The 288,358-nt window shown below is 40.0% G+C and overlaps 7 protein-coding genes, 1 long non-coding RNA gene, 1 other non-coding gene and 1 pseudogene across 26 annotated transcripts; 5 read left to right on the top strand and 5 right to left on the bottom strand.

Annotated features, from left to right (window-relative positions):
* Positions 1 to 17,165: 17,165 nt before the first annotated feature.
* QPCT (glutaminyl-peptide cyclotransferase) lies at positions 17,166 to 45,782 on the bottom strand. 2 transcript variants are annotated; one of them, XM_021924752.2, is made up of 8 exons: positions 45,483 to 45,596; positions 39,331 to 39,455; positions 37,822 to 37,968; positions 30,882 to 31,160; positions 23,060 to 23,236; positions 20,594 to 20,693; positions 18,009 to 18,125; positions 17,166 to 17,803 (listed from the first exon to the last, which is right to left on the bottom strand). In XM_021924752.2, exons 3-8 carry the CDS (start codon positions 37,894 to 37,896, stop codon positions 17,658 to 17,660), a joined length of 894 nt encoding a protein of 297 aa, XP_021780444.1. In that variant the 5' UTR covers positions 37,897 to 37,968; positions 39,331 to 39,455; positions 45,483 to 45,596; the 3' UTR covers positions 17,166 to 17,657. The 2 variants fall into 2 exon arrangements, with proteins under 2 accessions (XP_021780444.1, XP_003908559.1); XM_003908510.4 differs by lacking the exon at positions 39,331 to 39,455 and having other exon boundaries at positions 45,483 to 45,782.
* Positions 45,783 to 56,221: 10,439 nt separating this feature from the next.
* On the top strand, positions 56,222 to 56,328 carry LOC116270492. The gene has a single exon (XR_004178519.1). It is a non-coding gene; the product is annotated as a U6 spliceosomal RNA (small nuclear RNA).
* A 7,233-nt stretch (positions 56,329 to 63,561) lies between these two features.
* PRKD3 (protein kinase D3) lies at positions 63,562 to 140,262 on the top strand. 4 transcript variants are annotated; one of them, XM_031655082.1, is made up of 20 exons: positions 63,571 to 63,682; positions 70,482 to 70,594; positions 71,198 to 72,180; positions 95,010 to 95,148; positions 97,614 to 97,745; positions 99,074 to 99,231; positions 104,104 to 104,296; positions 107,700 to 107,777; positions 110,390 to 110,573; positions 112,339 to 112,462; positions 114,425 to 114,502; positions 115,589 to 115,865; positions 118,148 to 118,200; positions 120,871 to 120,943; positions 123,018 to 123,124; positions 130,217 to 130,378; positions 130,954 to 131,052; positions 133,704 to 133,971; positions 136,490 to 136,575; positions 137,438 to 140,257. In XM_031655082.1, exons 3-20 carry the CDS (start codon positions 71,893 to 71,895, stop codon positions 137,609 to 137,611), a joined length of 2,673 nt encoding a protein of 890 aa, XP_031510942.1. In that variant the 5' UTR covers positions 63,571 to 63,682; positions 70,482 to 70,594; positions 71,198 to 71,892; the 3' UTR covers positions 137,612 to 140,257. The 4 variants fall into 4 exon arrangements, with proteins under 4 accessions (XP_009182267.1, XP_031510941.1, XP_031510942.1 ...); XM_031655081.1 differs by lacking the exon at positions 70,482 to 70,594 and having other exon boundaries at positions 63,569 to 63,682; positions 137,438 to 140,262; XM_031655083.1 differs by lacking the exons at positions 63,571 to 63,682; positions 70,482 to 70,594 and adding an exon at positions 63,950 to 64,160.
* Positions 140,263 to 142,288: 2,026 nt separating this feature from the next.
* NDUFAF7 (NADH:ubiquinone oxidoreductase complex assembly factor 7) lies at positions 142,289 to 158,755 on the bottom strand. Of its 4 annotated transcripts, none has more exons than XM_003908507.4 (10): positions 158,613 to 158,755; positions 158,105 to 158,268; positions 154,515 to 154,595; positions 153,156 to 153,266; positions 148,906 to 149,119; positions 148,012 to 148,070; positions 146,734 to 146,844; positions 144,537 to 144,680; positions 143,077 to 143,250; positions 142,289 to 142,581 (listed from the first exon to the last, which is right to left on the bottom strand). In XM_003908507.4, exons 1-10 carry the CDS (start codon positions 158,665 to 158,667, stop codon positions 142,366 to 142,368), a joined length of 1,329 nt encoding a protein of 442 aa, XP_003908556.2. In that variant the 5' UTR covers positions 158,668 to 158,755; the 3' UTR covers positions 142,289 to 142,365. The 4 variants fall into 4 exon arrangements, with proteins under 4 accessions (XP_003908556.2, XP_009182260.2, XP_009182261.2 ...); XM_009183996.3 differs by having other exon boundaries at positions 158,539 to 158,656; XM_009183997.4 differs by lacking the exon at positions 158,613 to 158,755 and adding an exon at positions 158,385 to 158,515.
* Positions 158,667 to 186,444, top strand: CEBPZ (CCAAT enhancer binding protein zeta). Its single transcript, XM_003908506.4, has 16 exons — positions 158,667 to 158,967; positions 161,333 to 162,825; positions 165,940 to 166,171; positions 166,784 to 166,967; positions 168,873 to 168,961; positions 171,643 to 171,696; positions 172,249 to 172,351; positions 172,455 to 172,523; positions 173,640 to 173,706; positions 174,497 to 174,594; positions 176,026 to 176,083; positions 176,373 to 176,569; positions 177,333 to 177,416; positions 185,036 to 185,094; positions 185,176 to 185,257; positions 186,154 to 186,444. The coding sequence occupies exons 1-16, from the start codon at positions 158,812 to 158,814 to the stop codon at positions 186,288 to 186,290; spliced, it is 3,162 nt and encodes a 1,053-aa protein (XP_003908555.1). The 5' UTR covers positions 158,667 to 158,811; the 3' UTR covers positions 186,291 to 186,444.
* Positions 183,265 to 191,882, bottom strand: CEBPZOS (CEBPZ opposite strand). Of its 4 annotated transcripts, none has more exons than XM_017947434.3 (5): positions 191,808 to 191,882; positions 188,208 to 188,323; positions 186,953 to 186,997; positions 186,330 to 186,414; positions 183,265 to 183,705 (listed from the first exon to the last, which is right to left on the bottom strand). In XM_017947434.3, exons 2-4 carry the CDS (start codon positions 188,320 to 188,322, stop codon positions 186,332 to 186,334), a joined length of 243 nt encoding a protein of 80 aa, XP_017802923.2. In that variant the 5' UTR covers position 188,323; positions 191,808 to 191,882; the 3' UTR covers positions 183,265 to 183,705; positions 186,330 to 186,331. The 4 variants fall into 4 exon arrangements, with proteins under 4 accessions (XP_017802923.2, XP_009182263.3, XP_017802924.1 ...); XM_009183999.4 differs by lacking the exon at positions 183,265 to 183,705 and adding an exon at positions 184,209 to 186,194; XM_017947435.3 differs by lacking the exons at positions 183,265 to 183,705; positions 191,808 to 191,882 and adding exons at positions 184,209 to 186,194; positions 190,965 to 191,573.
* Positions 191,883 to 198,401: 6,519 nt separating this feature from the next.
* On the top strand, positions 198,402 to 222,717 carry SULT6B1 (sulfotransferase family 6B member 1). Its single transcript, XM_021924751.2, is given in 7 exon segments — positions 198,402 to 201,892; positions 202,848 to 202,960; positions 207,142 to 207,231; positions 211,106 to 211,232; positions 216,071 to 216,165; positions 219,756 to 219,912; positions 222,489 to 222,717. Coding segments are annotated over 7 exon segments (906 nt in total). The 5' UTR covers positions 198,402 to 201,693; the 3' UTR covers positions 222,614 to 222,717.
* Positions 222,718 to 227,572: 4,855 nt separating this feature from the next.
* On the bottom strand, positions 227,573 to 233,939 carry LOC108581602. 3 transcript variants are annotated; one of them, XR_001894020.3, is made up of 4 exons: positions 233,846 to 233,939; positions 230,638 to 230,866; positions 228,453 to 228,489; positions 227,573 to 227,904 (listed from the first exon to the last, which is right to left on the bottom strand). It is a non-coding gene; the product is annotated as an uncharacterized LOC108581602 (long non-coding RNA). The 3 variants fall into 3 exon arrangements; XR_001894019.3 differs by lacking the exon at positions 228,453 to 228,489; XR_004178219.1 differs by lacking the exons at positions 228,453 to 228,489; positions 233,846 to 233,939 and adding an exon at positions 232,919 to 233,088.
* On the top strand, positions 233,085 to 287,212 carry EIF2AK2 (eukaryotic translation initiation factor 2 alpha kinase 2). 6 transcript variants are annotated; one of them, XM_003908511.4, is made up of 17 exons: positions 233,099 to 233,209; positions 242,010 to 242,175; positions 243,224 to 243,355; positions 243,701 to 243,821; positions 248,924 to 249,072; positions 250,861 to 250,984; positions 251,669 to 251,745; positions 251,887 to 251,980; positions 253,233 to 253,267; positions 254,707 to 254,769; positions 265,786 to 265,908; positions 270,094 to 270,252; positions 272,238 to 272,433; positions 277,086 to 277,214; positions 282,630 to 282,731; positions 284,384 to 284,437; positions 284,516 to 287,212. In XM_003908511.4, the coding sequence occupies exons 3-17, from the start codon at positions 243,237 to 243,239 to the stop codon at positions 284,633 to 284,635; spliced, it is 1,665 nt and encodes a 554-aa protein (XP_003908560.4). In that variant the 5' UTR covers positions 233,099 to 233,209; positions 242,010 to 242,175; positions 243,224 to 243,236; the 3' UTR covers positions 284,636 to 287,212. The 6 variants fall into 6 exon arrangements, with proteins under 6 accessions (XP_009182266.3, XP_003908560.4, XP_009182265.3 ...); XM_009184001.3 differs by having other exon boundaries at positions 233,119 to 233,209; positions 242,093 to 242,175; XM_031655080.1 differs by lacking the exon at positions 233,099 to 233,209 and adding an exon at positions 238,374 to 238,391.
* On the bottom strand, positions 241,716 to 242,505 carry LOC103876858 (annotated as a pseudogene).
* Positions 287,213 to 288,358: the final 1,146 nt, after the last annotated feature.

Here is a 288,358-nt window from a genome sequence, read left to right as displayed (position 1 = left end):
GACACTAAGGCCCAGAAGGAGAACATGACTTGCTGTTACAATTAACAAGAAACACCACAAATGTCTCTTCACAGGACACTAAGATCCATGGCATTGTCTTCCTGTCAATGTGGTTCCTGGTCACTCAAACCTCAGGGAGTGGGCTGGGGTTTCTGTTCTCATTTAGCACCACTTCTCCCTTGCTGGTAACCAGAAACTTTTGAATCCCCCGTCATTCAATGGTCAAATTACATATTCAGAACTGCACTGGGCGAAGCTTTGAACTTCTGTGGAAAGTGAACTTCCACACAATCAAGTTTTCACCATCATCAAAGTCAGTGGGAGGGAGCAGAGGGGTGGGAGGCAGAAAGCCCACAAGTTGGAGGAGTCCAAGGTCACCAGTCAAGCTAAGCCCTAGATATAGGGTGCCCCCCACATTTTATCATCTTAACTTGAACTCTTGAGAGTGAAAGGGGATGCTACTAATCATTACAGTCACCATCTCCATAAGGTGCTCTTGTCAGAAGCACCACCTTGAAGGAGAAACTAGCAAGAAACAGAGGTACCAGAACCTAAGTCAAAGGTTATGAGATCAGAGGCAGAACGATGAAGCTGGATTTGAGCATTCCTCAGGTTGTGGTCCTGAAACAGTCAGATGATTCGCTTTTCATCAGTACCAAGGTGTCACTTCTCTGGTGCTGTGCCTTAGCACAGGTAGTGATAGCAGTGGCTTTAGTATATGCCAATATCACAAACTATTTAAAAGTCAGCATACCCAGTGAGTATGCATGGATATAAGATTCACTACAAAAATGTTCTCTATTTAACTCACTCCAGCTCTCGTCTCACTCCAGCTGCAATTCTATGAAGAAAGCATTTCCCCCTGAAACCTTTCACTTTTCCTATCATTTTGTATGTCTGCATAAAAGAAGAAAAACAGAATCAAGTATCCATTCCCGTTTGCATCATGAAATATGATGTAGCCTCCCAATAACCAAGGCAAGGTAAAAGAAAATAATCTAGAGGTCATGCCTATTCATGGGGTCTAACTAATAGGATACCTGATTTTTCTTTTAATCAGACTGGCTTATTCTCAATGACCATGAAACAGACCCCAGAGGACATGTGGATTGACAATTTTCTGGCCCACAGTGTCACCTCCAGTTGCAACCTAGAATCTCTCTGGTCCTCAACCATAACTAGCCACAACTTAAACTCTGGTGCTCTGTGGACGCTTGCCCACCTTTCATTTGCCCTCTCTTGTGAGACTATCCCTGATTCCATTGCTATTTATCTACTCATTTAACAAACTCATCATAGCCAGCCTCTGTTCAAATAAACAAAACAAAGGCACTTATATTTCAATAGGGGAAGGCAAATAATAAAAAACAAATATTTTGGGGGAAACAGGGTCTCACTCTGTTGCCCAGACTGGAGTGCAGTGGCATGATCATAACTCGCTGTAGCCTCGAACTCCTGGGCTCAAGCAATCCTCTCGGCTCAGTCTCCTGAGTAGCTGGGACTACAGGTACACACTACCACACCTGGCTTTATTTATTGATTTAGTAGAGATGAGATCTCGCTATGTTGCCCTGGCTGGTCTTGAACTCCTGGGCTCAAGTGATCCCACCACCTCAGCCTCTCAAAGTGCTGAGATGACAGGTGTAAGCCAACAAGCCCAGCCAAAAAGCAAACATATTAAATAGGTAAATTTTACCATATGTTAGAGGGTGATACAGAAATAAGTAGAACAGAGTAAAAGAGCTCAAGATTAAAACTGTAAACTGAGGGATCAAGGAAGACATCATTGAAAAATTACACTTCAGCAAGGACTGGAATAATATATTTTTTTTAAATAGCCATGGAGGTTCGTGGGGAGAAAATATTCCAGGCAGAGAGAACAGCCTGTGCAAAGGTCCTGAAGTAGGATTAAGACTAACATGTTCAAGAAACAGCAAGTAGGCCACTGTGGCTAGGGAACAGTGAGAAATGGAGACTAGTCAAAGATGAAGTCAGTATAGTGTTCAAGGACAGATCACAGAGGACCAATCAGACCACTGTAAGGGCATTTATGCTGAATAAGATAAGGAATTATTGCAGGCCTTTGAGTAGAGGAGTGACGTGATACGACCTAATTCCTTAAAAAAACCACTCTTCCGGCCGGGCGCGGTGGCTCACGCCTGTAATCCCAGCACTTTGGGAGGCCGAGGCGGGTGGATCACAAGGTCAGGAGATCGAGACCATGGTGAAACCCCGTCTCTACTAAAAATAGAAAAAATTAGCCGGGCGCAGCGGCGGGCGCCTGTAGTCCCAGCTACTCGGGAGGCTGAGGCAGGAGAATGGCGTGAACCCGGGAGGCGGAGCTTGCAGTGAGCCGAGATTGCGCCACTGCACTCCAGCCTGGGGGACAGAGCAAGACTCCGTCTCAAAAAAAAAAAAAAACCACTCTTCCTGCTGCATTAAGAATAGACTGAAGGGGGCAAGGGTAGAACCAGGAAGGCTTGATAAGAGGCTGTTAAAGTAATCAAGGCAAGAGAAAATGGTGGCTTGGACCAGTGCAGCCGCAATGGGGGTGGTAAAAGGCGATTGGATTCTGGATGTATTTGGAAGATAGACCTGGCCAGGCTATCTTCTGACTGATTGGGTGTGGGATGTGAAATAGAAGAGTCAAGAATGACTCCAAGGCCAGGCGCGGTGGCTCACGCCTATAATCCCAGGACTTTGGGAGGCCGAGGTCCGTGGATCACTTGAAGTCAGAAGTTCGAGACCAGCCTTGCCAACATGGCAAAACCCTGTCTCTACTAAACATGCAAAAATTAGCTGGGCTTGGTGGCGCACCCCTGTAATCCCAGCTACTGGGAAGGCTGAGACAGGAGAATTGCTTGAACACAGGGAGCGGAGGTTGCAGTGAGCTGCAGTCGTGCCACTGCACTCCAGTCTGAGCAACAGAGCAAGATTCTGTCTCAATAAAAAGCATGACTCCAATGTTTTGGGCTACAGGAAGATTGGAGCTACTGCCATCCAACCATGTCTGAAGCAGATTTGTGGGGAGAAGACCAGGAGTTCAGTGGGAACTTGCTGAATCTGACCTTCAAGTAGAACTGTTCAGTAGGCAGTTGAACATACAAGTCTAGAAAATATTTGAGAGCTCCAGGAGTTGCCAACATACACGTGGTATTTAAAGACTTGAAGCTGGATGAGATCAACAATGGACTGAGATGGAGAAATGAAGAGAACTAAGAACTGAGTCCTAGAGACTTTCAACCTTGACAAGTGTGAAGATGAAGAGAAATCAGCAAAAGAGGCTGGAAAATAGCCACCACGGTGTTGGAGGAAAATCCCGTACAATTCTAATTTCAGTGGGCACACAGGCCAGAACATTCTATTCTCGAATCTTTTTTCTTTGGTTCCCTGAACCAATGTAAACAAATTCCATACTTCTGAGGGCTTTTTTCTGTATACCTGATGCCCAACCATTTCAAGCTGTCTCCCTGGGGTTCCCATGTAGCTCCGGTAACAGCAGAGCAGTAGCCGTGACATCATGAAAAGCTCAGATGGGCAGGCTGTTTCCTGCTTTGATACATCCCATGTCCAGAGGGAGAACTGTGGATCAAAACAGAGCCCACAGATGGTAGCCTAGAAAACACTATCAAAACGCAGCAAGAATGAATGCTCAAGCTCCCTATCAGGGTGTTGTGCCACTTTCAGGAGTCCAGCAGCACGTAGATGATGTGCAGAACTCGGGGAAGAGGATAGATAGACTTGAGGGCCCAGAGCATCCTACAACTTGAGACATGTAGCCTACTACCTCTATGAGGATCCTGCCCTATATCCTTGTGGACCATGTGCTGAAGTTGCCCTTAGAAGGAAGCAATGTCTAGGAATTAACTTCTGAGGTTCTGAGAACACAGAAATATCTTCAAAGCTTCATCTTTACGGTTGGATTTACATACTGACTCATGTTTGAAATTCTGCCATTATCAGAGTTTAATCACTTGATTTTAAAATGTTTTTAATAAACTCTGCTGTTCCTTATTCTCAGCTCAAAATGGGAACATAGAGTTTGATAGAGAGGAGCGGGGAGAAGAGAGAAGGCATGGGATGATGAGGAGGGAGAAAGTCCCCTCCACTTCTGCCTCACCTCCCAAGAAGGAAACTAGTCCATAACAGGGAGGCAGGAAATGTAACCTCCCACCTGGAGTTTCCCCTGTTGACAGATGGGGGAGGAAGTCATGGGGATGAGTCAGAAACTCTTTGAGGGAGGCTTTGCTTGAGAGCTGCCTATGCAAATTGCCTTGGGCTTCCTTTTCTGCCACAGAGGAAATAGACTAAACCTAAAGGCTTTGCTGGTACACAGAAGCCAAAAGGAGATCAAGTGTGACTATTCCGAGGGCAGGTTTCTCGCTGGATGCCTGAAGGAGGCTCAACACCCCCTCCTTCCTCTGCCTACTCCTTCTGGCCTTCTGCCCTCCACCCAATTCTCTGTCTCACCCACAAGTCTTACCCAATGCAGAAAAGTACTCTATACTGTGGTTCTTCATTTCACTTTATTTCATATCCATATTTCTCATCTCTCTTCCCTGGGACTTCCTCAAATGTTCTTCTTTTGAAGGGGAGAGATGAGAGGAGGCAAGAGGCATACCTAGGGAATTCCCTGGACTTCAACTGAACCTTGTTGAAGTTCTGTTTCTAAGTCACCATGTCCCTGAGGGCAGCACTTTCAGAACCTACTGATAACTGAAGTCTAGATCCCCATCCTGAAGCTCAGAGCCTTCCTTTGGTGGGCCCTGGGAAAGAAGGACAGGCACAGACAGCTTACACCCAGGATCTGGCTCCTGGCTGTGACCTTGGATCTCTCCCTGCATCTGTTCCCTTGGTGCCTAATTCCAGTCCTGTGGGTAGATTTAGTCCTTCAGAGTTGTCTGGTGCTTCAAGCTTTGTGTAGCTAGAAGCTTCAATACCTGTTGCTTTTTTTACTTCAAATAACCAGGTACTCCATAACACTTGAAGTGCTCATCTGAAAACTCAAAATAAGTCACTTTGATTTGAAACAGAGATACAGGATTAGCATAATAGAGTGAAAAGACATCAGACTGGGTGCAAATCCAAAATCCTGACTTCTGGCCCAATCTTCATTATTGTATAAACTTGAACAAGTTGCTGAAGCTCTCTGTATCTGAGTTTGCCCCATCTCCTCCAGGATGAAGCAGGGTAGGCTTTGAATGAGGACAGGGGCCCTGAGAGCTGGAGCTGGGAGGCATAGATGCTCATGGCAGCCAGTAGAGCCAAGAGGCAGAGGGCAAACCAGGTTCTTAGAGAGCAACAAAGGCCCAGACCAAGGATAACAAATCTCTCACCAAAAGCATGAGTAAAAGCCAGGAGATACACTGTTATATTTTATATAGGGTGGTTGGAGAAGGCCTGTGACAAAGGGATATTTGAGGCAAGTCCTGAAGCCAAAGAAATAGAAGCTGGATCAATTCTTGAATATCTGTTTAATCACCAAATACGTATTAAACCTCTGCCACACGCAAATATCTCTCCAAGATGCTGGGAATACAATGATGAAAAACATAGACATAGTCCTTGCCCTCATGAAACCTACAATTTGATCATGAAAACAGGCCGCCTCTCCCATAGTAAAATAATATTATAATGACAAGTCGTGATAAGGATAAAGAAAGAAATGAGCAGAGTGCTGAGATAGAAATATACAGGAAGGACCTATTTTGGATAAGGGGATGTGAGGAACAACCTCTGTGAGAAGGCCAAGAAAGAGACAGCAATGTACATCGGAACTAAAGGAGAATCCCATGTGGAGGATAAGGACGTCCAGAAGCCTCCCTATGGCAGGGGAGAGCTTAGTAAGTTCAAGGAACAAAAGAGGGCCATGGGGTTGCAGCCCATAGAGGGAGGGAAAGAGTGGTGGAATGTTGAGTTTCTGGGCCAGGTATGGTGGCTCACGCCTATAATCCCAGCACTTTGGGAGGCCGAGGCAGGTGGATCACCAAGGTCAGAAGTTTGAGACCAGCCTGGCCAACATGGTGAAACCCCGTCTCTACTAAAATTAGAAAAAATTAGCCGGTCATGATGGTTGACACCTGTAATCCCAGCTATTCAGCAGGCTAAGACAGGAGAATTGCTTGAACCTGAGTGGTGGAGGTTGCAGTGAGCCGAGATCGTGCCACTGCACCCCAGTCTGGGCAACAGGGTGAGACTCCGTCTCAAAAAAAAAAAAAAGAAGAAAATTGTTGAGTTTCTGAGTGGGAAGGGCCTTGTAGGCCATAGTAAGCCATAGTAAGGACTTCATATTAATTCTCATTGCAGTGAAAAACCATCAGAGTGTTTTACGCAGCATAGCAATGAGACCTGATTAATGTGTTTAAAACATTTCTCTGACTATTGCATGAAGTCTAGAATGGAGCAGGGTGGAATGCTGCAGGGAGTCCAATTGGGAGGCTGTTGCATATCACAGGTGAGAGAGGAGGAAGCAGAAGCAAGATCAAGAGCAGACTCAAAGCAAGGTGTCAAAGGATTGCCACAGATGGGTGGGACTTACCAGGTGACTTACAAGTGAATCATCCTGGCTTCAGTGAATCATCCTGGCTTAAGGTCCAGGATTAGGAAAGACAAGCTTCCTCATCGCGAAGTTTATTCGACAAGTATTTAACACGCATCTACTATGTTCCAAGTACTAGGCTGGTCATTGAGGATACAACCGTAGATGAAACCATGTCGCTACTCTTCTTCTGGGCTCACATTCTAGAGAGGAGAGAGAGATAACACACAAATAAGCAAACAGATAACAGTGCCCTAGAAATCAGAGCCTGAAACAAAAGCTCATGGCTAAGACTTTATGAGAGAAGGTGCAATTTAGGGGGAGTAAAAGTGAAGGAAAGTAGGAAGTGAGACAGGAAAGGAAGAATAGCAAATAAAAGGGGTATGTTACCAAGATGGCTAGCTTTGCAACAAATACAACTTGTTTCTCCATCTCCATCTCTTCCAGAGAGGTCAAATAAAATCACTGCATCTCAAAACAATCCACTGGAGGGAGGAAAGGTAAGCGATTAACCCTCGGTCTCTTCCTATCTCCCTCTTTTCATTGATTTGTCTACTGTGCAGGACATTAACTGTATGTATTTCTGGGTTGTGCCACTGGCTGCAGGACAGCTGCTGGGGAAAGCAGAGCTTTGTCGAGTCAGACCTCAGTGCTGCAGCTCCTGCAGCTCCGACCAAAGATAAGTCTAACCCTCCTCTCTGGGGGAAGAAGCAGCAATCTGTGGCAGTATGGATGAAGTGATTGACAGTGGTGGCTTTACGGCATAAGTTGTCACTAAGATCTCTCCAGGATGGAAAATGGGCAAGTCCAGGGGACAGGATGAAGGGGATGAGGGAAGGCCCCTCCAATGACGTATTAGTTGAGCAAAGCCTCAGATGGAATGTGGGCACATCCCACGCAAATATCTAGGAGAAAGCCTTCCAGGCAGAGGAACAGCGCATAGAAAGGCACTGATTCAGGACTGTGCTCAGCTTGTTTGGGAAAAGCCAGGAGGCCAGTGTGGCCAGGAGAAGTGACGTAGGAAAAGAGCCATAGGAGGAGGGACCAGAAAGATGAAGGAGCCTGGTCACATGGGACCTTGTCAGCCATAGGAATGACACTGAATCCTATTCTGAGAGAAAAGAAAAGCCATTTCAGAGCTGTAATATGACCTGATTGCAATTTTGTTTTTTTGAGACAGAGTCTTGCTGTGTTGCCCAGGCTGGAGTACAGTGGTGTGATCTCAGCTCACTGCAACCTCCACCTCCTGGGTTCAAGCAATTCTCCTGCCTCAGCCTCCCGAGTAGCTGGGATTACAGGTGGCACCACCATGCCCAGCTAATTTTTGTATTTTTAGTAGAGACAACGTTTTGCCATGTTGGCCAAGCTGGTCTCAAACTCCTGACCTCAGGTGATCAGCCCACCTATGCATCCCAAAGTGCTGGGATTACAGGCATGAGCCACCACACCCAGCCCCTGATTCCAATTTAAAAGGATTGTTCTAGCCCCTGTGAGAGGAGACTGCAGAAGCAAGGTGGAGCAGGGGAACCCAGGAAGATATGATGGTGGCTTGACCCAGAGTGGGAGCGTTGCTCAAAGGGGACAGATTCAGGGTACAAAGGAGAGCCTATAGAACTTGATAATGTCCTGAGCTGAGAAAGAAGAGTCAGTACCTGGCTTAAAAAGTGTCCATGTACTAATGTAGGAAGAATAAGATTTGGGAGGATGCATGGAACTGTGAGTTCAGTTTTGCATTTCATCATTCAAGGTGTCTTCGGGACACCCCAGTGGAGATGTTTGGAGTTTGGGGAGAGATTGAGACTGGAGATACTAATTTGGAAGTTACCTGCAAGTAATCTTCGAACCATGAGGCTGGATGCGATCAGCTGGGAAGTGAGTACAGCTGGAGAAGAGGTCCAAGAACTAAACCCCAGAATATTCTGATTTTTAAGAGTCGGAAAGACAAAAAAAGACACAGCAAGGGAGACAGAAGGAGAGACTTGTAAAGTAGGAGAACCAGCTGAAAGTGGTAACCTAGAACCCAAGGAGTGAGTGATCCACCAAGTCACTGCCTCTGAGAACTGAGTAAAAAGAGACTGGACTGGCCGGGCGCGGTGGCTCAAGCCTGTAATCCCAGCACTTTGGGAGGCCGAGACGGGCGGATCACCAGGTCAGGAGATCGAGACCATCCTGGCTAACACGGTGAAACCCCGTCTCTGCTAAAAAAATACAAAAAAACTAGCCGGGCGAGGCGGCGGGCGCCTGTAGTCCCAGCTACTCGGGAGGCTGAGGCAGGAGAATGGCGTGAACCCGGGAGGCGGAGCTTGCAGTGAGCTGAGATCCGGCCACTGCACTCCAGCCTGGGTGACAGAGCAAGACTCCGTCTCAAAAAAAAAAAAAAAAAAAAAGAGACTGGAGATTAGATCGGAGCTCCAAGCTAAGGTCTGCAGAGCACCAGGTTACAGGGAGGTGCTGAAGAGTCCCAGCTGCAGTGGGTCAGGGTGAGTGTGCTGGGGGTTTGGATCAGGTTTCGCCAATGAAGTTCCAGGCCACTCTCCTTTCTTCAACCAGATCTGCACTGCTTTTATCTTTGGAGTTTTCATGTGAGATATCCTGCAAAGAAAGGACTCTACTACTTAAAATACAAAAACTTTGAAAACTGTTGGAGTACATTCTACCACTGGGAAAGAGACAAAAACGTGGACAGGGACCATCTGTGCAGTGCAGCCCCAAGGAAAATCTAAAACCGAGGGTGAAAACCATAGAGTAGATCAAGCTTGTCCAACCCACAGCCCACAGGTGGCATGCGACCCAGGACGGCTTTGAAACCGTCCAACACAAGACCATGAACTTTCTTAAAACATAATGGGCGCCAGGCGCGGTGGCTCACGCCTGTAATCCCAGCACTTTGGGAGGCCGAGGTGGGCGGATCACAAGGTCAGGAGATCGAGACCATCCTGGCTAACACGGTGAAACCCCGTCTCTACTAAAAATACAAAAAAAATTAGCCGGGCGCGATGGCGGGCGCCTGTAGTCCCAGCTACTCAGGAGGCTGAGGCAGGAGAATGGCGGGATCCCGGGAGGCGGAGCTTGCAGTGAGCCGAGATCACGCCATTGCACTCCAGCCTGGGGGACACAGCGAGACTCTGTCTCAAAAAAAAAAAAAAAAAACATAATGGGCTGGCTGCAGTGACTCACACCTGTAATCCCAGTACTTTGGGAGGCTGAGATGGGCGGATCACCTGAGGTCAGGATTTCAAGACCAGCATGGCCAATATGGCGAAATCCTATCTCTACTAAAAATATAAAAATTAGCTGGGTGGTGCACGCCTGTAATCCCAGCTACTCGGGAGGCTGAGGCAAGAGAATCACTTGAACCAGGGAGGCAGAGGCTGCAGTGTGCTGAGATTGTGCCACTGCACTCCTGCCTCAGCAACAGGCAACAGAGGAAGACCACATCTTAAAAAAAAAAACACATACACACATACACACCATGGGACATTTTTGCAATTCCTTTAAGTTCACCAGCTATCATTAGCATTTGCATATTTTAGGTGTGGCCCAACACAACTCTTCATCTTCCATTGTGGCCCAGGGAAGCCAAAAGATTGGACTTCCCTGGAGTAGATTGTTTATAAGGTCTGTTTCAACCTTAAAATACTCGGATTCTACTCTCTTGGTCCCAGCCGCTGAACAACCATCTCAGTTCAGACTCCACCCCACGGTGTGGTCTGATAATGACCTTGATGGAGACCAGTGACCTGGCAGGTCATATTGGCCTGATAACATTTATCAGGTCACATTGGCCTGATAACATTTATCGGCCTCTGAGGAATGGTGTAAGAAGCTTATATTTGATCAAAGTGCTGCCTTGAACTCTGACTTTGAAGAGAACTGCTGGACTGAAATGTTCACGGTGAGTCAACAAACCCTTCCTTCCTTCTGCCGACCTCATCTTCATCCGCTTGAAGGTGGGCCTGGTCTCAGGCCGTGTCTGGACAAGGTCTTGTCCATGACTGCCAGCCTCTGGTAACAGAGAAGCTTACTTGTCCTGGTCAATTCCTAAGTAACCTACATTTTTCTTGGTTTCCTACATATTGTAATCCCCCTGTCTTCTATCAAGGTGAAGTGTTAACAAGTTTAAATATCCGAAGATGCTCTTCCTTCCTTGGATGAAACTTTCTAAGCTCTATCAACTTGTTTATAGGTCTGGGGAAATACAATGATCCTGAAGAAAACCTGAGCTTATGTGAAGCAACTTTGTTTTCCTTTGACAAACTCCCATTTCCAACACCAGAATCGAACTGCAAGGAAATGAAGCATAAACAGCTGAATTTACAAATCTTCTAATTCTGATTTTTTTATTTTTGTTTTTGAGACAAAGTCTTGTCCTGTGGCCCAGGCTGGAGTGCAATGGTGTGATTATAGCTCACTGCAGCCTCGAACTCCTGGTCTCAAGTGATCCTCCCACCTCAGCCTCCCAAGTAGCTGGGACTACAGGCAAGAGTCACCATGCCCAGCTACTTTTTAAATTTTTGTTAAGATGGGATCTTGCTATGTTGCCCAGGCTGGTCTCCAACTCCTGGCCTAAACGATCCTCCCACCTTGGCTTCCCAAAGTGCTGGAATTATAGGCATAAGCCACCATTCCCAGCCTAATTCATATTTTTAAGCAGGAAGCATAGTCTACCTTATAACTCCTATGCTCTTCTTCCAAAACCTTTACCCTGTAGTTTATGAACTGCGATGAAGGACCAAGTACATCTCCATTCTAACAGCACATTATAATGTCCACACAATATATAAATAAAAGAAAAGCAAGCTGGTCATGAAGGCTCACACCTGTAAATCCAGCACTTTCAGAGGCCAAGGTGGGGGGATCACTTGAGGCCAGGAGTTCAAGACCAGCCTGGCCGACATGGTGAAACCCCATCTCTACCAAAAATATAAAAATTAGCCAGGTGGTGGTGGCACATGCCTGTAATTCCAGCTACTTGGGAGGCTAAGGCAGGAGAATCACTTGAACCTGGGAGGCAGAGGTTGCAGAGAACCGAGATCACGCCACTGCACTCCAGCCTGGGCAACAGAGTGAGACTCCATCTCAAAAACAATAAAAATAAAAAAAGAAAGGCAATGTGGTACCATGACTTAGGATCTTACATAAGTCACCCATCTCGCTTACCTACTGTAATGGACATTTGTTGCTCTCGCTTGTACAGCACTCTTTTTCTAGATCTTCCTTTGGACAACCACCTCCTCCCTGCCTTCATTCCTGTGGTTTGGTGAAGCTGACACTTCTCCCAGCTTTAGGGAGGGGCATGAGCCCACAGGCCAAAGTCAATCAATGCATTCCATCCACCAGCCCAGGGACTGAGTCAGCAAAGGTCCCAGAGCCCCACTTGGGCCAATGGCAGTCAGGTCAAGGACTTTGTGGAACTGTTGCTCAGAGGACAGGTACTCTTCTTGCACTGAAACTGGAGTTATGGGGGTATGAACCTGGGGCTACTAACAGCCATCTTGCCCCCAGAAGGAAGCACTTACCTAAGTTTAATGCATACCCAGAGGAGGGCAGAGCAAATAGATAAGAGACAGGGTTCTGGGGTCAACTGTGTCTGAAGTCAGAGACATGAAATAAATTTCATTTTTTGCTCAGGTAACTTTGAATTTTCTGTCACTTGCAAACCAAGGGAATCTTAAGTGATCCATCGTCTCTGGATCTTGATAGCTAAACCTTTAAAATGAGAATGTTGAAAACTAGTCAGTGCTGTGGAGGCACCATTGGCATTTGGGGTGAGACAATTCTCTAGTGTGCAAACTGTCCTGAACATTCATTTTTTGCCCCTGACAACTAAATTCCTGAAGCACCCCTCAGTCTTCATGACAAACATTCACCACTCATTCCACTACATAAGCACAGAAATGCACACACACACACAAACACACAGACACACATATTTTCAAATGCCCCCTAGGGGGTAGCTGAAAACCAGTAAGCCAGTGAAGTAGAAAATCTCTAAGGTCCCTTCTAATCGAGCTGAAATTAGCCATGTCATGTATCAAAAATTAAGTTCCCTAGAGTCTAGTCTAAGCATCAGCTGAGAATAATTGAAAGTCTGTGTTCACTTATTTGTAAAATGAGGTCACTAATATACAGCTCTATGGGTAAACCTGTGAAAGGATGATCACAACCAGTACTTGATATGGAATCATTCTAACATAACCTAAAATGGAGCTTTAACATTCTCAAGGAAAATATCCTAAGTGCTTTTGAATACCATTGTTGCTTATAATTTTCCTCATTAAATAAAGTTTTAAAACTGAAATTTTAAAGTGATCTTTTCCTAACATTAATTCATCTATTCGTAAAGGATTAAAATCACTTATAAAGCTACTCACTGTAGCCAGCATTTTTCTAGACCTCTCAATAACATCTCCATCAAGAGCAGTTGGCTTGGAGAAGGGGTTCATTTTTACAAAGAAACGGGGTTTATCACTTCCCAAGTGTTACTGCAAGGATGACTAGAGAACAACAGTGAAATTGATGGCTGGTAGTCAGCTATGCTCATTTACTTCTCCACGCCAATCTCTTAGCTCGTGTAACTTACTACATGTCGTTCTTTGTTAGCCAAAACCACAAATGTTAAGTCCATGAGTGCCAAGGACCTCCTGTACCACACAGTGCTCAGTAAATGTAAGAGAATAAAGTTTCCAGTGCTGTTTATAATTTATGAGTTTTTAAATCTATTTTCATATTACCTTTGTAACCTTTGTGAATTTGGGGTTTTTGTTTTGTTTTGTTTTTGCTTTTTTGCTTTAAGCCATGCTATTTTCCCTTCTTGGCAATTTTGTGCTCTTAATGTTAATTCTCAAACAAATGGTCTAAACTCTTCACTGGCAGATTCAGATATGTCAGGAGAGTGGGCGCTGTTCCATGTGTTGCCTTTGAAATATGAGCACAATAAGATGACTTCACATTGCGTGTGTACGCCAACCAAATTCCGGCTGAGGAATACAGCCATGACACAAGCCAGTCCTTTCATCCCAGCTCTCTATAAAACTGTCATAAATTATTGCTGCTGGATGTATTGCCAAGAGCCTGGGGCCAATGTTCATGTGTACGAGCATTTGAGGGGTATCCTATGCCACCCTACTGGCTCAGCCAGCTAACAACGTTTTCTCTCCACCTCAGCCCCTTGAAACACAGCAGTAGCTTTACACTATGCTATCTGCCCCTTGCAACAAAGCAGTAACTATTTGAGGGATGGAAAAGATGTACCATAAAAGACACACAAGCAATAGACGAAAGGGAAGTAAGGGGAGGCAGTTAAACCACTTCAAAACCACTTTTAGAATTTCAGGCTGCGTAAAAAGTGGCCCTGAAACTGAGAGTGAAACCTCAATCTTTCGTTCATTCATCTTTGAAGCCAAAAGTTAGGGGGAGGCTGGCCCTGAAAGCACAGCCCCATGACTTAAGATGAATAGCAAATTTAAATAATTTCCCCCAAATTTTCTACATTAGCTTTGCTTTAAATTACTGCAGCTGTCCTGAATAGTCTCCCTCATCTTCTCTTTATTTCTTCTATTCCCCTCTCCCACCTTCGTTCCTCAGATTCAGGTCTTGCACAGAAACTGAGCCTTGATTTTCCGTAGAATATACTGTGACCAAGCCTCCTGCAGGGCTGTCTGTACATTAATGAAATGGAAGCGTCTTGAATCGTGTCCATCGTCCCTCCTTTACACAAAGTAATCACCTCCAGCTGGGCCAAGTTGATTGAGGAAACGTTCAGTTTTCACATGATTTTGCTGCAGCACCATAATGAATGTATTTCTTTGATGGAAGAAAGAAGATTCATGAAATAAACTGCTTAAGGATTTGAAGTTGGAGCTGAAAACATGGGCTTTATTCTTAACGACAATTGCTTTGCCATCTAAAACATTTCTCCATTTTGAAGGATCTGTCTTTTCTCTTCCAGCCACAACCCTCAAGCTACAATAACAGGCTCATGATTTTTTTTAGATGCCAAGGTTATGAATACTCTTTTTTGAATATTTTCCTTTGAACTCGTGTCTCTTGAAGAAGAAAAATAGCCCTATGTATTGCAGGGTTGACAGTAATAGACAAAACATACAAATTGTTCTCTTAGGGCCGTAAAATGCTCCAAAATGCACATAGAAAAATTCCAAATGCAACCTGATGTTTATGGAGCACTGTCTTTGCAGCTATAATTTTTAAAAAGTAATATTTCTGACTGGCATGAATTATACAGAGCATATTTCAGAGATTAATATCAGGTTAATGCTTAAAATGTCTCCGTTTATGACATCATGGCTGCTTTTCCCTTATCAGTGCAAACTCTTAGTGAGTAGAATTTGAGGATATGTCTTTTCAAAGAAAGAAAACCTTCACTGAATTAAGCTGCTTATGGTTTTATTTTTTCTTTTATCCCATTTCAACACATCCACCAACCTCCTCTAAAAATAATTGAACTAATGTGAACTCAACAGATTATAGTAGATCTCTTATTAATTTCATTTTGCCTCCAAATGAGTTTATCATTTAGACTTACAATTATGTATACAGTACTGTCAACTAATGTTTAGGTTCCTCATTAAAACTTCATTTCATTGTGTTTTAATATCCTCAGTCTGTTAGACCATTTCTTTTCTCACGTTAAAAAAAAAAAAAAAAAAGTGTTTTCCCTGAACTCTTTTCAAATGTTTTCTCTCATCCAAAAAATTAATCCAGAAAACTCAGCTCTTTTAATCCTGCTTTGTGGCTTAGATACTTTAGCCCGGAACCACTTGCGTTGATTTGTATATGCCCACGCTTATGCAAAAATAGCCTTCGCTATGGCAGAGTAATCATTCTGCATGGAAATTATGTGTCTGTGAAGCCTAAGTTGTCAGGTGAATCGTGGCAGCAATGACCTAAGACTGCATCCCCAGTTTGAAATGACCTATAAAAATTTCAAGATACAACTATTGCTTTGCATTTGGCATCAGGAATATTCTGCATAGTTCTTTTCATGTAAAGGGGCAACATTCTAGAGCAGTTCCCAAGCATAAGCTTTAGAGCTAGACTTCTTGGGTACAAATCCCACTATGACTGCTTACTAGTTATGTAATATTGGAGAATACACTTAATTACTCTGAGCCTCATAAAGTAAGTTTACAAATACCACCTACCTCACACGATTGTTGTGGGGATTAAGTTAGTAAAACATATAAAGCACATGTGACTGTCTGGCACAGAGTTAGCACTCAGTAAGTGTTAGCTCTGAATATCATTAATTCACAGAGGCACGACATTCCTTTACATGACTTTAGAAGGACATGCATGACTTTGGAAGGACATTTGGAAAATAAAAAGGAATCCTAGAAAAATCTAATTCTATAAAATTTACCAACGTGAAACTATAGACAGGTAATGTTATATATAAATATATATAAATGTAATATATATATTTATATATAAATGTTATATATAGCATAAAATATATCTAAGTATGCATATATAATTCTCGCTATATTCTTCTATATAATTTGCAGAGTCAAACACATGAAATTGTTTTTATCCTTTTCTTACCTGAAAACTATGTTTTAGCAAGTAAATTACTTTCCCAATGACTTCCATTGTCACTTGGCACATTAATCCACTGAGTATTTACTAAATGTCTTGTCTGAACAGGGAACACACAGAACACAGTGGCCCCAACTAACTTCATCTGTATGCCAGGAACAATTTCCTAATTATTTAATTGATCAAGTTTGTATTTCTAGATAATTGTTTCCTGTAGCTAAAGACAACTTGTGAATGCCTATGTATTTCCAGAAAAAATGCTCTAAGTAACTAACCAAACTGAATACCATAATCTACCTAAACAAAAATTGTCACAACTACTGCTGTACTACTGTGTTACCTTAATATTGACTCTAGAGTTCACATTCAGCAGTCTTTTTCTGTCCTCACCTCAATCCAAAACCAAAACAGCAAATATATGCCTAGTAATCACATCGTTTAACAGGAAAAAACAGGTAATAAAAAAATTGTAATACAGTTTGATTATACCTTTATAAGAAAAATCTGCATTTAAGAAATGTGAGGAGACTGGATGCAGTGGCTCATTCCTGTAATCCCAGCACTTTGGGAGGCCAAGACAGGAAGATTGTTTGAGCCCAGGAGTTCAAGACCAGCTTGGGCAATATGGAGAAACCACATACATACAAAAATGCTAAAAAAAAATTAGCCAGGCAAAAAAATTAGCTAGGTGGTGCACGCCTGTAGTCCCAACCACTCGTCGGGCGGAGCTGAGAGGATCGCTTGAGCCCAGGAGGTCAAGGCTGCAGTGAGCCATGATATCATGCCACTGCACTCCAGCCTGGGCAACAGAGTGAGACCCTGTCTCAAAAAAAAAAAAAAAAAGAAAGAAAGAAAGAAAAGAAAAAGTGAGGAAAAACTAAAAAGCGAACTAATGGCAATTCTGTCAATATAATGGGATTATAGTTTTCTTGTTTTCTCCATTTTCCAAAATTTTTGTTATTGACTATTATTTGCACAATGAGAACGTTAAATTTGCAAAACCCTACAAAAATTGGACACGCATTAAATTATATCATTCTTCTTTTGTATAAAAAAAGACATCACAACATAGCACTTAATTCTGATTTTAATTTCCATAAAATTAACCCTACAAAGATTTCTCAAAGAAATCTGAGAGCCTTCAAACTATATCTTTGTTTTGTATTACATGTAATAGATTCCCACATATGAAAAATCATAAAATGAAGGCTACATTTTCCAACCACTATTTAAGTACTGTTTAGAAGACTATGATTGAATAAATGAACCTGATTTTGCCTCATCATGTTTATCTAAAAGCGTTTTTGAAAGATATTTATTTTCCATTTTCTTTACACAGTCCCTCTTTTTCAATCTGTAAATAAAAATTAATGAGCAATTTAGGACACAATATCACAACATTATTCTATAATTGATCTGATAACCAAAGACACATAAGAATAGGATGATCTACAGGATAGATGTTTCCACACAGCATTTGTCTGAAATCAGATTATTTTAAATGATGCCTTGACTTTTGAATTCGATTCTAGAACCAATTATCATAAACTAAATCAGAGTATTACAAATGAAGATATTCCAACACAAAGACTTGTAGGATTTTGTTTAGATTGTCAATGGTTGATTCATCCAAATTTTCTTCATTGTCATCCATGGTGTGCCAGACTTCAGGGAAAGGAGATGGTATCAGATGCAGAATTGGAACACCTATTAAGAAAGACCCAATTTGTAACAATGCGCATTACTCCAGTGAGTAAACTAGAAAGTGTCATTCTTCAAGCAGAGGGAGCTCTGTGCCACATAAAGACAGCTGATAATTCATCATCATCTGTGTACTTTCTCATATCCCACCGTTGTACTCCAAAATCAGGCTGCGCGCACACACACGCACTCACACACGCACACACATTACCTCTTCTTAAAAATGGAATATGGTCATCCTGAATCACACCTCCATAACTGTAATTCTGGAAATACCGCCTCTCCAAAGAGTGATCCTTGAGCAAACCCAATTCATGAAGTTCATGTTCTGTAGATGACAATTATACAATAGATGAACAACTATTTTTATCTGATCAAGACTCATAATGTAATCTTATTTCAGGAGTTTGAAATCTTAGCACATGAGTCCATAATTTTTAAAAGATTATGCAACAGCAAGCATGGCCACACCCATGACAATAAACATCTGGGTTGAACAGGGGTGTGTACATTTTGAGCAGGAAGAGAGAAGAGTCACATGTGGCTCTAAACTTACAGGTGAGAACTTCCTTAGAGGTAGAAACTCAACAGAACCATGGAGAGATAGAGAATGAAAAAAACAGAGGACAGCTGGGTGGAAGGGGAGAACACAGGTGCAGATGTAAATGCTTCTAGGTCCAAGATGCTGCATGAAGAATGACTTAGATGAGATATGGAGCTTAAAGGGGAATACTCAAACAGAGTAGCGATGAAGTATATCAAGTGGCCACTCTATGGGAAAGGGATACCTAGTGTGACCTACATCAGTGGTTCTCAAAGTGTGATGTCTGACCAGCAACATCAGCAACACCTAGGAACTTGTCAGAAATGGAAATTATCTGGTCCCACCTCAGACTTACAGAAATTCTGGGGTTGGAGTCCAGCAACCTGTGTTATAAGAAGCCCTCCAGGTGATTCTGATCCACTTTAAAATTTGAGAACCACCGGCCTACATAAGTCACGTATTGTATGTTACAAGATGACAAGAGATCACGTGAATATTATAAGACAACCAAATGAACCTTCCTAGGATAGCTTTTTTTAATTGCTAAATTTAAAGGGTAAAAAATAAACCAACTAGTAATCAATCATACGTAGTATGATTCTAGGAACATTGGGAAAGCCCTAACCACCACCAAAAACAATATTCTTGTCTGTTGATTGGTATTTATAATTCCTTTACCATGAGACACAACTTTTTCTTATACAACTAGAAATATGGTTTGAAAAGTAAATACCAATAGGAGGGGCAGTACAATGCGTTAAAATTGCATGAAGGTGCAAGTTATTGGCATAAGTTATTCTGGTACAGGAAATAATAAAAGTGCACAAAATCCTTGAAAGAAAGCCAATCTCAGTTTCTTGAGCCTACCATCAAAGTAAGGAAAACATGCTGCAAGGAAGAAGCCCAAGAAGTTTATATTAATAACACCATTATAGTCATTCTTTCAAACTAGGAAATGAAATTTGCCGATGATGTGCATCTGAAGTTCAGGTAGAAGTTTCTCTAAGATTCTAGACAAATTCTTTACTCATGGCAAAAGTGTGAGTTATGATGGCAGTGTTTTCCCCACTGCTTAGAAGTAATACAAATCTATCTTGCTCCAAGAAGTTTGTGTGGCTAATAAGGAATTTCTAGCATGAAATTCTTGCCTTCAAAGCAGCCCCCTGGGCTGGAATCTACAATAAAGATCAATCTAATTTTCATCTTTCCCTGATGCCTGAAGAGTTTTGTTTTGTTTTGGGTAGGGTGGAAGTACAAAGGTAAGAAGTTATTCTCCTTTTCTTTCTCCAAACCCCAAGCCCCTCTCTTCCGCCAAAGATGCGTAAGTTTTCTAGGACTGGCCCGGCCTGACCTGGACTGGCTTAGTCTACTCCCATTTTTTTTGACTCTAAATCTTGAAGGATCTGGCTTTCTCTTCATCCTGATCTCTTACTTCTTTGGAAAATTGGCGGAGACTGTACTAGATTTAAAGGAAAATAATATCTGGATAAGGAAGAAAATAGAAGATGGCAAAGACAGAGATGGAAAAGAAAAACTGAAGAATATATTTTGATATCATTATAAGGACATCATATTCATCATTAGCCAACATGCTTTGTTGAGTAAAGTTTCCTCCTGAAATGCATTCTACATGCTTCAAACAGGACTCTGGGAAAATATTTTCAAACCATTTTTCAGGATGTGCAAATATGAAATGTAGTATTTTATGTTTCCATTTGAAAATACATTTTCATGCAGGAAAATAAACTGGGCTTACTACAAAGATGAAAATAGTAAACAACTAATCAATAAAGCAAGAATAAAAGCCAATAAAGTATATTATACATTTAAATCATACATTTAAATTACAATTTTTTTTTCTTTTTTTGAGATGGAGCCTCACCCTGTCAGCCAGGCTGGAGTGCAATGGCACCATCTTGGCTCACTGCAACCTCCACTTCCAAGGTTCAAGTGATTCTCATGCCTCAGCCTATCAAGTAGCTGGGATTACAGGTGCCCGCCACCATACCCAGCTGCCCAGCTGATTTTACTGAAACTCCGTCTCTACTAAACATGAAACCCCCATTTCATGTTGGCCAGGCTTGTCTCGAACTCCTGGCCCTAGCTGATCTGCGCGCCTTGGCCTCCTAAAGTGCTAGGATTATAGGCGTGAGCCACTGTGCCCAGCCAAATTGTAAATTTTGAATTTTAAAATGTAGTATCTGTCAGTAGGAAGGAATTATGCTTTATTCATTAATAACAGTGGTGCTTACCAATTGCTTGAAGTCTTTCAAACCATCTGGCTGAGTTTGAAAAAAAATTGGGAAACATTGGATTTGGAGCTCCAATCAAATCCAATAAGACCAATAAATCCTAAGGCAGAAAAAGTAATGTTTAATCACCATCGCCAAAACACATTTTATATTCATCAATAGGGAAATACAATCAGCTAGAATTAACTGCATTTTAGTAATTGAGAATAATATGGGAAGCTATATGAATGAACAAAAGATTTACTAACATTTTATGCTAATTGTTTTGAAGAACTCTTTCAATCATGCTTATGCAATGTGGACAAATAGCAAAGTATTATTTGTGTATGTAATTCCAAAAAGATATCACTAAAGATAAATTAGAAAGAAGACATTTGAATAAATATTTTGTGGACTTTAAAAGCATACATTTATTTTCAGAAAAGAGTCCAAGCCTGTCTGATCTTCTATTCCACTCTGTGTAGTCATTTTATCCTTAATCTGTAATGATAAAACTCCCAAAGGAAGGCACTTGCATAGTAATTATTTATTGATCAAGTAGTATCTAAGAAAAATTCCTTGTACAAGAGCTATATAACATTGTGTCTCTGGATCTCCATTTCCCTGTGTATCAAATAAGAAGCTCAAACTAGCTGATCTCTAAAACTTCCTTCTGATTATAGCTCTCTATCATCTCATCACAAGGACTCTCTGAAGACTACTCACTAGATTAAGACCTCCTGATTTACCTAAGTAAAATAATGTGTGGATAAATATTTAGCACACATCCTAACACATAGTAGATAAATATTTTCAGAGTTTGTGATCGTAACGACATAGTATGAATAAATTCATAAATGAAAATTCAATATATTTGTTGTAAGAAAAAATAGGCTTGTTTGAAATAGGAACATATTCACAAGGTTGGATAATCTATTAAGGGTCTGTTTCTGGAAAATAATGATCTTCATCAACAAATTTATTTATCAGTCCAAATATATGAATCACTGTGGCTTCATATATTTGGACTGATAAATAAATAACTTTGTTCTGCTACTGATCAACCAGGCCTCTTCTCTTGTGAATATGTTCTGAATGCTTTTTGGGGACTTGGGCACAAGTGAATGAATGAGATGCTGACCACATTCCCCTGGCCCATTAGGAGCTGCCAATGGATAACAGGAGGGAGCAAATGCCAACAGGAGGTGTGTTAGGGTCATAGAGGACATAGAATGTGGCCATTTGGACTTTTATAGGGTGAAGGTCAGTGACAGGGCAATGGGTAGGAAAGAGTAGGGGTGCTTGGAATAAGCTATCAGTTCACAGATGGGGTGAGCTTCAGGGAGGGATGAAGGCAATGGGGAGAGTGAAGTCTCAAGGGTAGCATGAGGTTCCAAGTTGGGGTTAGTGAAGATGTGGGGACAGAATGATGATCAAATATGGAAAGAGAGTCAGAGTCAGGAGAGGATGCAGGGGCCGGGGGAGGGATTAGGGATGGAGTGTGGGCCCAGGAATGGGGATGAAAATGAGGCTGTGTGTTGCACTCATTACTTAGTAATAATAGCAGGGTTTTAAGGCAGCATCAAAATATCCCCACCCCCATGTCAAAAATGCCACATCAAAACCAACACATCAAACTGTCATAGTCACACTGGAGTCACAGTAATGCTTTGAAGTCACAAGGAAATTCTTCACCCCCACCCCTCTTGTATTCCATTTCCCAAAGCCCCATGTTCTTCAGACTTATAAAGACCTCAAAGAAGGGGTTTGCTCTCTCCACCTCCATACAGTACTGGGGGAATGGGCTCCCATTGGGCCCAAGTGAATCTGATGCTTCTGTAATCTAATTTTTTACATCATTTTATCATTTTAATTAAGCTCAGTCAAACATGGCTTCAAACCAGCAATCTACCTTCCTTCCTTTCTTCCTTTCTTTCTTTCTCTTTCTTTCTTTCTTTCTTTCTTTCTTTCTTTTCTTTCTCTCTCTCTTTCTCTCTCTCTCTCTCTTTCTTTCTTTCTTTTTTAAATAGGGTCTCCCTCTGTCACCCAGGCTGGAGTGCAATGGAGCAATGATAGCTCACTGCAGCCTCAAACCCCTGGGCTCAAACAATCCTCCTGCCTTAGCCTCTTGAGTAGCTTAAGATTACAGGCATACACAACCACACCCAGCTAATTATTTTATTTGTTGTAGAGATGAAGTCCCCTTATGTTGCCCAGTCTGGTCTCAAACTCCTGGGCTCAAGTGATCCTCCTGCCTCAACCTCCCAAAACGCTGGGATTACAGGTATGAGCCATGGCGCCAGTTCAGAATCATTCTTTTTAGCTCTGGGATTCCTCAACAACCCAATGCCTGCCAAGGAATGTTCTATCATAAACACTCTGCTCCGAGGATACTGTGGCATTTTTAGGTCTTTACTTGGCTTTTGCAACCTTTTCCTTGCAGGGAGAGCCTACAGCTACAGTGCCATGGAAATTGCCCAGACTAACCATGCCATGCAGTTGGCTGGTGCCTCTCGCTCCAGGTGGGTGTGGGGTCGATGCCATCTTTGCAGCTAAGTGTCGAGACCCATAGAGAGAATCTTGAGGAGACCAGTGAAGAAAAGCCTCTTCCCCATCAAAGAATATCAGCTGGAGTGACAAATGTGGCTTGGAGTCTGAAACAGTCTGGTAAAAACAACAATAAAAAGAGAGCAAAAAAAATACTGTGCTGATGAAAAATAGCATGATTTTCTATTAATTGGGCTAAAAGATAGATGTGCCATAAAGAAAGGAAGATACCAAAGCAAGTGAAACTATGCCAAAATGTATTCCACACCACTTCCGCTTCAAAAGTCATCACACCTCCCACAGTCCTCACCCATGTAAACCACCTTCTTCCATTCCCTCTGAAAATAGAAGTCTTTTATGTTTTTTCTTACTCCTCACAGAATTTTGAAACAATGAAAGTGCTCTGATGAATCGTGTGATACATCACCCACTTCCCCTACAAGAGGGTGTGTTGCCTCAGCTGCTGGGAGAGCCGTCAGTCACTTTAGGAATTGTCTCAGCTGTGCCTCCTGGGAGTGTCCTACATCCGGTGCTGACCTACACGGGTACTGGGGGCTCCCTAAAGAGCCGTCATATCTCCAGGGCTCCCCAGGGGTTGGCTGAGGCCATTGTTGAACCTGCACTGCAGCTCGACTTCTCCCTCCGTCCAACACCATTTCTTTCCCCTCCCTAATACCTGTGTTGATCCAAGGCCACTCCCTAGTAAGTGACCTGAATGCTAAGCTCCATATCAGAGGGTGCTTCCTGGGGAATCCAACCTGGAACAACTGTAAATCTTTCTTGCTTCTCACCTTATTTAAGTCTTCAATTTTGTACTGAGTCTAGCTTCAAGAGTCTGCCCTAGGAATGCTACAGAGACACAAAGAATAATAATTATAGCCCTTCCCTTGAAATAGCCTATACTTTAGTTGGGTTGGGGAGAGATAAAACAAATACATGAGCATGGCAAAATGTGCCACCAGCCACAAATGTAACATAAAAGTCCTCTAGAAATTGGATAGAATGAGAAGCAAAATCCTGGAGTTCCAAGGAAGGCTTTATGAAAAAGACAGTGTTTGAACAGAACTAAAAAGAGTGACTAGATTCTGATTGATTTTACACTTTCCTCTGTCTGACAATAATCCCTGTCTTTCAGATTGGGCCTGTTACTCTAAACTTCAAAATCCTTCAATCCCACCAGAACCCCTAATCTATTGAATATTTTACCTTTTCACAGTCCTTCACCCCCATAATGTCCTCACTTCACTCCCTATTTGGCTTAAATTCCAGTCAATCATTCCAATTGCTTACTAGCATACACCCTTAACTCCCTTGCCCCTCTCTGCCTTGGTCAAACTTTCATGGCAAAAACATAACATTAAGTCCCACTCTCTACCTACTTTGTGCCGGCACTCATGCAGCTAAACCTCGCCAGAGAAAAAATATATAACCACACTGTCTGGCCTTGCTTAAAGTTCATGACCACAAACCTCACACTGGCCTTTCATGTTGACTGGCAAGTCATGCTGTATTTTCTTAGTTCAGTCACTCTAGTACTCTTCTAAGATTTCACATTCCTCCTCTCCCTGCCACCTCACCCATCTTCATTCCCAACCGATGACCTTGATTTCTTTCTGTCATGCTCATATTAGATGCCAATCTCTCTGCTTGTGCACAAAATCCTATCCCCTCTCATCTGCTCAAGGGCATTGCTCTAGCAAATGCCATTTCTCTCCTACATCATCAATCTTTCTATCTCTGCTGGATAACTCCCATCGGCCAAGACACATGCTGTTGCTTTTCTCATCTTAAAACATTTGACCTCACTATCTCCACCATCTACTGCCCAATTTTGTAATTCCAGTTACAGCAAAAACCCCTTGAAGGAGTTGTCTATTCACACTGTCTCCAATCCCGTTTCTTAAACTTAGTCCAGTTGGGTTTTATCTCCACCATGTACTGAAACTGCTTTTGTCAAGATCACCAATGACTCTACATGGCTACATTCAGTGGTCAACTCTCGGTCTTCATCTCTCTTGACTTATTGTCAGCATTCGACATAGTTAATCACTCCCTCCTGGCTACACTTGCTTCATTTGGTTCCTAAGATACTGTATTCCTCCTCCCTTAGCACTAATGGTTCCCTTCATCTCCCTTCCCTCTTAATGCTAGAGAGCCCCGGGGGCTTGCTCCATGGTTCTCTTCTCTTCTCTGTCCACACTCACTCACTCTCTTGATATCTCTTCTTGAGGCTTTAAATCATATATGTGTGAGTTTGTGTGTGTTGTCTTGTGTGTGTATGTGTGTGCTGTGTTGTGTGTGTGTATTATTGTATGTAGAGAATTTTTAATATAACTATTTTAAAATAACAATAATAATATCGTAGAGACGGAGCCTTAGTATGTTGCCCAGACTGGTCTCAATATACACATATATATTATATTATATTATATTATATTATATTATATTATATTATACTATATTATATTATATTATATTACACACACAACACAACACACACACACAACACAACACACACACACAACACACACATACACACACAACACAACACACACATACACACACAACACAACACACACATACACGTATATGTCAATTCCAAAAAATATATCTCCAGCCCTGACTTCACTACCAATCTCCAGACTACATATTCAGCTGCCAAATGAAGATCTCCACACAGACATTAATAGACACCTCAAACAAAGTGTCAAAACTCAGCTCCTGAGGTTCCCCCGGAAATGTGTTACCAACAGTCTCCTCAACCAAACGGATGGCAACACTACCCTTGCAGTCACTCAAACCAAAAGCCAGTGGAGATCTCTTTTTCTGTACTTTCCCATATACACAAACATCCCAATCCAGTTTGTCCTGCCTCTGCAAACCTATTTCCCACCATTCCTCACCACAGGCCTCTCTTTCATTTGCTTTGTTTTCTTTGAGCCTAATATGTCTTCACCATTATGTGGTCAAGCGTTCCAGACACTATCACACCTTTATTCCTCGTGTGTCCGTCTGGTTTTGTTTTTTAAGAATGGGCCCTTCCGGAGCCCTCTGCTGCCTGCTCCAGCCTGGACCAACCACTAGGCCTGTTGCCCATCTGTTATCTTGGGGCTCCCCTTACCATCACTGTGCAGATTTCTGCCCCTTCTATATAGGACCCCCAGTGAGCTGAACTCCATGACTCTCTCTTCCTTGATTTTTTTCTTGATTTTTCTAGAGCACAGCTTTAAGCAATTTCTAGGGGGAAAAGTACGGTACATGGGAGTGAAAATTGTTGAGACTTACCTCTGAAAATGTCTTCATTCTATTTTCCTATTTAATTTGTCTGGGCCTGAAGATTCTGGGTTGCAAATTATTTTTATTTAAAATATTTAAGGCATAATTTCATTGTTTTCTAGCTCCCAAAGTTTCTATTGAGAAGTCCAGTGCCATTCTCATTCCCAATACTTTTTATATGACCTACTGGAATTGTTACAATTATTCTCCAGAAGTCAAAATCATCCCTTTTTGTCATTCCTCTTTCTAAAAACAAAGAGATTTCTTCTACTTTAGGATCCAACTGTTTTATTGATTTATTTATTTTAAAAATAGAAATTTTAATTTCCAAAAGCTCCTTCTTGTTGACTGATTGTTCTGTTATTGCAGCATTCTGGTTTTGTTGCATAGATATAATGTCTCGTCCTATCTCTGTAAGAATATTGGAACAGTGCCCTTCAAGTCATTTTCTGCTCTATTTCCTCCAACTTCATTTTAAATTTGTATTATTTGTTTTGCTTGCTTTCTTTTTTTTTTTAACATTTAAAAAAAATATTTATTTATTTATTTAAGAGACAGAGTCTCACTCTGTTGCCCAGGCTGGAGTGCAGTGGCTCAATTACAATGCACTGCAGCCTTGAACTGCTGGGCTCAAGCAATCCTCTTGCCTTAGCCTCCCAAAGTGCTAGGATTACAGACATGAGCCACTGCTCCAGGCCCTTTCTTTCATGCTGGAGTCTGTCCTCAATATCTGGTCATTCTTTGTGTTCATTCATGTTAAAGAATGAGATATTAAAATGCTGGTTGGAGACAGATTGGTTGGCTTCACTGCAGGGCAATCTGGTGCCCAGCCAGTGTTTTCATTGAGGATTACTGAATGTCACCATCCGGGATTTTTCTGTGAGGTGGTTCACATTCTCTGAAGAAGAATCCTCCAGTTTCCTATCTGATGGCTTTCTGGTGCTGAAGATGGGAGAGAGACTGTAGATCTCACTGTTCAATGTGTAGGCTTTCACGTAATCTCCCCTGTTTCCAAGGGGTACCTCACTGTCACCCTCCTCTATACTTGCTATTCTCAATTCCATAACCTCCCTGGTTCAAATTCTCTAGAAAAATATTTTCTCATCTCTGGCAAAGGCACAAGGGGCACTCACCTGCCTCTCTAGTGTAGGGTGGGAATCTCTATATCCACATACTCCTTCAACAGACTTCCAAACACTCTCCACTCCAGCCCCTTCCTCGCCCTGCCTTCCTCAGCTTATCACATCTCCAGTCCCTGAGCCTTTTTGGGATTCTATCAGGAAAACCACTGGCTTCTTCCGTTTCTTCCCTCTCCAGGACAGCGTGACTTCTCTCCGCTCTGATATGTCATCTGCCATTTCTCCATCCAACTTCTGTCTTTATATTGTGGTTCCTAGTCACAGATGTTCTCTAGTTTCTTCAAAAAATGGGGTTCCCCTGATTGTTTTAACGTGATTTCAAAGGAGAAAAAAATTGTCTTTATCATCTGAAAACTAAGTTAATTTTATATGCTAATCATTCATATTGCTCCTTAATTATGCCATGAGGAAAGCACAGTTTAATTTGATTTGAATCCTCCATAACTCCTGGAGAGCATTAAGCAGAGGACATGTTTGTACAATATAAATGCACTCAGAGTTTAATCAGCATTAAATAATTAAACAGATTTTCTCATTGGCAAAAATTGTAAGGTGCTTACTTCAGTAGAGACATTCTAAGCTTCCAGTTGTTTAAAGGGCCTTGAAAGTTCTAGTTCCAAATCAGGCAACATAATCACAGAACAAGAGGGCAGAACGGGACCGGTTGGGACAAGAAGCATTCTGCTCATGCCCAGGGCAGAGGCAAAAGGAGGTAGATTTTATCTCTTGCAGGTTTGACAGTTCAAGTACCTCAGTGAAACTTCAACAGCTGGGTGACTCCAGTGATCAGTACAACGATTTACTTTCATTCTGTTTGTCTAATATCCATTCATTTAGCCAGCAGTAAACTGTCGTGGACATTTATCCTGAGTCCCATGAGGCAACCTGCTCTTTTTGGTTCATTTCAGGAATGGCAGAAAAATAGCCATGGCCTTCGTTGCTAGTAACTCAGCCTAGTACCTTGGAGCTAGGAGAATCTGACTGGCCTGATGTATGAAGGTCTACATGGTAACACTACGAATGCCTAATTACCGGTGTTCACATAGTCAGTGGGTTATCTGCAGTCTTTCCCCACTCAAGGCTATATCAGTTAGCTAATGGCACAATAATAGAATAGAATAACACCCCAAACACAGTGGCTTGAAATGCCATCATGTATCTTCCTAGGATACATAACCTCTGTTGGTCAGCTAGGGAGCAGCTGATCTAGAATGGGTTTGACTGGAGCAGCTCTGCTTCACCGTGCAGTCAGCGAGGTTGGTTCTGCTCCAGGTGTTTCATCCTTCTGCTGGGACTGGCAGGCTAGCCAGGGCATGCCATTCTCATGGTTATGGCAAAGACATGGGAGAGCAAGCCCAATGGTACACGCACACTTTCAGCCTCTGCTTGTGTCACCTCTACTAACATCCCATGGGCTAAGGCAAATCAAATAACCAAGTCCAGAGTGAAGGGATGAGGAAGTACAACTGGCTACAGTGGGAGGGCACAGCAAAGTTACCAGACAAAGGATGTGGATGTGTAACGACAGTCCTATTACTGGAGAGAAGTGGGGCTATAAAGAGTTGGGAATAATCCAGTCTACTTATCCAGTGCTCTTTCAGGTCACTTTCCACCACTGTCCACCCAATCCACGACAGCTGAAGAACTTAACTCCTCAATACAAATTTAGTTAAAACATATAACTGGAAGAATAAATCTGATACTCTCAAAGTCTGCATTCAAAAACAGCCTCTTAAAAAAAATTCCCCACCTCGGGGCTGGGTGCGGTGGCTCACGCCTGTAATCCCAGCACTTTGGGAGGCTGAGGCAGGTGGATCACGAGGTCAGGTGATCGAGACCATCCTGGCTAACACGGTGAAACTCCAACTCTACTAAAAGTACAAAAAATTAGCCAGGCGTGGTGGCGGGCACCTGTAGTCCCAGCTACTTCCGAGGCTGAGGCAGGAGAATGGCGTGAACCCGGGAGGTGGAGCTTGCAGTGAGCCGAGATCCCACCACTACACTCCAGCCTGAGCAACAGTACAAGACTCCGTCTCAAAAAAAAAAAAAAAAAAAAAATCCCCACCTCACCATTTATCTCTAACAGAAAGGATTACTATGAGAATGTATATGTTGATTCGAATTTTTTAAATGATGACCCCAATCAATAATTCATTCAGACCTTTCTATTAATATTTCTGGTCACCAAAAGCAGGTAGAGCTATATGGGAAAAAGCAAAGGAGTTCACTCGGAGAAAATACATCCATTACACAGAGCAATGTCTTCAAGTCATACTTCATTTTGTGTCCTTACACTAGAAGTGCAAATATGAAAAATCAGACTTTTGCATCAGCTTCTGAACTCCTTCATCCAATTGCTGGGGAAGGAAACTAGTTAAAAGCAGGGCAATGCATGGGACAAAGGCATTGTAGAAGGCTCAGAAAACAAAACAAACCAAAAAATAAGTGAAAAGGAGACTGAGAGGGTATAAACAAGTCTTGCTTTCTTCAAGTTCAGTATATCCAGCAAAAATAGAATCAAATATCTCTATTACTTCCATTACAAGATAAACCTTTTACTTATTTACCCCAATTGTATCAAAGGCTGGACCATTCATAAAGCTCTGAGGGGGGAACAAAGCATTTGTTGCCTGAGAACAAAGTTTTTTGTTTTTGCTTTGTTGTGTTTACTTGGTTATGAGCGATATCAGAACAAAATGTCTTCATCTAGTTTAGCACTTTTTCCCATATACCCTTAAGGACACCAAGACTGAAATAACATCTGAGAGTCCCAGAAGTATTTTGAGCTGAGAGCATAACAAAAGCTCTGCTATGCTACATAAAATGGAGCTGAGATTCACAGATAATAACAATAATGCATTTCTGCTTCATGCTTTTTCATCTTGATAGGTCTGAATTTCCCACTCTCCACTTCAGAACCACTTTGCTGCAACTCCCTCCTCCAAGCCAAGAGCCACCATCTCTCAGATCAGAAGGTTGTAATGTTTCATGGTCGAAGAAACAAGAAGAAATAAACACAGTTCATTACAAAACACAATTCTCATACTATACCTGAAACAAACTTCCTCCTTCATTTTTCACAAAGAAATGTTGCATTTAATTTAATGTGCATTCAAGGCTGAGAAATCAGGTACCAATTAATGAGTGCTTTGCCACGTATCTTAAGTTTATTGCCCGTGGTTGATATTCCAAATCATGAAATCTTTCAATTAATATTCATAATAAAAATATACCAAAAGTCTCCATTTCTAAATGGAGACTTCTCATTCCACCAAGGATTCTAGAATTCACTCTGAGTTACTGCTAATGTACTTTATCCTAGGAATCAACAAGCGGAAAACAGATACCTTTAAGGAAAGGAGTTTCTTGTCTAAGGCACGAGCGAGTTCCAACATCATTGCACATGGCACAGCTGAATCAGTGGCTCCTACAAACACTCTGTTGTCCCAATGGGAAAAATACTTGGAGTCATAGTGGCAGGCGAGGACCAAGTGTCGTTTAGCAGTGGGATTGAGGGTGCTGATGATATTTGAGAAAGACCGGTACCCATAGGGCGTCTGACTCAAGAAGGTGTCTATTTCCAAGACCCAGTCAGCCTGAAGCCTCTGAATTCGCTGCATGATGTGCTGATCAAAACAAAAACCAAAAATTTAGATCTAAACAAACAGCTTTCATTTGTTAACTGTGATTCTAAAACTTTAAGTAGTGCCTTTCAAATTAAAATTGCAATACACGCTTATTGTATTAACAGCAATATTATTGCAATTAGTAATTGCTTTGTATTGTTATCATAATTAATAGCATTTGTGCTGTTTTAAGGAGAAGCTAATCCTCTTGCCCCTCCCCTAAACTTCCCCTTACTAATCAATCTCAACCAGTTGTTAATATTAACCAAGGTTAACAGTTTGATGCAGATCTTTCGACATATCTTCTCCTTGCTTATGCAAACCTACAGTAGCACACAAACACATATATTTGGCAGAGGGGCATATGTTTTTATAGGAAAAGAATCCTACTTTTCACATTACTCTCCCCTTGCTTTTCTCATTTAACAATATATTATGGACATGTCTACGAGTCAGGAGATAGAGATGCAGTTTGGTAATAGTAAAGTACACTTTTAGTATTTCTAGGAGGCTACAAAGGCATGTTTGAATACTTAAGTAAACCAGCATCCTACAGGTCTCTATCTCTAAGCTCTTCAAAGACAAGAACTGCAAATGGTAGCTCTTTCTGTCCCAAGTGCATAACATATGTCCAAGTCCAGCAAATGCTTTATATGTAGTGAACACGAATAAAAGATACTGATGCTCACCTGCTAAGGATAATGTAGAAAGCTCCCATAGCTAGGGGGTGGTTGGGGTTATTTCAGATCTCTGCTCACTCTAAGAATTAGTAAGCAACCCTGAACCATAATAACATATCAAGCAGCTTTCCCTCTGCACCCAAGGCAGGTCGAGACGTGCCGCAAATGCTGGCAAATAAAAAAGAGAATCTCTTTCCCCATCTCTGCTAGCCACCTTGAGTCTTATAAGGCAACATAGTGACTTACAGAAGAAAGCAACAGGTGGGGAAAGTAGCATCACTTCAGGAACTAGAAGTATCTTTTTAAAGAACAGATAGAATTTGTGATGTGAGAAGTTATAGGTGAGTTCATTGCTGGTTCATTTGCCTTTTCCCATCCTTATTTTATCTTGGCTTCACTTTCCTATGTTCCTTGTTTTTTTTTTGTTTTTTGTTGTTTTTGTTTTGTTTTGTTTTGTTTTGTTTTGTTTATTTTGTTGTTGTTGTTTTTTAACAGGGCTTCACTCAGTCATCCAGGCTGAAGTGCAATGGCGCACTCTCAGCTCACCACAACCTCCGCCTCCGGGGTTCAAGCAATTCTCCTGCCTCAGCCTACTGAGTAGCTGGAATAACAGACACATGCCACCATGCCTGATTAATTTTTGTATTCTTTTTTTTTTTTTCCTGTAGAGATGGAGTTTTGTCATATTACCCAGGCTGGTCTCAAACTCCCGGGCTCAAGTGATCCATCCGCCTCCGCCTCCCAAAGAGCTAGGATTATAGACATGAACCACCATGCCCAGGCTGTTCCTTTTGTTTTTTTTTTTTTTTTCCCCAAATATCATATACATCATTGTAAATTGCCTTAAATCATTTTTATAAAAAGTCAAACAACAAACTAACATCAAAATAACTGACGATTTGTCCCTCAATTAACATCTAACCAAAAACCAACATTTCAGATCTAAACAGTTCAGATCTAGACAGTTTAGATCTGGGATGGACCTTAAGATGATAAATGAATAACTGGAAATGAATGTGAGGGCTTTTTTTTTTTCCCCCTCCTCCAAAGAAATACAGGATTTTCTATCCTAGCCAAGTCCCATGTGGCCTGTGCTCACTAATGCGACATGACACGTAGGCAAGAGCCTCAAAAAAACTGTGACAGGAAGCTCCCAAGGAAAGGGGAATTTAAATAGCGGGACGACACTGATCCTACCGTCAGTCTTGCAAAAGCCAACTAAACAAATGATTCCCCAGCTAGAGACTCCTAGCTTTTAATAGTGGGTGGACTTTGTCCTAAAGAGCATTGTGTATGCAGTGCCTTACCTTTTCTATTGCAAATTTACATGCTGTCTTATCACCTCATCAAAAGAAATGTTTAGAACCTTTTTTGAAATCAGCATTCATAACTCTCCACAATTTGTAGTGCTGTGCTTTGCTCATAGTAGGCTATCAGTAAATATGGGTTCATCCTAACAGTAAATACGAATTGATTTAATGAGACTATACAAAACTACATGATACAAAGCATTAATAGTTTGAATAGAGAGAAATCACTATGCATCTAACATGAGTTTTTCTGCAGACTATGAAAATGAGTTATCCCTAGACTGTTAAAAAAAAAAAAAAATTCCATAAAATGGGTCATTTAAAAAAAAAAAAAGCGTATACTCCAGAACATCTGGTATCCAGATGATGAAATGCTCCATAAAATGGCTTCTTCAACACCAATTGCAGATTGCAAGCTTACAAAATGAATTGGAATTTTTAAAAATTTATCTGTTAGCATTAATCAGAAGTCGCACACAAACTTATTTCTCAACTTGTTACCAGGTCTTGATCATAATTTCTGATGACCTTGTTGACACGAAAGTCCATAAGAGAATCAGCAAATATTCTCAAAAGAGTTTTTCCTGAAGCAACTTTTTTATTTTTTTGAGACGGAGTCTCACTCTGTTGCCAGGCTAGAGTGCAGCGGGGCAATCTTGGCTCACTGCAACTTCCAACTCCCTGGTTCAAGCAATTCTCCCGAGAAGCTGGGATCACAGGCACGTGCCACCACGCCCAGCTAATTTTTGTATTTTTGGTAGAGACAAGGTTTCACCATGTTGGCCAGGATGGTCTCGATCTCTTGACCTCATGATCTGCCTGCCTCAGCCTCCCAAAGTGCTGGGATTACAGGCATGAGCCACTACACCTGGCCCTGCAACTTTTTTGTTCAGTGTAAGTATTTTTTGTTTATCTTAGCAGCTAAGATAAATCATCTTTATAAACAATCAAATTGGCTGCATAATCTAATTAGTTCACAAATATCCCTTGTTGTTTTGTTTTTGGCTTTCAGACTTAGTCTACAAGTCCCCACCAGAAGTCTCTAGGGGAACTCCCCAAACTACCACTGCTATCATACAAATACCCCTAAGCAGGGAGTACGTGGCTGTGGCAGGGAATCTAAAGCAGTTGCGCTTCCCCAATACCAAAGCAGCAAAGGGCTAGGCCCTCCAGGGGAGTTAAAAAGCAATTCAGAATATAGATCACACTTTGGGTTGCTATACATCTACGTTTTAAAATGGAGAGGAGAGAAAAAAAGAGAAAGAGAAAGAGTGAGAGAGATGGAGACAGGGATAAAGCAGAGATGGATGGAGACTGAGTAGAGAAAGAAAAAAAAATACAAAGATGAAGATATGAGCATGAGAGAGAGGCTATTACAAAATAGTCTACTTCCAAAGAGTAGTAGGGGGATTTATTCTAGGTTAACACTAGTGAATGATCCTGGGTTGCATTTAATTAAACGTAAATTCTAGTTTCCAGGTTCTGAGCAACAATGACATCAGTAGACCAGATTTGTTTGGAGGAAGCTGATTTTCCAGTGTTTGCGCTAAGTCTGCAAACACATCGTCATCAGGATGCTGACTTCTGCCACCCAAAGACTCAGGTACCTCTTTCCTCTTGAGTGCACCATATATGAGTTCCTCAGGCTCCTCCCCTTAGGGGGCTGGACTGAGGGTGCACCTGGGATCTATGTATCTGATGATATTCAGTTTCAGTGGCTCAGATGCACTGTACATCTGTGGGGTATTTTACCCCCTGAAGTTTCTAGTTTGCCTCTTTTAGACAAAGGCTATTGCTTGCCCATTTGTGAGACTTTATCATCCTAATTTTTAAATTTTTTATGTCTATCTTATAAATCAATGAAATAGCTCCAAATGTATTATCTTCAAATTACTTACTTTACAAATAACTCATCTCCTCAAAATAAAATTTCCTAATAATCCAATAGGCAGCTTTGGGGTCATCGATCAGAGACCAGGAAAACACATAATGTGGGACAGGTTTCCCCCAAAATATTCTCTTTCTGTAAAAGAGAATCCATAGTAATGCACATCTTTACTGATAACTGTGAAAGTTAATTCACAAAGCAATTTTATATCAAGTTTACCCTTTTTTAATATTTGAGGATCTTCTCTAGTTATATCCTTGAAACTCTACATTATAAAACATCTCATCTAGTGTTCAAAAAGTCCTCAGGAGAAAAAAAAAAAAGGTTCAATCATTTTTGTTTTAATTCAGTTCTACATGAAAGGATCTAATCTTAGTCAAATTAAGGCCATTCGTGTAGTTCCCTCATAATTACTCTGTCATCTACCTCACTTTCAAAATGAGAATTCCTTTGTCTTCCACAGCTTAGAAGATAGGTCTCTAAAAATTAATGGTAATTTTCTTCTCAAAAAATTCTAAAATGGAATCTAAGTGAGATATCTAACATAGCCATCAGCCAGACCATGCATAGGCAGCCCAGCAGTAGTTCCCAACACATTCTAAAATACTGTCTATAAATTTCTCATTTGCCTCCACCCCCATATGATAGTAGAGAATGTTACTGAAACTTTAGTAACACTTTTAAATGAATATGTATCTTTTTAATCACAACAGTATCTATATATATTATTTATGCTATATACTGTCTTCTGTTGAAGCTGAAGATCAACTAGCAATGTTTATTGTGTTCATGGATTTCCAGAGCCTGCAGGCGAGGAACCTCAGGCCTGAAGTATGTACATCATTTCTGGGTATATACAGTGCTCTGGGCAAATGATATGGGGAAATAAAAGAGGTTGAGTTGAATGGGAAGAGTAAGCATCAGAGACCTCGATTTTTTCTAACAAGGAACTGAGGCTTTTGGAAAATGGCAGTTAAGTGCCCTGACCTTCTTTTAAGAAAGTGCTTGAGAGATAAGGCCCAGGCAATATTGTTAAAGTGAATGGTATGTGCCTTACTGTCCAACTTGGGCATAAGAAGATCGAGAGCTGGAGACATTTGAGGGCACGAAGCACAGAACTGATTTCTCCCAGCTCTCCAGTGATAAGATAGAGATATCAAGCAGATTCTGGCCTCATCACTGGTACAAGTATAACCTTGAGCAAGTTAATTCATATACCTCAACCTCAGATCTTTTTAAATTCCTAACATTGAGATAATAATAGCATCCACACACTGTTGTGAAGGCTGAACGAGATGATCTATGCAAAGAATTCAGTAAAGTGCCTGACCCAGAAACACTGCTCAGTGAAAGTCAGCCATCATCGCTATTATTCTTCTCTCTCCCTAAAGGTTAGACAGAACTAAGGTGCCTGCAGGTTGTCTACTGTCTAATTCCTTGGGAGAAGCCAGAGCTATTCAGATGGAAGACAAGAGGCTAATGGGGAGACAGACACATGGATATCTAGGCTAGCCTGAGGGGCAGAGGCTACCCACTGGGTAGAAAGGAAGAGCCCAGCCCGGCTCGGTGGCTCACGCCTGTAATCCCAGCACTTTGGGAGGCTGACAGGCAGATCACGAGGTCAGGAGATAGAGACCATCCTGGGAAACGTGGTGAAACCCTGTCTCTACTAAAAATACAAAAATTAGCCAGGCGTGGTGGTGTGCTCCTGTATTCCCAGCTACTGGGGAGGCTGAGGCAGGGGAATGCCTTGAACCCAGAAGGCGGAGGTTGCAGGGAACCGAGATCGTGCCACTGCACTCCAGCCTGGGCGACAGAGCGAGACTCTGAAATCGAAAGCAAGAGCTCAAGAGCTGGGCACCTGGGACTTGCAGTTCTCACTCTGGGCACAGCAGTGGGTGCCAAGGTCTTTTGCCTGAGGAGTTTCAGAAGAGGATGTGAAAGGCCAGTCCCATTCCTTCCCAAGTGGCCCCTTAAAAAGGGGTAGTTTGAAAAAAACAGATATTCAGAGGTGAGGTTTCAGATTGCTTAGGAAGACCGACATTAAAGAGGCAAAGAGACATCCAAGGTCTGGCCCAGCTTATTCTACCCTCCACGATGGTGGTAAAATCAATGGGTCTTGAAATCAGTTTAGTGGGTTATGACCAGCATTTTTTTAAGAACCAATAAAATAGAACTGACAATATCGCAGTAAAATGCAAGTATAAATAAGAGTATTTTTCATGGAAGTTTTGTTTCAGTTAAATATACTAGTACGTTTGTGGGTATAAAATGTAAAATCCATTTTTTTTACTTTCTGTCAGAGTCAGAAGTTTGAGAAGCACTGCCCTGGAGAAATGTAGCTTATCACCAGCCTTAACTCTCCCTCCAGGGAGAATACAATTTCCCTAAGGCAAGTGATGGCCTGATAGTACAATGATACTCTTGGCCCAGAACCTTCAAGCAAGGACTCCCTAAGGCTGTTGCTGTTCATTGCTTAGGATTCAAGAAAACTTGGTTGGGAGACTACAGGTGTGTAACTGAATGGTTAAGAGTTAAGGACTGTGTAATGTTGTACCCCAAATAGAGACTTCACACATAAACTACTGACATTAACATGTACCACTTAGTATTCAGAACAGACACGTACTCTCAGTCGTTTGATTTTTCTTGGTTGACTATGTGGTGAATAAGGAGATGACAGATCTGAATATTAGACACCTCAGAACTTCAGCCATAACACTATCCCCCATGGGAAAGCAAAGTATTCACACAACCTTGAGGTTTATGTCCCATGTTCTCACCTGACGAGCAGCGTAGCTTCCAGGGGATCCCGGGTATCGCTCTATCAGCAACGGCTGTAAGTCATTTCGCCACATTTCAGAGATACTGGTGCCTTCTGCAATTTGCCGAAGAGCCGATGAATTCAAAATGGCTGGTTGGTGATAATTCTGAGGATTCAATGAAATCATTTAACTGGCTATCATTTCATAATATGTTTAAGACTCTGACATGTTTGCAATTAATTGCTTAAAACTTCAAAATAAGGGAGAACTTTGTGTCAAATTAGGTAAATTAAACTACTCAACTTTAAAATTGGGCTGTTAGGGCCAGGCACGGTGGCTCAAACCTGTAATGCCAGCACTTTGGGAAGCTGAGGCAAGAGGACTGCTTGAGCCCAGGAGTTTGAGACCAGCTCTAGCAACATAATGAGACCTTGTCTCTACAAAAAATGAAAAAATTAACTGGGTGTGGTGACCCATGGTGTGTGCCCGTCGTTCCAGCTACTCAGGAGGCTGAGGTGGGAGGATTGCTTGAGCCCAGGAGGTTGAGGTTGCAGTGAGCTGTGTTACTGAGCCCTCCAGCTGAGCAACAGGAGACCCTGTCTCAATAAAAAATTTAAAAATAATTTTAAAACCCAACTGTTAGCCTAAGTAAATCTTACACAGTTTAGAGTAGGAGTAGTCAGGGAAGACTTTATAGATGAGCCACAAATTAAGGGGTCCCCAAATTTTAATAGGATTTTAATAGCAAGCCTAATTCAAAATTTTATAATGATTACATGTTGAAATTGTAAATTTTTGATATATTAGGTTAAATGAAGTATATTATTAAAATTAATTTTACCCTTTTTCCACTTTTTTAATGTGGCTACTAGAAAAATTAAAATTACATATGTTTCTTTCATAATCTTTTTTTTTTTAAAGCTGGGGTTTCTCTCTGTCACCCAGGCTGGAGTGCAGTGGTGCAATCTGGCTCACTGCAACCTCCACCTCCCAGGCTCAATCAATCTTCCCACCTCAGTCTCCTGAGTAGCTGAGTCATTATTTCTTTTTATTATTTTATTTTAGATGGAGTTTCATTCTTGTTGCCCAGGCTGGAGTACAATGGCATGATCTTGGCTCACTGCAACCTCTGCCTCCTGGGTTCAATCAATTCTCCTGTCTCAGCCTCCTGAGTAGCTGGGATTACAGGTGCATGCCACCACGCCCAGCTAATTTTTGTATTTTTAGTAGAGCAGGGTTTCATCATATTGGTCAGGCTGGTCTCGAACTCCTGACCTCAGGTGATCCACCCGCCTCGGCCTCCCAAAGTGCTGGGATTACAGGCGTGAGCCACCATACCTGGCCCTGAGTCATTATTTCTATTAGACAGTGCCAACTCAGATGATTGTTGCAATTCCTTTCAGTCTGAGATTGGTGAGTCTATAGCCAACTAAATAGTAAACGTTTTAACTTCAATTAAAATTATTTTTAAATTCCATTAAAATTCACATAACATTCAAATTTGTATTTTGATGACTTCACACATACCGTATATTCTTATGATACTGGTAATGATGAACCATTCATTCATTATATGTTTATCAGGCACCTAATAATGGAATGTGTTACTCCTCCTCAACAGGAAGAGAATAATTGATCCGATGACTCCTTCCCTAAGGGGAAGGATGAGGATGACATAAGAATATTGAATTATTTGGAAGGCAAAACAGAAGTTAGGGGAGGCCTAGTTTATAGTTCCTTTCAGGACCAGCGTTAGTTGAATATGTTTAAGTAGTCAGGCAAGTATTTTCATTCCATGTGATCCAGTCCATGTGACTGGTGTGAAACTGGACTTCAGATAATGCTTATTGCCTAATTACTTACACTCATCTACACTCTGAGATGGCTGTTTACTCTCCAGTACTTACCATGCAAAGAGGCTATAGGATCAGACAGACCCTCTCAACTCAGCACCCCACCACCTACTAGCTGTAACTCTTTCCAGGTTACTAAACCTCAGTAAGGCTCAATTTCCTCATCTGTAAAACAGAGGTAATAACACCTGAATCCTAGCATAACTGAAATTAAGTGAACTAACATATGTAAACTGCCATAGTAAATATTCAATGTATTAGTTATTATTTCCTTCTATCAAACACTAAAGAGCCATAGAATGAATTTTAAAGTTGGAAAAGCCACTTAGAGATGCTCTAGTCTCCAACCTCCTTCATTTATATTTGTGGAAACTGAGATTCATAGAAACCAGTTGACTTCCTGAGGCTGAAGGAGAGTTATAGATAAATCCACAAAAAGATCCCGTCTGTGGATTTCCAATCCCACGCTAGTTTTACTCTGCCTCACTGTATCATTTATGCACTTCCAGTTTATTCCCGAATATTGATGGTGTGCCTGAACATCAGAAGATTTGTGTTTGTTTATTGGTAGGACATTTTTAAATATTTTCCTTGATAAACTTGTCAGTGCAGGCTTTAAATCCCTTGGTACCTCCAGCATCTAAGTCCTCATGCCAGTTCCCAAACAGCAGTTGGAAAAAGAAAGCTGAAGCTGAAGCTGAAGCTGAAAGACAAAGCAATAGAAATGTGCCAAGGGATAAGAAGAATACGGAGGCAAGAGGTCAGAAGACTTCCATGGTTAATTATTACTCAACTCGGCCAACAGAAGCCTGTCTGGTCTCCCCCCTCACCCTTGCTCACCATGCTTCGGTCACCCTGGCATTTGGCCAGGCCTCAAATGCTCTGAGGTTATGCCCTCATGAGGCTTTGGCGTCTGCGGTGCCTTCTGCCTTACAAGCTGTTTCCCTTCCTCTTCACCTGGCTAACTCCTGCTCACTTCAGCTTGCAGCTTGGAGGCCACTTCTTTGTGTGTTTACTTGTTTGATGTCTGTCTTTCATACAAGACATCAGCTCCATAAGGGCTGGAACTCCCTCTCTCTCTGTTGCTTACCTCTCTCTCCCACACAGGCCACACAGGGCCTGGTTCATCTTGAGCATTTGATAAATATTGGGCAAATTAATCAAAATAGCAATCAACAGATGAACTATCTTTCTAAAATTATCTTCGCTAAGACTGTATTTATATAATAATAAAGTAATGTGGGCATTTTTCTGCATTGTAAATACCAAATCCGTTGAATGCACAAGCAAGCATAAAGACAGAAGAGACAGGTGGCTACCTGGTGCCATGGCCAGGAAGTGCTGTGGTTCAAAGTTATTGGGCTTTGCTCTTTTTGAATTTCTGACATTCGATGCTTCTGATGATGAAGAGCTGGGTTGACCCAAGCAGTCACTATGACAACCAAAACTGTTGTGTAAAAAGCTGCTTGACGAGTAGCTCCTTGTCTATTTACTGTCCAATACTCTATCCCAAAGCCCATCTGGTCACTGTGGACAGAAGCTTTCACTCCATGTCCAGAGTGAAACGAAATCACTTGTGTTTAAATAGCTGGTTTCTAGAGGCTTGAAAGAGCTCTTAAGATATTTAAGAAAAAACAGGAACAAAATAAATGCCGCCTCCCCCAAGCATCTCTAACTAGAAGAGATACTGTGGATGAAACCTAGTTGGCAAATAGCACCAAAAAATGCTTAATGGATAACTAAAGGGTAAATCCAGCAGATAGGCCAGGCCTACTGATGCTGATGAATCTAAAGACTTACATGTGTTTGCTCCTCAACCTCCTAGGCTCAACCATTTAATTAACATACTTCAGTAAAGAGCCCTGACTCTCCTTGCCCCTCTGGGGGCAAAGATGCCCCTGTAAAATCACAGAGTTAAAAGCTTCCCAGTAACTGAAGGACATAGAAGAGGAAACAACCAACTACACTCAGGCAATTACTTAAGCCTTCTATTCATTAAAGCCCTGTGTGGAAAAGCATTTGACTTTCCCAACCTAAATAGCATGCATTCAATGTTTAAGGGGTCTTATGCTCAGAACTCAATAAATATACAAATTTAGGTGGAGATGAGATGAATGAATAAGAGGAAAAAGCTGGAAAGAAAGAGTGAGCTCAGCAGGGGGAAAGTAACTCAGGCAAAAACAAAGTTGAGCCCAATGGTAAATGCTAACCCCAATTTACTGTAGGGTTATCTCAGTTAAAAGACACGTAGACAATTTTCTATCAGTGCAGGTGTTCTCAGAGGAATGAGACTCTGTTACAGCCCCTGCCTTGTCTTTTCATCCAGACAGAAAGGACAGTAAGTCTGCTCTGAGTGACAAGAATCTTTCAGCCAAAAGTGTGAACCAGATATCCTGAAGCATCTCCTCTAGGCTAATCATGTGGTGCCAGGCCAAAGAGGGTTTTCATTACATAATTGATAGAGTTGGCCCAGCTTGCAAAGGGTTTTGAGGTTCCAAAACATTGAATTAAAGGGAGATCATTACAGAAGTGCGGCCAATGCAAGTCCAGTTTCTATTCTATATGAGTGTCTCCCAGGCAATTCTCAGATTAACACCTCTGTCTGTCTGCAAAGTCAGCTCAATCAGCAGTTATTGAACTCATTCTGTGTGTCAGAAGCCATTGATACTAAAAATTCACTGGGGGAATGGTTGGGAACTGAATAAGACAACATCTGTCTTTTTTTAAATGTAAGCAGCCCTCTACTTAAAAGCAGAGCAGTGCAGGCTTTAACCACAACAACTTAGGGTGAAATCTCAGCTCTCTCACTTACTAGCTATGACTAGGAAAGAGTCCATATCTGTAAAATGGATCTCATAGTACTTACCAACCAGATGGTAAGGCTCCAAAATGACATTTGGTCTTTCTCTCCCCACCAACACCCAGTCCGCCACTGACTTCCACGTCCCTGCCTTAGAGTCTCCATTGTTGCTTCCATTAGAATGCAGAAACAACAATCACACACACACACACACACACACACACACGCGCAGAGAGAGAGAGAGAGAGAAATAGAAATAAAAACACCAAAATGGTTAACAGCAATTATCTCTGAAAAGTGGGATTATGGGTGGCATTTGTTTTCTTTTTAATGTATTTTTCTGTATTTTCCAAGTTTTCTAAAATGAGCACATGTCAACTTTATAATTAGAAGACTTCAATAGAAGCCAGACTTTTTAGTTTATTGGAGCTAACATTTTTTAAAGAACATATAAAGCCCTCAAAGGCCATCAGTCATTTGCACCTAAGGAGGAATGATTAATGAGATTCTGTTTAACAGCTGGTTGACAATGTTGTACTAAAGGAATGGGCCTGTACTAAAGGAATAGGACTGGTGACCAAAGGGCCTGGGAAAGGTTCAGAAAAAGTAACTCTGGAATATGGATCAACACCCAGAATAATGATGACCTTTAAGCTGCATGAAGGAGATCAAGGAAAGGAGAAAATAGGGATGTCAGAAGAGAAGGTACCAAAAACAAACTACCTGTTTTGGAATGCCATTTAGGGTCCACCCCGGCCCAGAAAGAGAGAGTAAGCTCTTCATCTGGCCCTCCAAATTTCCTACTAGCCCCACACTTTTGCACTACCTGGGCACTGTTCTGGGTACACCAGCCAGGACTCATCTACCATGAGAAAAGCATAGAAGAAGAAAGGAGAGATCAGGGCTTAAGCCAAACCCTAGCTCTTCAGTTCGCTAGTATAATAGTTGTCAAGTTTCCTCATCCATAAATTGAGGATGAATTCACTCATGGGGGGTGCTGTGAAGTTCAAGTGACGTGTGTGTGTGTGTGTGTGTGTGTGTGTGTATATATATATATATATATATATCACCCCATACCCAGATGCCAATGCCTCTAAATACACATGTGTGTGCCCACCTGGGAGTTTAACAATTTATAGTATTGTTATTATGGAACAATTGTTTCCAGGTTTCAAATATATAATCAAATCATGGTCTCTGAATGCCACCATAAACTAGAGTTGATCTCCTTTTACATATTCAAAGCCACTGAAAGAGACACACCTTTATTACAAAACGAAGGAAATGGATTTCAAAATCGATGCTTTCTTTACCACACCTCACCTGTTGGCAGATCAGTGTACCAAGGACATACATCATATGATTAAAATAGTCAGACACCGTAAAAAGTAGGAAAGCACATATATTTTAGTGTGGACCAATTCATCACCCAGGCTGCAAGACTTTATGAAGGTCTACAGAATAAGGGGAGGAAGCTAGAAATTGGGAAATGTGATGGCTGATTGTCATTCGCTTTTAACGATTTGAAAACATTCAGTTTCTCAATGGAACAGTGATCAGAAGCTTCTTAAAATAAATATAAAAGGGATTCGATTAATGCTTTAAAAAATGTTTCTCAAAAGTTAAATTTTCATTGGTTTAAAATATTTTAAGAACCACAGCACCTTTTCCCACCCATAAATACCCCCGCCTACACACACCTACAAATGATCTTTTCAGATTGTTTTTTTTCAGTTTCCATCTCATTTATTCCCTTCCATTTAGATGTATCACAAAGATACTTTTGGTTTGGCTCCATATTCTAGTTTGTAAGGTTCTCTTCCCAATTTCTGACCAGAAAGGTATTCTCAGTGAAGTGAAGGAGAGGATTTTTTTTGTGTCGTTCCACGTTCTTCTTCATGGGCCCCCATGGGAAGCTGTTTTTCTTATAGTAAAGTTATTCTTATGTTACAGACTTCCCTCACTCTCACCAGGTTCCCTGTGGCCTGTGGTCTCCATGTGTAAGTGGGGCCTGCTGTGACCCCTGAGTGGTGATTACATTAGATCCGAAGAATTGAAATGGGCTGTTCACGTACATATGCATGTAGCTGGGTGGGAGTGGGCATTCGCCAGTGTGCCCTGTATTTCAAACATTTGAGTACATACAGGCATACTCTAAGTGTGTAAAACGTCTGCTCAATAACACTGCCAAAGTTTATATCGCTTTACTTTGCTGCTTTTCTTAATATCTCTATAACATACTATTTTGCGCTAACATCATTAACATTTGCACAATCCCTTAGCAATTTCATGATTTCAGAACTGTTACACAAGAAAAGGAAGTAATTGTGAACCCATATACTTCTTGCAGAGGGAACTTGCAAATCACTTTTATCCTAAGTTCCTTATATGCGATTTCTACCTACAACTAGATCTATTTTCTCTGAAAATAGCAGGTACCCTCTTTTAAGGGGGAAAGAAAAAAAAAAGGTTTTTAAAGTAAGCAGGTCTCCAGTGAAGGTCCTTCCTTCCGAGTTGCTCTTTTTAAAAATCTAAAACAAACAACACACATCCGTCCTGAGACTGTAGGGACACTTCAGCGCCCCAGCAGCATCCTTGGATGAAGCAGCGGGGGAGCTGCGGGCACACCCCCAGGCGCGCCCCGCACCCTGGCGGCCCCGGAGCGCGGGCTCCGCTGGCCTCGCGGGTCCCGAGTGGGCGGTGGCGCCGCGATGCGCCCTCGCCTCCCGGCTCAGCCGCCGCTGGCGAGACACATTTCCTGTGCCTATCAGCACCCCCATCAGACCGCAGCCCAGGGGAGACCAGTGACATCACCCAGCCCCCCTGGCGTCTCCAGAGCAGCCCCGGACCGGCCGAGGCACCCCGGCGAGTACGCAGAGCCCCGACTCCTCCGGGCGCCGGTGCCTGGGCTGGGGACCGCGGCCCTGCCCCGCCTCCCGCTCTGCCTAGGTAGGGCTAGCCGGGTCGGGGGTCCCCGCACCGGACCAGAACCGCTCAAGTACAACTACGCAGAAACAGCCCCTCACCTTCTCCTCTGGCCAGGCTGCGGCACTCGGACTGACCCCCGGGGATGCCCAGGGCAGGGGGGCCACCAGCAGCAGCAGGTGGAGGGTGCCCACGACTCGCCGGTCCCCTCCGCCTGCCATCTCTCCAAGGCTGTCTGGGAGCGAGTTCCCCTGGCCGCTGGCGGTCACGAGCTCGGGAACGCGCGTCCTTCTCCTTCCCTGTTCTCCACCCTTGGGTCGACTGCGCCCGCCTTCCCATCGCCTCCGGGTCGCCTCCCGCCGCGTCGCGCAGGCTGCAGCCCTCCTACCCCGCACCTTCGCAAACCCCGGGGCTGGGCAGCCCTGGGTGACAGACACAAGCTTCCGAATCCAAGGGAACAAAGGCGGCCACTTCCTTCTCTGGGAGAGGATGAAAGGAAGGAAGGAAGAGACATGGAAGAGGCTTTTTATGATCTCCAATGCCAAAACAGGGAATGGAAAAGGGAGGAAGGGTTCACCAGACCCTAGGGAGTTATGAAGTGTTTCCCACAGCTCCTAAAGAAGGGGTGGACAGGGAATCGACGTCTGCTGAACACTGCACCATGCACCGTCCTAGGTGCTTGTCCACCCTTCCCGGATTTAATCCATTAATCCCATTTTACAGACGGGGAAACTGAGACCCCCCCATAGAAAGCCTGTACTGGAACCTGCAAGGAAAAGTATGACAGTGCATCTTTGCCTTTTGTCTTTTTTCTCACAGATAGTTGCCTTGCCTCACAGAAGACAGACCATCATACTCTCACATTGAAAAGGATGGTCAAAGTAATTGTCTGAAATAATGAGATCTAAAATATTCACAGCGGCTCTGAAGGCAGTCATCTTCGCCAAGGCATGGCCACAAAAGGAAAAGCCAAACACGATTTTATTTACTTTGTAACATCAAAGGTCGTTGTTATCCAGATAATCCTAGTGCGGGAAAACATTTTAGTTTTGTCGGTAGGTTTCTGGTCCAAGCTGTCAGGACAGTGACTTTCACCAGCCTCTTTTGCTTCCACAGTGAGGATCAGGGCTTGGCCTGCTCTGAGTCATCTCCCAGTAACATCTAGTTCCCAGAAAAATCGGAACAAGGACACTGAAGCAGAACCACTTCCCAGAGAGCAAAGATTTGAAGGTAAGGAAGCTGCCAGAAGGCCCACCCACTCACTCTGTCTTCCCAGTCTTGGCTATGAGTTTTTAAAGCCAGGGCTTGCCTGGGAATACACTGTTCTGCCCTCCTCTGGAGCTGTAGGAGAAGACAGGATGTAAATAACTCCTTTCCTGATGTTCACATTTGCTAACCCTGTTCATGTCTGAGAGTTTTGAGTGACAATTTAAATCTCTAGGCTTAAATAAAATTAAATACACCTTTATTACACCCACAGACAGTTCTGATCATCGGACCCCTTCAGAACTTTCTATTGGCCCCAGTTTCAGAACTAAACCACTGTCACATTCCCTAATATATTCCTCTCTTGCTGCCTAGGTCAACCTTGAAGTAGTGCATTTCCCGAGTGGCTGGGTAATAAAGAGCCTTTTTTTTGTTTTGTTTTGTTTTACCCTATTACCTTTATGTCTTTTCACAGTATGGTTCCTATAAGAAAGAGGACATGGAAATAGCAAACCTAAATGAAACAAAATGTGAGAGGTACTATCATGCTAAGTATAAGCAATTCCAAACAAGAAATATAGAAATAAGCTAAAATGTTAGTACATAACGTAATGATGATTTTCTGTTTCCTAAGGTTCTCCAATTTTGGTTATATTTAAGTCAATAAGATGTTCTTACAGTTTGGTATCTACAGGAAGCAGACTCTGAGACAAGAGTTTAACATGCAGGATGTGTATTAGGGAGTGCCCTTGGGACAAACCCCTGTGGGAGGAAGAAGGGGGAACAGGAGAGAACAGAGGGAGAAGTTAGCAGCAAAGCAGGCCCAACAACCTCACCCAACTCCATGGGAGTCCTGAAGCTGAAAAAGACTGTCAAAGTTGTTCCATACTGGGCCAAAATGACTGGGGCCTTATCTCTGCACCTCCATGGAGTGACTTCCTGCAAGCGGCTTTCCAGCCAAAAGAGCTTGACTGCTAGAGGCTGTCAGCCAGCCGGCCTCCAACAGCTGGAGCAGGGTCCTTCCCTGGGGGCAGATCTGGGCAGCGCATCTCCTGTATCCACTACAAATGCATCCATGTGTTGTATCTGGTACAAATCTACAACATTCCACATAGCTAGTGAGACTGATTTCAATACATTGGGTTTTTTTAATATGTCAGCTTTTCTGACAACTTTCCAGGAATCTACAAATCCAACACCACTATGTATGTATCCCTTCTTTCCTTATGCATGCCTTTTCTAGTGTCTTACACACTAAATATCCTTCTCCTTTCCTTCATTCTTTTCTCTCTTCCTTCATTTGGGAAACTTTTAGAAATCCCTTATATCTGCTATTTTTGCCCTACTTCAACTTTTCCTTTCTTCAAACTCTTCCTATGGAAGATAACTAATGACTTTTCCATTTTAAGTTTCAGACCCTGTTTTTCATCATGGAAAAATGTGTTATATATACAGTGATAACACTGTTCTCAAGTGGAGAAATTTTTACTTCCATTACAGTATAGATTCTATACTGTGATGTAAGGGAAATGAAGGACCCAATTACCAAAACATCTTCTCCATGAAGCTGCCATGGCAGGATGTTCCTACACCCAGTCCCACCTTTAAAGTGACGCCATTAGACCAAAGTAGTAATGACCAGAAGGGTCTATAAAACAATAGTTTTCAAAAGTGTGGTCCATGGATACTGGGGATTCCCCAAGACACTCTTGGCTGTCTCCCATGTCAAATCAACGTTTATAATAATACCAAAACCAGATGTACCTTTTCTACTGTATTGACTTTGCACCGATATTGCAAAAGCAATGACGGGTAAAAATGCTGGCACCTTAGCCACTATCAAGACGGGACACAAAACTGTACTATTGAGGAGGAAAATCTATACTTGTAGTCATTGTGTTTTTCTTTCTTTCTTTCCTTTCTTCCTTCCTTCCTTCCTTCCTTCTTTCTTTCTTTTTTTGAAGGAGTTTCACTCTTGTTTTCCAGGCTGGAGTGCCATGGCGCAATCTCGGCTCACTACAACCTCCGCCTCCCAGGTTCAAGGGATTCTCCTGTCTCAGCCTCCTGAGTAGATGGGATTATAGGCATGCACCAACATACCTGGCTAATTTTTGTATTTTTAGTAAAGACAGGGTTTCACCACGTTGGTCAAGCTGGTCTCGAACTCCTGACCTCAGGTGATCCACCTGCCTCGGCCTTCCACAGTGCTGGGATTATAGACGTAAGCCACTGTGCCCGGCCATCATTGTATTTTTCACTGCCATGCATAAAGAAAAAAAAAAGAGAGAGAGAAAGATAAAAGAAAAGAAAAAGAGCCAGTCTCACTTAAGAATGTCATTGATGAAGTAATAAAACTGTTGTTTTACTGCCTTCTGAAGATCTCTCTCCACGAAGATAGATTTTAAATCTAGCAGGACAGAGTACAGGAGGACAGAGTCTCAAGTCTGCCTTTTCATCTCATGGAGACCACCAGCTCTATGTAGATTCCTCCTACCTTCACTGCATCCTGGAAACTCTCAAAGCAGTAAGCTGGAGAAAACATCAGGCTCATCTCATTTCTTTTCCCTTTTCTTACCACTTTCCTGTGATACCTCTTTTCTAATATATGAACATCGTTTTTAAAATTTTTATACACTTAAGAGAATACAGGGGCAGTTTTGGTACATGGATATACTGCATAGTGGGGAAGTCTGGGCTTTTAGTGTAAGCATCACCTGAAAACATAGTATACATTTACCCATCAGGTAATTTCTCATCCCTCCTACCCTCCCACCCTTCCAAGTCTCCCATGTCTATTATTCTGCTCTTCATGTCATTATGTATACACTATTTAGCTTCCACTTATAAGTGAGAACATGTGCTATTTGAGCTATTTCACTAAAGATAATGGCCTCCAGTTCCATCCATGTTGCTACAAAAGACAAAATTTTATTATGTTTAATTTCTGGGTAGTATTCCAGGGTGGGTGTGTGTGTGTGCGCGTCACATTTTCTTTATCCAATCCACTGTGAATATCATTTTTAATATATTTCAGGTGGGATGACAAATCCAGTTCCATCTTAACTAGAAGCACAAATTGAGAGTATGCAGCTTTTTATACTCACATGGGAAAAATAGGAGGTAGAAATAAGGCACTTCTGCTGCACACCAAAGGGCAATTGTCTCACAGAAAAGCATTTGTACTGTTGTTTGAGAAGTATAGTGGGCCGCAGTGGCTCACACCTGTAATCCCAACACTTTGGGAGGACAAAGCAGGTGGATCACTTGAGGTCAGGAGTTCGAGCCCAGCCTGGCCAATAGGGTGAAACCCCCAACTCTAGTAAAAATACAAAAATTAGCTGGGCGTGGTGGCGGGCACGTGTAGTCCCAGCTACTCCAGAGACTGAGGCAGGAAAATCGCTTGAACCCGGGATACAAAGTTTGCAGTGAGCAGAGATCGCACTACTGCACCCCAGCCTGGGTGACAGAGAGACTGTCTCAAAAAAAGAAACAGAGAGAGAGAGAAGAATAGTGAACTGGCTACTTTTTCCATGAAATTACAATTTAATTGAAAGAATAATGACTGATAAATTATGGTTATTCAGACTTGGATATTTGGCAGACATTTGAAAATAAAGTGCGCCTATGCCTTGAAGGAAAATAACCGACACTGTTTGTTGCCAGTGATAAAATTGGATCTTTCAAGCAAAAATTGGAGTTTTGGATAACTTGTATCTGCTACCATAAGCTTGACAGTTTCCTGATATGTAACAACTTTTGTGACAAAATTGGTGATTTTAACAAATGTGATTATTTATTATATATAATGAAATGCTCAACATTTGGAATATCTGCATAACTCAGTGAAGCAATATTTTCCAAATGCTCAATTCACTATGTTACACAATCACAAAGAAAAGTTCCATTCAAAGTATAAGAGACACCCAGTGGATTTTAATGTAATGGAATAAAAACATGTATTTAGATGCAGATTTCAAGTCAATTTTATGACACTATCATTTGTTATGTTTTGATTTAATAAAGAGGAAGATTGTCCACAATTACCTGAAGAAGCTATTAAAATACTCTTCCTTTTTCCTACTACATGTCTGTGTGGGGTCAAATTTTCTTCATGTACTTAACCAAAATAATATATCACAACAGATGAAATGCATAAGCAAATATGGAAATCCAGTTGTCATCTAAAAAGTCAGAAATTAAAGAGATTTTTTAAATGCCAATCTTCTCACTAAACTCTTTTTATTTTAGAAAATATATTTTTTTCATAAAACATGTTCCTTTACATGCAATGACTTTATTCTTTTAAAATAAATCCATAATTAAATATTTGTAAAATGCCTGTTCTAATTTTCAATGCAATAAATATTGATAGACGTGTTCCACATAAATGGAAACGGTTTATGGTCCTCAATTACTGTTACTAATGCAAGGAGTCCTGAGACCAAAACATTTGAGAATCACTACGTTAAAACCATTCTACTTGAGAGAGACAGATGATAATACATTAAACCAATGCTTACAACTGTAGCTACACATGGAAATTATCTAGAAAGCCTTTTTAAAAAAATGGTGATGTCTGGCTTCCACCCCCAGAGATTCTGATATGATTAGCCTGGTGTGTGGTCTGGGCATCAGATTGCTTAAAAGCTCCCCAGGTGATTCTAATGTGCAGCCGGGGCTGAGAATCATTGCATTAAGTCACACACTTTGAGAAATACATTAGCAAAAATCATATAATCAGATTAAAGATAACATTAATAGTCATGGTGCATTGTAGTTATTTCATAAGGCCCTGAGGATAACAGCCAAAAAGATTGGGAAAGTGGCCCAGCCTTAGACAAATTATGAAGTAGGCCGCTTAAATTCAACCCCCCCAACTTTCCCACCACTTTTTGGCCCCTATGCAAGTCTAGTACTGAAGCACCCTGCCTTTTGTTCCTTTAATAGTCAGAGAATGTAAAGAGTCCTACATTATATCCTTGTTTGAATCTGTCCGCCACCTCTTTCAATAGCAGAGTGAAAAATTAAAATATTTGCATCTGCAGTCCAGAGTCAGATTTGTAGTGTTCCTTAGAAATCTCAGGAATCCAGATTTCCTGTAAATATTCCCAAGTTCTTTCACCAGATCAGAGGTCGGGTTAAGGTGGCAATAAAAGCTAGGAAAAAAAAGTTCCTCTCCTCTGGTTGTCTGGCCCTCTCACTTCCCAGTCCTTTTAAATAACATGCACTGTCCTCTCAAAGAAGGAAAGAGGAACAGTCCCCATAAACCCTGATTCCTTTCACCAACACTAATTATGCTCCTCAAACAAAATTCCTTTTATCCCTTTACTAATTTATCATGCTTTTGATCAGTATTTCTCTGAGAGCTCTGAAAACCAAAAGTGTTCAAGAGCCAAAGAAATGAATCTCTAGCAAGAAATTTCAGTGCACTCAAGGAGATGAGAAGTAGAATCAAAGATGAGGAGAGTAAAGGTCATCTGGTGACCATCAAGCCAGCCATCCAGAGGAAAAAATTCCTTGTCTGAGGAATTTAGAAGTAATTAGACTTCCCTGTTATCTAAAGCGGGCATCTGGTTCCAGGCTTCTTTCTCAAAAATTTATAAGTAACTAGAATTTCCATACCTCTCCAGAATGTATGCATGTTGAAACTCATGATGCAACCCTCGCTGACATCAAGGCACCAAAATGCCTACAAATTTAATCATTTATCATTACCTGTGTGGCTAATCGGGTCCAAATTACCATTAAACTCCCGTGTTAAGGTTCATAAACACCCCTAAGGGAAAATCCACCACAATTCCTCCCTTGCTGAGGTGCCCTGCTGCATTCTTCTGCAGTGTTCTTTCTATCTAGTAAAACTTTCCTTTTCAAACCTATACTGTTGTCAGTAAATTCTTCTTACCAATCCGCAAGTCAACTACCTTCCAATGCCAGGGCTCTGACACCTAGCTCAGCAAAAGATAAAGACTCACACACAAAATTCATTCTTTACAGCTCACAGAATGGACAGCACTGATCTACATAGTACCTAAACTGACTATGATGTGAAGTTACAAACAACTGATTATTACAGGAAGTATCTATGCATATAGTGTTTAAGTCTCTATATTTATAGAAGCATACATGTTGACATTTTATTCAAAAAATTTCATCTATGTTTAATTTTTTGCATCTTGTGGGATCAAATAAGATAAAGCACCAATTTCAAATATATATACATATATATATATATGTGTATATATATATATATATTTTTTTTTTTTTTTTGAGACAGTTTCTTGCTCTGTCACCCAGGCTGGAGCATAATGGCACGATCTTGGCTCAGTGCAACCTCCGCCTCCAGGGTTCAAGTGATTCTCACACCTTAGCCTCTTGAGCAGCTGGGACTACAGGTGTGCGTGCAACACCACACTGAGCTAATTTTTGTATTTTTAGTAGAGACAGGGTTTCACCATGTTAGCCAGGCTGATCTCGATCTCCTGACCTCAAGCAATCCACCCACCTTGGCCTCCCAAAGTGCTGAGATTACAGGTACGAGCCACCGCACCCGGCCTTCTGCAACACATTAATGATAGAACATGAAAGGTAAAAAGCTGTTAGTTCAAGAATTTTTCCTTCAGAGTTACTAAATGTTTATGGTGTAAATTAAAAATATGATCAGAGATGTTAAGTGTGTCAATTATGCGTTTTTAAGACCTAATTCTATAAATAAGTATGATTAGAGATATTATTATTATTATCCTCATTGTTAATGATAAAAAAGTTAAGGTACAAGGTTAAGTGATCTGTTCAAAGCCATGCAAAGCTGATTCAGCTGCAGGCAGTGCACTTTTTTACTCTACAGGCTTTTACAGTTTCAGGGCAGAAAATTTAAGTAGCTATTAAAATCTAACTTTCAATAAGCTGAGGAAAGCTTTCACTGAAGTTAAAATCAGATACAATTGAAAGTATTTTATCTGTAGATTTTAAGCACAATATTCATTTTTGTATTTTTGTCTCCTTTAATCATATATCTAATATCATATCTATTAGTAGAAGAGGGAAAGGGAAACTTTTTTCAAAAAAATTAAAAGCCAAAATGTAAATTAATATAATCTAAAGTCAAGACGAAGGCACTCAGTTGTCTTCTGCTTTGGGGTCATTTGTGGATTTTCTACGGTGTTATATTCTACTTATCCATGTTTTAAAGATATGAAATTGTGATATCTTCCTACTATCAGGTTACACAGACTGTTATCAGACAACTGAAAAAGCATCCTTTCTGTCAATCTTACAGTGTTAATTGTGCTTGTTAATTAGTCTCTTTCTGACTTTTCATGAAAGAACAATCATTCTAAGAGTAATTTTCAAGTCATACCAAACAAACAAACAAACAAACAAAAAGTTTGCTTTTAAGACTCAGGTTAGGCCCGTCAGTGTCAAGTAAGAGGAAGAAAGGCTCTAAAACCTCTTTCCACAGGGTCCAAAATAGAACATTAATAAAGCAAATAAAAATGACACAGATTCACAGAAAATAGCAAGTTATTTTAAAAACAAGTTGGCTATGCCACACATAGCTATTAACCATAATAATAGTTAGAAAGTTGCAACATAACACCATAACTCAAATTCGGCCCTAAAACCACATATGCTCCTATAAATATCTAATTTTTGCTTAAATTTAGAATGAATTTATGTTTTGTTTTTATTTTTTTTTTTTTTTTTTTTTTTTTTTTTTTTTTGAGACTGAGTCTGGCTCTGTCGCCCAGGCTGGAGTGCAGTGGCCAGATCTCAGCTCACTGCAAGCTCCGCCTCCCGGGTTTACGCCATTCTCCTGCCTCAGCCTCCGGAGTAGCTGGGACCACAGGCGCCCGCCACCTCGCCCGGCTAGTTTTTTGTACTTTTTAGTAGAGACGGGGTTTCACCGTGTTAGCCAGGATGGTCTCGATCTCCTGACCTTGTGATCCGCCCGTCTCAGCCTCCCAAAGTGCTGGGATTACAGGCTTGAGCCACCGCTCCCGGCTATGTTTTGTTTTTATATGTGAAAACATTCACAAAGTATTTTGAACGTTTTAGTAATACTTAGTACAGATTGTAGTCATAAAAAATTCTTTCAACGCTATGGTTCACATATACGCTATTGTTCAGATTATAATAAATTAGATGAACTAATCCATCTTCAGTTTTAATGTTTGGGAAAGCATTTCAACAGAGCTCATGATTAGTAGCACCAGGCCAGGAGTATACCTAAATTTCCCTTAAAAAGAAGCTTAAATTACTCAGCATAGAATGTCAGTAAGACCCTTCTGTTAACTGCCCAAACCTTGATCTTTTATGGCTCTCACTCAGTAACTCACATACCTATTATGCAGAACACTAAGGTTTGAATTTAGAGATCTGTGAGAAAGGAAAATAAATTAATTGCCTTTTATAATATCTTTGTTTAGTCCTCCAAAAAATTTCCTTCTAACAATGTTAGATCTATATTACAATCAGAAAGAAGCACAGTAGTAATTTTATAAAGGGGGCCAAGAGAAAATTTCATAAGCAAAAAGGAGGGGCCATAAGAGAATTGTACATCTTCATTCCACTCTAAGGCAAAATGGTCTTTTTTTTATTCTATTCTTCAATTAGAGAAAATGACATCGGGCCGGGCGCGGTGGCTCAAGCCTGTAATCCCAGCACTTTGGGAGGCCGAGACGGGCGGATCACAAGGTCAGGAGATCGAGACCATCCTGGCTAACACGGTGAAACCCTGTCTCCACTAAAAAATACAAAAAACTAGCCGGGCGAGGTGGCGGGCGCCTGTAGTCCCAGCTACTCGGGAGGCGGAGCCAGGAGAATGGCGTAAACCCGGGAGGCGGAGCTTGCAGTGAGCCGAGATCTGGCCACTGCACTTCAGCCTGGGCGACAGAGCGAGACTCCATCTCCAAAAAAAAAAAAAAAAATTAACAGAAGAGAAGAGAATATTTGAGGTAGGAAACCTTAGAGCATCCTTTTAGTGGACCAGGTGAGGGCTGGTTAAGGCCTGAACTAAGACAGTTGCAGTGGAAAAGAAGAAAAGGGATACCACACAAGAAACATGATGGTATGAAACTGATGGGACTTCGTCACCAATTAGATCTGGAGAACAAGGGAAAAGAGTTTAGGCTGACTTAGTAGGTTCTGTCTTGGATAAATAGACGGTGGTATCATGCACTAAGATTGGAAATATAGGAAGAGGAACAGGTTACAAGGAAAAGATGAGTTCAATTAGGGACAGTTTGAATTTGTGGTCTTTCTGTGGGACATTCAGGTGCTTATAGAAAGAGATCAAAGATAGAGATGCAGATCTGTAAGACAGACATCAAAGCCCTATGTAGCAGATGCATTAGGTGCCCTGCCAGTATCCCTCCATACTCACCATTCCCATGCATGCCCTTTCAGGGGCTTCCAACAGCAAGCATCTGGGAGTCTTTGCCTGAGGGCTCCCGCCAGAACCCACTGGGTGGGCCTGCCAACTCTGAGACTAATAGCGATAACAGGGAGTGTCTGATAATAGATTTCTTTTTGGAGGTGATGAAGATGTTGTGAAATTAGATAGTGGAGATGTGGCATAACTTTGTGAATATACTAAAAACCCAGTCAATTCTACACTTTTAAAGGCTGAATTTTAGTGCTTACTTCCACAGCCCATATATTAAAATTGGAATGATATAGAGAAGACTAGCCTGGCCCCTGTGCAAGGATGACATGCAAATTCGTGAAGTGTTCCATATTAAAATTATAAAAAATAAAATAATAAATAATAAAATAAAAGGTGAATTTTATAGTTTATTTATATATCCATTTGTAACAATTGTGTGAGAAAAAATACATATGCTATGGCTCAGCCCAACTGAACTATTTTGTCCACAAATATGCCCAATGTCTTCACATCTGTGTGCCTTTGCTTGCTCTATTGCTTCCACCTAGAATTTCCAATTTATTTTTTCTCCCACTCCTCTCCCCTATGTTTCCTAATCCTATTCTTTCTTCCAGGCCCAGCAAAAATCCTCCTTTTCCATACATTCAGTCTTCCCCAGGTCAGGGATATATCTTGTACTTCCCTGACATCTTCTAAGCCTTTATTTTTTTTCTTGCTTTTTTTTTTTTTAACTCTCTTATCCATATTATAGATTTTCAAATAGCTTAGCTAATACATTTCAGATTCCTGAGAACAGGAGATGTTTTACCTATAGATCCTATCAAATGTCTTGTACATGGTAGGCTCTCAAAAATGTTTAGTGAATCAACACATCAAGAACTATAAAATTTCAAAGGGAGTCTAGGAAAAAAAACCAGGCAACCTAATTAAAATCAATTTGCTTTCAGCTAAATTAGCCATCATCATTTAAAGAACATTAAAGGAAACAGTTTAAAATCTAGGGTAATATGGTCAGAATTCTTTCTGAAGGCCGGGTGCGGTGGCTCAAGCCTGTAATCCCAGCACTTTGGGAGGCCGAGACGGGCGGATCACGAGGTCAGGAGATCAAGACCATCCTGGCTAACACGGTGAAACCCCGTCTCTACTAAAAAATACAAAAAACTAGCCGGGCGAGGTGGCAGGCGCCTGTAGTCCCAGCTACTCCAGAGGCAGAGGCAGGAGAATGGTGTAAACCTGGGAGGCGGAGCTTGCAGTGAGCCGAGATCTGGCTACTGCACTCCAGCCTGGGCGACAGAGCGAGACTCCGTCTCAAAAAAAAAAAAAAAAAAAAAAAAAAAAAAAGAATTCTTTCTGAAAATACTTAAGGTTTTGAAATTTGAGGTGTCATGATAAAAGTACAAATTATAGTAAAATGTTCAGGTCATTATATTCTAACTACATTAAAAATAAACAAATAAAAATCTATTTAGTGATTTTACCCCCTCTATAAAATACTTCAAGCTGTTAGTACAGAAAATGTCACAGTGATAGCTTCTGGTCACTTGAGGACCTGTGCAGTAAGACCTTCCTTTGAAGATGTAAAAAGGAACTCATACTATGACCATAGAAGTTCCCGTTGCTTTTCTGTTCTTCATTATCTTTCTAAATATCCCTCCATAGAATCAAGCTTAGCAACTTTTGTTTCTCTGTGCTGCAAATGACAGGAGGAGATACAGAGATGTGAAAAGCTCAAATTCTTTAGCATGAATAACAATATTAATAGTTAACCCTTATTGACCATTGTCTGTGTGCCAGGCTTTTTAAAAAGTGTTTTTCATGTATTATCTCATTTAATCCTTACAATAATTCATGGAGGAAGAATTATTGTCATCACAGTTAACTGATGATGAACAGACTGAAGCACATAGAGGCTAATTTGCCCCTGGTCACACAGCTTGTTAAATGGTGGAATCCCGGTGTATAACAAGGTGGATGACATTATGTGCATAATACATTACATTTATTTATTTATTTCTCACAACAACACTGAGGTAATTATTCCCCCCTCATTTTACATGTAAGGGAATCGATTCTTAGTGAGATTAAGTAGCTCAAAACTACTAAATGGCAGAGCCCAGATTGTACTCTGTCTTTGAAATCACATCCCAACCCTTTTCTTCTAACTGGTTCCTCTGGGCTGGTGTAATTTCCACACTCCAGGAAGGGAGTCCCAACTCCTCTGTTTTGGTCAGTCCTGGTAGGATTTTTTTTTTTTCTTTTTGTTGCCCAGGCTGGAGTGTAGCGGCACGATCCCAGCTCACTGCAACCTCCACCTCCCCAATTCAAGCGATTCTCCCGTCTCAGCCTCCTGAGTAGCTGGGATTACAGGCGCCGGCCACCATGCCCGGCTAATCTTTGTATTTCTAGTAGAGACGGGGTTTCACTATGTTGGCCAGGCTGGTCTCGAACTCCTAGGCTCAAGACTCCTGGGCTCAAGTGATTCGCCCACCTCCGATTCCCAGAGTCCTGGGGATTCCAGGCATGAGCTGCCACGCCTGGCTGGATAATTAACTTTAATACTCCCTTCCTATTCAGGTCTGTAGCATCTTTGTTCTCTTCCTCCGTTGGCTTTTTAAACATGTTATAACCAATTTACAGTATTTTAAGAGTTTGTTTCTTTGTTTTTGTTGTTGTTGTTGTTTGAGAAAGGGTCTCGCTCTGTTGCCCAGGCTGGAGTGCAGTGGCATGATCTCAGCTCACTGCAACCTCTGCCTCCCGGATTCAAGCGATTCTCCTATCTCAGTATCCCGAGTAGCTGGGACTACAGGATTGTGCTACCGCATCCAGCTAATGTGTGTTTGTTTGTTTGTTTGTTTTTTGTTTTGTTTTGTTTTGTTTTTTTTGAGACGGTGTCTCGCTCTTGTTGCCCAGGCTGGAGTGCAATGGCGCAATCTCTGCTCACTGCAACCTCTGCCTCCAGGGTTTAAGTGATTCTTCTGCCTCAGCCTTCTGAGTAGCTGGCATTACAGGCACTCGCCACCATGCCCCGCTAATTTTTTGTACTTTTAGTAGAGACAGGGTTTCGTCATGTTGGCCAGGCTGGTCTCGAAATCCTGACCTCAGGTGATCCGCCTGCCTTGGCCTCCCAAAGTGCTGGGATTACAGGCGTGAGCCACCGTGCCCAGCCCGCATCCAACTAATTTTTGTATAAAAGAGAACTCTAAAATTACTACTCAGTTGAATAAGATCTAGAATAAAAGCAATAAATCCATAACTCAAGGGAATTGAATGTTAATTCCATTTTAAAATCGATGAGCACATTTATGTATTACCTACTCTTTCCTGGAGAAACTTATTTTGCAGTCACAAAGATAGACATTATTGGAAGTGGTTAAAGTAATTGGTTTTTTACTGCAAATTATCTGAATATTCATTTTTGTTTTTGCAACAGGGTCTCGCTCTGTCACCTAGTGGCACAATCTTAGCTCACTGCAACCTCTGCCTCCCGGGTTCAAGCGATCCTCCTGATCCTCCCACCTCAGACTCCAGAGTAACTGGGATTACAGGCGCATGCCACCACGTCCAGCTTTTTTTTTTTTTTTTTTTTTTTGTATTTTTAGTAGAGACAGGGTTTGCCATGTTGGCTAGGCTGGTCTCGAACTCCTGACCTCAAGTGATCTGCCCACCTTGGCCTCCCAAAGTGCTGGAATTACAGGCCTGAGCCACCACGCCTGGCCTGAATATACACTTTTAAAAACCGCATATGAAATCCTAGGTGAAACATATGCAGTAACCACTCCCTTTAGTTACCAGATTTTCCTAATCTTTTTAGTCAAGCCATCCTTATTACATTTCTCTTTGATTATATACTATGTTGTAAATATATACACAGATATATATTTACAGATACCATTCAAGAAACATGATGGTATCAAATTGATGGGACTTGATCACCAATTAGATCTGGAGAACAAGGGAAAGGAGTTTAGGCTGACCAAGTAGTTTGCGTCTTGAATGACTAAATAGATGGTGGCACTATGCACTAAGACTGGAAATACAGGAAATATATATGCAGATATATGAACATAGTAATATAACCAAGTGTAAAATTATATAAAGCTAAATATAAGTGCAAATAAAGGAAAGGGAGGAGTTATATGGAATAGAGAAAGTTACATAAAAATGAATGAATGTGCCTGGCCCAGAGCTAGTGTTCAATAAACAATAGATACTATTAATAACCTTTATACCCAAGCAGAAGAATTTGGACATGGTAAGGTAGGTGATAGGGAACAATTGCAGAGTTTATCATGTGGTACTTTAGAACTACTAGCCTAACTACTATCATCAAGACATATTGAAAAAATTCACTGATTTAATTAACATTTATTGAGCACTGTGCTAAATGATGAATAAATAAAAATAACGGCCGGATGCAGTAGCTCATGCTTGTAATCCCAGCACTTTGGGAGACTGAGGCTGGTGGATCACTTGAGGACAGGAGTTGGAGACCAGCCTGGACAACATAGTGAAACCCCGTCTCTACTAATAAATAAATAAATAAAAGATCTGGTCTTCTTCAAGTTCAGAAAAGGGAAGTGCAGATAGGGATCCCAGAAGGATCTGATAAACACTCAATCCACAATAAAATTGCTGAGCCATATGAGAATTATCTCTCAAGGGCTATCAGAACACAGAACAATTATTGATAGCTTTCAAATCAGATAAGACAGTTCCAAGGATGTAACAGTTTGTGCTAGTCTAGGAGACCAACTAAAAGTCTGTTGTGGTAATCCAGATGTGACATATGGACTAGGATAATGGCAGTGGAAACTGAGAAAGGACATTTTGAGAACTATATCATCATGTACGTCTCTGCTGATAAAGAAATAGAGCCTAAAGCATTTTCTCCCATAACTATTTTACTAACTCTATATTGACACCCAAACGCTTTTTCGAATTTTTCAGCTGTTTCAAGGTCATGGAAAAAGACACAAACACAAAATAATTTTCCAGTGACCACATTCTATAAATTAAAACCAGCTGAAGTTTTAAAATGATGACAATTTCCTCTAGCTGGAAATTGTCATCAATTTCCCTAATGAAAAAATTCACTGATTTAATCAACATTTATTGAGCACTGTGCTAGATGATGAATAAATAAAAATAAGGGTCAGGCACAGTGGCTCATGCCTGTAATCCCAGCACTTTGGGAGACTGCGGCGGGCAGACCATTTTTTCCCCCTGCATTTAGGTTTCTAAATCAGATGCCTCTGTTATCTCAAGTCACAAGAGTGTTGACTTTCTTTGCTTGCATGAGGTAACATATTTGAATGGCTATGTTGTGTCATTAAGTACAAGGAACGCAATAATGCAGGACAAGGTCTGCAACTGCAGCCATAGAAGAGCAATTCTGTAAGCTCATTTTTCATAAAACATCACCAAGAAGAAAAATCCTTTCCATTTTGAGCATTCAGATTATATTTTCTCTCAAGGATTAAAACATTTCCCATGGTAATACCCTTACTTATTAAATCCAATCTTTATCTCCGTAATGCTCTCAGAACAGGAATGGAACACCTTGAGGAAACTGTAGTACATGTTAAGCAAAAAATTAGATACAAAGATAGTTCTTTGATCAAATGTGCTGAAAGATTTACCCAAAGTGGAGGAGACCGTTTTATTTTTAAAAAGAGAAGCAGAACAGTGGAAATAAAATAATATATATATATTATATATCTCTATTTTCACACATGCCCACAAATACTTAAATCTCTGTACAACAGCAGTTTGAATCGTCTGGAAAAGTTACTTCTAGGAAGAGTAACTTCTGTCTCTTTAAGTACTACAGCAGAAAATGGAAGTTAATAGTGAGATAAGACTGGCTGTAAACTGCTCCAATGAGGTCCTGGGAATCTTGCTGAGAGGCAAAATTTGGGGCTGGACTAAAACGTCTGTTGGGAAGTGAAAGGAAGAAAAGGGCAAAGTTAAGCAAGAGAGTTCTTTAAAAAGAAGGTAAACTTGAGTAAATCTACTTTCAATTTTAAAGTAAAAGAATAGCTGAATAGGACTCTAACAACAAAAGTATAATAAGACTGAATTAGATACTGCTGGATGTAAGACATTTAGCAACTTTCAATTCCTGAGAATGTTTCAGAAATATTTTTAAAAATAGCTTTTTAAATAATCAAGGTTTTACACAATCTTACCTGCCTTATGTTTAATATAAATTATCTTAATATTTTCATTTCTTAACTTTAAATCCAAGGACATCCATTAAGAGTGATGATTTTGTATCAAAAGTAGGGGCTCACTTATGTTTATTTTTCTTTCTGTTCTTGAAAACTTCCCTCTTGGCTGGGCATGGTGGCTCACGCCTGTCATCCCAACGCTTTGGGGGGCCGACGCGGGCGGATCTCTTGAGGTCAGAAGACCAGCCTGGGTAACACAGCAAGAGACCCCGTCTCTACAATAACTTAAAAGTTAGTGGGGCGTGGTGGCGCACGCCTGTAGTCCCAGCTGCTTGGGAGGCTGAGGCAGGGGAATCATTTGAGCCCAGCAGTTTCAGGCTGCAGTGAGCTATGATAGTGACACTGCACTTCAGCCTGAATGACAGAGTAAAACCTTTTCTAGAAAGAAAGAAGAAAGAGAGAAAGGGAAAAAGAAAGAAAAAGAGAGAAGAAAGAAAACTGCCCTTTTGATTGTAGTCCCTCTGATTGTTGCAATATATTTAAGTACAGGATAAAATGTTGACATAAGGAGAATCATGTGGCTTCTGTGACAATGGCTGTCAGCTTCTCAGGCCTTTCTCTCACATAAGATATCGAAAATTTATGCACAGTGTATTTTCCCTCTATGCTGCTGACTCCCACCCCCGCCCCACTCACCCGACACGGTCACACTTTGTTTTGGAGCAAAACAAATCTTAACATTGTGTTTCCAGACACGTGAAAGCCTAGGTTTGGTGATTCTGGACTGCACTCCACTTTGGTGGTAGGGTCATATACACGTTTAAAGGCCGATGGGTAGGAAACACCAAGCACCGGGAAAACCCCTGCAGTCGGAACGTCGAGCTCGGGACGTGCAGGTTTGGGCGCCGAGCTGCGGTGTCGGCTGCCACCACGGGGGCAGGCAGCAGGGAGGAGCATGCGGGAGGGCTGTGACATCTCAGGGTGGAAGCCGCTCTCTGCTCTGGACGCCTTACAAGTCCCCCGTTCCAACTGTCACCTCTGGCCCATTGTCGCCACCGCCTCCCTCAGAGTGCACGGCAGCAGAGGAAAAGACAGTACCGTCGGCAACAGCGGGACCAAGTACCGCGTGTAACTGACAGAAAGACACGCTCGCATCTCCCGCGGCGCCCCTGCCCCGTGCCCCCGCGCTCACAGAGACGCCTAGAACTCGCAGGTGTGGAGTCAGCCCGACTGTACCCGGCGCTCCCGCCGCCCCTTCGCGGGAAAGAGACAGCCGCGACCTCCCGCCGCGGCCACCACCCGGCGGGCGCCGGCCGAGGAACTACAGCTCCCGGCAGGCCCCGCGCCGGCCGCGCGCCCCCGTCCCCCGCGCGCCCCGGCCCCCCGCCCTCCGGCCTCAGGACGGGACGGGGAGGGAGGGAGGAAGGGGCGCCGGCGGCGGGCGGGATCCTGCGGGGCGCGTGAAGCCTCGCTGGCGCCTCGTCCGGGACTCAAACGCTGGCAGGCGCAGAGTTTCTCACGACGGGCCGAGCCTGCTACCGTAAGTAGTCGCCTCGGGGAGCGCTGAACAGACACCGAAAAAGTTCGCGCCGCCGCTGCCGCCGCTTTGTTCTCCCGGCCCGTCGGGCTGAGGCAGCGGCTGCCCCTCCCCCACCCCTCAACTCCCCCCGCCAACCGCACGCGGCGGCGGCGGCAGCACTCGGACCCCGCGCCCGGCTGGGCGGCGTCAGCTGCGCTGGGCGGGAAGTTGGGGGACCGCGCGGCGGGAGGTGGGCGGCTGAGGGGGAGCGGGGGCGCCGCCGCAGCCGCCAGCGGGGGCCAAGTTCCGGCGTCCGCGAGGAGGCCAACTTAGGTTCGCACTCCGCTGGCGACCACCGCGCCCGGCCCCGCGGAGGCGATCCGTTCCCGGGTTTCCCAAACTAGTTCCCGAAGCCAGACCCGCGGAACTCGGAGTGCCGAATTTTGGAAGAGCTTTTTCGTTTCATTTCCTCACTTTGCGTTGTGGTCGTCTCAAAGGGGTGAGTAAATGGTGCTTGGAGAATGTAAGCCCCCCGCCCCAGTATCCCTACTGCGTTTGGATTTGCGAGTTGCAGCGTTGTTCCGAGTTGCTGCCTCCTGGGAGGTTTTCCTTAAGATGAAACACGGAGGAGTGCGACTGTTTCTTTGAGCAATGAAAATAACCACATATACTACTGTGTTGCCGGTTGGGTGTTTTATTTCAGGTGAACGCAGTCAGAGGCATAGGCCTTGCCGTCTGCATGCACACATATAATTCAAGCGACAAGTGTATGCGCGACCTGCAGAGTTTTCCACACACACAGATTGATGGCTTGGACGTAACTGTGTCTTCAACCACACCCATCCCCACAGGAAATAAGACTATCGGTGTCATGTTTGATTAGGAAGGATAAGTTACACCCTGAACTACTACTTGGTGCGACACAGCTTTTATGAGACGTAGCCACAAATGGAACAAGAACTTTTAAATGCGTTAATTTGTACGCTAGAAAATGTTATTTTATTCCTCTGAAACTTTCTTTTTACCCTTCTACTTAATGTCGCGGTTCTTAGATTTTTAGCGATTTTGATTTTCCTTAGCTTTGCTTCAGAAGGCGTCTATAACATTCCCCCGACTGAGATCTAGGCTAGTTTTTCCTCTATCAACGAACCCTTTACCTCCTTCCCTGTTAGATTCCGAATTGAGATCAAGCATGGACATTCAGCCAAGAAGTTAGAAGATTTTCTAAAAGTAGGATTTGAAACGTGCCACGCAGAAACCGTGGAAGGTTTTGCTTCAGTAGGTAGTAATACAGTTGTAGTGGGCCTGAGCACATGAGCTTGGAGTACTCCTTGACAAGCCAGGTTCCGTCCTCGGTTCTATAATTTAGTATATGGCATTTCACATTTCAGGGTGACTCAGGTTCTGTAATTTAGCATATAGCATTTCATTTTAAGAATGTTGACGCGTATCTTAAAACTAATTTTTTAAGCATCCTAGATAATGTGGAGTCTTTTAGAGAAAATTTTAAGTTTCATTTTTTTAAAAGTATGTGGCCTTTCATCAGATAGCCACTTTAAAATAGAAATTTCTTTCTGTTACTGGATTTAAACACTGCCCCACACACAGAACTTAATAAAGAAAACTTTCTGATATTACATTTTTAAAGTTACGAATTGAAAACACCACATACAGAAAAATATGAATAGGTGGTCATTTAAGTGCAGTTTTCTTAAGGGACATTTTGTTCTCATTTTTTAAAAGACTCCAGAGTTGAAAATACCTACTATAGTGGACTTAATTGTTCATTTTTAAAAGAAACAACTTGTACAGAGGTTGATATATAGGGAAATTATTTGCTAGTACAAGTTTTAATTTGATATAATGCTGCTTATAATACACAATCTTCTGTGGTGATTGTACTTTGAGTCTCCCTGATTATGTAATTCAAATCGAACTTGCTGTGTGTGTGCGTGTGTGTGTGTGTATATATGTGTGTGTGTGTGTATCTCTTTGAGTAGCCCTCGCAGGAAAAACTCGAGATAATGTGCTTATGAGATATTTTCATTTTAATGTAGGAAAAAAGTTTTTTCCACTTCTGTGGTTAGTTTATTGTGGCAGTATGTGAGAAATTGCTCATTGGCTGTTAGCCAATCAGATTTCTTAGCTACTACTGGTGCAGAGATGAACATCTATCAAGCTCAACACAGATTCATATTGCATTGCCAGACTGGCAGTCCATAATCTTATTACTGGATAAACTTTTCAGTTCCTGAGCAGAGCAGATATGGTGTGCTCTCTCAGTACTCTCTGACAGTGGACGGACTGAGATTCAACTGTCACTGTGTCCAGATGAGCAGCGTTTTAGAGAAAACAATTTAGCAAATGGTGAGCTCTTAGGAGGAAAAGTATGTTAATCTAAAGTAATTGGTATTTTTGAAAATATGTAAATCACTGTCGGGATTGCTACAAAATATGATTTTTTTAAAAACCGACGACATAGATCCTTGAGTTTTTAAATACAACATACAGTATAAAAGCAAGAACAATTATTAAGCAAAGTCAAACCTGTTGTCAAAACATGGACATGGACTTTAGGACGCTGGTCAGAATTGCATTGAAAAAGGCCACATACTTTTACATGGTAGAAGAATACTTATATTAATACATGTCAAGCGGTGTGGACACAACCTTCCACGTCATTAGCATTTCTAGTACACAAAACTAAGTTGAACCTGGAAAACTCTTTACTGGAAGGAAGTCATGTTATAATAAATATTGTTATTGCAAATAGGAAGAGCATTTTGTCTCTTCACTTTAGCATTTACTGAGTATTGTACAAAAAGAATGCTGGCTACACTAAATAATGAGCTTCTTTTTGAAGAATTTAATAACTACAAGCGTTCTGCCTTCCTGGAATCCTTTTGTCTGTCTCTTTGCTTCGTTGACTCTTGCTTATCCAGAGATCTCAGCTTAAATATTTCCTTAAAGGTACCTTTCCTGAGATCCCAGCTAGAATTGGGTCCCCTTAGTATACTCTGCTATATCACTTCTTGCAGTTTATAGTTACTCAGCTGTTTGTATGAATGTTGTGTCTGTGTCTCACATCACACTTTGAATTTTGGAGAGAGCAGTGGCCATGTCTGTTTTGGTCGCTGCTACGTAACTCCAGTGTCTCTCATAACAGTCTGGTAAATAGTAAGTACTCAATTAAGTATTTGTTAAATGGAAATACTGCTGTTAGAGCTTCTCCTAATTAGAGTGTTAAAAATGAGATAATGTGTGCATGGGGGAAAGGGAAGGAGAGGGAGAGGAAGTAGATAAACTTGTGATATTACCATGAGATAATCCTCAAGTAAGTCCTCTCACCTCCAGGGCCTTTGTTTCACCTTGTCTGTAATAATACAACAGACTGGGTTCAAGATGCCGTTAATATCCTATCTTTTGATTCCATTAACAATGATAACGGATTATGTAAGCTCGTTTGAATGGGATATGTGACAGCTCTCCAAAAGAATATTTGACATGTTCCAAATAAACCTATTAGAAATGCTTGCCAATTAGATGGTATTATTTAGAGCCTCGTACCCCTGTTAGAAACAAGCATATGTAATTGGTATATAGTTTGTAAATTAATAAGATGTACTACTCTTTCAGTTTTCTAATTGAAGCATAAAGACAAAATTAAGCAACATATCAAGGGTTCATGTAAGTTACAGTTATTAGATTTAATAGTCTTAATATTTTGCACCCCACATCTTATTGCATCTTCCAGAATAAATCTGGGGTTCATAAACCAAACCAGGAGAGGGAAAACAGATGGAATGAGTGGGCAGAAATCTGACAACTCCTAGGTTTCTTCTATTTGTGTTAATGCTGAGACTTTTAAAAATCATTTTTATATGTAGTGTTTATTATGAATAGTTATAATTAGTTCTGATAAATTAGTTGTATTAAACACTGTTATTTGGCTAATATTACTAGGTATAATAAAATGATATTTAGTGGGAAGACATTTCATCAAAGTAGTAGTAGTTAATTTGGGCCGGGTGAGTGGCTCATGCCTGTAATCCCAACACTTTGGGAGGCTGAGATGGGCAGATCACTTGAGGTCAGGAGTTCGAGACCAGCCTGGCCAACATGATGAAACCCCGTCTTTACTAAAAATCCAAAAATGAGCCAGGTATGGTGGTGTGCACCTGTAATCCCAGCTTCTGGGGTGGCTGAGGCACAAGAATTGCTTGAACCTGGGAGGCGGAGACTGCAGTCAGTGTCAAGATGGTACTCCAGCCTAGGCAGCAGAACAAGTCTGTGTCTCCAAAAAAAAAAAAAAGTCATTAACTTGCATATAGTTTTATTCATAGATATTTTACTACTCTATTGTGATAGTTCAGCTTATAAAAACTCCTTAAGTCAGATATGTTATGGAGCTCATTACCTCATGAGACAACCTGTTCCATTGTTAGGTTGTCGGATATGGAATAAAGTAGTAGAAAGAACTTGGGCTTTGGAGTCAGGGAAACTAGTCTGAATCTCATTTCTATCGCTTACTAGCTATATAGTTACAGGCAAGCAACAACTTCTCTAAAATTCTGGTTTCTTTTCTGGAAAATAGAGTTAAATCTCCTAGAGTTGTTGCAAGGATTTAATGAAGTGTCATATCTCACTTTATGTGTTTAGCATAAAGTAAAGGCTTAGTTGTTAATTCCTTCAACTAATTGCTATGAAAATTACTAAAACTTACTGAGCGCTTACTGTTAGCCAGGTGTTGTTACAGACAGTTTGTACCCTGTAGCTCAATCCTTACAACCTGTGAGGTTAAGTAAGAAGTGCTGTCATCTTCCTTTTTCGTCTGCCCTCTGCAGTGATACTGAATAAAATCAATTCTCCTATTAACACTTATTCAAGTATTTGAAAACCACTTATTCTATTTGGTTTTGTTAAGCACATTTTTAACACATGACATTCTTTTTACCTTTACATGCATGATTTTTTAAAAAAAAAAATCAGCATGGCTCTGAAAATGTTGACCATAGATATAAACGTAATAGTGATGTAGGCTAAGTAACAAGGAGTATACAGAAGGATGCTGATGTGTTCTCAGTGACCTAGGGCATTAGCTTTGCATTAGCTCTTTTAGTCACCCATTAGCAGTTTGAATTAATCTTTTGCATTGATAAACACCTCTCATGTAAACTGCTTCCAAGTAAGCATTTCCCCATTTCTGTATTGCACATTTTGGGGAAACTAAATGCAAAGCTTTATACTTACCTTTAAATTTCAGTTTAATTTTAGTTTATTTCTCCCAGATTTCTTCAACCTGAGGATTTTATGAGCATATGCTTTATGCCTTTATTATCTCGTAAATATATAAGGCTGAGGACAGCGTTTCAAGGCAGTGCCATAAAGACTTTCCTCATCTAAGCTGACATAGAGCAACAAACTTAACTGCACTAATGTCCAGCCCACAGTCCAGTAACATACTTACAAAGATAGCATGGACAATCATCTTGGATACTATTTTTGTCAGAATAAACTATCTTTTTTTTCTGGCTTTGCTAATTGTGTGGTCTTGGGCAAGTACTTTAAATCTCTGTTTTCTCAACCATGTAATGGGTTGCTGTGAGGAATAAATGAGGTAATATGTGTAAAGTGCTTAGAACAGTCTGACAGATAGTAAGAGCTTAATAAATGTAAGCTATTATTTTTTTCCAGCTAAGAAGACTAATAGTCATTATTTTCCAAGATGTATATGTGGTTGACTTCTAGTGATCATTATATTCTTCTCCAGTTATTCACAAACCATTTGCTTCATTATTTTTTATATTTGTAATTTCTGAAATTTGCTTTCCTGCTTCTCCAGCCACCAGAACTTGAAACCTCTCTGCAAATCTCCAGGCCATGATTATATCTGTCTTTTTGAGCTCTTTCTCCAAGATTATAGGAGTCAGCTTTGTGATTACATTTGTGAATTGCTTTAGTAGTATGGAATGGATTGCATCTGGACCTAGAGACTCAAATTCACGTAAAGTTGTTATAGTCTTAGTTATTTGTCTCAGGTTTCAGTTCTCAGTGCCTTTCTGCCGTTTTAGTTTAAAACTGTGGAGAAGATAAGCAAAATACAAGTTGAGCAGTCTGTCTTTCTGTGTGATTTCTCAACCTTAGCAACATCCTCTGAGCAGTGATTCTTAGTTCCTTGTTCTTTTTGAGAAATAGTGTGTTACTGTGGAGACAGCACTGGGTAAGAAAGTATGAAACCTGGCTTCTAATTCCTGCTCCACCTATTTATTAATAGCCATGTGCTGCTGGGCAAGTTGCATTATCGCCTTGTGCTTCAATTTTCTTGTCTACAAAAATGATTTTTACCCTGTCAACTTTCAAAGAGTTATGAGGTAAAGTATGTGAAACATTTATAAACTATCAAGTGTTGTACATTGTATAAGATGGAATAATAATTTACTTGAAAGTAGCTATAAAAGTTTTTGTCTTCAGTTTTTTTTTTTTTAAGTCTCAGTTTTTTCCTGAGCTTTCCCATTCCTAATACTATAGTTGTGTGCTTTTGTCCTTCTGTCATATTCGTCCTAATTTAACCCATTAACTACTCGGCAGAGAGTTACTCTGCAGCCACACTGGATGCTTTACTGTTTTTCTTCATTGAAATTATTTATGGGTATATAAATGGAACTTAGAAGGAGCCATCAATTATGAGCTGTTTCATGCCTAAGACATGTGGGGGGGGGGGGAATCATACCTTTTTTTTTTTTTAACTTTTTGACCTGTGCTTTCCTAAAAATTATGATAAATATTTAACTATACGTACTGTTCTCTTTCTTACTGTTAGAAATGCTTTGTGGTCTACAGCCACACCACCCCAGATGTGCCTGATCTTGTCTGATCTTGTAAGCTAAGCATTGTTGGGCCTAGTTAGGACCTGGATAGGAGAAATCTTTTATGGTGAGATCTCTTTCTCTTATGTTCCTGTGATAAGTATGTCAGCTTTCACACTTGTTGATCATTTAACTGTTCAGTATCTCCCCTCCTGCTTCCTTAGTCTTCTGAAAGGAATTTTTCAACAAAGGAAGTCAAGAGTCATATTTTGGCAGAATTAGTATTTAAATATAAAAAAGAATACTCTTATATTAGGAAAGTATTGTACATCTTTTGTGTGGTGGGGTGGTATGTATTGTATGTCTATGAAAATGTCAGTTTTACTCTTTTTTGTCACTTCTGTTTTTGATATAACTCAGTCATGTAATTGTAAAATAAAAGTGGTCTTCATTGATTAAAAACAAAGTAGATTTAAAAAAATGTTTAATGTTTAAGTTTTAGGTATCAGTGTAGAGTGCCAAGGATATTTTTTTGAGCCTCTCCCTGAAATTATACCTGTAGTAAAAAAAAGTCTTTGCTAACTAGCTAAAAATTGCTACCCATTAGGATTTATTAGTGAATTATAAGCATATGACCAAAAATTGTCATTTAAAAAAGTCATATTCTTATTTTTAAATTAATGTCAAATGAATATAAAGTGTTAAAAACCTTTAAAAAATTTCCTTCCAGGCTGACTGTATATCAGAAAGCATCAACTTTTCTCGATGGACCCATTCATCTAATGAAATATGCCTATACTATTTTAAAAAGCTTTGTACTTCATCATAGAAAAGTTCATACCCCCAGATGAAAATGAGGACATTTGAGAAGGTGATTTAAGGTGTGGACATTTGAGAAGGTGATTTAAGGTGTGGACATTTGAGAAGGTGTCCTATCAAATTAGTAAACCAAAGGAAAATTACTGAATAGATTAATCCAAAACACTTACTGTTTTTTAAACGAAGAGGATTTCATCTTGACAGAAAAACTTTTATTCAATATGTATTTCCTGAAATTAAAGAGACAAGAACAGACTGAAAGGAAAATAGATTCGTAAATAAGCTACGTCAGCTCTATCCTGCTGAGGATAGCTCAGTGATGTTAAATCCTATGCAAATCCCTGGTTGTCTTCCTACAGACAAGACTGTTTTTTGATGGGACTGATATTTAGAGAAATAGGACCTGTTGGGCATTCAACTCCTTGATAAAACTTATAAGTATTGGCCTGAGTGGCTTAAAAGAGGAAATAAAGAAGTTTTCAACTAAATCCAAAAGTGCAGTCATTTTCTTTACTGCTGTTATTTTAAACACTTCTTCATAACCATTGAAAAAGAATCGACAACTATAAGAATTGACAACTATTTTAAAAGATTAAAGAAAGGCAGATGTCTGCAAATAATTCCCCTCCATCAGCCCAGAAGTCTGTCTTACCTGCAGCTATTCCTGCTGTGCTTCCAACTGCTTCTCCGTGTTCAAGTCCTAAGACAGGACTCTCTGCCCGACTCTCTAATGGAAGCTTCAGTGCACCATCACTCACCAACTCCAGAGGCTCAGTGCATACAGTTTCATTTCTACTGCAGATTGGCCTCACACGGGAGAGTGTTACCATTGAAGCCCAGGAACTGTCTTTGTCTGCTGTCAAGGATCTTGTGTGCTCCATTGTTTATCAAAAGGTACTGTACATGCTGTTGTCAGTAGTAAATAATATTGTTACTGATGCTTTTCTGTAAATTATACATGTACCAGTGAGTTAAGAAATACTGATCCATGAATAGTTTATTCTGTGCATTTTTGGAAGAGTTCTAATGGCCTCTGAGGCTAAAGTCTGAAATTTCAGAGTCTAGCTAATTGGAACATATATCCCAGATTTCAAATACGTTTATTTGGCTGGATGCAGTGGCTCATGCCTGTAATCCCAGCACATTGGGAGGCTGAGGCAGGCAGATCACCTGAGGTCAGGAGTTCGAGACCAACCTGGCCACCATGTTGAAACCCCGTCTCTACTAAACCCGGTCTTTACAGGTGGTGGCAGGCACCTGTAATCCCAGCTACTCATGAGGCTGAGACGGGAGAATCGTGGCGAGTGGGGCGGGCGGCGGAGGTTGCAGTGAGCTGAGATAGTGCCACTGCACTCCAGCCTGGCACGGCAACAGAGTGAGACTCTGTCTGAAAACATAAAATAAAATACATTTATTCTAGCTTTGAAGTATCACTCTTCTGTTTGTCTCTTAAGAGCAGGAAAATCTGTATAGAGTCAAGGCGGCATAAGAAATCTCATTTGTTTTCAGAGAAAACAGGAGGTAGAGGGTACAAGGCCCCCTGGGACTCAGTAGCTAGCTGCTGAGTCCCATGTCCATACCTTGTTATCTCTAGGTACCGTGTGTTCTGGCCTCTCTCTTTTTTTATCCATTTCCTTCTCTTTAGATCTTGATTATTTTTCAGGACGTTCAGAATCTTCCTAAACTGCCATTTAATATAGGACCATGCTCGCTCTCTGTCTTTTTAAAAAATAGGTAAATTAATTTTGAATATACGACAAAATATTTGAAAATTCAGGGTGGTTTTATGTTTTTTCTCATTCGCCCTCCTTCCCTGTACTGTGCCATTTTCTTAAGGAACTTTAGCTAAATATCTTTAATAATCTCGATTTGATGGATGAGGTTAGTATGTTTTCTGTGTTATCAAAACAGTTCATATGGGTTGTATGAATTGGTTATATTTTATTTTTAGTAGATTTTACTGGATTTTCAAGCATGTTTCAGATTTGTTTCAAACAAATTGTAAACTTTCTATTTGCAAAAATCATCTCTCTCTGGGAATTGAGGCTCTTCATCTTTTGTTTCAATTCTTTATGCTTTTTATAGTCTATCATTCATTATCTTCTGATGTAAAGTAGTCACCAATCCCAAAAATTTTATACAGTTTGTGAAAATGACCTATGCTGCCTTTGTTTTAACAATGACTTGTAAATGTGGCTTAAGTTATTCCTAAGTAAGAATAACTTTACTTCTGTAGACCTGTAGAACCTTGTATCCTTCCGTATCTTTGCTTTTAGTTTCCCTTTCATTATCGTTTAAAGAGTTTTTTTCAAATACTTTTGCAACTAGATTGTAATTTTTTTATTTAAAGATAATATTTAAACTTAAATACATATTTGTAATTTAAATATAATGTTCCCTTTTTATTTGAAACCATAGAAACTCATAACCAGTGTTTTGATGAGTCTCTATGATGTAGTTTTCAATCTTTGGAAATTTCATTTACTGATTTTTCGCACAGTTTTTTAATTGAGAAAAAATTGTATATATTTATTAAATACAATATGTTATTTTGAAATATGTATATGTGGTGTAATGGCTAAATTGAGCTAATTGATTTACTTCTACAGAGGCTTACCAATTTTCTGCAGGATTATTCTAGAATCAGTGTTACTTCATTAATATAAATGTGAAGAGAGGGTCAGTGGGTGAAATTCTTGGAGAACTAGCTTAAAAATCTTGATCTGTGAGTAACTAGCGTGACGTCAAGGAAATAGGATATAGCTTAAAAAGGATAATTCAGTGTAAATTTTTTACAAATATAAAATAGTTATTGATTGTGGATATAGCAGCATAAAATCGATATAGTAAACTGAATTTTATTGCAGTAAACTGAATTTTCCAATGACTCTTGGCAGGGGAATCATTTTTCCTCAAGAGGAACTCTCCCCATTCTCTCGTGTCTTCCAGTCTTGTTGAGTGCAGTTTTCTATAAATGTCAGTTGGGTCAATTAGTCGATAGTGTTCAAATCTTCTGTATCTTTATTGGCTTCTTTCTACTTTCTCTATCTTTTCTTGAGAAAGGACTGTTGAAATCTCCCAACTATAATTGTAGATATGTCTGTTTCTCCTTTCAGTTTTATCAGTTTTTTTCTTGGATTTTTTGAAGCTCTCTTATTTGCAAACACATTTGGGACTTTTACAGCCTTTGATATATTGATCCCTTTTTCAATATAATTTTTCAAGATCTTGCTCTGAAGCTTACAGATGCTCCTTGGCTTACAATGGGGTTATGTCCTGATAAACCCATGGCAAGTTGAAAATATTAAGTTGAAAGTGTATTCTGATTTATGATATTTTCAATCTGCTGTGAGTTTATCCCATTGTAAGTTGAGGAGCTCCCTGCACGTGTATCCATTTTGCACCATTGTAAAGTCGAAAACTTGTACGTCAAATCATCTTAAGTGAGGGACTAATACTTGGTGTTAATCATTCTTTTCATAAAAAATTAGTATTTGCATTGTGGTATCTTTTCACATGCTTTACCTATGACCTCTGTTTTCCTATGTAAAGTAGGATTTTTGTAGCTTGTATGTATTAATAGTTGGGTATGCTTTTTAGATTCACTCTGTCAACTTCTGCTTTTTAAGTGTTTAGACCATTTCTATTTAATACTGTTATCCATATAGAAAACGTGTTTAAATAGATTGTTTGGCTGTTTTCTATTTGTCCCTTCTGTCTTAGGTCCTTTTCTGCCTTTTGAATTACGTTATATAATTCCATAGTACCTCCACTGCTGATTAATTATACTCTTTACAGTGTTTGTTTTTTTTTTTCCATCAGTTCCTCCAATGCAGGGGTCAAGGGTCAGCAATCTATATCCATAGTCCAAATCTGGCCCACCACCTGTTGTCAGTAGAGTTTTATTGGAACCCAAGGTGCTCAATCCTTTGTATCTTGTCTGTGGCTGCTTTCATTCTGCAGCAGCAGAGGTGAGTAGCTGTGACAGAGACCATATGGCCCACCAAGCCTAAAATACTACTGTTTGTCCTTTTGCAGAAAATGTTTGCAAATCCCTGCTCTAGTTTATATAATATGCATCTTATCAGAGTATCTTCAAACAATATCATACCACTTTATAATGTAATATATACCTTAGAACAGTATATTTCTGTTTTCTTCCTGTCATTTTTATATTTTATTTCTACATGCAGTCTATTTTTGTTATTCATAGTAGTTATATTCTGTAAAGTCACTGGGAACACCAAATTAGCTAATAGTGAACCATTGCTCCTAGTAGGACCTAGTGGAACCTTTGTTCCTAGTGGAAGGATAGGTTCCTGCAAGCCTCTGGTCACAACATTTTCGTCAACCAATAAATACATAACCTTGTTTTATGGGTTTCTATTTGAAGACACTTCATTTAATATATATAGTTGATTCATTAACATTGCACTCACAGCTAACAGCGCTATTACTCATACCTGAATGAAACTTACTGTCCCCGTAAGGGACATCATAAACTTTTTGCACTTGAGAACGCTAGACAGTGCTTCGGCGCTGTTTTAAACAGAAGACTCACTAACAAAAGATGAAAAAAATGCAGAAAACATGGCACTAAATAGACTGTGAAAAGGACTCTTATTTACACTATAAGAGCTGAAGCAAGAAGGCAGAGCTAAAACAAGACTTTCACTTGATGTAGTATGATAGAAAAGCTGTATTTGCCTCTGAGCTGTGCCATGACAACATCTGAAATAATACATTGTTTTAAATTTTTTTCACTCCCAGCCTACTGAACCAAGCTCCTTGTCAAATATTTCCATGATTCAGTAATTTTTGTTGAAATAGTAAGTTGGTTATAATCAAATGAACAAACTCATAACATATATTTTGACAAATGCAGGCTTTATTTCTGTGTTTGTGTCCATTTTTTCCCCACAAAATCTTAATCCAGTCTGCTTTTGAACAGTCCACAAGATTTTCTGATTATCATTGAGCATTTTCTGGTTAGCTTTTTTAAAAATTGTAGGCAAAAGGTTCAAAGCTTGTTTTGTCATATTTACGAAAAAAAAAAACAACCTAGTTTTAAAAAATCTTTCACCATAGGCCACATGTTACAAGTATCAGGATGTTTATAAACTCCATGCATGTGGTTGCAAGGTTATATGCGTTTTAAATGTGGACTTGATTTGTAACAGTGATTTTCAACCCAGGCTGCACTAGAGAGTAACTAGGAGGTTAAACTGGTCCTTCCTAGACCAATTAAATCAGGTCCTTTGGGAGTGGAGCATCTGTTTAAGAGTTCTATGATTCTAATGAGAGCCACAGTCTAGAACCTCTAGTCTAATGGAAATTTAATAAGCCTAAGGACCAGATAAGTAACAATCTGAAGATACATTTTTTTCAAATATTGAAATAGTATGTTTTGTCCTATGAGTGCCATCTCATTTTCCATATACTGAAAATATACTTTTAAAAAAATCTTATAATTAAAAATTTCAGAGAGGTCTGCAGCTGATTATAGACTAATGCGATAATTGCAAATTCTAGATAGATTTTCATTCTCCCTGGTGGCAGTTTGCAGAGAGCTAAATAGTGTTATACATTTTCCTACACCTGGGTGCCATTATCTGTTATGGCTTTGCTTCAGTTGAACAAATATTTATGGTGCACTACTCCTCAGTCACAGTGCTAGATAACTGTGGAAGCTCCCAAGATGAAACACAAATTCCCTGCCCCTGTGATTTATGCTCTAGAAAAGATGATGAGCAAATGGCAAATTGCCCTAATATAAGGTAGATGTAAGTCCTGAAATAAAGGTACAATATGATAAAATGACTCAGGAAAGAGAACTATCACCTTGTTGGAACTATGAAAGCATGTTTTCAATCCTACTTTTTGCTTGCCATCACCAACTGTAGTACTTCACCTGGAGAAATAAGCTTTTGCTGGTACAATTCCTTGCTACTACTTTCTGATAGCTTGTTGAAGGATAAAGCAAGATACCTTTAACATCCTCACTAGTCTGTGAGACAGCAGATACTAGTCTCTTTATGCACATATAGAGTCTGCTTTCTTTTGCATGGTCAAATGAAAAGAGTTTTGCGATTCTGCTTCCTAGTGGTGCTCTAAATTTTATTTGTGTTAGAACTAGTTATTCAAGAAATTCGTGATAATCTCTGCCCTCTTCACTCTACACCAGTTAACTGGGCAGACATTCGTAGTTGCCAGCAATGAACAGGTGACAGAAATATGTGATTGCTTATGTAAGGTATTATTGCAAGATTACTTACAAAATAATGCTGATGAATCTCTGATCTGTGGTCCAGATTCCTTTCCTAAGCTTCAGACATGCCATGTTCTAGCTTTTAACTAGCCTTGAACACCCTTTCGTTGCCACATGCTCTGCTTAGACCTCCAGCAGTTTTTTTTCTGTATAGATGTTGGCATCCTATCCAACACATTGTATTTTAACATTCATAATGCTCATTGTAATTGTCCCTTTTCTTGACTGTATCCACTACAAAACTAAGCTTTATGATGCCAGGTATCATGGCCACAGTAGGTGCTCAATGAATATTCTTTGGCTGAATAAATAAAGGAAGGAATTAATATGAAGCAGTATAGTGTTATAGTTAAAACCACGAGTTTTGGGATTAAACCGGAGTTCATTTCTACCACTTATTAGTTGTGTAATCTTGATTACTTATCTGAAAAATGAGGTTAAAAATAGCACTCATCTCTCACCATTGTGTATGTATATTAAATAATGTTTCTAAAATGCTTAGCCCAATACTTAGCAAATAGTAATCACACAGTATATGCTAACTTATCAATATTATTATGTATTAATCTGATCTTAGTGGTTTCCAAACTCAAAAGAAAACTTGAACTATTACACTTTGAGGTCCCTCTCTCTTGAAAATTTGTTGGAATTAGCCAGTGGTGATCTAGAAATGACTGAAAACTGTTATCAACTAAGTTTATGTTAATTTTTGGAATTGTGCTTTATAGAATATACAGATATGTCAAAACCTATTTTCTACTCTGTAGAAGACAGCTGATTCCTTCCTTGATCTGAATGGGTACTCACAGTTTTCTGTTAGCTTTACTAATTCTCCTTTTATTGGTACAGAAAATTAGAGGTTAGTGGTGTATCAATTATGTGATTTATTTTATCTTCTGTTCTTGGGCTGCATGTGAAAACCTGTGATTTCTATATTAGAATATTTTGGTATAATCCTCAGGGCATAATGTGCTGCCTTTTTTTTTTTTTTTAGTTGGAGTCTTGCTCTGTCGCCACGCTGGAATGCAGTGGCGCGATCTCGGCTCACTGCAACCTCCAACTCCCTGGTTCAAGGGATTCTCCTGCTTCAGCCTCCCGAGTAGCTGGGATTACAGGCATGCACCAACACGCCCAGCTAATTTTTGTATTTTTAGTAGAGACAGGGTTTCACCATGTTGGCCAGGGTGGTCTTGATCTCCTGACCTCATGATCCGCTAGCCTTGGCCTCCCAAAGTGCTGGGATTACAGGTGTGCGCCACCACGCTTGGCTTCTTTAGATTAATGGTGATTGCATATGTGACTTAAGAATCTTATAATTTTGAGGTCAGCTGATTTAACTAGTCAGTTAATTACCATTGTTGAGCAGTGAGTAAGTAAGCATGCTTTTCTGTATTTCTGTGCCCTTAGGCTGTTATTTGAGATATTCCTGCATTGTATACACATGTCCAAGAATTAAACTGCTAGAAAGAGCCTATAGAGTCAACTCTAAAGGGATAGGAACAGGTAAATGAAATTGTATAAGCTCTTTTGATATCACAAGAGGTACAGGAAAACTAACCAAGAGTGCGTAAATATCTCCATTAGGAAAAAATGATTTAAAATAGTTAGCAATAATTATCTTTAAAAAGGGGTAAGTCCAAATATAAATAAAATTTAAATTTTTGTAATTTTTTTAAAGACCTTGTAAAATGAATGTGTCTTATTATGTTCCTGAAAAAGGAAGACTGATAGTATGTAATTTTTATTTCTGCAATTAAATTTCTTTCCATTAAAGATTTTTATTGGTATTCTTTTTACTCTGATAGTGTTACAGTTTATCTGGAGGAAAAATAGTCAAGAGCATTAATTTAAAAATCTGAAAAATAAGAAAGAGGAGAAAAATAAACCTACAATAACTGAAGTTATATACTATCTGAACAGAAGTAGATAAGCACAAGGTACTTTTAGGTATGCCAAAGAAGTCATGAGAAATTAAAAGGAATCATTTTTCAAAAAAAAAAAAAAAATAGAGCTTAGAAAACTAGTTTTAAGCAGTTGAAGGAACATTAACATAGCCCTTCACTTAATACCTGACACCAGCTGGTCGTGGTGGCTCATGCCTGTGATCCTAGCACTTTGGGAGGCTGAGGCGGGTGGATCACCTGAGGTCAGGAGTTCGAGACCAGCTGGCCAACATGGCAAAAGCCTGTCTCTACTAAAAATACAAAAATTAGCCAGGTGTGGGGGGAGGTGCCTATAATCCCAGCTACTCGGGAGGCTGAGGCAGGAGAATCTCTTGAACTCGGGGTGGGGAGCGAGAAGGTGGGGGTGGGTGGTGGCCAAGGTTGCAGTGAGCTGAGATTGCACCACTTCACTCCAGCCTGGGGGAAAGAGCAAAACTCCGTCTCAAAAGAAAAATATGACACCAAGGTAAATTTCAGTGATTAAAGGTTAAATGTGGAAACTCAAAAGAAAATTTGTATATAATGGAATTGACTATCAAACCTCTGAACAGCAGGCAGCTCACTTTCAGATCAGTAAAAGAAAACACGAAAAGATCAGTTTAGAGATTTTATTAAAAATTATAATTATACATATGTGAAAGTAAAAGCAACAAAATTGGGAAAATGTTACCGCAAGTATTATATAGGTTCATGTCTTCTTTCTACATAGAGCTCATGTATTGGTAAGAAAAACTGTAATCTCAACAGTTGGTCAAATGATATGAGAGTATATTTTACAAAAAGATTAAATTAATAAACAAGCATGCAGGAAGATGTTCAAAACAGTTTTAAAATATAGTTTAGGTATTGTGTTAAGTTGGGGAAAAATGAAATTGGCATTCCCAGTGTAGGGGAGAGTATGGTAAAATTTCATGGAAATAGAGAACAATCAATGATTCAAGGCTTATAATTTAAAAACTAGATTAAATGTTAACAAGAATATCATAAAACATATACACTGAGGTTTTTCTCCCAAGAAAATATCTCTATCAGATCATTTATAGTTGAGCTTTGCTTAAAACTTGGATATGACCAAAAGGTTCCCTCTTTGAATTTCATCCAATTTCATTATACACCCCAAGGGTGAAATAGGGTAGAGTTTCTTTTATTGTTGTCATCGTTGTTAGCATAGCCAAAACTTAGCTTCCTTTTTTCACAGCTTTGAAACCCTTACAACATTTATGATACATTGATTAATGCTGTCTTATTCATCTTTTATCCTCAGAGATGTCTTACATTTAGTAGACATTTGGTAAAGAACACATACCTGCTCTTCTAAAAACATACTGGAAATACAGTTTTAGTGATGAGATGATTTATAGTTATTAGAGCTGAAAAGAGATAGGAATGAGCAGATAAGCATCAGTATTCTTTCCCATCTTGTTTCATGTATCCAGTGCCTTAGTTGTGCCCAAGCTGATCCCACTAGCGTAGATTGTTAGATAGTTTGTAGAGCTTGTTTTTCCTAGGATTGTGCAAAAGGCCAGGGGTTATTCTAGAATGCTCTGAAATTTTTGAAGTTATTTATTTCCTGAGGACACCAATGAACTTTTTCCTTATTCCACAGAAGAATGTGGATTAGGACTTTGGACTGTTCTACTGGCAAATGTTATAGTCTCAGTATTTGATTTTAATATATAAGATCAAGTTAAATGGTTTTGAACTGACGAGATTTTCACCCCCCCGGGGACATTTGGCAATGTCTGGAGACGTTTTTGGATGTCACAACTGGAGCAGGGGGGCTTCCAGCATCTAGTGGATAGAAGGCAAGGAAGTTGCTATGATGCACATCGAGAGCCCCATACAACAAAGCATTATCTGGCCCCAAATGTTAATAATGCTGAGGTTGAAAACCCCTGAGTTAAACTGATGGAGTAATAGCATTTCTGAAGTTTGGAGAAATCTACAATGTCTCTGTCTTTTAGTACTATTGTAGAGGCTTAGTAAAATAGGGAATATGACTATCTCCTGGATTAAAATCTTACAAATGTGAATTGCAGCTTGAGGTCTTAAACAGGATTTCTAGTTTTGCCTGGGCATTTTTGTTTTTGTTTTTTGAGACACGATCTTGCTCTGTCACCCAGGCTGGGGTGCAATGGCATGATCACGGCTCACTACAGCATTAACCTGGGCTCTATTGATCCTCCCACCTCACCCTCCCTAAGTAGCTGGACCACAGACTCCGGCCACCACAATCGGCTAATTTTTTTTATTTTTTGTAGAGATGGGGTTTCACCATGTTGCCCAGGCTGGTCTCGAACTCTCGACTCAAGCGATCCCTCCACCTTGGCTTCCCAGAGTGCTGGGATTACATGTGTGGGCCACCACACCCAACCCATTTTTGTTTAACAGTGCATAGTTTTTATTGTGAGTATGGATATAGTTAATGTGAATTTTTAACCTATATATATATAAAGTTCCTATATGTTCATATTGTTTTATAAAGCAAAATTAACAACAAACAGGATCTCTGCCTTCTAGAGGTTTATAAGCTTAAGGGAATGTGTTTTTACTGATTAAACCCGAAGAACTAATGGGACTGGGAATCAGGAGAATGCAGAAGGCAGACAAATCTGAGCAGCAGGTAGAACTGGAATTGAGCCAAACAGAAATTTCCTGATCAGATCACAGCTGGGAGGCCACTTACCATGATTACAAGGGAGAAAATTGATACTGAGGGAGTAGGCCAGAAGCCTTGCCCATCTTACAGTGATTGTTCATGCTTGGATTTTCAACTTTGAAATTACATTAACTCTGTTACTGGTGTAATATGTTTAAAAAAAAAAAAAAGAATCCAAGGAAGAGATAACAAGAGTATATTATGCCATAGCAGAGTTTTGGAATCAAGGAGAGGCACCTGGGTTGTAGTTGCTATTCCGCTACTGATGATAGGCCCTTTTCAAGTTACTTCTGACCCTCAGTTTTCTCAGGTGTGAAACTAGTGTCATAAAGTCCACCTCCATAGAAGAAGAATGGTGGTTAAATGTAAAGCCTCAGTAGTGTCTGGCACATACTTAGGGCTCAAAAGTAATTAATACTCATGATTTCAAAATCTGTTTACATATGGAAAAATCACTGGTTTTGTAGTGGTCTTGAAGTCCCAAAGCCTCCCATTAGGTAGCCTGCCAACATGCTTACATTGCTTTGCTCTTGCCTTTTGATTTTAGCATTTAACATATAAAAAAAAAAAAAAAACTATAAAAAATAGAGATAAAGTGTTTATCTCATTAAAGGGCGTGGATTACTTGTTTTAAGAGTTTTGAGGAAATTAAGAGTCTGTAGCAAGTGCTTTGCACAATTTCTGATGCATATTGACTGCACTCAATAGTGCTTCTCCACCTTGCTTTCGTATTGCTAAGAAGCTTGGAAGATACCACTATAACGCTCCTGCTACTGTGTTAATTTGTTGAATGAACATAGTAAATATAATTGGAGTGAGAAAGGAATTGGCAGACAGCAATTCATTTTAAGTTATAATGCTGTTTACAGAAATTGGAATTATTCTTACAAAAGCAAGTTGCCTGCTTTTAGCTGATTTAAAACATTTGGTTTTAGTTTTGACGATTTACGTGACACTAGACCTGAAGGTTGTTTGCTTATGTAGCCTAATTTAGGAGTTATTTTGGTCTGTTCTTTAACTGCATTGCCTCTGTAGATACAGATTGGGTATAATTTTCAGGTTATGCAAAAGTAGACTGAAAACCCCAGCTGTATCTTTTGTTGTCAAAAAAAACCCAGTCGTCATTCTGTGTGTGTGTGTTTTTTTTTTCTATCCATTCTTTCTACTATAGCTGTGTTGCAGCTGTATTCTACCCTTGCTCTTTATTCTACCCGTACTTTTTTTGTCTGGGCAAAATCAATGTCAGGCAGCCATTACTAATCTGAAGGCTCAAACTGGAAGAAGAAAAATTTTTTAAATTCCACTATTCATCATGAGACCTTGGCTAGAATAGAAGGTCCTAGATCTTTAATTCGGAAAGTTTGAATTAAAGATAATCAGAACTAACAACAAAACAAGAAAAAATCAAAATGAAAAAAGATTGCTTTAGTTGGTATCAGAAAGGCAGGTGTTAAATGAAGCAACTCGTCTGGTATTTTTTTTTTCTTTTCTTTTTTTTTTTTTGAGACGGAGTTTTGCTGTTTCACCCAGGCTGGAGTACAGTGGTGCAATTTCGGCTCACTGTAACCTCCACCTCCCAGGTTCAAGTGATTCTCCTGCCCCAACCTCCCAAGTAGCTGGGATTACAGGCACCCGCCACCACACCTAGCTAATTTTTTTGTATCTTTATTAGAGACAGGGTTTCAAAATGTTGGCCAGGCTGGTCTCAAAATCCTGTCCTCAGGTGATCCACCTGCCACAGCCTCCCAAAGTGCTGGGATTACAGGCGTGAGCCACCACGCCTGGCCTCTTATGATATTTCATATCCAAAAAATTCTGGGTTGAGGTTAATGATGAACATTAATAAATTCAAGTCCATGTTGAGTAAGTTTCTGATTGACTCATCTGTAGTCCTTATGTCTGTATTTAGAAACAGAATCATTGAGCTGCTTCTCTCCAATTAAGTATTTTCCTAAAATTGATGTTAATATTAGATTTGTTTCTGTGTAATTTATTAGTGCTAAATTAGTTGCTCAATAGTCAGCGCTTCCCCCCCCCCCCCCCCCCCCCCCCCCGTAAGTACCTGTTAAGTACAAAGTGCTTGGGGATTCAGGAGGAACCTGAAAAGAGAATATCCTTTTCTTCATGGAGCTTATTTACTATGATTGAGTTTATGTTTAAAAAGACTTGTGAAGATTTATTTGGCATCAAGTTGTTTTTTTTTTTTTGTTTTTTTTTTGTTTTTTTTTTTGAGACGGAGTCTCGCTGTGCTCCCAGGCTGGAGTGCAGTGGCGTGATCTTGGCTCACTGCAAGCTCCACCTCCCGGGTTCACGCCATTCTCCCACCTCAGCCTCCCAAGTAGCTGAGACTACAGGCGCCCACCACCACGCCCGGCTAGTTTTTTGTATTTTTAGTAGAGACGGGGTTTCACCATGTTAGCCAGGATAGTCTTGATCTCCTGACCTCGTGATCCACCCACCTCGGCCTCCCAAAGTGCTGGGATTACAGGCTTGAGCCACCGCGCCCGGCCGGCATCAAGTTTTAAAATGACGTTGCTATTCAGTGTCTCAGATGCATTTGAAGAAACTTGTGATGCTGATTTTTAAAATGATGTTGGTATTCAATGTCTTAAATGCATTCGAAGAAACTTGGGATGCTGATAATATTCTATATCTTGACCTGAGTGGTGGTTATGTGGGGTGTGTGTATGCTTATAAAGCTATCAAGCTTCTAAGTAAGATTAGTGCACTTATATATCAAGTACACTTTAAAAGTAAATGTATGTTAAACTTCAATCGTTTCCCATTGCATTTAGAATAAAACCTTCATTCTTCTTTTTAAAAAAGTACATACTGGCTGGGCGCAGCAGCTCAGACCTGTAATCTCAGTGATGTAGGATTTTTCTCGACCTCTTCATCGGACTTGGGACGGGTTGCCCTGTTTACTCAGTCGCCACACTCAACCTCCTTTGGGAGGGAACATGTGAGCAAACGAGTGCAGGATCTGACTAGTCGCCTTGAGCGATGGCAGGAGCAGACTTTGTGCAGGCCCCACAGCGGCACCCAGGTGGGGGTGCCTGCAAACCCCCCAGAGGCCCCAGAAGATATAATAGTCTCTTAGCTCTGCCATCTGTGGACAGCAGTGTGTTACCAGCTCAGTGGGCCCCTTGCCTCATCGTGTGGGGTGGCTGCCCTCCACCAGCAAGGGCCTATATGACAGCCTTTTTTTTTGGGTACCGGCACTTGTTGGGTCTCCAGCGCTTGTCTGGCATCTAAGAACAATGAGGTCCCCCAGACACTTGAAGGATGGTGAAAGCTGTAAGTGATGGGAAATGGCACTCAGCAGAGTAGGACGTGGAAGAGGGGACGGGACAGGCAGGTAATCTTCCCCTGAGGTCCAACTGCTCCTCCCCGTAGTCAGGCCATCTCCCTGAAGTCCAGCTGTCCCACCAATGTCAAGTCACCACTCTCCAGTCAAGCTGCTTCTCTCTCTCTCTACTCACTGAGTCTGGGGTCTTTATAGGCACAGGACGGGGGTTGGGCCGGGGGGCAGGCCGTAGCTAGTTTTGGAAAAGGCAACATTCAGTTGGTAAAAAGACATTCAGAAAGAACCAGTCAGGAGAGAGCAGGCAAACAGAGATAGAAGTTCTCACTTTGGGCCACGGGTTTCAGGCTTTTCATCTTGAAGGTGGGGTTTCATCGGGACCCACCCCTGTCTGCCTAGTATTTCTCTGCCTTCTGTCTCTTATCATCAGCACTTTGGGAGGCTTGAGGCAGAATGATTGCTTGAGTCCAGGAGGAGACCAGCCTGGGCAATATGGTGAGACCGTGTCTCTAAAAAAAAAAAAATTTAAAAGGGCATAGTGATAAATTATTCATTCAGATAGTGTGAAATTCTGAAGCCATTGTTAAAGTGCAAAAATTATGTTTGACCAAGTGAAATAACTTGGAAGCTTCCTACCTTGCCAAAATTTTACTGACAACATTTTAACGACATGAACTTGAAATGGTTCACCTTAAATTACTTTCAAAATAAGTGTTGCTTAAAATAATTTTGTTTGCAACTGTTGGAACCTTTTACTTAAAAATGTTAAGTTAATGCTGTAAAAAGTAACATCTAAAATGGTTACAGAAAGATAAGATTATTTTTTTAAATTATTGAAGTAATCTTTAATGCAAAAGCAAAGAATCTGAAGTGAGCAGAGTGCATGAGGGTGAAAATTTAATAACTGTGATGAAACTCTCTTACATTCCCATATGGGCTGGGAAAATACTTCATTTTGCACAGTCAAGAGGGGTCATTGGCACAGTTTGTAGTAAGCAAATCCAGAAAATCTGGAGGGATGGGGGAGCAGTTGGAAAGAGGCCAAATTCAAGGCCTATTTTGCTTCTACCATGCTGTTTCTTTAGCTGTTTCTTTAATTTCCTCTTTCTTTTAATCAAGGATGAGGTAGGCTAGGTAAGGAATTATGGACTTGTCTAGTTTTCAAAAGGTTGCCAACTACTTCTACATTTCCCAGCCTCTCTATTCTCTTGACTCTTTTATTCCCTAAAACAGGATTTCTCAACTTCAGCACTCTTGACGTTTTGGGTGGGATAATTCTTGTGGAGGCTGCCCTGTGTGTTCTACAGTGCTCTACCCACTGAATGCCAGTAGCTCAAGTTATGAAAACCAAAATTGTCTCAGGACATTGTCATATAGCTTCTGGGCGCAAAATCATCCCAGCTGAGGATCATTGCCCTAGAGGACTAAACTAAATAATAACCAGTGACAATTACTTAAACACGTCATCACCTCTGCTGCTTTTCCAAACTTCTTCCCTCTCAGGAGAATAGAATACACACCATTTTATTGGGCAAGAATTGTATTTTGAAGAATACAGAGACAACATCATTAGTATAGGTTTCTGCCCCCACCCCTTTTGACTCTATTAGTGATATAGCAGAGTCACAAATGTAATTAAGGGCCAGGAAAGGTGACTTATGCCTGTAATCTCAACACTTTGGGAGGCTGAGGCTAAAGGACTGCTTGAGCACACGAGTTTGAGGTTGCAGTGAGCCGTGATCAAGCCACTACATTGTGGGCGACAGAGGGAGACCCCCACTCAAAAAATGTAATCAAGAATTGGTTTTAATTAGTTTGCCAAAATATTTTCTCCTTTTCAAATTATACAACTGAAAGAAAAAAAAATGCTCTTCTCCTTTGTTCTTTGTTCTACTGAAGTCTGATTTAGAACAAGAAGCTATTATCTTAAAAGCTCTCTTAGGTTTCACTGGTGTCAAATCATTTTGAGAAATTCAACGTACATACTTTGGAATATAAAGTATTTTTGTTTATGGTTTTTGAAATGTTGTTCAGGACTTACTAAGGTCTCCACATAATAAAATCATTCTGAGGAATAATTGGATTTAGAGTTTTAAAGATGATCAATCCATTAAAAATAAGCAAAGATATGAATTCCTAATTTACAGAAAAGGAAATACAGATTCACTTAAGCATATGAAAAATGTTCAACTTCTTGTAATAAAAGAAATGCAAATTAAAACTACAAAAATACCATTTTTTCATCTAAAGTCAACAAGTTTGATAATACACTATAAAAACATGGCAAAACAAGTACATACTCAGTATATTACTTGCAGAAGTATACATTGGTTTGACCTCCATAAAGAGCAATTTGTCAGTATCTACAAATTTCAAATATGCACTGTCTTTGAGCCAGCAAATCTCCTAGAAAGTTATCTCATATTCATACTCAAAAAGTGGGAAAAGATATGTACATAGGATTACTCATTGGGTATTGAGCATACTCACAAGAGATTGTAATAACTAAGGTGTATTTAGCTTATCAGGAGTTCTAATCTCTTTTATTTCTGTTTTTCTGGATAAATAATAGTTGTACATATTTATGAGGTACATGTGATATTTTGATACAAGCATACAATGCATAATGATCAAATGAGGGTAATTGGGATATCTATCACCTTAAATATTTATCATTTCTTTGTGTTAGGAACATTCCAGTTCTACTCTTCTAGTTATTTTGAAATATACAATAAATTGTTGTTAACTATAGTCTTCCTATCATGCTACCAAACACTAGATCTTATTTTTTCTATCTAACTGTAGTTTTATAATCATTAACCAACCCCTTTATTCACCCCAGCCACTACCCTTCAGAGCCTCCGGTAGTCTTCATTCTACTCTCTGTCTCCACGAGGTCAAATTTTTTTAAATTTTTCACATACGAGTGAGAACATGCAATACTTGTCTTTCTGTGCCTGGCTTATTTCACCAACTGAAATGTTGTTCCCCACTTCTGTCCATGTTGTTGCAAATTACAGGATTTCATTCTTTTTATTACTGAATAATATTCCACCATGTATGTGTATCACGTTTTCTGTATGCATTTATCCATTGATGGACACTTAGGTTGATTCCCTATTGTGGCTATTGTGAATTTTGCTGCGGTAATCATGGGAGTGCAGGTATCTTTCTGATATTTTTATTTATTTTCTTTTGGGTAGATACCTACCAGCGAGATTGCTGGATCCTATGGTAGTTTTATTTTTAGCAACCTCCATTCTGTTTTTTCATAGTGACTGTACTAATTTACATTCCCACCAATAGTGTATGAGTATTCCCCTTTTTTTGCATCCTCACCAATATCTTTAATTTTTTCTCTTTTTGATAAAAGCTGTTTTGAGATGAGATGATATCTCATTGTGGTTTGGATTTGCATTTCTCTGATGATTAGTGAATGTTGAGTATTTTTTCATGTACCAATTTGGCATTTGTATGTCTTCTTTTGAGAAATATATTATTTAGATCTTTTGCTTTTTTTTAAATTGGATTTTCTTTTTTTGTTGTCGTTGAATCATTTGAGCTCCTTATATATTCTGTTTATTAACCACTTGTCAGTTGAATAGTTTGCAGATACTTTCTCCCATTGTGTAGGTTGTCACTTCACTTGTTAATTATTTCCTTGCAGAAGCGTGTGTGTGTGTGTGTGTTTTAGTAGAGATGGGTTTCACCATGTTGACCAGGCTGGTCTTGAACTCCTGAGCTCGGCCTCCACCGCCTCAGCCTCCCAGAGTGCTGGAATTACCAGTGAGCCACTGTGCCCAACCTTTTAGCTTGATGTGATCACGTTTGTCCATTTTTGTTTTGCCTAGCTGTGCTTTTCAGGTCTTACTCAAGGAATCTTTGCCCAGACTAATGTCCTGGAGTGTTTACCCATTGTTTTCTTCTATAATATAAGGATGGTTCAGCATACACAAATCATCAAACATGATATGTCACATCAACAGAATGAAGACCAAAACCCATATGGTCATCTCAATAGATGCCAAAAAAAAAATTCAGTAAAATTCAACACAATGAAAACTTCATAATAAAAACTGTCAACAAACTGGGTATAGAAGGAACATACCTCAAGACAGTAAGGGCCATATATGACAAACATGCAGCTGGCATACTGAATGCGGAAAAACTGAAGGCCTCTCCTCTAAGATCTGAAACAAGACAAGGATGCCCACTTTCACAACTTTGATTCAACATAATACTGGTATTCTTAACTAGAGCAATTAGACAAGAGAAAGAAATAGACGGTATCCAAATTGGAAAGGAAGACGTCAGATTATCTTTTTTTGCAGACGATATGATCTTATATTTAGAAAAACCTAAAGACTCTGCCAACAAACCATTAGAACTGATAAATGAATTAAGATGTAGGATACAAAATCAACATACAGAAATCAGTAGCATTTCTGTATGCCAACAGTGAACAATCTGAAATAGAAACCACGAAAATTATCCCATTTACAATAGCTATAAATAAAATACCTAGGAATAAGCTTAACCAAAGAAGTGAAAGATCTCTACAATGAAAAGTGTAAAACATTGATGAAAAAAATTGAAAAGGACACTAAGTTCTTTGTGTGTGTGTGTGTATATATATATATATAAACGTATTGTCATGATAATTTTATGAAGTAGTCACTATTTTACAGATGGAAAAACTGAGGTTAAGTAACTTGGTTAAGATTATATAGTGAGATGGATGATTATTTTAACAAAGGCAGTTTGGCATTAGTTTTATTCCTTACCCCATAATCCATTAGTAGGGACTGGTAAAAGAAAACTATACATCTGTTTAAAAAAAAAAAAAAAAGAATAAGAACTTTGTTAATGGAATGATGTCTAAAATATATTGCTAAGTGAAAAAAAAGCAAGCTGCAGAACAGTGTTTATAGCGTGCTGCCATTTGTGTAAAATGAAGGAAAGGTATATTCATGTTTATTTGATATGTAAAGTATTTTCAGAAGGATTCTGAGAAAACTGGCAATACTGCTGACTACGGTACAGTTAATGAGGCAGCTAGGGCGTAGGTGTGCCATCTACTCTTTTTTGCCTTTTGAACTTTGAATAATTGCCTATTCAAAAATAAATAAAATTGTATTTTAAAAGAGTATATATTGTATCTGAAAGTATAAAGTAAATATCCATGAGTCTATATTGATATATATGTAAATGATTGGATGAATAAATAAGTGGGGGAAAATAGATAAATCTCCCATTTAGAAGAATTTCAAATAATTTGTGTAGATACTCCACCTTCAAGGAAAGGAAACAGACAAACCTTTCCACTTCTTAAGTGCTCTGCTCATAGTGACTTACTTCCAAAGAGTATGTATAGAAAAGGTTGGGGGAAAGTAGCTTTGCAGTGGAGAATCCTGACAAACACTGCCTCAACCAACATCAGCGGTGATGTCGTGTTGATAGTAGGTGCCCTTGGCAGAATGTAGTGAGAATGGCACTTTACCTCTGTGGTCTGCCTCCCCAAAACCCATTACCCCAGTAATAATGAGAAGAACATCAGACAAATTCCAGTAGAGAGGCATCCAACAATATACCTGACCAGTACTTCTCAAAACAGCCAAGATTGTCAAAATCCAGCAAAGTCTGAGAAACTAACACAGCCCAAAAGGGGCCTATGGGGACATAACAGTTAAAGGTGATATGGTATGGATGGGATTCTTAAACAGAAAAAGGATATTAGGTAAAAACTAAGGAAATCTGAATAAAGTATGAGCCTTAGTTATTGATAATGTATGGCTATTGGGTTATTAATTATAATAAATATAACATGTAACTAATGTAAAATGTTAATAATAAGGGAAACTGGGTATGGGGTAGTATACAGGAACTCTGTACTATTGTCTACATTTTCTATAAATTTTAAACTGTTTTTAAAAGTAGATTTTTTAAAGAGTATATATAATATATACATTGAATATTTTAAAAGTAAATTTAAAATTCAGGTGTTCACCGCCTATTCTCCAGGAGCTTAACCATAAACCTGAAATGATAGCCTAAGCATCCTTTGTTTTAAGCTCCACAGGTGGTTCTGAGGTGTGGCCAGAAATAAGACATTGTTTAGAGATCCACTCCTGCTTAAAAACCTATTTTCTGAATTTTTCAAAATCAGGAACAGTAAATCCTTGTATATTCAATTCATTAACAGTTTGGTTTTTGTTTGTTCTGTAAAATTCTTCATAATGAATGTGTGCTCATGGTGTATTTCTTTTTAGGTGTATATCTTTAATATACACATGTCTCAAGACTTCTCATGTTTTTATTTCGGACTCTTACATAATTTCTAAATACCCTGCCAAACATACCTATAAATCATAGTCACGAATAGCAGAAATCTTTTTCACAGGCTGGTTATTATAATCTGTCTGTCGTATAGATGAGTATAGTATGAAAACATGTTGAAATGACTTTATTCTTTATCATTACCAACAGCTTTCTAGCCTCTAATATACATGTCTATTTTAAATATTTTGTAATATCTCACTGTAATTTCTTTACATGCTTTTAAGTCTCTTAATACCAACTTCATGTTGATATTATTTTTCATTAGGCCATGTGTTTATTAAGAAGGTTATATTTATTTTTTCCAATCATACATTAATTATTTTAATGTTGTTTTCCTTCTCGGTGTGTTTATTATTTAGGTCTTCAGTTACCGTTATTCAGGACTTCTGGTTTGGTCAAAACAATATTGATGAGCCATATGATTTATCGAAGATAGTTTCTGGAGAGAAATTCCCTTGTCTTTTTCCATTTACTTGCTATAGTTTCTGGAGAGAAATGTCCTGTCTCTTTCCATTTACTTGCTGTATAATTCAGACTGATACTTTTCTGACTGATAGTGTCACCCTTTCTTCAGCATCTTGCTCTCTGGTCTCTTTCTGTTCCTGTTCCTCTACACAATGCTGTCAGCATTATCTTTTTAAAATACAGATTTAATCATGTTCCTGCCTTGCTCTGAAATCCTATGTCTCTTCTCCCTCTTAGGTATTCCTTAGTAATATAAACCACTGGTATTTATGGATCACAGTGCTGAGACTTTTACAGCCATCAAGTAATTTAATTTTGATAAGAACCTTGTAAAGCCAGCCTATAACTCCTATTATCCTCCATTTTATAAACAACTGATTTAGGGAAGTTAAGCAACCTAAGCACCTTAGAAAAGGTGCTATAGGTGCTATAGTTAGTAGGTGACAAAGTTTGAACATAGTAACAGGTTTCTCTGTTAGTGTGGCGCCAGTGGAGTTCCCTGTGCTTTTCTGCCCTCTTTATACCCAACTTTCTCCCATCTCATTCTTTAGTCTCAAGGCTTCACTTACCTTCTTCCATTTACCTTGTAACTTCTCATTGATGACACTTACACTTTCAACCTGTGGAAACTCTGCTTCTCTTTTTTTGTTCTGCTCAAATAGCATACTGAATCCCTCTACTTCACCTTCCCAGTTAATGTTTTTTATTCCTCCTCCTTCTATAATTTTTTTATTTTAATTTTGTTATTTGCCTTATACTATATATATTTGTGTTTGTTTCTGTCTTCCTACTAGATTGTAAGTTCCTGGAAGATAAGGACTGTTCTGTCTTTACAAATCGTGGGGCCAGTATCTTGCACTTACCAGACATGCAATAAGTCTGCCTTTTTGAAATCAGTATTATTTATACAAATAGTAGAGTGAGTGAGTTTGTTTGTGACGGAGTCTCATTCTGTCACCCAGGCTGGAGTGCAGTTGTGCAATCTTGGCTCACAGCAACCTCCCATCTCCCAGATTCAAGTGATTCTCTTGCCTCAGCCTCCCAAGTAGCTGGGACTACAGACATGCACCACCACACCTGGCTAATTTTTGTATTTTTATTAGAGACAGGGTTTCACCATGTTGTCCAGGCTGGTCTCGAACTCCTGACCTCAGATGATCTGCCTGCCTTGGCCTCCTAAAGTGCCGGGATTACAGGCGTGAGCCACCACATCTGGCCTTAGAGTTTTAATGAGGATGGAATGTGGAGTCCTTTGTCCTTACAAATTGTTGTAACTAAGTTATGAAGATATTTTATTCTCCAAGTTAATAATTTGATAAAATTTAGTAAAATTTTAATTTTAAAATTAAAATGAAAATTTATTTTTTTGGTTTTGTATTTTCACTTGTATCTTTTTAATTGAGAATTCTTACACTGTTAGATACATGTTAAAGCATACTATGAGGTTTTACAAATACTGTTGGTGACTCAAAAGGAGAATTAGTATTACAAAAATTCTAAATATTTCTGTACTTTTCCATTATTTACCCTGGTTAAAAAAACTATAAACTTGTAACTTTCTAATTAATCATTGTTTTTAATTTTTTTTTAAATTTAACTTTAAAAAATAGATTTGAGAGGCCAGTTGTGGTGGCTCATGCCTCTAATCCCAGCACTTTGGGAGGCTGAGGTGGGGGAATCAAACTTGAGTCTAGAAGTTCAACACCAGCCTGGGCAACACAGGGAGACCCCTGTCTCTACAAAACATAAAAAATTAGCTGGCAGTGGTGGCATGCATCTGTGGTCCCAGCTACTTGGGAGGCTGAGGTGGGAGGATCACTTGAGCCTCGGAGTTTGAGGCTGCAGTGATGAACTGTGATCACATCACTGTACTCATCCTGAGCAACAGAACAAGACCCTGTCTCAAAAAAAAGTTTTGAGAACTCTTCAGAAGTATATACAGGAGTTTTCTAATGAGAAAATTAAGGCCAGAAAATGAGATGAAGCTAGGTTAGTGTTTGCACCTAAAACACATTCCGTAAGATCCAAGACCGATGGTAAAATTGGGCTACAAATTTGATTGTGCTTTTTCCGTTGGGCAAAGTAAACAGGAAAACATGTTAACTTACATGAGCAAATTGTTCATGTTATAAAATCAACCAGATTAAGTTATTTTATGGGTGGGTCTTCACAGAGAAGGGCTACAATATGAAATAGGTAAATGATATCTTCAGCAACATCTCTGTGACAAATGCATTTAGTTTAGTGAGACTGATTCATATCAGACCATTTGATGCAGGCAGATGACATGGTGTCATTTATTAAAGGATATTTTATGAGGAACCCAGATAAGTCAGTGAGCATTTATAATTCTGAGATCTACTGAAGAATTTTGAAATATCGAGAGCAGCATGTCTCAAGGCGCTGGAAAGACTGCTTATCTTTCAGGCTAAGAATACAGTAGCAATAGGTTTAAGATTATATTCTCCATCACTAACCGAATATAGAAATCCTGTATTTGTAAGAGACAAGTATTTTAAAATCATCAATGATTATTTATTTGTAAATTTACTTTTCTATTTTTCTTGAACTTTAAAATTAACCAGGATGCTTGAGTATGTGGATCACCATTTAGGTATCAATAGAGTGGTTAGCAAATAGTGTTAGGTTAAAACACTATGTTTTAAATTATTTGATAAAATTGAAATATTTACTTATAAAAATAGAAAGCTGTGGTTATACTGATATAGGACTATTATCCCTCAGTTTCCAGAGTGTGGATTCTTTGGCATGTATGACAAAATTCTTCTCTTTCGCCATGACATGAACTCAGAAAATATTTTGCAGCTGATTACCTCAGCAGATGAAATACGTGAAGGAGACCTAGTAGAAGTGGTTCTTTCAGGTAAGTAAGTGGCTTTTTAAATGTTACTGCCTTTTTCCCCCCAAAGAGCCTAATTTTCTCTACTAAATGCTGCAATTCAATTATATTTGGTCTTTGTACTATTGTTACTTAATTTCTTTCATCTCTAATAATGGTCACCATATGATTTTTCCTTTCAGGAATGTTATATCACCATTAAGAAAGAAAAATAGGCCGGGCACGGTGGCTCACGCCTGTAATCCCAGCACTTTGGGAGGCCGAGGCGGGCAGATCACGAGGTCAGGAGATCGAGACCATCCTGGCTAACACTGTGAAACCCCGTCTCTACTAAAAAATGCAAAAAATTAGCCAGTCGTGGTGACAGGCGCCTGTAGTCCCAGCTGCTCGGGAGACTGAGGCAGGAGAATGGCGTGAACCCGGGAGGCGGAGCTTGCAGTGAGCTGAGATGGCGCCACTGCACTCTAGCCTGGGGACAGAGCGAGACTCAAAAAAAAAAGAAAGAAAAAAAAAGAAAAATAGCTGGCAACCGTGGCTCACACCTGTAAGCCCAGCACTTTGGGAGGCTGAGGCAGGAGGATTGCTTATCTCAGGAGTTTGAGACCAGCCTGAGCAGCATACCTCATCTCTACTAAAAATTAAAAAAAAAAAAAAAAAAAAGCCAGGCATGGTCACATGCAACTGTAGTCTTAGCTACTTGGGAGGATAAGGTGGGAGGATTGTCTGATCCTGGGTGATTGAGGCTACAGTGGGCCATGGTCACACCACTGCACTTCCTCCTGGACAACAGAGGAAGACTTGTCTCTTTAAAAAAAAAAAAAGGAAAGGCCAGGCGCGGTGGCTCACGCCTGTAATCCCAGCACTTTCGGAGGCGAGGCAGGCGGATCACGAAGTCAGGAGATCGAGACCATCCTGGCTAACACGGTGAAACCCCCTCTCTACTAAAAATACAAAAAAAAAAAATTGGCCAGGCGTGGTGGTGGGCGCCTAGTCCCAGCTACTTGGGAGGCTGAGGCAGGAGAATGGTGTGAACCTGGGAGGCGTAGCTTGCAGCGAGCTGAGATCGCGCCACTGCACTCCAGCCTGGGCAACAGAGCAAGATTCTGTCTCAAAAAAAAAAAAGGAAAAAATCAGGATAGGAAGATAAACTGAATTACTGGAACGTTACTAAGCTAAGGAAATTATTTGGTCTGAAAGAAATACACTCTTCTCTGAGTCAAATAAATAAAACAGTTACACTGAAATTGTTTTTTCCCTTCCCCCACCCTCATTTCTGTAAAGAGCATAAAAGAAGAAAATTGGGGTTTAGAAAAGAGAATCAGGAAAAAAGTAATGAAGATATGGAAGAGGAAATTACAATGCTGGTTATTTCTGTGGCTTTAAAATAAAAAATGCTCTTTCCCTTTTTGTCCCACTGGGCTTTTTTCCACCTTTCTCTTTTTCTACCTCACCCATTCTTGCCATACATTGTTTTTTAATTCCCACTGTTTGCCATCTCATCCAGCAGCAATGTGGGCAAGATAATAAGGAGTGAAAAGGAAGAAAGAATGCCATAATAATACACATAGTAGGTCTGCAGTACTTTTTGTTTGGCAAGGAGGAGAACTGATGGAAGAAAGGAAGCAAGCTGGCCAGCTATGTGTCAGAACCCTGCTACCAAGTTCCCTTTTCTCAAATTCACCTTTGAGCCTTTTCTTGAGGTCCTCTCTCTCCTTATTAGTCCCCACTCCTCTCATCTTATGTTTCTGATTCTGTCATTCATCTCACTCCCTGCTACACTGACCATTCATCTTCTATACAGCAACCCCAAACCATCTCTGTATTTCCCAATCCTTGCCTTCCTCTTCACTCCTGACGAGTTTCGCTCCCTGTCTCACCTGGAAGTCCTGCTCACATCTCTTCCTTCTCTACTCTGGACCCCATCAGACTACAGTGTATCCACTAATGACTTGCAGGTTGAGGTGAGAGGAAGTTCCTTGGGTCTACTGTCCAGTGTTCACTAAGGGGAAGGGAGTTTCTTTCTCTTACCCACTAGGACTGTGGAGAACAGACCAACAAGTATATCCTGGGATCCTAAGTTAGGATTCAGTATCTTTTTCCACAGAAACATTTCTGTAAATAGAAGTTAAGTTCCATACTACTTTTTACTTTAGTGTTCTATATCCCACTGTGTAAGTTAAGCAGTTTTTAATTGGCTAAAGTAGACCTAACATCTATTTGTAATCTTGTCATTATGAGAAAATGCTGTTGGAGTTCCAAATAACTAACCTACTACCTGCTTCTGGAGCTCAAATGATTAGCAGCAAATGGACTTCCTAGAGTTTGAAATCAAAATATTAAATGCTGAAAATAATTTACTTTTATGGTCCAGTGAAACTTTCAGAGAAAAAATGATTCTGTGTACTTTGACATAAATGAATATGTGAGCATTCTTAATCTCATCGTAGTTACAAATATAAGGTGTATTTTAATGCTTTTCTTTTTTAAAGCTTTAGCCACAGTAGAAGATTTCCAGATTCGTCCACATACTCTCTATGTACATTCTTACAAAGCTCCTACTTTCTGTGATTACTGTGGTGAGATGCTCTGGGGATTGGTACGTCAGGGACTGAAATGTGAAGGTATGTGTTCTAAAATTTTTGTGGTCATTTGAAATAAGATTCCACATTTGCATTTTTTATTAGTGAAAAGATGATGAGCTGTTGACTAGGGTGGTAACAAGGATTTAGATTGGAGAGATCAGGACTCATTCTGTCTCTGCCACCTACTCCTTCATATTATTGGGCAAATTACTAAACCTCTTAAGATTAATTTCTCTGTAAAATACATTCTGCCCTACTGGTTTTGTAAAGAGTAAATGGTTAAATCGGGTAATAGGATTAAATATTTAGTACAGTGTAATGGCTCCATAAATATTCATGTTGTTTTTTGTTTTAAAACAGTTTTCTTGGCCAGGCACGGTGGCTCACGCCTGTAATCCTAGCACTTTGGGATGCCAAGGCGGGTGGATCACTTGAAGTCAGAAGTTTAAGACCAGCCTGGCCAACATGGCAAAACCCTGTCTTTACTAAAAATACAAAAAATTAGCCGGGCGTGGTGGCCTACGTCTGTAATCCCAGCTACTCGGGAGGCTGGGGCAGGAGAATCGCTTGACCCTGGGAGGCGGAGGTTGCAGTGAGCCGAGATTGCACCATTGCACTCCAGCCTGGGTGAAAGAAAAAAAAAAGTTGTCTCCTACATTCAGCTAAATTGTCAAATTTGTTCTGAATTAGAATTGCTAGGAGTAGGACACAGGTGCACATTTCTGATGAAGAAACAGTCTTCTAAGGTGGAGGGTCAATAAACTTTTTCTGTAGAGGGACAGGGAGTAAATGTTTTAGACTTTGTTGGCCATATGGTCTCTGTCATGATTTAACTTTGCTATTACATTGTGAAACCAGTCATAGACGATATGTAAACAAATAGATATGGCTGTGTTCCAATAAAACTTTATTTAGGAACATCAAAATTTGAGTTTCATAAAATTTTCATGTCACAGGAGGAATTTGGTACAGAGGCCATAGTTTGCTAACCAGTGCTTTAAGCCAGTGGTTCTCAAACCGTATTGTGCATCCTAAAACACACTTTGCTGGGTCTCATCCCCGTAGTTTCTAACTCAGTAGATCTGGGGTGGAGCCTTGTAATTTACATTTCTAACAAATTTCCAGGTGGTCGCCTTAGGGACCACACTTCAAGAATCACTGCTGTAGCTGACTTATCCTTTTTACACATTTCCTTTTCTTCTTGAATTCATTAGCTTCCACTTAGCCTGCCATCAGGGTTCTTAATTAGGGTAGGTATGGCTAACAGAAAATATGTTAAATAAAAGAAGCAGTGGTTTTTATGTATCACACTTAAATAGTAAAGTTTTTTTTTTAATCTTATATTTTACCTTGTAAAATATGTTTAGGCTGTGGATTAAATTACCATAAACGATGTGCCTTCAAGATTCCAAATAACTGTAGTGGAGTAAGAAAGAGACGTCTGTCAAATGTATCTTTACCGGGACCCGGCCTCTCAGTTCCAAGACCCCTACAGCCTGAATATGTAGCCCTTCCCAGTGAAGAGGTACGTATTCTAAGGTAATAGACGTTTTACTAGTTATTCTCTATGTTTCTACAGGGTGTATGACATCATTCTGGAACATAATTTGTACGCTAAAGAATGGTAATATTGCTGCACTTAAGAAACATAAAATGTAGTAATGGAGATAGGACTTACAAGTAGTAATGAATTCCTTTTTGTACACTTTGGGATGTTATTATGACTTGTACCACTGCTTTAACCTTCCAGCCAGTATCCTGGCTCCTGGTCTCCATACTTCATCTTTTTTTTTTTTTTTAATTTTTTTTAATTTTTTTGTTTTTTTGAGATGGAGTCTTGCTCTATTGCCCAGGCTGGAGTGCAGTGGCACGGTCTCTGCTCACTGCAACCTCCACCTCATGGGTTCAAGCGATTCTTCTACCTCAGCCTCCCGAGTAGCTGGGATTACAGATGCGTGCCACCACACCCAGCTAATTTTTTATTTTTAGTAGAGACAGGGTTTCACCGTGTTGGCCAGGCTGGTCTTGAGCTCCTGACCTTGTGATCGGCCCGCCTCAGCCTCCCAAAGTTCTGGGATTACAGGCATGAGCCACTACTATCTGCAGATCTGTATACAGATGAGACAGTTGAGACAGACCAGTTAAGTGACTTGTGTGAAGTCAGAGAGCAAATTAGTAAGACAGTGGAATTAAACCCAGATCTCATTATTAATAAGTCAGTGATTTTTTTCCTAATACAGTGTACCTCTCAAGGGCAAAGGCAGTAGATCCAGGAAAAAAGAAATAACTCCCTTGTACATTTGATAGTATTTGAAATGACTTCTATCCATAGGTTGTAATCTTATTATTTAGTTGTTTCTGTAACTTCTCTGATCTTCTGTAAATTAATGGCAAAATCAAGGCCTTGTCTTGGTACTATGGTCATTATATTTTGCTAAGTTGAGACACCAGAGTAAAAGCTTTTGAAATCCTTTCACAAAAATTCCATCTTCTCCTATTATTTACCCCTAGTGTGAGATTTTTAAAGGATAAAAAGAGTGCTGTGGCACAACGGACTGAAAATGAGGGGTTGGTATAAACCTACAGAAGAGCCTGAAAAAGATTAGTAGGAAAAAGTTAGTGCATCTTATACACTGAACTGCACAGAGGACTTACCTAGGAATGAGGACAGTAGAATAGAGGTATGTTAAGAGCCCCACAAATGATGCTGGTATGCCACCTATGCCCCGTTGAGTATTACTAGATTAGGAAATAGCAGAAGGACAGAGCAAGTGGATAAGGTATTACATTTTTCATTAGTTTATATTTTATCTTGAACATGAAAACTCCTTAGGGAAGTATAAGAAGTGCAGTTACATGTCTGAATTGGTTAGATTGTTCAGAGTATTTTTAAACAAATAGAACTTATAGCATGGAAGGGCTTTCAAGGTTTACTTTAGTCAGTTCAAGCATAGTCTCAAAAAAAAGAAGGCAGAGTAAGAGAAGAGTCTGTGGGGGGAAATTAGAAGAAAGGATGAGTGGAGTGGGAAGGAATGGAGGAGATACCAATTAGGAAGAAAGAACCCCTGAAGCTCAACCAAGGTTAGAGAAGAACTAACTCAGAGTGGCTGCCCATTAAGAGCCTCATAAGGTATCATGTGCCAGGCTTTATGCTAGGTACTTTCCTTTTGTCATATAACCCTCATCACAGTCCTAAGAGGTATAGGGGCTATCCTGATTTTATAGTTAGGAGAAATGGGTAAGAAATGGGTTTCTAAGGAGTCAAGATATTAAACTTCACTAAATAGTAAGATAAGCTTGAAAATGGGCAAGTTAGGAGTAGAAACTTTTTATCTTTTTATTTATTTATTTATTTATTTTTGAGGTGGAAAAAGAAATGTGCTAAAGGAAATACTTGTCTGTTTCACTCTGTCACCCAGGCTGTAGTGCAGTGGTGTCATCTCGGCTCACTGCAGCCTCCAACTCCCAGGTTCAAGCGATTCTCCTGCCTCAGCCTCTTGAATTCCTGGGATTCCAGGCGCCTGCCACCATGCCTGATTAATTTTCGTATTGTTAGTAGAGAGGGGATTTCACCATGTTGGACCAGGCTAGCCTCGAACTCCTCAGGTGTTCTGCCTGCCATGGCCTCCCAAAGTGCTAGGATTACAGGCATGAGCCACTGCGCCTGGCCAGGAGTAGAAACTTTTGAATCTGACTCTAAGGTTGTTTTTGTTTATGTGTAAGAAGTCAGTTTCTGTTATGTCTGTTATAATGTCGGTCTAAAGCAGAGGTGTCCAGTCTTTTGGCTTACCTGGGCTACACTGGAAGAAGAATTGTCTTGGGCCACACATATACTAACACTAATGATAGCTGATGCACTAAAATTAAAAAAAAAAAAAAAAAATCTCATAACGTTTTAAGAAAGTTTACAAATTTGTCTTGGGCTTCGTTCAGAGCTGTCTTGGGCTGCCTGTGGCTGCAGGTTGAACAGGTTTAGTCTAAAGGGAATCCAGTAAAAAGATGGAAGAATAGAAGAAGATTGTTCATTGAATTTGGTTAAAATGGGACCACTGAGATTCAAGAAACCAGAATTGAATGCTGCCTGTTTGAAGGTAAAACAGACAGTATTCCCTGGAGCACATTTGGGAGAATTCCTTAGGGGTTAGGGAGGCTAGAATCAATCTAGAAAGAAAATGTTGAATCTGAGTGTGTGTAAAACTGGAGAATTGCCGGGCGCAGTGGCACGCGCCTGTAATCCCAGCACTTTTGGGGGCGGGAGGATCACCCGAAGTCGGGAGTTCAAGACCAGCCTGGCCAACATGGTGAAACCCCATCTCTACTAAAAATACAAACTTAGCTGGGCGTGGTGGCATGCTCCTGTAATCCCAGCTACTTGGGAGGCTGAGGCAGGAGAATCGCTTGAACCCAGGAGGCAGAGGTTGCAGTGAGCCGAGATTGTGCCATTGCACTCCAGCCTGGGCAAAAATAGTGAAAATCCATCTCAAAAAAAAAAAAAAGATAAAAATGGAGAATTTCACTAATACACCAAAGCTGATTAAATATACATAATTGAGGAATTACCCATTTTAAAAATGTGTTTTTATTCCTTTTATTTTATATATAATTGAGAGTTGACCATATTGTTACAACGTTTTTGTGAGCAATTACTTTGGCAAATGTTAACTTAAGCTGTGGAAATAATCAGATTACTTTTAGAAAATTACTGGTTGTACATTAATAAGAAATAATAGTTGAAGCTAAGCACTAATTTGTATATAGGGGACATTAAAACAAGAAAGAACTTCCACTCAGTTCTAGTTACTGATTTCAGTAGTCTCATTTTAACCAAATTTTCTACGTAACTATACCAACATCCTCCTCCATCCAAATTCTAATTAAGTCTGCCATACCTTTCTTGCCATCCTCACCCAATAGTGTGGCAATCCACTGTTACTGATGGGATTGCATTATGCAGAGATAAATTAAAATGGGAAAAAGGGGCCGGGTGCAGTGGCTCATCCCTGTAATCCCAGCACTTTGGGAGGCCGAGGCGAACGCATCACCTGAGGTCAGGAGTTCGAGACCAGCCTGGCCAACATGGTGAAACCCGTCTCTACTAAAAATACAGAATTAGCCAGGTGTGGTGGCACATGCCTGTAATCCCAGCTACTTGGGAGGCTGAGACAGGAGAATCGCTTGAACCCAAGAGGTGGAGGTTGCAGTAAGCCGAGATCATGCCATTGCACTCCAGCCTGGGCATCAAGAGCGAAACTCCGTCTCAAAAAGAAAAACAAAATAGTTCCTATACTATCAGTCTGAGGCATTTTATAGTGCTCTTCTCCAACCAGTTGTTTTGTCCTTTTCCTTTTCGTCCCCCCTTTTTTTTTATTTTTTCTCCTCTCCTTACTTCTCCCTTGCACTTCCCTGTCTCTTGGTTTTTTCTGACTTCTTTTCCTTCCCTTGGTTGAACATGTTAATGTAGAATTGCCCAACTTCTCTGACTTACAAACATTACCAGTTATAGAAGGCATCTGAAAGATCTCAGGACCTCAGTTCTGGCAGTGAGGATGCAAGCAGGTACAGCAAAATCTGTTAATATAGCTAGATGGTAGTTGAGTATTAGGATTTTGTGCTTGTGAATTTGGATTATGTTTTATTCAATTTTGTGTCCCTAGTATATAATAGGGCCTGGCATATAATAATCAGTGAATGTGTGTTGAATGAATGGAATGAGCCACATTGAACTGGGTGATGTATAATTTAGTTTGATTATTCCCTTCATATAGAAAGGGTCATAGTTACCAAAATCTACTTACCCCTCAGGTTACAAAAATTTTTAATTCATGCCTTCTTTAATTTTGCTTTTCGTTCATCTGGTAGAAAAACCCAAACAATTGGAAAATAAAGGAACTTCTTAAAGCTGAGTTACTGAAACTATTGTTTTAATTAGTTTTGTATCTGCCATTGTTTATCATTATTAATTAAACTTAAAATGTATGCACATATTTTAGTATTAAGATAAATTTGAAAATCTAAAATGTGTTTCAAAATATATTCAGATGTCATTCAGTAATGCAAAATGAGCAACAATAATACTTTCTGAATTTATTTGTTTTAAAGTTTGTGGATTTTATTGTAAAGTGCTGAAATGTGCCTGGCAAATAATAATCAGCGAATATGTACCTGAGAATTAACGTATCTTAGATTTTTTTTAAGCATAAATATTAGCAAAAAGAATCTGCGTTTTTCTCATTCAAAGATTGGTAAATTAAACATTGCAAAGGAAACTGCTGAGAACAACATTTTTAGAGTTTTTTGGCTTTAGTGTTTGAAATAAATGATTCTTGTGGTTAAGCTCTGCTCCCACTACTTTGTTTTTAATACTGACTTACACTTATGAAAATTACTTATGTTATAGTCACATGTCCACCAGGAACCAAGTAAGAGAATTCCTTCTTGGAGTGGTCGCCCAATCTGGATGGAAAAGATGGTAATGTGCAGAGTGAAAGTTCCACACACATTTGCTGTTCACTCTTATACCCGTCCCACGATATGTCAGTACTGCAAGCGGTTATTGAAAGGCCTGTTTCGCCAAGGAATGCAGTGTAAAGGTAGGATTCGGTGTTTTCCCTAAGTAAAATTTATGTCTGTTTTTGTTATTAAATATGGGTTTAAAATATTTATATTTCAGAAGCATTAGCCAAAGAAATTATTGTCATAATTGTTAACTTATATAAAGGAAAGAGAAATGTGAACAAAATAGAAATGTGTGTGTAAACTACTACTACTACTATCTGCAGTGTGTATTATTATGTGCCAGGCACTATAGTAAAACAGTAAACAAAACTTTACATACTCAGTCTTCAAAGCAATTATATGTGAATTATGCTTTTGTTAGTATTCCAGTAGTAATAGATGTTACTAATAGGAGTTACTATTACTATTAACTATTAATAGTAATAGGAGTAGTAGTAATAGGAGTTAGTAAAAATAGGAGTCATTTTTCATTTTATTGACATAGATTAGGTAACTTGCTTAAGATCATGTAGCTAGTAAACAGAAAAACTACAATGTGGACCTCTGAGAATGGCTTCTTCACCTGTATGCTTATCACTTGCCAATATAGAATAGCTAGTAGGCAGCAAAGCTGATCCTTGAGGTTTTATGTCTTTTTGATTCCAGAGCCAGACAATAAACAAAATAAAAATAACGCTTTCCTCTTTTCATTAAATATTTATTATACACACACAAGCATACTGCAAGAGTTTTGTGGTTTTTTGTTTTTAAGTATGTAGTTAGGAGAATTGTACAAAAACTGTCATTCCCGAGAATAATCACACTGAAATAGGTAGGACGTAATAGAAGCTACTGAAATTATGATAGGGACCACCCTTATTTGGATACTAACCCAGCACACTATTATAGTATTCTCGAAACATCTCTTAATGAAACAGGTTTTTAATAGCATACTGGAATAATTATTTGCTTATAATTATATAATGCTTTTATGCTTTTTAAAGATGATTTTATCTTTTTATCTCATATCTTCCCAGCAATGCTGTACAGTAGAAACTATGTTTTCACAGTAGAGTGAAAACTAAAATAGAATGTAAATGTCTTAGATTATTAGACTGAGCCAGGATAGGATGTAAGTAGTCTAAGTATAATCTTGTATACTTTTTTAATGTAATTAGCAGTTCTTGGTATTGTACTTTTTATATAGTAGAAGTATTTGTGGAATTGAATTATCAAGTGATCTAAATAAAACATTAGGGTTGAGGGTTTTGTAACAAGAAATTCTTGCTTACAAGACAGAGTAAGATAATTGTATATAAGCTTAAGCATATAAGAAAATAAAGCTTTCCTTGACAGTGTATGACAGCACACGAGAACATCAAATGGGGAATAGGTTATACATTTGTTGTCAGGTATTTTATAACTATTAGGCATTATAACATGATGAAATTTTATTTCAACGACTTGCTTTGACTATGAGTTACTACATAAATTAATACTTTAAAATATCAACATAAAAATGTATTGGCAAGCAGCCACTGAAAAATGTTTTGGGAAAGAACATTAGTAACAGATGTACAAATTCTAGCCAACAAATAATCTTAATGAAGGTAGTTAATATTGCTGTTCTGCTTAGCAGAACAGAAACATTCTTAAACCATATGCAGAAAAGTACAGTATTTTGTAGTGCAACTAAAATAAATATGAATGAATTTTTACATAAACCCGTTAATTCTGCTACTGGGTTATTCAACGTTTTAGGGTTCTAGACGAAGAATCTTCTATGCTTATATTGGTTCAGAAAATGGTAGGTTTTATTTCAGTATAGTTAAGCTACTTCATTTATTAATAAAATAATTATAATTCAGTGATTTCCCTATTTTAATAGTATGAATTAAGATACTTAAAACATAAAAGTATTTTCATTTGTCAGTCTACGAAAGAAAAATGATTTCATTAAGATAAAACCATTATACTGGATCATTTGAGAAAATGCACAATTCCAAGAATTCATTCATCTATTTGTCTTTATTTTCTACTTTGATGTATAAAAACTTCAAGGTAGCTTAAAGGCATATGTAAAATATGAAAGAGCATAAGCAAATTAATAAAAACATGGGTAAGGACATAGAACTAAAACTGCCTTCCTGTCATTCAAACCTACGTACTTGCTGCAGGTAGCCCACAAATTCGGCTCTGAATTTTTTTTTTTTTTTTTTTTTTTTGAGATGGAGTCTTGCTCTGTCGCCCAGGCTGGAGTGCAGTGGTGCAGCCACACCCAGCTTATTTTTGTATTTTTTTGTAGACACAGAGTTTTGATATGTTGATCAGGCTGGTGTCAAACTCCTGGCTTCAAGTGATCCACCTGCCTCGGCCTCCCAAAGTGCTGGAATTACAGGTGTAAGCCATTGCGCCCGGCCTGAGTTTTCAGAGGGAAAATGGAAACCTTGTTGTTTTCACAATTTGCAAAGTTCATGAGATAAAACACAAATCTGTTGTTTGAGATAGTGTAAGGTAATATCACATGAATTTTCCCGAGGGCCTGTCTTAACAAGGATAGTGTTTTAAATAATGTAAATGTTGTTATCTAACAAATTATACATTTCATGGGGTTTATGTCATATAATGATCTTTAGCCTGTGCTGTTGGCATGATACCCAGGATTTTCTTGACTCCCAAGGGTTACAAAAACATTCTAAGTCAGATATTAAAGTTATTTTCACCCAGTTATTACTCATAGATGCATTTCAAAGGTGGTATTAGACATAGACCAGTGGGTCTCAACTTTAGTATAACTTACAGAGCTCAGCCCTACCCTCCCACCCCGTAAGAGTTGCTGATGTAGTAGGTCTGGGGTAGGGTGCAAGAATTTGCATTTCTAACAAGTTTCCTAATGAAGCTGATCTGGGACCACAGTTTGAAAACAACTGTGTTATACAGTAATTTTGGACAGATTGTACCTAACACTGATCTGCAGTGCTGTCAACTCTGAGGTTTGTTTTAGGCTGAAGAGAATCATTATGTACAAGTGGGAGGCCTTGTGCTGGAGAAACTCAGTCCTTCCTCACAGGGTTGTATGTGAAAGTCCTTATTGGTTCCTCATAAATGTTTGTTGGATCTCAGTCTCTTTCCTGCATATACATTAGGCCCTGATACTTAGGAATTGAAAGTATGTATCTGACATAAGTTGGATGGGAATTTAGTCAGCTTTAGAAACTCTCATGGGAGGTGTGGAAAGATGAATATGAGATAAGAGAAGGAAATATGGAGCTGCCAATACATTTCAGCAGTGTTGTACACATGGTATTAGCCTTATTATACAAATGAAGAAAATGATGGGGGGTTGCAGAGGGTGCTAAAGTGACTTGTAGGTGGTTATTATTTTAATATCATCATTACTAATAATATTCTGTTCATGAGTGATTTAAAGAAAGTCTAACCATATCTGATACTGCTTGACTTTTACATAAATTAATACGCTGAATATTTTCATTTTAGATTGCAAATTCAACTGCCATAAACGCTGTGCATCAAAAGTACCAAGAGACTGCCTTGGAGAGGTTACTTTCAATGGAGGTAAAATTCTTTTTCTTAATTTCTGTGAAAGATCAGAAAAGGCCATGATTCTTTGGTGTATTATCTTTGGATAAGGTTCTGTTTTCCTAATTTGTTTCTTAAAGATTTTCTTCTGATTGAATAATCAAGCAAAATACAGAGACCACTGACAGTATACATTTGTTAGTAATCATGCCTTCCCGTCTTTCCTCTGGCCACCTGTTACTTTGTAGTCTAATATAGCCAGTGGTACTGCATATCGTCTTTCATTTTTAGACATAAAAGAACTTGTTTTAAAACCCTGTTCTTGTCTCTATTCTTTCATAGTTCTAATATGTACTAACTGCTTGCTATACCAGGCACTGTTCTAAACTCTTTAAATATATTGACATTTCAACCTAAGAACAACCCTTTGAGGTAGGTACTAAGAGATGAATAAACTGAGGCACAAATACATGAGGTAACTTGCCCCAGAAATATAGGCAATAGGTGGCAGAGCTGGAAGTTAACCAGACCCACATGATCTGGTTCCTTAGTCCCTAGTGATTTGAACACACTATACTGCCTCACTGTCCCTTTCTCTGTCAAATAATCATCATGCATTTTCCCTTTGGGGCCTTTTTTTTTTTCTTTTCAAGATAATACTAAGCAAGGCAGGTACCTTTTTTTGGAAGGAAGCGGTAAGGACTCTAACCTTTCAGCATAATTTTCCTTTAACAATTTACATGACTGGTAAAAATTTCATGTAAGTAGTTCTGTAAAAGGAAAAGCATAAAAGGAATGAAAATTCTCTTTGGCAGAGTTTAATTAACATTTTCTCTTGTGGCATGTTTTCTATGGTTGTTGGTTGTCTTAGTCTGTTTGTGCTACTATAACAAAATACCATAGGCTGTGTAGCATATAAACAACAGAAGTTTATTTTTCATAGTTCTGGAGACTAGGAAGTCCAGGGCACTGGCAGATTCTGTGTCTGGTGAGGGGGGTCCCATTTTCCTGGTCGATGGCACCTTGTAGTTGCATTCTCACATGGTGGAATGGGAGAAGGAGCTCCTGTGGGCATATTTAATAAGGGTACCCATCCCAAAGACTCCACCTTCCAAAGACCCACCACCAACTAATACCCTTGCCTTGGCAGTTAAGATTTTTAAGGGGAACAAACATTCAGACCATAGCACTGATAACACCTTGACAGAGCATGATTGGTTTTCTCTTTCGGTTAATCTGAATTAGTATAGTTTGTCTATGACTAAAGACTTTAAAAAATTTATACTTCATTTATTTGTGTTTTCGTGCTTTTCTACCTTTTAACAAATGGATACGAAATACAGTTTTATCTTAATGTGCATTTGATTACTAGTGAGATGCTCACACTCACTAGTAATCAAAGAAATGTACCATTTTACATTAGCAGTGTATGAGGATTCTGATTTCTCTACATCCCTACCACCACTTATTGTTTATCTTTTTGATTACAACCATCCTAGGTAGTGCGAAGTGGTATCTCATTGTAGTTTTCATTTACACTTCCATGATGGCTAATAATATTGAGCATCTTCATGTGTTCATTTGCCATTTTTATATATTATTTGAAAAACACACCTATTCAGATCCTTTGCCCATTTAAGTTATTTATCTGTTTATTTTTCATTGAGTTGTAAGAATTTTTAAATACCCTGGATACTAGTCCCTTATCTGGTATATGATTTGCATATATTTTCTCCCATTCTATGGGCTTTCCTTTCACTTTGTAAGGTATTGTTTGTAGCACAGAAGTTTTGTATTTTCATGAAATCCAATTTATTTATTTATTTATGTTGTCACTTATCGTTTTGGTGTATTAAGAAAGCTTTGCCTAACCAAGGTCACAAAGATCTACTCTCATGCTTTCTCCTATGAGTTTTATAGTTTCAGCTCTTACATTTTATGTGGTCCACTTTGAGTTAATTTTTATATATGATTTACATCTTCATTCTTTTGCACGTAGATATACAGTTATCCTAGCACCATTTACTTAAAAGACTATTTCTTGCCCATTGAATTTTCTTGACACTCTTGTCAAAAATCAGTTGACCATAATGGTGGTGGCTTATCTTCGTTTATAGTATCTTTTGTCATGTGGAAATTTAAAATTCTAATGTAATCAAATTAATTAACTTTGTGCCTTATGGTTTGTGTATTTTGTATCTTCTTTAAGAAATACTTTATCTTGGGCTGGGCGCAGTGGCTCATGCCTGTAATCCTAGCACTTTGGGAGGCCGAAGTGGGTGGATCCCCTGAGGTCAGGAGTTCGAGACCAGCCTGGCCAACATGGCGAAACCCCATCTCTACTAAAGATACAAAAATTAGCTGGGCATGGTGGTGGGCGCCTGTAATCCCAGCTATACTCGGGAGGCTAAGGCTGGAGAACAGCTTGAACCCGGAGGGTGGAGGTTGCAGTGAGCCGAGATCACACCATTGCACTCCAGCCTGGGCGACAAGAGTGAAACTCTATCTCAAAAAAAAAAAAAAAAGAGAAATACTTTACTTAACTCATAAAGATATTTTCTTACATTTTAAGACTCAAGACTTTTTTCACATTTAATAGACTTCCTCTATTAATACAAAAATCTGAAATTCATTTAAAATTTTACCAGAACCTTCCAGTCTGGGAACAGATACAGATATACCAATGGACATTGACAATAATGACATAAATAGTGATAGTAGTCGGGGCTTGGATGACACAGAAGAGTCATCTCCCCCAGAAGATAAGATGTTCTTCTTGGATCCATCTGATCTCGATGTAGAAAGAGATGAAGAAGCCATTAAAACAATCAGGTAACGTATATACATATTACAAGCTACTTCCAGATGCAAGGTCAGTTCAGGATCTCATTAAGAAAAAGCCATGTCTCTTTAAGAGGGACCTTAAAAGTAACTTAAAATCTAAATAAATTGTGGCTAATTCTTTTACATGCAATGTAGTATTTCTGAAATAAATTATATCACCCTTGCTATCCACTCAAGATGGGGAGGTATGAGAATCCTTGTTTTTGTTTTTCTGTTTTGTTTTGTTTTAAAGAAAAATGCCTTATGTATGTTCTAGATATAAAACCTAGTTGTAGAACAGTCACTGCAAGGTGTCAGTATTGAACTTTCAGTTAAAGCAACCTGTTTTTCACACAGGCAGCTTTAAGTGGTAGCAGAAACGGCAATAAAGAATATACTCATGAAAATGTTGCACAAAGATAATGGTGATGAAGTTGAGGGCAGTTTTCATATTGCCACAGTTAATCTGACTATTAGCATTTTGTAAAAATACTATTAGACTGTAAAACCATTCTAAATATGCCACTGTGCTCATAGAAATTCAGTTTTTGTAGCCTAAAGGATATACTACCTTGTAGCAAAATGTCCCCATTTTGGCAGGTTTTGTTTTTCATTGGAAACGAAGAGTTACTTAAAATGAGTCATTTATTACAATCTCAGATGGCTGCGTTGTCATTTATTCAGTTTGGCTTATCATTAAAGAACAGTTATTAGTATCATTAGCATTATTAACGAAAATTTTGTTTACCCATTTTGGAGACTATTCCAGAACGTAGCTAGTTGGGGTTTTTTTTTTTTTTTTTTTTTTTTTTTTTTGGAGACGGAGTCTCGCCCTGTCGCCAGGCTGGAGTGCAGTGGCGCGATCTCCGATCACAGCAACCTCTGCCTCCAGGGTTCAAGCGATTCTCCTGCCTCAGCCTTCCAAGCAGCTGGGACTACAGGCGTGCATCACCACACCCGGCTAATTTTTGTATTTTTAGCAGAGATGGGATTTCACCATGTTGGCCAGGATGGTCTCGATCTCTTGACCTTGTGATCTGTCCGCCTTGGTTTCCCAAAGTGGTGGGATTACAGGTGTGAGCCACGGTGCCCGGTGAACCTAGCTAGTTTCTTAATCATGAATACTTCATAGTTTAAAAAAGAAAGTATTTAACTGTTTGAGGCCCACATTTCAAAACAGTGTATTTTGTACATACATCCCAAATTTTAGTTATTGAGCCATGTTTCAGTGCTGCCTGATTTGACTCATTACATTTTCTTAATTAGTATCTGTAAATCATTTTCCTTTAAATAACTTCTAGTAGAGGTACATTTTGCTAACAACATGATTAACTGGATTTGACATTTGAGCCATGTGAATTCGAGTTATATATTTGCATTTTGCCTTGTTATGGATTTGTTAGTCCATCATGCTGCCTAACGCAGGAAAACTCTTCAACAGAAGCCCAAATGAGATCCTCTCCTGGGCTCCAAATATTTCAGTTTGGGAGGGTGCTTTCTGCTCTGCTCATTGTTGTTTTTTTTTTTATTATTTTTTTTTTGTGATCCTCCAGAAAACATTCATGACAAGTAAATAGGATTTAAAATACTAGTTTAAAATAGAATCAATTATGTATCATCATAACAGGATTAATTTTTCTTAAGCCATTGTTTATTTTACTAAGATATTTTGAAAATTTTTAGCTTAATTATCTTTCAGAAGGCTTCATGTTCCTACAGTATTTATGACTTTTTAAAAATCTACACAAACTTATAAATTTTAAATATTTTTTAGTCCATCCACAAGCAATAATATTCCGCTAATGAGGGTTGTACAGTCCATCAAGCACACAAAGAGGAAGAGCAGCACAATGGTGAAGGAAGGGTGGATGGTCCATTACACCAGCAGGGATAACCTGGTCAGTAATCAAAAACGTTTAATATGTTAGTAAGACTTTGTTATGAGTTTCATTTTGTGCATTTTTTAAATCAAAATGATGATGAGATGTATATTAAGACATTATATACACTGCCGCAATTTGTAAAAGATGCACTGGAATTATAGTTAAATTTGTAAGGAATTTTTAACAGGCAGAATATTTAATGTATTGTCTTTACAAACAGTCAATATTCAAAAAAAAAAAATTGACAAGCAGTCAGTATTCAAAAAGGATCTGGGATTGTTCCACAATAAAAAATAATTAACTTGAAACACAATGGAGTCACAAAATAGAGATAGAAGGAACTAAGACTTCATCTAAAAAGTCAATTTATTACCAGAGATAGGAGGGAAGCACGTTTGGTTTTATGTAGACTTTAACTTGGTGTAAATATGCAAGTTGTTTTTTAGATCCAGCAAAGACAAGGAATGATGACATTCTAGTAGACAATAGATTTGAAGAATCAGCGTAGTATAATAGCTAAGAACATAGACTTTGGAGCTAGATTGCCTAAGTCTCTGTAACTTACTATAAAACTGTATGAACTTGGGAAAGTTACTTAGTTTCTTTATGCTTTCATTTCCTTGTGTAAAACTGGCATAATAATGGTAACCACCTAATAAATCCAAATCAGTTAATATATGAGAAGATCTTGGAACAGTGTCTGGCATACAGGAAGCACCCAATAAATGTTAGTAGCTAGTATTTTATTTTTAAAGTTTGCTGAGTAGATTATTGAAACAAGCTTTCTAATAAACCTTTTAAGAATAAAATGAAGTACCCAATACATTTAGCTGGTGTAAAGTTTTGTGTGATGACAACAGTATAGACTGCAGTGTGTGTTTTATTTATAGTTTATATCCTTGCGAATGTAACTTGAAGTGGTGTGCCTACATTTGCAAATTTAATGGTATATCAAAGGTGCTATTAATCAAATTAACGGGGAAAGATAGTTAATTCAGTAAATGGTGTTGGGACAACCATGTATCATTTTGAAAAAGATAAAGTTATATATATATATCTCTCTGTCTCATACTTTATACATAATAAATCTAAATGTATCAGAGATTTGAATGTAAAGAAATTTAACAGAAGAAACTTTGGGAGAATTATTTTACAAACTCAATAATAAAGAATAAAAGATCAATAAATTCAATCTCATTAAAAAATCATATGTGGCAAAATCCAAAAGCAAAGACAAATGAGAAACTGGAAAAAGTATTTTCAGTTCATTCTAAACAAGGGTTAATTCCATAAGATGTGAAGAATGCCACAAATTGATAAGAAAAAGACCACAACACAATAGGAAAATGAACAAAGAATATGAATAGAGAGTTTCAGAGGAAATACAAATGACTTTTACACAAAAGAACTTGATTTCATTTATAATAAAAGAAATATCACTTTAACCTTTCACTGAAATATCAGTTTTTATTTTTCAGTATAGCAAAGATCAAAAAGTTAACATACTGCATTAGTGAGGGTGTGAGTAACTAGGGACTTTCATGTTGCTGAAGAGACTATAAATTGGGTCAAATCTTGTGTAAAATAATATAACACTATCAGGCAAAATTACATGTGCACATGTCTGTTGACCCAGCAAATCAACTTCTAGAAATATAGCCTATAGGTAAATTACATATTTTTATGTGTATGTGTGTAATATATATGTATTCATGTGTGCATATATAAAATTCTCTAAAAGGATTCCCAGAAACCTGATAACATGTTTTGCCTGGAGTAAGGGTGAGGAGTGGGGATGAGTGATGGTGGGAGTGCTGCTTTTCACTATACATCCTTTTTATATTTTGAGAATTTTGAACCTCATTAATCTTATTCAAAAATACAAATTTATGAATGTAAATGAAGGGAAAAGTTAGGTACAGGCACTTGGGAGGAATCATTTTTGAACCTCACAGTTTTCCAATCTTTATTTTATAGAGAAAGAGGCATTATTGGAGACTTGACAGCAAATGTCTAACATTATTTCAGAATGAATCTGGTTCAAAGTATTATAAGGTAAGGATTTTACATTTTAAAAAATATAAGCGTTAAAATAGTGGGTTTTTTCCAGATAATATTCATTAACTGTTATATTTGAATATATATAATGACTCTAGCTAGTATGATTTATAGAAGTCACTGTTAGGTTCCTTGTTGAAGCAACTATTTCCCATACCAAATATCACTCCCCCACAGCAGCTCTCCTACCAGACTGTTTGTTGTTGTTGTGTATTTATTTATTTCTGACTTGCCTGTCAGGTTGCTGCTGCTTTCCTTCTGGATACTATGATTTAGATTAGACTGCTTAGAAAGTCCCATCATCATTGCCTGTCCAGAAGAGGTCAGTGAGGTATTTAGTATTTCTCCCACCTTCCACCCTTGCCTTGGGTTCCAGTTCCCAATTGCTTGTTTTGGCTCTTAATCTCCTTTTTACAGTCTTCCTTGCTTGGCTTACTCCACGTTTTGCCACATCATGAACTGACAGCAAGCAAGATTATAACCAAGCAGTTAGGTCAGTAAGAGAGAATGGGAACTAATGGCTTGCTTTGAGCACGTGGTTTTTTTTGTTTTTTTAATAAGTTTTTTTGCCTTAGGAAGTGGACTAAAAACATAATGATTGCTACAGTTTACCCTGGTGGACAGAACCAGAATGGAGTGGCTTAAACAACTGACCAAGATTCTGCTTTTTCTGCCATTATTTCTGCTGCTTACTTACTTTCTGCTTCTTTCTTCTTTCTTACTTCTATATCTTGTAGCCTGCAGCCACTAGATAAGTAGTTGTGAAGTTGAATTAATGACGGTTGGAAGTTAGAAGTGTTGGAAATAGTGGCAGATTACTCTCCTAAATCTTCTCCTTCCTTGCATCCTAATGATCTGCTACTGGCTTAGTTATCATAGTCCATGCTCTGCCTCTGGCATTGCTGGACATTGCAGCTCATTCAAGACAGGCTATGTCATAAGACTCAACTGTGTGTTACATGTTGCATACTTGTGTCTGTCTGAATGGCATTCATTGAAATGCCTATCTCTGGTTCTTTAGTTTATTTAAAAGTAAAAACAAAGATGTATTCTTATTTTTCAATGCTTAATTTTTTACTTCAGGAAATTCCACTTTCAGAAATTCTCCGCATATCTTCACCACGAGATTTCACAAACATTTCACAAGGCAGCAATCCACACTGTTTTGAAATCATTACTGATACTATGGTATACTTTGTTGGTGAGAACAATGGGGACAGCTCTCATAATCCTGTTCTTGCTGCCACTGGAGTTGGACTTGATGTAGCACAAAGCTGGGAAAAAGCAATTCGCCAAGCCCTCATGCCTGTTACTCCTCAAGCAAGTGTTTGTACTTCTCCAGGGCAAGGGAAAGATCACAGTAAGCAATAAACTTCTTGATGGCTTTTTCTCCTCTTTAGTTCTTAAGCATTTTGTGGGTATGGTTGTGTTCCTTTGTTCCTTTTCATGTTCATCCTAAGCTTTGTCTTTAGTAACCAATACCATTAGTTAATTCCTTTTTTTTTTTTTTTTTTTTTTTTTTTGAGACGGACTCTCACTCTCGCCCAGGCTGGAGTACATTGGCGCCATCTCGGCTCACTGCAGGCTCTGCCTCTCGGGTTCATGCCATTCTCCTGCCTCAGCCTCCCAAGTAGCTGGGACTACAGGCGCCCGCCACTACGCCCGGCTCTTTTTTGTATTTTTAGTAGAGACGGGGTTTCACCGTGTTAGCCAGGATGGTCTCGATCTCCTGACCTTGTGATCCACCCGCCTTGGCCTCCTAAAGTGCTGGGATTACAGGTGTGAGCCACCACACCCGGCCAGTTAATTCTTTTATAAAATTGTATTGGTTATAGTATATATATGTACATACAATGCCCAGTGCTAGGCTCCAGAGTCAGTTTTCCTACATGAAAATCCTGGCTATACCATCTGTTATATGATCAGGCAAGTTACTTTACCTCACTGTAGTAGTAAGTACTTCGTAGGGTTGTCAGTATTAAATGAAAGAGAACCTGTAAGATACAGAACAGTGCTTGGCATCTGTAAAGTCTCATTGGATTATGCCTACTACTGGTATTAATATTTTGCTTTATAGTGGGATATAAACAGGCAATAAAGTATTACGGTTCACATCACACTCATGAAATCTGTGAAGTCAGAAATGCTGTACTAAAGCATACAGAAATATTTAAAAATCATTGAAACATGTTTTGCACCAACAAAATTTATGTAATTAAACCTAAATTGGATAAAGGTTCAAAAGTAAACAGTTAACAATCGAAAGGTCACTATAATGCCACTTCTCCCTCATTAACATTGTGTTGCTTACGGGGACACATAACTCATTCATTTGAGAAATATACTCAAATTGAAATACGTATCAACAACTTTCCAAATGTAGTTTATTTTAGTTTAGCTGTATTATTTTGTACAACTGTCGTGATAGGCCCTGAACTAAAATACAAAATAAATACAGAAATCATAAAAGCTCTTTAGGGAGAGATGGGATATATAAAGGTATTAGATGGTAGCATAAAGCAGTACAGTGCAAAAGTGAGGAATACATTACTTAAAAAACTCAGATGCAGATAGGAAGAGTAAACAAGACTTCATAGAAGAACCTGATTTGAACCTCAGGTAGGAATACAGTAGGCAGAGCTGAATGGGAGTGATGGAGGGATAACATTATTTAGTTGAGACACGTGTGATGAGGATCATGACTGTGTACATGTTTGGTGTTCAGTACTGATTTTGGGTTGGAATGGGTGTAGGTAGATGGGTGTTTCACAGTGGTTCTTAAGTTTTGGAGGTTTTTAGACAGAACTCTATGTTATTCTAATTAAAACTAAGACTGTTTCCTCAGAAAATAATACAGGCACTTAGACACTTTTTAAAAGATAAATGAAGTGATTTATTTCAGGTAATAAATGTATTAAAATACCAAAAAAATGCAATATTATAAAATTATAAAAATGCAAGCAATTTAGAAGTGTATAAAAACTCTTTGTTCCCCAACCCCACCTCTTCCACTCACCAGAAGTAATCATAGACTTTTGTTTTTAATTTAAGCACTGCTACCCTGCAATTCCCTGGACTCTGCTTCCCCCCGTCCCCACCAAGAGACAGGGTCTTGCTATGTTGCCCAGGTGAGAGTGCAGTGCAACCTCAAACTCCAGGGCTCAAAGGATCCTCCTGTCTCAGCTTCCTGAGTAGCTAGGACTACAAGTGCACACCACTGTGCCTGGCTAATTTTTAAAATTTTTTGTAGAGATAGGGTATCATGTAGCCCAGGTGGTCTCAAACTCCTGGGCTCAAGTGATTCTCCTGCCTCAGCCTCCTAATGCACTGGGATTACAGTGCAACTTCCCTTTTTAACTCAGTAATAATCATGACTAGCTTTCTGACTTTCTGATTCAGTATTTATAGCCCTACATCATCGATTAAATGTTGAGATAGTATTCTTTTGTATGGATGTATCATCTAGTTTCCTATTGATGGGTTGTATGTGTAGGTTTTTTTAATGTACATAATTGTATTAACTATGTGTTAAACTTTTTAAAGTTTGATATACCATGAGTATTCACATGTCAGTAAAGATTAATATTATTTTCATATACTAAATTTTGTCCTTTTCTCAACTATCTTTTTTATATTTTACAGAAGATTTGTCTACAAGTATCTCTGTATCTAATTGTCAGATTCAGGAGAATGTGGTAAGTAATCGTTACAGCTAACGTGTAAACTGGGTGATTAAAATAAGGAAAATAAAAGGTGAAAATCTTTATTAGAGAAATTGGTTCATCGCCCAAAGTACTAGGCTAGACTTTACGGTTGATAACTTCCCTAAGGAGTTCTGCTTTATAGAGGAAACTAAGGCAGATTTTTTAAATTAAAAATAAAGCTAACTTTTTCACTAGAAAAAGTTACATTAGAATATTACAAAATGATAAGACCGGTTCAAAGAGAAGGCAAACATTACTTCTTGTGGGGTCAGCAGGGGAAGCTTCCTAAAGGAAGTGCAATTTGAGCTATACCTGAAAGGATGGAATGGATTACTGACGGAAGTGCTGAAGGGATGAGGGTTGGGGAACAACCTTTCATGCAAGTACAGGGAGCACCAGGATGAACAAACAGGGAAGCAGGAAATGGACTCAAGAAATGATGAATAAATTAAGTTTGGCTGGTGTATATAGGTATGTTTAGGGTTTTACAACAGGTCAGCGACTTTTTCCATAAACTTTTTAGTAAATATCTTAGGCTTTGTAGACCAGCAGTCCCTAATCTTTTTGGCACCAGGGACTGGTTTTGTGGAATAGTTTTTCCATGGAGGTCGGGGTTGGGAGCTGGTTTCGGAATGAACCATGTCGATCATCAGATTCTCATAAGGAATGCACAATTGAGATCCCTCGCATGCACAGTTCACTGTAGGGTTTGCGCTCCTCTGAGAATCTAATGCCTCTGCTGATACGGCAGGAGGCGGAGCTCGGGCAGTAAGTAATGCTTGCTCGCCTGCTGCTCACCTTCTGCTGTGCAGCCCAGTTCCTAACAGGCCACAGACAGTTACCAGTCTGTGGCCTAGGGCTTGGGAACCCCTGTTGTAGGTCATACACAACTATGCAACTATGCGGTTGTGGCAAGAAAGCAGCTATAGGCAATACATAAGTGAATGGGCATGACTATGTTCCAATAAAACTTTATTTATGGACCCTGAAATTGAATTTCATTTAATATTTACATGTCACAGAATATTATTTTGATTTGTCCAGTCATTTAAAGACCATTTTTAGATCACGGTCCATACAAAAAGAAGCAGCAGGCCAAATTTTGCCTACAAGCCGGAGTTTGCTAACCCCTGGACTAGAGGGAAAACAGGCTAGAAAAGGAAGTCAATTGTTTGTTATATATAATTTCTCAGATTAAAATCTCTCTTTTCTACTTGGGGCACTTAGCTGTTACAGTTCTTTAACATATAAATGTTTAAGATTTCTAAGATTGCAATGAAGATTGGACTCTAGTAATGTTATTGGAGATAGAGAATTTCAGAGATATAATCTGTGAGTCTCTTATCCTGTTGGGAGGTAGAATAGACACCATATTCTTGGGGAGAGATGGAGGAATATAAAAAAACATGAGAGCTCAAATTTTGAATAATCCCATGGGAACTGAGGATATATCCATCCATGTCATAGGGGAAAAAGGATTCAGAATTGGCTTTTGTTTAACAATTGTATATACACATACATACACACACACTTTCCTAGCAGTTATTATATATACATTGGATGCCTCCTAATCTGATTAGAACCAAAATTTGGTTAAACAAAAAGTTGATTAAAGTTGGGAGGCTTATAAAAATGGTTCTTACAGACCTTAAAATTTTAATTACAACTTAACACATATACATGCATATTCACTGGCTTTTGTTGCAGGGCTGAGGCTTTGTCTTTATAAGTGTGGGTCTGCTAAGTGAAGTTCCACTTTTTTTTTCATCAGTCACACCTGTAATGCAATTTTGACACTAAACATCCCAAATTAGTATATTAGTTTTGTCTGTTCTCACAGCAACAAATACTACAAAAAAGAAAAAAAAAGGGAAAGGCAAAGAGCAGTGAGGAAAGATAGAGGAATGGATTTGAGTTACAGACTTTCTCTCATACGTATTCTTTTATTCAGTCTCAAAGTCAGGCTAATCCCAGTAATATGAACTTTTAAGTTTTTCTTTCAAAAACCAAAGAGAGCAAATCTCTTTAGAGGTAAAATAGGTAAAATTTCATTTCTAATTTTTTTAGGTAAATTTACTTATAGAGATCACTACTTAATAAATACAAGATTTTTTTTCTTCTTGAGATGGAGTCTCGCTCCTGTTGCCTAGGCTGGAGTGCAATGTCATGATCTTGGCTCACCTCAACCTCCGCCTCCTGGGTTCCCGCGATTCTCCTGCCTCAGCCTCCCAAGTAGCTAGGATTACAGGCATGCGCCACCTCACCTGGCTAATCTTGTATTTTTAGTAGAGACGGGGTTTCTCCTTGTTGGTCAGGCTGGTCTTGAACTCACAACCTCAGGTGATCCGCCTGCCTCAGCCTCCTACAGTGGTGGGATTATAGGAGTGAGCCAACACGCCAGGCCTAAATATAAGATTTTTAAAATTCAAAGCATTTTTTTCCTGAAAGTCTTACACAATACATTATACTTGCACATAAAATTTGGGCTTAACCTCTTATAGAACATAGAAAGCCTATGTTTTCATAAAATAGTTTGCACTTTATGGAAATTAGTTGCTTCTAACATAAAAATGTATTTAAGTATTTGAATGAAGAAAGTCAGAGATGTTAACATTGTATTATAGAAATAAATAATACTAACTGCTTACTTTATCCTACCAGGATATCAGTACTGTTTACCAGATCTTTGCAGATGAGGTGCTTGGTTCAGGCCAGTTTGGCATCGTTTATGGAGGTAAGCAACTACAGCCATTTGCATATTGTACACATTAAAAACTGGAAAATGTGAAACATCTGCCAGCTGTTTTGTCATCTCATAGTTTTGTCCAGTGGCCTTTTTTTCAAAGGCTGACTTGTATCTTTCAGCTAAATCCTTCTTACTGTAATTTGAGTATTCATTCCTTAATTTCATTGCAAACTTTAAAAAGTAACAGAATCAGAAAATTTTACAGTATTTTTTCTCTTCTTGTAGCTCACACATACAGATGTTTGTCGGAGGCAACGGGGAGATGGTTTGAAGTTTATGTTGGGCTGAGTGGGCTTATTCATTGAAGTATATTTCCTACTAGTATTCCAACACAAATGGCACCATTTGTCTACTGTTGGCATGATTGTTCTATCAAGTCTGAAAACCTGAACCTGAAATCCAACTCTGCGATTTAGGATATTGATGAAGTCATTTAACCTCACTGTGCATTAGCATCTTCAGCTGTTTAATGGAGCTAATAAAACCTGACCTGTGTAGCTCATAGGGCTTAAATATTAATTAAACTTAGTGTATGTAAAGGTACTAAGATACAGAAGAAATGTTAAACCCTTGTTACCCCTTGTTAAGATTTGGTACAGTAGTTTCTTAGTTGGCTGTTCTGCCTCCATTCTTACCTTTTCATACAACTCTTGGAGTGAATATTTCAGAAAATTCACATCTGATATTAGTATTACCTCACATAGAACCCTTAAGTGGTTCACAGTCATCTACAGATTCATAGCCAGTTTCCTTAGCAGAGGATTTCAAGGCTGCTGTGTATCTCCCTGCTTCTCTAGCCTCAGTTCTAATTGCAACTTCCTCTTTGCTTTCTATCTTTCAGTCCTATTTACATGCTTCCATACCCTTTGCCTCTCTGCTCCTTCTCCACCCCTTTGTCTGTCTAGTGAACATTTTTTCATACTTCAGGGGTCAACTAAAGGGTTTCCTCTGTGGAAATTTCTTGTCACCATGCCTCTCTCTCATCAAATAAAAACATTGTTCCCCTTTAGTACTCCTGCTACCTAACATACATACTTCTATCACAATATCTATTACCCTTTGGGTTTATATTATTGTCTTCCCACTGAACTTTATTGGAGGGTTGGCTGTGAGATGTCTGGATTTTCTTTGTATTCCTAGCACCTAGTGTTGTGACATAAAACAGTTGCCCAGAAAATGTGTTGACTCTGCATGCATATACAGTATCTATGGTTTGCAACTTCAGATTTGTCAGGTTTAAGAGTAGTTACATCTCTGGAGGACTTCCCGTCATCAAAGGAACAAAGAACTGTCTGAGGTACCTTTGGCTTCTTACCAAAATTGCACACATTTGTTCAGTCTTTTCAAGTAGACTTACGATTGTGCCATTGAGACAAATGAGTTAATCTAAAATAAATAGCTATGTAGAGAAGAGCAAGTCACATACACATTCGAAGAACAAATACCAAAAATATACCTGTCATTTTCACTGCTTAATCTGTAGCATCTAAAGGCATACCTCGTATATAATAGGTATAACTAGTTAATATGAATTAATAAATGAGGGAATGACTGTTTATTATAATAGTCTTCTATCTTTTTAAAATATCTAGATTCTAGAACATAGAGACAAATACAAATTTTTTATATCTAGATTCTAGAATATAGAGACACCCAGAGTTTGTGGGTACATGGTTAAATCACTCTGTGCTGACTTCACTGAATCTAGAATAAAATTGATTCATTCATACAGTATTTCCATCTTGACAGTGTCTCTGAAGGACTAGGTCAGGGTAATTAACTATCATTTATTTAACAAGGTAGATTACTTTTCAGCAACAAGTTCATTCAGATTTTTTCCTGTTTAGATAATGCAGCTGACTTTATTAGGGGCAAATGTTATGTATGGAGGGGAAAACAATTTTTTCCTAAATTAAAGGTGAGTGAAGGAGTGTGGAGAAAGAACAAAAATAAGCCAAAAAGAAAATTCAAGAGTAAATACATATAAATTTCAATCTGTGGACAACTCCCTAATAAAGCTGTCAGTTTGCTTCATTCTTTCCTATTCTTTTTTTCTTAATAGGAAAACATAGAAAGACTGGGAGGGATGTGGCTATTAAAGTAATTGATAAGATGAGATTCCCCACAAAACAAGAAAGTCAACTCCGTAATGAAGTGGCTATTTTACAGGTAAAAAATAAAATAAAGTAAAAAAGTGGTTTATTAAAGAGGCTGGTAAGAATCTGATTTAACTGCTTCTCTTGTTTTTTTAAGAAGGCAAAATTAGATTATGGTAATATAGGCATTATAGGGACTGCCAATATCTTGCTTTATGGTAGTAGTTTTAGAACACATTTTTGTGAGTAAAATCTTTTTTAAAAAAGTAAAATTTCATTCTTAATTCATTCCAGGAGCTCAAAATACTTAGGATACTTCGACACATGTTGTTAGGAGGTTACTGTTATACCCATTCAGTTTTCACGGGTGACATGCTTGATTGTCATAGCAATTACTGTGCAAATAAAGATTGCTTTAAAATTATGTACCTTTTAACAGCATTTATTTCATTAATTTAAAACTCTATTTACTTTTGTAATGGCTTAGTCGATTGGGGCATATTTTAAAGATATATTGGCAATGATTTCAATTCCATAAATTCCTATGTGTTTTTCATCTAGCATTTTTACCCCTTGGGGGGTCATCTAGAAGAATAAAATTTAGCTTGATCCTTGGATCATTTTCCGAATATCATATAAATAATTTATAATACACAAATGTCTTAGTTATATAGCTTTTGCATATTATTAAAGAAATCATGGTCGTATAATAGTTCATGCTGGCCAGGTGAGGTGGCGCACGCCTGTAATCCCAGCACTTTGGGAAGCCAAGGCTGGTGGATCACCTGAGGTCAGGAGTTCGAGACCAGCCTAACATGGGGAGACCCCCATCTCTACTAAATACAAAAACAGGCCGGGCATGGTGGTGCATGCCCATAAACCCAGCTATTCAGGAGGCTGAGGCAGGAGAATCGCTTGAACCTGGGAGGCGGAGATTGCAGTAAGCCGAGATTGTGCCATTGCACTCCAGCCTGGGCAACAACAGCGAAACTCCATCTCAAAAAAAAAAAAAAAAGCCGGGTGTGGTGGCACATGCCTGTAATCCGAGCTACTTGGGAGGCTGAGACAGGAGAATCACTCGTACCTGGGAGGCGAAGGTTGCAGTGAGCTGAGATCCCGCCGTTGCACTCCAGCCTGGGCAACAAGAGGGAAACTCTGTCTCAAAAAAAAAAAAACAAACATGGTTAATGCTGTCAGAGCCCCATTTGCTTTGGGTGAAATTCAAGAAGACACAACCTCCTTCTGAACTTAAGTTTCCTTGAAGAAGGTAAGAAACTTAAGTGATTCATTTTACATTTATTATGTTACTTGTTGCTAGTAGTAACATTTGCCTCACTTTTTCAGAGGCATGATAATCAAAAAGCTGGTGGTCAGGTTGGTACCTGTGGTCACATCAAGGCTGTCTCCTCCTATAAAGCTACCTTTAAATAGAATATTAATAGCATTCATACTCTGTTGAATATGAAGAGTATGAATATGTTGTCAGGTATTTTTTACGTATCTAATTTTGGAACCCTCATTGTCCAACTAGTATGCAAAACAATAAAAGTTAAGGATATATTCCTATGGAATGATTTCTTCTTGATCACAAACAGCTCTGAATAAGCACTGAAGTTTTTTTCTTCTGTTATCAGCTATGGATCATAACAACTAAATTTAGGAATAACTAGGTAATGCACAGTGTGAAAATCTTCATTATTTGTATCATTTTGGTTATTTTCATCAATATTGCCCAAACTGGGAATAGATTGGAGGATGTCTCTATGCTGTTTTCATACTAACTTTAATACAAGATTATCTTTGTTATAGATTCTCTTCAAATTGTTTATGTAAGATATTTATACTTTTATATTTGGCTTTCCTTGTGTCAGCATTTATACTTAAGTACTTTTTCTCAACATCACCCAGCAGGAAGGCAGGTTCAGAGTTTGAATCTAAGTCTGTCTGCAAACCACCTGTACTTTCAACTTTACATCATTGGACTGACCCTGTGTGTGTGTGTGTGTGTGTGTGTAGTATAAAGGTGAAATTGAGCTAACTGTATATGAATATTCATATAGAATATTGATATTCTAGAATATTCTATATTCTATTAGTACAATCTGAATTGTACAGATAGGAAATACACTTCTTAAAAGGAAACTTGAAAAAATCATACCTCATTTACTGAAATTAGTTTCAAAAGATTTAGTTATGTGAGCATCACAGCTAATCTTTTTCACATTGGTTGGAAGTAACCTACTACATTGTTACATGCACTCACACCACCTTTTGGCTCTCCTCTTCCCCATCCAACTGTATCATCTTTCCTTTTCCATCTTTGCCCCATGTCATTCTTATCTGTAGTTCTTCATCACACAAACCTGAAAGGCTGTCTGTACTCCTGTAGTTCATCCTGGTGCTGATACTTTTACCTGCATCCCTAGAGGCATCCATAGCTTTTCTTTCCCATGCCCACATATTTAGAGAAAAGATGGGGTAAAGATTGAGCATATTATTATTAAGACTACAGCTTTGGCCTTTCCAGTGGCAAGGAGGAAAAATCACAGGATCATTGATTTAGAAGTGACCTTACAGTTTATCCAGGAGCATCCAACCTCTTTTGAGCTCTTGGTGACAGGCTTTGTAATTCTGTTTAATAGAAATGAGCACATCCCACTTTTAGATACCTGTGATTATTCTTTATGAACCGGAATCAAAATCACTTGAAAAAGATTCCACTACAGACAATATACACAACAAATTGAGTCTTTTTTCCCCCAAAAAATAGCCATGTTGACTTTCTTGCTATTTCTCAAATATGCCAGACATGCTTCTGTCTCAAGAGGCTTTGCATTAGCTGTTTCCTCTGCCTGGAATGCTTTCTCCCTCAAATATCTGCATGACATACTCCCTTGTCTCCTTCAGGATTTTGCCCAAATACCATTTCCTCAATGAAGCCTCCACATTCTATTCAGCATTAAACCCACCCTCCCACCTTACTCCCCTACCTTAACTCTTTTTCTTTTCTCCATGGCACTTATCACCTTCATACTAGGTAATTTACTATTTTATTTCCCATTGTCTGTCTAACCTTGCTACAGTTTATAAGCTCCATGAGAAGAGGGATCTTTGTTAATTTTTATTTAATAATGAATCCAGAATACCTACGTAGTACTGGGTACATGGCAAAGTCTTACTTAATATTTAATGAATAAATGTTTTATGTGGGAAATTACAACACATTGTTAGATTGAAAAGAAAGTTTGGAATGACTCCCTTTAACTTTTTAAAGTAATGTGTACATTATATATGTCTATATACAGTTAATATACAGAAAAAGAGCCATGCCTACATAAACTGTCAACCTGGCCACATCTAGGGAGGATGTTGCAAAGCAGGAAAAATATTGGGGAAGGGAGGTTCCTTTTGTTTTCTAGATTATATGGTAATGTAAAATGTTTCTTTTGCTATATTGCCTGAAGAGGGTAGTAGAGTAGTGGGAGAAAAGGTGTGGTGTTTTCGTAGGTACCTATGTAATTGGAAGATGTTATCAAAAACCTAGAGGGAAATTTCTGGTTTGAACATTGTGGTGTAAATTCAGCATTTTCCCATTCTCATCTTGGAAGTAACCCCAAAGCTGTAAGAAAAATGATTAACAGAAGTGAGCATACTTTAACAAAAATAGATGAGAATTCAGAACTATAAAATAATGTATATTTCCAATGACAGTGAAATTCTGAAGCAGAGGTGCATGCCTCTTCAGGAAGAGAGAACACAGAACTGTTTTTGCTGATTCTGAGATCTACAGCCCTGATGTCCTCCAGAGGTCCCTTCTCCAAACAAAAACCCATTTGAGGGTCATGATCTCAGAAGATTTAACTCAAGGGAAAACACATTATATGAAATGAAAGACCACTTTAACAGTGGAAGAGTGAAAATCATACTACACCAAATAACACCATAAACATTTATAAAGAAAAACTAAAAACAAGGAGAAACAGACAAACACATCAGTAGTCCATGAGAAATGGAGTAGACAGAAATAATTAAGAACGTACAAGGTCTAAACAGAGTAAGGTAGATCTAAGCAGATTATACTGAACTCTGTACCCTAAAAACAAAGAGTGCCTCATTAATTCAAAAAAGCAGTAGTATAAACAGTATCCTTTGATCTTAATGCATTAAAGCAAAAATAAATTACAAAATCAGAAAACAACAAGCTTCTTCATGAAAACTTTATTAATTTTTGAATCAAAGAGCGAAATCAAAATTTCAGAATATTTAGAAAACCATGAAAATACCATATATATATATATATATATCAGCACCTTTGTACTGTCTTTCAGAAAAAGCTTTATAACCTCAAATGTTAAGCAAGAAAGAATGAAAATAAATAAGAATCCAACTCAAGGAGTTGAAGAATGAACAATAAAATAAACCTAAAGAAAGCAGAAAGGATTAACAGATCAAAAATGAAAATTAATAAATACAGAAAAGAAATAAGCCAAAAGCTGGTTCGCTGTGCGGGGGAAGGGAGGAGGTATGTAAAAATAAAATGGCCAGCCTAAGAAAATACAATATGATCTTAGGGAGATAACCACAAATACGGCGGGGGGAAAGGAATCTTATGATACTTTGCTCATCTCTATCAGATAAATTTGGAAACTTGGAGAAAATGGGTAATTCTCAGTGAAAGTATAACTCACTAAGACATACTCCAGAGGAAACAGAAAATTTAAACCAATAGAGGAAGTTGTTAAGGGAGAGAATAATGTTATAGCATACTTCTATTTTTGTGTGTCCACATGTTTTTAAAGGAGGGCGGGGGGAAAAAACAGAGACAGACAACTGTGGAATAGCCAGTCACATTTCTACCTCTGTTGATAAAAGTTATAATATTCTGAATCTTACACTGCTTACTGCCAGTGTCACACCCCACCACGATGGGGTATTTTAAGTTTCATTTATCTACTATAAAATGTTGTCATTTTGTATTTTGCTACTTGGAAAATGATCTCATAAAATTGGTTTATAATGATTAGCAAACCTATTTTGCATTTCTTATTCTTTCACTTTCTAAACATTTTTGAAAACACCTACCATGATGCAGATACTGAGCTAAAATAACTGAAACAATCTGTGCCTCAGGGAGTTCATTAAACAATGGAGTAAAATGTACACATTATTACAATACAGTGGAATAAGTACTGCTGCATATATACAATACAGTGGAAACTACTGCGGTAGTCCCAAAGAGAGAAAATGTGGGCTAAAATTAAGGCTTCAAAAAACATCTTAGACATGGAACTCAGCCTTACGTAGACCAAAAACATGTTAGTCCCCCTAGCATAATCAGCTAGCCATATTAAGGAAAAAAGCTAAAGAAAAATGTACAGATGCTCCTCATTTTGCGACGGGGTCATATTTCCATAAACCCATCTTAAGTTTGAAAATAAGTAGATAAAAATACCTACTGAACACAGCTTAGCCCCGCATAGCCTACCTTAAGCACAATCACATTAGCCCACAGTTGGGCAAAATCATCTAACATAAAGCCTATTTTACACTAATGTGTTGAATATCTTATGTAATTTGTGAATACTCAAAAAAAAACGGAATTTTTTTCTGGTATTCAGAATATGGTTTATACTGAATGAATGCATACCACTTTTGTACCACTGTAAAGTTGAAAAATTGTAAGTTGAACCATTGTAAGTTGGGGACCGTCTGGTTATTTTTTTGCTTTTTTTTGGTTTGTTTGTTTTCGAGATGGAGTTTCGCTCTTGTTGCCCAGGCTGGAGTGCAATGGCGCGATCTCGGCTCACTGCAACCATCGCCTCCCAGGTGCAAGCAATTCTCCTGCCTCAGCCTCCTGAGTAGCTGGGATTACTGGCATGCGCCACCACACTCAGCTAATTTTGCATTTTTAGTAGAGACTAGGTTTCTCCATGTTGGTCAACCTGGTCTCGAACTCCTGACCTCAGGTGATCTGCCTGCCTTGGCCTCCCAAAGTATTGGGATTACAGGTGTGAGCCACCGCACCCGGCCTTTTTTTTTTTTTTTTTTTTTTTTTTTTGAGACAAAGTCTCACTCTGTCTCCCAGGCTGGAGTGCTATGGCGTGATCTCAGCTAACTGCAGCCTCCACCTCCCAGGTTCAAGTGATTCTCCTGCCTCAGCCTCCCGAGTAGCTGGGATTACAGGTGCCTGCCACCACACCTGGTTAAGTTTTGTATTTTCAGTAGAGATGGGTTTCACCATGTTTGCCAGGCTGGTCTCGAACACCTGACCTCAAACGATCCACCTGCCTCGGCTTCCCCAAGTGCTGGGATTACAGGTGTGAGCCACCACACTCAGCCTGTATTTTTATTAATAAGGAATAAAAATTGTTTAAGCACTTGGTTATTCAGTAGAACATATTTAAGATTAAATTGGAAGACTGAAACCAGGTTATTGAAGATCTCAAAATGTAGACAAAGGAATTTAGATTTATGTCCAGAAATAAAGAGCCATTGAAGGTGTTTGAGCAAGGCTGACTTCCTGAATTTTTGATGAAGGATTTTCTGCAGTACAACACAAGATAAATTGCTTTTTTATAAGCATAAACAGTATGGCATTCATCTTTATGTATCTCCAACCCTTGTCACCTAGTTATGATCAAGAAACGTGATAATGTAGGTAGAGATGTTGAGCCTAAAAAGAGGGAATTATCATTATAATATTATGAGAATCAAGACTTAAATGACTACCTTAGAAATAAAACTCTTAAGCAAATACCGTCACAAATACAGCCCCCAAAGGCCAAAGGTTTCTGTGTAATTGACTAAAAATTTACGGGCAGTTGGTGCCTATTCAGGGAAAGCATGAAATTAGAGCAGTGTCAGATTTTTCAAGTGAGAAGGAAGGAAAAGTAGTAGTAATGGACAAGAGTGATTATATAATCAAGTTAGGAGAAGATTCTATCCCCTCAGTGTGGCTACTCTCCAGTACACAACTTGGAGAATCAAAACCTAAGATCCTTTTCATTGATTGTAATTTTTATTTTGTTTGCTTTGTTTACTTCTCTAGGCTTTTTTCTTTCTGTGCCATTTATTTCAGACAATCATAGCACATCTAGATATTTACTTAGTAAAACTGTTTCTCTGCTTAAGTTGGTCACATAAACATCTTGCAACCTCTCTTCAGAATTTGCACCATCCTGGGATTGTAAATCTGGAATGTATGTTTGAAACCCCAGAACGAGTCTTTGTAGTAATGGAAAAGCTGCATGGAGATATGTTGGAAATGATTCTATCCAGTGAGAAAAGTCGGCTTCCAGAACGAATTACTAAATTCATGGTCACACAGGTATTTTAACTCCTTTTTTTTTTTAACTAGCGATTAAAAACTTATATTATATATATATATATATATATTTTTTTTTTTTTTTTTTTTTTTTGGGACGAGAGTCTTACTCTGTCGCCTGGGCTGGAGTACAGTGGTGCAGTCTGTCTCACTGTAACCTCTGCCTCCTGGATTCAAGTGATTCTCGTGCCTCAGCCTCCCAGGTATCTAGGATTGCAGATGCATGCCACCACGCCTGGCTAATTTTTGTATTTTTAGTAGAGATGGGGTTTTACCATGTTGGCCAGGCTGGTCTCGAACTCCTGACCTCAAGTGATCCACCTGCCTATGACTGCCAAAGTGGTAGGATTACAGGCATGAGCCACTGCACCCAGCTAAACACTAAAATAATTAAATAGCAGTGCTTTTACATGTTGGGTGATTGTGGGAATTGTTAACCTTGAGGAGCAGAATAACACCCTTTTAGCTAAGTCTTGATGAACTATGGTGGAGTTTTCAAATTAAATCTTTCAGGGAGTCACATTGAGGTTTATTTGTGATTTTCCAGACACTGAAAAGAAAATCTTTTTTCATAACAGATACTTGTTGCTTTGAGGAATCTGCATTTTAAGAATATTGTGCACTGTGATTTAAAGCCAGAAAATGTGCTGCTTGCATCAGCAGAGCCATTTCCTCAGGTGAGATATTCTCCAGAACCTTTTAAATGATTCTGGCAACATTTTCAAAGTACCCACATAATAAAAAGGCAGTGTACTAAGTACTGTTGGTTAAAAATGCATACCGTCTTACAGAAATAGTTTTTAGCCTGTAACTGTCAGTGAGGATTAATAACTAAATGAATTCAGATGTTATTAGTTACACTGTTTATATTCAAGACTTTTTAGATTTCACCACATCTAAAAGAATAACTGCACATAGATTCTGCAACTCACCTCTCCCCGGGGGCTGGGAAGGAAGTGAGCAAGTATCAACCTTGGTTAGTGCTTGGTACTTAGGATGAATTCCTCATAAATAAAACAAATGGGGTGTTACTGGAAATGGGAGATAGATTTTGGTTGAGGCAGGCAGCCAACTCCTTTTCCTATTTAGAGTATTGTATTTCAAACATTTTCACCAAAACCTATGTAAGAATAACATTTCTCATCACCACAGACACACACGACGGCATCATGCTTCTGTGTCCTGGCAACATGTAGCACTCTTTTTTTTCTTAATTCGGTTGAGTTTTTTGTTTTTTTTTTTCAAGTGTTCATCTTGATCCACTAAATTTATTTCATGACCTATCAAATGGATCATAACCCAAATTCTGAAACAACCATCCTGAGAAATAAATGGTGGTGGTGGTACCCTGCAACCGTTTTCCATAATTGGCAAGGATGATTCCTTTCATCAGCTCAAATATCTGTTGCCAAACTATTGTTTATATACATTTGAAACATGTACATTTAGACAAATGGCAAGACTAAGGACAACAGATACCTGTTTTCACTTGGTAAATATAACTCAAATTTGTCTTTTCAAATCATTCAGCTTTTAAAGTAGTAATCATATTCTTTTATGTTTATGTGGTTAAAAGTGATTCCCTATCATTGTGAGGTCGAAAGGGTCACCTGATAGTGATTCCCTATCATTGTGAGGTCGAAAGGGTCACCTAATAGTTGGTGCAATGTTTTAAATAAACTGCTTCCATATATTATCTTATTTGATCTTCAAAACAGTATAGACAAAAGATGCACACTCTTAGAGGTAACATTAAAACTCCCACTTTCTGACCTCTACTTTAGTGATCAACAGTGTTCCAGTGAGAAGCAAAGGGATTCTTTTTATGCTCAAGTGTTAGCCATGGCTCTACTTCTTTAATCAGTTGCCAGACTTCCAAGTCATCTTTACCTTACCAAGATGTGAGCTAAAATCTGGCATTTAACAACAACAGAATAGTTTGTATTTCTTCAAGCTCAGTACTCGTACTCTTCAAAGACACTGAAATCGAGAAGCAGCCAGATTCAGTAATGACACTGAGCAAATATTCATAAAAACGTGTCAGAGTCCACACCCCAGAAATAGCAGCATTTGATAACTTCACTTCTTTGTTTTCTAGGCACTGTTTGTACCACTGTTTTCTAGAGCTTAAATCTCTTTCCTCTCAATTTATATTAATGCTTTTGCTGAAGACATTTTTTAAGTCAGAGTATTTCCTCCAGAAAGTACCTGGCATTTGCTTGTTCAGCATGGATGCGGTCATTAATCCCCCAGATCTAAGCCTCTAGAAAAATCTGGGCAGCAAGATAAGTGTTCTAGTTCTGCCAAGCTCATCAACTTCTAGAACTCTCTTTTGAGAAGACATGGTAGTGACTATGGCTACCTTTACATATAACTTTTTTCAAATCTAAACATCTAACTAGAAATAATTTGTTCCACAGTCACAGAAAAGTGTTGCTGTTACTCACTGGGGCAGTCTCCACTGGTGTCCACAGGAAAAGTTACCTTTAATACACCTCAGTTTTATTTACTTGCCAATTTATAACATTCTTAGAAAAGAGATTCTAGGATCAAGCAAAACAAGGGATTTTTTTAAATACTGTATAACTTTTTTTTTTTTCCTTTTTTTTGAGACAGTCTCGCTCTGTGACCCAGGCTGGAGTGCAGTGGCATAATCTCAGCTCACTGCAAGCTCTGTCTCCTGGGTTCATGCCATTCTCCTGCCTCTGCCTTCCGAGTAGCTGGGACTACAGGTGCCCGCCACCACGCCCGGCTAATTTTTTTATATTTTTAGTAGAGACGGGATTTCACTGTGTTAGCCAGGATGGTCTCGATCTCCTGACCTCGTGATCCCCCCGCCTCGACCTCCCAAAGTGCTGGGATTACAGGCGTGAGCCACCACACCTGGCTAATACTGTAACTTATTTTTCATTCAACAAACATTGAGTACCTTATGTGTCCAGGCACTTTAAGGCCACTAAGGATTCAGAAATGAAACAATTCTTGCTCACAGATGATGGGAGAGTGATCTCACAAAACAAATGATAGAAAGCAGCACACTCCCATTTCATAAGAAATAGGAACACACATAACATCAGTCTGGTATTTGGTATTCTGGAAGCTAGAACTTTTGAAATATGCACTAGGAAAGCTCTTCATACTATGCCAGTCAGGATCACAGGGCTATAAATGTGTCTGCCTTTTCAGAAAAGGATATTTTACAATTTCCCTATCTGTGATTGTTTAATATAATCAGAGCTGGCCAGTATGTTGAAATGATACAGTGTCATTTAGGGACAGGTAGTTACATATATAACACTATAATACAAAATTATCCTTCAATTTCCAGGTGAAGCTGTGTGACTTTGGATTTGCACGCATCATTGGTGAAAAGTCATTCAGGAGATCTGTGGTAGGAACTCCAGCATACTTAGCCCCTGAAGTTCTCCGTAGCAAAGGTTACAACCGTTCCCTAGATATGTGGTCAGTGGGAGTTATCATCTATGTGAGCCTCAGTGGCACATTTCCTTTTAATGAGGATGAAGATATAAATGACCAAATCCAAAATGCTGCATTTATGTACCCACCAAATCCATGGAGAGAAATTTCTGGTGAAGGTAAAAAAAATATTAAGTTTTGGCTATGTGTTTTATTTTTAAAAATCCTTCTGATCCCGAATCAGTCTGTCTCTTGCAACTTGTCTTTTTAATAAATCTCCCATTCATCTTCCAAATTCAACTAGTTGCCAGGTTTTTGAGCACTCTTCTTTTTACATTTTTATCTGTGTCTTCTGTATAGTTCCCAGGCATAGCACTGACATAGGCCCCAGTGGCCTCATTCTCAAACCACTAAAATAGCTTTTTAACTGTCTTACCTGTTAAACTCTTCTGGTCCTTCCCAGTCACTGCTGCCAAGTCCATCTTCAGGAAACATTACTTTCCCAAACACTTCTCTTTAACCACCTTACAGGCATAGTTATCTGTGATACGGTCCATGCTTACCTTCTAGCCTCATCTCCCACTACTCTCTACACAAACCTAGGTGTTTACTCTTCTGAACTGTTTTCTGCAGTTCGCTTAGGACTTTTTTTTTCCCTTGTCTACAACCCTTCCTATTAAAACTTGAGGACTCCTTAATTTGTGGCTCATCTGTAAAGTTACCTGACTTCTCCTCCTCTAAACTGTAAAATTTACTTAGGCTAAAAAAATTTGGGCTTTTTTATTATTTTTTTTTATTTTTATTGAGACAGAGTCTCCCTCTGTCACCCAGGCTGAAGTGTGCACAAACCCAGCTCACTGCAGCCTCGACTTACTGGGCTCAAGTGATCCTCCCACCTCAGCCTCCTGACTAGGTGGGATGATGGGTATGTACTATGGGCCACCACGCCTGGCTCATTTTAAAATTTTTGGTAGAGATGGGGTCCCACTGTGTTGCCCAGGCAAACTCTTGAACTCAATTGATCTTCACAACTTGACCTCCCAGAGTGCTGGAATTACAGGCATGAGCCACTGCACCCAGCCCCATTTTTTTCTTAAGTATTCATTCTTTTCATAATCGACTTTTCTAATCTTCAGAACGAAGACTGTGAGCTCCTTGAATGAATACCTAGCTCCAGTACCTTATACCTAGAATGAACTTTATATTCACCAGACACACTGCAGTTTGTTTTCCTCTCTCCTATGGACCTCTGCTGGGAAGCTGCATACATCTTTTTCCTGCCTAGTGAGGGCTTTTGAATTTGCAGCTCCTGATTCTGTACCCATCAAGAATAACTTGGCTGGCCCTCTTTAGTCTACTGATACTGACAAGAAGGACAAGTACACTACTTAAAACATTATCTAACTGCCCCATAGAAGTTAATAGAACCAATGCTGGGGAATACCCCCATCTGGATTTAGCCAACCCATGTAATGGGTAGATCTTTTTTGTTTTTCCAAAAGTAGTAGGCCTAATCATAGGATTAACTAATATTCCATTAAACTGGGAAAAGTTTAAGGAACAACATGTGAAGACAGTAGCAGGTTTGCTTGGTAATAAAGCTAACTGAAGAAGCTCATAAGAAGAGTTTTTTGATGTTAACCAATGTTATCTCAGACCTCCTGAGGCAGTGTGTTCTGTAGAACTCTTCCATCAGAATCACTTGATGAGTTTATTAGAAGAGAAACCCCATAGATTGAGATTCTTTAGTTGGAATGATGACTCAGGAATGTGCATTTTAAATAACTCCAAATGATTCTAGTGCACATGGTGGGCCACATTTTAAGGAACAATGCATAAAGGTCTAAAGTATTTGGAACACAGAGAAATTCATAAAGTACTTAGGGAAAATCTTTGCTAGTTTGGTAGTATAGAGACAAGAAATAGAATTAGATTGGTACAAGTCTTTCCATTTGGTTCGTGTCTGGGTCTAGCCTTTTGTTACCAATATTTCAAATGTACCATTATATAGGGCTATAGTTAGTATATAGTTATTGGTTGCCTTGGTTTTGCAGTTGATCCATTCTCCAAATAAGTGAATAAAATATATATGCCAAGAACTCACCATGTACACTAAAACACCCTGAAACCTATTTGTTAAAAGCGTGAACCTTTGGTGGTTAAGTTACCACCTCAGTGACCATACACAGAGGCAAGGCAGTGCTTTTCCAGACCAAGTCAGGGACTAGAGAGCAGCATTGGAGCAGGGTGGGGAGGATCAGAGAGTCTGTTTCATTCATCTTCAAATAATAATAGTTAATACTTAGCACTTAGGGGCTAAGCACTGTTCTAAGCCCTTAACATATGTCAGCAACTTCATGAGGAAACTGAGGCACAGCACAATTTAGTAACTGGCCCAGTATCACACAGCTAGTAGGTGGCAGCACCAGACTTCAGCCCAGGCAGTCAGGTTCCACAGTGTATACTTTTAACCTGTACTCTCTACTGCCTTATAAAGGCAATGAAAATTTGACAGATACACTTAAATCAGTAAATATGTATGATTCATTTTACATGTTAGCTAAAAGTCCATGTCCTTGAGAAGCAAAAATTCCTCAACCCTGTATTTCCATGGGTTGAACTGCCTTCTAGGCAGTCACAAGTTTGGGGTGCTCTATGCACCCAAATTCATGTATCTTGTTTTGTCTTTTCCCTTAGCAATTGATCTGATAAACAATCTGCTTCAAGTGAAGATGAGAAAACGTTACAGTGTTGACAAATCTCTTAGTCATCCCTGGCTACAGGTAAAAAAAATATAATCTCTCTTTGGCAATCCTAATTTGAGTAGTTCACTCTGATGTGTCCCACCTAGTGAAACCACTCTAAGATCAGCAGAATAATATAAGTGCTCTTAAGTGATTAATTTGTACTATGGCTGAATCTGTGGAAACCGTACAGCATTCAAATCGGTAATGACAGGCAATTAAACTCCCATGAACTGAAAGCAATGACTTAGCCTTTCATAGACCTATGTGTTCATTTCACCTTTTTGTAAGATTAGCATGACATATTAATTTATCAAATTTATTTTAAATGTCCACTGAAGGGTTTATTTTTGCATTGAAGAGATTTTTTTTAAATGCCATTTAAAATATTTGGCTTAACTCTCCCAAAGTTACTTTATAGATTTATCAAAAGATACCCTCCAAACTTCTGAGTAAGGAGGGAAGCTTTAGAACTATTTTAAAGGGAGTGAGAGGTAGAATTAGCTTTAAAACAAATGTAATCTAGTCTACCAGTTACTAAATTATCCTAATAAGCATCCAAGCACTTTCCCCTACTTTGAGGAGTAAGGTTTAGGCCTCGTGTTGTATAGAACAAAATGTTTTAGTGATTATTCTTAGCCACCTAAGAAGCTTGAAGCAATTTTTTTTAAACTTCAGAAATTAGTTACTTTCATTCATTGGAGATTGTGTTTGAAAAATTTCTTTAAATTGCTCATTTAAAATATCACAAGTAGAACTTAGTATATAGTAGATATTTATGAGTAGGGCCTGTCAATTATTTGACTAGGGCACTAAACCAAACCAAAACAAAACAAAAAAACCAAGTTGACAGTATTTTCTTTCTTTTATGTTTCATCATTACAATTTCATTTTCTCCTAGGACTATCAGACCTGGCTTGACCTTAGAGAATTTGAAACTCGCATTGGAGAACGTTACATTACACATGAAAGTGATGACGCTCGCTGGGAAATACATGCATACACACATAACCTTGTATACCCAAAGCACTTCATTATGGCTCCTAATCCAGATGATATGGAAGAAGATCCTTAATCATTGAGCTAACCTAAATAAGAAAAGATTTCATTTTATGGACTGATACTTTGCTATGTAACTTGTTCTTTGTAGGTTGTCATCTGCAGGGATGCAAAGATACGAGGAAATATGATAAGGAATCAGTGACACCAGTACTGTAGTTCATAATGAGTAGGTACAGGCAGGAAACTGAGTAATAAGAAGTCATAATTGAATCAAGGTGAAGCTTTTTATAAACTTCTTTAGCCTAAGCAATAACTGGTTTTGTATTTTTTCTTAATCCTTCACTTTAATACAATAGGACCACTTAATTTGTCTTTCCTTTCCTGTTTTTTATATATATATATATATGTATATGTTTTGTTTTAAGCAAAAACAAGTCAAGCTAGCATCCAGTCACTATATAGCTTGGCTAAATTTATACAAGACTTACAAAACTGGTTACTCAACAGGCTTGTATTTAAGAGAGAACTGTAAGGCTACCATTATGTGATGTTACTACAAGGACTTTTAACATTGGTTTAACCCAGCATAGAGGCATTGAAGGGTTTTTCTTAGATGCCTAGAAAAAGAGCACTGGGCTGTTTCACCTTTCTTTTTTAGGTCAATCAAGACTCCAAAGTAGTGATTCCTAACCTTTTTGGAGTTGCTCTGCTACTCTGAATATGTTCTGTACAACATAAGGATTGTCACCTTCTGTATGTTGCAACAGCTTCTAAGATAATTAGGGACTAATGATGTTACAAAGGGAAGAGTACTGCTGGTCTACGTGCTGAGTTTTACGTCTTTTCATAGCTCCACTCTGCTGCTAAATATGTATTCTGAAACCATCCGGATGCAAGTACTGGATTCCAGCATTCAGCAGGTGCAGATCTCAGCTTTACACAATTTATCTTTACCTAGGGTTCAGCCAGTAATTTCTGCTTTTTAGCAGGGTCAGTTAATACTACAGTTACTGTATAGCAAACAGTATCCTTTTTTCTCCTTCCCCCAGCCTATTGGGCTTTGCGGATATCTGGAGTGTTTTAAAATCAATTATTTTAAGCAGTTTGGGGGGATGGGTAGGAGTGGGGCATGAAACAGTTTATAAGGCTGGGGCTATATTATCAACGCAGCAAATTAAAGAATGAAGACTTGTTTTTACATTTCAGCTCCAGCAGCCAGGTATTTAAAAACTATTTTTAAATGTCTTCCCCAAAGAGAGTTTGAGATGTGGGACCATCTACTTCTAAGAAACAGTGGCTTTTTATTTCTTCATTTCTCAGTAATCATTGTAAACCTTTTTATTATTATTATTATTTTCCTTCTCCACTCTAACAAGAGTAAGAGCAAAACTCTTTCTCAAGTCTTGGATCCACTACTTGTTAGTTATGTTGGCCTGGACAGATGGCAGGTCTGTCTGCAGTTCCTCAGTCTGTAAAATGAATATTATCATTCTTACCTCTACCTTTGTCACAGTGTTGTCGTGAAGATCAGATACATATGAATGTAGTCAAACTGAAAACTAGGACAGTGTTAACTATCATTGCCCACCGAATTTGAGGTAGCAAAAAAAAGTGTTCTTGTATATGAACAGACTGAGAAGCAGCCTTTCGAGATCCCTGAAGCTAGTTTCCTATCTAGACTAAAAATACCCTTGAAAGAATAGTAGCAAACAGTATGCAGTGCTCCTGTGTTCTAAGTTATTTTATGTTTTAGTTTACCCTCACAACAGCCATAATGTTAAGTCATTATGAGCTCCATCTTAAAGATAAGAAAACTGAGGCAAGGGGAGATTAACCTACTGCCAAATTTCAAACAGTTAGTATATGTATTTGACACCAGTAGTATGGCTCTAATCTTACCCTTAGCCCTCCCAACCATTATGCTATACTCTCTACCCATAAATACCTCCAGGACACATTTCCCTCTTGGTCATTTGTCCTTCTATAGAAGCTTCAAAGATTAAACCAAATTAATTTTCAAAAAAAAAATTTTTAGAAATGTTATTTTCCCTGTGATAAGAGGATGACTTCCCAGTTTCACCAAAGTCTGTTTATATCAACACACATAAAATGGAATAATTCTGAGTCGCTAGGCAGTCACTCTACTGTGGTTTTACTACGTAAGGTGAAAATTAACTGGAATGATGTTTGTTTGCTATACTTACATAATCAAACTTTACAAGCCATGAAATTAATTGCACTCTTCGTATTTGTTGTTAAATGCCTAAGAAATTTTCTAAAAATTTTGTAAAGGCACCGTCAGAGAATCTGGAGGTGAATAATTACTCCGGATACTGTATAACCTGCATAACGTTTTGTCCTTAAGTCATGTTTGTATAAGAAGTAATTGCTAGAAACATTTGATAATGTACAAAGTAGTCTATAGTGACTGACTGTTCAGTACATTTTTATATTTTTTTGGTTACATCCAACTTTTTGTAAATATACTGGAAGCTTGATAATAAAATGTATTTCCTATCACCATACTTTTCCATGTGAAAACCTGAGCCTATTTCTAGTAGAAGTATCCAAAGAAAAGTTTTATCTGGTTGTGTTATTTTACTAGACCTTGGTAAAAGAACTATTTTGGAAACAGTATTTGTAAATGGAACTAATGCTATATTTAAAAACACTGATTTTTTTTAACCTGCCAAAAATAAAAAAAAAGCTCATTTTATAATTTTATACTAAATTTGAGGTGATTATCTGAAGGTCTCATTTCTTGTAAAGTTTGGAGTAATTGTAACTATAACTTTTTCAGGAACTACCACCAAAATATCCAACTGTTATACTACCAGAAGGCTTTAAAAAGTTAAAAACCTAATATCAAACTTTCTAGGTGTGAAGATATAAAGCATTGCCTGACTCTAGCCCCTTAATTATAAAAACTTTAACATCTCTGAGAGGAGCGAACTATGGATGTTTTCATCTTTCAAAAATTCTCCCAAGTCTTTGAAAAAAGAAAACAAATACAGGAATATAGAATAAGAACAACTAGGAGTGACCCAAGGCTGGGCAGCATCTGAAAAGCAAGTCCTCCGTCTTCCTTTATTTTAGTGCAGGGGTGTCTAATCTAGCCACATTGGAAGAACTGTCTTGCACCAAACATAAAATACACCAACACTAATGATAGCTAATGAGCTTAAAAAAAATTGCCAAACAAAATCTCATACTGTTTTAAGAAAGCTTACAAATTTGTGTTGGGCCACATTCAAAGCCTCCATGACATGCCATGTAGTGTGGATAGAATGCTACTCCTGTTAAGCAGAAGCAGCAATAAAAAGCAACAGTTCATCACTCCGCCAATGAACTTCTGATACAGTTAAGCCGTAAATTCAAGACATATGGCAAGTATTCTTTTCCTTTAATCTCCCTTGTAAATCTGTGTTGCTAATTTAATAATCTCCCTTGTAAATCTGTGTTGCTAATTTAATAATTCTCTAAGTCCATGTTTCCAGTATTAACACAAAGCTGCTAAAAACCAAAAAATGAAAACACATAATACAGAACTAAAACTTGCCATTTGTCTGAAAATTATTCCTCCTGGGTGGGGGTGGGGGTGGGGGGGGGTGTGTCTTTCTATTGCCCAGGCTAGAGTGCAACAGAGCAATCTCGGCTCACTACAACCTCTGCCTCCCGGGTTCAAGAGATTGTCCTGCCTCAGCCTCCTGAGTAGCTGGGATTACAGGCGCCCACCACCACGTCAGGCTAATTTTTGTATTTTTAGTAGAGACGGGGTTTCACCATGTTGGCCAGGCTGGTCTCCAACTCATATTTGAACTACATGTCAAGGTTTACTATTTCTTGCTGTGACCTTTATAATTTTTTTAAAAATTAACAGATGCACAATGTAAAAAATTTAAATACCCAGCCACTCCCTGCCCCTCAAACTCACTTCCAAATTGGGAAAATTGTGCATTCATTCCTTAACTTTGTATGCAAGTACATATCACAGAAAACCAGTGTACACTAGTCTATTAGTTTCTATGAAATTACTTGTAAATAGCTTTTCTCCTTCAACAAAAATGGAATCAACTATAAAAACTCTTGCATCCTACTTTTTTTCACTTACTAAATCTTAGAGTTTTCTATGTCAGAACATACGCTTTAGCTCATTTTTAAAAATAACATTTTATCAGTTTCCTATGAATAGCCATTTAGTCTGTTTCCAGTTTTTATTAAACCAATCACTGCCCATGTTTACTTTTTTTTTTTTTTTTTTAAGAGGGAGTTTCGCTGTTGTTGCTCAGGCTGGAGTGCAGTGGCACCATCTCAGCGCACCACAACCTCCACCTCCCAGGTTCAAGTGATTCTCCTGCCTCAGCCTCCCTGAGTAAACTGGGATTACAAGCATGTACCACCATGCCCGGCTAGTTTTGTATTTTTAGTAGAGACGGGGTTTCTCCATTTTGGTCAGGCTGGTCTCAAACTGCTGACCTCAGGTGATCTGCCCACCTCAGCCTCCCAAAGTGCTGGGATTATAGGCATGAGCCACTGCGCCCGGCCCCATGTTTACTTTTTAAAATAAAATAGAAATATGGCAACTAGCTTTATAAGTTAAAGGAAACTCAGTCTCACAATAACTTATTAGCTTGAGCAGACATTTGCACCAAAGCCAGTCACAACCCTAAAAGTTCTATAATTTTGGTTGTATTATATATAACATGGACTGTTCTTGCTGTGAAAAGATAAAATACTTTCACTTTTGTTACCTGCAGTGTATGAAATGTGTTTCCTTTATTTTGATTTCTTGGGCCGACTGAAGGGGAAAATGTCCAAGCTGAAATATCACTGCCAAGCAAGTTCACTAAACCCAGCTACAAGGGATGCAAAGGGTTTTGACTGACGTGCATTCCTCTGATGTCTTCCACCTTCAAGTCTCTCATGAGGTAGCAAGGCAAAAAAGTTAAATCTCTCTCCCATCTTCTTTGGATTTATTAACATATCATATCCTTGAAGTAATTGCTGCCTCACTGATGGCTCATTTGATTTATCTAAAAGAACCTGAAAGGAAAAAAATTCTTAGCAAAATTAACCAGAAGACAGAATTCCTAGTTACGTGCAGCAATACTAATGACTCAAATATTCCAATAAAGCACCACTCAAAATGTGACTTCTGATTACCTGCCTGAGAATCACAGCATACTTATTAAAAATGTAGGTTGGTGTGAAACATAAGGATTTGCATTTTTAACAAATATCCCCAGGGGGTTTGATCTACAGTAAGGTTTAGGTGTCCTCGGAAGAACAGTTAGAAAATTCATACCCATAAACACAGTTTTCTTAACAAAAACACTATTTGGAAGTCTTAATGCTACCTCACATGGAGATGCATGAAACTTACCAGACTAGTTACTAAATCCTATACTACCTGAAAAGGCTAGAATACCAAGGATTGGCTAACTGTAAGAGCATTAAGGCCAGGTGAACATACTATTTAATTTTTGCAATACTATGAAATTAAAGTACTTAATAACAGTGAAATAAAATAAACCTTACCTTCAGCCGGACATCAATACCCATATTTTTTAAAAATGTGTGTTGTTTTATTGGGCCCAGAGAGGCTACTTTTCCCTGTGCCATTCTTCGTAAATAACTGAAGTCCACATCAGCTGTTAGATCTGCCGTTCCTGGGGCAATTAAGACATCATGAAGCTTGTGGCCACAAAACCCCTTGAACATAAAGAAATCAGATTTTTGCCCTTTTATGGTTATTAAGATTAAAGAGATGCTATCATATTAAAGTTATTTAATATTTACATTAATGCTTGAGGTGATGGAATAGAGCTTTCATTAATTCTCTTAGGCAGGGAACACCTAGGCAGTGTTTTACGAAGTATATGCGTCAACCATGTGTCAGAATCACCTGAGATACACCACAAACTACTACACAACCATTAAAAATCAGATCATGTCCTTTTCAGCAACATAGATATAGCTGGAGGCCATTATCCTAAGTGAATTAATGCAGGGACAAGTCCAAATACCACACGTACATCTCACTTCTCTCAGTAAGAGCTAAACATTGGGTACACGTGAACATACCGATGGGAACAAACCCTGCTGGCTACTAGAGGGGCGAAAGGAGGAGGGGAACAAGGGCTGAAAATCTACCTACTGAGTACTATGCTTGCCACCTGGGCGACAGGCTCACTTGTACCCCAAACCTCAGAGTCAATGCAATATACCCACGTAACAAATAACAAACCTGCCTCATGTACCCCCTAAATCTAAAATAAAAGTTGAAATTACTTAAAAAAAAAAAAAAATCACCTGAGAATATATTACTGACTCTAACCAGACCTGGTCAGTCAGAATCCTGGAGGTGAGGCTAGAGAATGAGTATTTTCAACAAACTCTCCAGGTTATTTTTAGACACAATAAAATTAGAAATTAAGAACCACAGACCTAGAAAATGACTAAGAGCATTTAGTTAAATGGTTTTCAATTAAAGTATATTGAACAGAATTGATCATATTCAAAGATCATTAAGAAAGGATGTTTAGGAACAGTGTAAAAGAATACATCTGGAAAGGGAAAAAATGTTGAAAATATAATAGAAAAAGCTAGAATGATTACAGTAGGTAGTTTAAATCTGCAAAGAAGTACCAAAATTTTTCTTGAACAAAGGAGGGTACAGATAGAAAGGTTTAAGAATGTGAAGAAAATCTTTCCATTTGTATTATTCTCCAAATTTGTATTATTTGGATTTGTAAACATAGGTTCTACAACTAAGGAAGAACGTAAACAGTTCAGATCCTGTTAAAGGAGGGCTGGACAGTAGACTCAGTGTTAGGAGTAAGAACTAGGGTTAAGGGGAATTACAATAATATCAATTAATGTTAACTATAAAATAATATAATACAATAATACCAGGCACTGTAGAAATCAAAGCTCTTCAATGAGTTTCAGATCTAACACTGAAAGTCTAATAAATCATGTTACTGAATTATACATACTCTGAAGGTATCTGTCTTTGTTCCATCATGACCATAATCAGCAACCAGTGCAGCACCTCCAGTTAATGCAATGCGTTGAGAAAGTTCCTCAATGATAACACCAGCATCAGGACACACTTCAACATGATCCCTTGTTTCATCATGCTGGTAAAGGGATCATTACAAAAGTCAAAATGCATCATTCAAAAGACTTACTTCCTTAGGGTTTTTCAGGTTTTTCCTCAATGAGCATTTCTTAGTTTTAATAAAAATAAATTTTCTTAATATGAGTGTTCTCTACACTCAACTTTTCACCTGACTCCCTTATTATACAAAACTCCTTAGTTCTTTGATGCTATCCACTTGATTTACGGAGACATTTAAATCTCTTTTACAAAAAGGTAAATGCCCTCCCAATCCCCCCAGATGGCCTAGAGCATTATCATTTTATTTAATGTAAAATACTTTTATATCACAAATCATATAAATATATTCCTCTAGGTTGAAAGCATGGGAAAGGAATTTTTGTCTGCCTAGGACATAGTCAATGAAAATATTGTGCTGAAAGAACAAATCATATAAATCCAATAACACAAAGCAGACCCTATTAGACAAGTATATCATCATGCCCTCTGTTGTGCCAGAAAGTATCCCAATGATATGCCCTACATCAAGAAACATCAGCTTATAAACTACTGACAATGTATTGAAACCATTATTACCCCAAGATGTTCACTTATTAACTAAGGGGCCACAATAAGTGTGTACTAGCTTAAAAAACGAAATGACACTAAGTATTAGTACTTGCCAACCTGACTAGTATATATGAAATTTCACTACTTCCTGATCTGATTGAAAATGTGGTATTTCTTTCCCTTTATTATGAAAACATACATTAACTTGTGCTCCTCCCTAACACATTATAGAAATGCAGTAATGATCTGCCCTGATGTCTGCCTACGGTAACAGGCATAGAGTCAGATGGAGTTGAATCTCAGCTCTTCCTATGCTTACTGGTAGACAAGTTACTTAAACTTTTTGAGCGGCTTTCTTCCTTATAGATATTGTAGGTTTGTTGTGAGGATTAAATATAATAAACCATTGAGCCAATTGTGCAATGAAATTACTGTGGCTTAACTATTAAAAACCATGAAGTCAGCCTCATCAGGCATCAGTGGACATGCTGATCATGCTGACATTCTTACTATCCTAGGCTACTCTTCAAGATGACATGTATTACCATTCATCTCATTCAAGCAAAAGGGAAAATTCACTCCCTCCCTCCTAAGTGAATACTAATTAGGTCAATAACTAGATGAACTCCCAGGACCAGGAGGTTAGTTCTTCGTGGTTTTATGAATGTGTCATTCAGGTAGGTTGCCATAGTATGAGAAAACAGTTGTTCACAAGTGTTCCGTCTGACATTTAAATTTATACTTAACAAAGAAAACTTAATTCATATATTTAAGTGTAAAAGCTCTTGTGCTTTTAAAACTGATAATTTCTAAGTAGGAAGTTCTCAGTTAAGGTCCAGGAAGTAGAAGTCATCTTCTGAGCTGGAAAAGGACTGAAAAAAAAGAAGCAATCTGAAGCCTGGACGTTCCTGAGAAGTACAGGGATTTTTTGTACCTTTAAACAAGCCAAGATAGATAGGCTCTTGCGATGATTCCTTGAGATCAACAGGAAGCAGTAGTAATTCTACCATTCTGGCAGAATCAAATTGAGATCTGCGTGGAAGCATGGGATAAAAGCCATGCTCTAGCCCAAAGAAAGATAATAATAGAACCTACCTAATACAGGGCTTTGAGAATTAAATGCAAAAACAGAGTAACACAAAGTACTCAACAAACGTTAGCTGTTACTGTTAATTAATTTACTATAGTCTGTACTACATTGTTTTCACAGATGTAAACTTTTCCTGTGGACAATACCATTGCCATTTGACATGAAACTGAGGTAAACAGTGAAAGTAAGAGATTTGGCTGAGTAAGCGGTTACTAACTTTCTCTTACTACATCACATTAAGGTCACAGATTTAAGAAATGATTTTAACCCACGCTCCTGCCTCTAGCTCCTCTGCACATTCACTGTCAATAAAAAGCACCTCCTATGCTATTAGCAACTCTTCCTGTAAAGGAACTCTAAAGTAGTGACTCAGAAAATAAGACTTTGAAGATTCTGTGAGCAATAAAAGAAAGTTAAAAAAGCATATTCTTACTTGTATGAAGGCTTCTGCTGGGGTGGCAGAAGGTGCCAAAACAAACCTCAGTTTATCAGAAACCTGTGGATCAATGTCAATGAATACTTCTCGCCATCCCTGTGGTGTCTTCTAAACACAAAATAACACATAAAAACAAATGTTTGCAAGTTTGTTCTCTACACTGCTTCTACCAAAAATAGCTTTTTCTCCTCTTACCATAAGTAACTAACATTTACAGGGCACTCACTATTTAAAATTACTTAAATGCATTATTTCATTGCCTTTGAACAATGAGTAGACTGATCGATGCAAAAGAAACAATAACAGAGATGAGGCTGTGGAAGATAAAATCAGCAGCTTGCAAAGTACCCAAAAAACGGAAATAGACTCAGGAGCAATAGCCAGAAGCTTCACTAACACATTACCACAGAATCATGAGAGCTGCTCTTCTCCATACAAATTACCAGGACACATACATTATCACCAAATCTTAAATCTCCTCAAAGAATGAAGAAAAGTTTTATTTATTTTTTTTTTTTTTTTGAGACAAGGTCTCGCTTTGTCGCCCAGGCTGGAGTGCAGTGGTGCATCTCAGCTCATTGCAACCTCTGCCTGCTGGGTTCAAGCGATTCTCATGTCTCAGCCTCCCGAGTAGCTGGGAAGTACAGGCACCTGCCACCAAGCCCAGATAATTTTTGTATTTATAGTAGACACAGGGCTTCGTCATGTTGCCCAGGCTGGCCTTGAATTCCTGACCTCAAGCGATTCACCCACCTCGGCCTTCCAAAGTGCTGAGATTCAGGTGGAAGCCAGCATGCCTGGCCCCAAAAATGTTCATCCATAATTTTTTTTTAATGTGCTAAGGTTGGCTGGGTGCAGTGGCACACACCTGTAGTCCCAGCTCCTTGGGATGCTGAGGCAGGACGAACACTTGAGCCCTGGAGTTCAAGACCAGCCTGGGCAACATAGCAATATGCTCTCTCTTTAAAAAAAAATTTGCTCAAGTAAATCCTTCATTGCACCACAGCCAGTTACCATCTTACCATTTTTCATTCCCTTACTTCTTCAAATCAGAAGAATTAAGAATTCTTAATAATTATCCCAGGAGAACTACAAATTCTCATTAACATTTCATTTTTGCTTTCCAATTATTTATGTGTACCAAAATTCCAAATAATAGTTAAAAATAACCTCAAGGAGTAAAATTTGTATACTGAATAAACACCATAAACATTGGCAACACAACGCCTTTTGTATTCAATTATAGACATGACTTTCCCCCCCCCCACCCAATACCTGAAATTTATGCACAGGAAGAACATCAAAAAATTCATGTGCAAGATAAAAGCTGTATCCTATTTAAAAAGAGGAAAAGAATTAATGTTTCCACATTTTACAGGAATTAATTCTTTTGAACATTAACTGTAAAAAAGAAAATGCCTACTTCCTCCATAATCATCACTACCACAGAATTCTCTGCCTCTTCATGGAAAACTCACACTGCAGAACACGTAAAAGAACACTTACTACTACTCTTACTTTCCATATAAATGGGGTCAGAAAATGGAAATACCTGAAATAGCAGTTAAATCTTTTATCCATCACTAGGCTTCAAGGAAATTAGAAGTCAGATTTGTTAGCTGGAAGGGAATTTGCTTTCATAAAATCGGGTTTCTCAGCCTGAGAAGGCTGAGGCCGGGAACGGCCTGAGATGCCTTGCCCAAGATCGTACCCCCATTTGAGCTTTGAGTCAAGCTTCATCAGTATTCCTGACTAGTACAGGGATTTTCCCCCACACCTGGCTTGTCTTTAGGAAGTAAGGATTTTCAAAAGATTTGATAACTGAACTAAACCCACCTACTAACACTGCTTCCATCAGCCCCGGCTGCCTTGGGCTGCTCCATCATCGGAACTATCCTAGCTATAGGGAAATACTCAAAAGTACAACGGAGATTTACATTTTATTTGGGTTCTACAAAACTACATGAAATAAACTACTACTTAAAGTCAGGCAACTTTATTTTCTATTATGATGCTCTTTTCTAGAAAAAAGTAGGCTACTCTCTATGGATAAGGGACTTGGTAGCAGTAACTCATAATCTGTTCTATTGCTGTAAAAAGTTACAGTCCCATCACTACTGTAAGGGTTGTGATCAAAATTCTTTCATTAATCCACGTAAAGGTAATTACCTTTTGGAACATCGTGCAGATGTCGGTACCAGGAAATTGGAATCCCAGACTTAGTGACACCTTTCATATACACTGGGGATCCAGCATTTCGCTCTAACGGGACCTTCTCTTCAGTCAGTGTCAATGCTTGAATCTCACTTAATTTTTGGCTTACCTCTACCAGATGTACTGAAATGTCACAGTTTTTCAGCACAGATCCAAGTTGAGTGAACACCTAAACACCAAAAGAAGAAAAAAAACCACAATGTGTTAAGTAGGTTTAGTTTCCTAATCATTTATATCAATGATTTAGTCACGTCACAATAGAAGTAATACTTCAGAGAGACGTGTTCCTTACCCAAGCCACTCGCCAGCAGTCTATAAGAATCACAACCTATTAGTTATTAAGCATAATTTAAATAAGAAATGAACAATGCACAATTTGGTTTCCTAATGATAAATTATGATTAACAAATGAAAATAAAAGACTTGGCATCTGATAAATTATGATTAACAAATGAAAATAAAAGATTTGGCATCTGATAAAAACGATTCAGATTATGGAGTCTAAAAAAAGACCAAGGAAATAAAAGGGGGATAGCCTTGCTTTGATAATGTCTCTAGGTCTAGGAAATAATCTCATCTTTGAGATGATGATAACTCTAACCTCAAAGAACCAAATCTGAATGGTACTGAAAACGACTGCTTAACTCAGGGGTCTGCCACATGTTCAATCTATATTTAGCTATATGTTTTTTCACTGTTGTAAACATCAAGGGAAAAATGAAAATACTAATATTTTACCAATCTTTTAAGGCTAAAAATTCAATAGTAAAAGCATAAAGTGTATCAACATTATTTTTCATTTGAATTTAATTTTTACTGGTGATCTGCCTCCAATTAATACTTTTGAGATATGAATATGCACATCCAGACTGATAATATGAACAAGATGATTTTTCCAAATTTAGTTTTGAGATCAAAATACAAATGGAAAAACATCACAGGCGAAATTCCTTCAGAAGGTAACATCGAAAATAAAACAGGTCGGATACTTCTCTGGCTATTTGCTTTACAACCCTTTAAATTCTTTGGCTTTTTAGGAGTTCTTATGACTCAGTCTGGAAAAGCATCCTTCATACATTTTAAGAGCTCTGGAATTGACTTTTAAAGTACTTGAACAAGAAAATATGATTTGAGGTCCTTATTAAATATTTGATATTCAAATGACCTTGCTGAAAAACATAAAATAGAGCCCTGGACATTTAAATTCATGATTTTGTTTTCTTTCTTCACCCAAATAACCAAGATTCTCATTTGTCATGTTTATATAGTTTTTAAATCCTTCAATTTCTAATTTAAAGCAAAAACCATAAAGCATCAAGAAATTTAAATTTATATTGACTATGTGTTGGTGTTTCTTGTTTTGTTTTTTTTTGAGACAGGGTCCCACTTTGTCACTCAGAGGCATGATCACAGCTCACTGCAGCCTCAACCTCCTGGGCTCGAGCAATCCTCCCACCTCAGCCCCCCGACTCGCTTCGACCACAGACGCGTGCTACCACGCCTGGCTAATTTTTGTACTTTTTGTAGAGATGGAGTTTCACCCTGTTACCCAGGCTGATCGTGAACTTTGGGAGCCTTGGACTCCCAAAGTGCTGGGATTACAGGCATGGGCCACTGCACCCAGCTATGTTTGTTTTTTACATTGAATTGCCAGGTACATAAAAAATACACTCAAAAAGACTATTGAGTTCTGAAATACTAGAAACTACAAAAGTTTAATAAACACTCTTACTTATCAGGCACTATAAACAACTGTCCTCCTTTTTAATGGTTTTATAAAATAGTACATAGACTGATAGCAAGAAAGATACAGGAGAGAACAGCCACCATCTGGTTAAAGAAATGGGACATGACCTTCTCTCTAAAGCCCCTGTGGACTCCCTGTACCCTCGGAAGTCGCCACCATTCTGAATCTTCAGTTAATAATACCCTGACTTTTCTTTATAAATGTTGCTAAATATATTTTTATCACCAAATATATATTGTTTAATGTTGACTATTTTTTGGATTTTATATAAATACAATCATATAATATGAACTCTTTCGCAAACTGCTACTTTCACACATCTTGTTTCATGTTGAATACTGTTACATTCCGCTGTGATTTCACGAATTCTTGCAATACTTCGTATTCCACTGTATGACTGTACCACAATTAATTGATTCATTTACCCACCTGATAGGCATTTGTGCTGTTTCAGTTTTCTGCTCTTTTATTCAATGCTCCTATCTTCTTGTACGTGTCTCCTGGTACACATATACACTAGTTTCTCTAGGGTAAATCACTAGCAGTAAAATTGCTAGGTCATACAATATCAGAAACTTTGATGTTAACAGATAACGGCCAATAGCTTTTCGAAATGGTTGTACAAGGCTAGGTGCGGTGGCTCACGTCTGTAATCCCAGCGTTCTGGGAGGCCAAGGCAGGCGGGCCACTTGAAGCCAAGAGTTCAAGATCAGCCTGGCCAGCATGGTAAAACCCCTTCTCTACTAAAATACAAAAATTAGCCGGGCGTGGTGGTCCACGTCTATTATTCCAGCTACTCAGGAGGCTGAGGCACAAGAATCACTTGAACCTGGGAGGCCGAGGTTGCAGTGAGCCAAGATCGTACCACTGCACTCCAGCCTGAGAGACAAACCAAGGCTCCATCTCAAACAAAATAAAAAAAGGATGTACTAAATTATACTCTTACAAGCAGTATATGACAGTTCCCATTGTTCCACATATCCGCATCTGCACAATACTTGGTGTTGACAGACTATTAGCTTTCTTTCTAATCTGGCGAGGGTTACAGTGGTATCTCGCTGTGATTTTAATTTTCATCTCCCTGACTACCAGTAAGACTAATATTTTTGTTTTGCTTTTTTAGTCGTTTGTATTTTCCTCTTTTATGAATGGACTTGTTCACATCTTTGGCGTGATTTTTCTCAAGTTATCTGTCTTCTTATTGACTTAAGGAAGAGTTCTTTAAATATTCTAACTACTAGTTCTCTGTTGGTTACATGTCACAAATAACTTCTCCCACTCTGTGGTTTGTCTAATCACTCTCTCTTTTTTTTTTTTTTTTTTTGGAGACGGAGTCTCGCTCTGTTGCCCAGGCTGCAGTGCAGTGGCCGGATCTCAGCTCACTGCAAGCTCCGCCTCCCGGGTTCACGCCATTCTCCTGCCTCAGCCTCCCAAGTAGCTGGGACTACAGACGCCCGCCACCTCGCCCGGCTAGTTTTTTGTATTTTTTAGTAGAGACGGGGTTTCACCGTGTTAGCCAGGATGGTCTCGATCTCCTGACCTCGTGATCCGCCCGTCTCGGCCTCCCAAAGTGCTGGGATTACAGGCTTGAGCCACCGCGTCCGGCCTAATCACTCTCTTAATGGGGTCTTTGAAGAACAAAAAGTTGCCAGTTTATTTGTAGAGCAAGAAGTTCTTAATTTTAATGTAAGAAATGAAATTATTAATCTTTTTCTTTACGTCTTCTGCTTTTTCTTTTTTAAAAAAATATAAAAAGAGACGAGGTCTTGCTTTGTTGGCCAGGTTGATCTTGAACTCTTGGCCTCAAGCAATCCTCCCACCTTGGTCTCCCAAAGTGCTAGGATTACAGGCATGAGCCACTGTGCCCATCCTAAACTTTTTCTTTTTTTTTGAGACAGAGTCTCGCTCTGTCGCCAGGCTGGAGTGCAATGGCACGATCTCGGCTCACTGCAACCTCTGCTTCCTGGGTTCAAGCGATTCTCCCGCCTCAGCCTCCTGAGTAGCTGGATTACAGGTGCGCGCCACCATGCATAGCTAATTTTTGTATTTTTAGTAGAGATGGGGTTTCACCATGTTGGTCAGGCTGGTCTCAAACTCCTGACCTCTTGATCTGCCCGCCTTGGCCTCCTAAAGTGCTAGGATTACAGGCATGAGCCACCACACCTGGCCTAAACTTTTTACATAATTAAAAACTTTGCTTCCTGAAAAAACAAATACACTCTCCCATAATGTCTTCTAAATGTTTCCTATTTTTAGCTTTCATATTCTTCTCCCCCTCGCCTCCATTTTTTAAGCTTACAGACAACAGTAATGACTGATTACATTATGCTGACATTATATTTTAGCTGAGAAATATGAGATTAAGGAACTGAAAACCAATGAAATCAATGCAGTTTGCACACTCAGAAGTACTAAAATTCACTTACATGAAACTTAAAGTCATTCTTTTATTACCTACCCTCAAAATATCTCCCACGAGGGTTCCCCTACCTGGGCCCAGTTCCACCAGCTGGAAAGCTGTGCTTTTTCCAGTGGCCATCCATTCACTAATGAACCATATCCCTAGTAGCTGTGACAAGGAAAACAAAAAAAAACACATATTAAGGTATCATAAAGTATAAAAGTATACCACAATATAAAATTCCACATAAATAGGCACTATATGCCAAAAAGCAAAATGTGTACAGCCATATGTATTTTAATACATACATACATGTACACACAGGAACTTCCTGGGACTATAACATATACCATTTAGGAAGATTAACAGGAAAAAAAAAGGCAGCCTCTGCTATAAAAGGTCCCATGACATAGATAACAGGATATCACTACCAGAAAAGTATTACTATTTGAAAGCAAATAAACAGATGAAATGTGATTATGCCATTTCTTCATATTCATATGATTTAAACAATTACATGACTCTGATAATAACCTAATGTTTTTCAATACCCACATTCTACTTCCCCTTATACACTATTTCCTATTTCTAAATTCATAGAAAGTACTTAGTGGAAATTAACTAGAATTCTGTTTATTAAAGGAAGATTTGGCCAGGTGTGGTGGCTCATGCCTGTAATCCCAGCACTTTAGGAGGCCAAGGCGGGTGGATCACCTGAGATCGGGAGTTCGAGGCCAGCCTGACCAACATGGAGAAACCCCGTCTCTACTAAAAATACAAAATTAGCCAGGAGTGGTGGCACATGCCTGTAATCCCAGCTACTCAGGAGGCTGAGGCAGGAGAATCGCTTGAACCCGGGAAGCGGAGGTTGCAGTGAGCCAAGATCGCACCATTACACTCCAGCCTGGGCAATAAGAGCAAAACTCTGGCTCAAAAAATAGATAAACAAAGGAAGACTTTTACAGTAACTATGGTTAAAATCACGACTGGCAGCTTTAGAGCTTATCTTAATTCCACTGATTCTTCAATGCTCTTTTTTATCTTTTCTCTCTTCCTTCCTGGGCACTCTACCTCTTTCCTCGCCTTTCCTTTTGTCTCTCTTCCTTCTTCCATTCTCTTACTTCATCTGATTCTCCCTTTTCTGTCCTCTTTATGACCCCCTCCCTTCCTTCTCTTTCTCTTTGTCCCTGTTATCTCTCCATTTCCCTTCCTACAGCGGAGTATAAACTTTTCAAATATTCTACCATTTTCCTCCCCTCTACTGCCTCTCTATTCCCTCAGTACATCAACTACTATAAAGTTAAAACTTTTGATGAATCACAAAAGAAGCTGTAGAACACTACTACAGAACAATACAATTTGAGCTGTTCTCAAACGTTTATATTAGCTTCATTCATACTTTACATTGGACATTACCTCCCCAAAGATCTGACTTATTTCAGGTGAAGTAATGAAATCTCCTTGTTCGCCTAGCATGTCACGGTACACATAATAACCCTGAGTAAAAAGAGAAAATGGAGAAACAAAATTAATTTTCAAATAAGCCTTTATAAAATACCCCTCCAAAATCTTAAATAATGTAAAAGTGAAATAATTATTTAGTAAGAAAGCTCTCCTCTAAACAAGCAAGGGAAACATGGTGTCTTTATCCAAATTTTACAAAGTAACAGTCATTTTACAAAACTGGTAGAAAAACAATTACACCTTGACCACAAATGCAGAAGTCATGTAACATCCGTCTCTGCATGCCAGACCCTTCCTCCCCTCCCAGCTCCCACAGCCGACACAGCAAGACCCCGCCTACTCCTCCAGCCTCCTCTCCGAATTCTAACACCTTCCGTCTCACATATGGGCCCTGCCTGCTGGTGATGATCTGTTTCTTGACCTGGGTGCTGGTTACATGGGAGCATTTGCTTTGGGAAAATTCATGGAGCTGTAAACTTGTGATTTATGAACTTTTCTGTATGACTATTGCATCTCCAGAAAAAGGTGAGGTTTTTTTGTTTTTGTTTTTAGCCTTGCTTGTCCAGATATCCATGCCACCGCAAATCCTTACCCTTCTCCCTTTTCATCTCTCCCTGGCAGTCTTATACTCATCCTCTGAATCTGCTCATACGCCACCTAGCTGACCTCCTCCAGCCCTCCAACCTAACACCAAATCCAGTGCCACCTTTTCTAAGCTTATTTGTCTATGTTCTTCACCACAAAGTCTAGTTGTTTGCAGAAGAACATGCCTTATCTATCTTCATATCCCAAGTTTTAATATGATGCCTAACCTTCAAGAAACACTCAAGAATTGTGTTAAAAATGTCCTATGCTTCTGAAGCTCCTATTCTACCACCTTACTTCAGATGACATGGGCCCCAGTCTCACTGCAGAATTTTAAAATGTTATAGAATACAACTGCCTCAGCTTCCCAACCCCACCTTGGCCTCCACCTAATCCCATTTGTTTCTGGGGACTCAAGAATGAAACACCTTCCCCTTCTCCCCTTCTCCAAACCTAATCCCTCCGCCTGTGCTCCGGGTTGCCATTCCTCATACAACTCCCCTGGGTCCATTTAGCCATCCCCCTCTCTCTTCCACCTTCAACTTTCCCCTTTCAGCATTCAAAATAAATCAACTCACTCCCATCTTCAAAAAAAATTTCTCACTCCATACAACATCTCTCCTTCTAGGCTTTCTAGTTCCATTCATAAAGAAACATGATAGGGGTATTTGCCCTTTTTTGTGTTATGAACCACTGTGGTAGTCCAGTGAAGCCTATAGACCCCTTCACAGAGTGTTTTTAAACGCACAGAACCACAAAGAAATATCTGAAAAATATGTATCAAATGTTTTTAAAAATGTGATATATACACTTCTTTACTAGTGTATTTAAAAAAACATAATCAGGCCGGGCACAGTGGCTCACACCTGTAATTCCAGCATTTTGCGAGGCCGAGACAAGCGGATCACATGAGGCCAGGAGTTCAAGACCAGCCTGGCCAACAAGGCAAAACCCCATCTCCACTGAAAATACAAAAAACCTAGCTGGGCATGGAAGCATACACCTGTAATCCCAGCTACTCGGGAGGCTGAGGCACAAGAATCCTTTGAAACTGGTAGGCGGAGGCTGCAGTGAGCCGAGATCGCACTACTGCACTCCAGCCTGGGTGACAGAATGAGACTCTATCTCAAAAAGCAAACAAACAAAAAAGCCCATAATCAAGCCAAAGACCCAATAATTAACGAAATTTTGAAGGATGAGCATGATGAAATTCTGAGATGCCTGTGATCACTGTATTGTCATAAGGAAATACCAATGATTTCCACAGATGACAAATTCACAAGTATTGCTAATGCTACTGGTTGCTGCGTATGTTCATAATTGAAGAAATGCTAAATTTCAGTTGAAAGTTAGTGAAAATAAAGGTGTAATTTTTTTCCATCCAGGTTCATGAAACCCCTGATTTCTATTAAAGGGTTCCTAGGTTAAGAGCCTCTAAATTTTAGAGTTACCCCAAGTCTCAATGCTGGGAAACCTTCCTTTCTCTCAGTACATTCTCCCTGGTTCCTTGGCTTTAAATATCACCTACATGCTGATGATGAGTAAACGTATATACGCCTGCCCAGTCTTTCTTCTGAACGCCAGGTTCTTTTTCTTTTTTCTTTTTTTGAGACAGAGTCTCACTCTGTTGCCCAGGCTGGAGTGCAACGGCGCGATCTCGGCTCACCGCAACCTCTGCCTCCTGGGTTCAAGTGATTCTCCTGCCTCCTGACTAGCTGGGATTACATGCACCCGCCACCACACCCAATAATTTTTGTATTTTTAGTAGAGACGGGGTTTCACCATGTTGGTCAGGCTGGTCTCAAACTCCTGACCTTGTGATCCACCCGCCTTGGCCTCCCAAAATGCTGGAATTACAGGCGTGAGCCACCATGTCCGGCCCTGAACGCCAGACTCTTACAGCCAATTGCCTACTTTCTATCTCCACCTGGATGTCATTGCTAACAAAATACGTATAAAATGCAGCTCCTGGTGTAGGCCCTCTCCCCAGCACTCCTCCAAACCTGGTCCTGTCTGTCTTAATCTCAATAAAAGGTGCCGTCACCACCTAACTGCTCAAGCCAAAACTACAAATCAGCCTTGATTCCTCCGTTGCATCACTCAATCCATCGGCAAATCCTGTCAGTCCTTTTCTAAACCACCCTCTTCTATTTCTAGTACCACCACACTAGTCTAAGCCACCTATCTTGCAGCCTTGCCCACCAGCATTGAAAGGAAGATACCGGCCTTGGGTAAACCTCGACACTGGAGTCACGCCACCATATCCAACAGCAATGGCCAAATCAACCCCAGAATTCCACAGAGGTCATATTTCAACCCAGCAAAAGGTGAAATATTCTAAAATAAACGACTACAGGCTTTCACCAAATGGCTTTATAGAACAGACAAGGAAACGTGGGTCAGAAAGCTGTGACTGTGCCTAATCCTAGAACAGTGCAGACCCAGACTGCATTCTCAACTGCACATGTGAGAAAACCCAGCACATCTCTCCAGTGCCAGCTGAGGCCACTCCAACACAGGCAACTTTCCAGGCAGTAATTCCTATTTCCAGATGCCTGTTGGAGATTTCCACCTAAGAGTCCTACAACACTTCAGATTCATATACCAGCCTGAACTCTCCATCCTTCCTCCTGCATTCCTTCTCCCAGAGCAATAATCCACACCACCTACCATCAGCCAAGTAGGAAAGTCATCCTTCCCGCATCATAAATCCAATCAGCTACATTCTGTCTCCTAAACACCCTCGGACCATGTCCTCTCCTGTTTATTGGCCCTGCCTCTGATGTGAGCCAACCCTGCCCAACTGACAGATTATCTGTCCCCAGGTCCTCAGAAATGGCTCTTCCCCTGGCAGGCACCCCCACTGCCTGGGCTGAGGACCTTCGGGCTTCTCCCTCCTGGCTCGCACCTCGCAAATCGGCTAGAGAGGGCCTAGTCCTCGGGCTACCCGACCATACCTTGGCTGGATTAGTCAACACCTCCTTCATGTACTCGGCCACAGTGATGGGACCAGTAGACTTTATTTTGTACATAAGATGCCGCAGCATCGGCGTCACCGGGTTGTTTTCTGCAGGTTCATTCCCGGAGCTGAAGTATTTCCCTCTCCAAATAGAAGGAATGGCTGTGAAAAACACAAATCAAACAGACCCCGTGATAAATCTTAACATTCACGAACGCAAGCCGCCTGAGCGTTTTCAAAGCAGCTTCGTAAACCCTTAACCTCACCCTACCGCAGACCTCGGGCTACTGTGCTTTGCACGCCCCCAGGGCGCAGAGACAGCACGCACTCGCCCACGACTACGCAGCCCTATCGCGTTTGCGCTGGACCCGTTTCCAGCCCAGGGCACCTTCAAGGTGGAAGTGAGCCCCTGAGCCCTTAATTCCCCGGTACCTCAACTGAAGAGCTGAGGAAGGCACCCCACGCGGTTTCCAAGGCAACAGGGCTTCGAGGGGACTGACGCTTACCTGCACGCGCCACGGCACACAGCGGCCCCACACCTGACCTCACCAGAACAGTCATGCTGAAATTCGCAGGCCGGCTCTCTCCGCCAGGAGCTGAGGCTTAGGCTATTTCCGGGAGAAGACGCCCCCACCCCCCGGCCGGAATTACGTCACGGGCAGAGCGGAAATAGGCTGAGTTCCAAGAGCGTATGCTCTGCTAGCCATGGCGGCAGCCAAGGAGCCTTTGGAGTTCCATGCCAAGCGGCCTTGGCGCCCCGAGGAGGCAGTAGAAGATCCGGATGAGGACGACGAGGATGATGCTAATGAAACCGAGAATGGGTTCTCCCTGGAGGAAGTGTTACGGCTCGGAGGCACCAAGGTAACTGCCGCGGGCTCCGGGGAAAGGGGTCAGACGTGGGCAGTCCCTAATGTCGCTAGGCTGACTGCCCCGCCGCTTCCGCGCTGCCTAGAGCGCGGGCGTCCAGGACCCAGATCCCAGATCCCAGCCTCGGAAGCATGTGTTCTGTGAGCTTCCCACGCTGGTTTCCAGGGCTGTTTACAAAAGAAAAGTTTCCAGTTGAACGTCGTATTCTCTGGCCTTTCTTAGGATGTAGGCGATCCTCTCATTTTATTAACGTGGTATAACCATCACACCATCAGGTCGGAGAGTAGCTTTTCTTGGTCCCGACCTTGTGGTATGAGTGTTTTGAACACCAGTGGTATTGGAATTTTCATTTCTGTTCTCGTGGAGTACGTGCACGTGTCACTGTATGCCCCAGAAGCCCTCTTTTTTGGAACATCCTAATTAAGGGACAGAAACAGTAAACAAACTTTTAAATACATAGTACAGCAGACACGGGGTAATGCGAAAGGACGATAAGGAGTGGGAGCGCGTTAGTATTAAATGAGATGATCGACAAACACATCACGGAGATGTTTGAGCAGAATCCTAAAGGAGAGGAAGGAGTGAGCCATGTGCCATTATGGTTGGAACAGAAAATGCAAAGACAGGCAGAAGAGTGCCTGACCTATTCCATGAGCAGCCAAAATGCCAATGTAGCAGAGGCAGAGTGAGGTAAGGGGAGAATGGTAAGAAATGAGGTCCAAGGGGTAAGAGGGCAGGCTTTTGCTCTGAGTTTGATGCAAAACCACTGGAAGATTTTAAGCAGATAAGGGACAGAAATTAACTTTGTTTTTAATATTATTTTGTTTGGAGACTGGACTTTCAGGGTGGAGGAGTTGGTTAGAGATAAGTAGATTCACAGTTTTGCTCTGTGCTTGTGTATATTTAAGTTTTGAATAGGTAATATATACACATGATACACGTGATACAAACTTTAAAGATACGTAGTGAAAAGTCCAATTTTTTCCACTTTTATCTCAGCCGTAACAATTGCCTTGATAGGAAGCAATTATTTTTACAAGTGTAGTTTATATCTTTCAGGGATACTGTATACCTTTTCAAGCATATACATATTTATGTGTATGAAATACGCGTGTATTATTTTTTACATGAATAGTACCATATATATACACCTAGCTCTATATTTTGCTTTCTTTTCTCTCTTAGAAATCCTTCTATATCAGTGCATGAAGTTCTGTGTTATTGATATGGCTGCATAAATCATTTTGTCTGTCTTAATTTATCTAACCAGCCACTTATTGTGGATATTTAAATTATTGCCAGTCTTTCACTATTTTAAATAATACTACAGTTAATAACCTTAATCGTAATATTTTTTTCCCCACTTTTGTAAGTGTATATGTAGTCCAAATTTGTAGAAATGAGCCAGGCACAGGGGCTCACACCCATAATCCCAGCACTTTGGGAGTCGGAGGTGGGAGGATACTTTCAGTCCAGGACTTTGAGACCAGCCTGGACAACGTAAGGAGACCTCATCTCAAAAAAAATTTTTTTTTTAATAGCTGGGCGTGTAGTCCCAGCCACAGGCTGAGATTGGAGGATCACTTCAGCCTGGGAGGTTGAGGCTGCAGTTCAACCATGGTCAAGTCACTCCACTCCAGCCTGGACAACAGAGCGAGACCATGTCTCAATCAATTAGTTAATTTTTAGAAATGAAGCTGCTGGGTCAACAGATGTGTGCCTTGTATTAAACAGTCGTAATTGGAGTTGACAAATTGTCCTCCATGTAGGTTGTGTCAGTTTACACTCACATCAACCATGTATGAAAGTGCCATTTCCCCCACCTCTTCCCCAGCATCACCTGTCATTGTATCTTGCTCATCTTGCAATGTATCTTTGCTCATCTGATAAATTAAAAGATGGATGTATCATTGTGGTTTTAATGTGGATTTCTCTAAATGTCAATGAGGTTGAGCATCTTTTCATATTTTTAAAGAACCTTTTTTTTTTTTCTATGAACTGTTCATATCCTTTGCACATTTTTCTTTTGGGTTGTCACTTACTGATGTGTAGAAAGTTTTATATTAAGGTGTTAAACCCAATTACTTTGATAGGAATTGCTTGTATTTTTTTTTCCAGTTTATAATTTGTATTTTTTCCTATATCGAAATAAAAAGTGTGCGTGTGTGTGTGTGTGTGTAAAAGAAAGAGAAAGATAGATTTACTTATCATTTACTTTGTGGACCCTGAGTTTTATGTCAAATTTGAAAGAATTTTTCCAGTTCTGAAATTATTTTTAAAATTATGTGGTGTTTCCTATTATTTTATGGTTTTATTTTTCACATTTGTAATGTATTTTTAACTTATGTTTTTAATGCAGCAAGATTACCTTATGCTGGCTACTTTGGATGAGAATGAGGAAGTGATAGATGGAGGCAAAAAAGGAGTAATTGATGACCTTCAACAAGGTGAATTGGAAGCATTTATTCAAAATCTTAATTTGGCCAAGTATACAAAAGCTTGCTTAATTGAAGAAGATGAACCAGCTAAAAAAGAAAATTCCAGCAAAAAAGAAGTAAAAATACCTAAAATAAATAACAAAAATACAGCAGAAAGTCAAAGGACATCAGTTAATAAGGTCAAAAATAAGAATAAGCCAAAACCACATTCTGATGAGAACGGCAGTACCACACCAAAAGTGAAGAAAGATAAACAGAACATCTTTGAATTTTTTGAGAGACAGACTTTGTTACTCAAGCCTGGAGGCAAATGGTATGATCTGGAGTATAGCAATGAATATTCTTTGAAACCTCAGCCTCAGGATGTTGTATCTAACTACAAAACCCTTGCTCAGAAGCTGTATGAGCATGAAATCAACTTATTCAAAAGTAAGACGAATAGTCAAAAGGGAGCCTCTTCTACCTGGATGAAAGCAATTGTGTCATCGGGGACACTAGGTGACAGGATGGCAGCCATGATTCTTCTTATTCAGGATGATGCCGTTCACACACTTCAGTTTGTAGAAACTCTTGTGAACCTTGTTAAAAAGAAGGGCAGCAAACAGCAGTGCCTCATGGCCTTGGATACTTTTAAAGAGTTGCTTATCACAGACCTTTTGCCAGACAGTCGGAAGCTGAGGATTTTCAGCCAGCATCCTTTTGACAAACTGGAACAGTTGTCCAGTGGCAACAAGGACTCAAGAGATAGAAGACTGATATTATGGTATTTTGAACACCAGCTGAAACACTTAGTGGCTGAATTTGTGCAGGTCTTAGAAACTTTAAGTCATGATACATTAGTAACCACTAAAACTCGAGCCCTTGCAGTGGCTCATGAGCTGCTTTGTAACAAGCCTGAGGAAGAAAAGGCTCTTCTTGTGCAAGTGGTAAATAAACTGGGAGATCCTCAGAACAGAATTGCCACAAAAGCCTCCCATCTGTTAGAGACATTACTTTGTAAACATCCCAATATGAAAGGAGTTGTGTGTGGTGAAGTAGAAAGGCTACTCTTCCGCTCAAATATCAGCTCCAAAGCTCAATATTATGCAATTTGCTTTTTAAATCAAATGGCTCTGTCCCATGAAGAAAGTGAACTGGCTAACAAATTAATAACTATTTACTTTTGCTTTTTTCGGACTTGTATAAAAAAAAAAGATATTGAATCAAAAATGCTTAGCGCCCTTTTAACAGGTGTTAATAGGGCGTACCCTTATTCCCAGACTGGTGATGACAAAGTGAGGGAGCAAATTGACACACTGTTTAAAGTGTTGCATATGGTGAATTTTAATACCAGTGTGCAGGCTTTAATGTTGCTTTTCCAAGTCATGAATTCTCAGCAGACAATATCGGATCGATATTACACCGCATTATACAGGTAAGAACATAGCATTCCAATATGAGACGTGAACTATAACTTGATGTACAGCACAGGCAGTGCCCTCTGTGGGGCAAGAGAAAGAGTTAGAAAATTGGATTTTAGGCCCCCTTAGCAGCTTGCTGCTCGCCACCTTCAAGTAAGTCACTTAATCTTTGTTTCCCTGATGGACACAAATTATATTCGCTGCTTTGAATACATTTTTCATTTTGAGAAGTTGTAAAATACAGAAAAATACCCAAAAGAATCATTCATATCTACCAGCTAGAATTTCAGAATTAACATTTTGCTATGTTTGTTTTAAGTCTTTTGGGATATTAAAGAAATAAAATCGCAGATATAATTGTAGTTTCCATCTTCCCATTCTCAATCCTGTGTCTTTTCCCTGCTGTCTTTCACACGGTTGAATGCATTCACACAGTAACTCATTCAACAAGTCTTTTCTGAATGCCTACAGTATGGTGCCATGCTCTAGGTGCACAGGAGGCACAGCGAACAGAAATCCCATCCCTGGAGGCACTCACGTTCATACTGGGGGAGGCAGCAGAGAGAGGAGCTGTGGTAAACAAGAAAGTATGTTAAGTAGGGAGTTTTGGGGGGTGCAGGGTTTTTGTTTGTTTGTTTAATGGAGATTAAGATTTTCTTTACTGAATTTTGCAACTCACTCATTGAGGCATATTTTCAGCAATGTGTAAACAGTTAGGAGCTGTTTAAGAGGCAGTAGAACATAACTGTGTTCAAGAAATTAATATATTTCCTTCTAATTCATTTTTATATATTTACATAGATAATCTTGTGAGAAAATGTAGAGTAGTGGTTAGTATCTTAGACTTAAGCCACGCTGCCTAGGTTTGAGTCCCTGCCATTAGTTTTCTGTGTAACTTTGGGCAAATTACTTGATCCCCACTAAAAACCTATTGGTAGACATAATTCATCCCATGTTATCATGCCTAAGTGGATTTGTCTGTAGGATGGAGAGAAAAGCACCTATCTCATATGATTATTATGAAGATTTTGAAACTTGCACAAGATTCTGCAGCTTGTAAATGACAGAACTGGGGCTTTAATGAAGGTTGGGGGGTTATGTGTGTTAACCCATGTAATCTTTGTGTGTATGTGAAGTGCTTAACAGTGCCTAACACATAGTGCTATGTGAAATGTTGGCTGCTATCCTTATTACTGATACTCATGCATGTTTCTTTAGTTTAATCCTCTTAACAGCTCTCCAGTGTGTGAGGTACAATAATTTGTGCAAGGTCACACAGATATTAAGAGACCAAGTTAGGTGGCAAATCCAGGTCCACTTGCTGTAGAGTTCATGACATTTCATAGCACTGATTGCTCTGGTCCACTAAAAAGACTCTCAGAAGCCTTTCCACAACTCTTTGAAGTAATAGATACTTAACATCATTAATTTGAAAAGAGTTCCAAGGCTGAAAATGTAGAGGTTTCGGGGTCTTGAGTTTTTTGTTTGTTTTTTTGTTTGTTTGTTTGTTTGTTTGTTTTGAAGGGGGGTGGTTTGATTATTTTGAACTTTTGATGGTCATAGGAATTTTTAATTTTTAGAAAGTGTTGGAAACATTTTTCTGTCTCTATTTAACATCATAGTCTAACATCTCTGAGGAAGAGTACATTTTTAAGTTTTTAAAATCACTATTTGCCAAGAGCTCTCGCAGATGGAGTTTCTTAACGGGCCTTTAGGCCTTCTTAAAGTGTTTGTTTGCTCTTGGTTTTATTAAGAATCCTTCACATTAAGAAAACCCCTAGTTAATTGAGGGATAAAAGAAATGACATTATTTGATTTACAAAAATATTTATCAGAACTTTAGGAAAATATTTCATGAAATGATAGAGACATGTCCCTCTAAATTCTTCTCAAATGTTTCTGTTGATGTGAAATGGAATTTACGCCTAAAAATAAGTTGCAAACTGGATGGAAATGTTGGAAAATTTAAATGTAAAGAGAGAAAATTGAATAATCCAGACTATCCCAGGATATTACCAAAAGGGTGATATTTCCCAGAGTATGCAGAGCAATAGGAAAGCGCTTCACAAGCTTAAGTCTTTTCATTTCCAGTATTAGTAGGAAAAAATTGATGGGAATACTTAAAACAAAGGAAGTAATGATTCCAGGTGTTAGTAGAGCTAATCTGGAGGATTGTGTTAATTCTGGGTGTCATAATATCTGGAGGTCTAGACTGGTTGGGGACATGTGTAGTATTCAGCATCTAGAATAGAGAATTTTTAAAGTATCATGAGGTCAGAGTAGAGCAGCCTACAGAAGACAGACAGTAGGGAGAGACAAGCACATAATAGCTAAATAGGTTCAAGTATTTGGATAACTGTCTTGTAAAAGTATTAACTGCCAGGCAATGGGGTTATAACAGTGAATAACACAGGCATAATCCCTATTTTACTGGACCTTGAGAGAAAAGGGAAAGGCAGGGAAACCCAGTTTGTGAAACTATGAAGGACACAAACTTGGAACTGAGAGAGAGACTAATAGAAGAACCAATTTTGGATACTGTGGACATGCAGAGAGTTGGAGAGAAGCACTCTGGGCAGTGAGAATAGTGTGTATGAGAGAGATGTTATACAGCTAGTACATTGGACTAGAGATTCTCTGAAGTCCTTAGAATTTAATTTTCTGCTATTCATCTATGGTCTTCACTAACACCATGAAGAGGCGGTCACCCTGCTAGTAGGCAGTTATACAAGGACAAAAACCCAAATCTTCTAATGTTCTGCTTTCATGGGTCAGTTTTCACTGCCTGGTTTTAGATTAGCTTTTCTGGTGGAGTTCTATGAATACTGTTAGGGCTGTGCCCTGTTGATATAGAAAACAGAAAAACACTTCGAAAAGAGTTTTTCTTTTTTCATTCCTGTGGGTGGTGGTGGTGTTGTCATTGTTATTGTTGGTTTTTCCTGGTGCCATCATCATCTTTTTCTGGTCATTGACTTCCATCTTACCTCTTAGGGCAAGGTCTCTTGTTCTAATATAAACAGCAAGGTTATCCCTAACTAAGATGAGGTTAGTAGCTGTTTCTAATATGTGACTGTTGGTTGTGGAGATGGTTTTGTACATAAATATTTGACCTTGGTTTTGTTTTGCAGGAAGATGTTGGATCCAGGGTTGATGATGTGTTCCAAGCAAGCTATGTTTCTTAACCTTGTCTACAAATCTCTGAAAGCTGACATTGTGTTGCGCCGGGTGAAGGCTTTTGTGAAGAGGTTACTTCAAGTTACTTGTCAACAAATGCCACCATTTATATGTGGAGCTTTATATCTTGTGTCTGAGATCCTTAAAGCAAAACCAGGTTTAAGAAGCCAACTAGATGATCATCCGGTATATTTTTCAACTGCTTTTTAAATTGAGTGGGTGCTGAAATATATTGGTGGTTTTTGTTTTGTTTTTCTTTGCTTCACATGACAATAACCTAGTTCTCTGGACCATATGAGTGTGAGTTCTGGAATAGGACAAACCCAGATTTTAGTACCAGCTGTACAGTTTACTAGGTGGGCATGTTGCTCAACTCTTCTACTTGCAATAAACTGTACTATACTAGAAGTTACCATTGTATGGGATTTGGAAGACTATAAAACTTAGTGGACCTCTTAAGTCGTCTTCGTTAACTATGAAATGGAAATAATAATAGTAGCTACCTCATAGGGTTATTTACAAGTCAGAAATTTACTTGAGGGCTAATTGTTTTCAAGTAATAGAGTCCCTAGGGCTCAGGGGTTCTTAGCTCAAAACTTAACTGTGTTATGTTTAGAAATAAAGATGTGCTCTCCTCTCTTGTTTAAATACCACTGATGGCCATCATTTTACTTTATTAGAACTTTCACGTTTCACCAGAGTTGCAATAAGTAAAACTCTACATCACATAATGGAACACAGACTGTATTGCAACTTCTAGTTGATTTATGTAGATTTATGAAACTATGTGTTTGTTAGGAGTCTGATGATGAAGAACATTTTATTGATGCAAATGATGATGAAGACATGGAAAAATTCACTGATGCAGACAAAGAAACAGAGATGGTGAAAAAACTTGAGACAGAGGAAACGGTTCCTGAAAGTGATATAGAAACCAAAAAACCAGAGATTGCTTCCTGGGTGCACTTTGATAATTTGAAAGGTGAGTTTTTTTAATCTTTATTCTCTTGAATTTTTAAACCAGGGAGTTTGTTTCTCTTTGATTTTCATAGAAACTAGCATTCTACCATTTTACTTATTTACTTATTTATTTATTTATTTATTTAGAGTCTCACTCTGTCATCTAGGCTAGAGTGCAGAGGCACGATCTCGGCTCACTGCAACCTCTACCTCCCAGGTTCTAGTGATTCTCCTGCCTCAGCCTCCCAAGTAGCTGGGATTACAGGCGTGTGCCACCACACCCAGCTAATTTTTGTATTTTTAGTAGAGGTGGGGTTTCACCATGTTGGCCAGGCTGGTCTCGAACTCCTGACCTCAGGTGATCTGCCTGCCTTGGCCTCCCGAAGTGCTGGGATTACAAGCGTGAGCCACTGTACCTGGCCCACAGTTTCTTAAAGTAATATTTTAGGGATAGAAAACTTTCTGTTCAAGATAGAAACTTTAAGTGGTTTCCTATACACACACCAAACTAAATTAATAGGATGTTAGAGTCAAAAGAAATCTTAGAAATGCAGCCTCTTCATTTGAGGCTGTAAAGAAAACACTAGCCTTGAGGTTCAAGAAATGTGGTGCCAGACCCATTTCTTCAACTTGCTTTGGGACTCACGGTCAAATTAATTCATCTACAAATTTCAATTTGTGAAGTACAAAAGAGAAGTCTGATAGCTGCCAGAAAAGTTTGAGAAGAATCCATCAGTTCCCCTGAAGACTAAACTGAGAGAATAATCCTTTAGAAGGATGAAGAGCATGGGTGTTGGAAGGTAGTCAGTTCCTAGTTCTGAAAATCTTTGTTTTAAATTTTTTAAATCCTGAGTTTCTGAAAACATGAAGATAATGGCAGACCTGTTCCAAGTGAGAATTATTTCTGGGCATACTTTCATGACAAATATTTGGAGCACTCTAAAGCTCCAAAAGACTTTAGACCTAGTTCATCTTCGTATTATTTCCATCTTAACGTTTCCAACCTCTTTGACCCCAAAATGGGTACCTTTTCTTGCCATTTAGAAAAGGGAGAAGTTTGGGGTTTTTTGGTTTGGTTTTTGATTTTTTTTGAGACGGGTCTCACTGTCACCCAGGCCAGGCTGGAGTACAATGAGCCATTATGGCTCACTGCAACCTCAAACTCCTGAACTCAAGTGATCTTCCCACCTCAACCTCCCAGGTAGCCGGGACTACAGGCTTGTGCCACCAGGTCTGGCTAGTTGTATTTTTTGTAGAGACGAAATCCCACTCTCTTGCCCAGGCTGGTCTTGAACTCTTGGACTCAAGCAGCCTTTCATGTTGGCTTCCCAAAGTGCTGGGATTATAGGCATGAGCCAGTGCGCCCAGCGAAGGCAGAAGTTTTGAAAGGGAGCTTTTAGTTATTTTTGAGTCAGAGTCTTGCTCGGTCATGAAGGCTGGATCACAATGGCATGATCTTGGTTCACTGCAACTCTCATCTCCTGGGCTCACGTGATCCTCCCACCTCAGCCTCCCGAATAGCTGGGACTACAGGCACACACTACCACACGTGGCTAGTTTTTTTGTTGTATTTTTTGTAAGAGACGGGGTTTCACCATTTTGCCCAGGCTGGTCTTGAACTCCGGGACTCAAATGATCACTGGCCTCAGCCTCCCTAAGTGCTGTGATTACAGGTGTGAGCCACTGCACCTGGCCTTGAAGAAAGCTTTTAGTGGTTGGGATAAACATGTTCCTTGCTTTATTCAAGAGCCAATGCTAGCTCAAGTACCAAGACAAATTCTTGAGGGAGCTCAGTTTTTAATCTAGGTTGCTTAGCTAAGTAAGAATGTTGGAAATATCTGTTGAGAATATTAATGGTGGTGCTTTTAATGACCTCTTGGGCTAGGAATAAAGCATTTGAGAAATCGTATTTTTTTGTTATTCCTAGGTGGGAAACAGTTAAATAAATATGATCCATTCAGTAGAAATCCTCTGTTCTGTGGAGCTGAAAATACAAGTCTTTGGGAACTCAAAAAGGTAAAATAATTTCAAATTGTCTTTTAATTCATTTATGGTGTATATTTTTGCCCTCGTGGATGTAATGCCTTGAAGTTTTTTTTTATGATAATTATAAGCATTAATAAACATTAAAAGTCCACATTTGGGGGAAGGTACTATGCGAGATATTCATTTTGTAGAAAATCTTAAATGTGCATGTAAAATAAGGATATTATACGTGGGTTATAACTGTTGCTTTTTGTAGGTAGATTATTGCATGCAGAGTTGAGAAAATGGATAAATTTTGCTTTATTCATTAGATATATCTGAAAAGTTTTGTGATAAATTTTTTTGTAAATAAAGTTACTTTTCTGAATTCATAAGAGGAATTCATACTTCTAATAACCTTTCTGTGACTTTTGTGTAAAGCCAATAAGTATCTTCCTATGCAGCTATTCTCAGAGTGCGGCCAGACCTCTAAGAGTTCCTGATATCTTTTTAGTGAGTCGGACACAGCTTTTTTTTTTGGACAGAGTCTAGCTCTGTAGCCCAGGCTGGAGTGCAGTGGCACAATCTCGAATCACTGCAAGCTCTGCCTCCCGGGTTCACGCCATTCTCCTGCCTCAGCCTCCCAGGTAGCTGGGACTATAGGCACCCGCCACCATACCTGGCTAATTATTTTTGTATTTTTAGTAGAGACGGGGTTTCACCATGTTAGCCAGGATGGTCTTGATCTGACCTCGTGATCTGCCTGCCTTGGCCTCCCAAAGTGCTGGAGTTACAGGCGCGAGCCACAGTGCCTAGCCCACAGCTCTTTTCATAGTAATACCAGTACATTATCTGTTTTCATCACTGTGTTGACAGTGGCACTGATACTATAAAATAAATGATAGGTAAAATTGCTGCAGCTTATCCTGAATAAAGACAGCACCAAGCTGCATCAGAAGCCATTATATTCATCACTGCCACATATGTGCAGTTTAAAAAAAAGCCAGTATAACTTAAGAATGATGACACAGGGAGAATTATTGATTTTAGTATCTTGACCCTAAAGTACATATCTTTTTAGTATTTTGTGTGCATATATAGCAAGTATGCGTAACATACCTCTGCTGCCTACCTAAAGTGTGAAGGTTGTCACGTGTCTCAAGAACAAGTGCTTACCAGTTGTTGCAAGCTCATCTAGCTGCTCTTTCATGAAAGACTAACTGACAAACTGGTTTTTCAGACTTAGGTATTTGGGAGACATTTTCTTGAAAATGAATGAAACAAAAAAGCTGGCAGTATTTGTTGTCAACAATAAAATTCAAAAATAAAGCTTTCGAGCAAAGATTAAAGTGTTAAAAATCTTGTAACCACCACCTTGGGCTTGACAGTTTCTTAATTTATAAAAACTTTACTGATGAAATCTGTGGTTCTAAGAATGTGATTTTTGTGGTAAAGTATAATGAAATGTGCCAACATTTGGAAGGACTGCATGTGGTATTTTTTCCAATGACCAATGCACAATGTTTCAAATCCTTTTTTTTTTTTGAGACAGAGAAGGCTCTGTTGCCGCCCAAACTGGAGTGCAGTGGTGCAGTGGCGCAATCTCGGCTCACTGCAACCTCCACCTCCTAAGTAACTGGGATTACAGGAGCATGGCACCATGCCCAGCTAATTTTTTAATTTTTAGTACACACAGTGTTTTGCCATGTTGTCCAGGCTGGTCTTGAACTCCTGACTTCATGTGATCCGCCTACCTCAGCCTCCCAAAGTGCTGGGATTACAGGCGTGAGCCACTGTGCCACCTGAATATTACAAATTCTTGAGTGGATAAACGATTGATTCAAAGTAGACCAAATAATTTTAAGTAGCAAGTACCAAAAGCCAATTGAATATGGGTTTCAGATTCCATATTACAACTAATCTTTGGTTTTGGTATAGTACTAAAGAAGAAATTCACAGTGATGTGAAAGATTTTTTCTACACGTGTGAGGCCAGATTTTCTATGTATATTTCAACATGGAATATAGAAGCAGATGAAAGAATCACTGTCTTCTGTTAAGCCAGACATTAAAGAGATTTGCAAAACTGTAAAATAATGCTACTCACTATATATTTTGTCCTGAAGCATAATTATTTTTCATAAATATGCTATTTATTAATATGTATTAGCTTTGTTGTTTTAATGAACCTACAAGTATTTATAATTTTTCTGTTTATTTTTATAACACACGTGTCTGTAGATATAACCCTGTTAAATGGAAACTGATGAAATTTTTGGTTTTTAAGTGTATGAAATGGTCCTGAGACCAAAATGTTTTGAGAATCACTTGTTTAATGTATTGGCTTAAATTTCAAATTTTTGCATTTTCTTTGTTGTTGTTGTTGAAATAGGGTCTCGCTCTGTTACCCAGGCTGGAGTGCAGTGGCGCCATCTCGGCTCACTGCAGCCTCAACCTCCTGGGCCCAGGCACCTTCCACTTTAGCCTCCTGAGTAGCTGGGACTACAGGTGCGCACCATCATGCCCTGATTGTTTTTGTAGACATAGGGTTTCACCATATTGCCCAGGCCGGTCTCAACTTCTGGGCTCGAGTGATCTGCCTGCCTGAACCTCCCAAAGTGCTGGGATTACAGGTGTGAGCCAGCGTACCCAGCCCGATTTTCTTAAATAAGCTATAAATGTACTAAGTGTCAACCTTAGAAATATTGATATTATTCACATTTTTCTTTTTAGTTATCTGTGCATTTTCATCCCTCTGTGGCCCTTTTTGCAAAGACCATCCTTCAGGTGAGTCTAAAATATCAAAAGATGAGAAATAAGAAAAAAGTAGAATCATTTTAGATAATAATTGGTCATACAGTGTTTAACAGAGAATCTTGTACATTTTACTGCTCGAATAAAGGAGCAATGACTTGTTTCGTACAAAACAGCAGATAATTTTTCCCACTCTGAGTTGAATGGAAGCAATAAGACATTAGAAAGCCACAGCAGTTATTTATTACCTTGTAGCTCCTCTCCTGGAGAAAGACTGCCTCACTTTCCCATTTGCTGTATTTGCCACTTCAGGGTTTGGTTCGTGATTAATGGTTAGATGGCCTACATTTTTAATATTATTAGTCTATCCATCAAATCAATGTTACATTCTAGAATATGTGTGTATATGTATCTGTGTGTTTAATTTCTTAAGTATAATGTGCATGAGAGAGATATTTGAAGAGTCATTTATTGCATATTTGTATCTTCAATACAATGTAATAGAAGTTATCTTTTTCTTTTTTCTTACCTGGATGCATAGATATAATTTGAATTAAGTTTTTAAATTCCCCCTCCACTTTTCAGGGAAACTATATTCAGTATTCGGGGGACCCCCTGCAGGATTTCACTCTAATGAGATTTTTGGATCGATTTGTATACCGAAATCCAAAGCCCCATAAAGGCAAAGGTATGCTTCTATTTAGTGAATTATTTGGTTTTCATTTTTCATACATAATAATATGAGCTTATAACTAGGTTTTGCATTATACTGTCATAATTTTACATTTCAGAAAACACAGATAGTGTTGTGATGCAGCCGAAAAGGAAACATTTTATTAAGGATATTCGTCATCTTCCTGGTAAGTATAAAGCTTAGACAGTTGAAACTGAAAAGACAGTGTAAGACAAAAATGCATAAATTGTATTATTCTTTGTTCTAATTTATCAGAATAAAACCTGAGCACCAAAGACATTATCCATCTTTTTTTAACGTTATTACAGCAAATTTGAAACATGTCCAAAGTAAACAAAATAGTATGATGAACCCCCCCCAATTACCATCACCCAGCTTTGACAGTTATCACCATTTTATCATCCATAGCTTCATCAACAACCCCTGTGTATATAATTACTATTGCTTACAATTCAGACCATCTGAAAGCTCTCTAACATTAGCTTAGAAGCACAAAAACCCACAGCTGGTTTTGTCACAGAGCATCATTTTAAACTTAGTTAATAACCTACTTCTATATTCGCTAGCCATCTTCTGGATCTGAGTCTATTCTATTCAATGCAGACACTTCTTTGCATACCAGATCTCATCTCCCTTTTGTTCAGAGACTAGGGTTAAATTAGACCTTAAAGATCATTTAATTTCCAGTGACTTACTTCACAGAGGTCCAGAGATGTAAAAGGACTTACCCACAGTTAGTAAGTTAGAAGTAAAAGTCAAATCTACTTTTACTCAGGATGAGTCAGAAATTTTTATTCTGAAGAGATAAAACCAATTTCTTGTAGTTCCTTATTTCTTAGTTTTCCTCAGTATAAAGGAAAACTGTTTACTTCCTGTTTATTCCCAGAATGGGAAGCATTAATGGCAAGCTTGTCATTTTTTGAGCTGAAAATGACAAGTTTAAAGTGATTATTTATTAAAATAACTCCTTGAATTTTTCTCTTGAAATTTGGGTCCTGGATGCAACTGAAGAACAGTAAGAGAACCCTGTTGTTTCACTGTAACTGCACTGATGGCTGTGTACTGCCTACTTTATGCTGTAGCCAGTGAAGTTTCCAATGTTGGGTCTTCACACAGACTTTTTCAGAGATTGTCCCTTGCACTCCAGGGTCCCTTCTGTCTACCTTCCTTACAATTTTGAGATTTTTAGAATTACAGATTATGCTGTATTTTGTCTTAAGAGCTTAAGTAACATAAAGGGAATCACTATATTACATTAAAATGTTTAAATTTATTTTTGTAGTGAACAGTAAGGAATTCCTTGCAAAAGAAGAAAGCCAAATACCAGTGGATGAAGTGTTTTTCCACAGGTACTATACATAATATAGTTTCATTTGGGGAAACTGCCAAAATTTAAATTTTGAATTTCAAAATCAGCGTATTTTGAAAAGATCAAAGGATGTGTCTGCGTTTGTTAAGGAAATTTACAAATCAGTCATTTTGCTAATCTTAATATATCTTAGTAAAACTAAAGTAACTCTGGGAGTTTTGTTAATGTAGCATATAAATTTTGTTTTATGCTTCTGACTTTTTGAAATTTAGCCTTTAATTTCTTTTTATAGTAATTTTTTTTTTGGCTTAAAATCTACCTTAGTTTAATATAGTGATAAAGCATGGGTAATTTATCCAGACCATGGCCCTTAGAATGGATTCAGAAAAATTCAGTGCACTGCTATAGAAATAAGTCCTAAACCAACTAGTATTATAACCTAATGCCTTATGGTAGTAAAGTACTTCTTATCTCATCTGGTGACTGGTTAATTAGGTTTGATTTGGCTTGTTTTTTAAAATCATTTAGAATGAATAATTTTGAGGGTTTGATTACATCTGTACATGGCTAAGTTTTGCTGTATTCTAATACAAGAATAGGGCTGATAAAATATTATTCTTTGAAATGTATTACACTTAAAAGATTCCAGCTACTTTTTATTGAGTTAAACTATTTTTTGTATATTACATACAAATTTCAGTCATTTATTTCCAACTGAGTATACTTAAAATTTTACAGTTGTGGTTTGCCACTGGTCATAGGTGCTTTGATTATAGTAAGATTAGACCTTTAATAAAATTGTCAAATATATAACATGAATATTATTTTAGGTATTATAAAAAAGTTGCTGTTAAAGAGAAACAAAAACGGGATGCAGATGAAGAAAGTATAGAAGACGTGGATGATGAGGAATTTGAAAAACTGATTGGTAATTTGTTGTGTTGACTCTTTGTAAAATAATCTACTATTATGTGTTAATAGACCATGGAACATTAGTGGGAGAGGTGGCCTTGGTTTTAAAAAATCATTTAGCTAAGAATATCATGCATATCACAGTGGAAGATTAAGAAATATTTGGGGCCAGGTGCTGTGGCTCACACTTGTAATCCCAGCACTTTGGCAGGCCAAGGCAGGCAGATCGTTTGAGGTTAAGAGTTCAAGACTGGCCTAGCCAATATGGTGGGAAAACACCAAAAAATGAGCCAGGCATGGTGGCGCACGCCTGTAGTCCCAGCTACTTGAGAAGCAGAGGCATGAGAATCACTTGAATCCAGGAGTCAGAGGTTGCAATGAACCAAGATTGCGCCACTGCACTCTCGCCTGGGTGACAGAATAAAACCCTGTCTCAAAAAAAAAAAAAAAAGAAATATTTTTATGATATATGGTAATTCACCCACGTTTGCACCAGAAAAATGCATGATTTGTGCTTTGGATAGTCCATATAAGAAAAAATTTATATTTGTCTATTCATTGTTACAGCCAAATCTCATGTGAAATAGAAATCCTTTTTACCATTCATAATCTATTATAGTATATAGTATAACAGTAGTAATTGATAGCAATAGTCTACTGTTTCATCTTTTTTATCTTTAATCTACAAAGCTAGAGAAATTTTGATTGAAAATAGACTTAAACAAAAAACATGGTAAATTGGAAAGACTTACACTGATTTCACGTGTTACATACTTTTTTGTTGTTGTTTTTTGGGGGTTTTGTTTGTTTGTTTTGAGACAGGGTCTCTCTGTCTCCCAGGCTGGAGTGCAATGGCACAGTCACAACTCACTGCAGCCCTGCAGCCTAGACCTTCTGGGCTCAACCGATCTTCCTGCCTCAACCCCACAGGTAGCTGGTACTACAGGTACACGCCATGATGCCGGGCTACTTTGTTTTTGTTTTTTGTTTGTTTGTTTTTTAATAGAGATAGGGTCTTGCTGTGTTGCCCAGGCTGGTGATTACTCTACCTCAGCCTCCCAAAGTGCTGGGATTACAAGCATGAGGTGTTATATATTGTATCACACCTATTAAAAATGAGCACCTAAGTAGTTCTAATAGAGTAAAAAGGAATACAATTGCTAAATACCATTTTATTTGATATTTACCCTCATTCCATAAAAGAACTGTAGAAAGAGCCGAAATTAACTGGATCCTTCTTTAGTTTTGGAATTTAACTAAGATCAGTATTTCACAGGTTTGTATGCATTATTAAGATATACTAGTAACAGTCACATTTTTATTGTTTTGGTGTTTACTTGTCATAAACAGCAGAATCATGACTGTTAGAATAATTTATTCAGATACAAGATGTATGTCAAGCTTGTCATTCTTTGTTGTATCTCACAATTTCTATATTCTCTGGCAGACACATTTGAAGATGATAACTGTTTCAGCTCTGGAAAGGATGACATGGATTTTGCTGGGTAACATACTTCTATCTTCTCCTTCCTATTTTTCTAGCATTTCCCAAATTGTCCGTCAGAACAGTAGACCACAGAACTATATGACATAAAGGGGAAATGTATTCAAGTTTGGGAAGTGGATACAGTACTTTCATCTTTGACCTTTATAAAGCACGTTATTACTTACTCTAAGCAGTCTGCAAAGCTTTCTCCTCTAAGTCATTTAATAGCCTACTGCCCTAGTAGTCAACAAAACACTACTTTAGAAAATACTGCCTCCTTTTGTATTACAAATTGTGTTTTTTTCCAGTAACGTGAAAAAGAGAACAAAAGGAGCTAAGGATAACACATTAGATGAAGATTCAGAAGGTAGTGATGGTGAACTTGGTAACCTGGATGACGATGAAGTTTCTTTAGGAAGTATGGATGATGAAGAATTTGCTGAAATTGATGAAGATGGAGGAACATTCATGGATGTGTTAGATGATGAAAATGAGAGCGTTCCAGGCAAGCATTTTTTAAAATAAGACATAAACTGTATCTTCCTCACTTCCTCAGCCTTAAGCTAGTTTTTCTGCTAAAGGTTTTTAATATAGCCCTGTGTTCAAATTAATATTCATGTCAGCCAGAAACTTAAATGGGACCTTTTCCCTTCTTATTTGGAGCTGAAGGGTTTTTATTGTGTGTTGTGTGTGTTTTCTTTTAAGCAGTTTTTTGAGTTTTGGACTTTTACTTTAACCAGCAACTAGCTTCTCTGTACAATACATGTTGAGCTGAAATGCTGCCATTTTTTAATAGTAATTAGCAGTCTATAAAAGTTAATCAGTATTCATCATAGCCCAGCATAGATGAAGGTGAATATTTTATCTTGTTGTAAATTAGCAAGGAACACCCAGAATTGTCTCTGGACTGTTGTCTGACCTTTCTGTCCTTTCACATACCTCCAGCATGCACATGCCTGCCTAACATTCTTCTTCTACTTATTCTGAACCACAACAGAAGTTTCTTGTTTTAAGGGGTTTTATATTATTTGGTCTTATTAATGAAGCTATTTAGAAAATTTTGTACTTGCACAAAATATTATAACTATGCCAATTCTTAGTCTTGCTCTCAGTCTGTCCTCAAGCCTATGCTAGTGGAATTATGAAACCCACATGGAATAGCAGTACACTGCCTTACATTAGAATAAAGATTTTAGCATATCTTGGAGTAATATTTTCCAGTCCTATTGTTTTTCAGTTGCTTAATAGCAAATTTTTTCATGTAACAGAACTTGAAGTCCACTCCAAAGTCAATACTAAGAGAAGCAAGAGAAAAGGTACAAATGATTTTGACTTTGCTGGCTCATTTCAAGGTGAGAAAATGCATTCAGTATCTTTTAAAAGCAGTATCCATGTGAGAGGTGTCATTATCATTTTGGGAAATTAACTCTCCTAAATTTGGTTAATAAAATCCAGAGGTGGGTGGGGGTTGTTTTTAAGAAAGGTGTTAAGTGGAAATTATTTTCCACATTTTGAATTGTTTCTTGCATTCAAATATCTCTAGATCATCTTTTCATTCATTTTTTTAAATTTTTTATCATTATTTCCATTGTTTTGGGGGAACAGGTAGGGTGTTTGGTTACATGGATAAGTTCTTTAGTGGTGATTTCTGAGATTTTGGTGCGCCCATCACCCAAGCAGTACACTGCACCCAATGTGTACTCTTATCCCCTACTACCTCCCACTCTTCCCCCCAAGTCCCCAGAGTCCATTATATCATTCTTAAGCCTTTGCATCGTCATTGCTTAGCTCCCATTTATAACTGAGAACATAGAATGTTTGGTTTTCCATTCCTGAATTACTTCGCTTAGAATAATGGTCTCCAGCTCTATTCAGGTTGCTACAAATGCCATTATTTCTCTCCTTTTCATGGATGAGTAGCATTCCATGGTATATGTATAGCACATTTTCTTTATCCACTCATTAGTTGATGGGCATTTACATTGGTTCCATATTTTTGCAATTGCAGATTGTGCTGCTATAAATGTGCGTGTGTAAGTGTCTTTTTTATATAATGACTTATTTTCCTCTGGGTAGATACTCAGTGGTGGGATTGCTAGATCAAATGATAGTTCTCCTTTCAGTTATTTAAAGACTCTACATACTGTTTACCATAGTGGTTGTACTAGTTTACATTCCCACCAGCAGTGTAAAAGTGTTCCCTTATTACCACATCCACGCCAACATCTGAAATGTTTTTTATTTTTAAACTATGGCTATTCTTGCAGGAGTAAGGTAGTATTGCACTGTGGCTTTGATTTGCATTTCCCTGATAATTAGGGATGTTGAGCATTTCTTCATATGTTTCTTGACCATTTGTGTATTTTTTGAGAATTGTCTGTTCATATCCTTAGCCCACTTTTTGATGGGATTTTTTCTTGCTGACTTTTTTGAGTTCCTTGTAGATTCTGGACATTGGTCCTTTCTCGGATGCATAGTTTACGAAGATTTTCTCCCACTCTGGGTTGTCTGTTTACTCTGCTGGTTATTTCTTTTGCTGTGCAGAAGCTTTTTAGCTTAATTAAGTCCCATCTATTTGTTTTTGTTGCATTTGCATTTAGGTTCTTGGTTGTGAACTCTGCTTAAGCCAATGTCTAGAAGAGTTTTTCCAATGTTACCTTCTAGAATTTTTATAATTTCAGGTCTTAGATTTAAGTCTTTGATCCATCTTGAGTTTTCTGCATAAGGTGAGAAATGAGGATCCATTTAATTCTCCTACATGTGGCTTGCCAGTTATCCCAGCACCATTGGTTGAACAGGGTGTCCTTTCCCCGCTTTATGTTTTTGTTTGCTTTGTCGAAGATCAAATGGTTGTAAGTATTTGGCTTTATTTCTGGGTTCTCTATTCTGTTCCATTGGTCTACGTGCCTGTTTTTATACAAGTACCATGCTATTTTGGTAACAATAGCCTAGTAGTATAGTTTGAAGTCAGGTAATGAGATACCTCCAGATTTGTTCTTTTTGTTTAGTCTTGCTTGGCTATGCAGATTCTTATTTTGTTCCATATGAATTTCAGGATTGTTTTTTCCTAGTTCTGTGAAGAATGATGATGGCATTTTGATGGGAATTACATTAAATTCATAGATTGCTTTTGGCAGTATGGTCATTTTCACAACATTGATTCTACCCATCCATGAACATGGGATGTGTTTCCATTTGTGTGTGTGTCTATGGTGTCTTTCAGCAATGTTTTGTAGTTTTCCTTTTAGAGATCTTTCACCTCCTTGATTAGGTATATTCCTAAGTATTATTTTTTTTTTTTTTGGCAGGTGTTGTAAGGAGGGTTGAGTAATTGATTTGATTCTCAGCTTGGTTGCTGTTGGTGTATAGCAGTGCTACTGATTTGTGTACATTGATTTTGTATCCTGAAACTTTGCTGAATTTATTTATCAGATCTAGGAGCTTTTTGGATGAGTCTTTAGGGTTTTCTAGGTATACTATCATATCACTGGTGAATAGTGACAGTTTGATTTTGTCTTTACTGATATGAATGAATGCCATTTCTTTCTCTTGTCTAATTGCACTGGCTAGGATTTCCAGTACTATGTTGAATAGAAGCAGTGAAAGTGGGCATCCCTGTCTTTTTCCAGTTCTCAGGGGGAATGCTTTCAACTTTTCCCTGTTCAGTATAATGTTGGCTATGGGTTTATCACAGATGGCTTTCATTACTTTAAGGTATGTCCCTTCTGTGCCAATTTCGCTTAGGGTTTTAATCATAAAGGGATGCTTGATTTTGTCAAATGCTTTTTCTGCATCTATTGAGATGATCATATGAATTTTGTTTTTAGTGGTTTATGTGGTGTATCACATTTATTGACTTGCATATGTTAAACCAGTCCTGTATCCCTGGCATGAAACCCACTTCATCATGGTATATTATCTTTCTGATATGCTGTTGGATTCGGTTAGCTAGTATTTTGTTGAGGGTTTTTGCATCTGTGTTCATCGGGAATATTGGTCTGTAGTTTTCTTTTGTTACGTCATTTCCTGATTTTGGAATTAGGCTGATATTGGCTTCATTGAATGATTTAGGGAGGATTCCCTCTTTCCCTATCTTTTGGAATAGTTTCAGTAGGATTGGTACCAATTCTTTGAATGTCTGATACAATTCAGCTGTGAATCCATCAGGTCCTGGACCTTGTTTTATTGGCAGTTTTTTTTATTACTGTTTCAATCATGCTACTTGTTATTGGTCCGTTCAGAGTTTCTCTTTCTTTCTGGTTTAATCTAGAAGGGTTGTATATTTCCAGGAATTTATCCATTTTATCTCGGTTTTCTAGTTTGTGTGCATAAAGGTGTTCATAGTAGCCTTGAATGATCTTTTGTATTTCTGTGGTATCAGTTGTTGTCTCTCCCATTTCATTTCTAATTGAGCTTATTCGGATCTTCTCTCTTCTTTTTTTGGTTAATCTTGCTAATGGTCTACCAATTTTCTTTATTTTTCCACAGAACCAGCTTTTTGTTTCATTTATCTTTTGTAGTGTTTTTTCAGTTTTGTTTAGTTCTGCTCTGATCTTTATTTCTTTTCTTCTGCTGGGTTTGAGTTTGATTTGTTCTTGTTTCTTTAGTTACTTGAGGCATAAGCTTAGATTGTCTGTTTATGCTCTTTCAGACTTTTTGATGTAGACATTTAATGCTGTGAACTTACTAAAAGTAGTGCCACTTTTGCTGTATCCCAGAGGTTTTGATAGGTTGTGTCACTGTTCAGTTCAAAAAAATATTTTAATTTCCATCTTCATTTCATTGTTGACTCAAAGATCATTCAAGAGCAGAGTATTAAATTTCCATGTATTTGTATATAGTTTCGAGGGTTCCTTTTGGAGTTAATTTCCAATTGTATTCCACTGTGGTGTGAGAGGGTACTTGATACAATTTCAGTTTTCTTAAGTTTATTGAGACTTGTGGCCCACCATATGGTCTATCCTTGAGAATGCTCCATGTGCTGATGAAAATAATGTATATTCTGCAGTTTTGGGGTAGAATATTCCGTAGGTATCTGTTAAGTCCATTTGTTCTAGGGTGTTAAGTCCATTGTTTCTTTGTTGACTCTGTCTTGAAGACCTGTCTAAGGCTGTCAGTGGAGTATTGAAGTCACCCACTATTATTGTGTTGCCATCTATCTAATTTCTTAGGTCTAATAGTAATGGTTTTATAAATTTGGGAGCTCTGGTGGTAGATGCATATATATTTAGAATTATGATATTTCTTGTTGAACTAATCATTTTAGTAGTATGTAATGTCCCTCTGTCTTTTTTTAGCTGTTGTTGCTTTAAAGTCTGTTTTGTCTGATATAAGAATAGCTACTCCTGCTTGCTTTTGGTTTCCATTTGCATGGAATATCTTTTTCTACCCTTTTACTTTAAGTTTATGTGAGTCATGTGTTAGGTGAGTCTCCTGAACACAGCAGATTCTTGGTTGGTGGTCCAATCTCACATTCTGTACCTTTTAAGAGGAGCATTTAGGCCATTTACATCCAACATTATTATTTGAGATGTGAGGTACTGTTCTATTCATCATGCTAGTTGTTGCTTGAATACTTCAATGTTGTTGTTTTTTCATTGTTATTTTATAGGCCCTTTGAGATTTGTTTTAAGGAGGCTCTATTTTGGTGTACTTCAAGGTTTTGTTTCAAGATTTAGAATTCCTAGGCTGAGTGTTGTGGCTCACGCCTGAAGTCCTAGCACTTTGGGAGGCCCAGGCGGGCATCACCTGAAGTCAGGAGATCAAGACCAGCCTGGCCAACATGGCAAAACCCCATATCTACAAAAAATACAAAAATTAGCTGGGCATGTTGGTAAGCCCCTATAATCCCAGCTACTCAGAAGGCTGAGGCACAAAAATCACTTGAACCCATTAGGCAGAGGTCACACTGCGCCAAGATTGCACCACTGCACTCCAGCCTGGATGGCAGAGCAAGATTCCATCTCAAAAAAAAAAAAGATTTAGAACTCCTTTCAGCATTTCTTGTAGTGCCGGCTTGGTAGTGGCGAATTCTCAGCATTGATCTCTCCTTCATTTATGAAGCTTAGTTTTGTTGGATACCAAATTCTTAGCTGATAATTATTTTGATTAAGGAGACTAAACACATTGCCACACGCTGTTCTGTCCGTCCATGTGGGAGCTGCATGTTAGTCCTGTCCCCTTATCCACCATTTTCCTCCTCAGCACAGCAGATCGACATGTTTGCCTCTGCTATGTTTTGTTCTCTCCAAGGCCCCAGCATATTGGATGGTGCCCACTCATATTTGAATGCAGATCTTCCTTACCTAGTCCAGAGATTCACATGCTAATCTCTGCTCATTCATTTTTAAACCATTCAATTATAAAACCCTGGATTTTTCAGACACCTGTTATCTTTTTCTTTTCTCAACCATTATTCTTTGCCATTTGACCCTTGCAATAATCCATGCTCCTTTATTATGATACGAACTGTTCTTTCTGCTAATATATTCTTTAACATTTTTCAAAGTATATCTTACAAGATTATGCTTCACAGTGTAACACTTACAAGGTGCTAATAAAAGAAAAAAGTGCTATATCAGGTAACAGTCTTAAGATTTTTGATAAAAATGTAGAAAGCACTGTACATACTTTGCCTCAAGTGCCTCTCTGGCTTCTGTTACTGCTAAATACTGATGACTAAAAATAGATCTGCAAAGTTAAAAATAATGTTTTAAAAAGTTTCATTTACATATTGGTAGTAGTGTTTCAGAGACTCATGCCTACAAAATTTTATCAACTCTTTCAAATACTGCTGTCGATTCCTTAGTCCCCTAATGACTAGATGATTTAACTGATATATATTTAAATTGTAACATGTTGTCTTCCAGATTTTGTCTTCCCTTGAGTATCTAAGATCCTGTTTTAATATTAGCATAAGATGAGATATAGGCAGTTTTTCTCAAGACCATCCCTCAGAAAAGAAGTGTTGCTTTACTTCAAGTTCTACTGAGCCTATTATTAAAAGATGCTGGTAAAAGGAATTTGAGGAGAAGAAAAAAATTTTTAATGTTAAAAAAGATGCTCTCTCAGCTTGTTTCAAATAGTAAAGTACTGTTTCAGAAGACATTAGCCTGAAAGGATTTCAGATCTCAATTGATAATAGTTTTGGATGCAGATTAAAGAATACCCAACAGAACTGATTGAAACAAAAAGAGGCAAGGAATTTTAAACAGATTCATTAATTGATTCAGATGTATTAATTTACTGATTGATCACCCTACATTTGCAAGTGTTAGAGTAGATATCCTTAAGAATAAACATACCTTATAGAAGCTTTAATCAGCCTGGGCAACACAAGGAGACGCTATCTCTACAAAAAATCAAAAATGGCCGGGCGTGGTGGCTCACGCCTGTAATCCCAGCACTTTGTGGGGGCAAGGCGGGTAGATCACAAGGTCAAGAGATCAAGACCATCCTGGCCAACATGATGAAACCCTATCTCTACTAAAAATACAAAAATTAGCTGGGCGTGCTGGCACGCACTTGTAGGCCCAGCTACTTGGGAGGCTGAGGCAGGAGAATTGCTTGAACCCAGGAGGCAGAGGTTGCAGTAAGCCGAGATCGTGCCCCTGCACTCCAGCCTGGGAACAAAGTGAGACTCTGTCTCAAAAAAAAAAAAAAAAAAATCAAAAATCAAAAATTAGCTAGGCATGGTGTTGCACACTTGAGGCTGAAGTGGCGGCGGGAGCAGGATAAAAGAAACTAAGGAACCAGCACAGTACAGAAGTGCCTACTCTTTGAGGTCACAGATGCATGGCTACAGGATGAATAAAACCCAAAAAAACCTTCCTAATGCATGCAAATGTGTATTATACAGCTATCAAGTAACATATCACCCTAATAATAATGAAGATAAAATGCTTTAGAAACTATTTTATCAAAAGTGGCTCTGATACAAAGACTTGTACATGATTGTTCATAGTGGCACTATTAATGCCAAAAAGTGGACACAACCTAAATGTCCATTAACTGATAAGTAAAATGTGGTATATCCGTACAATGGAATATTATGTAGCCCACAACATGGCATGGAGTACTACAACATGGATGAGCCTCAAAAACATTATGCTAAATGAAAAAAGCCAGATACAGGAAACCACATGTCATATGATCCCATTTATATGAAACAGCCAGAAAAGGCAAGTCATAGAAACAAGATAGATTGGAGGTGGGTTGGAGGACTACAAATGGCACCAAGGATCTTTTGAAGTTGATGGAAATGTTCTAAAATCAGACTGTGGTTGTGGTTGAACAAGTCTGTAAATTTACTAAAATGCATTAATACACTTAAATGCGTTAATACACATAATAGCTGAATGTTATGATGTGTATTTAGTAAAGCTCTTTTTAAAATACAGCTCTAGTACTGCCAGAGGCATTGATAGCAGAGATGCAGAGTTTGAATAATTGTTTCAGGAAAAGAGACTTTTCAGGAAAAGTTTATACTTTCAGTACTACAGGTAGGTGTTGTTTAAAGGAGAACCTCTTTCAGTGTTATAAACAGAACTTCATTTATAGCATAATAAACATACTTTCAATTTCCTTTCACTCCAAAGAATAAGACCCCTGCACTAAATTTTATGTTTTGTCTTAAGTATTTCAAAACCCATCCATGTCAAACTGATAACTTTACTATTGCTTGATACTGTGTTATTTCCCTTATGGGTAAACTTCGATCACTGGCCAAATCTGAAAAGCAAGAAGACACTCTTGTCATCTGAACAGTTCTATTAGGATGTTGTTAGCTTTTTAAAAATATTATATACTAACTTAAATTATATTTAAATGCCAGCTACCTAATGGTGCTAGAAGATTATTGCAATTGTGTTTTTACCCAAGTATAATTTTTAAAATAAAATCATGTTGCATTGCATTTTTAAAAAATCATTAGATTTATAATTGAATAATGTAGACTTACAAATTTTTTTAGGGCCAAGAAAAAAGAAAAGAAACTTCAATGATTCCAGCCTATTTGTATCTGCTGAAGAGGTAAGGCTAATGTACTGTTCTGAGAGTCTAGCTATTCTACATTATTTTTAGTTTTCTAATAAATTTATCTTTTTGTTTAAGTTTGGCCATCTATTGGATGAAAATATGGGATCCAAGTTTGATAACATTGGCATGAATGCCATGGCTAACAAAGATAATGCAAGTAAGTAACTTAAATTTTTTTATTGATGTTTTAAAAATAGCTTTGGCTTAGAACTTCAGAAGATAGGAAATTTTTTAAATTTAATTTTTTTTTTTTTTTGAGACAACGTCTTACTCCCTCGCCCAGGCTGGAATGCAGTGACATAATCTTGGCTCACTGCAACCTCCATCTCCCAGGTTCAAGCAATTCTCCTGCCTCAGCCTCCCAAGTAGCTGGGATTACAGGCATGCACCACCACGCCCAGCTAATGTTTGTATTTTTAGTAGAGAGGGGGTTTCACCATGTTGGCCAGGCTGGTCTCGAACTCCTGACCTCGAGTGACCCGCCCACCTTGGCCTCCCAAAGTGCTGAGATTACTGGCATGAGCCACCGTGCCTGGTTGATAGGAATATTTTTGAAAGACCTTTTCATGGTACTTTACAACCTGGAAGGAATGGCTTTATTTTCTCTCAGGAGAACATGTAAGATTAACAAGTATATACAGCAAAAAAACAAAAACAAAAAAAAACTTGCAGACTACAAAAATTACTTTTTTTTAGGGAAGTGAGCCATTTTTATATAGCATGAGTTTGCTAAGTAACTTTACATGTTTATAGACATTTCAATTATTTCTGATATTGATTGTTACTGGTTTTTATTTCATCAGTAAAACTGCTTGGGGAAAGAAGATCTTTAGAGCATTTGTTTCTTTTCCTTCCTTAGTCATTTCTTTATGAAACATTAATCTTTGACAATAAATATGAGAAGAAAAGCAACAAACAAGCAGTGGGTTTGTATAGTGGGTGGGAAACGGCAGGCCAAGGCAGGCTAGAAGTTCCTGTAACTCAGCAGCATGTTCTGTGGGACCGCCAGGAGTCTATAGTGTGGTAGTACACTCATCTTTTCTTCTCCCAAAGGTCTCAAACAGCTTAGATGGGAGGCTGAACGTGATGACTGGCTACACAACAGAGATGTAAAAAGTATCATCAAGAAAAAGAAACATTTTAAAAAGAGGATTAAAACCACTCAAAAAACTAAAAAGCAAAGGAAATGAGAGTTATTAATGTAAATTATAAATGGAAATTCTACTTACATCTAATTTTTGCTGTTCAACCATGTTTTTTGATCCAGCTCTCTGATTCCATACATTCCAGACTTCTCAGTGGATTTGTAATAAACTATAAATAAAAATAGCTCTCATTTATAAAGTCATGTGGAAACTGTTAAAATTAAACATATTGGAAAAAAACTTCTTTTTTCCATATTGCTACATAACAAAATGAAAAAGAAGACAGTAGGATTACAGACTTCACATACAAGCCCTGGCGTCTCTGATCATTGTAATGAGCACTATTTCACGTAACTACATGATGTTATCTTGTTCAGTCTTTACTTGACAGAGAAACAGACAGCTCCAAGAAGTTAGCAAACCTGAGATGAAACTGATCTTTTAAAACCAAATGTTTAAACTGTGGTTTGATTCTATCACCTCATATATGAATGATTCCAGAGTTTACATTCTTAACCACTAGAAGAATTCAGAATCCAGCCCATTACCTAATTTTCTCACTAGTATAGATGACAATTTAGTCTCAGAAGAACTAAAATAGATGTGAATAGTATTGTTAGAAATGCCTTGTAAAGAAATTACTACATAATTTATAGGTTACCTGAAGAAGTTGTTTTATACTTATTTTTACTTAAGGAAAAACATACCTTCCAAGATGAAGGGATATTTCTTGCTCATTGTTTGCCTGAAATCTGATGGAAAAAAGGATGTCTTGAAAATAGATATGAACAGAAATTCATTATTAACACATACGGCCACAATTTAATGCTAGCTTTAGGGTCCATATGATGGGAACCATATAGATTAGAAATTTGTTTTACGGTCCTTCTCCGTTTGTTTTTGTTTTTTTGAGACAGGATCTCTCTCCCTGTTGCCCAGGCTGTAGTACAGTGGCACAATCACAGCCCACCACTGCCTAGACCTCCCTGGGTTGGGCTCAAGAGAGCCTCCTACCTCAGTGAAGGTCAAATAGCTGGGACGGGGCTTAAGGGAGCCTCCTGCCTCAACCTCCCGAGTAGCTGGGACTACAGGAGCACACCGCCATACCCAGTCTTCCCCCCCCCCCCCCTTTAAGATACAGAGTCTTGCTATGTTGCCCAGACAGGGCTCAAGCAGTCCTTCCACCTTGACCTCCCAAAGTGCTGGAATTACAAGTGTGATCCACCACACCCAGCCATGACCAGTTTTTAAAATTCATCCCAAGCTTTAATTTGCTTTTAAATACTGTTGGGATGTTTTCTTTATACCCTTTCTTAGAGTTGAAAAGAAAAGATTTTGTGAGTATCCAGTAGCATTTTGGTACAGCGTTCCAACAAAGTACGCTGAGGAAGACTATGTGACAAGTTTCAAAGATGGCTATCATGCCAGGATTTTTGGGAAAAATCACTTCCTAATTTAAAAAGTTGAGGGCTCTAATATAAAATTTCCCCAAGAAAAATGTTAAAGCACTTTCAGCCATAGCATGTGAAAGTCTTTTAGTGCCCACTGTTGATGCCTAGGAAGAATACTATAGCCTGAGAAAACTTACTCCGAGAAAACAGCAGTAACCAGTTAGTTTCTTAGTCTACCAAACAATGAAGTGTAATGGGCAGGCTAAGTTTCCTCCATCTGTGCTTCCAAACTAAGTCCGACCAAGGACACTTGCTCTACCCTCCCCAATAGTAAAACCCATGGAGGTATGAAATTTTTCCCTTAGCCCACAAACAAAATTTTTAAGGGAGAAGTGAGAGTCATCTAGTCTACAATAATGAATACTTTGATTCCTGTTATGCCCATAAAAATGTCTAATATCTTGAATCTGAAGAACCAATTTCTCCAAAAATGCCATTGCCATTTAACACATAAAATGGATTAGCAAAACTATACCCCTTTAGAAAGCATTAACTTCTGAATTATGATTACCTTGGCTTGTGTGCATCTTGCTAAACAAAAAATATGCTCCAAAAAGGCCTACAAGTTCGGCTACCAAAATTCCTTTAAAGATCTTCTTTGTTAGTGGTTCCAAAGTACGGGCCATCCTAAATTTAAAATTAACAGATATGTGTAAACCTGAATGAGCATATTTAAACTACTATTATCATTTCTCTAATAACTCAAATTCATTCCCACAATTTGAATGGCTTATCTGTATGGGAATAAGACTTCAATACTATGGTATACTTTTTTGGTTTAGGCATCCTACATACCTAGTTTTCAAACTCCATGCCTAAGGGGCATGATGAACCAAAGACAAAATTGGATAAAGCACAGGAAAGAGAGAAAATGCAAGAAAGCATTGTAAAAAACAATTTACAGAACTTAAATTTTTTAACTGTGTAGGAAAACAGAATGGGGAAGATAGGTTAATTTTTTAGCTGCACTGGGAATTAAGAAATAATCTAAATGGACACAATATGTGAACAGCTCTTCTTTGTAAAGTGCCCTACAAAATAAGATTTTTCTGAAGAGGTTCTACATTTTCTAGAGCTGGAGTTCTTCATTTATTAATACAACATATACTAATATATACTATTATACTATCTATGTATATTATAGATAGTATATATATACACTATGATATATACTAATATATACTATATATACTAATATATGCTGATATATACTAATAATACAACATAAATTATGTGCTATAGTTCAGGCATTTGGAGTGCAGTAGCACAATCTCACCTTACTGGGCTCAAACAATCCTCCCACCTCAGCCTCCTGAGCAGCTGGGACCACTGGCATGCCTGGCTATTTTTTTGTATTTTTAGTAGACACAGGGTCTCAACATGTCGCCCAGGTTGGTCTAAAACCCCTGAGCTCAAGCAATCCGCCCATCTCAGCCTTCCAAAGTGCTGGGATTACAGGCGTGAGCCAATAATCTGCCCTTTAGCAGACACTCTGGGTAATTTTTATACAAATGGGGGCAGGGGATGGAAACTGATTGGGTGATGAACCAATAAGAGGCAAAACTACAGACCGGTTAGATCTTGATTGTCTTCTTTTAAAAGCTAATCAAGAAAACAGGTTTGTGTCATTATTCTTTTTCAAATTAAAAGATAACAAGCTAAGAAAATAGAATATAAGACTCTTATTGAATAAATTAATGTAAACCCAAGTTTTTAGCCAGCCTCCTTATAACCTCAAAGTCCAGAAGAGGAGGTTTTTCATCTCAGATGTCTCTATTGTCCTGTGTGTACTCCTTTGTCCTGAGTCCCAGCTCGCTGTGGTCAGGTGTTTACTCCATTCACTTCCCACTCCTTTTCAATGCCTGAGGGTGGGTGTAATCAAATAACTTTCCTTTTTTTTTTGTAAGATTATTCTGCTAATATCTTACCAGGTGTCCCTCCCCACCACCCCCCAAATTCCCTCATTTTGATAATGTGATCACCCTGGAGACCAAAAGATTAAAACTTTACTGTTCTTATTTAAAAGAAACGAAGCAAAGAAATTTACAAAGGAAGGAATTCATATACAACCAAGAGGCAGTTGACTGGTGGGAAGGGACAGTTGTTTTGCTCCATTCACTGCAATGCTGTACATGACTGACAGAAGTCATGCTCAATACAGATGCCTCTCTTGAAGTTATTTTTTATTTTTTTGGAGACACAGTCTCGCTCTGTTGCCCAAGCTGGAGTGCAGTGGCACGATCTCAGCTCACTGCAACCTCTGCCTTCCAGGTTCAAGCAATTCTCTTGCCTCAGCCTCCCCAGTAGCTGGAAGCTGGGACTCCCGCCACCAGGCCCAGCTAATTTTTTGTATTTTAGTAGAAACGGGGTTTCACCCTGTTGCCCAGGCCGGTCTTGAACTCCTGAGCTCAGGCAATCCACCGGCCTCAGCCTCCCAAAGTGCTAGGATTACAGGCATGGGCCACCGCGCCTGGCCTATTTTTATTTTTTTGAGACTGGGTCTTGCTGTCTCCCAGGCTGGAGTGCAGTGGTGCGACCTTAGCTCACTGCAATCTCCGTCTCCCGGGTTCCAGTGATTCTCCTGCTTCAGCCTCCCGAGTAGCTGGGATTATAGGCATGTGCCACCACGTCTGGCTAATTTTTTGTACTTTTAGTAGGGATGAGGTTTCACCAAGTTGACCAATCTATTCTCGAAGCCCTGACCTCAAGTGATCCTCCCGCCTCTGCCTCCCAAAGTGCTAGTATTACAGGCCTGTGCCCCTGCGCCTGGCCTCTTTGGGGGGTTTGTTTGTTTTGAGACGCCGTCGCCCAGGCTGGAGTGCAGTGGCGCGATCTCGGCTCACTGCAAGCTCCGCCTCCCAGGTTGACGCCATTCTCCTGCCTCAGCCTCCCGAGTAGCTGGGACTACAGGCCCCCGCCACCACGCCCGGCTAATTTTTTCTGTTTTTTGGTAGAGACGGGGTTTCACCGTGTTGGCCAGGATGATTTCGATCTGACCTCGTGATCCGCCCGCCTAGGCCTCCCAAAGTGCTGGGGGGTTATTTTTAATGTTCCAGGGATGAACAAAGACTGCCTGCAGGCAGTTCCATTATTCAAGGAATCGAAGTAAAATTTTGTTTTATGAGAGGGTGATGATAAGAAATAAAGTCCATTTGTAGGCCAGGGTTAAAAGGAAAGAAAATAAGTCCGAATAATACTGGACAGCTGCCTTGGTGTACAGTGGTGAGCGTAGCCGCCTCCAAGTAACATCGTACAACAAAGTATTTACCTTTCAAAAATATATATATATAGTTTTGCACTCCGAGGCTCCCGGCTTCAGGAGGCCGATGATAAAACTTCAAGTTCCTTGGCTACAGACCACCAGGGGCACACCTGTCCACCCACAACGAAGTGACGTTTACTAGCTGCGGCAAGGGAGACACGGCAGAGGAGCGCCTGCCTTCTCAGCACAGGGACAGGCATCATCCCGGGAAGGAGTTTAGGTGAAGTTTAACACGAAGCCGCCTCTGAAAGATTCGGCGCAGGGCTGTGTGTCATGCAGTTAACATCACAAGGGGCTGAGAAGCCGACTCGGGGACACAAGCTCAAGCCAAATGTGCAATGCTGGGTCGGAAGCCCCTTATCCAGGGCTGCGCTCCAGGGAATCGGGGCTGCTTCCCTGTGCGGGGCGGCCTCCCAGCTTAGAGTCTGCAGGCAACGCGGTTTCAGGCAGCAACGTCTCTCCCTGTCTAGCTGTGCAGAGGACGGCTTTTCAGCAGAGGCAGAGAGCTGTCTCAGGCTGGCCGCCTCCGCGCCCCCGGCTCCTGCCGCGGTTCTCACCCAGCTCCCGCTTCCCCCGGTTCCCTGGTGCCCTCGACTGCCCTCGGCGCTCCCCTAGCCGGCGGAACGCTCGGCCCGGGCCTGCAGGCGACACGCGCGGGCACGCACGGAGCACGGCCCGGCCGCCAGCGACCCGGAAACACTCGCCTCCAGTGAACTGAGGCAGTGACACCTCTCTTCTACATGCCCCCGGAACTGTGACGAGGCCCCACGCAGAAGCCCGCCCCACTCTCGTCGCACTGGGGACCCCGATATACGACCGCCGAGGGGAAGCCACTAGCCACAGTCTCACCTGAGGTGCGTTCAAGGAGGACTGCGCATGCGCAAGGCTTGGCGCCGCTCCACCCCTTCCGTTGTCGGCTCCGCCTCCACATTAGTAGTTACCATTAATTGTACTCTGACCGCGACCCGAACCTGACTGCCCGCTATGTATATTATTTTACGGAATATTCGCAATAACACATGCAACAGGTGCTGAGTGTATCTCATTTTACAGAGAAAGCAAGAGGCTTACACTGCCCACAATCGCACCGTTAGGAAAAAACAGAATTCACATTTGAACCCAGGACACTGAGGCTGTGTAGTCTGTTTTGGGTCGTTTTTCTAACACCCTGGAAATTAAGGTGTGATTAGTCTCAGAGGAGCACCAACATAGGCATCACCTGAAAACTTGTTAGAAATGCAGAACTAGGCAGCGCGCGGTGGCTCACGCCTGTAATCCCAGCACTTTGGAAGGCGGAGATGGGCGGATCACGAGATCAGGAGACCGAGACCATCCTGGCTAACTTGGTGAAACCCCGTCTGTACTAAAAATAAAAATAAAAATAAATAGCCGGGCATAGTGGCATGCGCCTGTAGTCCCAGCTACTCGGGAGGCTGAGGCAGGACAATCGCTTGAACCCGGGAGGCGGAGGTTGCGATGAGCCGAGATCGCGCCACTGCACTCCAGCCTGGACAACAGAGTGAGACTCCGTCTCAAAAAAAAAAAAAGAGAAGAAAAGAAAAGAAAAAGAAATGCAGAACTACTGGATCTGAAACTGCATTTTAGCCAGATCCATAAAGAATTATTTTGCAAAGTAACACTTGAAGAGAAGACGCAAAGGGGACAAGGAAACAGAGAAGAGAAAAGGAATATAAAAGTATATTGAAGTACCGTGTGCAAGACAAAGCCTGGAACACCCAAAATAGACCCAGATCTACCTTCATCGAAGTTCTAGTCTACTTAGGGGTATTTACCACAAATAACTGATGAAAAGTACACAATGATAAGGGCCTTGCTTCTCATCCGAGGAATCTGTAAAGATTTTAGAGAAGGGGTGACAGCTGGAGCTAACTCTGACCATGCCAAGTAAAGGAAGTGCTTCTGCAAGGTGTTCTGTGATTGCCCCAATTTTCCTATCTAACACCCGCCCTCCCACAGTCCAGCCTATGTGGTTCATCTGTGTAACTAAAGCATCATAAATTGTGAAAAATGTGAATGTGTAAACTATGTTGATTTAAAGCATGTCATTGTTACTCAAGATCACTCAGATCTACACAGATCCAGAACTCTAACCTCTTCCACTATATCAACCTCTCTAGTATCCTCTTAAAGTCTGGGCTTTGCACATTCTCTTGATCTCTCTCCTCTATAGAAACTGTCTCTGGCTTGAACCTCGGTTCTATTTAACAATATACATTTGACTTTCTCTCAAACTTTTTTCAGAAGCTCCCTTTCTGCATTATGTTGCTTTTTATTTTGTCTGTTATTGTTTTCACTGTCATTAACTATTTTTCTCAAAACTTTCAGCACTCTACCCCTATACCACCGAAGTTCCCTTTTCCCCTCCAACTGACACATTCACAATCTTTTTTCTTTTTCTTCTTTTCCTAATCATCGGCTTCTTGTTCCTTCTTCTTCTTCGGGGTCTTACTCTGTCACCAGGCTAGAGTGCAGTGGCACAATCAGAGCTCACTGCAGCCTTGACCTCCCAGGCTCAAGTAATCCTACCCCCGCCCCCAGCCTCCCAAGTAACTGAGACTACAGATACTCACCACCACACCGGGCTAATTTAAAAAAAAAAAAAAAAATTGTAGAGACAGGGTTTCCCTGTGTTGCCCAGGCTAGTCTCCAACTTCTGGGCTCAAGTGATCCTCCCTCCTTGGCCTCCCAAGTGTTAGAAATACAGCTGTGAGCCACTGTGTCTGCCCTTCTTTTTTTTTTTTTTTTCTTTTTTTTTTTTTTAATGAGATGGAGTCTCGCTCTGTTGCCCAGGCTGTAGTGCAGTGGCTCAGTCTTTGCTCACTGCAACCTCCGCCTCCAGAGTTCAAGCGATTCTCCTGCCTCAGTCTCCTGAGTAGCTGGGACTACAGGTGCATGCCACCACGCCTGGCTAATTTTTTGCATTTTTAGTAGAGATGGGGTTTCACCATGTTAGCCAGGATAGTCTCGATCTCCTGACCTCGTGGTCCTCCCTCCTTGACCTCCCAAAGTGCTGGGATTACAGGCGTGAGCCACCGTGCCCAGCCTGCCCTTCTTCTTTTTAAAAAAAAAAAGAAAGAAAAAGAATAGTCAAGTACAGTAGTGAGAAGGGGGAAGGAGTAAGTACATCCACAATCTTTAAAGATTCATCCATAATAAATATTTTCTTATTAAAAGCATCCACCATGACTTCCATGAAACACTTCGTTAAAAATCATTTAAGATACTATGCCTTGAGCTTCCAGGCCTGTCTTTGTCCGCTTCGGCTGCTATAACCAAATGCCATAAACTGATGGCTTATAATCAACAGAAATTTGTTTCTTATGATTCTAAAGACTGGGAAGTCCAAAATCAGGGTGCCACAAGATTCAACATGTGGTAAAGACCAACTTTCTGGTTTCTGAGATGGTGCCTTCTCACTGTGTCCTCACATGGTACAAGGGGCAAGGGCCTCTCTGGTGCCTCTTTTAAAACATTAATCCTTGGCCAGGCAAGTGGCTCACACCTGTAATTGCAACACTTTGGGAGGCCAAGGTAGTGGGCTCACCTGAGGTCAGGAGTTTGAGAGCAGTCCAGACAACACGGTGAAACCCCATCTCTACTAAAACCATAAAAATTAGCTGGGCGTGGTGGCACACACCTGTAGTCCCAGCTATGCAGGAGGCTGAGGCAGGAGAATTGCTTGAACTCAGGAGGCAGAAATTGCAGCCTGGACGACATAGTGAGACTCCATCTCAAAATAAATAAATAAATAAAAGGACACTAATACCATTCATGAGGGCAGAGCCCTCATGACCTAATCACTTCCCAAAGGCCCTGCCTCCTAATGCCATCACTGGGGATTTCAACATATGAATTTAGGGAGAACAAAAACTTTCAGACCATATAGCAAGGCTCCACTCCATTGGTTTGAAGTACCAGAATATCAGTGTTAAGAGCACCAGGATGACAAAGTAAAATGAAAAAGCCATTGGGGCTGGGTGCAGTGGCTCACACCGGTAATCCCAGCACTTTGGGAGGCCAAGGCGGGCAGATCACCTGAGGTCAGGAGTTGGAGACCAGCCTGGCCAACAAGGAGAAACCCCATCTCCACTAAAAATACAAAAATTAGCTGGATGAGGTGGAGCACGCCGGTAATCCCAGCTATTTGGAAGGCTGAGGCAGGAGAATTGCTTGAACCTAGGAGGCAGAGGTTACAGTGAGCCAAGATCGCACCACTGCACTCCAGGCTGGGTGACAGAATGAGACTCCATGTCAAAAAAGGAAGGAAGGAAGGAAAGAAGGAAGGAAGGAAAGAAGGAAGGAAGGAAGGAAGGAAGGAAGGAAGGAAGGAAGGAAGGAAGGAAGGAAGGAAGGAAGGAAGGAAGGAAAGAAGGAAAGAAGGAGAAAGAAGAAAAGAAAAGGGCGTTGGAATGGTTCAGATTGAAAAAAGAAAAGAGGGGAAGAAAGCTTAAAGAAATGGTAACAAGCTTTACCAACTTGGGCCTGGCAGAGTGGCTCCTGCAAAGAACAGTGGCAAGAAGAAAATGGACCATTCTGCCATCAATGATGTGATGACCCAAGAATACACCGACATTCACAAGCGCGTGTATGGAGTGGGCTTCAAGAAGTATGTCCCTCAGACACTCAAAGAGATCTGGAAATTTTGCCATGAAGGAGATGGGAACTCCAGATGTGTGCATTGATACCAGGCTCAATAAAGTTGTATTTGCCAAAGGAATAAGGAATGTCCCGTACCGTATCCGCTTGCAGTTGTCCAGAGGATGTAACGAGGATGAAGATTCACCAAATAAGCTCCGTACTTTAATTACCTATGTACCTGTTAGCACTTTCAAAAATCTACAGACAGTCGATCAGGCATGGTGGCTCATGCCTGTAACTCCAGCACTTTGGGAAGCCAAGACGGGCGGATCACCTGAGGTCAGGAGTTCAAGACCAGCTTGGCCTGTATGGTGAAACCCCATCTCTACTAAAAATACAAAAAATTAGCCGAGATCACACCACTGCACTCCAGCCTGGGTGACAGAGAAAGGCTTTATCTTGGAAAAAAAAATCTACAGAGAGTCAATGTGGATGAGAACTAACCACTGGATATTCAGCTACATCAATTATAGTTATAAAATTGCCTTCACAAAAAAAAAAAAACAGAAATTGTAAGAAAGACTGAAATAATTGTATAAAAATGTTATGATTTCTGTGGGAAAATATATATAAACTAATAACGGTATTGCACAAAGCTTGACATCTCCATAAATGTTTCTTATACACTCTGAACCCCACTATAGATTTCACAAACACATTTTGAGATAAGACACATTTTGGCCACAAGGTTTAGAGCAGGAAAAGTGTAGACTCCAGTAGAAACTTTTACCAAGGGTCCTTTAGCGACAGTGCCTTCCTGGTCCTAGCCTGGTTTACTAATTCTGACAGAGGAATGCAAATGACGAGAAAGATGTGATAGTTCTCTCCAAAGCACAGAAGCAAGCTAAAATCCCAGTCTTCTGTAATGGCCTTAGGGACCTCCACTTTAACGAATATGTACTAGGTTTGCTGTACATTCTCCCATCTTCACCTAAAGCCTGTATTTTTCACATTTTCTTCTTCTTCTTTCTCCTCCCTCCTCCTCCTCCTCCTCCCTCCTCCTTCTCTCCTCCCTCCTCCTCCTCCTCCTCCTCCCTCCTCCTCCTCCCTCCTCCTCCTCCTCCTCCCTCCTCCTCCTCCTCCTCCTTCTTCTTCTTCTTCTTCTTCTTCTCTCTTCTTCTTCTTCTTCTTCTTCTTCTTCTTCTGTATATGTCTATAAACTGGAAAAAACAAAGGAAAAGAAGTAAAAGGGCATGGTGTCTTTAATGCCAAGGAAATAAACTTTATTTTATTATTATTATTTTTTGAGACAGAGTCTCACTCTATTACCCAGGCTGGATTGCAGTGGCACAATCTCAGCTCACTACAACCCCTGCCTCGCGGGTTCAAGTGATTCTCATGCCTCGACCTCCCAGGTAGTTGGGACTACAGGCATGCACCACCACACTCGGCTAATTTTTTTTTTTTTTTTTTTTTTAAGTAGAGACAGAGTTTCACCATGTTGGCCAGGCTGGTCTCAAACTCCTGAGCTCAAGCAGTCTGACTGCCTCAGCCTCCTGAAGTGCTGGTATTACAGGCATGAGCCACCACACCCAGCTAGAAAGAAACTTTAAATAAGCCTCCCATGCAGCTGCCTCTGGGGCATGAGCCAGGCCACAGCTGGCAAAGCCTGACAGGTCAGCAGTAATTTATCTCCAATATGGGTAAGACACAAGGAGTTGAATAGGAAGCTAGGACTTCATATAACATGAGAGCCACCGGCACTCATAGGTATGACAGTACAAATATATCACACGACACAGGTTATTCTATAATTTTTCATGCTATTTCCCTCCATTATGCTTTCCAGACAACTAAGTGTTGAGTATGTAGAATTGTAAGGTTAACAGGTTGACCTAAGCCTAGGCAAACTAAGAATCAGAGTTCACATTACCAATCCCAAAGAGCCTCCTAAATCCTCCTATAATTACAGGCATTAGTGTCGGAACAAGGTCCAACCCATTGTCTTTTTAAGTGTTTTACCCACTAAGAAGCAAGCCAACAACAACCATGTTTGAATCAACGTCTTAAATTCTACCTGACCAGAGGGAAACAGACTCTTTGTAATGTAAGGATAATCTCACTAAGCAGATTGGCAAGGAGTTCAGTCCTGCTCCTCTTTTCTTTTTTGGGGAGGGAAAATCTTAAATACACCTTCACAACTACAGCTAATATCGCATTATTATGTAAGGCAAGAAGGCCTTCAAGTGGGAGTGATGTATAGACATATAAAAATACTAAGATATTCAGATATTCTGATTTTACCTTTTCACATACTGCTTCTTTAAAAAAATAAATATTCACCTACATAATGAAACCCAGATACCAGTGCCTAGCTAGGAACCCTCTCTGGTCAGTTCTTTTCCCTCTGTAAAATGCAGATAAAAAACTACTCTTGCACATCCACCACCTGCCTCTCACTTTCTGTTGACATATAGAATTTCCTCAATTCCAAGATGTACTTGTTTCCATATGTTTACATTTCAGAAATACGAATGCATCTTACAATTGATATATGTATATACATATACACACAGAGAGAGAGAGAGAGAGAGAGAGAGAGAGAGAGAGAGAGAGAATATAGTGTTTGTCCCAAAATGCTGTTATTAAATAAAATGTTTTAGTGATGCAGGTTTTTTCTTGGCTGCTTAGCCAGCCAGAAACCTCTAAGACTGGCAACTCCCCTGCCCAGGCCGTGGGCCCACTGCAGGAGGCACACAGCCCACCCAGCTGCACTTCGCTTGCGCTCCCACCCAGATCCAGTGCTTGCGGCGGGATCCACACTCAGCCCACAGCTGGGCCAGCCATGCCACAACCTGCTTCCACCTTGGGCAATGGTGTCTGGATGAGGGGAACATGGTGACACCCAAACAGGGATGTCAGCAACCCCAACCCCCAGAGGGAGTGTTATAGCATGCGAACAGCTCTTTTAGTCCCATTGTCCCACTCCAGCCTGCTGCTCCTGGGCTGGCCTGGCCCTGCCACTCCTTCCTTCATGTGGGGTGGCTGCCTTACACCAGTGGAGGGCGGGGGATACAGTATTACAGCTTTTTTTGTACCCACCTTCAGGCTAAGGAGGACTACCTGCCTTAGGGGGGTGGACCACCCTCTTTGAGTCCCCTCTCTACTGAGAGCTGTTCCGTTGCTCAATAAAACTCTTCTTTGCCCTTCTCACTCTTCAGTTTACAGCATAACCTCATTCTTCTTGGATGCAGGACGAGAACTTGGGATCCTTCAAATGTGGGTACAAAAAAGGCTGTAACACTGTGGCCCTCCACCTGCTGCTCGTGCCTGCAGCCACCCCACACAATGGAAAGCAGCAGCCAGGCTGGGCCAGCCCTGGAGCCATGGGCCTGAGTAGACAGGGGACTGAATGAGCTGTAACACAGGCAGGCTGAGGCACCAGGCCAAGCCGGGCCTAGGCGGGGATGTGCCATCCTGTGTCACTGGAACCCAGGATATTTATTGCCCTTGTGGTCATAAAAATCTCTCTCCGCAGAAAATAAGATTTTTTTTTTTTTTTTGCAGTGAAAAATTCCCATGACCTTGTTTCTCATAGCAGGTAAAGAAGCACCAAAGAAATCACTGGCACTAAGAATTAAACCTGTGCCCTCTGAGATCTCATTGTAAGTGTCTTTCTGCCTGAACTTAGCTGTCCTGCCTGTGTTCCGATCCTAGCCCCTCCAAAGCCTGACTCTGCAACTGTAACCAGGAGCTTTTAAAATATTTTTTAATCACTCACTTTCTTTTCCTGCCCTCTTACCCCTTCATTCTCTCCCTCTCTAGACATTCTCCTCTGGCAATGCATGTTTATCTAATTGTTTTCTTGGTTAAAAAATTCCAGAAGCTAATCTTGAAACAAACCAGATGCAGAGCCCCAACTGCAGAATCCTCGTGCTTAAGGGGAGTCACAACATTGTCTCCACTACCATTGGGCTGAAATCAAGATAATGCCAACCAGACCTCCAAACAGGCAATTACCCAAGATAGCCATTGAAACAAGACATACGGACCCTGCATCCTGTACCACTCCCACATGTCTGCCATGCATTTCCCCCTTTAAAAACCTATGGTCAATTTTAAAATGTAAGGTGGTACTTTAGAACACTAGTTCACCATCTTCTCTGTTTGCTGGCTCTCCGATTAAAACCTGCTTTTTCTCCCACCAACCCTCACCTCTTGTCCTCTAGAAGTCACTTAGCCCCTGTGGCCCCAATTAACCTAACTGCAAAAGGTAGCAAAGCAACACCCGTTTCATAAGGCTGTTAGGAAATTACATCAAATCATTCCTGTAATCTTAGCAATTTGGAAGGGGATGTGGTACATGCAAGTACTCAATAATGTTAGCTATCCTTTTAACTGATATATGAATGATGGTACAGCCAGGTAACTAAGCATAACTAGAAGTCATCTTCTTAACTGGTTAACATTGGTTAAGAGAAAGGTAAATACAGTGAAAAAAATTACGTTAGAAAAATGGAAGAAGGGTAAGAAGAAAGATGTGGGGAAGAGAATGGGAGAGAAATAAGAAGAAATATATAGTCTATGTTTATAGATATTTGACTTATCAAGAGGCCAAAACGTAAATTTTGACCCAGAAAATGTACCAGATAGGATATAGGCTAAACTGCTATAACTTTTGAGTAATTATAATTGTAATTGTTGAGACTCCAATAATTCAGTGGCTCAAACAAGATGAACAATTATGCTGTTTCACATACAGGTCAGAAGGAGGCCTGTTATACAGTGTGAGTCGTGGGAGGGTGGCTCTGTTTCTCAAGGCCATCTGGTGAGCCAGATTTCCTCAGTGCTGCTTTCCTCCGAATTAGCAAATCTGACTTGCCAACACAGTATCTGCCTTCCAGGTATGGGGAAGGGACTAAAGAAGATTGGAGAGCCATCAACTTCCTGTTTTAGCCACAGGGCCACACCAAGCTGCTGGGAGATGGGAAGTATGAGCCAACTTACCCAAAAGAAAAAGACTGCTACAGAAAGACTCTATCCTAGGAAATGTGCCAGGGAGAAGCAACTTCCCCAGCATGCACATTAAGAGACACAATGACATAGTCTGACCTTCTGGGGGCGCTACACTAGAAAAGGGAAGAAAGCCTCAGATGGGCATGGGTACAGCTTCCTAAACACACTGCACATGCTTACCTCCCGAGGGTAAGGAGGGCAGCCCACTCTAAGGGAAGAATCATGGGAAAGGGGTGTGAGATGCCGGAAGTGGGCCAGCCTATGAAGGCCTAGCATCAAGGTTAAACATTGCACTTGCTCTTCAAGTCACCCACTTGGGTCTCTTCTGAGTGTACTTTCCTTTCTTTCCTGCTCTAAAGCTTTTAGTAAACTTCCACTCCTGCTCTGAAACTTGCATCAGTCTCTTTTTCTGCCTTATACCCTCAGTCAGTTCTTTCTTCTGAGGAGGCAAGAATTGAGGTTGCTGCAGACCCATATGGGATAACTCAGATACATTTCCACTGTTAACAATTTTACATAAACTTTTAGAGATATATTATCATTAGCTCAGAGTAACACAACTAGTAAATGGTAGAGTCAAGGTTCGAACTCAGGTCTTTAGACTTGTAAATCTATTGAGCCAGTAAATGAGAGTGCCCGAGACTGCCCCCAAATTTGGTCTCTTTTCCACCCCACCAAATTACCTCACAATCCCATTGCTTCCTTTCACACCACATAGGATATGTGTAAAAATGTATCAACCCAGGAGATAACTGAGATTTCATTCTGTGAATTTCTAATAGAAAAACTGCGTGCCTGATTCAATACCTATTTGTTAGATATTTAATATATATTTTCTTCTATTAGGATATCCCATTCTTACTTTCACTGGGCAGATTGCCTAAATGGTTATGTAATCAACCCGTGGGGTAATATTCCCTGATCATCAGCCTGTTTTGCACCTGTGGTTTAGCTTTTGCCAGGAGGATATGCAAAAGTTGAGGGAGGGTGGATGAGAATTAAATGATTTCTTTTTCATGTGCCTGGGAGGAGCCCTTTATTCCAGCCCCTGCCCAACTCCATTAAAAGCAATCACTCCCCCTGGACAGCCACAGAGCAGGTTCATTTGCAGGGAGCTACCATGGCTGATAAATCCAAATTTATTGAGTACATTGATGAAGCTTTAGAAAAATCTAAAGAAACTGCACTTTCTCGCTTATTTTTCACCTATTAGGGGATTCCTTACCCCATCACCATGTGCACCTCAGAAACTTTCCAAGCGCTGGACACATTCGAAGCCAGACATGATGACATCGTGCTAGCATCTTATCCAAAGTGCGGTAAATAACAAGTCATCTCCTACAAGCACACTTCTCATAGTGAGTAGGTTGCGGAGGGTGTGAGACAAAGGTGGGACGAAAGCGGTTCCTCATTGCAGGAATCTGACTGAGCGTCAGTGAGGAGGAGGGCCACCGTGGTTAAGTACGCAGGTTATATAATCAGTAGATAGAATTGCTAGATTTAAAAACCCCAGTGTCTGAAGGAAGAGCTCTGTGCGGAAAGGCCATTATGGAGGATGGAGAGCGGAAGGGGATGGTTGATGGGCCTGGAAGGGAGTTGCATGAATGTGGGAAAGTCCAGTTGGCAAGGAGCAGTGACAGTAGCAGTGATTTTGTCTTGATTTCTGGCCGGACTAAAGTACAGAAGTGGCTGTTACAAATTATTTTTCAGGATCAAATACTGCTCCGTCAGTTTCTCCAATCACTTTTACAAAGATCCTTCATCAATGGAAAATAAAACTTGAAGAATCTAAATTATCCTGCTTTTTACCATTTCCTTTTGATTCTTTTTACTGTTGTTTATTAAAGCCAACCTCATTTAAAATGTTTTTTTCTTAACTGATGCTGTGTTTTCATAAAATCAAAATTATAGATTCCTGTAGAAAATATGTATTAATTTAATGTAAAATAATATAAATAACTTATAATAAACTTTCTATAACATAATATTGTTCTATAAGAAACATATTCTAGATTCAAAATGAAGCATTGTCCCATGTTAAAGGAGACATCAGAGAAATAAATTGAATTTTATACTAATTATAGATAGGTAAATGCTGTTTTCCATCAAACCATTTCTTTCCATAGCCCAAGTTATTTCAAACACAGAAGAACTAAATATACACATCAGGGAATGGTTGTAGATTTTAATTTTTATCATGTATATGCTAAAATAATGTGCTTTTGTTACATCAAGACTCCATAATGAGTTTTTATTCTCTGATTTTTCTGATAGGTTCAAACTGGATTCTCCACATTGTCCATGAATTAATATTTGCTGTTTCTAAAAAAAAGTATGAATATCCAGAATTCCCAGTTCTTGAATGTGGGGATTCAGAAAAATATCAAGTTAGTACAAACAGCTTTTAACTTTACAGCAAATTATCATAGAAAGATTTCTTCCAGTTTGGGGATTCTTTAGTTTTCAGTTTAGAAAGTGCAATACTAATAATTATCACAATTTACTGTGTGCCTACCTTATCTTCAGCACTGTTCAGGTATCATCTTATTTTTTGCAAAATAACCTTATTACCATTTCACAAAAGATAGAACTGCTAGGGACTTGCCCAATGTCAAGGGACTAATAAATGATAGAGCCAAGATTTGAACCCGTTTTCTAGTTTGAGCTTTTAACAACTATACTGTATAGCCAGCCTGTTTTTGTTCTTTTTATTTTAAGTAGGGGGAAAGTAAGCTGAGAAACCTCAGGAAATGAACAGAAAAGCCTCATCTCTGAAGACATGGACCTGTGCAGGATGCTAGTAGGAATCACCAGGCTTTTCCTAGTAAGGCATGATTTTTTTTTTTTTGAAATGGAGTCTCACTTCATTGCACAGGCTGTAGTGCAGTGGTATGATCATGGCTCACTGCAGCCTTGACCTCCTGGGCTCAAGCGATCCTCCTGCTTCACCCTACTGAGTAGTTGGGACTACAGGCACATGCCAGTACACCTGGCTAATTTTTTTAAATTTTTTTTGTAGAGACAGGGTTTCATTTCGTTGCCAGGCTGGTAATGAACTCCTGGGCTCAAGTGATCCTCCCATCTTGGCCTCCCAAAGTGCTGAGATTATGGGCATGAGCCACCGCTCCCAGTGATTTTTGATTTCCCTATCTCAGTTATGATTCGTGTGTGTGTAAGGGACGGGAAGAAATCAAGCATTAGCTAAGAGAGTAAGCCACTGATGTGTGTGAAGGGGATAACAGGTCACCCTAGCTGTTATTACTTACCTTCCCAATACAACTAACTGGGACTTGGGTGTGAGATAGGATGTTCTACTCGCTGCCCAGGGAAGGCAAGAAAGGAGTGGGAGGAGGATCTGCCTCAGGACTTCAGTGCTTGGACAGAAAAAGGACATGGAAGACAGCCCCTCCCCACTCCTAGACACACCAGAATGCAGCTGGGAAGGGAAGGCTGTATTCAAGGGGGAACCACAGTCTCAGTAAAACTTTCAGAAATGTTCGCCACCAAGACTCCCAACAGGCAGACAGGACTCAGTTACTAAGATAAAGCCACTGGATTGGTACTTAGGGAACAGCTTCTTGAAGGTGACTGAGACAGTGGCATGATGACAAATACAAACTTGAAAGTTGGAACCTAGGTGGAAGGAAGTCCATTTCCATGGATTAGGCCAAAGTAGCACAAAAAAACATGGTAAAGGAGATAGGTGTTCAGGGACTCAGAGGAGAGTGGTTTGGAGGTAAGTGCCGAGTCCTGCATCTGGTCAGCAACAACAGACCAGAGCAAACCTGGACCAAAGCAAACCTGATGAAGGTTCAGCTAAGATGGGCCCAGGAACATAGGATGGGCCAACAGGGGCAGTAAGAAGCTTTGTCCTAGGTAGAAAATAAGGAAAAGCCCCATAGACTTCCCCTGCCCAGGTCTTTGCATAACCTTTTACTAAGGAGAGTGTTTAACATCACCTTTAGAAATGATGCCAACATTTATCCAGATTTCAATTTCTCTGTCTGTTTCTCTCTTTTTTTTTTTGAAATGGAGTCTCACTCTGTAACTCAGGCTGGAGTGCAATGGTGCGATGTCCTCTCACTGCAACCTCCACCTCCTGGGTTCAAGCGATTCTCCTGCCTCAGCCTCTCGAGTAGCTGGGATTACAGGTGTGCACCACCACGCCTGGCTAATTTTTTGTATTTTTAGTAGAGACAGGGTTTCATCACATTGGACAGGCTACTCTCGAACTCCTGACCTCAAGTGATCCACCCCCTACAGTCTCCTAAAGTGCTGGGATTACAGGCGTGAGCCACCACGCTTGGCCAATATGCCCTTTATTTTTAAATGGAAATCAGTGAAATGAACGTCACTTAACGATTATTTGCTTTACAGAGATCTTTTCTGGAATACATATTTTTCCTTACATAAGGTATCTAGTCTTTGCTCACACTTGGGCTGTATTATACATTTTAATGAACATAGTAGTATATATTATGTAACTATCTAGTTTTATTACAGTTGACTTCCATTTTTCCCTTGGGTGCTTTTCTAATCCTTTTAGTAACTTTACCATTTCTCATGTGTCTGTACATGATTTTTGGCCATGAAGTTTCGTGGAAACCACACTCTATAACTTAATCTGAAAATAATCACCTGTGCAATTTTGCACAAAGTGCTTAAAACCTCAAAGCCTGTTCTTAATCTCTAAAATGGGGGTTACAATATCTACCTGAGAGGATTGTTGTGAATGAGTATGAATGAGTATGAAAATGCTTCAAATGTTTAAAAGTACAGTTTGATGTAAATGAGATTTTACACTGCTAGTCACCACTTGGGCCCATATCATTGATTTAAAGTGTGTTTTATTTTTTAAATTTCATTTTTTGTCCCCTTGCTTGAGTTGAGATCTCCACTAAGTTTTTTTTTTTTTCTTTTTTTAGGTGGAGTCTCACTGTGTTGCCCAGGCTGGAGTGCAGTGGCACTATCTCAGCTCACAGCAACCTCCGCCTCCCGGGTTCAAGTGATTCTCCTGCCTCAGCCTCCTGAGTAGCTGGGACTACAGGCAAACGCCGCCATGTCCAGCTAATTTTTTGTATTTTTAGTAGAGACGGGGTTTCACCATGTTGGTCAGGATGCCCAGCCTCCACTAAGTTTTTACAGAACAATTAGCTACAAACATCTGAATATCCTTTTATCACTTACAGTGAGTAGTTATATTGTAGCTGCAACCAAGCAGTGAGTGACCTCTACAGATGTGGGACTAAAAACTTGAAGCCTTACTTCCCTGTATAACATATACTAATGGTCTGATTGTAAGTGAAAACCCTTAATCCTGGCAGATTAAATAGGTAATTTTATCTTCAAAATTATCTATAGAAATAGATTACAAAAAAAGAATCAATCACCTTAGTCCATATACTGACAATATACTTCTCTCATAAAACATTTCTCAGACATTTAAGTACTCTGCACTTTCAGGTTCCATTGAGATATTTTATTGCCTAGAGTTTTAGCTGGTTAAACAGAAAGATTTAAATGTTAAAAATGGATTTGCAGGAACTGTGGAAAGACTTCACTATTTCTGTTAAAGACCTTGAATATAGAAGAGATCCAAATTAAGTGAAAGTGTATATTTCTTTCTTTCTTTCTTTTTTTTTTGAGACGGAGTCCCGCTTTGTCGCCCGGGCTGGAGTGCAGTGGCGCAATCTCGGCTCACTACAAGTTCTGCCTCCCAGGTTTACACCATTGTCCTTCCTCAGCCTCCTGAGTAGCTGGGACTACAGGTGCCCACCAGCACGCCCGGCTAATTTTTTATGTTTTTAGTAGAAATGGGGTTTCACCATGTTAGCTAGGATGGTCTCCATCTCGTGACCTCGTGATCCGCCCACCTCGGCCTCCCAAAGTGCTGGGATTACAGGCGTGGGTCACTGCGCCCGGCTGAAAGTGTATATTTCAGATTATGAGCGGTCTTGAACAAAATGGATTTGATATGATTGTGGGAAAAGGTAATTTTTAAAAAAAATTACAAAAATGATTGGGAAATGGTAAGCAGGGTACAACAAAGAAATTCAAGAATATTTTAATTATTTGTTTATCTATGATTCTTCATTCCTCATCTCCACAAAGTAAGAAAACAGAAATAAAGAAAAATTGGCCAGGTGTGGTGGCTTATGCCTGTAATCCCAGCACTTTGGGAGGCTGAGGCGAGCGGATCCCCTGAGGTAAGGAGTTTCAGACCAGCCTGGCCAACATGGCGAAACCCTGTCTCTACTAAAAACACAAAAATTAGCTGGTCGTGGTGGTGGATACCTGTAATCCCAGCTACTTGGGAGGCTGAGAAAGGAGAATTGCTTGAACCTGGAAGGTGGAGGTTGCAGTGAGCTGAGATCGCACCACTGTACTCCAGCCTGGGCGACAGAGTGCGACTCTGTTTCAAAAAAAAGAAAGAAAGAAAAATTGGAGGAGGAGGAGAAGATATAGTGACAGTAGTGCTGGAAACTGTCATTTAGATACCAAACCCAGCAATGATTCAACACACACACATGCGCGTGCACATTTTCACCTTTTTGTGTATATTTTTAAGAGAATGAAAGGCTTTCCATCACCAAGGATTTTGGCAACTCACCTCCACTATGACAAATTACCTGGGTCTATCTTCAAGAATAAAGCCAAGGTGAGTGTCCTTTCCTACTGATAATTCTTTGAAATTTCTATGTATAGATATTAGTTTTTGGAAGTATAACATGAGTTTGTTCCTCCTTATAGAAGCTTAGTAAATGAAGTGTGACATTTAATTTGTTTGTTTCTTTCTTGACGTATATTTGCTATAGTTGCAGTCAAATAAATGCATTTTCAACAAGGATATAAAACATATGCATAGAATAAAATGTATTTTATAATCTGTTTTACAGTGAATAATTTTCCGAATCCCGCTAGAATATTTAGAGTGTTTCAAACACACACACACACAAAAATACAATCTAGTAAAACGAGGAAAAAAAAATGTTCCTTTGTTTCTTTCAGGTGAGCACTATTTACCTGAGGCCTAAAACTATTTTTTCAAATATATTTAAAAATTTTATAGAGACAATGTCTCACTATGTTACCCAGGCTGGCCTTGAACTCCTGGCCTTGAGGGATCCTTCTGCCACCAAGGCCTCCCAAAGTGGTGAGATGACAGGCATGAGCCACCATGCCTGGCTAAAACTATTTTATTTTTGAATTTCACATATAGTAACAAACTTTACAGCATGCATACAGAACTATATGTGCTTTGGCTGTTCTTACAATTTGTTTAAAAATGTTTTTTTATTAATCAGTATTGATATATTTCTTGTAATTACTAGTTTTTACCTAACCCTTTCTGTTTCCTCTCACCTGGTCTCCCCTCCATTCCTTATTTCTTGGTGCCTTTTTTCTGTCTCAGAAGAAAATGATTTGAATTAGTTACAATCAAGATTTAAACTCCCTGCAGGGTGTGGTGACTCATGCTTCTAATCCCAGCACTTTGAGAGGCCAAGGTGGGCAAATCACTTGAAGTCAGTAGTTTGAGACCAGCCTGGCCAACATGGTGAAACCCCATCTCTACAAAAAAATATTAGGTTGGTGCAAAAGTAACTGAGGTTTTTGCATTACTTTTAATGGCAAAAACCCCAATTACTTTTGCACCAACCTAGTAAAAATAGCCAGGTGTGATAGCACGTGCCTGTAATCCCAGCTACTTGGGAGGCTGAGGTAGGAGAATCACTTGAATCCGAGAGATAGAGGTTGCAGTGAGCCAAAATCTCACCACTGCTCTCCAGCCTGGGTGGCAGAGCGAGACCTTGTCTGGAAAAAAAAAAAAAAAAAATTAAACTCCCGCTGAACGCCAGCAAGAATGGGAGACTAGTGAGATAAGAGCAAAGAAAGGCAAAAGAGGAAAACTGTTAAGATAACTACAGTTTCAATGGTAAGAGACAGGAGGGGAAGCAAAATAAGAAAGGAAGAGTAGGCAAGCAAACCTTAGGGAAGTGGAGGTTTAGAATGAGCAGCTTTGTGGCCATGATACAAGAATCTTAGTAGCTTAAAATGGGAAAATATCTTAAAGGTCATCTGTGCTAATTCCCATCGAGTGTTTGAATTCCACTAAGCAGCTGGACCATGATTGAGCACCTCCAACGATAAAGATCTCCAGTATCCCCTAAGCCAGCTTTGAATAGCGCTGTTAAACAGTTTTTCCTTGTATTGCATATTTGTGAAGACTGAAATACCACTTTAACACATAATTTCCCCCGTTGAATGCAGTTAACACATTTTTCCTTAGAGTCTCTATAATAAACAGAGCTGAAGTAATTTATAAAGCGTTGGACTTGGGGCATGCAGGCTTTTGAACAGTTTCACATTTGTAAGAATACAAGGGCAAGAAAAGAGCAACAGGGACTGGATGCAGTGGCTCACGTCTGTAATCCCAGCACTTTGGGAGGCCGAGGCAGGAGGATCACTTGAGCCCAGGAGTTGAAGACCAGCCTGGGCAACCCCCGTCTCTACAAAAAATACAAAAATTAGCTGGGCATGGTGGTGCACCACTGTGGTCCCAGCTACTTGGGAGGCTGAGGTGGAGGATTGCTCGAGCCCAGGAGGCAGAGGTTGTAGTAAGCGAGATCACACTACTGCACTCCAGCCTGGGTGACAGAGTCAGACCCAGTCTCAAAAACAACAACAAAAAACAAGAGCAACAGCAGGGAGGTAAGACGTTGATGTGTGGAATTTGTTCATACTCCAGCCAATTAGCCCTCAAATTTAAATTTACGTCTTTGTAAACTTACGTTTTTGTAAACTTATGTCTTTGTAAACTTACAGATTGCTACCAGCCAGGCCAATTGAGTGGTAGTTAAAGCCTCAAATATAAAACCCTCAAATGACAAGAATCTACTATATTTGGACTGGCAGCAGGGATGAGTGTTAGATCTAAGCACAGGACAAGACCCAGACCCATTGATCTCTACTCAATTTTATCCTGTTAGTGTTAGTTAAATTCTTTAGGCAGACAAGGTATTTTGATATCCTGATTCCCTCCCACTGTCACGTTATTTACAAATATGGTAAATATAGCTTCTCTATCTTCACCTAAATCATTAATTAAAATATTAACTATGACGCAGCCAAGATAGTGGAAGGGCTTATTAAAAACCTCCCAGCAGGTTTACATTAGTTAATTAACTATTTATACCCAGTCAGTTTTGTTGTTGTTGTTGTTGTTGTTGTTGTTGTTTTTCTGATGGAGTCTTGCTCTGTTGCCCAGGATGCAGTGCAATGGCACGATCTCGGCAACCTCCATCTCCTAGGTTCAATCAATTCTCCTGCCTCAGCCTCCTGAGTAGCTGGGACTACAGGTGCGCAACACCACGCCTGGCTAATTTTTGTATTTTTAGTAGAGGCAGGGTTTCTCCATGTTGGCCAGGCTGGTCTTGAACTCAACCTCAAGTGATCCACCTGCCTCAGCCTCACAAAGTGCCAGGATAACAGGCATGAGCCACCACGCCCAGCCCCCAGTGAGTTTCATATGCCTAACTGCTCCTGCTGCTGGCTTACATTCTTACTTTTTTCGTAGGAGAAAGCATAAGCTACTCCACCTACTAATCTAAAACCATGTTGAAAAAATCCAGGTGTTAACTGACTTGTTGTTAAGAGGATCCATGTTGCCCCCTGTTGGTTACAGTTTCCTCCTTTATGTGGCCCCAAATCTTGTTTTTAGTCAATTCTAGACTTCTCTCAAATAAAAGTGAATATCACAAATCTGCACTTTGCAAAATTCACATCTTTCCCCATTCTGAAAGGGAAATGACTTCTGCCTGTTCTAGTTGTCTGGCCTCACATGTTTTCGGATTCCTCGGAATTCAGGGACATGCTGGATCATGTGTCCTCCAGTTTCCTCGGTTCTTGAAATGGAAGGCTTCAGGCCAGAAGGCTGAACTTGGAGCAGACATGTAATCCTCTACAATCTTTTAGTTCTCTGGGGTTTCAGTTTGTTCTTTACAATGTTTATTTCACGCTACTCATCCAAAGGAACACTTTCCTCATCAGAGAAGACAGATACAGGAATTCAGACGTTCTGTGTCATCTACTCACCCATGAACATCATACACAGAGAGTGGGCTTTGCCATTCTTTAATCTTCTCTCACCAACTCTAAAACATTATTTTTGTCGTCCTTAACATTATTTGCAATCTTTATTTGGGGGTTTAAACTTTCAGGTCATACTTTTGTGATTATCCTAGTGAGCTTGGTCTTTTTTTTTCCTTTTTACATCTTCCATGCATCTTGTTGCCTAAATTCATTAGCAAGAATCCTCTGCTACAATATCAATCTTTTTCTTCTTCTTTCTTTCTCTCCTTTCCCCAGATTTCCCCATCAGCCACCTCCTGTTCCTCAGTTTCCTACTGTCATTCTTTCTCTCTCTATTAACACAATTATGTAATATACAAGAGGACACGATATTGCTCGCCCTGTCAATTTTCCAGATTTCAAAACATAGACGTAAATAAATTAACTCAGTTTTTGCTTCCTAGATATTGGTGATGTTTCGAAACCCTAAAGATACGGCAGTATCTTTTTTCCATTTCCACAACGATGTCCCCGATATTCCAAGCTATTGCTCTTGGGATGAATTCTTCAGACAGTTCATAAAAGGACAAGGTATGGCTGTTGGTAAAAGAATTCTTCTTACTTGAACAGATGACCACATAAATGTGAAAACCCAAATGTGTTTTAGGGTAAAGGAAGAAGATTTAGGTAGATCTGGGAACCAGAAAGTTACATTTAAATGAACTGTTATAGCACCATTAGTTCTGTGCATCCAACAATTAAATGCACTGCTGTTTTAAAAACTAATTTGGGGCTGGGCACGGTGGCTCACGCCTGTAATCTCAGCACTTTGGGAGGTCAAGGCAGGTGGATCACGAGGTCAGGAGATCAAGACCATCCTGGCTAACACAGTGAAACCCTGTCTCTACTAAAAATACAAAAAATTAGCCGGGTGTGATGGCACACACCTGTAGTCCCAGCTACTCCGGAGGCTGAGGCAGGAAAATTGCTTGTACCCAGGAGACAGAGGTTGCAGTGAGCTGAGATGGCGCCACTGCACTCCAGCTTGGCAGAGCGAGACTCCATCTCAAAACAAAAAACAAAACAAAACAAAAAAAGCAAACTAATTTGGACAAGTCATATGTTGACTATGAGTACAAAGTGACCAAAAAGAGCTTTAACAGAGAGTGATGGAGAAAACCATTTGTAGTTAACTTCCTTGTCACTATATAACATTGATAAAAACAAAAATTTTTTAAAAAACCATGACACATGGCACTGAGCTACTATACCTAAGACATTTGTTTGCTAGAAAGAAAATAAGTTTTTGTGAGAAATAAGTTTTTGTTAAACATGTTGATATTTTGTCTCTGGTTTATTGATAACTACAAGTGTCTACTAATGCTCCAGGTGCTAACGTAGGGGCTGTCTATGCATTATTTTATTTAAGATTTATAACAAACTATGAGTAAGGTGGTATTAGCTCCATTGTACAGATGAGGAAACTAATCAATATATAAATCAGACGGGTACAGTAGCTCACGTCCATAGTTCCAGCACTTTGGGAGGCCGAGGTGGGCGGATGACTTGAGGTTAGGAGTTTGAGATCAGTCTGGCCAACACGGCAAAACCCCGTCTCTACTAAAAATACAAAAATTAGCCAGGTGTGGAGGTGCATGCCTGTAATCCCAGCTACTCAGGAGGCTGAGGCAGAAGAATTGCTTGAACCCAGGAGGCGGAGGTTGCAGTGAGCCGAGATTGATCAACTACACTCCAGCATAGGAGACAGAGCAAAACTTCAACACAAACAATAAAATAAAATTAAATTAAAAATAAAGAAATAAAAATACAAAATTAGCCAGGCGGGTGGCTAATGCCTGTAAGTTCAGCTACTTGGGAGGCTGATGCAGGAGAACCATTTGAATCCAGGAAGCAGAGGTTGCAGTGAGCAGATAAGGCACCATTGCACTCCAGCCTGGGCAACAAGAGTGAAACTCCATCTCAGAAAAAAAAGTTAAATCACTTGCCAATGCTTGTAAGTGGCAGTGACTCTATATCCATGAGTATAGTGGCCAGAGACCAGTAACTGATTCCTTTTATTAGTGGCTTCTTTGAGTCTCTACAGTGTAATAAATGGGATATTAAAGCCCAATGACCCTAGAGGAGAAGCTGTTGTCAGTTCACTCTAAGAGGACTACTTTTTAAAATTATTTTTGTTGTATATATTTAAGGTGTACAACAGGATGTTTCACCACACACATAATGAAATGATTAATACAATCAAGCAAATTAACATCTCCATCATGTCACACAATTACCTTTTTTTGTGTTTAGTAAGAACACCTAAAATCTACTCTTTTAACAAATATTATATGTTATAAAATCATTAACTATCATTAACTGCCATCCTCATGCTGTACATTAGATCTCAAGATACTCATAACTGAATAATTCATAACTACGTAACAAGTTTGTACCTTTTGACTTACGTCTTCCCATTTCCTGCCCTTCCCTACCCCTGTAACCACCATCCTACTCTCTATTATGTATCTGACTTTGTAAAGCTTCCACATATAAGTGAGATCACGGTGTATTCTTCTTCTTCTCTTTTTTTCTTTTCTTTTCTTTTCTTTTTTTTTATTTTGAGACAAGGTTTCACTCTGTCACCTAGGCTGCAGTGAAGCTGCGCGGCTTACTGCAGCCTTGACCTCCTGGGCTCACGTGATCCTCAGCCTCCTAAGTAACTGGGACCACAGGCACGCACCACCATGACCAGCTGATTTTTTTTTTTTCTTTTTGTAGAGATGCAGCCTCACTATATTGCCCAGGCTCCATATTTTTCTTTTTGTATCTAGCTTATTTTGGTTAACATAATGTCCTCCCTCCATGTTGTTGCAAATGATGATGAGAAACTTGTCATTAGTGGGACAACCTATTTTAGGGAGTCTCTGTTTCCCTATCCATCCTTGGAAAGGTTTGTTTTTCTCATTTAATAGGAAGTCTGAAGGTAGGTGGCTGGTTCCTGGGATCACTGGCCTGCACCTCTGATATTCCCTTGGCCTCTGTCTCATACTTTTTGCAATAGACCCTGAAATTGGCTACTATCCTTCCAATCATCACCTTTAGGTCATGAAAAAGGAGGAAGGATAGCAGTAGCCAAGTGTGTTCCTTAGCTCCACACAGCAATAGTTTTGCCAGAAACCTTCCAGCAGACTCTTGCTTGTGTCTCACTGGGCGGAACCATTTCATGTGGCCACTTACAGCTCTGAGGAAGGCAGGAAATCAAGAAACAGAATTGTCGTGATCAGCTTAGACCCAAATAATCAGGGTTTGGTTAGCAACAAAAAACAGGATGTATTGGATGTTGGGTGGACAACTTACAGTATTTGTGACAGCAAATAAAACACATAGAAACTGCCTGGCTCAAAGCAAGGGCTTCATCATAACAATGATCGTGATAATAATTATATTACTAATAATAGTAATGATAATAATAGTAATGGCTATTGAGGCCGGGTGGGGTGGCTCACACCTGTAATCCCAGCACTTTGGGAGGCCGAGGCGGGTGGATCACCTGAGGTCAGGAGTTCGAGACAAGCCTGACCAATATGGTGAAACCCCGTCTCTACCAAAAATGCAAACGTTAGCCAGGCATGGTGGCGTGTGCCTGTAGTCCCAGCTACTCAGGAGACTGAGACGGGAGAATTGCTTGAACCCAGGAGGCAGAAATTGCAGTGAGCCAATATCGCATCACTGCACTCCAGCCTGGGTGACAGAGCAAGACTCCCTCACAAAAAAAAAAAAAAAAAAAAAAAAAGCTAGTGTTATAGTGAAGCAGGCACTGTTTTTAGCATTTGACATGTGTTAATTCATTTAAACCTCATAACGCCCCATTTTACAGATGAGGAATCTAAGCTACAAGGAGTTTTAGGAGTTGCTCAAAGTTACACAGCTAGTAAACAGCACAGCTGATCCGTGTCTACATCCACACTGTCCAACGTGGTAGCCACTAACCATATGTGACAACTGAGCACTTGAAATGGGACTGGTGCTAAATAACTAAATTTTTCATTTTAAAAAATTTGAATTAATTCAAAATTTTTAATGGATATACAATTCAGTTACTGGAAAACTTTTTTTTTTTTTTTGGACATGGAGTCTCACTCTATTGCTCAGGCTGGAGTGCAGTGGCACCATCTTGGCTCACTGCAACCTCTGCCTCCCAAGTTCAAGCAATTCTCCTGCCTCAGCCTCCCGAGTAGCTGGGATTACAAGTGCAGGCCTCCAAGCCCAGCTAATTTTTTGTATTTTAGTAGAGACAGGGTTTCATCATGTTGCCCAGGCTAGTCTCCAACTCCAGAGCTCAGGCAATCTACCTGCCTTGACCTCCCAAAGAGCTGGGATTACAGAGGTGACCCACCATGCGTGGCCTACTGGAAAACTTTTAAGTAAGTGTAATAAGTTGGTTTTGTGAATATACTTTTTAAACTGTAAGTTTTATTAAATCTAAACATACATCAAGTATTTTCAATAAAAATTTAGCATCCAAATTGAGATTCTCAGTATATGTCTCATACTCAATGGCTTTTGAAGATTTAGAATATTAAAAGAATGTAAAGCGGCCGGGCACGGTGGCTCACGCCTGTAATCCCAGCATTTTGGGAGGCCGAGATGGGCAGATCATGAGGTCAGGAGATCGAGACCATCCTGGTTAACACAGTGAAACCCCCGTCTCTACTAAAAAAATACAAAAAACTAGCCGGGCGAGGTGGCAGGCGCCTGTAGTCCCAGCTACTCGGGAGGCTGAGGCAGGAGAATAGCGTAAACCCAGGAGGCAGAACTTGCTGTGAGCGGAGATCCAGCCACTGCACTCCAGCCTGGGCGACACAGCAAGACTCCGTCTCAAAAAAAAAAAAAAAAAAAGAATGTAATGCTTCACTCATAAATTTTTGTAGATTACATAATGGAATAATATTTTTGATAAATTGTGTTAAGTGGAGTAAAACATTAAAATTAATTTCATTTGTTTTTTTAAAATTACATATACGGCTAGCATTACATTTTTTTTGAACAATGACAGCCTAGAAAATGTCTTTTTCATCATTTCTTTCTGGCATTATCTCTGTCGGGTTTCATGTGTCATTCACTATTTCTGAATTTTTTTATCCACCTAGATATTCATGAATGTCTTGTAGTTTTTGTAAATCATTTTTGTAACTTGCTTAATTTTGTGTTATTTATGAAAAATGTTCCAAAAGGTAAAAAAATAAATAGAAATTTAGACAATGGGACTGATTTCTGTCACCTTTTGGTGGCAGGGATTTATAATAACATAAACATATCTCGAGCATATACACATATGTATAGTTTATATTTTACAGCATAAATTAACTATCATTTTAACCTCTGTTATTCAACATTTCTTAAAGTCTTCCCCACTGTGTTTTTAGTTTCTTGGGGAAGCTATTTTGATTTTGCAATCAATTGGAACAAACATCTTGATGGCGACAATGTTAAGTTCATATTGTATGAAGACCTGAAAGAGGTGAGATTATTCTTTATATTTTAGAGCAAAATTTCTTGTAAGTTACAACATAGAGCACTTACTTATAATGTCCGATTGTATGAACAAATATGGTGTTCAATTTTTTATTCCAATAAATCTGGAATTTTATTCCAGATACATGGTACGGTGCTAGAAAAGAAAACTCAAACCATGCATACATGCTTAGGTCGTTCATTTAACAGAAATAAAATAATGCTTAGCAATTTATTACTAATAGTAACTGCTTTATTTTCCCTTTATGATGGATAGCTCAAATTCGTAATGAAAAAAAAAAAACAAAAAACAAATAGTTAGGTCTCAGTCGATTTAATTGAACATACATTTTATTGTGAACTAATTTTTCCAGTCAAGTTATTTTTAAAAAATTGTTTATTGATGTAACAAGTATCTAGTAAGTGATTGCTCACCAATTAGGCCCTGGTGATACATCAATGAACAGACCAGACAAAGATCATTGCCCTGTAGTAACTTACATGCCAGTTGGAGAAGGTGGAAAGAAAGAATGATACATAATAAACACAATAATTTTTAAAATGTATATAGTATGTGAGAAAAAAAGAAACAGCATAGCTAGTGAAGAAAAATTAAAAATGCTGGGGTGCAAGGCATGGGGAAGGATTGGACACATTCCAGTGTAAAATATGGTGCTCAGGCTGGTGTGGTGGCTCATACCTACAATCCCACCACTTTGGGAGGCTGAGGCAGGGGGATCACTTCAGACCAGGAGTTCGAGACCACCCTGGGCACATTTCAAAAAATTAGGCATGCACCTGTAGTACCAGCTACTCAGGAAGCTGGAGGATCACTTGAGCCTAGGAGGTGGAGGCTGCAGTGAGCCATGATTAGACTACCACACTCCAGCCTGGGTGACAGAGTGAGATCCTGTATCACAAAACAAAAAAAAAGGAACAGGAAGGTTAGGAGAGAACTTACTGAGGGGATGTGATTTGAGCAAAGATCTGAGGGAAGTGGGGGAGTGAGCCAAGTAGGTAATTGGGGAAGAGCATTTCTGGCAGAGGGAATCAACTGGAGCAAAAGCTGGGATAGTCCTGGTGAGATTAAGAGACAGCAGATGTGCCTGGGTCAGCAGGAATAAACCAGGGCTGAACAGCCAATGAGGACAGAGTCAAGGAGGTAGGATGGTATATGAGGGATAGAATGGCAAGCCACTGACTCTGGCTTTCACTTTGAGGAAAGTGGGAAGCCATTGTGGGATCTGAGCAGAGAAGTGATTGGAGCAGATGTGTTTTTAACAAGATCGTTCTGGCTAGGTGTGAGAATGAACTGGGGCAAAGCAAATGCTGGGAGGGCTGTAAAGAGGGCACTGCAATAGTCCAGGCAAAGGAAGATGGTGCCTCAGGCCAAGAAGGGGCCATGCGGGGGAGGAGAAGAGGTTGCATTCTGGATATATGTTGAAGGGAGGGCCAACAGTATTTGCTGCTGAATTGGATGGAGGGGAGAGTGGCAAGAGAAGGAGAGAAGTCAAGTAAGCCTCCAATTTTATTGGCCTGACCAATAATATTGAGGGCCGAGTTGCCATCAATTGAGTAGGAGATGGCAGCAGGTGAATGACTGTCGGGGAGAGCAGAGGTTTGGTTTTGGACACGTTAAATTTGAGACGTTTATTAGTCATCCTAATTGAGAGGTCAAGTAGGCAGTTGGGCGTACAAGCCTTGCAAGTACAGAGAGTTCTGGGCTGTAGATAAAGTTTGGGCATCGCTGACACATAGATGTGCTTTAAAGCTGTAGAAATATATACCTGGGTATATATAGAGAGAAGATGACCAAGAACTGAGTCTCGGAGCCCACCAATTTAAAGAGTTTGGGAAAAAAAGGAGGAATCAGCAAAGGAGACCAGGAAGAGGGAAGGGCTATGAGGTAGGAAGGAAAGCAGAGACCTGTGGAGAAAGCATGTTAAAGAGAAGGGAGTATCAAGTGCTCCTTAACTTAACTGAGTTTCTAATACCAGTCTTCCGTTACATTCTTATACAAAGAAAATGTGGTTTAGGTCAGGCGTAGTGGCTCATGCCTGTAATCCCAACACTTTGAGAGGCCGAGGCGGATGGATCACCTGAGGTTGGGAGTTTGAGACAAGTCTGACCAACACAGTGAAACCCCGTTTCTACTGAAAATACAAAAATTAGCTGGGTTTGGTGGTGCACGCCTGTAATTCCCAACTACTCGGGAGGCTGAGGCAGGAGACTCACTTGAACCCAGGAGGTAGAGGTTTCAGTGAGCTGATATTGCACCATTGCACTCCAGCCTGGGCCACAGAGCAAGACTCCATCTCAAAAACAAAAAACAAAACAAAACAAAACAACAACAACAAAAATGTATGGTTTAGGCCAGGCACAGTGGCTCACGCCTGTAATCCCAGCACTTTGGGAGGCCAAGCTGGGTGAATCACCTGACGTCAGGAGTTCGAGACCAGCCTGGCCAACGTGGTGAAACTGTTTCTAGTAAAAATACAAAAATTATCCTGATGTGGTGGCACGCACCTGTAATTCCAGCTACTCAGGAGGCTGAGGCAGGAGAATTGCTGGACCCCTGGAGGTGGAGGTTGCAGTGAGCCAAGATCGTGCCACTGTGCTCCACCCTGGGCAACAAGAGAGAAACTCCGTCTCAAAAAAAAAAAAAAAAAAAAAAAGTGTAATTTAATCTACCCTTTCTGTTTATAGGATGCATGTATATAATATGAAAGAACATATTAATGCTAGTTTAGAATAATGTTTCTGAAACTTGTGCACCATAGAATACAAGTGTTGCCTCAGCTGTTAAAAATTATTTCTTGAGGTTTGGGAGGAGGTTATTTAAATAGATTTAGGAAGTGCTGTGTTCTATAGCCTGCTCTCTTGGAGATTCACATTGTGCACTGGTCTATTAAAGACTCTGATAGCAGCCTGGGCAACATGGCGAAACCCTGTCTCTACAAAAATACAAGAATTAGCCAGACGTGGTCGCACACACCTGTTCTCCCAGCTATTCAGAAGGCTGAGGTGTGAGGATTGCTGGAGCCCGGGAAGTTGAGGCTGCAGTGAGCCGTGATGGTGCCCTTGCACCGCTCTAGCCTGGACAGCAGAGCAAGACTCTTTCTAAAAAAAAAAAATTTCTTCAAGTTTTTATGATTCTAAAAATTAGACTTTCTTAATGGAATTAAACATTAACTATAAATAGAATTCAGAAAAAAAGAGAATTCAAATGAGCACACACGAATACATTAATTTCCTCAGCTGGTCTAGGTTGGTGTTTTTTAATGCAATGATATCATCCTAGATGAAATTATAACCTGTGAATTAATGTTACTGTCATTATTTACATGGTAAAATCTATTATCTGGTAAGTTCAACAAGAGTCATAAGTTGAAACTACAAAGTATAATCAATACAGAATATCTTATAGAGATATCTCAATATTGATATAAGAGATGAAAGTACTCTAAGTTTAAAGTGGGGGTATAAGATGAACTAGGGAGTTAGGCTTAATAACTCCAATGACTAAAAAGTCTGTCTTAGCACAGAGAACAATTCCCATAGGAAGAAGTTTATCTTTAAGAAATTTTTTTTTTACAGAATCTGGCTGCTGGAATAAAACAGATTGCTGACTTCTTGGGATTCTTTCTAACTGGGGAGCAAATTCAAACTATCTCAGTCCAGAGCACCTTCCAAGCAATGCGTGCAAAGTCTCAGGACACACACGGTGCTGTCGGCCCATTCCTTTTCCGCAAAGGTAAAGTTGCACTGGTTTCTGAGATTGTATCAGTTAGGGACTGACTATGCACACAATAGGTAATCCATATAACTTTATCTTAAGTAGGATAGGGTTTTATTTTTCTCTGCCCCAATAAGAGGTCTGGGCACAGGCTCTCCAGAGCTGTAACTGGCAGCCCTATACCATCTTTTTTTGTTTATTTCTTTGTTTTGAGATGGAGTCTCGCTCTGTCGCCCAGGCTGGAGTGCAGTGGCTCGATCTTGGCTAACTGCAACCTCTGCCTCCCGGGTTCAAGTGATTCTCCTACCTCAGCCTCCCGAGTAGCTGGGACTAACAGGCGCCCGCCACCGCACCCAGTTAATTTTTTTGTATTTTTAGTAAAGACAGGATTTTACTGTGTTGGCCAGGATGGTCTTGATCTCCTGACCTTGTGATCCGCCCGCCTTGGCCTCCCAAAGTGCTGGGATTACAGGCATGAGCCACTGTGCCTGGCTGCCCTATATCGTCTTTTACAGTCCTTTCTGTGGTTGAGAGTCCTTTCTGATGATGACCTTCTGAAAACAAGATAGCAGCTGAAGTTCAAGTATTATGTTCAAATTCAGATAGGAGAAAGCGAGTGGGCAAGGGGCAGAATCGTATTAGTTGAGCGAGCCCCCTTTAAATAACTTTTCTGGAAGCCCCATCAGTGACTTTTTTTTTTGAGACAGAATCTTGCTGTGTTGCCCAGGCTGGAATGCAGTGGCACAATCTCGGCTCACTACAACGTCTGCCTCCTGGGTTCACGAGATTCTTGTGTGCACTGTCATGCCTGGCTAATTTTTTTGTATTTTTAGTAGAGACGGGGTTTTGCCATATTGGCCAGGCTGGTCTCAAACTCCTCTCCCAAAGTGCTGGATTGCAGGTGTGAGCCAGCGCACCTGGCCAATGACTCCTTTCTTTCTCTCTCTCTTTTTCTTTTTTTTCCGAGACAGAGTCTTGCTCTGTCACCCAGGCTGAAGTGCAGTAGCGTGACCTCAGCTCATGGCAACCTCAGCTCATGGCAACCTCCGCCTCCTGGGTTCAAGTGATTCTCCTGCCTCAGCCCCTGAGTAGCTGGGATTATAGCCACCCATTACTATGCCCAGATAATAATTGTATTTTTAGTAGAGATGGCGTTTCACCATGTTGGCCAGGCTGGTCTCGAACTCCTGACCTCAGGTGATCCACCCATCTCGGCCTCGCAATGTGCTGGGATTACAGGTGTGAGCCACCATGCCTGGCCAATAACTTCTTACATTTCATTGGCCACTTTCCTTGCAGTGGTGGCTGGGAAATGTGACTTTTTAAAGCCAGGCGTATTACTACACAGTTAAAATCAGGGTTTTGTCAATAAGGAAGAGGAAGAAAATGACTATGGGAGAGACAATTAGCTCTCTGACATGGATGATATTTACTATATTTCATTAAAGTATTCTAAGTTCTTGTGGAAATGTGTGATAATATAGCTTAAGGATTGCCAGTGTTATTTTTCATTGAGTATATAATGAAATAATGAGATGTAGAGGTAGCACATATACCAGCAAGGACAACAACAGCTAACAGCAGGCATCTATCATATATTAAACATTTTGTTGGGCTTAAATTTTATTGTAAAAAACACTGAAGTTCTGAGGCCGGGCACAGTGGCTCATGCCTGTAATCCCAGCACTTTGGGAGGCCGAGGTGAGTGGATCATGAGGTCAGGAGTTCAAGACCAGCCTGGCCAACATAGTGAAATATGGAACTTACAACTTCAACCTAAATGATCAAAAGATCATTAAGAAAAAAGTAACTTTCTTTACTGGTAACAGCCAGTAAGAACAAACATCCCAAACTCAGGCAAAATAATACATTTTTGCAAAATTATCAGTATCTGAGGTCTTAACGAAAACTTGCTATAAAATGTTAACTTTCAAAGGGTATTTAAAGTCTTTAAGAGACTTTAGAAAGAAAAATATCATTTCTCAAAAAGTGGAATTTCAAGTTCTAGGTGTTTGGAGAGGAGTAAGGTTAAGGGGTCATTGAGGCTGATGGGCTCCCCCTAGTGATGTAAAGAAAACATGTCACCTCCCACACCACAGATGGTGGAGTCCCAGTGGATATTGTTAATTTTACAACAGAAATCACATTAGGTTTTAAAAGTGTAAAACTTTTGACTGGGCACAGTAGCTCACGCCTGTAATGCCAGCACTTTGGGAGGCCGAGGCGGGCGGATCACCTGAGGCCAGGAGTTCGAGACAAGCCTGGCCAACATAGCAAAACCCCATCTCTACTAAAAATACAAAATTAGCCGGGTGTGGTGGCAGGCGCCTGTAATCTCAGCTACTCAGTAGGCTAAGGCAGGGAGAATTGCTTGAGCCCAGAAGGCAGAGGTTGCAGTGAGCCGAGATCGCACCAGGGCGCTCCAGCCTGGGCAACAGAGCGAGACACCATCTGAAAAAACTAAACAAAGAGTGTAAAACTTTTTCCATGTGTCCATTTTAACATATCAGAGTGAAATATTGCACTGAAAATGGTAAAATCCTGAAGAAATATTCTAACAGATATCTGGGTCTACTGTTTTTTGTGTGTTGTAGGTGAAGTTGGTGATTGGAAAAACTTGTTCAGTGAAACTCAGAACCAGGAAATGGATGAAAAATTCAAAGAGTGCTTAGCAGGCACCTCCCTTGGAGCAAAGTTGAAGTATGAGTCATATTGCTAGGGTTGATTCCAGTCAATTCAGCAGGCCTAGATTTATTTTCCTTAATAATAATTACGTTTAAATAATTAAATGATAACTCAATCAAATAATGATAATTAAACAATATTGAAATCTAAATAATACAAAACAAAATAATAATACAATTTAATAATAATGATAACATTGGAAATTTTTTAGCACAAATAAAAGTTTGTTAACTTTTTCAAGAAAGGGTATTTTAGCTGTCTCAAAGGGACTCTATTATTAATACATTGCACTGGAGTTTTAACTTATTTTGTGCTCCAGGTTCACATAAGAGGGTAAACAGATACTATCAGATACACACCTAGAGCTGTGTTTGGCCATAGATGATACAGGCCTCCAAATGATGCACATTTTTCTGTACTTTCGTCATAATATAACTCCTTTCTTACTATGGATCAAAGCACTTGGGGTGGCTATCTCAGACTTAATGTTGAAGGAGAGTTAATTCCAACTCTGCAATAAATTCCATTCTAATTTGGTTCAAGAAAAATGCATTGCTCATCTGCTCCATGTATGCCATTGCAGTAGGCCTTAGGAAGGCCCCTTCTCAAGGGACCTTATATTTCTACTTAATATGATCTTTAAGTCAGAGCTGAAGGTAAGAGATTGTGTTATTTTACCATAAAGACTTTTTCTTTTTCTTCTCTTTTTTTTTTTTTTTTTTTGAGACAAAGTCTCACTCTGTCACCCAGGATGGGGTGCAGTGGCACAATCTCAGCTCACTGCAACCTCCACCTCTCCGGTTCAAACAATTATCCTGCCTCAACCTCCTGAGTAGCTGGGATTACAGGCACACACCACCACACCGGGCTAGTTTTTGTATTTTTAGTAGAGGCAGGGTTTCCCCCATATTGGCCAGGATGGTGTTGAACTCCTGACCGCAGGTGATCCAGTTGCCTTGGCCTCCCAAAGTGTTGGGATTACAGACATGAGCCATGATGCCTGACCTATCAAGACTTTTTCTACCACAGAGCCTCAAGTAGTCATGTGGAATTAATGAGAGAAGATGGAAAATGTTCTAGAAAGAAAGAATACTGGCCGGGTGAGGTGGCTCATGCCTGTATCCCAGCACTTTGAGAGGCCGAGGCAGGCAGATCACTTGAGGTCAGGAGTTCAAGACCAGCCTGGCCAACATGGGGAAACCCCATCTCTACTAAAAATACAAAAATTAGCTGGGTGTGATGGTGTGCACCTGTAATCCCAGTTACTGGGGAGACTGAGGCAGGAAAATCGTTTAAACCCCGGAGGCAGAAGTTGCAGTGAGCTGAGATCATGCCACTATACTCCAGCCTGGGCAACAGAGCGATACTTTGTCAAAAAAAAAAAAAGGAAGGAGGGAAGGAAGGAAGGAAGGAAGAAAGGAAGGAGAGAAAAAAAAAGAAAAGGAAGGAAGGAAGGAAGGGAGAGAGAAAGAGAGAGAGGAAGGAAGGGAGGGAGGAGAGAAAATACTAAATAAAAAGCTAATATCTAGAGTATATAAAGAACAACTAATATCAATAGATGAAATAAAATATAGCCTAGTAGGAAAAAAAAAATGTAGCCAGGTGCTGTGGCTCATGCCTGTAATCTCAGTGCTTTGGGAGGCTGAGGAGGGGGAATCACTTAAGGCCAGGAGCTCAAGACTAGCTGGAGAAACATAGCAAGACCTCATATCTACCAAAGAAAAAATTAACAAGGCATGGTGGTGTGTGCCTATAGTACCAGCTACTCAGGAGACTGAGGCAGGAAGATTGCATGTGCCCAGGAGGTTGAGGCTGCAGAGAGCCATGATTGTGTCACTATGCTCCAGCCTGGGCAACAAAGACCTTGTCTCTTAAAAAAAAAAAAAAAAAAAAAACAGTGTAAAGGATATAGACAGGTAATTTATAGAAGAGGACATCCAAATGGCAAATAAATAGATAATGAGAAAAAAATGTAGTAATTAGGAAAATTGAACAACAGTCAGAGTAATACTGGGATCTCTGAGAAGGAGTAAACAAGTGAGTTGATCCCTACACCTTCCTGAGCATGCTACCTATAGGCAGTTTCCAAGCTGCAGCATAGGGAAAGGGAACCTCATACAAAAGTCTCATAAAATTGGAGTTGGATATTGGGAGTCAGGCAGGCTGAAGAGGCTAGATTTTCAGAGCAGATTGCTGGGGAAAAGAGCACTGTATGTTAAAAATTTAACATAGCAAGAACCTCAAAGATCTGCAGAGGGAATCTTTCTAATCTTTATTTTTTTATTTTTTTTTGAGATGGAGTCTCGCTCTGCCACCCAGGCTGGAGTGCAGTGGCCGGATCTCAGCTCACTGCAAGCTCCGCCTCCCGGGTTCACGCCATTCTCCTGCCTCAGCCTCCCGAGTAGCTGGGACTACAGGCGCCCGCCACCTCGCCCGGCTAGTTTTTTGTATTTTTTAGTAGAGACAGGGTTTCACCGTGTCAGCCAGGATGGTCTCGATCTCCTGACCTCGTGATCCGCCCGTCTCGGCCTCCCAAAGTGCTGGGATTACAGGCTTGAGCCACCGCGCCCGGCCTGAATCTTTCTAATCTTTAACTGAGTGCAGATATGTGTATGCATGGAATAAAACTTTACAAAGACAGTGTAAATTTCCATCAAGACAAGGAAAGTCTTGCTGGAAAGGAGTGAGCCAAAGAATTTTCCTGAACTTCATCCAGAGATGGAAATAGTTCATGTTCCCACCAGTCAAAGTGGAGAGACTAATACCCAGGGCATTGGGTAGGTTTCCCAGAACAGTAGATTAGATGAAGAGGAAGAAAACAGCAGGGAACTTGAAGGCATAGCAATAGAAACTATTCTAAATGAAGACAGGAAAAAAAAAAAAAAAAACAGAAAAACATAAGCAGAACTTCAGTAACTTATGCGACAATATCAAGCAAATTTACATGTAATTGGAATATCAGGAAAAGGAAAGAGGTACAGAAAAAAATGGAAACTGATGACTGAAATTGTTCAAATTCAAATAACTCTAAATCTGCAGACTCAAGAAGGTCAACAAACCCCAAGCTGAATAAACATAATGAAATGGCATCAAAACACATCCTAATGCAATTGCTGAACACCAGTGACAAAGAGGAATCTTTGAGGCAGCTAAAGAAAAAGATATTACATATAAAGAAACACGTAAGAAATACAACAGACTTCTCATCAGAAACTATGCAAGATAGAAGGCAATGGAGTAATATCTTTGAAAGACTGAAAGAAAATCTTTGTCAACCTAGAATATGATATCAGGCAAAAATATCTCTCAGAAAAGAAGATAAATACTTTTTCTGTCAAATAAAGCCTGAAAAAAATAATTTCCAACAGATATGTACTATAGAAATACTAGAAGTTCTTTAGACAGAAGGAAAATGATGCCAGATAGAAATCTGGGTCTACACAGAGGAATGAAGAGCACCAAAAATGGCAAATGTGTGGGTATATATAAAACATATTTCCCCATGGCCAGGCGTGGTGACTCATGCCTGTAATCCCAGCACTCTGGGAGGCCAAGGCTGGTGGATCACCTGAGGTCAGGAGTTTGAGCCCAGCCTGACTAACGTGGTGAAATCCTGTCTCTACTAAAAATACAAAACTTGGACAGGTGTGGTGGTGGGCGCCTGTAATCCCAGCTACTCAGGAGGCTCAGGCAAGAGAATCACTTGAGCCCAGGAGGCGGAGTTTGCAGTAAGCCAAGATTGCCATGCCAGTGCAGTCCACACTCCAGCCTGGGTAACAGAGTGAAACTCTGTCTAAAAAAAATCTGTCTTTAAAATCTCTTTAAAAGATAATTATCTATTCAAAGCAAAAGTAATAACAATGTATTTTGGGGCTTATATATAGAAGTAAATCTATGATAACAATGAGACAAAGGATAAGAGAGAAGAAATAGAAGTATACTCCTGTACATTTTGGAAATAAATTTGGTAAAGTTATTTGTGCATGTACTTCACAATCCAGCAATTACATTCCTGGGCATATATCTAAGAGAAACTCTTCCTTATTTGCATAAGGCAACAAGAAGGAAAATCTTCATTGCAGCATTGTTTGTAAATAGTGAGAAACTTAAAAACAAAACTGAGAAGAATGGATAAGAAAATTTTGAAATATTAATAGAAATAAATATTCAGCAGTTAAAATAAACGAATTAGAGCTATGTGTTTTAAGTAAATACCTTTTTAAATTTTAATTTTATTTATCATGATTATTTTTGATCCCTAGTTTGACCATGGTAAAGTAAATAAGTCTTAAAATACATAAGAATTACTTAATGGATATGAGGTTTCTTTCTGGGGTGATGAAATGTTTTGAAACTACATAGTGGTTATGGTTGCACAATATTGTGAATGTACTAAGTCCCCCTAACCATATGCTTTAAAAGGGCTAGGCTGGGTGTGGTGGCTCACACCTGTAATCCCAGCACTTTGGGAGGCTGAGGTGGGCGGATCACCTGAGGTCAGGAGTATTCGAGACCAGCCTGCCCAGTATGGTGAAACCCCATCTCTACTAAAAATATGAAAAATTAGCCAGGCGTGGTGGTGGGCACCTGTAATCCCAGCTACTTGGGAGGTTGAGGCAGGAGAATTGCTTGAACCTAGGAAGTGGAGGTTGGAGTGAGCCGAGATTTATGAATTAGAGCTATGTCTATTAAGTAAATACCTTTTTAATTTTTAATTTTATTTATTATGATTATTTTTGATCCCCAGGCTGACCATGGTAAAGTAAATAAGTCTTAAAATACATAAGAATTACTTAATGGATATGAGGTTTCTTTCTGGGGTGAAACCCCAGAGATTGTGCCACCACACTCCAGCCTGAGTGACAATAGCAAACTCTGCAATAGCAAAACTCTGTCTCAAAAAAAAAAAAAAAAAGGTTAAAATGGTGAATTTTATGGTATGTGTATTTTACCTCTTTCAAAAAAATAAATACAAAAACCAAGTTTAAAACATAGAAAGATTTTATTTTTTAAAATAAATGCATACAGAGGTAATACCCTTTAAGTCACAAATGTGAATGACTTAAATGAGTGATTATCTCTGCTGAGAAGAGGAAGAGGAATAGCATCAGGGAGAGGAACACTGGGGCCTTCATCTGTCTCCCAGTATTCATTCAACAAGCATTTGTTAAGCAGCATTTGATATAGTGGATTACGCTTTCCTCCCAGAAAAAGGTTTTTTTTTTCACTTGGCTTGTAGGATTCCACGTCTCCTTGTTTCCCTATTAGCTGCTGCCTCTCAGTGTCCTTGCCAGTTCCACTCCTCCTCCATGGCCAGTCATCATTCTAGAACAAGGATCAGCAAACATTTGTTGTGAGGGATCAGATAGTAAATATTTTCAATTTTACTGGTCATGCAGTTTCTGTCACAATTACTCAACACAACTCATTTTAGTGTCAAAGCAGCCAAAGACAATATATAAATGAATGAATGTGGTTGTGCACTAATAAAGCATTATTTACAAAAACAGGCAGCAGCCCAGTTTTGGCACAGATCTAGTCCAGACAATGAAATAATTAGTGAATAAAACAGTCAAAAATCCCTGTTCATGTGACCTTACATGTTCGAGGAAGGAGACAACAAAGACAATGAATCAATAAGTTGTATTATATAATAAAAGGCTATAAGTGTCATGGAGGGGAAATAGAACAGAATGAGGGGGATAGGGAGTGACGACAGGGTGAGAGTAATGATTGGAACTTAAATAGTGTAGTCAGGGGGCTTCATGAGCAAGTGACGTTTCAACAAGATCTGTGAGTTTTGCAGATATCTGAAGGACAAGGTTCCAGGCAAAAGGAAGAGCAAGTACAAAGGCACTGAGACAGTAGTATACCTGGCATTCTTGAAAAATCACAAGGAGGACAATGTAACTAGGGAGAATGAAAGGGGGGCGGAGAAACAAGAGACAAGGTTAGAGTGGCAACCAGAGTCCAAGAAATATAGTGTCTTGTAAGCCCTTGATGATTCTGGGCTTGACTATTTTTTTTCCTTTTTTTCCTTCCTTCCTTCCTTCCTTCCTTCCTTCCTTCCTTCCTTCCTTCCTTCCTTCCTTCCTTCCTTCCTTCCTTCCTTCCTTTCTCTCTTTCTCTCTTTCTTTTTCTTTCTTTCTTTCTTTTTTGACAGAGTCTTGCTCTGTCACCCAGGCTGGAGTGCAGTGGCATGATCTCAGCTCACTGCAACCTCTGCCTCCCAGGTTCAAGCAATGCTCCTGCCATAGCCTCTGGAGTAGCTGGAACTACAGGCATGCACCACCAAGCCCAGCTAATTTTTATATTTTTAGTAGAGACAGGGTTTTGCCGTGTTGGCCAGGATGGTCTCGAACTCCTGGCATCAAGTGATCCACCCACCTCGGCCTCTCAAAGGGCGTGTGCCACCACGCCCGGCCTTCCTGCTGTATTTCACATGATGAAAGGGACAAGGCAGATCTCTGGGGCCTCTTTTATAAGAGCACCAGTTCCACCACCCAAAGGCCACACCTCCTAATACCATCACATTGGTGTTTAGGTTTTAACTTATGAGTTTTATGGGGGACAGAAACATTCAGACCATAGCGATGATTTTATAATAATGTGCATGTGGGGACTATTGATAAGAAGATTTTATAAGTAAGCAAGACAAATTACTAAAGCAGAAACATCTGAGGGAAAGAGCCACAAGAGATGTGGTACAACATAAATATGGACCACTCTACAATTTCCAAAAGCAAGAATAATAGTTATTATTTTTCCTCTGCTAGTAAAAAAAGAATTAGGCCGGGCGCGGTGGCTCAAGCCTGTAATCCCAGCACTTTGGGAGGCCGAGACGGGCGGATCACGAGGTCAGGAGATCGAGACCATCCTGGCTAACACGGTGAAACCCCGTCTCTACTAAAAATACAAAAAAACTTAGCCGGGCGAGGTGGCGGGCGCCTGTAGTCCCAGCTACTCGGGAGGCTGAGGCAGGAGAATGGCGTAAACCCGGGAGGCGGAGCTTGCAGTGAGCTGAGATCCGGCCACTGCACTCCAGCCTGGGTGACAGAGCGAGACTCCGTCTCCAAAAAAAAAAAAAAAAAAAAAAAGAATTAAGAATAATTGATACATACAAGATTGTTTTATCTGTGTCTGATTAGTTGCTTTACCATTATACATTTTGATCTAAAAGTCACTGTGAGTATTAAAAGAGCTAGACTTATGGGATTGACTATAGGTCAAAAACCGTATTGATAATCACAAACAGTTATGTAGTAAGTAAGGCCTTGCTGAGAAGCCCATGTGGATAAACTCACACATATCCTCCATTCCTGCGATCACAGCCTCTTTATTTGTTAGAACTAGCACTGGTATAGCTAGGGAAAAGGCTAACAGAAGTCTTCTTGCTCAACTGCTTCTCAAAAGCCTCTTTAGAAGTGGGTGCCTTTGGTGAACATTCACAAGGAAGCCCGATATGCAACAGCCACTGGCTCCATACAAGCCACTGAAGGAGGGGCCTTTGGAGTTTCTTGGGGGCCATGGTTATGGAGTAAGTGACTAGGTTGCATAAGATGAATCGACTCCAATATTCCTGACTCCCTAAGTATTTTTGATTTCTTTATCTGCATTACTTGGCATTACATGTTCCTTTAGTGTGAGCTGCCACTGAGCTCAGATTATAGTAAACCAACTGGGCAAACTGGCTAAGCGCTCCCACTGCTAGAGATAGTACATCAACTTTCTTTTCTTTTTTTTCCTTTTTTCTCGCTCTGTTGCCAGGCTGGAGTGCAGTGGCACGATCTTGGCTCACTGCAACCTTCGACTCCCTGGTTCAAGCAATTCTCCTGCCTCAGCCTCCCAAGTAGCTGGGATTACAGGCACATGCTACCACGCACAGCTAATTTTTGTATTTTTAGTAGAGACGGGGTTTCACCATGTTGGCCAGGATGGTCTTGATCTCCTGACCTCGTGATCCGCCCGCCTCGGCCTCCCAAAGTGCTGCGATTACAAGAGTGAGCCACCCCGCTCAGCCTCAACTTTCAACTTTCTTCGTGTCATCTTTAGACTCACCGTCATGCCTGTTTCTTGCTTTCTGTTGCTCTTTTGTTGTGTAAAGCGTCTCCCCTCAATCAGATCTTGTCCATATCCTCTTGGAGTGCATTAGCATCTGATTCTAGTTCTAGGAGTGAAGGCACAGGTAGAGATAGGGGATTTGGAGAATCAGCACCTCCTTGCAGGGTGACTGTTTCATGCTCTTCAATGTAGGCTGTACCAGCCTTATCAGACAATGGTGGGAAGCCTGTGGAGACACAGCAGAATTTAGGAGGGCAGTGGCACTTGAATTCATTCAAATCCACCCAAATTCCCAGGACTTCATTCTTTCACAGTCAATGCCCTCAATGTTCATAGAAGAGACCTGATGAGGCTGCAAATTAAATTTATATTGTAATTCTAGGCCGGGCATGGTGGATCACTCCTGTAATCCTGGCACTTTGGAAGGCCAAGGAGGGGAAATCACTTGAGGTGAGGAGTTCCAGACCAGGCTGGCCAATATGGTGAAACCCTTCCCTACTAAAAATACAAAAATTAGCTGGGTGTGGTGGCGCATGACTGTAATCCAGCTACTTAGGAGGCTGAGGCAGGGAAATTGCTGGAGCCTGGGAGGCAGAGGTCGAAGTGAGTCAAGATCGTGCTACTGCACTCCAGCCTGGGTGACACAGCGAGACTCCACCTCAAAATAATTATATTGTAATTCTGGTACCTGCAGCACCAAGCTTTGCACCTGGGGAGCCCAGATGGTAGGGAATTGGGCTCCTCAGGGAGCCCAATATGCTCACACTCTGCCCATTCCAAGAGGTTCACCCATATCGTATCATTCCCCTAGACCTCATCACCAACTCTCTGATATCATTCCTTCCAAATCTTTCCCCAGTAGAGAAGGCAGATTTTACATCACCCCTGAGGCTAGGAGGGTTTTCTGGTGCAGTCATAAAAGCTTGCGTCCTCTGATCATGCTTGAGCTTGTCATTTTTCATTCTTTAAGCTCTCTTGGGCAGTTCAGGGGCTCAAAAAGTCGGAAAAACTTGTCCTTGCTACTGCCATTGCTGCTGCCACAGCCACCCCAACACCCACAAAGCTGACAAATGGACACCCAGCACTGTCAGAGTTTTCTTGTCACCTGGAAATGCCACAAAAAATGGTTCTACCTCATGTCCACTTTCTAAACCTCCCGCCAGTGCTTTACATTTGAGGGACTTAAGCTATGCCCAGGACCTGAGCTACAGTGTAGATTTTAGTTGTTGATACCCTGCAATGCGGGGTTGTAGGGGGATGGAGAAGGGAGGCTGGAGTAGATGGCTGCCTAGGTATAATGTTCTTTTTTTTTTTTTTTTGAGATGGAGTCTCACTTTGTAGCCCAGGCTGGAGTGCAGTGGCACGATCTCAGCTCACTGCAACCTCTGCCTCCCAGGTTCAAACAATTCTCCCTGCCTCAGCCTCCGGAGTAGCTGGGATTACGGGTGCCCGCCACCACGCCCGGCTAATTTTTGTGTATTTTAGTAGAGATGGGGTTTTGCCATGTTGGCCAGGCTGGTCTTGAACTCCTGACCTTAGGTGATCTGCCCCCCTCGGTCTCCCAAATTTCTGGAATTACAGGCATGAGCCACTGCACCGGCCTAGGCATAATATTTAAAGTATATTTGAGGTCTGTCTTGGGACCACCTCCCTCTCTTATCCCAGCTAAGATATTGAGAGTACAGACTCCTGGTTATAGTTCTAACTCCGCTGCTTACTAATTGTGTTAATCTAACTCTTCTGTGCCTCAATACTCATTAGTCACTGTGCCAATGACTGTGGAACTCTGTGTGACTCTGGGAGTGTGTCACAGTCCATCAGGTGAGTAGAATTTCTATAAATCGAGGACTACTGGTGTTGGACTATAGTAGGAAACTCCCTGGGGTACTGTTGGGAGCAGGTGGCTCTCTTTAAAAGCAGGACTGGCCCGCAGGTGCTTTTACAGCGGCTGACAAGTGTCTGCTCATGAGTGAATGGATGGGTGGGAGCAGAGTGAAGGAGATTACGCCCCCAGGCCTCGCATCCCCAGCCTTGTAAAAGTGAGGGGGCAGTGGTGTGGCAAGTGGGGAGGGGCGCCTTGGTGTTTACAGGCCTGGACTTTAACTGAATCCTGGCTTTCCCACTTACGAGCCGCTGGACCCCTAGGTAAGTTCATTTACTCAATTTCCTCTATTGTAAAATGGAGCTGCTAAGACCCATCTTCCCAACCCCTCTCCAAATATTTGTGTTGAGAGTAAGTGGAACCCTTGATTCCAGAACCTAATGCAGCCAAAGTCACCTGCTCCAGGAGCCCCGGGGCGGGGAGGGGGAGGCGGTTGGGGGTGCGGGGTCCTGGCCGCGCAGGGGCTGCACATGGGTGACAAGCCCGCCCGCCAGTGCCGGCCGCCGGCGCCTCTCGCGAGCACTCTGGATCCAGCGCCAATTTACCCCAATCCCGTAGCAGACGAGGGCTTGTGCGAGAGGGGGCCGGGCGGCTGCAGGGAAGGCGGAGTCCGAGGGGAAAACGAAACTGAGAGCCAGCTCTCCCGAAACTGCGGGTCTCCGGCCGGCGGCGGCGGTGGCGGCGCAGGTGAGAGGGGCCGGGGGCAGCCGAGGGAGCGCAGGGAGCAGGGGCCGGGGGGCCACGGGATAGGGGCTGCGGGCCCAGCCGGGGCGGGACCCGCCGATCCTGCGTCCCCAGCTCAGGACGCGGAAGCTCATCCGAAGCCCCTGGCCCCAGCTGGGTCAGCTATGGGAGAGCAGTCCGAGGCCCACAGCCCGGGTGTGGGGCCCTCCCTGAATCCAGGGAAAGGATCGTGGAGCGGGATGGGGACTGAAAGCCATTTTCTTCCCGCGAAGAATTTTTATCAGTGCAAGTAACAAGTATTTCCTAGGCAGCGGTTGTGGGGCTGGGTCTAGTGGATGATGAATAGGCCTAGTGGCTTGACATATGGAAAATACGGAGGCCTGAAATACTCATAGACTGGCTGAACAATCTCTGGCTAAAAATCTCTTGCATGGAGAGTTGCAGTAGTTTCCCAATTGCCTGGCCTCGGTTCCTGTTCCCACTCCGTCTCCTTACCCCCGAACCTCCACCCCCTACCTCTTCTACACACCTCAGCAACTGGAATGTTCCTTTAAGTAAGAACCAGACTCTGCCCTGCTCAGACCTTCCCCATAGCTTTCCTGTCTCGTCAGAATCCTATAAACATTTATTAAGGCTCACCGGCAAGGTCCCTTGCACCCCCTACTCCGGCCATGCTAGCTTCCTTGCTGTTCCTGGCGCACAGCCAAGCATCCTCCAGCCTCTAGGCCTTTGCACTGGCCTGTTTCTTCTTCCTGGAAAGCTTCTCCCCCAGATACTTGCATGGAGAAACCCCTCCCTTATCCTGCACTGCTTCCCATGCCAGCTTATCAGAGCAGCCTTCCTCAAACAACCTGCATATGCGAGAAACCCCACTCTGCCCTTGCTGTTCCCCCTTCCACTACCTCAATTTTCAACATAGTAGTTATCACCTGGTGATAACTTTTCTTTTCTTTTTTCTTTTCTTTTCTTTTCTTTTCCTTTTCTTTTTTTTTCTTTCTTTTTCTTTTCTTTTTCTTTTTTTTTTTTTTGAGACAGATTCTCACTCTGTTGCCAGGCTGGAGTGCAGTGGTGCAATCTTGGCTCACTGCAACCTCCGCCTCCTGGGTTCAAGCGATTCTCTTGCCTCAGCCTCCCGAGTAGCTGGGATTACAGGTGCCCACCACCACAGCCAGCTAATTTTTAAATTTTTAGTAGCAACGGGGTTTCACCATATTGGCCAGGCTGGTCTCAAACTCCTGACCTTGTGATCCCCCACCTCAGCCTCCCAAAATGCTGGGATTATAGGCATGAGGCACCGCGCCCGGCCACCCGGTGACATTTTCTTATGGGTTGTTCCTCCACTGGTAATTTCAGAATTACCTATAGCAGGGTTCACTAGTATAGTCCCAGCACCTAGTACATAATAGGTGCTGATTAAATGTTTGCTAAATTAATGGTAATTCAAAAACTCCCTTTTGAATTCCAAAATAATGAGGCATCCTGTTGCCCATGTTTCCTTCTTTCCTTCCTTCCTTCCCTCCCTCCCTCCTTTCTTTTCTTTTTCCTCTTCTCTTCCTTCCTTGTTTCCTTGTTTCCCTCTCTCTCTCTCCCTTCTTTGTTCTTTTCTTTCTCCTTTCAAGATGGAGTCTCACTCTGTCGCCCAGGCTGGAGTATAGTAGCTTGATCTCGGCTCACTGCAACTTCTGCCTCCAGGGTTCCAGTGATTCCCCTGCCTCAGCCTCCTGAGTAGCTGGGATTACAGGCACACACTACCACACCAAGCTGATTTTTATATTTTTAGTATATTTCATCATGTTGGCCAGGCTGGTCTCGAACTCCTGATGTCAGGTGATCCACCTGCCTCGGCCTCCCAAAGTGCTGGGATTACAGGCATGAGGATTACATGGCTCCATGTTTTCTTTAGTACTAAAAATGCCATGCCAGATGGAAGGTAAAAGACAGGCTCTCTGATGTCACTTGGAAATTTAGAATCTTGGACAGATTATGCATTGTTTTTCAGTTTGCTTATTTGAACCTGGAGATCCTGAATACTTGACCTATAGTTTGTTTGTTTGTTTGTTTCTTTGTTTGTTTATTTTAGATGGAGTCTTGCTCTGTTGCCCAGGCTGGAGTGCAGTGGTGCAGTCCCAGCTCACTGCAACTCTGCCTCCAGGGTTCAAGTGATTCTCTTACCTCAGCCACCTGAGTAGCTGGGATTACAGGCATGCACCACCATGCCCAGCTAATTTTTGTATTTTTAGTAGAGACAGGGTTTCCCCATGTTGGCCAGGTGACCCACCCACCTCGGCCTCCCAAAGTGCTGGGATTACAGATGTGAGCCACCGCCCCCCACCGTTTATTCATTTATTAATCAGATGCTAGTTGAAGGAATGATCTATGTGAAGCAATGTGCTGGCCCTGGAGGGGGCTAAGCCTGCAGGGCGACTATAGTCGCTGGAAGGGAGTGGAGGCATAGCCGAAGTAATGTCTGGGCATTAGTAAGATGGACAAATATAATTTTTTAGTGATTATGATGGAGGTTTCTTCCAGATGAGTGAATAAGATGTAGAATCTGCTCCCCAAATAACTCACTAATTAGTTTAAAAAGCAGTCAGGGCTGTGATGAAGGTTGGGCAAGGTGGAGTGGCAAGCCCATACTAGCTGACCCTCCAGCATCAAAGAAGGCTGTGTTGATCCTGATTGATGAGTGGAGATTGGGAGATTGGTGGGTACAGAGAGAATGCAGATATTGCACTATACATGTAGAGGAAAGCAGGTGACAAGTCCTGGATGGGGTATCTGGAGATATTTTGGTACTCATTCATTCATTATTGAGCCTGGTCCCTTACCTCTAGTAATTCAGGCTCTATTTTGGAAAATAGAGCTTATTAAATAGGTGATTTTAATAAAGGGGATGAGCACTGTGGAAGAACCTGTGAAGGAGTGTCTGGGATTTTGAGCTGAAATCTGTAGGAAGTAGAAATTGACCAGGCCAAGAGAGCGGAAGGAGTAGAGTCAAGGGCATTTTAGCAGGGAGCAGGTTGGACAGAGGCAGTTAGGAGTTCAGGAGAGAGTCCATGGTGGAGGCATGCTTTTGAGAACCATCATTGTGTCTGTGGAATTTAAAACCACAGACCCGGAGGTGATCACCAGGGGAGTGAGTCTAAGTAGAAAAGAACAAGTCTAAGGACCAGGCCAAGTGATGCTGGAATATCTAGAAAAGGGGAAGTTAGCACCATAGGAAGGGTTAAAAAAAATAAATAAATGGAAGAAAGGAAGTTGAAGAGGAACCAGAAAAGGAGACAGAAAAGGAGTAGCTTGTGAGAACAGAAGAAAACCAGGGCCAGGTGCCGTGACTCATGCCTGTAATCGCAGCATTTTGGGAGGCCAAGGCGGGCGGATCATCTGAGATTAGGAGTTCGAGACCAGCCTGGCCAACAATGGGGAAACCCCATCTCTACTAAAAATACAAAAAAATTAGCCAGGTGTGGTGGTGGGCGCCTGTAATCCTAGCTACTCGGAATGCTGAGGCAGGAGAATTGCTTGGACCTACCTGGGAGGCAGAGGTTGCAGTGAGCCAAGATGCCACCATCACACTACAGCCTGGGCAACAAGAGCAAAACTCTGTCTCAAAAGAAGAAAACCAGGAGAGTGGGTGTCTTAAAAGTCCAAGCTAAGACAGGGAGAGGAGAGAGAAGAGGATGTGCAACCACATCAACACATCAAATGCTGGTTGTAGGTTGAGTAGAGAAAGACTGAGAACTGACTACTGGATTTAGTGATGGGGAAGCCATTGGTAACCTCGACAAAAACAATCTCAGTGGCTTGTGGAGACTGCATGATTGAATTGATGTGTGTGTGTGTGTGTTTTTCTTTTTGAAATGGAGTTTTGCTCTTGTTGCCCAGGCTGGAGTGTAATGGTGCGATCTTGGCTTAATGCAACCTCCGCCTTCCTGGGTTCAAGCGATTCTCCTGCCTCAGCCTCCCGAGTAGCTGGGATTACAGGCATGTGCCACCACCCCGGCTAATTTTGTTTTTTTTAGTAGAAACGGGATTTCTCCATGTTGTTCAGGCTGGTCTTGAACTCCCGACTTCAGGTGATCCACCCGCCTTGGCCTCCCAAAGTGCTGGGATTACAAGCGTGAGCCACAGCACCTGGACACTGAATTGATGTTTTAAAAAGATCATGATGTGTCTGTATTAAAAAAGAAAACAGATAATAACAAGTGATGGTGAGGACGTGGAGAAATTAGAACCCTCGTGCATTGCTGGTAGAAATGCAACATGGGTGTAGCCACTGTGGAAAACAATTTGATGGTTCATCACAAAGTTAAACAGAATTACCATGTGATTCAATTCCACTTATAGGTATATACCACTAATATTCAGAAGTAGGGACTTAAACAGATAGATTTATACCAATGTTCACAGCAGCATGATTCATGATGGCCAAAAGGTTGAAATAACCAGTGTCCATTCATAAATGAATGGATAAACAAAATGTGGCATATACACACAATGGAATATTATTCAGCCTTGAAAAGGAAAGAAATTCTGACATATACTACAACATAGATGAACCTTGAAGACATTATGCTAAGTGAAATAACCAGACACAAAAGGACAAATACTGTTTGAGTCCACTTATCTGAGGTACCTAGAACAGGCAAATTTATAGAGACAGAAAAGAGATTAGAAAATATAAAAAATTAACCAGGCATGGTTCCCACGCCTATGGTCCCAGCTACTTGGGAGGCTGAGGTGGGAGGATCGCTTGAGCCCAGGAGTTTAAGGCTGCAGTAAGCTGTGATCACACCACTGCACTCCAGCCTGGGCAACAGAGCGAGACCCTGTCTCAAAAAAAAAAAAAAAAGAGGTTAGCAGAGACTGAAAGGACTGGGAAATGGGGAGTTGCTGTTTAATGGGTACAGACTTTCTATTTGGAAAGATTAAGAGTTCTAGATGTGGATGTGGTGGCAGCTACACAACATTGTGAGTGGACTTAAAGGCAGGGAATTAATACATTGAAAAAGAATACATTTCATGTTATATATATTTTATCACAATTTTAAAACATAAAAAAAAATTTAAAAAAAAAAATCACATTGGTTGCAGGGTAGAGAAGGAATTGAAGTAGCTGTCGGAACTGGTTCTGAGATTCTCACAGCAATCCAGGAATGAGGTGGTGGTGACTTGAACTAGGATGGTAAGTGTAGACATCTTTGGGAAGTAGAAAGATTTTGATGATAGGACTTAGTTATAGATTAGAAGGCAGGGAGAGGAAATGTCAAGGATGCCTCCCAGATTCATGGCTTTCAGACTTGGATAGATGGTGGAGTCATTTCCTGTGAAAGGAAACTTCAAACCAGCTTGGGAGAAGATCATAAATACAGTACAGGATATTTTGAGTTTAAAGTTCGTTCAAGATGTTCAAGTGGAGAATTTGGGTAGAGAGATCTGGAACTCAAAGCGGTTCATAAGGAATATGTAAATGTTGGAGGTAATGGCATATAGATGATCATTGAAATCATGGACATGAAAGAAATCACCTTAAGGAGAAAGTATAGAGTGAAGAGAAGAGGATTGTTGGACCATGCCAGCATTTAGAGCCTGCAAAGATTAAGGTGTGTTAAAAAGAGTGGCCCGGCCAGGCGTGGTGGCCCACACCTGTAATCCCAGCACTTTGGGAGGCTGAGGCTGGTGGATACTGTAGCTCAGGAGTTGGAGACCGGCCTGGCCAACACAGGGAAACCTCAAAAATACAAAATTTAGCATGGTGATGGGCACCTGTAGTCCCATAGTCCCAGCTACTTGAGAGGCTGCAGCAGGAAGATTGCTTGAACCTGGGAGGCAGATGATGCAGTGAACTGAGATCACGCCACTGCACTCCAGCCTGGGCAACAGAGTGAGGCCCTGTCTCAAAAACAAAAAACAGAAAGAGTGGCCCGGGAAGAAAGAAGATCAAAAGAGCTTTCCAAGAAGAATTAACAGTTTTACAGGATCTGATTTCTGTCTTTATGGATTTACCTATTCTGGAAGTTTCATATAAATGGGAATCATGCAATATATGTGAACTTTTGTGTCTGGATTTTTCATTTTGCATAATGTTTTTGAGATTTGTCCATGTTGTAGCGTGTATCAGTACTTCATTTCTTTTGTGACTGAATAATATTCCACTGTGTAGATATATTTCACATTTTGTTCGCCATTTATCCATTGATGGACACTTGGTTTGTTTCCACCTTTTGGCTATTGTTAACAGTGCTGCTATGGACATTCCTGTCTAAGTATTTGTTTGAAAACCTGTTTTCCAATTCTTTGAAATACCTAGGAATGGAATTGCTAGGTTTTATGATAATTCAAAGTTTACCTTCTAGAGGAACCCCAGCAACTGTATCGTTTTACATTCCTATCAGCAATGTTTGAGGGGTCCAGTTTTTCCATGTCCTCACCAACACTGATTTTTTTATTATTATTTCCTGATTATTATTATTATTGCCATACTAGTGGGTGCGAAACGGTATTTAGTTGTGGTTTTGAATTCCATTTCTTTAATGACTCATGATGTTGAGTATCTTTTCATGTGCTTATTGGCCATTTACATATTTTCTTTGGAGAGATGTCTGTTCAAGTCCCTTTGCCTATTTTTTAATTGGGTGGTTTGTCTTTTTGTGTTGAGCTGCAAGAATTCTTTATCTATCTGGTTACTAGACCCTCATCAGATATATGATTTGCAAATATTCTATTCTGTAGATTGTCATTTTATTTTCTTCATAGTGTCCTTTGATACACAGAAGTTTTTAATTTTGATGAAGCCCAATTTATCTCTGCTTTCTTTTGTTGCTTGTGCTCTTGCTGTCATATCTAAGATTTTATCACCAAATCCAAAGTCATGAAGATCTACCCCATATTTTCTTCAAAGAGTTTTATAGTTTTGGCTTGTACATTTATATTTTATATCCTCTAAATTTTGTTGATAATTTAAATCATTGCTATAGACTTGGTCCAGTGAGACCTATCAACAGAGGTCTTAATTTACATAGTGGTTAAATTGTCCTAAAATTGATTTCTGCAAAATTCAGAGGGGAGATTTTTGAGATGTCATAGGGAAATCCATGTCCATACAGTTAAATCCTTCATGATTTCATACACTTATTTTTTTTTAGTATAAAACTTTTTTATTTGAAGAATCATTGGGGAGAAGAGAAATATATTTTAGCACTTAGATATGTAGAGCGTTTCCAAAATAGTTTAGCACTCAACTAGTCAGTTCTATGAAAATCAGTTTTCCCTGAAGCACGCATTGCTCCCAGCTACAAGCGGTCCTCATATTGCATGGTACTGTGGGACCAGAAAAATGGCCATGCAAAGCAACCTTAATAATCAATGGGGAAAATGATAATTGTTCCATGACCTTTAAAATTCTCCTAAAATATTTAAAACTCTTAAGATCAGTTGTAAATGTAGAAAAAATGCAAAAAAGTTTAAAAATGTTTAGTTCTCTGTGAAAAGTAGTTTGAATAGAGATTGCCTTTTTTCCTGCCAAGTAACTTAGGATACTGAGTAAGCATCTTTTCTATTCATGGTAAACTGTCATACTCCTTTGAAGTTTGGGTCAGCTTCTACCCTTTTATTGCTTGTGTTTCAATGCTGTGAAGTATTTCTGTATTCACATTAAATATTCTTTAGCGTGAAGTTTTTTTTTTTTTTTAACCATCACTTCCTCTGGGACATATTTATCTTTATTGCAATCACTTTTCTTATTTGTGTTGATAAGTTTGCCTTCGCTAAGCTCCTACGAGTGCACAGCAGCAAGAACAACATTCCTGTAATCAGTGGCTTCTTCTACAAATCCATTTATGTTTGATTCAAATTTCACTTCCAGTGTTATCATTTTTCATTGCTTTGCTGGACTTTCATCTTTGTTGGCCAGTTCTTTCAATGGTTCACTTCTATAAAATGTCAAGTGGAGGACAAAGAGACAGTGTAACAACGTGCTCTGCTGTGAGTGAACTGAATAACAGATGCACAGGGACCAACCACTGGAAGAATTTGAAAGAAGTAATACAACCGGTCACTGATCATGAAGCGTATCTGTTATTTACATCGTGATTTGTAGACTGAAGAACTAGCAGAGAAGTTTGTACTTCATGTAATTACTCAGAGTTATACTGTGCTAACTAAAATTTTAACCTAGGATTAAACAACACCAGTTTCCTTCATGGTAAGGAAACTGGTATTTAAACTAAACTTAGGTCACTGAAATTTGTGCACATGGGAACCGTGCAAATCAAGGACTGCCTATACCCTACTTGTTTATACTGGTCCAGACAGGCTTAACGCTGACTACTGAGAAATAGCCTATCTGAATTTATATGAAATAGTGAATCTTAAAGCACCCAAGATGAAAAATTAGTGCACATTGAGGTGGTTTTAAAATCTTTGTCGTTTGACAATCAAGCTTAAAATGTATCTTAGAGTAACAGAATTTTAGAGTTAAAGACCTTTAAAGGCCGCCTTGTTTGATACCACAGATTATCCAGCATGTTTATTATGAATTATTTCTCCTCCTTCAATTTCAGTTTGCTCATACAGCCACTTGCGATCACAGCGGCATTCAGCTCCACACTTGGAGGCAGGACAGCGCAGGCAGGACAAGCATAGAAACATCCTAAGCAATCTTCATCGAGGCAGTCACAGGGTTCCATCCCACTAAAAATCAGGAGACCCTGGCTATCATAGACCTTAGTCTTCACTGGTATCACTTGTCTGTCTGAACCAGCGGTTGCATTTTTTGTAAGCCTTCTTTTTTCTCTTTTACCAGTTTCTGGAGCAAATTCAGTTTGCCTTCCGGATTTATAAATTGTAATGACCTCAAAGCTTTAACAGTTCTTCCATCTGACTCAGATTTCCTTCTCTGGCGGTCTTCAGAATTGACATCCACACTTCTGTGATTATCTGCTTGCATTTTGGACATAGCTTCTAACCAGGTATAAGCTGTCTTTTGAATTTTGCACTCAGAAAACTGGCATCATCTAAGGCAATTACATGCAAATTTTGGGGGGCTAGTTTTTTGTGTATGGTAATGGGTCACAACACGACTTCTGTAAATCCTCAAATCTGTCAATATAAATTTTTATGTGATTAAAGCAAATTGTATTGTTCCTAGAAAGTGTCATTCCAGTTCTGAGTTGAAGTGAAAGCATATTATTTGATGACAGTTCTTGCAAAGTCTTAAAACCTGTGTGACGAGTATAGTAGGTTTTATGGCACTCATTTGTAGTACGAAGCTGGACTCCAACTGAACATCGATCCATCATTCTTGATTCTGACATATTTTCCTTGTTTTATTTTGTCCAGAGATCTAGGTCACGGGCTGATCACCCTTAGTTTGAGCTCTCCTCCACCCGGCTTCGGGCAGGATCCGCGTCCATACAGGCTACACCCGCCCACCCGTTTCCCAGCCTGTCCCCGTGCTACCACTCCACTTTACTTATTACATATACTCTAGACTTTTTTCTTCTAAACATAAAACATTCTATACTCCTGCAGCCTTTTTACTTCTTTAAGCAGGTAGACAAACATGTAGTTGATACTAAGTGAAAGCACAGGGCAGAGTTAAAGAGAAGGACCCCCTTTCACTGACCAGCTGAGTTTTTTTTTCTTTCCTTTATTTTTTAAAACAATTCTGAAATTGACACGGGGTTTTGCCATGTTGCCCAGGCTGGTGTTGAACTCCTGAGCTCAGGTGATCCGCCCGCCTTGGCCTCCCAAAATGCTGGGATTTTATAGGTGTGAGCCACCACCCCTGGCCAAGTTGAGTTTTCAAAGTAGAAAATTTGGAGAAATTAACTTTATTGTGCAGTGAGTGAGAAAGAAAGAACAGTTTTGAAAGAAAGTCTCTGCATTTATATGGGACTGAGATGAGTCCTATAAAGGAGAGTCTCCCCAACCCCTCTGTCTCCTAAACTGCATTGGGAAACTCAGGTTAAATATGTTCTGTGAGCATCACTCATTCAAATGTCTCTTCCATTGTAGGATACTGGAAGAAATGGCTGGTCATCTTTCACCAGGTTTCTTCATGGAGGAACTTAATAAATACCGTCAGAAGCAGGGAATAACATTGAGCTATCAAGAACTGCCTAATACAGGACCTCCACATGATAGGAGGTAAGTTGCTATAAACAATGATATGATCTTATAAATGTAAACTGGGGGAATGGCAACTCTGGCACAACTTTGAGGTCAACACTTTTGTTTTGTGAGAGTCCGCTTGGCGTAAAGCAGTAACCACTTTGGAGCCACAGATGACTCCAGAGAGAAGAGAGGGTAGAAACCTTTCCATGCTTCAACAAGACATGCTGTTTTACTGTTTGGGGTGACTGCTTACATTCTATATTGAATGTATGTTCCAACCCTCAAAGGTAGTCACAGGAGGTAGTGGTAACTAGAGCACTTGTTTTTAGATAGTGCATGAGTTGTATAATATTTTATGAATATTCTTTTTGTAATCAGGTTTACATTTCGAGTTGTAACAGACAGAAGAGAATTTCCAGAAGCTGAAGGTAGATCAAAGAAGGAAGCAAAAAATGCTGCAGCCAAATTAGCTGTTGATATACTTAATAAGGAAAGCGAGGTGAGTGATTGCCTTTTTTTCCTAGTAAATGGGAACTTGCAAATGCATTTTCTATTTCTCTCTGTGAGAAAATACTTCCACACAGAGTAAAGCCATTCACACGTTACCTTACATTCAAGAGTTTGGTTCAGTCATTCCCCCCATCTTCATTTCTATGAAACCCTGAGTGAGAGCCGCACACCCAGGACACCGTGGGCAAAGCTGGAGAATAGTTATTCAGAGTGTCAGCAGCAGTTAAATACTCTAAAATTGAACAAATATGGAAAGATGAGAAGTGTTCAGTGGGAAATGAGCTGACAGGTTCTGGGATGAGTCCCCTCCATCTAATTGAGGAAGTGCAGTAAAAGAGGAAAAAGAGATGAAAGTGATTATAGGGAGAATGATGTACAGCGGTCACTCACTGTCTGCGGGGAATTGGTACCAGGACTCCCTGTGGATGCCAAAATCCACTGATGCTCAAGTCTTTTATATAAAATGGCATAGTATTTGCATATAACCTATTTGCATCTTCCCATATACAGTTATGCGTTGCTTAACAAGGAGAATACATTGTAAGAAATGCATCCTTAGGCAATTTTCTCATTGGGCAAACATCACAGAAGTACTTACACAATCCTAAATGGAGTAACCACTACACACCTAGGCTATGGAGTATAGCCTATTACTCCTAGACTACACACCTGTACAGCATGTTATTGTACTGAAAACTGTAGCCAATCGTAACACAATTTAGTATTCATGTATCTAAACATATCTAAATATAGAAAAAGTACAGTAAAAATACAGTATAAAAGACAAAAGGCCGGGCGTGGTGGCTCACACCTGTCATCCTAGCATTTTGGGAGGCTGAGGCAGGTGGATCACCTGAGGTCAGGAGTTGAAAACCAGCTTGGCCAACATAGTGAAACCCTATCTCTACTAAAAATACAAAAAATTAGCTGGGCGTGGTGGCGGGCACCTGTAATCCTAGCTACTTGGGAGGCTGAGGCAGGAGAATTGCTTGAACCCGGGAAACAGAGATTGCAGCGAGCCTGAGGTCGTGCCATTGCACTCCAGCCTGGGGACCCTGTCTCAAAAAAAAAAAAAAAAAGACAAAAGTACACCCATATAGGGCACATACCATGCATAAATAGAGCTTGCAGGACTGGAAGTTGCTCTGAGTGAGTCAGTGAGTGGGTGGTGAGTGAATGTGAAGGCCTAGGGCATTATTATATACCACTGTAGACTTTATAAACACTGTATACATAAGCTACATTCATTTTATTAAAAATTTTTTTCTTCAATAATAAATTAACCTTAGCTTACGGTAACTCTTTTACTTTATAAACTTCTTATTTTTAACATTTTGACTCTTTCCTAATAACACTTAGCTTAAAACACAAACGCAGCCAGGCGCAGTGGCTCATGCCTGTAATCCCAGCACTTCAGGAAGCCGAGGCGGGTGGATCACCTGAGGTCAGGAGTTTGAGACCAGCCTGGCCAACACAGTGAAACCCTGTCTCTACTAAAAATACAAAAATTAGCCGGGTGTGGTGGGGGTCGCCTGTAATCCCAGCTACTTGGGAGGCTGAAGCAGGAGAATTGCTTGAACTCAGGAGGCGGAGGTTGCAATGAGCCGAGATCATGCCACTACATTGCAGCCTGGGCAACAGGGCGAGACTCCATCTCAAAAAAACAAAACAAAACAAAAACGAAAACAAAAACACATAGTATGGCTGCACAAAAATATTTTGTTTCGTTATATCTTTATTCTATAAGCTTTTTTCTATTTTTAGAATTTTAAACTTCTTTTTTTTTAACTTTTAAACTTTGTTGTTAAAAATTAAAACATGATTGGGCACAGTGTTTCATGCCTGGGATGTCGAGGAGCCATGATTATGCCACTGTACTCCAGCCTGGGTGACAGAATGAGACCCTGTCTCAAAAAAACAAAAAAAAAAAATGCTGGGCATGCTGGTTCATGCCTGTAATCCCAGCACGTTGGTAGTCAAGGTAGGTGGATCACTTGAATTTGGGAGTTTGGGATTAGCCTAGGCAACATGGTGAAACCCTGTCTGTACTAAAAATACAAAACACTAGCCGGGCTTGGTGGCACGTGTCTGTAGTTCCAGCTACTCAGGAAGCCGAGGCAGGAGGATCATGTGCCTGACATGTCATGGCTGCAGTGAGCTGTGATCTTGTGACTACACTCCAGCCTGGGCAACAGAGCAAGACCCTGTCTCAAAAAAAAAGAAAGAAAAAAATTACAACACACACACACACACCAGCCTGCCTACACAGCATCAGGATCATCAGCGTCACTGTCTTCCACCTCCACATTTTGTCCCTCTGGAAAGTGTTCAGGAGCAATAACATACATGGAGCTATTCTTTCCTATTGTAGCAATTCCTTCTTTTGGATTACCTACCGAAGGACCTGCCTGAGACTGTTTTACAGTTTACTTTTTTTTTTTTAAGTAGAAAGAGTGCCTTCTAAAATAATGATTAAAAAGTATAATAAATATATAAACCAGTAACAGTTACTTATTATTATCCAGTATTATGTACTGTACATAATTGTATGTGCCAGACTTTTTTATAAGACTGTAGCACAGTAGATTTGTTTAGAGCAGTGTCACTGCAAACATGTGAGTAATGCATGGTGCTGTAACCCAGGAGTTTGAGATTGGCCTGGGCAATATGGCGAAACCCTGTCTGTACTAAAAATACAAAAAATTAGCCATTATAGTGGCTATGACCTCACTAGATGACAGTAATTTTTTAGCTCCATTATAATCTTACGGGACCACTGTCATATATGCAGTCCATTGTTGACCAAAATGTCATTATGCAGTACATGATTATCCTTTAGATCATCTCTAGATTACTTATAATATCTCTAATACAATGTAAATGCTATGTAAATAGTTTTTTGTTGTTGTTGTTTTTTGAGACAGGGTCTTACTATCACCCAGGCTGGAGTGCAGTGGCATGATCAAGGCTCACTGCAGCCTCAGTCTCCCCAGGCTCAGGTGATCCTCCCACCTCAGCATCCCAACTGACTCGGACTACAGGCACGAGCCACCACACCTGGCCAATTTTTGTATTTTTTGTAGAGATGGAATCTCACTATGTTGTCCAGGCTGGTCTTGAACTCCTGAGCTCAAGCGATCCGCCCACCTCAGCCTCCCAAAGTGCTAGGATCGCAGGTGTGAGCCACCACAGCCAGCTATAAGTAGTTGTTATGCTGTATTGTTTAGGGAATAATGACAAGGAAAAAAACTGAATATGTTTAGTACAGATGCAACCAGCAATTTTTTTCAAATATTTTTGATTGTGATTGGTGAATCCAGGGATTTGGAACCCGTGGATATAGAGAGCCAAGTGTTTACAGAGAGCAGATAATGGAGAACCAATATACATGTGACTGGTGTCCCTGAAAATAAGAACAGAGTAAATAGTACAGAAGAAAATGATCTGAAGAGATTTCAGCAGAAAATGTTTATGAAATAAAGACTTGGCTACAGATTAAAACAACTTAATAGATACAGGAAAATTTAGAAACACCCAGACCAACATTGATTCTTTTTTTCTCTTTTATTTTTTATTTTTGAGACAGAGTCTCGCTCTGTTGCCCAGGCTGGAGTGCAGTGGCACAATCTCTGCTCACTGCAACCTCCGCCTCCCGTGTTCAAGCAATTCTCTGCCTCAGCCTCCTGAGTAGCTGAGATTACAGGCCTCCACCACCATGGCCAGCTAATTTTCTGGTATTTTTAGTAGAGACAGGGTTTCACTATGTTGGCCATGCTGGTCTTGAACTCCTGACCTCGTGATCCACCTGCCTCGGCCTCCCAAAGTGCTGGGATTACAGGCATGAGCCACCGCGCCTGGCCCCAACATTGATTCTTATGAAAGTACTGCGCTCCAGAGATGAGGAAAGAATTCTATAAGCATCTAGAGAGAAGAAGAAAACTATGTAAAATGTAAATATTTTTAAAGTTTCATGCTGTGCACAGCAACATTATAAACCAGGAGATAGTGTAGCAATGCTTATAAAATGAGACATGAAGTCATTTACATTTTAGACAATAGAGGACTATTCTCAGATTTGGAAAATTTTGGGAAAATTTAGGTTTCAAGATTCTTTCTTGAAAAATCTACTTAAAGATATCCTTCTAACCAAATTTAAAAAAAAATCAAGCAAAATTACAAATTATAATTATTAATGAGGTAGAAAATTGAGTCAAGAAGTTAGAAAAAAAATAGAATGTCTTACCCCCAAAAAGCAGAAGAAAGAAAATAACAATGGTTGAAATTACTATAAAAGAAATAAAAAAGAAAAAAAATAAAGATCAATAAAACCAAAAGCTAGTTTTTTGACAAGATTAATAAAATAGCAAAACTCAGCTGGGTGTGGTGGCTCACACCTCTAATCCTGGCATTTTGGAAGTCTGAGGCAGGCAGATAACTTGAGTTTAGGAGTTCGAGACCAGACTGGGCAACATGGCCAAACCCTGTCTCTACAAAAAATACAAAAAAAGTACCTGGATGTGGTGGTGTGTACTTGTAGTTCCAGGTACTTGTGAGACTGAGACAGGAAGATCGCTTGAAACCAGGAGGTCAAGGCTGCAGTGAGCTGAGGTTGCACCACTGCACTCTAGCCTAGGTAACAAAGTGACACCCTGACTCAAAAAAATTAAAAAAATAAAATAGCAAAACTTTGGACAAGATTTTTGTTGGACTAAGAAAAAAAGGTAGAGATAACAATAGTAGAAATCACGCTATTATATTCATCTTTTTCATTAAGTTGTGATCCAGTATCTCTTGCCTCATTTTTTGAGATTAGAAAGAATATAACAAGCTAGAACGTGTTATAGTACTTTCCAAAGACAAACAAGAAAAAGCAACTTCTTTCGTATTGTTAAAATCTATCTCTGTAGATTTTTTCTGGTAGAGGGAGATAGATAGTCACACTTTTACTCAAGGTAATATAATAGAAAAATATATAACATCCAAGCTGTCTTTCACATTGCTCATTTAGTAATTTTATTAGAAGAATGATTTTTAAAAGGTTAAATCTTTGTTGTCATTTATATTAAACAAGAATTTTTTTTTTCTTTGTAGGCAGTTAGTCCTTTTTCATTGACAACAACCAGTTCTTCGGAAGGATTATCCATTGGGAATTACATAGGCGTTGTCAATAGAATTGCCCAGAAGAAAAGACTAACTGTAAATTATGAACAATGTACATCCGGGGTGCATGGGCCAGAAGGGTAAGACATAATTTGGCTTTTCTTTCTGTTTCATTGTATCTAAGCAATAAAGTTGGTTTATTTTCATGTCTAATTTTCCAGAAATATGTGTCCTTTTAAACATTCTATATGGAAGGTTTTATATGATTGATAGTAATTTGATTTCTAATTTGTAATTAAAATGCTTAATTGCTGAAGCCATGGAGCCCACTTACCGTAATTGATCAAATTAGGGTAATCCTTTATTTCAGAGGTGTAGCTGGATGGTTTAGTCTGTGGAACAAGAGGGTACAGGGTGCCACTGCTCAAAGAATGCAGAGATCTTTTCGTCATTGAGGACATGATGGTGGTAACTATCTGAAAACCTCTCTGCCACATGTATAGAATGACTCTTCACCCTTGTCAGATCAAGGAGCTCTTTGTTCAGGTATTTGTCCTTCAAATTGGATTAAATGAACAAATACCATGTATCAGAAGGAATGAGTTTTAGCTGTAGACTGAGAGGAGACCAGGATTTGAGGGATCTGATGAGACAGATAAGCTAGAGTTTCAAAGTTACTAAGAACGTCACCACTGAGCTAAGATGTTCCTGGAAATGAGGATAAAGAATGGATTGGAACTGAAAAAAGCAGAAATCAAAGGAGTATGAGGCGATTGTTTTTCAACTACAACCAACCAGTTAATGAGAAAGAAGAAAAAAAAATATCTACATGGCAAATAGTTCAAATCATCACTTTAGGATACTGTTCTATGAATTGACTCAGCTATTCACAGTCATGGCTTTTGGGCCAAAACCAGGAAGAAAAACATGTGATAGTATTCATTGGAATGAAATAGTCAAAAGTGAATCTGTTGAGTCAATCTTGATAATTAAGAGTCTATTTTATTTTCTGTAGCTCACTTTTTTGATTTCTTTGAATTATGCTCTCTAACATTAGATACCTAAAAGAAAGAAGAAATCTATTTGTGGGGGGACAGTGTCTGAAAAAAATAGGAGCTGTAGAAATGATCCAGTTACTCAACCCAGCTATTTAATTCAGGGTCTAGCAGGGAAGACTCACCCTGTTTGGATGTGTTTCTATCAATGGTCTTCAATAGAAGCACAAAGGAAAAGGAGTTCAAATACTGGAATCATTTTGCAGTAATATGTAGTAACTCTGTGATATAAATTACCATGTCCATTGTTTTATCCCTTAAAAATAGTTCTTATATAATTGTCCAGGTATCCTGGCCTAACCACAAATGTCCTTACATCTAATAGGAGAGTGTGGACTTTAGTATAGGGAATCTACACTGTGGGGATTTTCTCAAATTTTTGTGCACATAAGCAGATGGCAGACAATGTTGAAGTTAGAGCAGAATCCATGCTTGCTCTTCCCCTACGCTGTAACTTCATAGCTTCTCCTGTCAAATCCACTTTCTCTGCTGGCTTTTTCCTTCCCATTTGAGCACTGCTGAAAAAATTCACTGGACCTCTTTCTTTTCTACCTCCATATCTTTTGACCTTTGGGGAATTAAAAAACAAAAAAAATCACCACTTAGTGCCTTTGTGCCAGATCTTTCAGCAAAGCAACCAAAAATTAGAAATTGCCTGGAAAACGCAAGCTCAGATGTCAACTGATCCTGGTTATTCAGAGAAATTGGTCAGGCAGGTTACTGAGGGTTTAAATTATGCAAGATATGAACTATAAATCTATCTAATAAATTGGTATTATCTTAAGATCTCTGTTAATGTTTTTTTTTTTAATCGTAAGTTGGATTTACTATATTTTTCATGTTTAGATAAGTACCCTCTATGATTTCTCCTAGATTTCATTATAAATGCAAAATTGGAGACAAAGAATATGGTATTGGTACAGGTTCTAGTAAACAGGAAGCAAAACAATTGGCCGCTAAACTTGCATTGCTTGAGATATCAGAAGAAACCTCAGTGGTACGTATTGCCTTTGGATTAAATTTTTATGTTTTAAAATTCCCTCTGAAGTTGACTTCAGGTTAGACTGTGGTTACATTATGCCAAGACAGCCAGTGATTTAGCAAAATGATTCCTCCATTCTGTGTCACACCAATGAGCCATGTGCCATGGGGCCGTGGCTGGGTGTGGTGGCTCACACCTGTAATCCCAGCACTGTGGGAGGCCAGCGCAGGTGGATCTCCTGAGCTCAGGAGTTTCAGACCAGCTTGGCTTGGGCGACATGGCAAAACCATGACTCTACAAAAAAAAAAAAAAAAAAATTAGATGCATGTGTGGCATGTACCTGTAGTTCTAGCTACTTGGGAGGCTGAGGTGGGAGGATTGCCTGAGCCTGGGAGGTGGAGGTTGCAGTGAGCTAAGATCGTGCCACTGCACTTCAACCTGGACAGCAGAGCCAGATCCTGTCTCAAAAGAAACAAACAAAAAATTATCTGTCCTGTGATCCAGAAAAATGAAATAAAAAATAAAATAAAATAAAATCCAGACCAAACATCCATAAAAAAAGTTATTGATCTTGTAATTGTTTATGGTTGTGGATTTGGTAAATGTGTTGAAATAAATGTGATAGTACACAGAAACTGAGCCTCTGTAGAGAAATAATTAGTTGCATTCAAGCCTACTAAGGGACTCTCTTTCTTTCAGAAACCTGACTCCATGCCCTCTGGTTCTTTTGCTGCTACGTGTGACTCCCAAAGCAACCCTTTAGTGAACAACTCACTGTAAGTGTAGACAAACAATTGAGATATTTAACATATTCATATTTCTGTCTGAAAGAGAAATTTTTATGTTTAAGGAGAATTTAGAGAAAGAAGTGATAAAAACAGAATTAATAAACTAACAGTTACACCCTTTTCTTCTAGTGCTTCTGAATCATCATCTGAAAGTGACGTCCCAGCAGATACATCAGAGATAAATTCTAACAGTGGCAGTTTACACATTTCTTCATTGTTTACGGTATCATATTAGTCTCGAAGCTTCCTACTTAATCTTATTTTTCTGTGCGTTTCCTCATTTAAAAATAACTTCTAGTATTCCACCATAATTTTTATATTTTTTCTTATGCACTCTTACTAAATGATACTATTCAGCAGCCTTTTTTTTTTTTTTGAGGTTGAGTCTCCCTCTGTCACCCAGGCTGGAGTGCAGTGGCGAGATCTTGGCCCATTGCCACCTCCGCCTTCCAGTTCAAGCGATTCTCCTGCCTCAGCCTCCTGAGTAGCTGGGATTACATGCGCATGCACCACACCCGGCTAATTTTTGTAGAGACGGGGTTTCAACATGTTGGTCAGGCTGGTCTCGAGCTCCTGACCTCGTGTTCTGCCTGCCTCAGCCCCCCCAAGGCTGGGATTACAGGCATGAGCCACTGTGCCCAGCTTAGCAGCCTTTTGATTCTTTTTAAAATTAAGTTCCATTCCTCACCCTTCTACACGTCACTTCTGTCTTTCCTCACTCACCCCTATATTTTAATATATTCCTATGATTTTGCTTGTCTCTCCTACCAATGGGATAATATTTAAAGATTCTCTAATATAGTTTATTTCTGTTTTAAAAAATTAGAATTAAATTTAACATTAAAAGTAAACTGAAATCAGATAACTTTTTAGCCTGGTGCAGTGGCACATGCATATAGTCTGCAGCACTTGGGAGGCCAAGGTGGGAGGATCGCTGTAGCCCAGGAGTTCGAGATCAGCCTAGGCAACATAGTGAGACCCCATCTCAAAAACAAACAAGCAAACAAAAACAAACAAAAAACAGATAACTTTTTGGTGCACATAAGCAGGCAATGTTGAACTTAGAGCAAAATCTATGCTTTTGACGATTAGTGTTACAAGAGTATTCTGTTATAAAGAACTACAAAATCGATAAGAAAATGGCAAGCAACTCAGTAGAAAAATGTACAAAGTATATAAACAGATAGTTCAGAGAAGAGATACCCAAATGGGCAACAAATATTAAAAGTTGCTTTACTAGGTATCAGGAAAATGTAAATCAAAACAATTAGATACTATTTTAAACTCATTAGATTGGCAAAAAGTTAAGTCTTACAATACTAAGTGTTTATACAGGGCTTGATGAGAATACAGACATTGATGGACTAAGAAATTGGTCAGCGAGCCATCTGGAAATACAGGAGGAAAGATAACAAGAGAAAGGAAGATGATTGATTTAGTCATCTGAAACTATTTCTCATTTTCTTTTGTTATAGAATGGTCTCAGAAATAACCAAAGGAAGGCAAAAAGGTGAGTATCATTATGCATTGAACATATTTTGATCTGAAGTTTTATTTCAGACTTATGTATTGTTTTAAATACTTGTAGAGTATTGTACACCCTTATTTGAGCAGAGTTTCAGAAGCAGAAAGCTTGAAATCTATAAAATAATTTTAGATGTGTCGAGAGATATTTGAATATATGCACATGCTGCACTGTAGACATAAAGCCCTATGGGGGTACCACTCGAGTAATTAGGTTAAGAGCATTATTTTGTACGAGGCTGGCAAGGAATTGGGCTGTTTTCACTGTAGAAGTGTTTTCAAGGGAAGTGTATTATTTTGCAGACAAGTAAGGTTAAAATAGCATAAAAACTTGGATTATAAAAAGGTCAGATGCTATGTCAATTAACTGAAGAGAAAGGCAACGATGTAAATATAGTCAGAAATGAGAGTAAGATGGCAGTAGGAGCCATTATGAGCCACCAGTATATTCTGAATAGTAGATAGATGTATTAAAGAAAGATGATTCTTGATGTGGATGCTTGGATGGAGAGAAGAGAGTTCTGTACATGAGGTGCCCTCAGCCACGATTACTGTGGCAGTCAGGAGGGATGAGGAGAATGTGTGAGAAAGACTTTAAAGGAAGAGTGGACATGACTTGAGCGGATAGGTTCCCATAGCTGAGTGAAAGCATGAAGAAGAGGTAAAGGAGAAAGGATTTGAAGATTGCTTCACTTTGAACAGGATGCAGTGAAGAACCATGGCACTAATGGTGTTAAGAAAGTTAAGGAGTTAAGGGCTTAGAGAGAAGACAGCGGTTTGGATATGTTCAGTTTTAGGTGGTGTTTAAACTTCCATTTGCAAGTGGCTTATCATCAGTAAGGAATGACAGCTAGGATGAGGGTGTAAGGAGATATATTTCCTGAGGTTTTGAGTCTGGAGAAAGAAAAACAGAGGTTAGTGACACATCAACAATGAGTGCTCGAAGGTGCAAAAAAGGAACCAGAGGAGGGATGAAAAAGTATTAGAGGCCAGAGGAGAACTGTAAGCATATAGTTTTATAAAGAAAAAAGTTGGCTGGGTGCTGTGGCTTGCACCTGTAATCCCCAGTACTTTGGGAGGCCAAGGGGGGAGGATGGCTTGGGTCCAGGAGTTCGAGACCAGACTGGGTAACATAGAGAGACCCTGTCTCTACAAAAAATAAAAAGAATTAGTCGGGTATGGTGGCACATGCCTGTAGACGCAGCGACCTGGGAGGCTGAGGTGGGAGGATCTCCTCAGAGCCCAGAATTTCAAAGTTGTAGTGAGCTATGATCAAACGACTGCACTCCAGGCTGGGAGATGGGGTGAGACCTTGCCTCTGAAGAAAAAAAAAAAGAAAGAAAGAAAAAGGTTAACATTAACACTAAACAAGTTATATTTGATTTCAATTTTATTTGAGTTTTACATTCAACTCTTAATTTTTAGATCTTTGGCACCTACATTTGACCCTCCTGACATGAAAGGACCAAAGTATACTGAGGATGCAAGGTAAGATTGTAAGTGCTGAAGAAAGAAGGGGTAATGCTATAGGTAGATGTTTTTGGGTAGTTGTCTGTGAAATGGCCATGATCCTGTTGGTTGAAGATCTTTGAATAAGGTTAACTAGGCAGGGTCAGAACATGAGTCTTAGGCGTTTCATTAGGAGGGGGCCCAGGAATGGGATGACCCACGTTATGATTTTGTTCCCAAACCAACAATCTATTCAGTTGTTTTGATATTCCCTTAGCTTTTTAGCCCTTTATTTAAGTTTTTCATCAGCGTCTTTTACTAGCCCTGATTGGTTGAGATAAAAGCAACATTCCTCACCCAATGAGAGGCAGAGGTCCCCTTTTTCAGCCGTTATTAGATGTAGTCCCCATCTATTTTGGAGGACTACTCCAGCCGAGGAGTCTAGTTTGTCTTGGATTCTTATAATGCTTCAGGCCATATCTTCTAAAGAACCCTGTAATTCTGTGGAAAGAGCTTTAAAGTGTGTTAAGGAAGTGGCCAATCTGCCTGCTCCGAATCCAAGTCTGGAGGTTATATCCAAGGCAGCCATTAAAGGAATGACGTGGATGACCCTCCTCTTCCTAACATATTGGATGAATGGAACAGGCAAAGGTTGGCTGGGAGGAACTTTTCCAATGGAGGGAGAAAGATAAACTAGGGTACAGGTTCCAGTCCAGTTGGTGGAGAGACAAAGATATGTGTTGATGCCACCCACAAAAAATAAGCCTTTGTCATAAATATAGGTGGAGATACGGAAAGAAAACAAGTGAATTAAAGATGGGATGTTTTTTCTTTCCTGTGGTTCATTACTCCAAGTGGACAAGGAGGAGGTCAAGGAGACACCCACTATAGTAGCAATATAGGAAGAGTTATTTTTTTACACACTTAATGCGATTAGATGTTGCACCATTAATATTGAGCCATGGATAAAGGTGGGCTCTAGGGACAGCACAAATTAGGCCAGAGGCATTGGTTGAGGGAGGGGCTGTAGAACGAGCGGGTTGCAGAAATGCTCCATTCACTTCAGGTGATACTTGGTAGTCAACTTGGTTAGTGTGATGGTCAGTGGGGTGTTTAACAATGATAATGCAGTTGCATTGGTTAAGTGTTAAGGATCTTACAGGGAAATTTCCCTCATAGGCTAAAAAGCAAAGTGAGGCTTCTTGTCAAAGGCGGGTGTGTTTAATTAGAGGCCCTTCAATGGGAGGGTCTTGTGACTTAAGGTGTTGTAGGGAGTTGGAATAGGTTTGAAATAATTTGTTGGCCTGATTGGCCCTGGAAGTGGGATAATCACCAACTAGAGGGTCAACTCTTTCAAAAAAGGAATTTATAGATTAGGGTTATGTTTTCTGTTAAAAGGTCATGAAGGGGTGTAGGAAGGGATGTATAAGCTGAGGAAGACAGTGATAAACACATCTAGCATTCTGGAGCAAAGGAAGAGTTAGCTTGCAGCAAGAGGGATTGTGTAAGGTTTACAGAACGTTCTAGTTTGATAGCAGTGAGGAGTGATTCTATTGGTGAGGTTGATGTGATTAGGGAATTTAGATTGAAAGAAACAAGCAAAAGGGGGAAAAAGTTATTTGGGTAGGAGTAAAGTCCTGGAAAGTTCCTTGAAGCCATAAATCCCGTGGAATAGTAAGGAGCTGATCAGGATGTATAATGAGAGTTTTGTAAGGCTACCACTGAAGGTGTTGGGGTCCGTGTGTTTCCTAAACAAAGGAATGAGCACACAAGACAACACAGGACGAGACAAACATGGCGGCCGCCCCGAACGGCACGCTCTGCTTTATTTTATACAATTTCGGTTGTGGAATGTTGCCAAGTCACAAGTCACGTATTGTTTTTCTGACCTTTTCTTGACTTGCTGGTTTCTCAAGATGTTTACACATTAACCAGTCCCCAGGGCCTGCTGTTTGCAGCTGGCTCCTTTGTCCTCCCTGTTTGCAGGGAAGGAACGCCCTGCTTCGTTTGCAAGAGCAGTACTTATTGGGAACATCTCGTTTGTGAGCACGTAGTCCTCTACAGAAGGTCTGTAACAAGGTTAGTTAGGAAGCAATGAAAGTTTGACAGAGAAAGAGACGTAGCTGCTTAGGTGAATTTCTGTTCTTTTTCCTCTGGGATTCGTGTAGGGCTGGGACCTTTTACCAGAACCCAGTTTCCTGACTGTAGGAAGGGATTAAAGGAGTTGGCGACAGGTTGTGGCAAGTATTGTCAGCATATTCCCAAATGAAATGGTGGATGGTATGCAGAAGAAGGGAAATGAGAGGGGTTGTTAGAGGTGGGGCTTGACCCCGAGGTGGAACAAAAGGAGCGTGAGTTCAAATACTCATGCTCAAAACTCCCACGTATGAGTTCAGAGGGGCTGAGCATTAAAGGCTTCCGTGGGAGTGCCCGAATTTTCAGAAGGGCCAAAGGTAAAAGTGTAACCCAGTCTTTATGTGTTTGGAGTGAATACCTGGTGAGGGTGCTTTTTAGAATGCCATTCATTTTTTCAACCTTTCCTGAAGATTGAGGTTGATAGGGGATGTGTAGCTTCCAGGTGATTCGTAGGGTTTGTGCAAGTGTTTGAGTAATTTGAGAAATGAATTCAGGACCATTTTCAGATTGAAAAGAAAGAGGCACCCTGAACCAGGGGATGATTTCTGTTATTAATTTGGAGGTGACAGTCGAAGCTCATTTCTTGGTTGTCGGAAAAGCCTCAACCCATCCCGAAAAGGTATCAACCAGAACCAAAAGAAATCGAACCTTTTTTACTGGGGGCATATAGGTAAAATCAATTTGCCAGTCTTGTCTTGGAAGGTTCCCCTGTCTTGATGGGTTGGAAAAGAAGGGAGTCTAGTGTTGAAGTGGGGTGAAGCTTTCTGGCAAATAGAGCATTGATGGAAAATGGCTTTCAACTGTTCCTTTATATCTGAGTTTATGTGTATGTGGAAACTTAAGAAATGTTGTAGAGGGGAATGGCTAGTGTGGAAGAGGTTGTGGATGTCCCATAACAGAGTTTTTTGTTTGTTTGTTTGTTTGTTTTTTTGAGACAGAGTCTTGCTCTGTCGCCCAGGCTGGAGTGCAATGGCATGATCTCAGCTCACTGCAACCTCCACCTCCGGAGTTCAAGGGATTCTCCTGCCTCAGCCTCCGGAGTAGCTGGGATTACAGGCACGCACCACTACGGCCAGCTAGTTTTGTATTTTTAGTAGAGACAGGGTTTCACCATGTTGGTCAGGCTGGTCTCAAACTCCTGACCTCGTGATCCACCCACCTTGGCCTCCCAAAGTGTTGGGATTACAGGCGTGAGCCACTGCACCTGGTCAAGAGTTGTTTTTTCAGGGTCAGGTAGGACTAATTTGTTTTGTATGAACCAGTATGGGAGTTTGAATTGTGCCCCTGCTGTGATTAGTTGTTGTATTTGGTGTTCGGGATAAAAGGAGGGGATATGTTGTGTGAGGGGAAATAGATATTGGAGAATTGGATGATGGGTTGAGGTGTGTTTTGCCCAGTAGTCAACCTCACAGTTCCCTAAAGAAATGTGGCTTTTATCTGATTGATGTCATTTGTAATGGATAACTGCAACCTTTTCTGGAAGTAGAGCAGCCTTTAATAGAGGATGGATTAGTTTTCCATTAATGATAGGAGTTCCCTTAGCTGTGAGATAGCCCCTCTTGCTCCAAATTTGGGCATTGGAATGGTTGATGTTATAGGCATATTTAGAATCGGTGGTATATATTAACTTGTGTGTTTTTTGCTAGGGTTAATGCTCTTATTAGGGCAACTAATTCTACTTGTTGGGAGGATGTGCCCAAAGGCAAAGGGGCAGCCTCTACGACTCTTCTAGGTAGAAGAGAGCGGGTATCATCATGATATCTCTCAATGACGGGATATCCTGCTTGGAGGGGAGGGTTTTTTGATGTGCTGCCATCTATAAATCAATCTGGGGCTCCCTTTATGTGAGTGGAAGTAAGGTGGCAAAACATGGTGTGAGAACTTTCAATTAGATCAGAGCATGAGTGTTGGTCAGGGTCCAAAATCAGTGTTGAAGATAAAAGAGTAGCAGGATTGGGGGGTGAGCATCTATGAAGAGAGATGGAGGGCTGAAGGAGGGTTGAATGTAGGGCTTGCATGCGAGAGGATGAGATGGAGGTGAGCGCCTTACGGCTGAGCATATCTTGTAGACTGTGAGAAGAAAATACCTGACGAGGTTCGTAGAATGTGAGTTTGTGCCTCAGGGATAATTAAAGAGGCTGTGGCAAAAATTTTTAAGCAAAGGTGCCAGGTTTTGTAAATGGGGTCTGGTTGTTTTGAAGAATATGCCACTGGTTGGAGGGAATCTCCCATGGATTGGGCTAAGAGTCCAAGGGCCTGATTATGAGAACTGTGTAAATATAGATGAAAAGTTCTTAGGAGGTTTGGAAGGCCTAAAGTGGGGGGTCTGTAATAAGGCACATTTTAGGTGACAGAAAGCATGATAAAGGTCTGGGGTGGGAGTGAGTGGTTGGTCAAGATTTCCTCTTGTGTGTTCATAAAGAGGTTTAGTGACAGTGGCAAAATTTGCTATCATCATCAGAAATATCCCACTAATTTGAGGAAAGAAAGTAAGTCCCTTTTTGTCTTAGGAAATGGGATTTGTTGAATGCCTTGCTTTCATGCTAGTGGAATTTCCTGGGTATTTGGAGTTATAATTAATCCTAGCTATGAAACATTTGGAGAGGTTAATTGGGCCTTCCTTTTGGATACCTGGTACCCACATTCAGCCAACAAATTTAAAAGCCTGGCTGTGTGTTGAATACAATGTTCTAGAGAGGGACTACAAAGAAGTAAATTGTCCATATATTGAAACAAGACGCTGGGTCGTAGAGGTAGTTGGGAATGGTCTAATCGAAGCGCCTGACCAAAATACTGAGGGCTGTCCCTAAACCCCTGGGGGAGGACAGTCCAGGTGAGTTGTTGGGAGTAGCATGTATCAGCGTCAATCCAAGTGAAAGCAAAAAGGTTTTGAGAGGAGGAATGTAGAATGATAGTAAAAGAAGGCACCTTTGAGGTCTAATGCAGAGAAATAGCTAGTGTTGGGAGGAATTTGCAATATGAGGGTACAGGGGTTTGGGACAACAGGATAAACAGGAACAATAGTGGAGTTGATTTGTTGCAAATCCTGAACCAGTCTATAGGAGCCATCTGGTTTTGTAACTGGGAGAATAGGAGTTTTGTGGGGAGAATGGGTGGGGATTAAAATATTGGCAGCTAGGCCAGGTGCAGTGGCTCACACCTGTAATCCCAGCACTTTAGGAGGCCAAGGCGGGTGGATCACCTGAGGTCAGGAGTTCGAGACCAGTCTGGCCAACATGGTGAAACCCCATCTCTACTAAAAATACAAAAATTAGTTGGGCGTGGTAGCACACACCTATAGTCCCAGCTACTCGAGAGGCTGAGGTGGGAGAATTACTTGAACCTGGGAGGCAGAGGTTGCAGTGAGCCAAGATTGCGCCATTAAACTCCAGCCTGGGTGACAAGAGCAAGACTCCATCTCAAAAACATAAAATAAAATAATAAAATAAAATATTGGCAGCCAAAAGTTGGGAGATGATGGACTTGAGTCCCCATAATCCATTAGGGGATATTGTGGGACCACTGTTTGGCATTTAGGATCCTTCAGTGAAATTTGAATTGGACAATGGTGGGTAGCTAACATGGGGGAGTCAGTTTTCCATACTATGGGATTTAGAGGGCTGAGGAATTTGGGATTTAAGTCTGTTTGGATATGGAATGTCTGAGGAAGGGTTCTGTTCTTAAGATAATAATAAATAGGGGTAGCTTTGGTGTAGGGTTGATAAATGAATGATTCCTCCCAGTTTGTGTAGGATGTCCCTTCCTAGTAAAGGAGTGGGGGAATGAGGAATGACCAAGAAAGAGTGAGTAAGGGTGTCTCCCTGAAATGAGCAATATAGAGGCATTGTTTTGTATGGGGTTTCTTGTATGCCCTTCATGCCACCAATAGAAACAGATGAACATTCTAATGGACCTTGATATTCATTTAATACCAATAGACTTACCCCAGTATCCAAAAGAAAGGAAACAATCTTACCAGATACTATCCCAATTACCCTGGGTTTCGTGGACTCACTAGATGTGGGGGCGAAGGATCCCAAGTACCCTCAGTCTTCCGTTGTCAGCACCAGCAGTGAAGAGATTTCCTCCTGTGATGGTTGGGGGGCTTCATTATGAGCAGCATCTGAATGGGGAAGATGTCCCTGTTGAGGGCATTCCATCGTCCAGTGTCCACAAAGACTGCAAGTTGGGCATGGTTTGGTGGGAGGCCAGGGGTTAGGACAAGCCTTTGCCCAGTGTCCAAGGTTGCCTCATTGAAAACAGACTCCTGGAGAGGTGGGGGAGTTTCCCTTTGGGTTATTAGGAGGCTTTTGTGTAATTGACTTTTGGACAGTGGAGGCAAGCATCTGGTATTTTAAATGGAGATGTTTGTCTTCTTGAATTTTTTGTTCCTCATGTCTGTTGTTAAAGACCCAGAAGGTTGCATTTAGGAGCTCCTGCCAAGATGTCTGAGGATCCTCCTCTAATTTTTGTAATTTTTTGTGGATATCTGGGGTGGATTGGGAAATAAATTGGAGGTAGAGAAAAGTTTGACCTTCTCTAGATTCTGGATCCAAATTGGTATATTTTAGCATAGCTTCAATGAGGTGTGATAAGAAAAGGGCAGGGTTTTCCTGGTGCTCTTGTGTAATTTCTCTGAGCTTTTCAGAATTAACTGCCTTATAAGCATTTTTGTCCATGCCTGTGAGGAGACAGGTAATCATGTGGTCTCTTCACCTGATGCCATTGTCTCCCTGTTGGTTAAGTCCAGTCTGGGCCTCTATAGGGGACTGCATCATTGGCCACTGGATTTTGTATAGGGGCTTGATTATGGAGTTCATCTGTGTGTGTTTCAGCTGACTGCCGGATGTGCTCTTTTTTGTCAGGGGTGAGGGTGGAGGTTAGAATTATATAAATGTCATGCCAAGTTAAATTAAAGGATTAGGTTATGTGCAGGAATTCCCTGTGATAGATTTTCAGAGAAAGATCCTAGACACTGTTCGATCTGTGACAAATCAGACATGGAGAAAGGGGATATGAACACAAGCAATGCCTTCAACCCTAGCGCCTTCCCAGAGAGGGAGAATGGCAGAGGTGGTTTGACTGGCTGGAGTAGTGTTTGAATGGGTAATGGGTGGAGAACGATAAGGGTTGGGATTTGGCACTAAAGGCTGGGGGCAAGAGGGGCCAAAGAGATGGAGGGTTTGGATAGGCAAGAAATGGATGCAGGGGTTGAGAGTATGGAGGGAGTTCATCTGCAGGGTCAAAGGGGATTTCAGGGGAAGAGGTTTCAGAGGGAGGAGAGACCCAGGGAGGTTTTCATTAAGAAGAAGGATTTCACGAGGGGTGCAAGCTTGACATAAGGAGGTTTGGGATTTAAGGTAGAAGGAAGCCTGAATATAGGGAACCTCTTGCCATTTGCCATTCCTGGTTATAAAGTTGTCAAGGTCCCTGAGAATTTGAAAGTCAAAGGTGTCGTTTTCAGGCCATCGGCTGTCATTATCTAATTTGTATTGGAGCGAGGCCATGTTGTAATGAAAAATTAAACACTTTGACTTTAGGTTCCCCCATAAGCCAAGTTTGGTGAGGTTGTGAAGGAGACAGTCCAGTGGGGAGGACATAGGAATGTGGAATTGTTTGGCACCCATGTGGACTGATAAGAGGAGGCCGAGAGTATCTGTTTTTGTTCTAGGCATCCCCAGACAAAAGACAGAGACCTGGAATCCTCTTTATAAAGAGGACAGTTAAGCTGAGAAGAAACTGAGCATCCCCAAGATTTCTTCAACTTAGTCCCACCGGTCCTCCAAGGACCAGGACGGCAGACCTGACTTTCCCAGGTACTGTGAGAAAGCTAGGAAAGGCAAATCTTACCAGTTGGCTGGATTAGTGTCTGATGTTGGATGTTCTGGTTGGAATCAGTAAAGGGCCTCCTGGACTGGAGCCATATGAGGAAGAGAGAGAGAGAGAGAAGAGGGAGGAAGAATGGACAAGGGTTAGAGAGCAAAATACCTGTTGCAGGCAGTCAAGGTGGATTCCTGAGACCTGAGGGTTTTGAGAACCCACTGGAGAGTAGCCCCAGCCCAAGCCTCACAGTCCCCTTCAGATTAGTTATCCACCTCATGCAAATTGCTTGAAAAGTGAAGAGAGAGAAAAGACGTGACAGGTGGCCAGAGACCCTCAGGACTCAGGAGTTATCTTGGGACAAACTGACACTGCCCACTGCTTCCTGGGTTGCAAGAGTTGAAGAAAGAAGAAGGAAACTTGAAAAGTGGCTGAACAGTCAAAGACAGGTTTATTTTAGAGAATAAACCTGAGAGGGGCTTCTGGATGATTTTGGTCAGGAACATTCTCTCTTACAGACTAAGGGTACTTAAGGATTTAGGGAGGGAGAGCTTATCACAGGTTCAGAATGTTTCTGGGTAGAGGAGAGTTTTATTGTGGGTTTGGAATGTCTGGTCAGAGGGGAGGTTATCTCAGGGTTGGCATGTCTCTGGTCGGAGGGGATTTATCTCAGGTTTGGAAGGTTTCTGGTCAGAGGTGTCATTTGTCGTTTATGGTCATGCTGACATTAGCCATTAGGCTGATGTTTTGGGGCTGGATTTAGGCAGTTTTTAATCAAGGGGAACTTAAAATAGCAGTGCTTGTCCAAGATGGCAATGCTCCTGTTCTGTCAAAGATGGAATTGTGAAATAGAATTTGTTTGAAGATACATTTGTTCATTCAACAGAAGTTTCTTGAGGGCCCATTATAAGGCTAAATTATATTTCCACCTGAACAGTTTAATTGACGTTGCACTATCTGGCCGACAGTGGATCATGGCTCTTGGAGAAGTAATATTTAGACAGATCCAAATTGAATGTGGTAATTGTAGATCTTTGTGATGCTTATGTGGACCTCTCTGACATCTGTATAAGTTATTAATATTGAAAACAAGTACTCCTATAAATCAGTGATTGAAAAAAATACTTCTGCAGGAATTAGAACTGATCCACTTGAATCTGTTTTCTACTTTCTAGCTCCATACCAGATTTCACTTGAAAAAAATGTCTGCTCTGCTTTAGACAGTATGTTTGGATTTAAAATGAAATGTCTGAAACAATGGAGGCCTGTTTGCATCGGGGGGCATTGAATATAAAAGTTTAGAAAACAATACAGAATCAAATATTTATTAAGCACTCGATATAGAATTGGCACTGTGCTGGGCATCAGGTTTATGGTAGGAACAAATAAAATGGACCCTGTTGTCATGGAGTTTCATGGGGATGACCAACTTTAAATAAACAATTACATGAGCAGGCCAAGCACAGTGGCTCATGCCTGTAATCCCAGCACTTTGGGAGGCTGAGGTGGACGGGTCACTTGAGGTTAGGAGTTTGAGACCAGCCTGGCCAACATGGTGAAACCCCGTCTCTACTAAAAATACAAAAATTAGCAGATGTTGTGGCACACACCTGTAGTCTCAGCTACTTTGGAGGCTGAGGCAGGAGAATTGCTTGAATCCAGAGGGCAGAGATTGCAGTAAACGGAGATCGCACCACTGTATTCCAGCCTGGGTGACAGAGCAAGATCCTGTCTCAAAAAAAGAAAAACAAAATCTGCAGGAACAAACTATGGTCAGAGCTGTGAAGAGAAAGCAATGGCATGGAGAGAAATGAAAACAGGGGTGAGGCGAGGTTTCTCTGGGGTCACAATTGTGGGGAGGCCTAAAGGATGAGTGGGCACAGAACAGTGGGTGCTAGGTGGAAGGAAGGACATGTGACAAGGTGAAAGTGGAAAAGGTGATGTCAAAGTTCGAGAACAGTCAGAAGAGCATGTGCTTTGAGTGCAATGAGCAGGGGCACAGTGCCTTGAGATGAGGGTGCTGAGGAGACAGGGTCTTCCTCATCTGGCACCTTATAGCACGTTTAAGGGCTTTTTGTTTTTGTCAAATGCAAAGGTTGGCTATTGGAGAGTTTTGGCAACAGAGAGACATAGCTAGACTCAGTTTTCATCCCTCTGGTTGCTGTGTGGGTCATAGATTGGAGTAGGGGAAGAGAGGAAGTGGGGATCCAGTTAACAAGCTACTGCCATGGCCTAGTGGAAGCATGGACTGGGGTGAAGATGTTGGAGGCAGAGGAAAGTGGGCAGATACCAGCAATGTGTTTTGGAGGTAGAATTGACAGGTCTTAATTATGGAACACGAAGCTTGAGGGAGAAGAGAAAACCAAGTAGAAACCTAGGCAGGCTTAGAGCATATGCCCATTTCTCTTTATAACAGCTTGGTGATGTTAGCTGTGGAGCACCATATAGCAATTCCTTTGAACATTTTGTGTTTGTGATAGGATTTTTATCATGGCTTTTTTTTTCTGTTTTTTTTTTTGTTGTTGTTGTCGTTGTTTTGTTTTGTTTTTGTTTTTTTGAGAAGGAGTTTCGCTCTTGTCGCCTAGGCTAGAGCACAGAAGTGTGATCTTGGCTCACTGCAACCTCTACCTCCCAGGTTTGAGCGATTCTCCTGCCTCAGCCTCCTGAGTAGCTGGAATTACAGGCGCTTGCCACCACACCTGGCTAATTTTTGTATATTTAGTAGAGACGGGGTTTCACCATGTTGGCCAGGCTGGTCTTGAACTCCTGACTTCAGGTGATCCACCCGCCTTGGCCTACCAAAGTGCTGAGATTACAGGCATGAGCCAATGCACCCGGCCTTATCATGGCTTTTGAAAAGCCAGGAGTTCACTGTGACTGCCAGGGGAGATATGCTGTGTTGGACTCGCCCTGGGAGGAGTGAGAGGACTACTCTTTGTGAGTCAAGAGTTTCTGCCAAGTGGATCTTTCTTATTCAGAAGGAGAGAGTCATAGTTGTTATATTGTCCGTTTCACAAGTGACATTAAAGGGAAAGGAGTGGGGAGGCGAGGAAGGGCTGAGCATAAAATGTCAAAATAACTGTGGTTTTTATCTTTAAGGTTTAGCACGGATTTTAAAGAAATAGAATTCATTAGCGTGGGAGGATTTGGCCAAGTTTTCAAAGCAAAACACAGAATTGACGGAAAGACTTACGTTATTAAACGTGTTAAATATAATAGCAAGTAAGTAGTAAATGTTTAAATTTTTTGAATGGCAAGATATGCTGAATCTGCACTATTTCTTTTTATGCTTCTCTCTTCTTTATTAGGATATCATTTATTTCTTTCTCATACTCATTAAACATTTCATTCTACCAAGAGGAGTTTGGCTTACTCCAAGATGATATCACTTTACTGTGGTTATTTCAATAAAAATGGTATACCATTGATCATCCTTTCGGTGCTATCTTCAGAACTAAAGCTGTAGAGTCATTTGCTTTAAAGTGGCATGCAAATTCATGAAACGCGCCATATTTTAAAAACCGTGGCACCAAATAGAACCTTCATTACCCACAAAAAAGGTGATCTTTGAGATGTTCTAGTCTTACCTCCCTATTTTACAGGTGAGGAGACTAAGATCCAGAGATGTAAAGTGATTTTGTCTAAGATAAAAGCTAGATGGTAATTGTTCTCTGGTTGTCTGTTATTGTATAAGGCACTGCTCCAAAATGCAGTGGCTTAAAAACAGCAATTTATTGTTATCTCGGATGGTTTCATGGGTTGATTGTGTTCATCTGGACAATTCTCACTTGGGGTCTCAGAGGCATTTGCAGTCAGTAGTCAACTGAAACCTTGACTACAACCTATCCTAGGCTGGATATCCAAGCTAGCTAGCAGTTGACACTGGCTGTGGGCTGGAAGTTCAGATGGGACTGTGAACCAGAATACCTTCACATGCCCTCTCTGTGGGGACTGGGCTTCTTACAACTTAGTGGCTGAGTTCCAAGAACTATTGTCCCCAGAACAAGTCATCCAAGAGACCAGGAGTGAATGGCAAGGCCTCTTTTGACCTAGTCAGAAGAGTTCCAGAACATCACTACCATTAAGTTATATTGGTTAAACAAGTCACTGGAGCCAGCTTAGATTCAAGGTGGGGGAGGTGGCAAATAGGCTCTACCCATTAATTTAAGGAGTGGAAGCATGTATGGGAGGATAAATAATTGATCAAGATTATCTTTGGACATGATCTCCTATGTAATCAGATTGGGATTTAGAACTCATCCCCTGGAATGACAATTCAATGTGTTCCCACTGTAACCCACTGCTTCCAACATTTGTTTTCTGTATTATCTGCCCTCTCACTCCCACTGGATAGCAGAACTCCTTCAGGAAGGAAAACAAATAGAAAGGAGGTCTTAAATCACATGGTCACCAATTCACCAATCTTGCTTGTTGCACTCTGGCAATTGTTACTATGTGTAGCTTGGCCAGACCAATCTGATCCCTCAAAGACTAGCAAAGGAGATGGGAAAGGGATCTGGGCTAAGAAAAATGATATGTGCAAAGGAGAGGTAGGTGTGGAGTGCTGGATGTTCTTAGCCTAGTTAAACAAACCTATTTCTTCTCTCATGGACGATGCCTTGCATTTGAAGTAGGATCATTCCTACTATGTTCATTGTTTTATTTAACAAGAATGAAGGACAGCTGTACTGTTATTCTTTCCATTAGATAGCAATTTTTAAAAATGGTAATAATATCCCAGCTACTTGGGAGACTGAGGTGGGAAGATTGCTTGAGGCCAGGAATTTGAGACCAGCCTGAGCCACATAGTGAGACCCAGTGTCAAAAAAGAAAAGAAAAAACAATGAGGGCTGGGCATGGTGGCTCACACCTGTAATCCCAGCACTTTGGGAGGCTAAGGTGGGCAGATTACTTGTGGTCAGGAGTGTAAGACCAGTCTGGCCAACATGGTGAAACCCTGTCTCTACAAAAATACAAAAATTAGCCAGGCGTGGTGCCACAAACCTGTAATCCCAGCTGCTTGGGAGGCTAAGGCAGGAGAATTGCTTGAACCCGGGAGGTGGAGCTTGCAGTGAGCTGAGATCACACCACTGCACTCCCGCATGGGCAACAGAGTGAGATTCCATCTCAAAAAAAAAAAAAACAGATAATTATGTTGATGAAAGTCCAGTATCTTGGCCATTTCTAGTAGTTTATACATTGGTACAACTACTAGAAATATATATATATATATTTTTTTTTTTTTTTTTTTTTTTTTGAGGCAGAGTCTCACTCTGTCGCCCAGGCTAGAGTGCAGTGGTGCATTCTCGGCTCACTGCAACCTCTGTCTCCCGGGTTCAAGCAATTCTTTGCCTCAGCCTCCCAAGTAGCTGGGATTACAGGTGCCCAGCACCATGCCTGGCTAATTTTTGTGTTTTTAGTAGAGACAGGGTATCGCCATATTGGCCAGATGGTCTCGATCTCTTGACCTTGTGATCTGCCTGCCTTGGACTCCCAAAATGCTAGGATTACAGGCGTGAGCCACCACACCGGGCCCAGCCAGTTATTTTTAATGGCTGCAAAATAGCCATTGATCAGGGGACAGAAAAAAATATATTTACTCATTTCTTTACTGCCGAATATTTTGTTTGTTCTAATTTTTCATTGTTAATTGAATGACACCATGATTTATATCTTCTTGGATATAAATCCATAATTTGAGTAACATTCTTTTTTTTTTTTTCTTTTTTGGAGATAGAGTCTCACTCTGTCACCCAGGCTGTAGTGCAGTGGTGTGTTCATGGCTGGGCGCAGTGGCTCATGCCTGTAATCCCAGCACTTTGAGAGGCCAAGGCTGGCAGATCACTTGAGGTCAGGAGTACAAGACCAACCTGGGCAACATGGCAAAACCCTGTCTCTACAAAAAAAATATAAAAACTAGCCAAGTGTGGTGGTGTGTGCCTGTGGTCGTAGCTACTTGGGAGACTGAGGTGGGAGGATTGCTTGAGCCATAGGGGTGCAGGTTGCAATGAGCCAGGATCACCACTGTACTCCAGCCTGGGTGACAGAGTGAGACCCTGTCTTAAAAAAAAAAAAAAAAAAGAAAGAATCTAAAATAATAACAGATTATTTTAGGATTGTCAAAGTATCAGTATTTTTTTTTTATTTTTGCAAATTTTATGTCATATAGTTTAGAACTTCTTGTGTTAAAAAATAAAATCGTAAAATGTTTGATTATCCTTCCTCATCTTTGAAATCTCCAATTTATTTACTGCATTTAGCATGAAATTGTCTTAGGTCTTGGCAACACATCCCTATAAAGCCTCCCACCATCTCACTTTCTCTGCATAAGTTATCCTCTTTGTGTATATTTGCCACACGTTGAAAATCCTGAATTAGGTACTTCATGCTGCCTGTGTTACTTAGCCTTGCTGCCTCAACGTGATTTGCTTGTGAAATCCAAAGATTTTAACACAAGTCTAAGCAAAATAATGTATGATTTAGCTATGAAAAATTGCATCAGCTGGGTCCAGTGGCTCATGCTTGCAATCCCAGCACTTTGGGAGGCTGAGGCGAGTGGATTGCTGGAGCCCAGGAGTTTGAGACCAGCATGGGCAGCATGGCAAAACCCCATCTCTACAGAAAATAGAAAAAATTAGATGGGTCTGGTGGTGTGCTCCTGTGGTCCCAGCTACTCAGGAGACTGAGGTGGGAGGACTGCTTGAGGATAGGAGGCTGAGGCTGCAATGAGCCAAGGTCGTGCCACTGCACTCCAACGTGGGTGACAGAGCAAGACCCCATCTCAATAAAATTAATTAATTAATTAATTAAAATGGCATCACTGGCATTTCAAGAGTGCTAAAGAAGATTTTTAAATTCTCTGATGTTTGGCATTAAGTCACTGCCTTTTATTTATTTATTTTGAGACACAGTCTTGCTCTGTCACCCAGGTTGGAGTGCAGTGGTGTGATCTTGACTCACTGCAACCTCCGCCTCCCGGGTTCAAGCGATTCTTCTGCCTCAGCCTCCCAAGTAGCTGGGATTACAGACGTGCACCACTGTGCCCAGCTAATTTTTTTGTATTTTTAATAGAGATGGGTTTCACCATGTTGGTCAGGCTGATCTTGAACTCCTGACCTCGTGATCCACCCACCTTGGCCTCCCAAAGTGCTGGGATTACAGGCATGAACCACTGTGCCCAGATGCTGCCATTTATTTTATCTTGAGAGTGAGAACAGCTGTGTTTTTTTTTTGCAGTATGTTTACTTTTTCCTTTTGAATGTCCTGGCTTCCATTCTAAAACTGTGTAAGAACCACAGCAATGGTTTAATAAAGGAATGTAGACAGTTGTCTGTTACATGAGGTGTTTTGTGGTTGTTATGTGGGATGTACACTGACACTGCCATGTTCCCTGTTCCTTTTAACTAGGAAGGCAGAGCGTGAAGTAAAAGCATTGGCAAAACTTGATCATGTAAATATTGTTCACTACAATGGCTGTTGGGATGGACTTGATTATGATCCTGAGATCAGTGCTTATGATCCTGAGAGCTCTGATTTGGATCCTGAGAGCCAAAAAAATAGTTTAAGGTAACTAAAAACAAATTCTCATAGCCATAATAGGATGGAAGGAAATTGTTATTTACTATGTGTGGGCCACTGGATAAGGCCATTAATTATCACAATTAATAATCGCAATTCCCTCTGAGAGACACTGTTATCTCTCCGTTCCACAGGTAAGGACAAAGTGAAAATCTCTTTCTTGTTCCTCCTCTTGCTGCACACTTGCTCTCATAACCCTTTGTTACATCCTCACCTGTCTTCAAAATCTCAGGTTCAGCTTTCCTGACTCCATTGTTTAATGGAGAGCCTTGTTCACGTGCCAGCTTCAGTGCAGGCTGTAGTGTAGTCTTGTGAAGAGAGTTTTAACATATAGATGCTGCATCTGGGGGCTCCTTCCTCAGCTACCAACACTTTTCTGTCCCTTTCTTAGGCTGTGATTGGTGTGGTGCAGTGAAAGGTTCTCTTTGGAATGTAACTATACCACTTATGCTGGGGGGGTGGGCAGTGAACATATTTTTAAGACCACAAAGTGAGATGGGGGCACCCTCATGTTTCATGTCAGTTAAGCCACTGCCAAACAACTGGAGATCCTAAAGAGCTGGCGTCTGTCTTTGAAAGTCACCCAACCTGTTATGGGAACAGTCCTCTCACTAAAATCCTGAGGCCAATGGGGTCCTGTTCTTTCATTTTCTCCTGCCCCACCTCCATCTCCATGTCGTGTAACTGAGAACTTTACCGTCAGTTCAGGAGTTATTGACCATCAGCATACAGGACTTTAGTTTTCAGCAAATTCTTGGCTACCTCTTCCTGTTTTCAAGCCAACATATATACAAAGAATATAAATGAATATTGAGGCTAACTTAATTCAGAAAAAAAAAAAAAAGAACATGGTTAGCAAAAAAAAAAAAAAGAAAGAAATCAATCCTCCAATTTATATCTCTTAGTAATTTGTTGGCACTTCTCCTAGAGTAGTACCTTTCCTATTGTTTTAGGTTTGCTTTCTCTTTACTCTGTCCTATTAAACTATTATCCCCATGATGGCAAGGATAGTGTCTAACTCATTTTCTCATCTCTAGGTGCTTTTCATGATCAGTAGATGGAGGGTGAATTAAAAGGTTTCAAAATTACTTTATATAATAATGAAATTTAGTTTCCTGCAACTCTATTGTATTCGTGTTCCTATTTCTATCTGTTAGCAAAGGTGATTGCAGATCTTCAGCAATAAAGAATGGGTGGCTCGAATGCAGTGGCGAAATCTTGGTTCACTGCAAGCTCCGCCTCCTGGGTTCACGCCATTCTCCTGCCTCAGCCTCCCGAGTAGCTGGGACTACAGGTGCCCGCCACCACACCCGGCTAATTTTTTGTATTTTTTAGTAGAGACGGGGTTTCACCGTGTTAACCAGGATGGTCTCGATCTCCTGACCTCATGATCCACCAGCCTCGGCCTCCCAAAGTGCTGGGATTACAGGCATGAACCACTGTGCCCGGCATCTTCTTTTTTCTTTTTGAGACAGAGTCTTACTCTGTCGCTCATGCCAGAGCTCAATGGCGCGATCTCAGCTCACTGCAACCTCTGCCTTCTGGGTTCAAATGACTCTTGTGCCTCATCCTCCTGAGTAGCTGAGACTACAGGTGCCATGCCACCACACCCAGCTAATTTTTGTATTTTTAGTAGAGATGGGGTTTTGCCCTGCTTCCCAGGCTGATCTCAAACTCCTGAGCTCAAGCAATCCACCAGTCTCGGCCTCCCAAAGTGCTAGGATTATAGGTGTGAGCCACCGTGCCCGGCCCGGCTCATATTTTATAAATTAGCTAAACAAATAAAGCTCTGGACATCTGGGAACTTATGATTGAAATAAGAAATGGCCTATTATATTTTGATTCAAATTTGTTTATTGTATTTAGATTTCTATTTTGAGACATGTTTTGGGGTTCTTAAGATAAGGTATAAGCTTTTAAAAAGTTATGTATTTTTTATAAATTTATATTTATTGTTACCTTTAACATACTAGGAATTTTATACCCAGATCAAAGACTAAGTGCCTTTTCATCCAAATGGAATTCTGTGAAGAAGGGACATTGGAGAAATGGCTTGAAGATAGAAGAGGCAAGAAACTAGACAAAGTTTTGGCTTTGGAACTCTTTGAACAAATAACAAAAGGGTTGGATTATATACATTCAAAAAATATAATTCATAGAGATCTTAAGGTAAGTGGGAAAATGTACTTTATTAATTGATACATATATATATATATAATTTAGTAATTTTAAAATATATCTTCTCAGCAGGGCACAGTGACTCACGCCTGTAATCCCAGCACTTTGGGAGGCTGAGGCAGGCAGATTACCTGAGGTCATGAGTTTGAAACCAGCCTAGCCAACATGGTGAAACTCTGTCTCTACTAAAAATACAAAAATTAGCTGGGCATGATGGTGTGCACCTGTAATCCCAGCTACTCGGGAGGCTGAGGCAGGAGAATCACTTGAACCTGGGAGGGGAGGTTGCAGTGAGCCAAGATTGCTCCACCGCACTCCAGCCTAAGTGAAGAGTAAGACTTGTCTCAAAAAAAAAAAACAAACAAACAAAATAAATAAATAAATAAATATGTGTGTGTGTGTATACACACACATATATATATACACACATACACATATATATACACACATATATATATATACACACACACACACATAAAATAAGATAGATATATTTTTTCTCTAGTTTTAGAATAGTGGTTGATTGGTAGTTACGAGAAAATGATATCTGAACATTTCCATGCAAATGATTACTGTGACTGGCACAGCCAACTGACTGCTCTGTCCCTGCTCCTCCTGCCTCCTCTAAGTGACTCAGGCTTATTTGAGAGGCAGAGGGGACTCTGCTGACTGTGGCTTTAGGACTATGATTCCCTAATCTCTCAGTCATTACTCTTGAGGGCTGTCACAGCTACTGGGTCCAGAGTCTAATATTGTCTTGGTTAAACATTTCGACCCCATGATTGGAAAGTTGCAGTAATCCCAGACTGGGAAAGTGTATCATCCCTTAGTATTTTCATTTTCCTCTGGCTTTTATGGTCTGGACAAGGAGTTTCCCTATTTTTACTTCTCATCAAAATGACAGAAGGTAAGAGGCAGAGCAGCCCTTCACAGCCTTTCTTCCATTCCCTATTCCCTGTGACTTGCCTAGCCTGTCACAAGCTGGCCATCCTGAATCCTGTCCCTGGACCTTTGCTCATGCTCTTCTCTCTTATGGAATATACACTTCTGCCTGTCCCCTTTGCTTGTAATTCCTTTACTGAGCCTTTCCACTCTGGAACTGCCTTTTCCTGTTCTAGGCAGAAGTACCTCATTTATGTGACTAACTGCTTACCCCACCCCTCTAAAACAGCCAGGAATAAGGAATGAAACAAAAAATTCCTTGAGAGAAATAAGTGCCCATATATACAGTTGTTATTGGGCTCAGATAGGAATGAGTAGTCCTTAAAAGGTTTTACTTCCGTGGTCTGCCCAGGGGCTGGATGTCTGATGCATTGGTGTTTTGAGTCTGCCTGGTTCCAGTATGTCTATTCTGCAATACCTGAAGTTATTATTTGAAGTTGGAGCATTGTCAGGACTATTTAAAAAGGATAAATGTAGAGTTGGTCATGCTTTCACTTTGGGATAAATCATACATATAGTTAAATAACAAATAAGCACAATTATTTCTATATACAATAATTTGCAAATAAATGCAGAAGTGTAGGCATTAAGTTCCTCGTCCTCAGAATGAATTAGCAAAATTCTGACTGGCGCCTACCCACTTACCTACCAATTATGCCCTGCACTGTATGTACCCTGTGTCATGGACTGATCTTTTCTTGTGTATATTTGCAGAGAATTTTTGCTCTTGCTGCGGTTGCTCAAGGGTCAGACTTTATTATTATTCTTAAATTTTTAATTTTTTTTTTTTTTTTTTTTTGAGACAAGGTCTTGCTCTTTTGCCCAGGCTAGAGTGCAGTGGCACGATCACGGCTCGTTATAGCCTTGACCTCCTGGGCTCAAACAGTCCTCCCACCTCAACCTCCTGAGTAGCTGGGACCACAAGTGTGCACCACCACACCTGGCTAATTTTTTTGTGTTTTTGTAGAGACAGGGTCTCACCATGTTGCCGAGGCCAGTCTCAAACTTTTAGACTCAAAGCGATCGTCCTGCCTCAGCCTCCGAAAGTGCTGGCTTTCCAGGTGTGCTCCACTGCACCCAGCCTGAAGCTTTGATATTGAGACTTCTTTCATCTTCTATAACTTTTCTAGCTCTCACTACTACAGTTGTTGATTTATCTCCTTTAAGAAAAGATACAATGAAGATGTACACCTTTTGGGTTATTCTTTGCAAAACAGTAGCTGTAGGTAGTTTTGCCAGGAAATGGTCTTTACCCAATGCGGCCCCTCTTACAAAAGTCTCCAAGTGTTTAACCACTTTCTGTTGGAATCTTAGGAACTAGACCAAAGGCACTGAGAAGGGACATAGGGGTTTCTGGAGTGAGGACTTCTTATCCAAGGCTGCTTCTCTCTAAAATGTTCAGTCTCCTAAAGCCCAGGCTCTGGTCATCTTCAGCCTGAGCATCAGCCTGTTCCTGTGCCTCCTATGTAAAGTTTGTACCCCTTTTTATGCTCTACAACCCTATATTTTGTCTAGTCATATTATAACTGATTAGACAAAATGTGACATTATTGTTTTTATTTATTTTGTTTTTTGTTTTTTTGAGACAAGGTCTCGCTCTGTTTGTTGCCTAGGCAGGAGTGCAGTTGCATGATCTCAGCTCGCTGCAGCCTCAACCTCCTAGGCTCAAGCAATCCTCCAACCTCAGCCCCCCACATAGCTGGGACTACAGGCACAGGCTACCAAGCCGGGCTATTTTTTGATATTTTGTAGAGACAGGATTTCGCCATGTTGCCCAGGCAAGTCTTGAACTCCTGAGCTTAAGTGATCTGCCAACCTTGGCCTCCCAAAGTGTTGGGATTGTAGACATGAGTGGCAGTGGAGTGATCTCAGCTCACTGCAACTTCTGTCTCCCGGGTTCAAGCAGTTCTCCTGCCTCAGCCTCCCGAGTAGCTGGGATTCCAGGCCACCACACCTGGCTAAGTTTTTGTATTTTTAGTAGAGACAGGGTTTCACCATGTTGGCAAGGTTGGCCTTGAACTTCGGGGCTCATGCGATCTGCCCGCTTCAGCCTCCCAAAGTGCTGGGATTACAAGCATGAGTCACTTCGCCTGGCCCACTTTTTCTTTTTAATGAACTATAAAAAGTGATCTGATATTTTTACTAGATAGCCTCATCCAGCTTAGATATTTACATGGCTTCATACATTCAATTTTCTCTTTCTTAGAGTCAGGTGATAGCCTTATGTGGGACTAGCAGTTCCACTTGCAATCCCAGCATATTCTTACACTGCAACTTGAACATAGCATAGGAATATTTTCTCTCCACATCCACCTCACATCTGTCTACAGCTTTCCATCTGTATTATTGGTGTTAGGCTCCAATCAGACTGTTAATTGAATTCTAATCCAACTGCTAATTGCTGCATGAGCCATCATCTCAGGCTGGCTTCTCAGAAGCTCCTCCTTCAGCCTTCCCTGGGCTTGTGGTCTCTTCCCTCTCAGGTACTTACTAGGTAGACCCTCTCATAAGTGCATTATCCCATAGAGTCTGTGCGTATAGCCTAACATTGTACTAAAAGTCCAGCCTTTTCAAAAATAGCAAAATATTGATTTTCTCATCAACTACCTTCCTGTTTTTATGGTCTTTAGAATATTGGTCAGTATACTGGGTGTGGTGGCCTGTGGTCCCAGCTACTTGGGAGGCTGAGGTGGGAGGATCGCTTGAGCCGAGGAAGTTGAGGCTGCAGTGAGCCATGATCATGCCACTGCAATCCATCCTGGATGACAAAATGAGACCCCATCTCAAAAACAAACAAAAAGAATATTGGTCAGTACCTCCTATGACCTGGGCATGGTGGCTCATGCCTGTAATCTTAGTACTTTGGGAGGCCGAGGTGAGCAGATCACTTGAGGTCAGGAGTTTGAGACCAGCCTGGCCAACATGGCAAAAACCCATCTCTACTAAAAATACAAAAAAATTAGCCAAGCATTATGGCACATGCCTGTAATCCCAACTCCTCGAGAGGCTGAGGCGGGAGAACTGCTTGCACCCAGGAAGCAGAGGTTGTGGTGAGCCGAGATCATGCCGCTGCACTCCAGCCTGGGCAACAGAGTGAGACTCCATCTTACAAAACCAAACAAAACCCCTCCTGTAAAGCCGTGGAGTCAGAATGACCACTTCTATTCTGTTCTTCCTTTAAAAAACAAAAAATCTGCTTAAAGAATTGCATGGATAAAAATATTTCAGAGCTAGTTATTAGCTTCCAATAAACTTGGTATGCCTTCACGGTGGAAGGGATATGTTTGTTAAGAAGTTGTCAGAGGCTTGGAGAAAAGACCCCCAGAAGAAATTCTGCACAGGTTAATTCTGCAGTATTGTTGGGAATAGAACCATTCCGAGAATCTCAAAGTTGGAAGGGGTCTTAAGGATGTCTACTTCAGTCCCTATCAGATCGTGGACTCATATTTGCAACATTTCCTCTAGTGGTGGTTCAGCCCTATCTTGGGATGGGGAACTGTCTAACTCCCATTCTTTGGACAACACTATTAGGATATTAGGATATTTTAAAGCTAATCTTTAGGTTATTTCCACCCTATAGTCCTGGATCTTTTCCCTTGGACCATGCAGAGTGAATCCACCTTTCTATGTATAATGAAGACATGTGGTAATAGTATGTCAAGTTGGTACATGTAAGTTAAATTTTTTTTTTTTTTTCATAGCCAAGTAATATATTCTTAGTAGATACAAACCAAATAAAGATTGGAGACTTTGGACTTGCAACATCTCTGAAAAATGATGTAAAGCGAACAAGGAATACGGGAACTTTGCGATACATGAGCCCAGAACAGGTAAGTCTCTTTCCTGTCTCTCTATATTTTACTTATTTTATTTTAAAAATTATAAAAAGAGTAGACACTTCTTATATAATTAAAACAGTCCAGAAGTATATACTGAAAATTTCCCTTACCATTCTCTTCCACCCTTATCCTTCTCATCAGTTTATTCTTTATCCTTTTAGATAATTTTTTGAGTTATAAAAACATACAAACACAAATATACACCCAGACTTCTTTTTTACATAAACATTTATGTGCATACATTTTTTCAAGGACTTATTTTGTTATTTTGTGACTATATAGCATAATCTCTCCATATTAGTTCAAATAGATCTGCCACATTCTTTTCTTAGCAACTGTATTGTATTTCAAAATATAGAGATACCATAATTTAACTCTTTTTAAAATTTAATCGTATTTTTTTGTTCTTATTTTGTTTTAGAGACAAGATCTTGCTCTGTCACCCAGGCTGGAGTGCAGTGGTATGATCATTGCTCACTGTAGTCTCAAAATCCTGGGCTCAAGCAATCTTCCCACCTCAGCCTCCTGAGTAGCTAGGACTAGAGGTGCATACCACTGTGCCCAGCTAATTATTTTTATTTTAATTTTTATTATTTATTTATTGTAGTGACAAGGTATCACTATGTTTCCCAGATTGTATTTCACTATCATCGAAGGGTATTTATTTAGGTTGTTTACAACTTCATAAACTTATAGACATTCCTCCTTATTTTGGATCCCAAGAACAAATAATTCTATGATAATCTGTGATAGATTTCTTGAGGTAAAGTGATTGAATAGATTGACAACTGCATTTCAAACTTAATTGCTGTTTAATTGTCATTCCAAAAATAGTGATTCTATTAATACTCTCCCCTCAAAATGTATGAGATTGCTGCATCATCATACTCTCCAGTGGTCAGTTTTGGGCAGTATGTTGAATTAGGAGTATCTTGCTCTTTTAGTTTGTATTTTCCAGATTTTTAGTAAGGTATGCCCTCTTTTTGTATATTTACTTATACATTTTCTGCAAATTCTCTACTCCTATCCTTTCCCAATTTCTCATAATTGAGTTCTCTTTTTCTCATGTATCGGTAAGGAATCTTGATATATATTGGGTGTTGATTCCTTATCTGTTAACTATATTATAGAATTTTTCTCCTTGATTGTTACTTCTTGTTTATAACGCCATTTTTTTTTTTTTTTTGAGACGGAGTTTTGCTCTATGATGTCACCAAGGCTGGAGTGCAATGGCATGATCTCAGCTCACGGCAACTTCTGCCTTCCGGGTTCAAGCAATTCTCCTGCCTCAGTCTCCCAAGTAGCTTGAATTGTAGGCACCCACCACCATGCCCAGCTAAGTTTTGTATTTTCAGTGAAAACGGGTTTCACTATGCTGGCCAGGCTGGTCTCGAACTCCTGACCTCAGGTGATCCACCTGCCTCGGCCTCCCAAAGTGCTGGGATTACAGACATGAGCCACCAAACCCGGCACTGCAGGTTTTAAATTGTCATATTTATCAATACTTTCTTTACTGCTGTAAGGTTTCTCATTTTTATTTTGGAGGCTTCTACTACAAGATTATGAAAATATTTTTTGGTTTTACTAACATAAAAATTAACTGCAATTTGAATTAACTTTTGTGTATGTATGAGAAAGGAATATAACTTGATTTTCCCCCTGTGAATATACTGTTGCTTCATCACTATGTGTTAAGTAGTTCATTATTTAAATGCTATTTTAAGGAAAATTTATAGAGACAGAAAGTGGAACAGAGGTTATCTGGAGGAAGGGAAGAATGGGAACTTCTTGTTTAATGAGTATAACTTCTGTTTGGGATGATGAAAAGCTCTGGAAATAGATAGTGGTGATGGTTATACAACATTGTGAAGGTAGTTAATGCCACTGAATTGTAGGCATAAAAATGGTTAAAAGGGTGAATTTTATGTTATGTCTATTTTACCACAATATTATTTTACGATATATAAAATTCCCACACATTCAGAGATGTGTTTCTGGACTTTGTTCTGTTTCACTGATTTATTTTTTATTTCTCTTTTTAATATTATGCTATTTAGATTATTATAGCATTATAAACTAGGCTTTAGTATTCAAACAGCAGGACCTGCCACATTATTCTTCAATTTAAAAATGCTCTTAGCTGTTCACATTTACAATTCCAAATGAACTCTTGAATCACCTTGTCATCTTCCGTAACTGGTTTTGAAGTTTTGATAGCAATTGCATCAGATTTGAGGATTCAGGTGAGGAACATTGATATCCTTATATATTTGAGACTTCTCCAAAATTGGTATTTTTCCCTCACTTATTCAAGTCATCCATCAGTCAGCTTTTGCCAGACTATGCTGTGGTAACAAATGACCCCGGTTTCTTAGTGGGGCAGAAAATACCAAGGGTCTATTTCTTGCTCACATGACAAGTCAGCAGCAGTCTGTCTGGCTTCAGTTTTGCTCTGCGTGTCTTCTTCATTCCAAGATCCAGGCTGAAGGAAAAATGCTATCTGAGTCACTGCCATCCTCAAGGCAGAAGGCAATGGCAGAACCTTGTGATGGCTTTTACATGTTCTGCTCAGCGGTGTCATACATCACTAAACATCATTACCGAGAGCAAAAAGCATGGCCCAGCTCAAGGCAATGAGGGTGGGGAAGAGTAATCCTCTCACTAGGAGGCCAGCACAGAATTGGGGGCAATCATACAACCTACCTCAAAGCCACTTTTATACTCTTCAAGATATATATATAATTTATTATGCTACATATATGCTCTCTCTCTCTCTCTCTCCTCTCTCTCTCTCTCTCTCTCTCTCTCTATATATATATATATGTATTTTTTTTTTGTAAACAGGGTCTTGCTTTTCGCCCAGGCTGGAGTGCAGTGGCACCATCGTTGCTCACCGCTGCGCAGCCTCAACCTCCCTGGCTCAGGTGATCCTCCTGCCTTAGCCCCCTCAGTAGCCAGGACTACATGCGCAAACCACCAACACCTGGCTCATTTTTTGGGGTATATTTTGTAGAGACTGGGTTTCACCATGTTGCCTAGGCTGGTCTTGAACTCCTGGGCTTAAGTGATCCACCTGCCTTCGCCTCCCAAAGTGCTAGGATTACAGGAATGAGCCACGGCGCCTGGGCATATTGTTTATATTTTTGAAGCTTTCTCCAGAGTCTGTATTGCATTTTGCTATTAAAATGAGATCCCACGCTTGAATCCGGGAAGTGGAAGTTGCAGTGAGCCAAGATCGCGCCACTGCACTGCAGCCTGGGCAACAAGAATGAGACTCCATCTGAAAAAAAAAAAAGAAAAGAAATTCCATATCTCTAATTTGTTATTAGTGTAGCTGTTAATTTTAAAAATATGTATCTTGATTTTTAATTGTGGTAAAATACACAAATATAAAATTTACCGCCTTCACCATCTTTAAGTGTATGGTTTAGTGGCATTAAATGTGTTCACATTGTTGTGCTTTCATCATCACCATACATCCACAGATTACTTTTCATTTTGCAAAACTGAAACTTTACACCCATTAAAGAACCCTATTCTCCCCTCCCTACAGCCCAATCAACTACCATTCTACTTTCTGTCTGTATATTTGACTGCTCTAGGTGCCTCATATAAGTGTAATCATACAGTATTTACCCTTTTGTTACTGGCTTCTTTTACTCAGCATAATATCCTCAAGATTTATCCATGTTGTAACATGTCAGAATTTCTTCTTAAGGCTGACTAATTAATTCCATTGTTGTGTACACCACATTTTGTTTATCCATTTATCCATCAATGGACACTTAGGTCGCTTCTACCTTTGGACTGTGGTGAATAATGCTGCTGATGAACATGGGTGTACAGCTGTTGATTTTTAAATATTTGTCTTATGTATAGTCTCATTATTTGAATGTGGTTTTTTGGGGGGTTGATTGCTTTTATTTTTCACCTTTTGGGCTGTTTATTCTATTTTAATTTCTAATTCGTAAATGCCCATTAAAGACTATTTTGCTGACAATACAGCTTTCAAAATACCTCTACTATTTTGTCATCCAAGAATAAATATACTGAGCTATCTGATGGTTTGAGAGTCTAGAATGGAGAAGGCACACACTTTTTCCTTTTGGGGGGCCGCTTGGCCTAAAAAGTATAGAACACTAAAGAGAGCCAATGGCTCTCTTTAACCTCCCACTGCTTTCAGTTATCTCCTGCATCCTGTATTGCTGCCCTCACACTATTTGGTTAAAAACATTCATCATTTTACTTTACTTTTTATTTTGTGTGTATGTGTTTTTTTCTATTTAAAAACCTTTTGTTGGCTGGGTGCAGTGGCACACTCCTGTAATCCCAACACTTTGGGAGGCTGAGGTGGGCGGATCACCTCAGATCAGGAGTTCGAGACCAGCCTGTCCAACATGTTGAAACTCCATCTCCACTTAAAAAAAAATACAAAAATACAAAAATGAGCCAGGTGTGGTGGCATGTGCCTGGAGTGCCAACTACGCTGGAGGCTGAGGCAGGAGAATTGCTTGAACCTGGAGGCAGGGGCTGCTGTGAGCTGAGATCATGCCACTGCATTCCAGCCTGGGTGACAGCAAGACTCCGTCTCAAAAAAAAAAAAAAAAAAAAAAAGCAGCAACATTTTGTTGAGGAACAATTTATACACCATAAAATGCACAGATCTTAACTGTATATTTTTCCGTTTTGACAAGTGCATACACCTGTGTAACCTATAAGCCTGTAAAGATATAGAACATTTTGCTCTTTCAAGCTCCTTTCCAGTCAATGCCTCCTCCCCACTGATCAGAAGCAACTAGTGCTCTGAGTTGTATCCCCATAGTTTAGTTCTTCCTGTTTTTAACCTTCATATGAATGGAATCAGGCAGTAGGTACTCTGTTGTATTTAATGTCTTCATTCAAAATAATATCTTCTGGAAAAACTTTATTTGTTGCTCATACCAGCAGAGAATTTCTTTTTATTGCTGAGTCGCAGTCCATTGTATGAATATGCCACAATATGTTTATCCATTCTTCTGTTGTGGTCCTTTGAGTTGTTTCTAGTTATGGAATATTGTGAATAAATACGCTATGAACAGCTGCAGTGCAAGTCACCTACGGGGTGCTATTTTAACTGCTTTATCTGCTGCATCTCATTTACCCTCGCAATTAAACTCTGTGGTTGATACTGTTGTTATCCTGATTTTATAACTGAGATTATTCCCATGTTAACCATTAATTTACACAGACGATTCAGCTATTTGGCGGGACAGATTTGAACCTAGGCAGTCAGACTCCACAGATCTTGCTAATAAATAGACGTTGTGTGATGTAAGATGTTTTGGTCAAATAACGTTTTTGGGCTTTAGAAGGCTGGAAATTTATGTAAGGAGTGTAACAAAGGTAAATCTATTTTGGTCTCTTTAGATTTCTTCGCAAGACTATGGAAAGGAAGTGGACCTCTACGCTTTGGGGCTAATTCTTGCTGAACTTCTTTATGTATGTGACACTGCTTCCGAAACATCAGAGGTAAAACGATCTCAAAGAAAGAATTAAATAGGAAAAATTATTGACTACTACCTTCAGAGTGCTGCTGCAGACAGTTCTTGCTCTCACGTGAGGATGGGCTTGAGTATATTAGTATCTGACTGCAAATGAAATATGAATTTTCTGTCTTTCAAGGTTTGGCAAAGACCAAACACTTTGTTAAAAACCAGAAACTTTGATCTTCCCTGGAAGGTAGTACATCTCATAAGACTCGTAAGACTTGTCAGTCAGTAAAATTTTATTGATTGACTGCTTTGTGTTAGACACTGTGCTAAGTGCTATAAGGGTTGCAAAATACACAAGCCTTGGCTGGGCACAGTGGCTCACCGCTGTAATCCCAGCTTTGAGAGGCCAAGGTGGGCAGATCACTTGAAGTCAGGTGTTTGAGACAAGCCTGGCCAACGTGGTGAAATCCCATCTCTACTAAAAAATACAAAAATTAGCTGGGTGTGGTGGCGCACACCTGTAATCCCAACTACTCAGGGGGCTGAGGCAGGAGAATCGCTTGAACCCGGGAGGTGGAGGTTGCAGTGAGCCAAGATCACACCACTGCACTCCAGCCTGGGTGACAGAGTGACATTCCATCTCTAAATAAATAAATAAATAAAGCCTTGTTCTCAAGGAGCTTATTTTCTAAAAGGGAAGATAATATAAGAGAATGCCGTAAGCATTTTAGGAGAAGGCATGAAGTCTGTGGAAGCAGCTGGGAGGGAGATCTTTCCAGCTGTAAGGACTTAGGTTTCATGGAGACATCTAAGCTGGACTCTGAAGGATCTGTTGGCTTCTCATAGTCCAAAACAGAAAGGGTGATTCTAGCATGGAGGTGGGAATGTATGGAGTGTATCTGGGGACAGCAGGCAGTGTAAGTTGTATTGGAATATATAAGTTACAAGGAAGTAGTAGCTGGTGAGACTAGAAAGATAGGTTGGGCTAACTTAAGGAAAAAATGTGGACTTTCTTGCTTAGGCAGTGGGGAGTCACTAAAGGCAGTAGGCAACTAGATATCCTACTCTTTTTTTTGTTGTTGTTGAGATAGAGTTTCACTTTTATTGCCCAGGCTAGAATGCAATGGCACGATCTCGGCTCACTGTAACTTCTGCCTCCAAGGTTCAAGCAATTCTCCTGCCTCAGCCTCCCGGGTAACTGGGACTAAAGGCATGCACCACCATGCCTGGTTAATTTTCTTGTATTTAGTAGAGATGGGGTTTCACCATGTTGGTCAGGCTGGTCTCAAACTCCTGACCTCAAGTGATCCACCCACCTCGGCATCCCCAAGTGTTGGGATTACAGACGTGAGCCACTGCACCCAGCTGTATATCCTACTCTTAAGCTCAGGAAAGGGAACCTTCCTGGAGTCAATAACCTTATCCTCTGTGAAACAGTTAGAAGTACATATCACTTAGGGCTCCAAAACGCATGAAGGTAGATGGTGAAGATGATGCACTTAACACTTCACGTCATAATGCAAGGATGGTTATTAGAGTGGGGGTAGGGTAGGAGACAGGGAATCCTGCTTGCTTCTTGTCTAGAGACTTTCCCAAAAATCTGGAAATATCCTACATTTCAGGTGTCCTCAGCCTTTAGTTCTGTTTGTTTTTCCTAATATATACCTATCTTTTTTTTTTTTTTTTCAGCTTTTTAAAGACCTACGGGGTGGCACCATCTCAGATGTGTTTGATAAAAGAGAAGTAAGCACTTGAAAATCATCAGAATTTTATTTATTTCAGTGTTTTATTTCTTACTGTTGACTCTCACTGTCATTGCAGAAAACTCTTCTAAAGAAATTACTCTCAAAGAAACCTGAGGACCGACCTAACACATCTGAAATACTAAGCACCTTGACTACGTGGAAGAAAAGCCCAGAGAAAAAACGACATACATGTTAGAGCCCTTCTGAAAAAGTATCCTGCTTCTGATATGCAATTTTCCTTAGATTATCTAAAATCTGCTAGGGAATATCAATAGATATTTACCTTTTAATGTTTCCTTTAATTTTTTTACTATTTTTACTAATCTTTCTGCAGAAACAGAAAGGTTTTCTTCTTTTTGCTTCAAAAATATTCTTACATTTTACTTTTTCCTGGCTCATCTCTTCATTCTTTTTTTTTTTTTTTTTTTAAGACAGAGTCTCGCTCTGTTGCCCAGGCTGGAATGCAATGATCCAATCTCGGCTCACTGCAACTTCTGCCTCTTGGGTTCAAGTGATTGCCTCAGCCTCCTGAGTAGCTGGATTACAGGCATGTGCCACCCACCCAACTAATTTTTATATTTTTAATAGAGACAGGGTTTCACCATGTTGGCCAGGCTGGTCTCAAACTCCTGACCTCAAGTAATCCACCTGCCTCAGCCTCCCAAAGTGCTGGGATTACAGGCATGAGCCACCGCGCCCAGCCTCATCTCTTTGTTCTAAAGATGGAAAAAACGCCCCCAAATTTTCTTTTTATGCTATTAATGAATCAATCAACTCTTACCTATTTATTAAATTTCTACTGCTTTTAGGCCAAAAAAAAATAAGATCGTTCTCTGCCTCACATAGCTTACAAGCCAGTCGGAGAAATATGGTACTCATAAACAAAAACAAAAAAAAGTGATGTACAACCACTTTGGAAAACAATTTGGCATTATCTAGTAAAGTTGAATCCATGTATACCCGTAAAACGGTCAATTCTGTTCCTACATACATGCTTACAAGAATGTCCATAAAACCCTATTTATAATAGCCAAAAGAACAGGGAACAACCATAATGCCCATCAAAAGAAGAATGGATTAAAAAATTTATATTCACACACAGGAGTACCATATAGTATTGAAAACAATTGAATTACAGCTAAATGTAATAATGTAACACAATATAACTCTCGGGAACATAATGTTAAGTGAACAAAGCAGGTTTTCAGAAAATATATGCAGAATAATTCCATTTATATAACGTTCCAGAGCATGCAAAACGAAATCATTTTCTATACGAAACCCAGCAAATGTGATGAGACAACAATGGGAAGGAAGGGAATGAGAAATATTAAATTCTGGATGGTGGTTGTCTTTCAGGGCGGGGAATTATGTGATTGGGGAAATGGGCTTTCAAAGGTAATGGTAACTTCCTTAAACTGGATGGTAGGTCCACTAGTGTTTGCTATATAGTTTTACATTTTATCTTAAATACATTTGTATCTATTTTATCAACCACTTTAAAGACGACTGTGCTGTAAGGCAGTGGCTAAAAACAGAAAATAGTCCATCGGGAAGGGTGAGATGGCTTTCTACTGAGCACAGGGCTAGAAGTGACAGCCCAGTGGGCCTTCCAAGTATATGCCAGGGTGTTAGATGAGTAGAGAGGAGACCACCCAGGAAGTCTGGACAAGGGGCCTGGCATGAGCTCTGGAGAAGAGATATTTGAGGAACACTGGGTATGCTAGTTTGTTGTCCTGAATTGCTGTAGAGAATGCTGAAAGATAATTTAAATTGCATCTTAGAAGACCCTGAAGGTTAATTTGAACTTAGGGCAATTGTTTTAGTTTGTTTTCTTACTGCCATAAATGGATACTTGAGGCTGGATAATTTATAAGGAAAAGAGATTTCTATGACTTACGGTTCTGCAGGCTGTACGAGAAGCATGGCACCAGCATCTGCTTCTGCCCAGGCTGCTTCCACTCATGGAGGAAGGTGAAGGACAGCAGATGTGCAGAGATCATGTAGCAAGAGAGGCAGCAAGAGAGTGAGGGAGAAGGGCCAGGCTCTTTTTTAACAACCAGCTCTTGAGGGAACTGATAGATTGAGAACTCCTTGCTTCCCCTCCCCAGCACACCCCACCCCCAGGACGGCATTAATCTATTAATGAGGGATCTTCCCCCATGACCCAAACACTTCCCATCAGGCCCCACCTCCAACATTGGGATCAAATTTCGACATGAGATTTTGGGGGACAAACATCTAAACTATAGCAGCAACCAACTACCATTCTAAAACTGCCATGTGAGTTTAGGATTTTAAAAAAGGGCCACATTTAGGTTAAACAAAAAGTGAAAATACAGTAAGAGAAAATACTTTCATAAAGGCTTTAAAAAGTGTTCATAAAAAGCAGTTCCTACATTTTTCACGTAAGGTTCATCAATAGATGCTAAAACTATTGGATGAAAATCTGTTGTGGAATAGGAATCTTCACAAGGATTTAAATATAATCCTACAGAAGATATATCAGTTATACAGGGGAAAATGTACCTTTACAGTGGTCACCACAATAACCAAGTGATTCAATTTAGCAGCACCCAAGGTGGAACACCCTAACATTATGCCCCTCCTGATGTGATTTAAGAATTTTACTTATTTAGTTTTCTTGCACAAAGTGTTAAACTGGAATTTAAGCATGAGGAAATTATTAGACAAATCCTGAATGTAGTCATTCTATAAGATGATTGACTTGGGCTTCTCAAAAAGTCAGTGTCATGAACAAAAAAAAAAAAAAGAGAGAGAGACTTGTAAGATCTAATGACCAAATGCAATCAATGCTTGAATCTTCATTGTATCCTGGATATTCAAAGAGACAAAAGCTGGACACAGTAGCTCATGCCCGTTATCCCAGCATTTTGGGAAGTCAAAATGGGAGGATGGCTTGAGCACAGGATTTCGAGACTAGCCTGGGCAACACAGTGAGTTCTCATCTCTACAAAAAATCAGAAAAAATTAGCTGGGCATGGTAGCATGCATCTGTGGTCCCAGTTACTTGGGAGGGTGAGGTGGGAGGATCACGTGAGCCTAGGAGGTCAAGGCTGCAGTGAGCCATGATCATGCCACTGCATTGCAGCCTGGGTGACAGAGTGAGAGCCTATCTAAATAATAATTTTAAAAAATACAAAGAAAACAACAACCCAGCAAACAGCTATAAAGATATCTTTGGGACAATTAAGAACATTTGAATATAGACTGCGTATTAGTTAACAATGCCAAATAACTGTTTTCTCAGGTGTGATAATAGTATATGCAGAAAATGTTTTGTTTTGTTTGTTTGTTTGTTTCGAGACAGAGTCTCACTCTGTCGCCCAGGTTAGAGTGCAGTGGCGCAATCTCGGCTCACTACAACCTCTGCCTCCCAGGTTCAAGTGATTCTCCTGCCTCTGCTTCCTGAGTTGCTGGGATTACAGGCACTTGCCACCACTTCAGGTTAATTTTTTTCTATTTTTAGTAGTGACGGAATTTCACCATGTTGACCCAGCTGGTTTTGAACTCCTGACCTCAGGTGATTCACTTGCCTTGGCCTCCCAAAGTGCTGGGATTACAGGCATGAGTCACCGTGCCTTTCCAAAAGTGTTTATTTTTAGGCAATGCATGCACAAATATTTAGAGGCCAAGTGTGTCATGATGTCTGCAACTTTCAATGTTCAGCAAAAATCAACATGGAGAGAGAAAGAGGACACACATGTGGCAAAATATTAGCCATTGAACAATTGGTAAATCTAGATGACAGTACACAGGTGTTTTTGTATTATTCTTTGAACTTTTCTGTAGATTTGAAAATGTTCTGCATAGAGAAAAATCTTTTTTTTTTTTTTAAATCAGGTTTTAATGAGGCTATATTCAAAAGAAACACTAAATGATGTGGCCAGTTAGTGAG

This window comes from Papio anubis, chromosome 14, assembly GCF_008728515.1.
Source record: "Papio anubis isolate 15944 chromosome 14, Panubis1.0, whole genome shotgun sequence".
NCBI classification, from domain to species: domain Eukaryota; kingdom Metazoa; phylum Chordata; class Mammalia; order Primates; family Cercopithecidae; genus Papio; species Papio anubis.
Note: the sequence above shows the minus strand (reverse complement) of the source record. Positions and strands in the feature narration are given on the sequence as shown.

Coding starts and splice junctions, on each gene's coding strand:
- QPCT (XM_003908510.4), bottom strand. CDS start 45,602: ATGGCAGGCGGAGGGGACCGGCGAGTCGTGGGCACCCTCCACCTGCTG. Junction 23,237..30,881: donor AGAAACTCCTTTCCTTAAAG/GTATCTGTTTTC, acceptor TGTTTTTACCAG/ACTGTTTCAGACTCCAAGCC. Junction 17,804..18,008: donor TATTCCATTTTTAAGAAGAG/GTAATGTGTGTG, acceptor CTTTCTTAATAG/GTGTTCCAATTCTGCATCTG.
- PRKD3 (XM_031655081.1), top strand. CDS start 71,893: ATGTCTGCAAATAATTCCCCTCCATCAGCCCAGAAGTCTGTCTTACCT. Junction 104,297..107,699: donor CCAAGGAATGCAGTGTAAAG/GTAGGATTCGGT, acceptor TTTTCATTTTAG/ATTGCAAATTCAACTGCCAT. Junction 112,463..114,424: donor ACACCAGCAGGGATAACCTG/GTCAGTAATCAA, acceptor TTTATTTTATAG/AGAAAGAGGCATTATTGGAG.
- NDUFAF7 (XM_003908507.4), bottom strand. CDS start 158,667: ATGACTGTTCTGGTGAGGTCAGGTGTGGGGCCGCTGTGTGCCGTGGCG. Junction 146,845..148,011: donor TTCCTGTGCATAAATTTCAG/GTATTGGGTGGG, acceptor TTTTGTGTTTAG/AAGACACCACAGGGATGGCG. Junction 143,251..144,536: donor CAAAGACAGATACCTTCAGA/GTATGTATAATT, acceptor TTTATGTTCAAG/GGGTTTTGTGGCCACAAGCT.
- CEBPZ (XM_003908506.4), top strand. CDS start 158,812: ATGGCGGCAGCCAAGGAGCCTTTGGAGTTCCATGCCAAGCGGCCTTGG. Junction 172,524..173,639: donor GGATATTCGTCATCTTCCTG/GTAAGTATAAAG, acceptor TTATTTTTGTAG/TGAACAGTAAGGAATTCCTT. Junction 185,095..185,175: donor TATTTGTATCTGCTGAAGAG/GTAAGGCTAATG, acceptor TTTTTGTTTAAG/TTTGGCCATCTATTGGATGA.
- CEBPZOS (XM_017947434.3), bottom strand. CDS start 188,322: ATGGCCCGTACTTTGGAACCACTAACAAAGAAGATCTTTAAAGGAATT. Junction 186,998..188,207: donor CAAGATGCACACAAGCCAAG/GTAATCATAATT, acceptor TTTTTCCATCAG/ATTTCAGGCAAACAATGAGC. Junction 186,415..186,952: donor ATATCCCTTCATCTTGGAAG/GTATGTTTTTCC, acceptor TTTTATTTATAG/TTTATTACAAATCCACTGAG.
- EIF2AK2 (XM_009184002.4), top strand. CDS start 243,237: ATGGCTGGTCATCTTTCACCAGGTTTCTTCATGGAGGAACTTAATAAA. Junction 265,909..270,093: donor CGTGTTAAATATAATAGCAA/GTAAGTAGTAAA, acceptor CCTTTTAACTAG/GAAGGCAGAGCGTGAAGTAA. Junction 277,215..282,629: donor GATACATGAGCCCAGAACAG/GTAAGTCTCTTT, acceptor TGGTCTCTTTAG/ATTTCTTCGCAAGACTATGG.